The following is a 250,575-nucleotide window of genomic DNA, read 5'->3' on the forward strand; positions in this document are numbered from 1 at the left end:
ATTGGATTATAAAGGAGTCTTTATCATCTATTAAGTCTTCGAAGGGCTCTTGTCCCTGTGTTTATCGGCTGTAAGAAGAATGTAGCCAAATCTTGTCTCCCAATAGTGAAAGCCACTGAGTAGAAAGTTACATGAATGCACAAATTCACAAAGAGAATTGGCATGATTTTCAGAACCAAATGAATCCCTAAGGTGCTGGCATACAGCTATTTGAGCCAAAGGATCGTATTACATTTTAAACCATATAAACTCATCTTCTTCCTCAGTCTTCATTTGCATGAGAAAAGTGTCTTATTCTCAGCCAAATTAGCAAATCAAATCCTCCTGTCAATTTTCTGTTCCAGCACAAGATTGCGAATATTCTGTTTCATTTTCCTCTCCCACCAGGCTGAGGTTCTTCCTTTAACCTTTGTTAGTCACAGGACCTTCTGCCAATCTAAGGAAAGCTAATGGTTTATCTCAGGAAAATGAGATGCTGGAGAGGGTGCCCTCATACCCACAGACACTGTTAATGTCATTTTTTAAAAATCGCTGAGTCCAACTCCCACATTATAAAAATGACAGATTAAGGCTATAGGAGGTTAGATAATATATTTACTGAAAGTCACACCGTTGGCAGAGCAACACATAAAACCAAGTTCTCAGAAGTGTGTGGGCTTTTTGTTTGGTTGGTCAGTTGGTTGGTTGGTCTTACAATCTGAAACCACTCTCAGGTATAGGCCCTGCCTCTGAACCTTTTTTATCTGGAAATACTAATATAAAACAACAGTATCTTTGTGACACATTTGTGCTCTGATTCCTTTGTAAACAGAGTAAATAGGTCAGTTTTAGGGTGGGGCTGTCGCTGAAGAGGCACTTCCTGTCTCCCAAGCCAGGACGCTAGTTGGGATATGTAATAACTCGGCAACGTGGCTACAAGCACAGACCCATGAAGAGAGAGTTCCCATCTGTTGTGTGTGAGGCCAAAGAATGGACTAGTGTAGCTTTCCTTTGTGGACTGTTCCTTACTCAACAGCCATTCTGCCTTTGACCTGAAAAACGGCCACGGAGCTCCTGCCCCGTCAGGCATATTTCTTGTTGGTCTGTGAGAGGGTAGCATATGGCTAATTACCATTTACACCTTCTGAAGTGCTCTAAGGATCCACTAACGGCTGTTTTGTCTCTTTGGTTTACTGTTCTAGCACTTTTTGTAGACAGAGCAGTAAATGGTTTTTTTGGGGGGGGTGTTTTTTTTTGTTTTTGTTTTTTTTGGAGGTCCCTTTTAATTTCAGATGATGGAGAGGATGATCTGTGTGGGCTGCTAATGGATTCTCAGCCTGGTGTGTTCAATGACCGTGTTCCTGATGTGTCATTGTCATCACCGTGTCCTCGTGACCAGCTTTCCTTTTCTTTCCTCTCCCTCCCAGAGGAGACATGTTTATAGAGGACAAAATGAAGCACTAAGGCAAGTGAAAGAAGAGATTTTCAGAGCAAAATGTCCAAGGCAAAACATGCATTCGTACAGGTGAGAATAAAGATATTTGAGTTGTTCTGTGTTTATGTTTTTATTTTTAAAACATACCCTGTTTATTCCCAACTCTGTGTGGTTTTGTGAGCTAAAAATGTGCTCTCTTGCAAGGAGATGGGTGTCTCTTGAAACAACATATAATGGAAAGATTTTTCATTAATTTATTTTTTAATTTGTTGGGTATTAAAATACGGCTGGTAACAGACAGCACTTGAGCAGAGAAGTTTTCTATTTGGTGAGTGGCTTGCACAGGGCGTAGATGTTCTGACCCAGATGTTCTCTTTGAAGCTGGATGGAGCTCTCTGCTGTCCCTGCCAACAGGTGACCAGCTGGCACCAAATATAAGCATGACAGCTTGGGGCACTCAACTGAGACCCACGTTTCTATTTTCCTTCATCCAGGGAATAGCTAAAAACACGATCTCCAATTCTCTTACTGGCATGGGGCAGTGCAGAAATAAACGAGTTTTCAGTTAACGATCCTAAATAAAAATAGTTCCAATCATCTATCATTTTGACATTTAAAGTTGGTAGTAGTGTTTCAGGAACTAAGGTAATGTATGGACTAAAATTTTGTGAGCCCCATGAGTTCTTCACCACATGAACAAACTTAAAAAGCTCATCATATGGGAGATTTCAAATTTGAAAATTCAGCTTTGAGACCAGTCAGTGTAAGTATGTTGAACATAAGGGAGACCTGTACCTCCTTGAGGGGGATGCGGAGCTAGGTGAGAAGACCCAGGCCTTCTCCTTAGATCCTACATTGCTTGCTTTGACTGAGACTCAACATAGCTATGATAGAGACTTTCACAAATATTTCATATCATGCCTGAACTTTAATGCTTTTAATTAACATTGCTTTTATCGTTTTACGTGTTCCTTAAAAAGTTCCCTTTGCCCTAACTGGTTTGGCTCAGTGGATAGAGCATCGGCCTGCGGACTGAAGAGTCCCAGGTTCGATTCCGGTCAAGGACATGTACCTTGGTTGTGGGCACATCCCCAGTGCGGGGTGTGCAGGAGGCAGCTGATCGATGTCTCTCATTGATGTTTCTAACTCTCTAGCCCTCTCCCTTCCTCTCAAAAAAATAAATAAAAATATATTTTTTAAAAAAGTTCCCTTAAAGGATGGTGAAAAGGAGAGGGGGGAAGATATTATGGCCAGCAATTATGAGAGGTCTGCCACAATAAGGCTCAGCCCATTAGACTTTAGAGTCAGATGGGCCAACAGGCAGGTGGACCTGACATACCAACCTGTTCTCAACCTGGTCATCCGTCAGCCTTAGCCTGCTGCTCTGTCCTCAGCGACCTAGAAGTCCTGTGCTTCCTACCAACAATGTCAGTGTGGGGCAGAAAGGCATCTGGAATTCCGTCACAATCATCCCTTCCTCCTGCTACCCCCAGCACCTGTCAAGGTCACTTCAGGATTATACATAATGTATAATGTTCCCAGGACAATTCTAAAATACTTCCACACAGGGAAACAAACGTACAAGTTTCATGAGACAATCTTTTATAGAAAAGAGGCTATAGGACTGGTTATAGTTTTTTGGGGGTTTGTGGCGGGGGGGGGGGGGGGAAGAACTTTTACTATGATTGCTTATTTCCTTTTTTATATCTTCCACTTCTCATCAAAGTCATTTTTTCCTTTAAATACATGAGCATATTTATAATAACTTCTGAAGTCCTTGTCTGCTAATCTGCTAATTCTGGTATCTCTTCATTTCTGGGTTATTTCTGTTGACTGATTTTTTTCTTGGTTATAGGTACCAAATTCCTGCTTCTCAACTATAATAATCTATAATAATAAAAGCATAATATGCTAATTAGACCAGACAACCCTCCAGAGGAAGCCAGGGCTGCGAGGGAAGCCCAGGTCTCGGGTGCCGGAGGAAAGCTGGTGCCAGCAGCTGGGGGACGGAAGGCCTACTTTTGCACGAATTTCGTGCATCGGGCCTCTAGTATATGATAATTTCTTATCGAATGCTAGAAATGGTGAGTTTTTATTATTGAGCACCAGATTTTGTTGTCTTAATGGAAGAGTGGTAGACTTTGTTCTAGCGGTCGGTTAAGTTACTTGTGCATCCACTTGACCTTCGAAGCTTGTTCTTAAGCTTGGTTGAGGTGGGTTTGGAGTAGTCTTTACCTGAGGAGTAATTGAGTCTTCTGCACAGGCATGGCTCCAAGGGCCTTGAGCCTGCTCCAGGTGTTCACGGTAGACTCGTCCCATTTGCCTTTTCTGTATCCTGGAATTGCTTTCTGAGATCACCAATGACTTAGCATCCAAAGGATACTTTTCAATGTTCATCTTCCTTGATCTGTTGTTGGTGGTGGCATTTAACATTGTTAACCACCCCACCTTCTTGAAACACTTCTGAGATGTCTGTCTCTTGACATTCTCCTTATTGTCCTCTTCCTTTCGTAGCTATTTTGCTGGTTCTCCTTCCACCCTTTGAATATTCCTTGAGCTTTCTTTTTTTTCCCAGCCATCTTCTAACTTTACTCTATAGTCTCTCTTTCTCCAGGGGATCTCATGCTGTCCCATTGCTTCCACTACCATCGATTTACACTGAAGAAACCACGTGTGTGCATGTACCACTCAATCTCAGACCTCTTCCGAGCTCAGACTCCTCCATTACCAACCACCTCTTCAATGTCTCTTCTTGGATACTTTGAACACATCAGGGTCTAAAGAGACCTCATGAATCCAGCCCTCTGCCCCACACCTGCTCCTCTCCCAAGGTTCCTGTCTCATTGAAAGGCACAATCCAGTTTCTCATGTAAAAAAAATCTAGAAGTCATTCTTGAAGGCTCACTCCCAATGAATCTGAACCATCCCATACAATTATTTTTCCTTCTAAGTGTCACTTGTTTGTGTCTCCAAGATCCTGGTTGGTCCTGCACACCAAGCATGGGTCTAGAGAGGAAGAGAGGCCGGGACATGCTGCCGAGTGTGGCCCGCAGCCAGAATGCTTTGGAAGAAGCAGAACATTTTCTATATCCTCGGAGAACAGTTTAGGTAGGAATCAGGGAACCTGGGGAGGTCTCAAGGTAGGATACAGGGTGCAGCAGAAACCTGGGTGAACCTCTAACCATAGGTCAGATGGACCCAGAATGCATCAGTAGATTCCGGGGTAGATCAAGTCCAGATTAAACACACTATAGTGCCTTGTACAAGATCTCAGCGTACACTTTTGGAAGAGACCCCCCAAAATGACTGAAATCACAGTCATTGTGTTTCAGAAGAATGGAGGCTTGAAACACAAATTTGCTTATATAAAAAAAGAGAATGTTCTGTTTCTTTGTAGAGGAACAAAAATCATACCCAATATATGAACTACATCATTGATAAAGACGATATTTAACCTAAATTGTGAACAAGGGCAAATGTAGGTTAAGTAGGTTCTGCAATGAGGGAATCTCTATTACCACCAACCTCACCCAAGCCACAATCATCTCTTGCCTGAATCACCCCCTAAGTATTCTCACATGTACCTCCAATAACCACTCCACACCAAAACATGAGTGATCTTTTTGAAATGCAAATTTTATCCTATCACACCTCTGTTTATAATCCATTAACAGTTCTCTTTGGCTGTAGAGTTCAAATTCATTTACCAGGCCCTCCAGGGCCCTGTGCTCCCTGGCTAGTTCCCCTCCAGTCCTCTCTTCTTCATTCTCATTTTGCTCTCATGCCCAGGACTTCTTTCACCTCCAGCTAATTCCACAGGACTCCTTCTGCCTGGATCACACCCTTCAGTCCCTCTCCACACACACACCAACCTGGCCAACTCCTAGTCATCCTTCACTTCCTTGCTCAAATTGCCACTTCCTCTTTGAAATCACCTTCCCTTGTCCATTTCGGTCTGAGTCCTCTTGGGAGCCACTCTCATTTGCCCCATGTCACAGCACTTCACCACCACTGTGTTCTACAAGGGCATGGCCAGGGTCTCTCCTGGCCTCCATACCCAGGACAAAGCCCCCCGCCCCGCCCCCATGGGGCTGCCTGGCATAGAGAGGGCATGCAGTAAATGTTGGGTGAAGAAAACGACTCCAGAAAACTCATTCCCACCGAAGTATTCCATGATCATGGTCTAAAGTGCTCCCTGGAGGGTGGAGGATGTCCAGATAAAGTTGGTAAAGCTCCAATGACTGGCATATTTCTTAGCCGGAAGCTTTCCAGCTCCTGACACCTCAGGCTGGTCACCTGGAGAAAAGGGAATAGAGAATCCCTAGGTCATCTGCCCCCTGCCTGTCTCTCTGACTCCATCCTGTTTCATCTCTCCTCCCCTCCCACTGTGCTCAACCTCTTGCCCACCTGGGTCCTTTGAGTGCTGTCCTTCTCTGTGGGATGCTCCCTTCCCCGACACCTGGCTCTTTACAAGGTGAGCTCCTTTGCAGCACAAATGCCACTTCCCAAGAGAGGCCAGCTCCGCTATTCGCTGTCACTGCACGCTCTGTCTCGTCATAGCACTTAGTCACATGTGGCAATTAACTTATTTACTGGTTTTAGTTTATCCCCTTTGCTAATAACCTATAAATGAAGGCAGCTGTCTTGTTCAATGTGTTCCACCAGATCCAGCACAGTGCCTAGGGCATGGTTGGTACTCAACAAATATTTGTTGAGTAAATGAATTAATGTTTATAATAGGCCATGAACTGATCATTATAGTTCTTAACTATCGTATCATACATAGCTTGACAAGGAAAACTGGAATGCTCTGGTTAACATTATGGGGGCTTGGTGAGCCAGACTTAAAATAAATCTGAAGTCACATCTGGATGGAGTGCTAAACTAGAGGTGGGGGGATATTGGGAGGTCAGGGAAGGACAAGGGGGTGGAGAATCCAAGACTAGAGAGTGGGATAAAAGGTAAGGAGAGGAAAGGTGAGGGAGCACCTAACCCTTTGATTTGTGTTCTCTTAAGACCTTTGTCTTAGAGATTTCTATTTTCCCTGCCTTAAACCTGTAAAAACTAATGTGATTGAAGGGGGAAATGCAGCCTCTAGGTTAAATTTGGCATGTCATTGGGATCCTGTCTTGGTTTTCTTTTGCTGCCATAATAAATTGCCACAAATGCAGTGGCTGAAAACAACTTCACAGAGAAATTTACCCTGTGACAGCTCTAGAGGGCACGGGTCTGAAAGGAGTCCCAGGAGGCTGACCTCCAGGCGTCAGCAGGGCTGGGTCCTTCTGGAGGCTCCGGGGGAGTCCGTTCCCTGCCTTTCTGGTTTCCGGTGGCTGCTGACATCCCTTGGCTTGTGTCCCATCTCTCCATTGCCTTTTCCTCCTCTGTAGTCAGGTCTCCCTCTGGCATTGCATTTAGGGCCGGCCTGGGCAGCACAGGGTAATCTGCCTGCATGGAGGCTAATCTTTCTGTATTAGGATCCTTCACTCAATCACATCTCCGAAGTCCCTTTTTGATATAAGGTAGCATTCACGGGTTGCAGGGACTAGGCCAGTGATGGCGAACCTATGACACGCGTGTCAGAGGTGACACGCGAACTCATTTTCTTGGTTGATTTTTCTTTGTTAAATGGCATTTAAATATATGAAATAAATATCAAAAATATAAGCCTTTGTTTTACTATGGTTGCAAATATCAAAAAATTTCTATATGTGACACGGCACCAGAGTTAAGTTAGGGTTTTTCAAAATGCTGACATGCCGAGCTCAAAAGGTTCGCCATCACTGGCCTAGGGTGTGGATTCCCCTGAGGGCCATTACTTAGCCTATCCTGGGTCCATTTCAAATTTGAACGTCTATCAAACTGCCTCTTTTTTTAAAAAAAAAAGTTTGTTTGGTTTTGGTTTGGTTTATTTTTGGCACCCTAGAAGGTTTTTGTTTTTGTTTTCTTAAGAGCTCTCACAATTTCCAATGCAAATCAAACCTCAACTCTAAGTGTAGTGCCTCTCATGCCTACAGACCCAAGCTTTGTTTTTACAAGAAAAAGTATGTTGTAAAACAACAAAACAACTTTAGTATTGTTTCACATCTAGCCTCTCTTTTGAAAGCCCCTCCTGTGAGACTCAAATAAATATTTATCTGATTCCAGTTTTTCTGGAGATGTCGAAAACAAAACGTGGAGAGATCTCTGTTTGGCCAAGTGCCGAGCGACAAGTTTTAATATGTGTCTGATCTAAACAGATCCAGACCTGCGCGCCCAGGCGAAGAAGAAATTCACTGCAGGGCGCTTCTGCTTTTCTGCTTTGACTCAACAGAACTGGTGCTTGATGGTCCGCTTGCCTTTAGGCCTTTATCTACCGGAAAACCTGGGAAGTTACCTATCCCCGGGGAAAGTACTTCCTCTTAAGGAAAGAACTTTCGTGACCACTCCCTGAAGGCACATAATTTGGAGCCTGATTCCAGAGCCGGGAGCTGCTCTTTGAAGGAGACCGTAGGTTCTGGAAAGAACCCAGCCTTCTCAGCTCAGTTGCCATAGGCATGGCAACTTTCAGCTCAGTGCTGTCCGAACATTATCCTTAAATACATAACTTAGAATAAAAAAATTTTTTTAAATAGTAATAAAAATAAATACATAACTTAAATTTTTTAGTAGCCACATTAAAAACAGCAGAAAGAACAGTGAAATTCATTTTAATGTTAGTTTATTTAATCCCATATACCCAAAATATTTCAACATGAGTAAATAAATAATTGAGAGATTTTACATGCTTTTTTTTTTCCTTCCTCACCAGAGGACATTTTCTTCATTGATTCCAGAGAGGAAGGGAGAGGGAGAGAGAAACATACATCGATTGGTTGCTTCCCGCACACACCCTGACCAGGGATTGAACCCACAATCCGAGCATGTGCCCTGACCAGGAATTGAACAGGCGACCTTACAGTGCACAGAACAACACTCAACCACTGAGCCACACCAGTCAGGGCACAGTATTGTTCTTGGCAAGTGGAGTTGAGGCAACGCAATCATCTATTACTGGAACTACAGGCCAGTAAAATGTGAGGGATGCTAACCTTGGTCAAATGATTGCAGGGTGCCAGGATGTCTTCTCAGTACCTGGTGTGTATTAACACAACTGCCCTCACAGCAATGCTACATGGTATTCATCTCATGCAGAAGAGATTCAGATTAAGGCAGAGGTTGTGCGGACAGTGAGGAGGCAGGGCTGGATTTGAACCCAGGCATCTGGCTGCAGCAGCCAAGCACTGAACCGCCTATGGCACGGGGCTGCCTGCCGTCTGTACTGTGTCTCTTCCTGAGACCTGCCGTTGGTCTGACCATTCCCACCTTCCCAGCCAGTCCCTTCTGCTATGGGCCTTCTTTTCCTCTTCGAGGGGAGACAGCTTCGTGTCTAATGGATGGAAACACACATTACCTGGGCTCTGAATGATTCTTCTCTTACAGTGAGAGGGTGTCCTCCCGGCCTCCCTGGCCTTCAGGACCCTGCTGTGAGGACCCGGGGCCTCAAGCAGCCCCTTCCCTAGTCTCTTGAGGTTCATTTTCAAATAATCCGAGACTGTCTGGTGGGTCCCTTCTGTGGGTCCAGTCCTGACAGGACCTTTCAGAGACGCGTGGTGCATGTCTGTCCGTCAGCCGGCTTTAGAGCACGTGAGTGTTGGTCATTGCCCTGGGCTGAGGACTCAGGTCTGACCTGCACTAAGATCCCAGACAACTAAACTCTGGAGTTGTTTTTCTTATTTTTATAAAAGTTTCTATCTTCTAATTTATATAGGGTGTCCCAAAAAATGTATACACACGCTTTGAATAATTATAAAGGCAGTGTTTATTAAAATACATTTCATTTTCAAAACTGAGCTACCAGCTATTGAAGTGTGCACACATTTTTGGGGGACACCCTGTATGTCTCTTGTCTCTTTCAGGTTTGTCTCTCTAAACCTGGTCAGCACGTGTCCCCCTTTGCAGGGTTCTCGACTGCCTGCCACAGATCCGATGGCCCGTCTTGGTAGAACTAACTGTGCCTGAAGAAGTTAGCAGGTCCTGAGCCAAGCACTGAAGGATTGCACGAGCACCGTGCAAACTATTTTCAAATTTAAATTCAAACGTTTGTTGAGTCATTAAGTGCCACACTGGCCGGCACTGTGCTGTGTTTCTTACCTCATGCCCAGGACCACCCTGCGAGTGGGCCAAAGTGTCCCCATTATACAAACACAACTCAGGGCCAGTGAGGGCCCTGCCAAAGGTCAAACAATGAAAAGGATGCAGAGTTGGGATCAAGCCCAGGCCTTTTGGCACAACTTCCGCCAAGTCCTCCATTCCTTTTGTTGTTGCTGAATTGTGGGCTCTAAATTGCCAGTTAATTAACCTCTGCTTAAATGGTACTTGATTTCCTTTTTTTCTAAAAACAAGTTACTTATCACTGGAAACTCTTTCTGACCTTAGCATATTCAGGGGCCTAGTAGAGATTAATTAGCAAATGGACATTTTTTGCCAGGAAAAAAAACATCACTTTATAACAAACAATTACAACTCAGTTCGTTTCAAACAAATTTCTACAGTCTGGCAGTGCTGTCAGGGGAGGAGGAGCTGCTGCCTGATTTAGCAGGCACTTACTGGACCCTTTACAAACAATAGCTCCCTCGGTCCCGCAGTAGACTGATTATGTTCCCTACATATTCCAGACGAGGAGGCTGAGATTTGTAAGTGGCACAAGCAAGATTTGAGCCCTAGAAGCGTGTCGAGTCCAGGGGTATAAGCACTACACCACTGTTCCTTCTTTGCTAACTCGTGTTCTGTGCTGTGCCGATCAAAGCAAAACCATAGCACAGAAGAGGGAATAGGAACAGGGAGGGGCCAGGAGACCCGTCTCTGGCAGCAGAAAGGATCCAGCGGTATGTGTTTGGAACACCTTACATCAGAGGTTCTCAACCTTCCTAATGCCGCGACCCTTTAATACAGTTCCTCATGTTGTGGTGACCCCCAACCATAAAATTATTTTCATTGCTACTTCATAACTGTAATTTTGCTACTGTTATGAATCGTCATGTAAATATCTGATATGCAGGATGTATTTTCATTGTTACAAATTGAACATAATGAAAGCACAGTGATTAATCACAAAACAATATGTAATTATATATGTGTTTTCCGATGGTCTTAGGTGACCCCTGTGAAAGGGTCGTTCCACCCCCAAAAGGGTCGCAACCCACAGGTTGAGAACCGCTGCCTTACACCTAACTGGAGCAGGTTGCTAAATCAGGGAAAAAATATTTCATAAAGAAGTGGATTGATGTGTCACATTTGAAGTTATGAAATGGAAAGAGAAAAAGAGAAATGCATTTTGCTTCTGCGTTTAGAGTTCAGAGGATGAAAAATAACCTCAATTCTACTTTTGTCCACAGAGGGGAGCAGAGGGTTACAAAGGCCCCAGGCTCAGCACAGTCTACTCCAGTTCTTCCCTCCATTTCCACTTTCTCTTGGTTCCAGCCTTAGGATTAGTTAGTTGCAAGAGAAAGAATGGGGGTAAAGCTAAAGAGATGGTGACAGATTAGTTCACATGTTTTCTTTTCAAAGGTTGATGAGAAAGAGAGTTTCAGACAGGATCACGTGGTTGTAAGGAACAGAAATCCACCAGTTCCCTGGAAAATCCCGAAAACCCCAGAAGCCCCAGGGCTGGGTCTCTCTCTTGGCATCTCTGCTGCTCTCCTCTCTCCCCTCAGCCCTCCCCTTCCTTTTTCGCTCTCTCCGTGTCTCTGTGTCTCGCTGCACCTCTTCGCTCTACCAATCACTTCCTTGTCCTCTGTCTTATGGAGCTTAAACTTCACCTCCTCGGAGCATTAGCTTTTGTGTGATTTTGAATCAGGCTGACATCAGAGCCTCCCTTACCTTCAGCTGCACTGCTAACCCGCCCACACTCTCAGGTTCCCAATTCCTAGTTCCTCGAAGATCTACCCGAACGGCCCATCTTTACAACACAGGCTGCACAAGCCACAGGCTGGTCTATACACTGGTGGCCTTTGGGCAAGCTGTCCGTCACGCGTCAGCTGTCCAATCAGTATAGAAAATGTGTGCCTCAGCTCCAGGGTCTGGGTGGAGGCGGGACTTCCTCTTAGAAGGCACGTGGGTGGACAAGCTCCACAAGGAGCCCAGTGCCAGGCGGGGGAAGCTCACTGCCTGGAGCCACACTTTAAGAGCAACTTCCGAGTGTGTGTCACTGACCTCACTGCACATTAAAAAGCAATCAGTGTCCTTATGGTCCGTCCAGAACACAGTCCTTTGGATGGACTCCAAGGTAGATGCTTCTGATCTTAGCTTCAACTCCGGCTGAGCAGGCTGGTGGAGATGTTGTAGGGAAAACCTGCCACTTTCATTTCTGATGGTGTAAGTAAATGGCCACCTCACCACGTGTGACCGGTCTTCAGACCGGCTTCCTCACCCAGAGACACAGATCACAGAGCAATCTCTTCCTCAAAGGAAGACGTGAGAACTCGGTCCGCACTGCAGCGCTTCTCTAGCACCTGGCTCATGTGAAGCACTCCATCAATGGGATTTGTGAGCAGCTAGATCCCTTTTCCCAGGATATCTATCCTTAGGGCGTATACATTTTACGGAGAGGAGGCCATTAAAATAGAGACTTGGTAAGTATGGTCTGCATTCTACTAACTATTTAATCTCTGGCCATCTTTTGATACCCTCAACCCCAACAAGAACAATGGAAAAAGAGAAAAACTCATCCTCAACGAATCAATTAAACAACCACATTTTCAGTCAGACGGCTTAGGTATGAACAACAAAAATCAGTTCTTGCAGCTACAGGCAGGAAAATGATACAGAACAGATGTTGGGCTGCTCGCTGACTCACTGGGAGAGCTGGAGAATCCGGACAGAAATGACCAGGAACAAATGGGTGAGGCAGTGAGAGCCACCACCACGATCAATTGCACCCCTGGAACTGCCTGTGGGAAACCCATTGCTGCGCTGCGAATAGTGGCGTCCAGGCTGTCCTACCCCCAGCATTGCTGGCCTGGGAACCGCTGGGGCTGCTGCAGAAATCCATTCTCCATTGCCCCTGCTTCTTCTTTTTTAAGCCTTTTTTTTTTTTTAGTGGTTTTAGGTTTACAGAAAAATTGAGAAGATAAAGAGATTCTCCAATTACCTGCTGCCCTCACACATGTATAGCCCCCCCCCCACTATCAACATCCCCCACAGGGTGGTAGGTACAATTGTTACATGATGAGCCTACACTGATGCATCATTATTCCCCGAAGCCCGTAGTTTGGATTATGGTTCACTCTTGGTGCTGTACATTCTATGGTGTCTCTTTTTATAAGGCACTAATCCCATCAGACCAGGGCCCCACCCACATAACCTCGTCTAACCATAATGACCTCCAAAAAGCCATTCTCCAAATCCCATCACACTCAGCGGTTGGGGCTTCAACATATAAATTCTTGAAGGACATAAACATTCAGTCTGTAATAGGTACTATTTTCAGTAATATTTATGAATATAACATTTTCTTTTTTTCTCAAAGTTGGAGGGAAAACGTCTATCCATTGATTAAGTGGTTATTTTCTTTTTAAAACGATTTTTATAGATTTGAGAGAGAGAGAAACCTCGATTTGTTGTCCCACCCATTTGTGCATTCATTAATTATTGTATCTGCCCTATGGGATCAAACCTGCTAGCTACCTTGGCAAATTGGAATAATTCTCTAACCAACTGAGCTACCCGGCCAAGGCCTAGATGATTATCCTCATTATTTTGGAGCATCCACTGTGTGCCACACCTGTGCTCTTTCAGGACTCACAGAGCTCCCTGCAACCCAGTGTAAACATCCCCTCACCTGCTTTCTCACTGGCTTCCATGATCACCTATTCTTTTTCATGCGTACTTGCTGAACAAATTTCCCAAGAGTTTTTAAATACCTTTTTTTCTTGGATCCCCACCTTTCTTTTAATGTGACACAGCAAACGGAAAAGGACAACTGCTTTGCGCACCCCATGCTTCCCAGTGTGACTTCCCTGCAGCTCTGCCTTTGCAATTAATTTTTACCTCCTCAAAGGAGAGGCCCCCTCTGCCCACAGGTACTATATTTGGCCGTTAGGTGTTTAATAATTAATTGCTTAGATTCACAATTTTTCTCCTCATTAATTCAGCAGGCATCCAGTTCACTTGTAAGAATGATTCCGATTTGTTATTTATTTCTATGTTTATGTATTAGTGTGAGTCTAGGTTTTTGATTAAAGACTGCTTTAACAGCCCTAGCCCATGTGGCTCAGTTAGTTGGGTGTTGTCCTGAGCACTGAAAGGTTGGCAGTTTGATTCCCAGTCGGGGCACATGCCTGGGTTGTGGGCTCCATCCCCGATAGGGGGCGTGAGTGAGGCAGCCAATCAATGCTGCTCTCACATTGATGTTTCTCTCTGTCTCCTCTCTCTCTAAAAATCCACTGAAAATCTTTTTTAAAAAAACCAGATGGTGTTTACATGTCAACTGAAAACTATGAGAGAAGTTATCAGAATTTTTCAAAACATTTGGGTCATTTTGTATATACACATTGTAAGAGGAGGGAAATTAAGATTTACTAAGTACTCACTCTAAGTGTCAGTCACTTTTACATCAAGTGTCTCATGTAAACTACGTAAGTACCCTGGGAGGAAATCTACCCATCAGGGTTTGGTGCAGAAAACAGTAACTGCTCTGGCTACTTTAAACACAAAGGGAACTTGGTCCTTTCTAAAGTCCTGAAAGAACTAAAGGAACAAGCTTTACCTCCATGAATAGTGGCTCCCCAGATGCCACCATAGACCGGCCACGGGAACTGCTCCCTCTGCTGCCTTGGAATGCCAGGAGCTCAGAAGATTCCACACCTCCTGCAGCCTCTGAGAGCCTTGCATCAGAGCCATGCATCTGGGACGTGACTCCAACCTCCCAGAAGTGTGCTACGGCTACCAGAGTCACACCAGCCAAAGTCAAGGCCCTTTAATGCCCTTTAAGCTGTTGCCTATTTTCCTACTTGATATAGTTTCAAAGTCATTCCTCAATGTGCACATCTGATTGGATGAAGCTAAGTCACATTAAGAACCTTAATTGTAAGGAGTCCGATAAACATATAGTAGTCTTTCATTTTTTAAGCCTCTGTAGGACAGAAATTCGTATTAGGAGGAGGGTACAACAAGTACAATACAAAATAATTCAACACCTTTAGGTTCCCTACTCCCAGGGAGAATGTCAGAAAGGAGGCATAATAGACTGGATGCCTTGGAGCGAAGCTACCACCATGACAGGGGGCCCAAGGAGCCTATGGGAGGGTAAAAGGCTGTGGAGAGAGAATTCTAGACCCCAGCTGTCCCAGTAAGCCTTAATTTAGTTAAAATACATGCTTGCACAGTCATGTGCCACATAACATTTTGCTCAAGGACAGACCACATATACAATAGTGGTTCCATAAGCTAATGGAGCTGAAAAATCCCTATCACCTAGTAACACCGTAGCCGTAGGAAGGTCACAGTGCAACCCATTACTAACGTGTGGGTGGTGCTGCTGGTGTGAATAACCCTACTGCACCGTCAACTGCAAAAATATAGCACATACGACTACATACAGTACAAGTACTCGAAAATGGTGATAAACGACTGTGTTGCTGGTGCATGTATTTACTATGCTGTCCACTTAATCATCCTTTTAGAGTATATTCTTTCTACTTGTTAAAAAAGTTTGCTATAAAATAGTGTGCCATATTACATCGGGCAGCAGCCTCATACATCTCGTGTTTACCAAGTCTCTTTTTATATATATATATATATATTATTGATTTTTTACAGAGAGGAAGGGAGAGGGATAGAGAGTTAGAAACATCAATGAGAGAGAAACATCGATTAGCTGCCTCCTTCACACCCCCTACTGGAGATGTGCCCGCAACCAAGGTACATGCCCTTGACCAGAATCGAACCTGGGACCCTTGAATCCGCAGGCTGACGCTCTATCCACTGAGCCAAACCGGTTAGGGCTACCAAGTCTCTTGTTTGCATGATTCTCTCTTGTGCTTGATTTAATCTCGTGTTGTTTTATAATGTAGTGTAGCCTCAGTGTACGGTGTTTATAAAGTCCCTATCAGTGCACAGTCATGTCCTGGGCCTTCCCAGGCACTCACACTCACTCACCCAGAGCAGCCTCCAGACCTGCCAGCTCCATTCAGGGCAGGGCTCTACACAGGCGCACCATCATTGACCTTTTGTGCTGAATTTTTTATGTCCCTTTTCTATGGTTTGATATATTTAGATACACAAATACTTACCATTGTGTCCCAGTTGCCTACAGTATTCAGTACAGTAACATGCTGCACAGGATAGTAGCCTGGAGCAATAGGTGAGACCATAGAGCCTGGGCGTGTCGGAGGCTGTACCATCTGGGTGTGTAAGGGCACGGTGATGCTCGCACAATGATGAAATGGCTTACGTACGCATTTCTCAGAACATACACCTGTCGGTAAGTAGGGCATCGCTGTTCATAGAAACAAGACCAACAGTCGAAGGAAGTCCTAAAACCGGCAGTGCCGTTTTAATTAGTTGAGTATAGAGACTAATTAACATGCAAATGAGGAGCTTACCAATATTAATCATCTGTTTTACTAGGCAGCTTTTACTAAAGAGTTTCTAACGAGTTTGCAAATTAAGTTTCTTTGACATTAAAAATCAGCTAAATGCCTGTCTGAGAATAATCCCTTCTAACGCAAGGGCAGGGAGGGGGGACTTTTTTTTGGATGAAAAACAGCAGCGTTTAAAACCAATTCCCGTGTTGGCAAGCGCCGCGCAAGAGTTGGGAGGCAAGCCTTCCAGGCTCTAATTGAAATCATTTCAGTGAGAGAGGCACCAGGAAACAGTGGGAACAAGAGACAAACAAGAGTCACGGTGGTTTAAAGGTGCGTGGACTAGAAAGCTGCATCGCAACATTTAAGGTGGTGATTGGCATCGTTAAAACCCCCAAGAGCTTACCCACATTTTAGAAACTATTTTATGGCCTTTATCATATTTGTAGGTTGGGCATGCTGATGACTGGGTTGGAGCCTGATTTATCAGAGATGACTGGAAGCATGGAGATGGATTGCAAGGTTTTCCTGTGGTCGCTTTACTTTCAGGATTCATTTCCATTTTGTTTGTAAAGAAGTGTAGGGGATGGGGGAAGAGGGAGACCTATGTAATACTTTCAATAATAAGGATCTTTTTTTAAAATATATTTTATTGATTTTTTACAGAGAGGAAGGGAGAGAGAGAGAGTCAGAAACATCGATGAGAGAGAAACATCGATCAGCCGCCTCCTGCACATCCCCCACCGGGGCTGTGCCCGCAACCCAGGTACATGCCCTTGACCGGAATCGAACCCAGGACCTTTCAGTCCGCAGGCCGACGCTCTATCCACTGAGCCAAACCGGTTTCGGCAATAAGGATCTTTTTTGAAAAGAGAAGTGTATGGGAGCTTGGGCTCGATTGCGTAAATCACTTTCAGTGTCAGCTAACTTTCTTATTGTGCCATTCAGCCCAAAGTACAAAACAATACAATACAAAATAGCCAGTACCTGTAGGTTCCCTACTTCCAGGAAGCATGTCAGAAAGGACATTCTGTTAAGGAGACAACAGAGTGGATGCGTGTCCAATCGACACGTACTTGCCCTTTAAAAAATGTTTTCTCTCCGATCATATCCCTATGGAAATTCAAAGGAAGCTTTGAAGTGACATACTTTCATTCAGCTCAAATCTGTGTTTCCTCTCAAATTTCTGCACCTCTTATGCCCTCCCCCCTTTTTTACAGCTATCAGCTCAACTTTACCAGGCTAGACAGATTAGTGACTGGGACAGTGTAGATATCAGTAGTGATGTTGGCTCTCGGTTCTTGAATTCAGCAAAGAAAGAATTCAGAGCCAAGACCTCTAGTGCAAGAGGAAGTTTGTTTAGCACACAGAATGAAAGTCTGCTGGAAGAGATGATTTGAGCGGGCTGCTCAGAGAGCTGCCTTGGCCTTTTAGAAAAAAAGTCAGAGGCAGAAGAAGTGAACCAGTTGGGCTGCATGGACTCAGGAAGCAAGTTACAGAGGCAAAAGAAGGGCCCTTAGAGACAGGCTCAGGGAGTTAGTCCAGGACAAGCTGACACTGCCCACTGCTCCCCTGGTTGCAAGTCTCATGGTAACCCTTAGAGCAGTGGTTCTCAACCTTCCTAATGCCGCGACCCTTTAATACAGTTCCTCATGTTGTGGTGACCCCCAATTTCATTGTTACAAATTGAACATAATTAAAGCATAGTGATTAATCACAAAAACAGTATGTAATTATATATGTGTTTTCCGATGGTCTTAGGCGACCCCTGTGAAAGGGTCATTCAACCCCCAAAGGGGTCGTGATCCGCAGGTTGAGAACTGCTGCCTTAGAGCTTAGGAGAAAGAAAGCAATGATACATGCCTGAGGAAAGAAGGTGTGTGTGTGTGTGTGTGTGTGTGTGTGTGTGTGTGGGGGGGGGGGGGGGGAGAGAGAGAGAGAGAGAGAGAGAGAGAGAGAGAGAGAGAGAATAAGAACGCACTGGGTCCTCTGTCTTAAGGGTTTTTATCTGTTTTCTAAAGGCAGGACTTTTAGGGGAGCTCTCAGAGGAGCATCTCAATAGAATATTCACCAACTTTCCAGGTGTGCCTTTAATATGCTGATTCATCAAATGAGCATATAGGGTCAGGGGTGTGGTCTCTAATGATTGGTTGGTACTAGGGTAGGGAGTCACTGGTCATTGCATCTGGTCCTGATGTCAGCCATGGTGTTGCTTTGTCTGGATTTGCTGCTTTTCTGGGCCTGGAGCTGAAATATAACTGAGGCCTAGATGTTGTCTCCAGTTTGACCAAAACCCTGTCTCTGTGGTCAACAGACCTGAGGCTTTAGTCCTCAGATTATTTGATGCTGATCATTGTCCTGAGGGCTTAATGCTTAAGGGAGTGGGTGTGCAAGGAGGGGAAGGCAGGTGAGTCAGGGTGCTGGAAGAGGTCAGTTTGAATGGGCTATTTGTCTCCATTTTCCCATTCCACTAGCTAAGGAATTTTTCTGGTTTCTTACTACCCTTCCTCATTGAGACTTGGGCCTAGAATGGAAAAATACCAGGTGACCAGGAAGCCACATTAAGACCAGGTGACCAGAAGGACTGCCAGATAAACTGACTGAAAGAATGTTGCCACCTCTCCACTCCCTACTCAAAAACACAGAGGCCACTGGTTTTGTCTCCCTTCTGTCTGCTTCCTTGAAACTACTGACCGGCATGTGCAGTTGGTTAAGATTTGACTGCTATATGACCTTGCGAGGGTGGCATTAATGAGTGTCCACCATCTTGCCCTCCCCAATGCAGGCATGGACATAGTCACCAGGCAATGAAGCTGGAAAAGGAAATCACACAATCCTGAACTGGAAAATTCTGCAAGCCCACCTTTTTAAAAAGGCCTGCCTTTTTGCCACAAGGCAGCTTTGTCCCGTTTGTAAAAGCAGCCAAGCAGAGCCTCTGCTTTTCTTCCCTCTGTGTGACTCCCGTGTGCTTGAGCATAAGCTTAATAAAATCTGTCTGGAAATTTCTCTGGGGTTTTCTCTCCATTTCTATCTTGAGGAACCCAAGAATCCTGGCATCGGTAACATCACTGGTGATCTCCTTATTCATTCATTCATCTGCTTGATAAGTGTTTGCTGATGGGGCTGAACCAAGGTGCTGAGCACTCCCTACTGTATCAAATACTTGTGGGATGCAAATGTGTATTATTAGCAGTTTCAGGGGACTTAGAGTCTCCTAAGAAAACAAAACATGTTCCCAGTAAAGCCTGCTTTGAAGAATCATGTGATAAAATAATGAGTTGTATATCGCATGTGCTTGCTGTAATTGACTAAACAATCTTATGCAAACGTTCTGCCTCAATCTCCTTCCTAATATAGCAGAGACAGTCCTAGCGAGATACACAGATGAAAAGAATATGATTGGTGATTTCTTATTTTTACATGTTTTTTTTTAAAAAAAAACAAGATGCTTTTAACAAATTTTTATTTATTATTTATTTCAGAGAGGAAGGGAGAGGGAGAGAGAGAGATAGACACATCAATGATAAAAATCATTGATCGGCTGCCCACTGGGGATTGAGCTTACAACCCAGGCATGTCCTCTGACTGGGAATCAAACCGTGACCTCCTGGCTCACAGGTCAATGCTCAACCACTGAGCCACTCTGGCTGGGCTATTTTTATGTTTTTATAAGTTTGAAGTGGCTGATGCAGCAAACACTGGAGACTGTCCCCACCTTTTTCATCCTAGAAGAAGACCTTTCACCAGTCTGTGGATATGTTTACTTGCTGACTAGCAATGATGATGAGCCAATGAATGGCATTCACTTAAAGATGTCCAGTCTAGGAGCTGTGTGGCCTGTATTGTTTAGTCTTCTGTTATAATCTTTATTTGTCCAAAGCCTTATTTCTTTTGGTCGGTGCTTATGCCAAATATCATGGCTGGTGGAAAACACTGGTAGGTTCAAATTCATCTAAATTCATGGCAAAAAGAAAGTCTTTAATCACAGGCACAAGGTCGATTTTGGAAAAGAAAAGAATAAAAAATACCGGCCAGAAAATTAATCCAAAACGCGCTCTGATTTGGGCTTCTGTGTGAGCGCAACTTGGCGGCAGGTCTGACTTGAGGCTCGGGGAGTTGCAGGAGTGGAAAATGGAAATGGCTCATTCGCACCTGCCCTTTCTCCAGAGACTTGGCTCATCCTCTCCCGTGACGCACAGACTGTGGGGCCAGCTCACGGTCTGAGGAGGAAGGCTGCAGGCCACCCGCTCCTTGTTGCCCAGGCCCAGCAGCCTGTCCCACAAGTCACTACGACTGAAACTGTATGGAGTATCTGACAGGTGACTATGCGACTAGATAGAGGGTGCCTTTCTGTGGCCTCTGGGAACACCAGCCTTTGGCTCTAGAACAGCTCTGTCCAGTAGAACGTTCTGTGGTGACAAAAATGTTCTATGAACCTGCACTGTCCAGTACAGTAGCCACTAACCCCAGGTAGCTGTTGAGCACTTAGAATGTGGAACTGAATTTTAAATGTTCATTATTTTGTATTTAAATAGCTACATTTGGCTAGTAGCTACCATAATGGAGCATGCTACCCTGTAAAATGATGTTGTCTGGATTTCCATGAACGGAAATTAATAAATGATCACCCTGTGATAATGGCACAATTTTGACTTAGGAGCATGAACTAATTCTCTTGATTTTGACATAAATAGGAAGCATACATATCTGAAACTGCCCCCACCTTCCCCAGTTTCCAAGTGGCATTTCTGTCCGTGTGTTCTCAATACCCAAATAATAGGTTTAAAAAAAAATTAGATCATTAACTAGGTGCTTAAAACGTCATGTTCTCAGCCAACATTTATAGCCAATTGAAAGTGATGCATTTGGACCCAGGAAATTCCCAGGAAAAATATTCATCCCTTTTGCTATTGATGAAAAAGGCTTTAACCTCAATTGTCTAGACCAGCGGTTCTCAACCTGTGGGTGGTGACCCCTTTGGCGGTCGAACGACCCTTTCACAGGGGTCGCCTAAGACCATCCTGCATATCAGATATTTACATTATGATTCATAACAGTAGTAGTAGTAACATTACAATTATGAAGTAGCAACGAAAATAATTTTATGGTTGGGTCACAACATGAGGAGCTGTATTTAAAGGGCCAGAAGGATGAGAACCGCTGGTCTAGATTGAAAGTGTAACTAACCAACCACTCACTTTGCTTCCTCCCCACCGCCCCCATTTCTTGTACATCTTTGCATCCCACTCTTAGCCATAGACAAGTAAGGTTGCAATGCACTAGGCTTCCATCTTAGGAGCAAAATAAGGTATAATAGGACCCACTAACCAGAACAAAAAATTATGTAAATATGAAGTAAATGCAAATAATAATATTAATAAACTCTATGTAATTAATACAACGTGCTGTTTGGATCAGACTCCTGAATAAGTCGGCGACTGGCCTAGAATGGAGCGAAGTTTGCCATCACTTGAAAATTAAGGAGTCCAGTACTGTTGATGGCTTGTTCTAATGAGAAAAAGAGACAATCAGCTCTTGTGTGGGTGGTGATATACTGGGTGGGGCAAAAGTAGGCTTACAGTTGGGAGTACACAAAACACAGTTTACTCTTGTATTATTGCTTATTAATTAATGTCTTATTTTCCACACGAACCGCTGTAAACCTACTTTTGCCCCACCCTATATATATATATGAGACTAGCACAATAATGCAAAGCAGTGTGTAATCCCCCCATTTTTATATTAGGCTTAGTGATATTCTAAAATTCAGTGCACAGGTCATGTTTGGGAGGAAATATCCCCAATACCTGTGAGAGGATTGGAAGTGACCAGAGAGTCAGTGGGTCTAATTCTGGTGGCTGGAAAGGGAGCTCCCCAAGGCACAGGCGGCACTTCTGAGCCCCTTCCTCTGACCGACCCGGATCAGCCGGACACATACAACAAACCAGCGCTGGGTCACGTTTCAATCTGCCACCCATTGGGCTGATGCCACCTTCATGAATATGGTTGATGCTGATGAGACTGAAAAAGGTAGTTGTTTAGGTAAACAGGGAGTTCAGCCACATTCTAGGTGTGGGCTTGAAGACACCTGCTCCTCCGGTCCCATGAATATGGCTCCCAGCAAATCGACCCGCTTGTTTACACAGTCTGCCTCCCTTCCCAGGGTTCTTGTGAGAATCAAATGAGATCCCCAGAGAGTTAGGTTCCTGCGGTGGAAAGAGCAGTCCAATGGTAAAAATTACCTGAATTCTAATCCTGGGACTTTATTTTTTTAAAAAACTTCTTTATTGATTAAGGTATTACTTATGTGTCCTTATCCCCCCATTACCCCCCCCACACACACCCCACCCCCACTCATGCCCTCACCCCCCTGTTGTCCAAGTCCATTGGTTAGGCTTATATGCATGCATACTAGTCCTTTGGTTGATCTCTCCCCCTTATCCCCCACTCCCCTACCTTCCCTCTGAGGTTTGACGGTCTGATGGATGCTTCTCTGTCTCTGGATCTGTTTTTATTCATCAGTTTATGTTGTTCATTATATTCCATAAATGAGTGAGATCATGTGATATTCATCTTTCTCTGACTGGCTTATTTTGCTTAGCATAATGGTCTCCAGTTCCATCCATGCTGTTGCAAATGGTAAGAATTCCTTCTTTTTTAATCCTGGGACTTTAATTTCTATGAGCTTCTGTTTTCTTACCTGCAGAATGAAGGTAGGAATATCCGCTCCATAGAGCTCAAGGAGTTGCTGCAGGCATTACAGGAGACATTCTATGCGAACACACTTTCTACTTCCGATGTCATTATAGACAGCCATTTCCCGCCACTGTTTTCTAATGAGGTTCATTTCCTTTTATCTGGTCTCCCAGTCACCAGTTGCATGTATATGCAAAATCATTGGCTGGATTAGTGGTGTGGTCAGTGAAGGTGAAATTGAGTGAATGGGGAAGAACCATAAAAGGCCCCAAATCCGTGGCTTGACTTCATTAAGCAGGTGCAACATTCATCCATGTGATCCGTCTTCAGTCAAATGCAGCCTCTGACCTTTAGCCGGCTCAGGAGGGAGGCCCCGGGGTAGCCCACATTGCAGATCATCTCAGGAATCTTCAAGGACTGGAAAATGAACCATCCCCAGGCTTGTAATTTTACTTCAAAAAGCAAAATAACGTCCAGATAATAAGTATTCTGCTCTAATAAGAACTGTAGGATTGATTAGGTTCAGACCGTTAACAGACATCCTTGTGGTTAATGAAGCAGCGCTGAAAATGTCTCTTGATTCTCTAGAAACTTGCATCGTACAAAGGCAGCGAAGGGAGAGGCTAAACAGTCTGCCAGTTCACATACTCAAGATAACGGACAAAAATGTTTGTACTTTGAAAAGTTAATATTTATCGAGAGTGGGCAAATAATAAACTGTGACGATTATTGTTAAAACATTCTTTGGGGTAACATTTTCCTTTGAATCTCCAGTGGGGGGTGGGGGGTGGGGACGGAAGCTTCTGCCATTTTAATTCCTTTGTTAATGTCTTTATGAATGCAATTAACACTTCATTCACGCTTCTTTGTTTCTGGATCCCATTAGGATGTGGTTTATGCCAGTTTCTCTCTCCCCGGAGACAGCCCGCATCACACAACGCTTCACTCAGCTGTGTGGCTGAGCACTGACAAACTCAATTTACCAGAGGCGGGAGTGAGCTGACACCTGCTGTGGCAGTTGTCCTGATGGGAGCAAACGACTCATTTCATTCCAGGGGGGACCCACCTTCTCTGAGAAGCACACTAGCACACACACGAGTGGAGAGACCAGGAGGGAAGGCAAGCTTCCTGGCCCACACAGAGTAAAACCACTGCAGGTCAAGGACGGCTAAGGCTTTACAAAGTAGGGGACACGGTCTCCCCGCTGACACTTACTATGGAAATGATAACAACAGAGATACGTAGCGCATAGATCAGCAGGGGCGTAAGGCAGTGCAAGGCTAAGTCCTGAGTGGTGAATGGGAAGTGTAGACCAAAAGAACACTAGGAGTTCAGGTCTGTGTGCGATGAGGCCTGGTGGCCGGGGGGAGTGGAGTGCTTCTCTGAAGAGGTGGGACTTAGTAAAAGCCCTTCCCCGGCCATCTTATGAAGATCACCAGTTAAGAGCAGAGTTGAGGGGACAAAACGTGCAGAGGGGGGAGGAGAGGCAGGCATTAGCACAGATGCAGAGGTCCGAGGTGAATAAGAGGGTTCCTGTGCATGAGAAATTATTTTCCCTTTCTACGAAAGTCTCTCCTCCAATTGATGGCATCATTTCTATTTCAAATATCACCGTGCTATTTGCTTAGCAGCCAAAGGCACTGCCAATGAATACATCGGCGTCTCACTAAAACACGGCACAGGAGATGGAGGTCTGAGGGCCCCCTGGATGCGAGAAGCAAGGAGGAAAGCAAGCTCTGCCCCCCCTCCCCCCCCCTGGGTGGGGTGACATGCGAGAAGCAAGGAGGAAAGCAAGCTCTGCCCCCCCCTCCCCCCCCCTGGGTGGGGTGACATATCTTTAAGTGAAAACTAATTAGCTCCAGGCCTTGTCCCCCTGCCATCACTTTAGGTTTGTTTTTTTCTGATGAAGGTAAAGAACAGGATTCTAGAAAGCATCACGAAGCATAACATACTACCAGGTGAAGAAGGAGAACAGCCCTGTAGCTCCAAGTCATCTGTCCCTAACACTGAAGGTGTGCGAATAAGTCAAGGACGGATTTCCATTTGCAGTTCTCACGTTATTCAACGTCATTCCACGATACGGTGATGGGTTGTTTCCTTTTGTCTGAGTTTCTCCAGAAATCTAGCCTTTGCTCCCTCAGTTACACATCCTTATGACCAAGGTCTTTCTTGTGTCTCTTTCAGCCAGACCTGGGCTGTCACTGCCATCCTGTTCTGCTACAATAAGGCCCGGATTGGCCAGCCCTGGGCGTTAAGGCATTACAGACCAGTCCTGTCCGGGACTTGTTTGCATCATGGGAGTTTCTGTTTACATTTCATCATATCAGACTAGTGTTCCTGGGAAAAATGATCCTGTACCACAAAGAATTCTTGGCCTAAGAATCAAGTCGTGACTAACGTTAGGGGGAAGTGCTGCTAGTTCCATGAGGGGCTGTTTCTTTTCTGAAGCACATAGGTATCCGTTGTCAGCTTCAGAACTGCTCTGTGGTTTATCGGGAGGATAACAACTCGTGAGCATTACTAAATGAATGCCCAGACAGTCAAAGGGGGAAGGAAAAAACGATGATGGTCTATGTGTATGGGGTTGGGGGTCGGGAGAGCGATTCTGAGGTTTATAAAATCTTTACTTTTGTCCTTTTTTTTTTTTTTTTTTTGATAGAAAAAAGTCTGCATCCCTGGCCTCAAGCCACTAGGTAGCTGTGTGAGACATAAACAGGTGTGTTCCTGCATTTGAGAAAGATGTCCATGTGTGTCTATGATGGAAGAGGTTTTGTTTTCTCTCCCCCCTCTCAGGGACGGTCTGACAGCCCCAGGCTGGAGAACGTGTCTCTCCCAAGTGCTCTGTCACCCTGGTAACCATGGAGACCATGACGATCGATTAGATGCCATCTGATCTCAACCTCATAAAAAAAAAAGGCAGCAGATGGCAACCAGGCCACTAGACCTGTCTCAAGAGAGACGCAAAGGAAGAGAGCGAAGGGGAGGAAGGAGGCGAGGTGGGGCGGGTTGGCGCGGGGACAGGGAAGCACAGAAGCGGCCCTGGAAATGGACATTTTAGAAAAGAGAGGGAAGACGCCAGGAAAGCAGGAAGAAGGGAAAGAGGAAGCGCGGTGACAGTGAAACTACAACCCTCTGTGCGCGGTACCTCCACCTGCCTGGTGAGGGGGGAAGAAAACCTGCCGGAGACAGCCACTCAGCCCGGCCCTAACTTTCCAGTGTGCTTTCAGGTCTGGGAGTGCAGCGCAGCCTGGCCCCCCCCCCTTCCCCCCTACCCCCCACCCCCACCCCGGGGACACTCAGGATGTGCTCGGGGCTCTGGCTTTCAGCAGGAATTTGATGCATCTGCAAAAGAATCCTGAGACCTGGCTCAGAACAAAAGTCCCAATCAGACAGGGCTGTCCCCGTGGCCTTTCAGATGACTGATAAGTCTGCGCCCTCCCTCCCCCATCTCAGCAGTGTTCTGTTACCCCTTAAAGAGCAAGGGCTAACAGGTCAGCAGATGCCCAAGGAGAACAGTTAAGTTAGTCTGGTAACTTAAGAGCCTTAGCCCGTGTCTTAAGAGTCACGGCACGGCTAATAATTTTCTGACACCTAGAGGGTTAAACTTTAAATACCATTTGGTTAACCTGCCTTTTATACAATGCATTAGGAATAACTTCCTATGTTTTAAATTATTCTTCTATTCATCTTATTTAATGCCTGCACAGCTTTCTACTATTTGGAGGTCTAATTTATTTAACCACTTCCTGATGAGTGCATTGAATTATTTCCAGGTTTTTGCTACTATAAACAACCTACGATGATGGTTCTTGGATATAAACCTTTTTTTGTCAGCCTCTGATTTTTTCCTTTAGGATGAAAACATCATTGCTAAGTCAAAGGGTATGTTTTCTTAACACCTTTAAATTGAGGTACAGCATATATACATCAAGTGAATAAATCTTAAGTGTGCAGCTAGCTGAATTTTCAATATATATATGCAAGTGTATAACCACTAACAGATTAATGTATTAGATATATGCAATTCCCAGAATTCTCTTTCAATAATTCTTTCTAGTCAATGCCTACTCCATGCTCTTAAACTTCATATAAATGGGATGATAGTGTATGTAACTTTTTTTTTTTGGCTTCTTTCAATGAACATGTCTGTGAGACCCATCCATGCTGTAGTATATAGCAGTGATTTGTTCTGGTTTTTTTGCTATGTAGTATTCTATTTTTTGAAAACACTATAATTTATGATTCGTTTTACTGTGATAGACATTAGGCTATTACAAATAAAGTTGCTATAAATATTCTTGTATGTGTCATTTGGAGGATATATGCATGCATTTTTAAATGTCAATTAGAAGTGGAATTACCAGGTCATAAAGTAGTCGTCTGTTTAGCTTTAAATGCAGGGTAAATATTTTTTAAAGTTGTTTTTTTGGTAGGTGGAAGTGTCTACTTTTAAATTGGCCTATGAACAGTTGTACCAACTGGAACTCCAACCACCTAATGTTATGAGAGCGCTCCTCTCTTCATACCTTTAGCACCGGTGGGCGGACATTCTCATTCTCCTTACTCTTTGCCAACAGAAGGGATGAAATGTTCTGATTGTTCAGTTGTGTGTGATGACCAGGTACATTAAACAATTCTTGCTACGTTGCCAGACATTCTTATTTCTTCTTCGTAAATTGCCCCATACACACCATGACCCTATTTGGTAGTATTAGCTTCAGGATAAGGGAAAAGGGTGAAACATAATCCACAGAGTCTGTACGAATGCACTGGCATTGTCAGAAAATGCACTGACATTCATGACCAGAACAAATGTCCATTCTTTGCCTAAGTGGACACCTTGCTGCGTGTCCTTCAGAAGGAAGCTAACATTTACAGAACACCTATTACGGAGGGCACTTCCTCCTCTGAACAGTCCTATTCATTTAATTCTTATAGCTTCATTTAATTTCAATAGTAGCCTGTAATTCCCACAAAAGCTCTCAAAGACACTTCATATTCTGCCTATTTTCACAAATACGAAAATCAAGGCTCCCATGGCTCACAGTCACAGGACTACGTACGTAGAGGGACGGGGATTTAAGCCCAAGACATTTCAAGTCCAAAGTAATTTTTTCTCTGTTCTCTAGACACCATTGCCTAGGGCAGCGACCCTCGCCTTCCTATGGGGGCCTCTGAATTCAGAGCCCTGTTAATGTCCTTCTGTCCCCTGCACACATACCTGCCACCCTCCCACCCACATCCAAAGGAGTGTCAGGGTCTCTGTGCTATTGAGGAAAAATCGATAATATGGAAAAATCCATTTTAGTTCATTTCACCCATTTTATAAATTTTTCTTCTGTGTGTGTGGTGTATTTTAAAATCTGAGTAATGGTTTAATCCCCCAGAATTGGAATGAATAAAAGCAGAGGTGGATCCAAGATCTCCTCTAATAAATTATTGCTTTTGGGATTTGAAGCGTATATCATTTAAGAGATTTTTTTTAAAAAGAAAAAGAAGATTACTAATACAAAATTAAGGGCAAGAGTGAGTATTTAGAATGAAAAAGTTGCTATAAAGTTTACATTTAAAAAATATTTAAATGCTGCAAGCATCACAAAATCCAAAACATTCCACAATATTTTTACTTAACTGTTGGATAAACCTGTGAATTTTCATTCTCACAAAAGCCTTCTTTTTCCCCCATTTCCTTGAAGCCTTCTATTTTTACTTATGCACAAAGCTCGCCATGGCTTCCACAAATTTGATTGACCCTCCTCCAGCCATGCACGTCCACGGGGAACTGCATTGTTACTGTCAGAGCCTTTAGAACAGTCTCTGACTCTTGACTAGGGCATCTTGATTCTCTCTCCTTTTTCTATGGCCCCTGGACAAGAGAGCAATCTACCTTCTGCCCTAGGTTGCAATGGGCGCATATTTTTTATTGATTTTTAGAGAGAGAGGAAGGAGAGGGGGAGGAGAGAAAGAGAGAAACATTGATGTGAGAGAGAAACATTGATCAGTTTCCTCCTACGCGCACCTGCACTGGGGACAGAACCCGCAACCCGGGGAATGTGCCCGGACAACTGGCGACACTTTGCTGTAAGGGAAGATGTTCAACCAACTGAGCCACACTGGCCAGGGCTTGATTCTCATTTAGACAGCACACTAGATTACAGCTACTTCATGCTCTCCAACAGGTCCTAGCTAAGGTGGAGGAGGGCCATGGTAGACACCTGTTTTTAAAACTTCTGATCATTTAGTCAGAATCACACTCTCTTGAGTGATGACAGTGTTCAGGTTTGGTGCTGAATTATTCATAACTTAGTCATTCGCTCTGCAGAGGATGCCGTCTTGGTTATGCTACAACGCAGTTTCCCTTCTTTTTATCCATTAGTCAACATCACACTCTTTCCTTATGTAAGCAAAATGCTTTGTCGTTAGTGCTATGTAGAAGGTTTTAGTTTTTGACAATTTGTATTAGTTCAGATTCCTTAATTTGCAAACAACAGAAAACGCAAGCTGGCTTGTAAAATAATATAAAAGAGCTCACAAAACCCAAGTCCAGACATACTGAGGCTTAGGGGTGGATGGTTTTATGGCTCCATTTCCCTCTGCTCACTGGAGCCTCATCCTCAGCCTGGTAGCAAGACAGCTGTGGCCTCACACTCTGGACCAGCCTTGTCCAGAGAGGCCCCTCCCAGGGCGGTCTCTGAACAAGGATTTCCCCCAGAAGCTCCAGGAAACTTCCCTTGTGCCTGTTGGCCTGAACCAGCCTCAGGGAAGGGCGTGAAGTGACTCCTGGTCAGATCTAGCCCTTTCTGGAGCGAGTGGAGGCAGGAGCTGGGTTGGACCAGCATCCCCTGAGGCACAGGGGCTTCCTGATGAGGGGGCCATGCCGGAGGCGCTGGGGTTCTCAGAGGCAGGAGGAGACAGGAGCAGGCATGGGGGGCGGGGGGAGGGGAACAATGGGCACCATCCCTCCTCTACAGGAGTCATTCTAGTTGTCCCGTGATACTTTGTTCATTTCTGAACTTAGTTCTCCAGTTTCCAGATAAGACCCGGCTCCTTCGTGCCAGCTGATGACCATAAAGAAGACGCTCAAATGATGTCCAGGATCTTTTTCCTCAGAAAATGAGGCTGCATGTGTTACGTACAAGACTAACATACTTTTTTTTTTAGCTAAAGGAATGAAATTTTAGTTTGTGAAAGTGCTCCACAGGTCTTAACTGTCACAGTTTCCATAAAAAGACCGGCTAGATTTTACGGAGAACACAGGGGTGGGCAAAAGTTGGTTTATCGTTGCGACACAAATAAATCATACAATAAATAAATACATAAATAATCATGCAAGGATACACTCTGTGTTTTGCGTACGCACAACGGAAACTACTGTTGCCCACCCCTGTGCTTGCCACACAGAAAGAACCTCTCCCAGGTCCTCCCGGGGGTGCGCATAACGGGGCGGCTGCTTGGTTTCACCTGCGCTTTGGGGTGTCCCGAGCCACCGAGGGGCGTGGTCCTACCCTCTGGTTCTGTCTCCCGCCTTCAGGGGCGCTTTCTTTCTTGAATCAAACCTCAGGCGGCTCCTAACCTCTCCAGCTTTGCTGCTCTCCCTCTCTCCTCTTGGGGAGGTGGGACAGAGACGGCTGCACAGACATCCTTGACTTGAGGTGAAAGCCCACCTTCTTTCCCGGGGGCGTCATAAACATGAGTGTTCTGAAAACATTTACCAAGTGCTCCCGGGAGGGGAGAGGCAGGCCGAGTGCTATCAGCCCAGCAGGTTCCCCACCGAAGCTTTTAGGTGGGAGGAGGGGGCAAGGAAAGTCGCGTACACGCCTCTGGCAGTTTTCAGATTTGAGGCAATTTTAACAAAGTAGCTACGTTCTAGAAATTATTTCGGCTTTCACCATCAACTAGTTCACAGAGTGGGCCTGGCTTCACTTTTCCCACCTGGCGCCTCGCTGGGCAAGGTTAGCGCATCTGAGTGGTATTTCTTGAAACTGAAAAGTGATAAACGAGGTTTGTCTTTACTCTATTATTACCAAGGATACTTAAAAAAAAATACACACACACACACACACACACACACACACACACTGATTTCAGAGAGGAAGGGAGAGGGAGAGAGAGAGAGAGAGAAACATCAATGATGAGAGAGAACCATTGATTGGCTGCCTCCTGCACGCCCCCTACTGGGGATCGAGTCTACAACCCTGGCATGTGCCCTTCACTGGAATGAACCTGGGACCCTTCAGTCTACAGTTCAACGCTCTATCCACTGAGACAAACCAGCTAGGGCCCAAGGAAACTTTTAACATCCGTTCGATGTGCTAACAGTCCCTTCTTCAGAGAATTAATTAAATCAAGAGCAGCAGTTCCCAGAACTGCAGTGTGAGGATTTGCGGACAGGATGGACTTGAGCCAGACAGTGGCCCTTGGCAGCAAGGGCTGCTCTCACGGGGAGCTCTCTGTGCGTCTCCCAGTGAGGACCACGGCCTGTTTCCCACTGGCCCCTCAGGGATCTCAGAGCTGGCAGGCTATGGGCACATTATTCCAACTCACCCAGGAGATCAACTACAGATCCAGGTGACAGAGCCGGAGACTCAGAAGGCCATATAGAAGTTTCCAGAGACCCTCTGAATTCCCAAATGGTCACTAGAGCTCATGTATGGCTTACAACTCTCTACATAGGTGGAAGGAGTTTCACCGCATACACACCCCCATGGCCGAGTGCATTCCACACCATGACTGCTGGGGATCCTGGGAGCTACCTGTGTAAATGGGGCGTGGTCATAACTACAGTGGGGCTATTACAGCTGACTCTGGGCCTGACAGTCTGCGCCGACGTGGGGCATGTGCACGAGGGACTATGTTTCTGGGTCCCAGCTGTGCTCCAGTTTCATCCTGGCCACGCAGCCCTGCTCTCCTCCGTGCTTATTATGCTGGCTCTTTCCATCTCGCTGGCTGCCCACTCTTCCCGTTGGGTGACTTTTCAGCCCACAGCTGCCTACAGACGGTGTGTCGCACATGATTTTTCTTCTGTCTCCTCGGCTAGCCCTGGGATTTTTCTCCCTCCCAAGAGTAATCCCTGCTGCCTTTTTTCTGCCCAAGCTTTTGTTTTGGTCAAACATCCCCCCCCCCCACCCCTTCTCCCTGGAACAGCATGAAGTATTGCATCTCTCAGTTTATAATGTTAACTTGGGGAAGGGCTGAACCGGCAAAGCTCAGGACTCCTGCTCTTGAGCCTGGCTGTGCTAAGTTCTGCATCCTTGTCTTTAGCTCATCCTGCCACCAGCCTCTGAGGACAGGGCCTGAGCGGTAGAGGATGTTGGGAGAATGTTATGGCGCAAGTTTAGGAGTGGGTCCCGGTGGGAACAGGCTGGGGAGGTGGATGGCCTGGGCAGGAAAGGGATGCTCTCTGGACGGCCTTACCTGCCTCCCACCTTGCTGACGGCTAGTCCATCCGCAGTGCATTGTCTTCAGGACCAAGCAGGGCCCTGGGATTCACCTGGGATGCAGGGCTGGCTCACCCCGGGTCCTGGTTGACTTCAAGACATTTGGCCTCAGCAGGATTCCTGGATTCTGCAAAATAATGTTAACCCAATTTTAAAAAGCGCTGGTATCTCTGGTTGGGGGGCTTATTTTATTTCAGGTCTCTTCGTTATACTGATAGGTTGTTCTTAGAATTGACCAAGTGTGTCACTGAGCAGTCCGGCTGCTTAGCTGGAGATTCACCAATGAATGACACGGTCTGTTCTCTTGTTCCTGTGTAAGCACAGCCTTAGAACATCAGCCTCTGTTAGTGAACAAGCAAGGCCTCCGGGAGTATGGCCTAGTAGCTGAGAATGCAGGTGCTGGGGCCGCAGAGGCCTGGGGTCAATTCCAGAAGCCAGCTTGTGTTGCTGCGGGACTATTCCATGTCCTAATCTTTTCGTCTGAAAATGGGATCAGAGCAACACCTACCTTGTAGCATTTCCTGGCCAGGTAGCCCAGTTGGTTAGAGTGATGCCCCAATACACCAAGGTTGTGTGTTTGATCTCGGGTCAGGGCACATACAAGAAGCAACCAATGAATGCATTAAAAAAGTGGAACAAATCGATGTTTCTCTCTCTCTCTGCCTCTCTCTCAAATCAATAAAATAAAAAAGAGGGAATAACGCTGCACACAAAGGGCTCACACAGTGCCAAGCAGGCACTAAGCAGTCAGCAGATGCCACCACTGTTTAATATTAGTCGGAGGCCAGCAGACCAGTTATTTAATAGCCAGTATCTTGACAATCAGGAAGACTTACAGCATCTTCCCAGCGAGACTAATTTATCCCAGAGAGTGGTATCCGGGGAAGAAGTCACGCCCGCAGCCTGCCCGGCCCAGCTGTGTACAAGGGCGGGGGACAGCAAAAGGGTCCTTCTCCCCAGCATCTGCAAACACCACTGCACATGCGGAAAGCAGCACCCACATAACTGTGGGCTCCGGGGGAAGGAACAAAGCCTGGGGACTTCGGAGAACTCTGAGCCTGACTGGTTCCCCGTCCATGATTTGTGCCCATGATGCACACATATGTGTATGGCCTCCGTGCATGTATATGCATATGCACAGGCTGCGCGCGCGCGCACAACACACACACACACACACACACACACACACACACACTCACAGGTTAGAGCACCATTGCACCGGACGTATTTTTCCTTGTCTTCCTCCTCATCTCTCGCATCCTTTGCAGCCCAGGCGGGCATAATGATGATTGCTTCGCTGGCTCGGCCCTGCAGCTCTCCAGAGCGGAGCAGATGTCGACAGCTCGGAAAGCTCTCATGCTATTACACAGCAGAACAAATGAGGATGTCAAAAAAGGCTCTTCAGTCTAACAAGAAAACAGAGGAAAGAGACAAAAAGAATGAAGCCTTTGGAGACCAGCAGATTCGCTCTGATTAGATCTTATGCTAACACGATGCCCACTCCACGTGCTAACAGTGATTTAATGTGCTTAACGGGTACAGGGGAAATAGGTTCTGGGGGAAAAAAGAGGGAAGAGAATTTCTTTCCTGGCAACACGACTGCGATGGTGGGGGCTTCCTAGGAAAATGCGGCTGCACCTGAGACTGTCGAGTGCAGGCCCACGCGTGTTTACCTACAATTTACCTAGATGCCTGGCATCCCATTGTCCGGGCAGCCGCTGCTTTCTCCAGCACTGGGCGAGTGACAGGAGCAGTTCCGATGGGTTAGCTGGCTGGGTGCATATGGAATGTAGGCCTCCCTGTTAGGCCATTGCTTCTGCTTTTAATATGGGGGGCCACATTTTTAAAAGATTTTATATGTGGGCTCATGAGTCCACAAATCCTACTTCTCCAGAACAAAGGTTAAAAAATACCCTAGAATTTTGGCAGAGTGGGGAGAGGGAGGTCCCTGAGCCATCAATGGATGGACTGAAGTTCATGTATGATAGATCTATAATTTATTGATTGTATGTCTTCAGTTCCTTTCTCCGAACCTATTTCCTCATCTTCTCCTTATAATTCTAACGATTAATGTCATAGTTCTCTTCCATCAGACCATGACAGAATGGAGGAAATAGTTTAGAAAGGACACCTCTGGGTTAGGGAGGATGAAGTCAAAGGCTGTTAGATTTATATCAAATCCTGACGGCATCAGAGTGGCATCTGAGAAGTGACACTAAGTGAGAAGACACAGAGACTACAATGAAGCGGGAAAAGTGCATGTGTTTGTTTGTTTCCTTATTTGTTCTTACATCCTTTCACAGTAGATCTGAGGCAGCTGTCTAGGGGCTTTTGCTATATAGGTAAAGAGTAGCACATATTTCAAAAATCCCCGAGGAATAAAAGTAAAAAAATAAATAAATAAAGCAACTCCCTGGAGGCGAGCCAGTTACCCACGTTCACTGTTGAAATGCAACAAATGGAAAACCCCAGGAATTTCCCCCGTTCCCCCAAATGCCCAGACTCTACATCCAGATGTCAGGAACGGTCCAGAAGCACAGACCTCTCAGTGGGATAGGAACTCAAAAGTCACCTGGTCCCAGGTTGCTTCCCGACGAGTGGTTAACGGCCTGTGCTCGAAGCCATTTAGTGAGCCTCCCTCGCGAGGTGCCAGGCACTGGCCGAGTGCTCGAATCGTTAGAAAATTCCTGCTCATTTGAACCTAAATATGCCAATTTGTATCTTCACCCCTTTGGCTTTCACTCCAGGACCCCAGAGAGAAACAACCAAAGCCTGTGACACATACAAGGTCAGGGGTCATAACACCAGTAACCCCTCCCCCACATCCCTCTGATGGCCCAGCCCCAAAGCTTTCCCAATTCCATACGTGACATGATTTCAAGTCCTCAAGTCCTTCAGCTTATCAATGCTCACTTTATAAGGTGAACCGATGTACCAAAACCTCACAGAGTTCTCTAGGTCTGAGCTAAGGGCCTGCAGGCAGCCTGGAGAGGTGGTCTAGCCTACTGTTCGGTCAGAACACCTGTGTCCATAGCCTGGCTCTAGCTCTAGTATGTGACTTTGGATGAGTGACTTAATCTCTTTGAGCTTCCGTTTCTTGATCTGTAAAATGGGGTAATAATAGCCCCCAAAGGCCAGTAGTGAGAACAAGGGAGAGAATCCACACAAGATGTTTGCCATACGGGAAGCACTCCGCAAACCGGGGCCATCATCTTGGAGGGAGGAAGGATGTCGCCTCCCTTGTATTCTCCCCACACTCCCACTGCAACCAACGCTCACAGTGCACCAGTGACCCATTCTGAGCCTTCCATCAATGGAAACACCTCCAGCACGTCAACATAGGCCGCTGCCAAACATCTCTCTCTGCTGCTCATTCCATTTTATTTGCTCGTGTAGGGCCAAGTGTAGGATTTTACATTTACCCCCATTAAACACAATCTTAGCAGGTCCGGTCCACTGTTTCAGCCTGCCGCATCTTTCTTACATTGCAATCCCGCTGCTCTCCCAGCTTTGGGTCACCCACACCTTTTATCAGCAGGCCACCAATGTCTCCGTCCAAGTCATTCATAAAAATACTTAACAAGGAAAGACGGAGGCCAGAAACCTGTGGTGTGAGAGAGCCCTTCTCTAGATCCACATCAGCCCATTAATTAGTTCTCTGCATCCAGTCAGTTACGCGCCTACCTGACCTGGCCACCATCAGCCCTTGCCCAGAGGTGCATCTCACTTTAAGCACAAACTTCATCTTCAGGTGCACTGTTTCAAGTCCAAGGCATTCTGTTTACACAACAACCAGAAAACCAGTCCAGCAGCTCCATCAGAAAGATGTGCATACGCCTATGCAAGGACTCCTCACCTCTCACCGGAAAGTGTCCAGCTCACTAGACAGGAGATCATCCAAACTCCCAGCCCTTTATTTAAAAGATCAACAATTGTGTTTTCCGATGGTCTTGGGTGACCCTGTGAAAGGGTCGTTCGACCCCCAAAGGGGTCGCGACCCACAGGTTGAGAACCGCTGCTTTAGAGCCTGCTCTTTTGCCTTGGTCTTCATTTTCCATCACCAGTACCTGTGGGACCCCTACCTCTTCCACCTTGAAGTCACTTTCCTGGGTGGGGACTAAGGAAGGAGCTAATAAATGCTGAAAGGATTTATTTTCTTTCTGTCATCTGTTTATAGCAGTGGTCGCCAACCTTTCGGACCTCACAGACCACCAGTGGTCCAAGGACCACCGGTTGGCAATCGCTGGCTTATAGTACACCAGTGGCAATACTGATCTCAAGCAATGGACACAGGTTTTGTCCTCTGCCAAGTATAAAAATGCCAAATATAAAAATGCTTTTTGTTTTCTTTGTATTAAAGGTCTAGGTGCCACCCAGCCGGCATGAGTCAGTGGTTGAGTGTGGACCCATGAGCCAGGAGGTCACGGTTCAATCCCCCATCAGGGAACATGCCTGGGTTACAGGTTCGATCCCTAGTGGGGTGCTTGTAGGAGGCAGCTGATCGATGACTCTCTCTCTCATCATTCATGTGTCTGACTCTCTCTCCCTCTCCCTTCCTCTCTGAAATCAATAAAAAAATATATTTTTTAAAAAGTCTGGGTGCCTCTTAGAAGCCCTGGGAGCAGGCCCAGAGAGCTAGATGGGTCGCCACCAGCCAGCTTGCAATGACAGTGGCTTACTGAGGGGACCCTTACTTTCCCAGTCACTGGGGTCCTGACTGTCCCCCAACTCCATCTCCATGTCAGATCCTGATCCATACCATTTCATTGCACCACCATTGGTAAAAACAATGGTTAGGATCCTGGCATTCTAAGTCTAACAAATTCCACCACATACTATACATGCAGCCTCGCACCAACCTGTAAGGGATAAAAAGCAGTAATTACTTCCGAGTGGCTGTGAAGATCATGTGGTGTCACAACTTTAAAAGTACCACATGCGGTGCCTGGCACACGGCCCAGGTTAAGGAATGCTGGCCCACTATCGCCTCTGGTTTCTGGCTTGGTCTTGTCCGCACTTGGTTCTGCTCTCATCACCAAATCCTTTCATTCACCACCCACCCATGACCACCTCCTTTTTGGTCCAATTTTATAACAAGATTCAGTCCATCCAAATCTGTTGAAAAATATGGCTATTTGCAAACAAGGAAAAATAGTACTGTTTCACACACAATATATCAAAATAAATCCAGATGGGTAAAATAGAAAATTTAAAATGAAACCAAATTTGAAAATGTTGAGATGAAAACTTGTCAGAGCTCTGAGTGGGAACAGAGGGAGTCAGAAAAGAGCAATAGAATCCTTAATGAGAATACACAACAGAAGTCCATGAAAAGACTCTACAATATTTAAAAACCTTATAACAAAGCATTGTTGGCATAGAGCATTTATTTGGTTCAAGTATTTCAGAAAAAGGTCTTCTATCCTTAATAACTAAAGAAGTAAAGAGGAATTATATGACCATAATAAAAAAAAGTAGGTAAAGGACAATATAGAAACAAAAAGCTTAATACTTTCTAGAAGATTTAAACAGGACTCAGAGTTTCATGACCTACCGTTTGGAATGTCCAAGATATGACCTAAAATTACTCAACATACCAAAGACCAGGAAACCCAAAAAACTCTCAGAGAACAATCACCAGAAGCAACATTGAGATGACAAGCACTGGGCTTGTCGGACAGACTTTACTGTAGTTATTGTAATCATGCTGTAAGAAGTAAAGGTAAATATTTTTAAATAAATGGGAAGATAGAGGTTTTCAGCAACAAAAGAAAAACTATAAAAGAACAAAATGGAAATTTTAGAACGGAAAAATTCACCAGAGAGGCTCCATAGCAGAATGGAGATGAACTTGAACTGTGCCTCACAACAAAACAAAGCTGAAATAAAAACGGATCATGGAACCAAAAGTAAAATTAGCTAAAATTCTGAACTAATTGGCTAATTTAGAACTAGATGTAAAATTAATTCTAAAACTCGTGGAAGAAAGCATAGGAAAAAACTGTGTGTCTTTGAGTTAGGCAAAGAGTTCTTAGAAACAGGAAAATAAGGATAATTTATAAAAGAAAACAGTTAAATTTGACTTGACTCTGCAAAGAATATTGTTAAAATCTTATAAAAAGTTAGGTCATAAGCTGGGAGAAAATATTTGCAATCACATATTAAAAAAGAGGACTTGCATCTAGAATACATAAAGAACTCAAGATTCAATGATTAGAAACAACCTATTTAAAAATGGTAAAAAAAATTTCAACAGACACCTTACCAGAGAAGATATATTGATAGCAAGTAAGATGCTTATGATTAATGAGATTAATAACATGATGAAAAGTTGCTTAAATATAATTTATTACTGAAATGCAAATGAAATGACAATTTTACTTGTTGTTGAAATGTAAATCAACTGGAACCCTCATGCATTGCTGGTAAGAATGTAAGATGGTACAGATGCTTTGAAAAACTGTTTGGAAGTTTTTTATAAAGTTAAATATACATTTACCATGTGACCCAGCAATCCCACTTCTAGGTTTTTACCCTTGAAAAATGAAGGCTTACACTCACACAAAATCTGTACGTAAATGTTTATTAGCAGTATTATTCCAAAAAAATCCAGAAACAACCTAAATAGCTTCAATGGATGAATGGATAAACAAACCATGATCCATCCATACAACGCAACACTATCCAGCAATAAAAATGAATGAACTATGAATACCGCAATAACATGGGTGAAGTCAAATGCATTATGAAAGATCTCAGTATCCAAAGGTCTCATCCTATATGATCCCATTTACACGACCCTCTAGAAAAGACAAAAGTGTGGAAAGAGACCAGATCAGTGGTTTCCACGGGGTTCTGCGTGGGGAGAGGGTCTAACTAAAAAAGGATGTTCAATCTTTTGAAAGGGGATGAAAATGCTCTCTGTGAAAATGTAACTTTCAGCCTAGCTTTCCTTCCAAAATTGCCTCACATCCTAATCAATGTAATCTATCCTAAGACTTTACCTGCTGGCCTGTAGTGGGCAAGGGGAAGGCAGGGTCTACTTTGTGATGTTAATGGAAGAAAAAGGTAAGTGAGGACTCAGAGACATGAAGTTTGATTAGAAAACGTCAGCATTTCTCTTTTCACTCCTGGTTGCCACTAACAAGTAATTTGAAACCACAGAGCAGATGCTGTGACTGGGAACAGCCGGGCCCCAGCACCATCTTGCCCAGAGCAATAGGGGCAGAGTTTCAGCAACCCTGTGGCTCCTGAACCCTCCCTGTGTGCAGTGCCAGCTGGCCTTTTATTTGGGGGAGGGGATGAGGAATCATGTAAATCAAATGTATATTCAAATATGTTAAGTAGGTATGATGAAGGTTCTTTATGTCTAAAATGACCAACAGAGGGAAAGTGGGTGGTACTGACCAGCCAGCTATAAGAGAGTAAGACAAGAAGAACCGAGTACATGACTTCATTAGCAAGTATAATACCCTAGTCCACACTTCTATTTCTCAACACTGTTCAGATTCCTGGAATCAATGGGGTTCACTACATAGAAATTCAGGCAGGTCCGGGCTGAGAACAGAATATATTTTGCTTTCCCTTGGAGTGAGACCAACTCCAAGAAAAATTAACTTGGAACATACAGGTGTGCTCACACAAAGAGCCCCCTCCCTCCCACAATTAGAGGATACAAAATCCCAGGTGACCAAAGAGATTAACACTGCTGCGAGTATTTTCATTTCAAAAAGGGCCCTTAAAATATTAACTCGGGTAGTTCCTTCCAGTGTGGACCACCTCCAGGGCCCTTAGATGTCCTTCATGAATCATTAACGGAGCTGAGGGATGCAGTGACGGAGAGCTGAGTCCTCGCCAATGGAAGATCGATAGGAGTGAAGGTGTGTCACCCATGACATGATGCTCGGAGTCAACAGGAGATGTGACTGATTTATACCCAAGCTTTAGAAAACGTGCCTCTGGGCTGAAGGCGGTGGCGTCTATAACGTGGAGGTGAGAACCTGTTCCTCCCAAGGTGGGTAGCAGGTGCCATGAGAGAATCAGGAGTGTCCTGTCACCTCTGCCATCCCTCCCCTCTGCACTCAAAGGGCCTAAGGCTGGAGGCGACAGGTATTGGTACAGCTCAATCCATTCTGCCTCTGGGCCTTACTTGCTCATTAGAGAAGGCTGCGATTTCGTTTCAGATTGGCAGTGCAAAACCTGTTGTCATATTTCATGCAATGATGTTAACTCTGCTATGAAATTATGCCCTGAGAATACCCCAGAGCCGGCTCAGTACGTGTAAATAGCCATTTATCAGAAGCAACCCATAATCTTCCCATTGCTGTGCCCCATTCTGTAATTTTCCCTCAGCTGACAAACTACAAATGAAGAGCATATTTAGATTTCTGTTATGAGATTTAAAATATGGATGTGGACTTTAAGACCTAAGCCCTTCAAGATGAAACCAGGGAATTTCCCCATTACATTCTAAGGACCCTTTCCATCTGCTTTATAATCATACAAGAATCCTGTGGCAGCCTTCACTGACCTGTCCACAAAAGCTCGCTGCCAGCAATCCAAGCCAACAGAGCTCCCCAATCTCGGGTGCAGAAAAAGGGAGACTTTACTCAGTTTGCAAACTAGAGATATCCAGCCTCCAGAAGAAACTGAAAATACACTCTCCTAGGACAAAGGGGAAGTCAGATTATATAGAGAAAGTGCCCACTCTGGTCCCTGACTGGTCCTTTTTTATGCAAAGGAGGAATCCAAATTCACACAGTTTGATTGGTCCAAATAGCACTGTCCTGAATGGTTGGAATCTCACATCCTGATTGTTACGTTATTCTGATTGGTTAATAAAGATGCAAATGAGGATATAGCTGTGCAGCTCTGATGGGAGGGGCAGGTCTCACCTCATTGGCTGAAATACTATTCCAGAAACTCTTATAAGTGTTGACTCAGGTGGCAGGAACTCAGTGCAGGAGGCTGGCAGCTTGGTCTATGGTTCTTACCTGATGTGCAGTGTTTATGTGTGACAGGTCTCTGTCAGCAATGGCTGCTAGACTCTGGTTGTACATCTGAGCTCCGCCCTGGCCAGGTAGTTCAATTGGTTAGAGCAGCCGTGGGCAAACTACGGCCCGCTGGCCGGATCCGGCCCATTTAAAATGAATAAAACTAAAAAAAAAAAAAAAAGACCGTACCCTTTTATGTAATGATGTTTACTTTGAATTTACATTAGTTCACACAAACACTCCATCCATGCTTTTGTTCCGGCCCTCCGGTCCAGTTTAAGAACCCATTGTGGCCCTCGAGTCAAAAAGTTTGCCCACCCTTGGGTTAGAGCATCCTCCAGGTATGCCAAGGTTGTGGGTTCCATCCCCAGTCAGGGCACATATAAGAATCAATCAATGAATGCATAAATAAGTAGAACAACAAATCAATGTTTCTGTTTCTCTCTCCTTCCCCTTCCTTTCTCTCTCTAAAAACAATCAATAAATAAACTTAAAAAGAAATTTGAGCCACACTAACCACAGGAAGTCTTTCTTGGGAGATATATTCCTTCTCAGGGGTCAACACCTTGAACACAATTTCTTACCCCCTGACTGTCAACTCCCTCCCTTCTAACCAGCCCATCTCCCAGTTATGTGCCATTTCCTCACACTCACACCCACCAGCACATGCATGTTTCCATACATGCATAGAGAATGCCTCTGTATGCTCAGAACCTCCTTGTGTTTGTGGACATATTGATGTAAGCTTTAACCACTGAACTATTTTTTTCCACAAACACCAACATTTCATGAAATATTACTGGGTGCCAAACATTATGTACTAGATTCCTTCCATATATGCTATCATATTTTATATGAGGAGACAGAGGTTTAGAACAAGCTGTGTCTATGATTACACAGAGTTAACACTTGGAGTCAGGATTTGAACCCAAGATAATAGATCAGTGGTTCTCAACCTTCTGGCCCTTTAAATACAGTTCCTCATGTTGTGACCCCAACCATAAAATTATTTTCGTTGCTACTTCATAACTGTAATGTTGCTACTGTTATGAAGCGTAATGTAAATATCTGATATGCAGGATGGTCTTAGGCGAGCCCTGTGAAAGGGTCATTCGACCGCCAGGTTGGTGTCTGTGGTAGGCTGACCCACAGGTTGAGAACCGCTGTAATAGATGGTATTGGTTTCTTGTGGCTTAAACAATAGAAATTCGTTCTCTCACAGTTCTGGAGGCCAGAAGTTTGAAATAAGGTATCCACAGGCCACATTCCTTCTGGAGTCCCTAGGGGAGAGTTTATTTCTTGTCCTTTTCAGCTTTTGGTGTCTGTCATGTCAACATTCTTTGGCTTGTGGCCTCATCTCCTCTCTGCTTCATCTTTGCATCACCTTTTCTGTGTGTGTCTCTCTCAAAGTTCCCTCTGCCTTGCTCTTATAAGGATACATGTGATTACCTGTAAGGCCCATCTGGACATCCTATATAATAAAGAGGGAATATGCTAATTGACTACCACACCCTCATAAAGATGGCGGCACCCACAGCCACAAGATGGTGGTGCCCAGTCCCCTCAGCCCCACCGGGGCCTCGGGGCCTCCTGCACCCCCCACTGACTGAGGCTCAGGCAAGCCTTGGATGGGCTGCCCAGCCACCCAGGGCCAGCCCAAGGCTCAGATAACCAGTGCCAGCAGAGGCTTGCGCTGCCGGCAGTGGCAGCAGCAGAGGTGTGATTGGGGTGTCGCCTTCCCCTGATCACTGGGTCATCTCCCGCCCCTGAGGGCTCCTGGACTGTGAGAGGAGGCAGGCCGGGCTGAGGGACCCCCTCCCTCCAGTGCATGAATTTTCATGCACTGGGCCTCTAGTACCAGTATATGACCCTTAACTTAATCAAGATACTTAATCACATCTTCTGCCATTTAAAGTAGCAGGCACAGGTTCCAGGGATTTGATGAGAATACCTTTTCGGGAGGGAGCTATTTTTCAGCCTACCACAGACACCAAACCTGTCAAAGACCCCATGGACAAAGGCAAGCATGTCAAACTCAAAGGCTAACAAGGGCCAAATAAACGAGGCATGCAGCCCACGAGCCATGAGTTTGACATGCTTGGGACTAAGGTCTCCATCATTAATTGTGCACAAAAATCCTTGAGCTGAGGGAAGTGGAGGCAGGGGCTGCCTAGCCTATGAAGTACAAATAGCTCCTTAGGCGCCTCCACTTAAGATTTCTACAGACCTGAAATTCACAAACTCCTTTAGATTCAAACATGAAAACATCATGAAAAAAATAGCACCCCAAGATATCTGGGAAGAGTAATGAGGCATTACCAGCCACAGTTACCTTACTAGAGATCAGTTTATTAAATTAACCCTAGTAACTCACAGCCCTGCAGAAATGAGACACAAACAAGGTCAAGTCTGATGGCCAACATGGGACATTAATATTTTTTTAGGTACATCATTACGTTGAACCATGACTTTGAAATGCCCCTTGAGCCATTTCTATTTTAAGGCCTTATCTGCTGCACACAAGAACACTTGAATGAAAAAAATAATGCTGTATTTAATTAATGATGCATAAGTTTTTATCTACATAACAACTTTTGTCTGCTTGATTATCCACCGAAGTTAGCTATCCGGCCATCTTCTTACAGGTTTAGGTTGTCAAGCTGGCATTTCTTGATCTATTTGTTTGTTGTTCCCATGTCCCCATGCAGGGAACTCTCCACAATATTTTGTTTTTCCTCCTGGAAATGACCTTTTTGTAACCTTTTAAAAAATGCTTATTTGTCTAAGAATTTCCTGTCAACATTAAAGAATATTTTTGAAAGGATAAAAAAAAATCACCCCTAATCCTACCGACCTAACAAGCAAGAGTTTTTATGAGAGGAGAGTGCTCTAACCTATCGAGCATCGCCCTGAGACTGTATGCAAAGGGAAACAGGACAATATTTGCTTTTCAGTGGTGAGACATGGACCCACCTCAAGAACTGATTAAAGCTCTTAGGCACCATGGCCACAGTCTTATGAGTAAATAGGTCCTCATCACATTCTGGCACCTGAAAATGTAAGCAGATGTGATAAACGAAGGGGCAGCAGCCTGGTGAATCCCAGGGACGGTGCTATGCTTTCATTGTGACCCACTGGAAGGTCCTGCTAGAACTCCATCATAAGAAATCAGATTGAGTCCTCATGGAGGCTTGGATTTTCCATTTTCCAGTGCAAAATGCTCTCTCAGTATCTCACCAACATTCAAGGCACCTCTTCCCACTATCTGTTGAGTCCAAGAAATATGCTCCTACCTTCAGAATTACCAGGAAATATTAGAGGAACATTTTTCCCCTGAGGAAAAACATGAACAGGTGGGATATAGCTTCAGTCTCAATGATTGTCTATTTCTCCCTCAGAGCATGCACGTCGCTTGCTGAGTAATTCTTCTGCATGAGTGTATTTGTGTAGGAAACCATGACCATAGAAGCGAAGACATTGTGGTTGCAGTTTCTAAATTTAGAACACCTGTGCCTAACTCTTGGGCCCCATCATTTATTAGCTATATGAACTTGAGTAGATTACCATCTTCTTCATGTCTCAGTTTCCTTATATACAAAATTAGGACAACAGCAGCACCTACCTCATAGCCTGTGGTAAAGATAAAATGAGTGAATCTGTGTGAAGTATGAGAAAATGCATATGTATGAGTGCAAACCCATGTTTGTGACCACAACCATGTCCAGGCAACACACACTCACTCACACACACACACACACACACACACACACACTGAGTGAATATACTAGACATATTCCTATGTCATGTAATTTCATATATATTTCTGGCTCTCAGTATGTATTTATATTGAGTAAAAACAATGTTATTAACAATATTAATAGCCAACACTATGGAGCATGAGTTCTGGCATTAATTTAAGCACTTTACTAGTACACAGATTATCTTGTTAATCTTTAGAAAAAAACATAGGCTATAACATAACATACTTTTTATATCCCCATTTTGCAGATAGAAAACTGAGGTCCAGAAAGGCTAAGTAACTCAAATTCACACAGGTAGCATATGATAGAGCCAGAAAGTCAGGCTTTTAAAATCACTAGTTACCTCCTAATATTCCACAATAGCTTTGCTTGTATGGTGCTTGGTATTTTATAAAACACTTTCAGATAACCAGTTGGTGGAGTGAGTAGGGCAGGGTTGCTATCCTCACAAGGAGACAAAAGTGGTACAGCTGAAACTATGGGTGTCTTTAGGTGGAAGTGTTTCTGTTTACAAACATCCTGGGTGCCTCTGTGCACAGGAAGCCGGTTGACATAAAAATACTGAGTACGTATATGTCACACTCAGACACCAGGGCTGGGGTATAGCTATAGACCTTCCCCGGAAGCATCACAGCCCAGTGGGAGACACAAGTATGGAAACCAAGAATCATGGTACACAATGTGTCGTGGGGAGATATGAAAAGGGGGTCTATGGGGCACAGAAGGAGGGGCCATTTGTGCCAGGAGGTCTGAGAGGTGGCAGCAGGGCACAGGGAGGCCTTCCTGGAAGAGAGAATGCATGTGTGTGAGTGTGAGTCCATGCCTGTGACCATGACAGTGTGTCTAGGCGTGACTACATGTGGGTCTGAGTGTGTACCTGTTTACATAGGCTTCCTTGTGTATGAATTTATTCACCCGCAGGTTGTAAGTGTGGAATCAGAAAGCCTGAATGGAAGAGAGAACGTGTCTAGATGCACACACACCATAGGAGACTCCACCCTGTCTTGGGATGTCCCCCTCATTGTCCCTCCTCCCCAGGGTGAACACAGATACCAGTCACTTTCCACTACAGCAGCTGCCGTGTGGACTGTGGTGGTTAGGTCCACCAGGCTTTTCGACCTGCCAGTCGTGTAGTGGTGTAGCAGCCCGCGGGCCTGTGTGAGGGGTGGGAGGTGTGGAACACAGGTACCCCTGGGGGCACAGCTGTGTGCTCACTCCGGGTTCTGTGTGGGTGAATGCAGAGTGCTGGCTGCTCCCAGCCAGGCTGGGGAGACCTCCCTCTCCCTTCCTCTGCACCACCTGGAGGAGTTAGTTCACCCACTCACCTGTTCCCATGGCCACCTGAATGTGGCCGGCTCCTGCCTCCACTTAAATGTCCCTCTGCGCTGGGGCGGGGCGGAGGTGCAGCTGGAAAGTGCTGGTGCCCGTTTTGGGTGGAGGCACCCCTTGTTCTCACCCACCCCTTGCTGGTCCAGGAATCTCCCATAGAATGAAATACGTGTGCAAAGGCACACAGGACTGGTGGCAGCCATGAGGAACCCAGAGGGTCACTCCCAGGGGCGGCCTGACCAACCCCCTCCCTGATGACAAAGCCTGTGTTTCGGGCAAAACTGATCTCCGAGGGCAAGTGAGGGCTCCTCTCTCCACCAAAGTCCCCCCAGGGACTGGGGAGGGAGGGTGGCGGTGAGCTATAATACTCTATTTCTTTCATCCTTGCACTATCAAAAAAAAAAAAAAGCTAAAATAATTGCAAATAATTTGTAATTGATGGTGGCTCACAGTGGCAAAATAATTGAACTAGATTTTCCCTTTTGTTATAAGGCATATAAATTCAGAGACATGGGGTCGTGTAAGGCAAAGGCATTACGTGTTGGAATACACTGGTGATTTGTATGTGTTTACATCCTGGCCCAATGCACTGCCACACGGCGAAATAGTCATAGATGAAAACAAGCAAGAATGAGCTGCATAATCAACACCTGGGGGATGCCACAGTTTAAGCTGAATGAATGAGAGGGTGAAGAGGAAAACAAATATATTCAGAAAGTCCAATGGTCTCGTCTAGTGATCCCTGCCATTATAATGCCTGGATTCTGTTCCCAGCTCCACCTATGACAATCTATTGAAAGGGTTGTTGTTGTTGTTTTTATCATATATTGGAAAATTAGTCCAGTGGGAAGATATCTCTGAAAAATAGGAATAAGCTTAATCAAGCCTGTTGAAGTGTTCTTTAAAGTGGAAATGATTACTAAAAAGGGTGGCTAGTGCATATCTGAATACATTTATTGCAGTACCACATACAGTATATATTTCCATGTTCGGGACACAAATATTTTCCTGCGCATTACAGGAAGATGCTGGCTTTGTAATTTGCCAGGATAATTTTTTCATAGTCAATATGTTGTTTACGTGCATCCATCGTCAGAAAAAGAGAAATAGTCTGATTATGGCTACATATTCTGCTTAGAGGCTAAAGTTCCTTTCATGGACTGCTTGCAATGTTATATTTTATGGCACAGATTCAGTGGGAATCCAATCTGCTAAAATATTTGGGCTGTGAAAACTCCAACACGGTGACAGATGTCAAGTCCAATTAAGTGACTCATGTCCAGGTTGCTGTCCAATAGGATTTCCCATTAAATATCAATTTAGGGGGGAAAAAATTCCATCCCCCTTCTTAAGCCTTTATCTCTTCCACCATCTCCAGGCTGAATCAATTGGTACCAGGAGAGCTAAGAAGCCGCGCGCATCTCTGCCTCTTTGCTGGGCTCTGCCACCCTCTCCCGTCTTGCTCAGCGTCCCTGCCACTGTTCCTGCTGGAGACGTTCACTTTCCACCACCCTTTCTCCAAGCAGCTCCAAGCCACTGACTATGTCTGTTTTGCTACAAGGTAAAGGAAGGAGGGGGTTGGGGGTGGGAGATGTAACCAAGCCTGGAAAGACTTTGAAACTGGAAATAGGTGTCTGTTTATACAACATACAAGTAGATGTGGGAAGAGGAAGAGACACGCTTAGCCCCGAGTTATAGTATTGTGTTCCTGGGAACTGGGGAGACATCAGCTGAACAAAGCCTTATCTCAAAAAAAAAAAAAAAATCACTTCTGAGCCAGATCGCATCTCTGCCTCATACTTCCCAGTTTCTGCTCAGCCCTCTTAAGGGGAGGAAAAGGAATCCTACAGGAGCCGTATCTTATCTTAACCATCTTTCTTATTGATTCTTCTGCTATTAGAAAGTGGAGGAATCAGCCCTCTGATGTGACTGTGTTTATCTCTGCATCTCTTTTGTTATTTATAGAGACCTAGAAGAGGAGAAAAGGCAGGAGACTTTTCAACACCTCCTGTGGTTTTTTGGGGGGAAGAAAACCAACAACGAATTTCCCGAAATGTTTGCGAACAATTAAAAGGCAAAGGCGTTTTGATCTATCAGCTAAGTAAACAATCACTGATACGGTCCACATCCTGAGATATTATCGTCCCTCAGTGTGGACACCGGCGAGATGACAGCTGCTTTTTCATATTTGAATGTAATAAATATTTTCTGCTTTTAATATATTTCGGAGTCCCTCCCCTGTATTCCCTGGAATTTTAACTCTAAAAGATTGGAGAAAAGATTATCGAAAAGGCTTTTACAAGGTAAGGCTCCTTTAAATAATTTTTTTTCCAGCGTGGAACTAAGTTAGTTTGTTCATATTGCATTGACAGATGCATTTCAGGCAAATGTTAAAGAAATAAAATACACACACGATGTGCTTTTTATGAATATTTAAAAAAAGATATCTGGAGGAGAATGTATCATGCTTTGAGGGCAATCCAGGAACTTTTTGCCTGAGCTACAACTGTAGTGGCTTATTCTGATTTTCAGACTTATTTATTTATACCCTTTCAAGCCAGTGTGTAGGCGCAAGTTGCTCTACTTATAAATGTATCCGTTAAAAGCCGCAGGGAATCACAGGTAGTTCACTTGGAGGGTTGTTTTTATTTTGCCTTAGAGGACATGTTTTCCTCGCAGGGAAATGAAAGCCGTCTTGAAGCCAAATTCTCTGCTAAGCCAGTGCGGTGCTGGGAGCAGAGCGCGCGTCCCCGCTTTTGTTTCTGGAAGCAAACCCTGGCGCCCATGCGGGTTTCTCCCCGGCCAGGTCACTAGGCTCCCAGCCTGGTCCTTGCGCCCGGGGCGCCCGCAGTGGTTGCGCTCGGTACCCGCAGCTGCTGGCCCCTCGAGCCGGCCCCTTTCTAGACGCCAAATTCCCCTGGAGCCCAGCGATCCTGGGCCGCTCCCTTCCCAAAGGCGCGCAGGAGGGGCGAACTCTAGACGCTGGAGGAGCCGGACAAGGGGACCTTTCCAGGAAGCCAGCGTCAGAGGAAAAAGCTGGGGACAGACCTGCCGGGCCTTGGCCAGGCCGTCCGAGAGGGCGGCGGGCTCTGGGCTTTGGCCCCCCAGCACCCAAACTTTGCGGGCAGAGGTGTAGCTGGGGCCAGGCCTGCCCACCTCCTCCGGTCCCGCGCCCTGCCTTTCCCTTCCTCCCCAGCCTCTCCTCCTGCAGCGCCCCGGCCGCCTGCGTTTTCCCGGGAGTGGTCGGCAGGTTGCCGGGCGCATTGTCTTATCGCAGGTCAAGTCTCCGCGTCCCTGGGTCCCTGATGTGTGTGGCTGCCTGCGTGACAGATGGTGCTTCGGGAGCCTGCGAGGGCACGAGCGTCTCTGTTGTGCTGAAAGGAGCCTCCGTTTGTGTAGTCGTTTCTTTATGATTTCGGAGAAGCACTGGGGGGGAGGGGGGACCAGGACGCCTTCGAGCTCTGGGCCTGCTCCCCATCTGCCCGCGGGACCGGACCCCTCTCCAGCCCTGGGCGCCCCAGCCTGTGCCCCAGAACAGCGCGAGGCCCGGGAGCCGGATTCCTTCCCCTTCTCCCTTCCCTCCCCCGCGAAAGCCAGATGTGTTCATCCTTCGTCATTTGTCAACGAAGGAAATGAAGTGAGGGAGGCAGAATGATGGAGTTGGTCTATGGCCCGAGGCGCACAAAACCCAGGCGTCACAGGCTTGCGGTCACCCCGGGCTGGGCCTCCTGCAGGCCGAGGTCTCAGGTCCAGGATGCGGCCCTGCCTAGGAGAGACGGCTCCCTCCCCGCCGGGCCAGCTCCCCCGAGCGCGCGGGCCTGGGGTGGGAAGGAGGCCGGACGCGGAGGCTCTGGGGGAGGCCGTCCCCCGCTCCCGCACCTATCGAAGACCCTGATTCCTTTTATTGATTGATTTTCTGACTCCCCCTCAGCCTCCAAAATGATGCTGAGTCCGGACCAAGCCGCCGACTCGGACCACCCTAGCTCGGCGCACTCGGATCCGGAGTCGTTGGGCGGCGCGGACGCCAAGGTGCTGGGCAACGTGTCGGACCTGGAGCCGGTGGAGGAGGCCGAGGGCGACGGCAAGGGCAGCGGCCGGGCCGCGCTCTACCCGCACCCGCAGCAGCTGAGCCGCGAGGAGAAGCGCCGCCGCCGGCGTGCCACGGCCAAGTACAGGTCGGCTCACGCCACCCGCGAGCGCATCCGCGTGGAGGCCTTCAACCTGGCCTTCGCCGAGCTCCGCAAACTGCTGCCCACGCTGCCCCCGGACAAGAAGCTCTCCAAGATCGAGATCCTGCGCCTGGCCATCTGCTACATCTCGTATCTCAACCACGTCCTGGACGTGTAGGGGCGGGCGCGCTGCCGGAGGCTGCGGGTCTGGATGTCGGGGGACCGAGACCCACCCCGGAGACTTGGCCCGTGGAAGAAGTTATCAGCGTGTTGTGTTCTCTCGGATCAGCAGGGGGACGAGGGAAGGTTTCCCACTCTGGAAGGTGGGGTTGTCTGGCAAGCTGTGGGGCTTGCAGGGGGTACTTCCCAGGCCGGCGGACCTCCGGGGGCACTGGAGATGGGCCGCCCCCAGGCCTCCCCTCCCTGCGTTAGGATCCCTTTAAGGGTGTTTCCTTTAGCTCACTGGAGACTTGGAGTTCTCCTTAGTTTATCTCCCACGAATCTTCCAAGTTTTGAAAAAATGAGGGCAGAAGCTCTGAGCATAGGCTCATAACTTTAGCTGTTCTGGATTTTTCTAACTGACGAATCACCAAACAGCGGGAGGGGAGGGAGGGAATGTCTTCCAGGGTAGAGATTTTAGGCACCTGAAGGTGGAACAGGAAATTTTCTATTCAGATGCGAAAAGAAAGATTAGATTAGAATCCAAGTACAACAGACAAGCCCTATTGCATACTTGGTAAGCTCAAAAAGATACAGTGAGAACAGACAGACAGTGTGGGACGATCTGAGCTTGGAGGGAACTGAACCCTGAAGTATGACTCTAATGTAGACAGGAAAATCCATATTTAAATGGAAAACTTAATATCTGACTGCGTTTTCAGGCAAAGTGCCCCTTTATATATCCAAAAACATCTATTCGTGACCTTAAACGCGTGGACCCATAGGTGCAGTTAGAAAAAGACTACCTATTTTTATTTATGTTAGAAGGAGTAGAGTATTTTTTCCAAGACATTTATTTTTCAGAGTGGTGATAACTTTACTTTGGATACTCTGTGCCAATTAATTTATAGTCACGTGTTTACACTTTTTCCTGTGGAATAATACTTTTTACGTGTTTGTTGAGATTATACTGTGGTCTTTCTTTTGGCTCTAATTATATTGCACTTGCATAACAAATTTCCCACTTCTCCCTGTTTCTAAACATATTTTATATATTAAGATGTTTGTTTGTGGTGAGATCAGCAACACTAACACTCCACTATTATAGTTTTTTAAAAAAGTAAGTGTTGTTATTCTTATCTGTAGTTATGTCTGAAAAGTACTTTACAAACTGTTTATAAGGAAGTAGCTTCTGTGTGTGTGTGTGTGTGTGTGTGTGTGTGTGTGTGTGTGTGTGATGTTTGTGCCTGGGATGACTTTAGGAAATTAAGTTATTTTCCTAAAAAAAAAAAAAAAAAAAAGAATTCAGAAACTACTTTCCTCTGTGACAACCAAAAAGAAAAGTCTATAACCTGAAAATGTTTCATGTTCTCAGCTGTGAAACTCTTAAAACAAGGAGTGTATTTTAGAGATAAGGGGGGGGAAAAAAACCACACCTGCTATCCAAAGATTTTAGTCTTTTTCAGGGTTTTTGTGTGTCTCTGTTGCTTTATATAATGCAATATTTTGTAGTGAAAATAGATATAATCTGGTTTCTATCTAACGAGTTTTTCATATCTCATGACTGGTGCGCTGTTTTGCATACAAATAAAGGTATCAAGTAAAGCCCTCGCCTTTATTTTTAAGCATACTGTCAAAAAAAAAAGATGAGCATGCTGGCTGAGCATGAACTAGCTTAACAGACTCAATTCCTCAGGAAGGAACTATGAAAGAAAACACAACCAAGCCTTAACATATTTATCACGGGGATATTTGATGCTCTCCTAAACTTGAGCACTCATCAGTCTCTAGCTAGGATGGTGGCACAGATCATGTTTCCCTCCATGAGGAAAGATTATAGGGTTCACGTGAAAATATTACTTGAATCAGAGATTCTTTTGCTCTGAAAGGAAACTCAGTAACTAACCCAACCTCTTCAAATTAGAGCCGGGAACCCTGCGCCGTCACATGGCTATGTGAGAAAAAGGCCCTGATACGATGATGACGACTCCCAGCCTCATGGCACTTACTAAGAACAAGGTGTCAAACATCTAACCAGGACATGACACCTGCAAACAAGAGAAAAAAATTTAGCCCTGGGCCAACCCTGAGATATGAAGAATGTCATCTATAAAAGCTAATAGTCTAACAATGTGAAATATTCTGTCTACCAGCAGGAGACACGAATAACTTAAAAACTACATGCACACATATAGAGAGTTCTATGAAATATGGACTATATCACACACAATCTCTGGTTGCGGAGTGAAAATGCAATTAGGTGGATGCTTGGTTTTGTGCCTATAACATATGGGAATGTGATTGAGCGTTTTTGACGTTCACCCAGGTATCTTGTAGTTAGGTTCACAGAAACCTAGTAAGTGAGGCTTCACACTCCTCATGCGCAGGTGCTCAGTAGGGATGCACCAGGGACATGAAACAGGATGGTGCCTTCTTTGGCCTTGTGACTGGACAGAGCCCTGGTCACGGCTGCTGCGGCTGGTGACGTCAGCCTGCAGACACCTGCTAGCTGGAGGCTGAGGGCTTGCAGGTCTTGCCCCTATAGGCCTGGGAGAGATGCTACTCCCAGTCTTCATGGAACTTCTCTATTCCAGGACAGGAAATGCAGTCTTTCTCTAATGCCAAGGAAATGAGGGCCTCCTTTTCCTGGTAATGAGCTCAACTTCCAACCGACCGACACAGTTCTGCCACTGACTCTAGGAGGCACCTATTCACTCACCGCCCTAGACGAAGACCCTTGCCCTTGGAGTTGGACATAGGGCACAGACATTGACAAAGATCAAAACCCCTCCCAGCCACACAGCCCATGTGATCCCAGGATTTCAAACCCAAGGCTGTTGAGCACCTCCAAAGAGACAGGCAGCACTGTGACACTCTGGTAGACCAGAGGGTGACTGACTGATCCCCGCACGTAGCATGGGCTCCGTGGCTACTCAGCCATACTAAAGGAATAATGATGCTTCTTTGAACAATGATGATGGTGATCTTTCAGTCTTCCATTCAGCAAATATTTACTGAGGACCTACTGTGTGCTGGGCATTGTTTGAGATGCTAAAAATAGAGCCCCAGATGAGATAAAGCCTACTGACAATGAAGAGATAAACTTAATTTCAGGTTTTACTAAATGCTGTGAAGATGACAGCTGGGGTGCTGGTAGGGGTTCATTTTAGATAGATCTGCCTACCCAGCAGCCCACAGTCGCTGCCACCTGTTAACCTGTGCTGTGCTTATGCCACCAAAACACCCTGTGCCAATCACTCTCCATCCCCCACTGGCAACACCCTGGTCCCTCCCCCCAGCTTGCTCTCTCCCTAGGCAGACCCAGGGCTTCAGTTCCTTCTGCTGCTGCTCTCACCTTCTCCTCTCTGCCCCAGCTGCTCAGCTGGCCAGGGCATTACTGCTCCCCAGAAAACTCTAGCCCCACCTGGCCCAGCTGACAAGGCCACCTGAGCTAGAAATCTCCATGCCCAGAGGCCCACCTGACTTCTGCCACTGCTGGAAACATCCAGAGAAAAGGGGCAAAAGTCCTTAGCAAGAACCCCTTCCCTTGCAGGGAGAGGGAGGGGAGGGGCAGCAGCTGAGAGAGAGTGTGGGTGGCGGGATGGGTCCGGAAAGGCAGAGCAGGCTGAAGACAGGGCAAGTGGGTCTGAAAGAAATGAGGCTGCAGAGAGGTGGACTGCTGGGCGGGAAACACTTGTTCCCACGTGAACCCTGTGCGTGGGGCTTCCTCCAGTGGCCCTGCCCCATAAACAGGTGTCCCCAGACCGCTCTGATCTGGCAAGTACAGAGGTGACCTCTGTGATACTGAGACTTATCCAGTCCCCACCCCTGCTGTCCACCTCTGGACCTGGCCTCCCACCCGCTGAGGTTTGGGTAGGCAGGAGCCAAGGAGGAGGGGGCACCGACTTGAGTGCATACATAGCTAATACCCTTTCCCAGAAGGGCGATCTCCTTTATTGTTGGTAGTAGTGGGAATACTGACAGCAAACATGTATGAGTGTGTACTATATGCTTACTGAGTTACATGCTTTCCATGCATTATCTCATTGAGTTCGCACAACCCAATGAGGTAGGTACTTTTGTCGCCATTTAACATACAGGGAACTTAAGGCTCAGAGAGATTTATAACTTGCCCAGGGTCACGAAGCCACGTTTGTGGATTTATCAAAGTGCCTGTCCTTACACTCTACCGTTTTCATTGGCTCCAGAGGCAGCTGTGCCATGCACAACCCTACCCTTGGCCCCGGCACCCCATCTCTCCACCCAGGTGCTTACAGAAGCTTCAGCGCCGGCCACCCAACTGGGGACACATGCAGGCGGGGACTGCGCCTGCTCTCTGCTCGCCAGGTCAAGTGCACGGAAGACACTGTAGTCCCTCCTGAGGGGCACGGGACTAGCCCGCCACTGTCCACAGCATGACTGTTCACCAGCACACGGGTGGGTCTGGCTCCATGGTCCCCCACCCACACCCCTTGGCACATGGAGGTCGGTCCTCAGGCTGCCCCAAGAGCCAACTTTGAAAGTTAGCATGTCACCCCGCCTGAAAACATTCCCGACTCCTCACTGTCTATAAACACACACACACACACACACACACACACACACACATACACACACACATACACACACACTCCAGTTCTTTCTCTGGGCACAGAAATCTTTCAGAATCTTGTTCTAGACACCCTCCAGCATCATTTCAGTCTCTCTCCCTGAGTTCCTGACAAATTCCGATTTCCTCACTTCCCTGCAGATGCCTGCTCCTTTATTATTTTTTTAAATTATTTTTAAAATCCTCATCTGAGGATATGTTTATTGATTTTTAGAGAGAGAGAGGAAGGGAGAGAGAGAAAAAACATTTATAGGTTCCCTCCCATACATGCCACGACCAGGGATGGAACACACAACCTCAGTATGTGCCCTAACTGGGAATCAAACCTGCAAACTTTCAGTGTATGGGAAGACACTCCGACCAACTGAGCCACCCAGCCGGGGTGATGCCTGCCCCTTTATAACCTGTGCCTTCGCACTTGCTGTCCCTCTGCCTAGTATGCTGTCCTCCAGCCCGACATTCTGCCCTGAAAATTTCAATTATTCCATTGTCACCCAACACAAATGTAACTGCTTTGCAAAGTTTCCCTCAATTTCTTTGGGTGGTGTTAGCTGCTCTGCTCCAAGTCCCATACAAACATCATGTGGCCAGCATTGATCTGCTTCTCCCATCCCTGTGTTTGAGACCCAGGAGTCTGGGGCCAGCTTCACACTGTGGCTCCAACCTATTCTAAATGTGTGATGCTGAACAAGTTACTTCAGCCTCCGTTTTCAAATGAGTGGGAGGGGACCATATAGGTACCTATCTCAAGTGCTTGCTCTGAGGTTCCCATGGGATAATGTAGAGCAGTGGTTGCCAACTGGTGGTCCATGGACCACTGGTGGCCCGTGAAGTCTGAAAGGTTGGTGACCGCTGATGTAGAGTGCTGGCCAGAATAGAAAGAATATAACAAGTGCTCAATAAATATGAACTATTATTATTATTACCTTCGCATTTATTGTATGCATAGGAGGAGCCACAAATAATAATGCAGCGATAATTCATTGACATATTAATGATTCGTGGTCTCCGCCAATGGTATTCATTAGCATGTGACACATTATTAGCTCTACAGAAAGTCAAACAAATAGTCTTTGTCCTATAAGACAGAACACTTTATAGGTAGGTAAGTAGTAATCTGTGGAATAAGCCATAAGCACACATCTAAAGTCAGAAAGCCCCTCTCCACTCCACGTGGGAGGCCTGGCCTCTACCTGCTCCTTCTTTACCTTGGTTTTCCCAGAGCACTGAGGCCGGGACAGGCACGACTGCAGGGTAGTCAGGAGCACGGACTACAAAGCCTGCCTGTGCTCAACCCCCAGGTCTCCTGCTAACCAGCTATGGCCGTGAACAAATCATTTCATTCTGTGCCTCAGTTTTGTTACCTGTAGAATGGGGGGATAAGACGACCTCGCCTGTAGCATTGTTAGGAAGATGAACTGATTCACATGAAGCACTTGGAGCATGTCTGGTGCCAGGCAACCTTTTCCAAAGTTAAACAGCTAAGTGATTTTTGAGATAGTGAAGGGAGAACTTGTTGGAACTTTCCATTCAATTTTGCTACTTATTACCAGGTGAGGAGGAAACTGCACATGTCTGCTGATCATTCCAGAAAAATATCAGGAAAAGGGGAGATTTCAGGAGTTTCTTGAATGACGGGAAAGGTGATTAGATTAGTGAATGCAGGCGGAGGGGAGGTCCTCCCTGGGGATCCCCTGGGACCAGGATGGATAACAAGGAGGAAGAGGATAGTGGGGTCAGGAGATGAAAGGAACATCCATCCCCCAGAGCTGACTGCGTGGAGGGCACCTGGCGCACTGACAGTAGTGAGGGCTGGATTGGTCCTGATAGTGGCAGGGGAGCTGCGCTGGGGCGGAGTCTGCCACCAGAGTGGGGGGCCGGGGGTTTGGCTACCTTCGTTCAGGTGTGAGTCCATCATTGGGACTGGTGAGGGAAAATCTATCAGCATGAATTGCCTCCCATACGTGCCCTGACCGGGATTCGAACCCGCAACCTTTTGATATACAAGACAATGCTCCAACCAACTGAGCATTCTGGATAGGGTTGAACAACTACTAAAAAAAAAAAAAAATACTGTTATAGAAACTTTAGGAACATCCACAAAAGCTAAGGGTTCTAATAGCCTGACATTTCATTTACACGCTCCTTGCTTTCCCACTACCCCTCTGGGCTATTTGAAGAAATCCCAAACATAGCATCATTTCATCCATAAATATATGAGCAAGTCTCTAAAAGATAAAGAACCCTTTCTCCTTCTGTAAGATAACCGAAGCACCATCATAACAGTGAGAGCACCTACGTTTGGAGGGAATTTCACAGCTGGCCTAACCAGCACCACCCCCCGCCCCCCCCCCGCAGCCCCCGCGGCCTTTTCCTCCTGCCAGGCGGGTCACCTCTGGTTGTCTTCCTTCTACTTTAAGAACTCACCCTCCCCTTTCCCCGTTGTGCTTAAGGCTGGTGCTTTCTCTTACACACATGTTGGACGTGAGTGTTCTTGTCGCCACCCCCCTCCGCACTGTCACGGCTGGGCATGCCTGAGAACTGGCCATTTCAGTTCAAAAGGCCAGTCCCCAGTCCAGAGCTGCCCTGTGTGCCCCAGGGTACTAGTAGTGGCCGACTGGCTGACCACAGCCCAGGGTAAAGGAGAAGGGCGACGGGCTGGCAGGACACGATAGAGTGGACACACTGCCCAAGACCAAAGTACGCAGATTTCAAAGATTTAAAAACAAAAAATGAGGTAGATTCGGTCCTTTCAGTCACAACTCTGTCACTTACGCTATTTCTGCGAGCCCCTCAGGCCCCCAGTTCGGGGTACAACCTTGCACTCTGAGTGGTTATGTGGCTCGCCCACAGTCTCACACCCTGTCAGCCTGCGACACCAAATCCACAGGTTGACCCCACGCTGTCTGCCCTGCATTGTAGCCTAGTGACTAGTAACAATATCAGCAAAACAACTGCCCAGACATAGCACTTACCCATCGCGGGCACTTCCCATTATTAACACACTTAGTCCTGCCCCAACCCAATGAGGCAGAAGCTCCAAGTTACAGACGAAGACGCCAAGACACAGAGAAGTTAAGTAACACGCCGGAGCAGCACCGGTGACCGAGGCACGAATGTGGGGTGTGGGCCTGCATCTGGCTTTAGCCGGTTCTATGCTGACGTCATGAGCCACTGCTCCAGAATGGGTCCCCCTGGCAGGACGGCCCTGGCCACACTTAGACTTTGGGGATTGCTCTGAAAAGCTAAGTGGTGAGTGCCCTGCACAAGTCTAAATAAATGAGAAAAGAAACAAGTCTGCTTATGGGAGAGACTGTGTGGGCGTGGACGCCTTACACAGAGAAAACGCGCCCACCCCGGAGGCCCGCGCCCATTGTGACATCGTGGGGCAGGTGCCACGGCGACACCTGTCACACACACCTGCACAGCTCATGTCCCCTGGTCCTTACACCTTGCTCTGTTTCGGAACCTTCTTATCGATACCGCTTAATGCCAGACACTTCTTTCTACTGCCACGTGCTGTGCGTGGGAGGAGATATTACGACGACAGCTAATTATTAATTTTTTTAAAGAAACTCTGGAAACCTAATGAAAGTTGTGGTGATTTTAGCAGCTGGGTCTTCAAGAGGCATTTGCCTGCCCCGGTTTGTGTGGAGCGAGCGCAGGCGTGCTGTGTGGCAGGCCTGGCCCTCTCCCTGTCGCTTTCCTATTTGCATAGGGCCCGGATTTGTCTCTGGCTCCTTGTATGGTTAGGGATGAGACCCTCGGTCCCCGGGGAGGGGGGCAGGTGTTGCTCCAGTCGAGCGAATGGAACCAAATTACAGGACCGTCTGTCACCTCCTCTGGGAGAAGGTGGAGGGAGGGAGGGAGGCAGGGAGGGAGGGGGGCGGGAGGGGGACAGAGAAAGAAGGGGGGAGGGGAGAGGCCACTGGGCCAGGAGAAGGGAGAGCCAGCCTCTGAAGGGGGCTGCCAGTGTGAGACAACAGCCCAGCAGCCTCCATGCAGGAGGAGGAGCGAGGAGGATCGGGGGTGACACAGCTCCCAGGGGTGGGAGGTGGGGACCCCGCGTGGCCTTCGACCTCAGGCTCCTCACTGACCCGCCTTGACCCACAGCCACTTAGGCCGCGTCTATGCGGCGCCAGCAGACACTCATGCTGGAATTGGTTTTCACTAAATTGACGGATATATTTTCTGACTGCACTGACTTGGGGCTGTGTCTCTATTCTGTGAAATCTACCGAAGGCAGAAACATCCAACGTATCCATTCCCTTCATCTTTTGGGCTAACAGCTTGGGCGCATGAACACACACACACACACACACACACACACACACACACACACACACACTTTAATTAAGCCACACCAATTTGTGAGTGCAGACACAGATGCCCCTCCGTGACTGTAGCCACCGCACTTCTGCCTGGATTTGTCCTTCGGGGAGAGAGCGACCGGCTGATGGCGGAGGCCACCCGGCGATGTCCTGCAGCTTCATTAACACGGGAAGTTACTTCGAGCTGCCGGATATAATCAGAGATAACGATGAACACGCTGCCGTCGTGGGCGGCCCCTGGAGATGGCCCTTCTGCCCAGCGCTCCAGTGGGGCCCAGGAGTGTTATTCTAAGCTGCCTGAGAAAAATACAAACAGATGACCGGCCCTCTGTGGACCGCGGGGACAGCAATCATAAATTGCCATCACTGTGCCTTTTGTTGTCAATAGAGTGGTGCAAAGACTACAGGAGAGAATGAGAAGGGAACAGATCTCCAACCAGATAGAGCGGTTCCAATAAGAAACCAGTCCTTGGCGGGTCCTCCCAGACTAGTGTGGGGAAAGCAGTTTCACACACGTATTCTTTCTCTTACCCCGGGGCAGGGGAGGGTAAGGAAATTGTCAGTTCCCACTAGCTCTTTCAATAAGAAAAGAACTGAGGCATGGAGTGATGATGTGCGGTGGGGCTGAGAAGAGACAAACAAATTTCGTCCCCTTCTCTGCGACAATACCAGTAAAATGATTGACAGAGATAATCCCCCTGTGAGAGGAAGGAAGAATCGCTAGCAGACAATGGGCTGGGCTGCCACTGTGGCTGGTAGGGCTCTGTCCATCCGATGTCAAGTGATGACTGAAAAGTGAAAAATTAATTCCATTATCCAGCTGCTGTTGCTGCTGGGTGCCAAAAGGCCCAGATGTTTCCAAACATCTGGGTATTTGACAGCATGTTTTTACCATATATCCAGATGCTCTGTATTGTGTGGACAAAGGCCAGATCTAGACACGGAGAGGAAAAGAAACTGAGAAGTGGGGAGCCGAGAGCTTCAGAGGGGGGACTGAGTGGTAATTGGGGAAGAAAAGGAGGAATTAAAGCAAAAAGGCAGAAACCATAAAAGCAAGTCAGGGTTCCAAAAGAGAAGGATGGCCCTAACTGGTTGGCTCAGTGGATAGAGCGTTGGTCTGCGGACTGAAGGGTCCTGGGTTCTATTCCAGTCAAGGGCACATGCCTGGGTTGTGGGCTTGATTCCCAGTAGGGGGCGTGCAGAAGGCAGCCAATCAATGATTCTCTCTCATCATTGATGTTTCCATCTCTCCTCCCTTCCTCTCTGAAATCAATAACAATATATTTAAAAAAAAAAAAACGCAGAAAAAAAACAAAAGAGATGAACTTTCTGCTCTTGGCCTTGCTCTCATCCTGGCTCCATGGAAAGTATTTCACCTTGTCCGCGGCTGTGTGACAGGGAAAAGGTACGAGCAGTGACCTGGAAGACACCCTGAGGAGACCCGGGAAGCAATCTGGGCCCGGACATCATGCTTACCCAGGGCGGGTGGCTGTGTGTCTGCAAAGAAGTGAGACTGGAATGTGGAAACGTGATTAATACAGCGGGGACGTGGTTATCACACACAGGAATGAAACGTCGACATTCCAGACAAGGAAGTCCACGCTACGCAAAGCATTGCAATGCGCCGATTAGTCAACTTTGTTCCCAGTTATCAATCAGGATGATGAGCGTGGTAGAGACAGAACCGGAGATGGTGTACCAGAAGGAAAGGGGTAATTGAGTGGGGGAAGGTGGCGCAGCTTGGTGACAGATTTAGAGGAGGGAACATGATGTGATTGAGGTGATGGTGGGAGTAAGCATTAGGCTTTCAGGACAGCTCACAAAGCCGTCTGCAATTCCCAAGATGTCTGTTATCTACGAAATGCAAATCAGGAGGGGAGTGACATCATGTCAGATTATGGCCACAGGGAGTAATTATTTAGACATTAAAGGCTACTGAAGGGAGTGGCTGACAATATTAATGATGTCCAGATGGACAGAGTGTGATGCGAAAATTATTTTCTGGTACAAAGAACAAGGGAATTCTGATCAGGTTTTCTCTTCTGTTGGACAGTCTGCATCTCTTCGAGGTCTGCCCCTCAAAGAGATGGTGGCACTCAGAGGCGGCCTCTGTGAATCAAAAACCGTGGGGTTTGCAGAGGGAGTCAGTCTCCAGCTCCGCAGAGGCAAAGCAAAATCAATATGCAAAACACTCCCATCATAATTATGGCTATAAAAGAGGAAATAATCTCAAGATGGTGTATGTAACAAGCTGTTGATTGGAAACTCTTCTTTTCCAACTCTTGCACCACCCCATGCTGCCTTGCTTCCGCACATACAGCAGCTGCAGCAACTTGTTGCTTGTTTTTCATGGGCCTCCCCCCTCCCCTGCTCCTTCTGCAATACTAGTGCTAATACAGACACCTTGGCCATTAATACTGGTATCCACTGCATCACCACAGGTAACATATTCTCAGCCATCGAGGAGAAATGCAGCCTGGCCCAGACCACAGTATCGACAACAGCAGCAAGAAGGAAACCACATCCTGGGATCCACACTGGGAAAGAGTCACAGGCAATGGCAGGTTAAAGATCAGTTTCAAGAAGATGCAGAGGCAGAGTCTGCCGATCTGGACTGCAGATGGGACAGTGCTGCCTGGAGTTCTGTTCTCTTCCCAGAGCAGGTGGTGAGATTCCAGTGAGAATCACCAGGGTGCCAAGCCTGTTGTTCATTTCTCTGACCGAGAGACGATAAGCTCTACACTGAGAACCATAGGCAACTTGGTTCATGGTGCTTGGGTTTCATCCTGCAGGCCCCGGGGAGCCACGAAGGCCAGACACACCCACGAAAGCTCAGGCAGGCTGCAGGGGGGAGAGGCAGGAGCCGGGAGGGGCAGGCGGAGGCTGCCACGGTACAAGCGAGGACGACAGAGATGCAGAAGAGCAGGGAGATGTGAGAGATGTTTGAGGTTAAATGGGCGGCACCTAGAGAGTGACCCTTGAGGACGACTCATGTCACCCCCGCCTCCTCCTGCAGGCTGTCGCCTCTCAGAGTTCCCCACAGGGAGTTTGGCACCGGATCCATCCTCTGCCCGGTACAGACAGCAGGACTGGAGGCCTGTGGTCACCACGTCGCTGCCTCTGTGGGGTGTTGACTCTCTACGGAGCCAGGCCTCTGTCCTGGGGCCACCGACCAGGAAGGGTGTGTCCTCTCCCAGTACAGGAAAGGGTTAGCTCAGGAAGCCTGGGTTTCTCAAACCCTGCATGCTCCTGAGAAAGGCCTGACTTCAGGAATGGTTCTTGGCAGCTCCTGGGAGATGATCTCTGAGCCTGGAATATTCTGCCTGGTAAGAGTGTCTGTCTGCCTCAGGCCTTGGGCCACGTCCGATCAGATACTAGTAGTTTATGCTTTGTGGTGAGCACCTGGCTTGCTGTGGGGGCTGGAGTCTGAGTAGCTGAGGTCAGCCACCCAGCACCGCATGCCCACAGGACAGACCCCCCAGCAAAACCCTGGACACCACGGCCCAGGAGAACCTCCTCGGTTGGCAGCATTTTGCACGTGTTCTCACACTCTGCTCCCCGGAGCATTACGCACACCCGCCAGTTCTGCTGGGAGGGACACCTGGATGCTCGTACTCAGTTTCTCCTGGACTTTATCCCACACGCCTTTTCCCTTTGCTCATTTTCATCTGTATCCTTTCATTTGAATAAACTCAAACCATGAGTGGAACAGCTTTCCTGGGTCCTGTGCGTTCCTCTAATGAATCACTGAGCCTGAGGGTGGTCTTAGTGACCTGGGACACACTCCACCCCGGGCGACAGCAGACGAGACAGCTGGAAAAGTACCCAGCCCCAGAGTGGTATTGCACCCAGAGCAGATGACTGAGCGAGGCCACGTGCAAACACCTTTAGTGGGACACTGTGCCCCGGACACGGGGAGGATATTACCCAGAATTCCAGGTCACGTGGGCTCTCCCCAGGGCCTCCAGGAAGGACCTCTGATGCTGACCTCTGGGAGCCAACAGAGCACGTCACCTTCTCCTTTTCAGCTTTTTCAAAAATTCTAATGCCCTCCCTCGCCTGTTGTTGCTCATTTCTTTTGCCGGGTAGTTGTGTCAAAATTGGACCCCTAATGCAGGCACGTTCTAGAATTTACCCTGCACAACAGATGTGAGAGCCCACGTGTGCCCCAGAAATGCAATACAGCGCAGTGTGTACATTTATGGGTTATTTCCACGGCACGCTGGGATACAGCAGGGAAATTAAGCTTCCCAGCAACGGGCATGGTCCACAGCCAGGAAACCTGAGGCTTGCCTGGATGTAAGTACAAGCTTCTTGTGCTCGCTCTTTATTTTTACCGCTGCAGGTTTGTACGCATAACATGAGCTCTAATTCATGAGCGGCACCCACCTCCTCTTCACATCTATCTGGAAAAGGACTTCGATTGACAGGTCTTTCTGCTCTCCCTGCAGCCCGCGCTCATCCTTGTTCTCAACTCCAAGCCAAGGCACCAGGACTTGTGATGATATTTCAGTGAAACGAATGACTTTTCAGAGCACATCCTTTCAGTATTTGTAAAGCTGCTCTCCCGTGTCACCAGGCCCTGCTACACTCTGGCTCTGCTACACTGGGGCCTCAGCTCGGCACCTGGGCCAGTGGCAAGCAAGACAGGCGCTTCCTTACAGGCGCTTGCTCATGACCTTACAGGAGGCAGGGTTCAATGCGGGAAATGGAAATCTGGGTATTTTAAGCAAAAAATAATTTACTACAGGAGATACGAAGTACTAAGTTATCGGGAGGGCTGCGGGAATGGCTCCTAGGCCGGGCTCCAGAAGGCCAGCAGGGGAACTGTGGAGTTCAAGGCCGCCCTGCCATGCCTGCTAACCAAGGCCTGCCCTCTGCTACCTGTACCACAGCTGCCTCGAGACACCAGGAAGCTCAAGACTGACCTGCTGAGGACACGCCCTGCGCCCTGGACCTTGCTCACCAGTCATAATAGCCAACGGGGCAAGAAGACTGCCGCTGCCTCACTTCCACAGTTCAAATCCCGCTCGTGCAAGTAAATGGCAGAACCTAAATTGCACGCAACACCCCAGTGGCAGGGAAAGCGTGGCAAATGAACTTTCCAGAACCCGCAGTACAGGAAGCACACGAAGAGGCGAGGATGGGGCTTGTCAGGCAATGTACTGCACCCTAATCCCAGCCCCAGTAAATTCCTCCTTTAGCATTTCCTCTTCATTCGAAAACACCAGGGGCATCTCCACGGATAGGGCTCCTCCTACTGGACACGCTGCCATGAACCCTTCAGCCTCCCAAAGCGAAGATCTTGCCCCTTGAGCTGGGATATTCCAGCAACAGCATTGGAGGAACGGTTCCAGGTGAGGGTTGTTACACTCAAACACTTCCCGGAAGAAGGAAAACATTCAGTGCAAGCATCAGGGAGTGTTCAGATGAGCGAAGAGTCAGTTGAGAGATTGTTGCCTGAACATTCCTGCCTCCCTCCCACAGCAGGCCCCTCTCTGGGCCCCTCCGGAGATCTCTGCCTGTGATTGTGTGTCTCACCTGAGATCTGTTTGCTTGGCCCAGAGGTGGAGAAAGGCACTCTTCCTGCCTCCTCTCTGGCACCATGGCGCCTGGGAACGCCAGCCATGGCTGAAATGCCTTGTCTCTGAGGTGACACCACGCCTGACAGGGACACAATTACTAGAAGAAATACCTTCAATGTTACCAAGCTGTTGAAAGTCTCAAACACCTCTTGGAAGAATGTAACCTGAGAACCAATCTCTGGCAGGTGTCCACTGTTCTCAGGAGGCGTCAGGGGCAGAAGTCACTCATTCGATAACTATTATTGGGTGTCAACTACATACCAACCACAAGGTTGGGTGTCGAAGACACACACACACACACACACACACACACACACACACACAGATGATCTTGCCTGGAGGGAATTCGCCATCAAGCAGAGAAAGCTGACGAATAAAGTGGCATGCTGGGGAAGCACAGGATGCTACAGGAACACTTTTAAGAGTGCAAACAAGGATTGTCAACGATGCTTAAAACTGGAAACAAAAGGTTGGTGGAGGACTTCATAATAGATGTTCAAGTTAACATCATCTGAACACAGGATCAACTCTAACATTTCTAAAAGTGAAGCAGTAGTCACTATGGCCCTCCCAATGTGATGGAGCAGAAAGCACGTAGCACCACTCATGGAGTTTTACTGCAAGAAAAAATGGCACTGAATCTATACTAGTATGTCTCTGATTTAACGCCCATTCACAGGAAACACCGGGGTTAAAGGAACATGTTAAATGACATCAAAGGGATGTAATCAGACCAATTCAGAATGAGGGAAATTCTTACAGGAGAAATAAACTTAGTTTCTTTGACAAATAAATTGAAAGAAATAGCAAAAAAATAATAGGAGGAGCTGATTAAGATTTATAAAAACTTACGACACAAACCAAAGAATGCAATTTGTAGATCTTGATTCAAACAAATCACCCATAAAATTACATTTGGGGGACAATTATCTGAACTGAACATGAACTAGATATTAGGTGACATTAAAGAATTATTATTAACTTCGTGGAGAATGACAATGGCATTGTGGTTATATTAGTGTTGAAAGAATTGAGTCCTTACATTAGAGATAGATAAGGAAGAGTTCATAGGTCAAATGCTAGGATGCTTGGGCTGGCTAAAATATCCCAGATATGTTCATATGTTACACGCATTACTTGCACAGCTTGAAAAAGAAAAACTAAAGTGTAGGGAACAGCTTTTTCTTATTCACCTTTAACATGCAAGAGAGGCCTTATTTAATCGGAGGGGTGGGGCAGAGACATGTCTATGGAACCAGGTGTCAATGATGGAGGTTACTGCAGGGAAGATGCTGAGGGAAGCAGAGAACCCGGGAGGATGTGCTGGAAGACCTTGCTGCTCAAAGAGTGGTCCATGGCCCATTGGCATCTCCTGTGTCATTATAAATGGCAACATCTCAGGCCCACCTCAGACCCACTGAACTAGAAACTGCATTTTAACAACATCGCCAGGTGATTCATGCGCCTGTGAAAGTTTCAGACCCACTGCCCTAAGTGCAGCTCGTCTTTTGATAAAGTTGCTTCATTACCCATCTCTGAAAGCTCCGAGTGACCGAATCCAAGATTTCATGCAGAATCCCCCAAGAGCACGGATTTGTGTATTAATCTGTTGCAACACCTACACCGGTTGCCTTACTAATGGCTGATCCACCATTTATTCCTGGCCCCCAGCCACACAACATCCTCCCTGCCATGCTTCCTAATTGGTAATCTGCCACCCATGACCTTGACCAGATGGTGTGCTGCCTTGGGACCCCTGGCCTCATCAGCTGATTCCACACTCGGCCAGAACCATATTACAAAGGGAGGCCAGTGCCTGGAGCATCCGTCGAGATGAATGGGCCCCCAAAGATTGTGGCATGCAATTAAAGGGAAAGAACTCTATTAAGTATTTTTATGAGAGGCCACGGCCCTTTACAGATAGGGGTCACCAGCCCTGCTATTAATCTAGTCTTGCTGTGTCCTCCAAATAGAAAATACTTTACATATGAAGGGATATGAGGAGGGCACGGGGCAGCTGGGGAGTGCGTCAAATCCACTCAGATGAGGGGGACTGTCTTCTCCATCAGTGGGATCTCTGCTGTTGGGCAGACCCAGCCTCTATGTCTACTCAGTGACTGATGTTTGTTCAGGCACCTGGCTGTTTAGGGATATTCATTCTGGTGATCGCTTTGATTAATAGGGCCTGAGGAATTTCACACTTAATCTCTGAGTTGAGATGAGGCATGTGGCCACCATATCACAGCCTCTTTCGTGAAGTGTCTCAGAAGAGATTCTTCCCATCGTTCTGCGTATTGGCCATGAGACATGCTCAGCACCTCAGATCTGACTCTCTTTGTTTTGCCTCAACTGCCTGGGAGGTCACAGAGGCGGAGCTGAGCAGCAGGGCTGTGTGTGGGGCGGTGGACTAGGATGTGGGCTCTGAGGCCAATTGCTTGAGTTTGAATTCCAAGCCTGCTGCCCCCCAGCTGTGTGACATGGACATGACTTACCCCCTCTATGCCTCGGTTTCCTCCATGAAAAAGGGGTATGATAGTGACTTCTACCTCATAGTCTTGTTGTGAGGATTAGATGCGGTACTACATGCAAAGCGCTCAGAATAGAGCCTGGAACGGAGTTAAGTGCTCATTAATGTTATTTATTATTACCTATGCAAATACTTGCATTCCAAAACTCATTCTCCGACACCCACTGGGTCCCCTGCAATTCAATTCTGACACTAGCTACCCAGTGTGGCACAGTCCCCATGACTTCAAGGTGAAGTCCTTCAGTAGGACTTTCGGTAGTTAGTGTCATATCCCACAAGATAAAGGGCAAAGTCCCCAAGCCCGCCCCTACTTCAGATGCCAGTTACAAGTGACATCCCAGGACACCTGCGCTCCGGTCGGAGTTGGCTACAAATTCAGGGATTTCCATGAGCCCCCTCTAGGTTTGTTAATTTGCTAGAATTACTAAAGGCTACAACCTGGGAACCACTCAATGAAAGAGATGCATTGGCAAGTTCTCAGGGGATGCAAGAGCCTCCTTGCCCCCTCTGGGCGTGCCACCCTCTCAGCATGCCAGCCTCCCCACCAGGAAGCTCTCCTGAGCACTGGCATTCACTGTTGACCTGGGGTTCATTACATTGATACGTTGGGTTAAATGAACTCAATTTCCAGCCCCCTCTGCTCCCCAGAGGTCAGGGGCTGGGGTTAAAGTTCCAACCCTCGAATCCCAATCAGGAACTTGGTTTTCCTGCCTTGGCCAGCCTCTCTCTGCCTTGAAACTATTTAAGGGCCCAGTGAGAGTCACCTCTTTAGCATAAACCCAGGTACAGTCAGAAGGGACTCTTATGATAATAAAAGACACTATTGTTGCTCAGGAAATTCCAAGGATTTTTGAAACTCTGTGCCAGGAACCAGGGACAAAGGCCAGCTGTATTCTTTATACTATCACACTAACCAAATATTCTGAGCACTCATGCTGGGCCAGGTACTACGCTGGGCATTGGGGAATCATCTGTATTTTCAATGGTTTTCATTAAACCACAGGCCAGGTAGACGGTGCCAATTCAGTCTAAAGGCCAAGGAGGACCACGAAGCTAAAACATGTTGATTGCCTGCCATGCTCTGCAAATACACAATGTTTCATTTACTTTCAATCCCCGAAATTAGAGGTTTATAAGCCATTTTGATAGTGCATTCTAATTTATCAAACATATTCACAATCTCATAAGTATATTCGGATTTCGTTATGAATAAAATACCTAAGGCATAGTAAGCTAATAAGAATGACATATTTGGATGATCGCACTTTCCAAAGATGACCCTATCAACAATCTGTTCCTACCAACTGTGTTTGCCGTGTGACACGGGCCCTCCTGGGCTGCAGGTGACGGCTGCGTTCCTTCGTCTTGAACCTGGACAGAGCCCAGCTAGAGGAGGCCATGGAAGGAGACACTGCTCTGCTTGGCTCTTTTCCTCTTGGGACATGTGTCCTGGGCCCTGAGCTGACACTTAAGCGCAGATGGCCCTCGAGGGAGGAGCTGGCAGTCAGCATCAACCCTGCAACTTTATTATTTTTGTTAATTTTTAATCCTGACCTGAGGATATTTTCCCATTGGTTCTTAGAGAGTGTGGAAGAGAGAGTGAAAGACAGAGAGAAATATCGATGTGAGAGAAACACATCGATGGGTTGCCACCTGCACAAGCCCCAACCAGGGCCCGGGCTGGGGAGGAGCTTGCAACAGAGGTACGTGTCCTTGACCGGAATCGAACCTTGGACCCTTCCGTCCTCAGGCTGATGCTCAAACACTGACCCAGCCTGAGCCGTGTTGGCTGGGCTTGCCAGGAACTCTGAATGCCACTCATCCACTTAGTGAGGAAGACTTAGCTAAATCAGATACAGACTGTAACCACTATTCGGCAGTGTCCCGCTCACATCCTCTCTGCTCAGAGCCTCATCATCACCCTCGCGATAAGTATCCAAGCCCCATACCTGGGACCGCATCCTCCATTCCCTCACCTGCACTTGGGCACCAGCCTTCCGATCACCTGCAGCCTCCGTTCAGCCTCTCACAATGAACGATGATGGAACAAGTCGATACATCTGAATCTGTGCAAGACAGCAGCTCTTTCAAAAGTCTACATACCTCGTCAATGACGGCCGAGAGAAAGGGTCCCATTTACTTGTATGACGACAACCCTCTTATATAGAACGATGGCAAAAACTAAGAGAACACTCCCTAAAGGTGCCTGACACTGTAGGGTTGAGGGCGGAGGCAGGGCAGCCCTGGTCCTGACCAAGGAGTGTATACCAGCCGTGGTCAATTTGTCTCTGGTGACTCGGTGTGGACAGTAAAATGACAGCACCAACAATTAGCCTTGTTCACTTTTCCTTTAAATGTACCCTCTTCAAGGCTTTATTATCTGTCAAGTACGGTTCCCATGATCCCCCAGAGCAAGATTTTTCATCTCTTGCACAGTGTAGCTTTCAGGGGGACCTCCTCCACAAAAGAGAATTCTGTTAGCCCCAAATTTCCTTTGTGGCCAAGCCTTTAAGAACTCATCTATTCTCCAAAGTAGGTATATTTATATCCCTCTTTCCCTGCAGGGGATCGAGGAGAGGAATGGAGTTGGCAAAAGCATTCAACTCACCAGTTATTAACGTTGCGGATGGATTACGTTCTCTGTGGACGAGGAGGGGTGTGCTTTCCATTCTGGGCCAGCACTGACCGAAGTATCTGGGGAATAAAAACTCATTTTAAAATTAGCCCAAGCAAAAATACATAAGAAAATGCATTGTAAAAAAGACTCATATGGTGCAGCGGCCAGATAATAGGATTTTGATCACCCCCCACTTCGGGCGGTCTCTCTCCTGCTCGCCCTTCATTTGCATGCATAATTGAATGTTGACTGCATGATGAACACCGAGGAGAAAATACTGCTGTGAAATGACCAGGATGTGCCAAACTGGTGCTGTTCTAACCTGCAAGGAGCCCCTCCCCTCTCAGCGCCTTTCCTCAGTTCCCACAGCCTGTGCCTCCTCAGATGGTAGGCCTGGACCTCCATTCACAGGGCCGAGGGGCCTTGTAGGGCTGAGCTAGCTCTCCGCACCCTAGCATTTTCGAGGACATTCACAACTCCCAGGAGATCCCGAAATGACATTTCTTGACATTCACATTTGCTTTTGCTTTCTCCTTTCATCCTTGGGAAAATATTCAGAAGATGTGATCTTTTCCCAAACACAGAGTGACTTCAGCATCTCGACTCCTGGGCAACCTATGCTTGTGCCCTGCATCTCTGCTGTTCCTTGTCACAGGAGTGAGAGGGTCAGCGTTAACTCAAGGGAAGATGGGATTCATTCTCTACACCTTCGAAATAATGAGAAGGCTGTCCGTAAAGGATGATGGATTTTATTTATTTATTTTGGTTAATCCTCACCAGAGGATATTTTTAGAGAGAGTGAAATGGAGGGGGAGAGACAGTGAGAGAGACACACACATTGATTGGTTGCCTCCTGCCTCAAGCCTTTAATCTAGGTACATGCCCTTGACCAGAATTGAACCCGCGACCCTTCAGTCTGCAGGCTGACACTCTATCCACTGAGCCACACCAGCTAGGGCCACAGAACAGATGTATTCACACATATGAGTTGTTATACAGAGAAAAGAAGTTAATTGTGGAGGCAAACTCACTCTCGCCTTTATGGTAAGAGCGTCCAATAGCTCGGGCCTGAACTTAGCGGAGTCACATCCAGAAAGTCTTTTCTCTCCCACCAGGTGAGCAGCACCAGGTACCCGAGCCGCAGAAACCTTGTACCTTAACCCCTCGAGGGTGTCGCCCGCGTGTTTCCGGAGCATCTCTAAGGGCCCCGTCAACCTCAGCGAACTGCTCTGGGAAAGTTCTCTGACCTTCGGAGAGCTGCCTGTCTGCTTTCTGCGATGACCCACTGACCCCAGGGGCAGGGCCACCTGTTTTCCTCTCCGCCCCTGGAAATTACAGGGTTTTCACGGCTCTCCTTAGGAAGAGAGGAAACGCCTTCTCGGTCCTTGAACTTCATGCAGAGTAAGTACAAGTGAGTCTTCTACAACTGCCCACACAGGTGGCTCCCTCAGCCCATTTCACTACAACCAAATGGCTTTCTCTCCCCCTTACGTATTCCCCATTTTAAAATCTAGACTTACAAATGCAGCCATTGAAGGAAGAACAAACTAGTCTTTGGGCCTAATGCATTTTTTTAAATAATGAGTTTTTAAGAACGGAACCGATGTTGGCCTGCCTTCCCTTTGTCTGAGTACAAGCTCAGCACAGTGTGCAGGGGTTGCATGTGCGCCGACGCTGCCCAAGGATATGGGCTATTATTCCTCCCCCCTTGACCAGCAGGGTCTCATCTCTCTTTCCCTTTCAGCCTTTTGTTTGAACAGATGGGATTGGGGAAGCCAGGGAAGAAAGCCATTCTGTTCTCATTAACTCTCCCCACACACAAACACAAACCTGGGCTTTGGGGACTTGGGGACTGGGGCAGGGACGCTCCCTTGCCGCTGCCATCGGGACCTGATGTTCTGAGATACAAAGGCAGCCACGTCCCACGGCAATGAGACTGCCAGCCAGCGAAATGACGCTTATACATGTTTTCATAAATACGTTCACAAAATTGTGTGCCTATATGATCCGCAACAGAGGCAAATCGTAGGTGCACAGGATAAATCACTCTATGTATACTACATAGAATTCAGAAATCTTTTCCATTGCATAGTGATAGCTAAGAGTACACACAATATATTTGTGATGAAAGGTAAAGGTGATCTGTGAACTGTAAGAGTCTGTCCCCATTTCTCACGTCTTCTCTCTATACAACAGAGTTGAAATATACTGAGAAGGGTGGGGTTCCTGTCAGTTCATGCTCTTTTGTTCAGCTGTCACGTAACGATTATTAATAAGGTTTCCAGCTTGGATGGCCTTGTGTGTGAAGCCACTCCTGACCAAGCGAAAGGTCACAAAACTGGAAAGCTATGGTCAAATTAAAGACTTTCTCTTTCGGGGTTCTTATAAAACTGTAAGGCTTTTAAATGTATATATTTTGAGAGAAAGTCAAAGGCTTTGTAGAACCAGATGTGGGTGTGCGACCCCCCTGGTGAGCCAATTCTGGGAAGTGCGATCTTTTGTTCTAGAAGCTGGAATGGGAAGTGGTCTGGCCTATTTGTTAGATTGCGTTTGCTTTCCTTTTTTAATTTTTAATTTTAAAATATATTTTTATTGGTTTCAGAGAGGAACGGAGAGGGAGAGAGAGAGATAGAAACATCAGTGATGAGGGAGTCATTGATCAGCTGCCTCCTGCACGCCCCCTACTGGAGATAAGGCCTGCAACCCGGGCCTGTGCCTTTGACCAGAATCAAACCCAGGACCCTTCAGTCCTCAGGCCCACACTCTATCCACTGAGCTAAACTGGCTAGGGCCGTGTTTGCTTTTTCATCTCCTTCATCCTCATGATGATGATGAGGGCGCGGAGGCAGAGGGAAACCGAGCCCGACAAGATGTCTTTTCGGGGCCCAGATGCTATCACCGAGCTTTTGACTCCAGGGGCCCCAGTCTCAGGAGGGCGAGGGAATAAAAAAACTGCCCGGGACCAGATGCGTCGATATTTCATAGCCCATCCGCCCCTTCAAACAAGTCCCCAAGGAGGCAGATACGGCTTTTATTCTTCCAGGAGGCTTACACGGGTGGAGTATGCAGCATAAACACAAAATGGATAAAACTATGGAGACAGTAAAAAAAATCAGGTTACCAGGGGTCTTTTAGGGGACAGAGGGATGAATGGGAGAGCACAGAGGAGTTTTATTTATTTTGTTTGTTTATTTTTATTGATTTCAGAGAGGAAGGGAGAGGGAGAGAGAGCTCGAAACATCAATGATGAGAGAGAATCACTGATCGGCTGCCTCCTGCAAGCCCCACACTGGGGATTGAGCTCACAGCCTGGGCATGTGCCCTGACCGGAAATCGAACCGTGACCTCCTGGTTCATAGGTCGACGCTCAACCGCTGAGCCACGCTGGCCGGGAGAGTACAGAGGCTTTTTAGGGAGTGAAACATTCTCTGTGCTACCGTAATGGTGGATACATTCTATTCTGCATTTGTCAAAACCCATGGAATGGAAACCACCGAGAGTAAGCCCTAATGTAAAGTATGGATGTTGGGTGACAGCCATGTGTCAGTGTAGGCTCATCCAATTAGCCAGTGTACCACTGGGGTGGGGATGTGGATAGAGCGAGGCTGCATGTGTGAGAGGGCAGAGGGCGTGATGGGAAATCTCTGCACTTTCCCCTCAATTTTGTTAGGATCGTCATACTGCTCTAAAAAATAAAGTCTATTTAAAACAAAAATAAAAGAAGAAAAACCTACTTAAAATAAAATGAAGTGGATCTTGTGGCATGTCTCTTGGTGGGAACCCCAAACACCCAGGAATATTATGTCAAAAGGCAAAAGCATTTCTAGGCGATAAACAGTCCTTCGTAGTTCTGTCTAATAGTTCCTTGCAGTTTGTTATAAACATACATTATCCGGCTTAATTTTTTATACCCAAAGAAACTTAAGCACAACATGCTCCAAGCTGAGTTGTGATCAAAAAGAGAAATGGAGGCGAACTCTTACTCTTTATTAACAAGTGTTAATTTATGCACCATATTCAAAAGAACCTGTTGAAAATAAAATATTTGGCCGGCTGGCATGGCTCAGTGGTTGAGCATCGACCTACGAACCAGGAGGTCACAGTTCGATTCCCAGTCAGGCCATATGCCCTGGTTATGGGCTGGATCCCCCGTGTGGGGCATGCAGGAAGCAGCCAATTGATTCTCTCTCATCATTGGTGTTTATCTCTCTCTTCCGTTCCCTTCCTCTCTGAGATCAATAAAAAAGTATATTAAAACATATTTCTTCAACTCTCCAGATCACATAAAAATATACTGATATTTAGCATCCTATTAGGAAAAACAAAAACAAAAAAATGGACTCTGTTGTATGTTGTAATTGTTTCCTGCTAAATAGAAAAACAATTCTCAAAGCATAGATTTGAACTTTAACTAGAAAATCTTGGGATAATTTTCAACCTTTTTATTTTCAAAATCCGGTCCAGATTGACAAGGACAGAGGGAGATGACTGTAAATTGCCCTCCCCGCCCCCCCCCCCCCCCCCCAAAAAAAAACACACCCAACAACACAGGACAGTCTAAAAGGCTGGTGATAGAAAGGCAGCGGATCCCCAGGGGATTGCCCAGCAGGGGTCAGCCCTGGGTTCAGTCCTGCTTAGTATTTTTATTAACCAATCTGAAGGGGGAGGGGAACCGCATAAACATGAAACCTGCAGATGGCTACTCATTACGGAGGAGGATTTGCAGGCCCAGGAGGAGCAGGAATGATATTCAGAAGTGCATTTGGAAAGGCAGCCAGAAAAGGACAAAGGAGGCTGGGAGGCAGGGAGTGGGGGGATCCAGGTCGCTGACTGGGTGCTGTGGGAGGAAGGCATCTGGGGGCAGGAGTTCTGGGAGCACCCCACAGTGGTTGTTAATACGAGCAAGTGTCACCCCTGCTTGTTGGGGACACCTACATCCCTGCAGGGGTTTGGAGCACAAGGTAAAGGTCTGTGTGCCTGTCTTCGGGTGCTGGGTTTAGTCATGAGAAGTGGAGGGAGTGTAAGCTGGGATCTCTGCCTTTATGACCGCTGGTGCTCGCCCTGAGGGCAAATTAGGGCACATGGAGGGCTGAAAAGACCAGTGAGCAGCCAGGTCCACGCCATCTTTTATGTCCCAGGCAGCCCGTCCTCAGCCTGTCCCTCTGCGCAGCCGGCTCCTCAGCACCGTTAGCACAAAGCCCACTGGCCTGGCCTCCCCTTCCCAGGGGCCCACTCACTGTCTCCAGTGCAGCCCACACGTATGTGTTCAGCCTTCCTTATCTGCTCCACAGATGAGCCATCGCCAGTGATGAGATCTCCCCTCTGCTCCGAACCCCCGCCTCCCCATTGCCTCACCTGACATTCCTGAGCCTAGGAGCTGTCTCCCAAAGAGAGGATAGGATGCTGCTCAATCCCAGGAGTCAGCCTTCACATTGTGTGACTCACCAAATGCCCATCTTTTTAGGCACTTCCAACGGCCGACTGGGGCCCCATCGTGTTGCTCTAAGGGCTACATGACGTAAGAACATACAAAGTGCTTTCAGCGCGCCTGGCGTTCTATAAGGGCTTTTCATTCGTCAAAATTATTCCCAGTCTAGCCCTAATGCCACTTTATCAAAGGGTCTTTTCAAAGCAATCTTCCTTGTTTTATTCGTGGTATGTGTTTTATCTTCCAGCAATGGATATTTCCAGGAAAATATTTAACCTCTGTGAATATTTCACGTAAAAGTGATATTTTCACGTAGAGGCTTGACGACCTGCTCTGGTGCTGGTGTGTGTCACCACCTGCCTCACAGCAGACTGGCTTGTCATGTGACATCCTTCAGCCTCTGATCTTAGCCAACTTCCAGCCTCGTCTTTCACGCACCCCCTTCTCCCCAGGCCTCCTCCCCAGGTGCTGCTCCGAACACATGGCCTCCTGCCTTCCACGCACATCTGACCCCTCGCCTCTGTCCGATCCACCGTGGACGCGGTGACCCAGGCTGTCCCGGCACCTCAGACATCTTGGGTTCCCAGGCTGTTCCCTCTTTCTATCACTTCCTCTCCAGGAAACACACACACACAGTCAGTTATTCTCTTTAAGGCCCACACAAGATGGCGCCTCCTCTGGGAAGTCCTCCCAGAACTACCCTGCTCCTCCCCTTCTCTGAGAAAGTGGGTCTCTTTTTCTGAGGTCCCAGTATTATACCTCCCAGCACCCTGCTATCGATCTCCATCTCTATTGCGAGAGTTCCTGGGGACAGAACTGTGTCTGGGTCCACCTACATCTCAAGTTCTAGGCACAGACACCCTCCCTAAGTGTTTCTCAAGTGTTGTAATTGAACTTGCTAATTTCATGAACGGAAGTTGTTCTTTCCAGAGAGAGGAAAGAAGACACCGGAATCCAAGGATGGCCCCGGGGAAGGGGCAGATCTGGGTCTGGAGAGCTGAGAGCTGGTCTGTGCACTAGGAAACCCCCCACCCGCTGCCGCTGGAGAGAGAAAGTGGACACCAGCAGCTTTAATTGACTGTGGAACCGGGGCCCTCTGCCCAGGGGAACTGGGTTTGGGTCAGCCACACAGAAGTGCAGGGAGTGAGACTCCAAAATGCAATTTCCCAGCCGGCGCCGCTGCGGCCTCCAGCCCGGGCCGGGCGCAGACTGTGTAATCAGGCTCAGCTGGCAGTCCGGGCGCTGCCACACGGACGCACGACTGCATTACCGCCCCGTCCCCGGCAGCGTGGCCTTCTCCACGAGGGTTAACACCAGCGACGGTGGAACAAACAAAGGAAAGTGGCAGCTGCTCCAAACACCTGGCCAGGGCACGGCTCCCAATCCATCCGCCGTCACCGCGGACCCTCCAAAGCCTCGCTGCCTAATGAGGGTCCCGCGTCTCAGACCGGAGGTATCTGGTGCCAAAGTCATCATTAGAGGAGGAAAACTATGTGTGAGATGGCGACAAAGGACAGGCAGAACCAATTTCCTGTCAACTCTAGCACCTGCCAACGGCAGGCTGAGTAAACGGGTGGGACAAGGTGCCTCAGTTTCCCTCTTTATTGATTGGCAGGGATGCACCCTCATATCTAAGCTGCGGACGATCAGACCTTTTTGTGAGAGAAGATTCCACTTCTGTCCCTGGCGTGACCTTGGGGACCCAAAGGGACCTTGCCGTTATGGTCAGAACCATGTAAGCTCATGAGTTGCGGGGTAAAACGTGCCTCAGAAAGGAAACGAATCCCAGGAAATGAAATAGTTACCCAGGAGAGGGGCACCTCTGAGGGTTGGACAGAGACAAGAGCCTGCTCTGTTTCATCGACGTTTGCTGAGGGCTCTGTGTGCCAGGCACACGCTGGGCACTAGGATGCAGGGGTGAGCAGGCACACCGGAAGCTTGCCCTTGCTCCGGGAAGCCTACAGTCTGGGGGGGCAAATAGACATTCAACCAATCTTCCCACGTGTCCATGTAAAACTGTACCTCTAAGTGCTGAGAAGGAGCAAAGAATTGTGGGAGCGGTTAGTGGGGGACAAGTCACTGGGCAAGTGCCCACTGAGCTGAGAGCTGCAGGACATGTGGGGTGACCCCAGGAGGAGGGAAGGAGGAGCACTCCAAGCTGCTGGAACAGCATGGGCGAAGGCTTCTGCAGTTGCAGGAAGTGGCAGGCTCATTATTCACTGCCCCAGTGCTGTCTGGTCCAGACACTCCATGCTGCAGGTCTTTATCTCGCGGGAAAACGGTGGCAAGCAAGGTTGCATTCTTCTATGGAGGCAGGGGATGAGGCAGGGGCTCTTCCTGAGTAGGATGGTGGATCTCCTCCTGCAGGGGCTGGAGGCAGGCCCTGTGTTTCACTCGGCTGTCTGGCTAATAGGAACAAGGTCAAGATCCCTGATACAGCTCTTGGGTAGCAAATGGTAAGATGGGCAGGATTGCTCCAAAGAAGGGATTTTAGATAGGGCCTGTGCATTGCATCCTCTGTATCAGTCAGCTATCGTCACAATGATGCTGGCCCAGCACTCGATAGTTTCTCTTTCCAGCCTTTGCGCTCATGCTCACGGTCTGTGGTTTTTCTGCAGTTCAGCTGATGGAGAACAGGTTACTTGGGAGGCTCTGCTTCGGGCTGTGGGTCCGCTGGGCAGGGCTCCTGGCTTCAGGGGGGTTCAGGATGGCTCCAGGCATCATGCTGGGGTCCAGGCTGAAGAAGGGGGCTACCCAAGGCATGTTCTCAGGAGAGATCACTGGATGCAAAAGGCAGGCCTTGCGAGCCCATTTATGGCCTGTGTTCGTGTCATGTTCATTAACATTCAAATGGCCAAAGAAAGTCCCATGGCCAAAGCCAACATCAATAAGGCAGGGATGTCTTCCACCCACAGTGGGGAAGGGCAGGGAGTGAATGTATGCGGAACAACAATCCAACTCTTACAGCATCCTTAAGACCAGTGTGTGGTTATCTTAGGGTCAGAGACCGGTGTTCTGGAAGGCCACTATTTATATTGCCTGCTACTATTTCCTTTCTGTTCTCCCTTAGTAGTTAAATTCTTTTTGAAAATGTCAGATGGCCTCAGCTGTGCTGTGCAGAACCAAAGGGAAGCAGTCTTGTTCCCCCTGGAGCCTGAGTTTTAAATGGAAACTGATGTTCCCTGGGGTGAGAATCCCAAGTGGGAGATGAGACTCAGGGGCACGGTTTCTAAGAGTCCATGTTCGGCAGCCCCTCCCCCGGCGTAGATTCTCCTTTCAGAACTCTCCTCTGCTCACTCCTTGGAGGGTTCTGGGCTTGATCTCATAAGAAAGCAGTTTCCCTGCGGTTGCAGGATATGTCAGACCGCAGCCGAGCAGACACTGTGCTATCCATCCTCAGCCAAGATGCCTCCAGTGGACTCGCCATCAGCAAGACAAGACACCACACGCGTTGGCAGTAGCTCTGGCCAGCGAGGCCGGGCTCCCCCGCCCGGCTCCAGGCACGTCTTCTTGTCCCACCAAGGCGAGCAAACATCACCAGCGCTCTGATTTTAGAGACCAACGCTTTGGAAAGTTACACACATTCCCACGGGGCTCTGAGAGAGAACGCTGAAGGGGATCGGGCTCTGCCACTAAAAATCAAAAGCCTGTCAGTCTCCATGTCACAGGTTACCCAGACCCTCTCCCCGTTCTCACTCATGGCCAGTAGTTCCCATGAGCAAGGGTCCTCCTCCGACTTGAATGGGCTGGAATCGCTTGGGGGTCTGGATAAAATGCAGATGCGGACTCGGTGGTCCTGAGAGGCTGCATTTCTGATGCGCTCCCAGGGGATGCTGACGCTGCAGAGGGAGGATCAGCAGTGCCTTCACTCTCGGAAGGAGGGGCAAAGAAATGTTTCTGGGTGTTGCAAAGCCAGGCCATGCTTTGCACGACATAGTGGCTATTCCCGGGCATTGCTGAGATGATGACCCACTGCCCGCGGGTCTCAGGTGCCACTGCCCTGACCCAGAAGCGTCTGTCCCAGGCTCCAGGGCCAGGGCAGTGGCACCTGAGACCTGTTGGCAGTGGGTCATGCTCTTGCCCTCTGTAGGGCTTGAAATTTGGCCACAATCTCACAGAAGACTGAGCACCTGAGATCCACCAGGCTGGTCACCTGCTGAAGACAGATTATCAGGGAGCTTCAAAGAACGGGGAGCTACCACCACAGGACCCAGCACGCAGGAGAGCAGGGAGAGCAATCAAAGGACCATGTGGAAGCATAGCCCCAGGGAAGCCAAAGAACCAGGCCAGCTGCGAATACTGGTCCTGGAGCAGTGACAGATGGGTGTCCTCCCCCGTCTAAACTCACCCTGCAGCCCTCATGGACAAGGAACTGTGTCACCTAACCTTCAGGCTCTGTGAGCCAGGTAAGAGGACTGCTATCGGTCACAAAGACCAAACGCTGGGCAATGTCCACAGAGTGAGTCTCAACCAGTACACGGTGAGCTGTTCCACTCTCGCCCAGGACTTTTCAACCTCAGCACGAGTGACACTTTGGGATCCGGCAGTTCCTCGTGGTGGGAGCTGTTGGGAGCCTTCTAGAAAGTTTAGTGCATCAGCAGCTTCTATCCACTAGGTGCCAGTAACACCCCAAAGCCCTCCGCACGAGCTGTGCCAATCAAAAATGTTCTCAGGCATGGCCAGGTGTCTCCTGGGCTCCCAAATGGCCTGGGCTGAGAACCACTGATCTAGCCTCTGGTCTTAAGCTTCAGAAGGACTGAGCGCTTACAACCCTATTTCCTGAGATCAGAGCTTGCTGTGCAATCCGGGTTCCTCTGCTAAAAACCCAGCACTTGTGTTATTTATTTTGGCTGGGAAGCTAAAAGCCATTATGTACATAAAACATTGCCCCAAGCACTGAACAGGGGTGTACGGCGTGGTGGTGAATGACACATTCCCCAAGGCAAGAACCCAGCTCTCGGATGCAGCTCCCCATGTATTGTTATTATTGCGACACTGGGCAAGGGGATTTCATCTCTTTGCACCTCAGTCTCTATGTGTAAACTGTGGCTAATCACCGGGACGGCCTCACAGACATCTGAGGATGTACAGTGCAGTCACTTTGCATGTCCAGTGCTTAGCCCAGAGATGATCTGCTGCAGCACTACTCAGCTGGGGCAGCATGGACCAGGGTCCACCTGTTCATGGCACAACGACACTAAGCCTTCTTTTTCAAATTTTTAAAAAAGGTTTTTAGAGAAAGAGGAAGGGAGAGGGAGAGGGAGAGGGAGAGGGAGAGGGAGAGGGAGAGGGCGAGGGAGAGGGAGAGGGTGAGGGAGAGGGAGAGGGAGAGGGAGAGGGCGAGGGCGAGGGCGAGGGAGAGGGAGAGGGAGAGGGAGAGGGAGAGGGAGAGGGAGAGGGAGAGGGAGAGGGAGAGGGAGAGGGAGAAGGAGAAGAGGAGAAAGAGAGAGAGAGAGAGAGAGAGAGAGAGAGAGAGAGAGAGAGAGAGAGAGATTGAGAAACATCAATCGGTTGCCTCCCATATGCACCCTGCCCAGGACTGAACCTGCAACCTGGGTCTGTGCCCTGACCAGGAATCAAAACTGAGACTCTTCGGTGCATAGGATGACGCTCAATCATCTGAGCCTCACCGGCCAGGGCTTCTTTTTCAATTTTGTTTCTACAAGTACCTAAAATATTAACTCAAATATCTTGCCACTTAAAATGAAACTCAGATCTTCCGATTACACATTCCTACACATGGACCTCCATGAGTCGGGACAGGCCCGCTCCTGACGCAGACACTCAGGTCATCACTCAGCTGCCACCGTGGTTTGGGCTTTGGCGGAGCTCTCGATTATCTTAATTCTTGATCACCATGTTTTCTCGTTTGGGCCTATAGCACGCTATTGTACAAAGACAAGAAATCCAAGGCACATGGGTGCTGAAACGCCAAGTTAGAAGGTAGCATATAAAGGTTAATTAGTTCTGCCAATGCAATACCTTCCTAAGGTTAATTTATCAACCCAAATCTTAACTTACAGATCCAGAAATATCTTGTCAGAATCCAAAAAATACCATTATAATTATAGTGATTTTGGCTTTTCATTTATAAGAATAAAGAGACCGCTCACAGCCATCTTGGGTTATTTGTCCCAAAGTGCTTACAAATAGCCTGCTGCCCACCCAGGTGGACACTGTGCCTGCTTTCCCACGTTCCTCTGACCTTGACAATGACCCGAGTGCCCTTTGGGTATCCCACCCCTTCCTGGTAGGGGTAGTTTAATGGGGGCTTTGGGGGAAGCAGACCCTTCCAGAGTTCAGGGCTGGGCACCTAGTGATCTAATTTCACCTGACGGATGGGAGAAGATAGTTGCTGGTGTTCTATGGGGGAAACATATACACTTTCCTCCTGGAGGTAGAAGAGAGAGCATGGAGTCCAGGAACTGTTTGCCATCATCTACCAATAGCCAGGCACGGCCAACAACATGATGAGGGCTTAAGACAAGAGAAGGCAGAGCAGAGAGGTGAAAACAGAGAAGCCCCTGGCTGTTGAGCAGGTGAATCATCCCCACCCTGCAGCCCGCCCACCTCCAGCAGCACATGCTGAGCTGGCTGGCGTTGGGCTGTGTTATTGGTTACGGCCATAATCTCACGGCTGTACCTTCAGCTTCCTAATTATTTAGAAATAAACTAAAAAAAATTATATAAACTTCATTTGTTGAGATAAGTGCAACCTACAGGAATGACCAACATCATATCATCCAAGTAGAATTTGTTCATTTTTGCTTGTATCATCCATACCTAAATTTCAATTTTCCAAGACTTCTGCTTGGAGGCAAAATCAAGTAATGGACCGATTTTACTCTCTCATCCGAAACAACCAAAACATCCAAAGAAACACTGGAAACAGCAGTTTTTAGGACACCGCACACCAGGCAACGAAAGAGCGTGACCCGTGAGAGGTAGGAGACAAATGGCTGGGTTTCCACAGCTGCCCCACAAGCTGCCTGCAGAGCCGCTGGGCGTGGCACCGGGAGGGGTGGGCTCGGAGCAGTGTCTGTGGTGCGGAGGAGCGGAGGGCCCAGGGAGACGAAGGCAACTACGGTTCACAGGGCCCAGCACAGACAGAGAACCACTCAGAGACACCCTGGAAGACCTCCGAGGACGCCCCACATTGAGCAGAATACTGGTGAGCACATACATGTCAGGAACCACACAGGAGACTGGGCAAAAGAACAACCCCAAGAGATCAGACTAGAGGGAACCGAACGCAGGCTTACATACGTATGGTAACTAATTTTTGAGAAAGGTACAAAGGCAATTCAGAGGACAGTCTTTTCCAGAAATGGTGCAAAACCAATTGGATATCCGTATGCAACACAACACAAAACAAAATTTCATCCATACTTCACACCATATTAAAAGATTAACTCACATGAATCACAGACCTAAATGTAATGTTCATGGCAGCTTATGTGTGAAAACAACCCAACTGTCCACCAGTGGAAATGGATGAACAAATTGTGTATATTGATACAATGTAATTCCACATAGCAGTCAAAAGGAATGAACTCAATATTACTATATGCAACATGATTGAATCTCAAAAAATTATTATACTGAGTGAAAGAAGCCAGCCCCGCCCCCCCCCCCCCCAAAAAAGAAGATAATACATGATTCCATTTACCAGGAATTCTAGAAAATGAAAACGAACCCATAGTGACAGAAAAGAGGCCAGTGGTTGCCCAGGGGTGGGTGTGACTGGGGAGGGATGTCAGGGATGGGGAGGAGGAAGGGATTACAAAGGATACAGGGAACTCGGCAGGGCAGTGCTCACTTTGATTGTTTCATGGGTGTGTGCACATGTCAGAATAAAAGTGTGCACTTTAAATATGTGCAACTTATTATGTCAATTGCACCTCCATTTACAAAAGAAAACATTTCATTTTCATTTTCTTATATACAGGGTGGGCAAAAGTAGGTTTCCAGTTGTGAGTACACAAAACAGAGTTTATTGTTGTGCTATTATTTATTAGTTATTGTATTATTTTCCATATGAACTGTAACCCTACTTTTGCCCCATCCTGTATGTTTCCCAAACCAGTATGCCACTGAAACATTTGTTAACAAATCAATCTTCTCCTGAATAATTATTTTCATTAAACTAAACAGGATGAATCATTTATGAATTGACAAATTACAACTTACTTTTTTCTTTATGTAAGGATTAGAAATGATATTAAAACAAACTTTAGAGTCTACAATAATGTATAGATCTAGAAGTGTTTGAAAATCATTCTTTTTAAAATCATTATGCAAGAATAATGAGTTTTAAAAAATCCCTAAAGAGAGATATTGAGAGATTGTCTATTACTGTGTAAAGAAAAGTAAAAAAAAAAAAAAATGGAGGGATGCCGATTCAGTTTATTTCTCTTATTTTAGAGGTCTAGACAGGTGAAGTGACTGCCCACAGAGACCCATGTCCCAGCTCCTCCTTGGGGTGGGGTCAAAGGAGCCATGGATGGAGAAGAGTGATCACCGGTACTGTGCTCACCTGTTCGGTCATCGATTCACTGAAGGGGACAGGGCTGGGAGGAGATGCAGGTTATCCATACAGAGAAATCAGCTGGTTCCGGGGACAGGCAGCTTTTCTCCACTGTAGGAGGCAGCTTCCACTGGTTTCCCTCTGAATTAGTTCCCGATTGCTGCTGTAACAAATCATCACAGGCTCAGTGGTCAAAACAATACAAATTGATCCTCCTGCAGTTATGAAGGTTGAAGTCTCCAATGGTTTGGCAGGGCTGCTTTCCTTCTGGAAGTTCAGCGGGGGGGGGGGGGGGAGTTTGAGGGGTGTCTCCTCGCCCTGTCCACCTGTCAGAGGCTGCCCCTTCTTGGCTGGTGGCCCTGCACCATTCAAACCTCGCTCTCACCGTCACCTCTCCTCTTTCAGACCCTCCTGCTTCTCTTTTTAAGGACCCTGTGATTACACTGAGCCCATCAGGATAACTGAGGCTAACCTCCCCAACTTAAGGTCCTTAGTCCGCAATTTAATCATCTCTGCGCAGTCCCTTTTGCTGCATGAGGTAACACATTCACGGGATTGGGGACTGGACTGGGCATCTTTGGGGAGTGGGAACACCATTCTACCTACCACATCCTCTGTTTGGACATTTGATATAAACTCTAGGTCCAGATTTTTCTGTTCTTTTACTGCTTTTCCTAAAAAGTCTATATTTTTTTCTCTAATTCCAGGACAAACTTTCCATTTATCCATCCCTCTGTACATTTCCTTCTGAACTAAATGCCTCACTTTCTTGTTTTCCTTCCAACTGTTCCTCCTGCACGTTCCTGTAGAAACACCTGGTTCTAATCCTGTGAATTCTGGGTAATCTAAGTTTTCACGTTTTTGTTTTTCCCTGAAGGAAACAGACGCCTCCCCTCCTTGCCCAGAGCAGCCTGGGGTCATGACAAGCCGACTGACCCCGGGCCAAACCCCATCTCTGTGACTTACCAGCGGGTGACATGCAGACGGCTGGACCCTGCTAAACCTCAGTTTCATCTTCGTGACCTGAAAGGAATAATACCCAGCTTTAAATGAGATGACACAGAGAGATGACGTATAGAACGGATGAGCTCAGTGATTGGCTCACAGTGAGACTGAAAACGCCTGCACACTACACGGCTGGGAGGTGATTCTAAAGGGCAAGATCCAGGGCCTATTCCCAGAGGAGCAGTCTCACATTGCCTCAGTGACTTCATCAGCCCCCTGTGAGAGGCATCTAGCGGGTGATTACAAATGGTAGAAAACAGACACAAGCAGGTTCAAATCCCAGCTCCGAGGTTACTAGCCATGTGACCCCAGGCAAGTTAGTTAACCCCTCTCTGCCTCGGTTTACCCATCTGTTAAATGGGGTTGCTAAAACTGCCAGCCTTGTAGGGTTGCTAAGAATAAATGAGTTAAATTCGTATAGTGCTTAAAATAAGACCTGGGGAGTGCAAAGTAAGCACTTCAGGTTTCTTTAGTAAATAGTTGATGGGAACTACTGCAGGCAGAACTTGTCTCACTCCGATCAGCCTTGGCCTACTGGGGAAAGGGCTGCCCAGCGGGAGAGCGTTTCCGAGGAAGATTATGGTGTGCAAGGGGCCTGAACGCCAGCCTCTGGGCCACACCCAGGGCCTCCCTGAGGAAGTGACGTTTGTGGGAAGCTGGGATTGTAACTGGGAGAGCCGTGGGGCTGTTTTTCCATGGGGCACTGACTTGTTATTTTGCCTGGTTCTGTTAGGCAGCTCCTGGTGCAGGGAGCTTGGGCTGCCCGATATTCAGAATAAAAAGGAGAGGAGGTCTTGGGGTTGGAACAGACCTGTTCTGAGCTTAGCAGAGGAAGCCTGGGGCCAGGGAACGCAGGGCTGTATACACAGCATTTCTGGGACTCTCGCTACCAGGGGAACCAGCTGTATCTCCCTGGCCAGGGGCCTAGCCTGACGAGGGGGAAACAGGATCAAACAAAGAAAGGTGTCATTCCCCACGTTGTCCACTTGGGGGAGCATTTTAGCCAAAGAAGGGGCCTTAGTACATACATATTGACATCCTAATAGTGGTTCTCAACCTTCTGGCCCTCTAAATACAGTTCCTCATGTTGTGGTGACCCCCAACCATAAAATTATTTTTGTGGCTACTTCATAACTGCAATGTTGCTACTGTTATGAATCGTAATGTAAATATCTGATGTGCAGGATGGTCTTAGGCAACCCCTGTGAAAGGGTCATTCGACTGCCAAAGGGGTCGCGACCCACAGGTTGAGAACCGCTGTAGGATGTCTGCTTTGGAGAAGATAGATGTGAGATTGAACTTGTGAAGAATCAGGCCCATCAAAACCCCCCTCCACAGGTAACATTCATCAAAGTCCTCAAACCTGTGGGCTGTGCCAAGGCCTATCCTGGTCAAAGGAAATCCTCTATGGGCGGAACAGATTTTAAAATCTCTGAGCCAGAAAGTGGCCATAGGAGACCCGTTTTCCCCACTGGAAATGTGAGGGCCAAGAGGGGGGAGCCTTGACCAAGGCCGCACAGCCAGGCTCGCTGTGTCAGACCAGCCAGAACCCAGGCCTCCTGAGTTCCTGGTCGCAGCTCTGTCACTCGGAACTGTGTCTGAGTCACTCAGATGGGTTTCCTTGCCCTATAGACCGTCCACTGTAGGTATGAACCTACATATTTTATGAACAGATGAAAAAGCCTGAGAAAACTGATGCTGAGAGGAGGAAGAGGTGGGTACAGCTCCCTCTAGTGGTGGACTCCGCTCGGGTCTCCAGCGTGGAGGCCTCCCCCTCCTCCCTGGGACTGGCCTTCCCAGCAACCTGCTTTCTGTCTCAGCCCCTCTCCTCCCTTCTGCCCCCTGTTCCGGCCTCAAAGATGCTTCCTGGACCTCCCGTCCAAGAGGGCCACCCTCTACCCACTGTCACAGGCTCTCCCTGGGCCCGCGTGCGCACACGCAGACACACACACACACACACACACACACACACTATGTTTCTTTGATTACTGTCTGTCTCCCTGTAGGATGTAAGCTCTGTGAATTCAGGGTTACAGCATATCTACCCCCAGTAACCAGAAGAGTGTCTGGTACACAAATGTATGTAATTAACACCTTAATGAAAGACCACGGCTTCAAACCCTCATGTATCTATACAATGGATTATGGTGCAGATCAAATTAAATAGTATATAAAATGACCTGGCTGCCTGTCGAGAATAAATAAACGCAAGGGGTGCCCATGCACAGAGGGATGGACTGAAAACTGTTAGCTAAAGCAAGCGGCCTGTCTCATATCCTGTGACAGTAAGTGACATGTATTTGCATGAATTTGTTTATTTTGTTATACTCCTTCTTGTTCCAAAACAAAACAAAAATACCTGCTATCGGCACAGCAAGATACACACGGCTCAGTCCAGCGCGGCCACAGAGCCGGGAGAGTGTGAGGTGTTGCCTTGGGCTGCGGCTGGTCTGCTGCATGCAGAGTTGACTCAGAAATGTCAGAAGCACTTGCTGTTTACAGAATAAATGCAAGTGGGTGAGCAACAAGGCGAAGGAAAACAGAATTAGGCAGCTAAACGGCAGCTGGAGAAAAGGCTGGTACATAAAAAGCAGATCATGAAGAAGCATCATCAGAAAGAGTGGGGAGCAAATTTAGGTCCTCGTGTCCACGTGGACGGACAGTGGGAAACCTGATCGTCACAGCACATGTCGGTGGCAGTGCTGCCGTCAGGGCTGGGCTGCGAGGCCCAAAGAGAGTCTGGGATCTGGGGGCAGGGACTTTATATACTGGGGCGTCTTTCTGTTAATACTCAGCTGGTCATAAGCCAGACTGAGCGCCAAACTGAAAATTTAAAAATCATCCCTTTGCGCCCAGCCGGTGTGGCTCAGTGGATTGAGTGTTGACCAAGAGGTCACTGGTTCCATTCCCGGTGTGGGCTGGTGCCCAGGTTGCAGGCTTGATCCCTGTTGGGGCATGTAGGAGGCAGCCGATCAATGTTCCTCTCACACACATCGATGTTTCTCTCTCTCCCTCTCCCTTTCTCTAAAATCAATTTTTTAAAAATTATCCCGTTGCCCTGGTACTTTTCATCTCCTGCAAGTCAATAGGAAATTCAAAGTTTCTGACTTTAAATAGCTCCCAGTGTTTGTTTTTTCAATAATATATAAAAAACATATAAGAAAAGTAGAGCAGACTGCTGACACAGCTGATCCTCATAGCCACTTGGCCTGGAGGTCAAACCCTCCCTGGAATTAGCTACAACAATCAAGATTTAACTATAAGACTTTGAACAAAGACCACTAGGGGGTACACCAAGGAAGCATAACAAAATGCGGAGACAAAGAAACAGGACAAAATTGTCAATGGAAGATATAGAGTTCAGAACCACACTTTTAAGGTCCCTCAAGAACTGTTTAGAAGCTGTCGATAAACTTAATGAGATCTACACGAAAACTAATAAGACCCTCGATCTTATATTGGGGAACCAACGAGAAATTAAGCATACACGGACTGAAATAACGAATATTATACAGACGCCCGACAGCAGACCAGAGGAGCGCAAGAATCAAGTCAAAGATTTGAAATGCGAGGAAGCAAAAAACATCCAACCGGAAAAGCAAAATGAAAAAAGAATCCAAAAATGCGAGGATAGTGTAAGGAGCCTCTGGGACAGCTTCAAGCGTACCAACATCAGAATTATAGGGGTGCCAGAAGATGAGAGAGAGCAAGATATTGAAAACCTATTTGAAGAAATAATGACAGAAAACTTCCCCCACCTGGTGAAAGAAATGGACTTACAGGTCCAAGAAGCGCGGAGAACCCCAAACAAAAGGAATCCAAAGAGGACCACACCAAGACACATCATCATTAAAATGCCAAGAGCAAAAGATAAAGAGAGAATCTTAAAAACAGCAAGAGAAAGAAACTCAGTTACCTACAAGGGAATACCCATACGACTGTCAGCTGATTTCTCAACAGAAACTTCGCAGGCCAGAAGGGAGTGGCAAGAAATATTCAAAGTGATGAATACCAAGAACCTACAACCAAGATTACTTTATCCAGCAAAGCTATCATTCAGAATTGAAGGTCAGATAAAGAGCTTCACAGATAAGGAAAAGCTAAAGGAGTTCATCACCACCAAACCAGGATTATATGAAATGCTGAAAGGTATCCTTTAAGAAGAGGAAGAGGAAGAAAAAGGTAAAGATACACATTATGAACAACAAATATGCATCTATCAACAAGTGAATCTAAGAATCAAGTGAATAAATAATCTGATGAACAGAATGAACTGTTAATTATAATAGAATCAGGGACATAGAAAGGGAATGGACTGACTATTCTTGGGGGGGAAAGGGGTGTGGGAGATGTGGGAAGAGACTGGACAAAAATCGTGCACCTATGGATGAGGACAGTGGGTGGGGAGTGAGGGCGGAGGGTGGGGCGGGAACTGGGAGGAGGGGAGTTATGGGGGGGGGAAAAAAGAGGAACAAATGTAATAATCTGAACAATAAAGATTTAATTAAAAAAAAAAAAAGAAAAGTAGAGCAAATTCTAAATAAAGATAGGCCAATGAGATTGAGACAACTGGGAACACTTTGGGAAGCTGACCTCAGAAAAGACAGACACAAGGTTGTTTCAGTCAGAAATCTTTTCCCCTGCAATTTCTAAAGAAAGCAGAGATCGCTCATGCTTCGAGTGGCTGTCCATGGCCCCATCTTTAACAGCAGACTAGTCACGATGGGAAGGAGCTAGATGCTGTGATGGGTTCTAATGGTAAGATCTCCAAGGTCCCGGCTTCCTGGACACGAAAAGTGATGCCTCCTTGTCAGCCGGACTCTCAGCAGGAGGCCCTCTGGCCACACAGAGGCTCGGCCGCAGGCCCCTGAACTTCCCTTTTCCTTCCACCCCCTGCAAACCCTGTGAGCCACAAGGTCCTCGCTGTGTCCAAAGCTGGTCTCTTACTGAAGGAAGACAAAAACTGGGCCTGAGTCCTAAGAGCCAGAGACCCCTCTAAAATGGAAAGACATGCCTGTCTGGTGTGGCTCAGTGATTGAGTGTCAACCTATGAACCAGGAGGTCAGGGTTCGATTCCCGGTCAGGGCACATGCCTGGATCACAGCTTGATCCCCAGTGTGGGGTGTGCAGGAGGCAGCCGATCAATGATTCGCTCTCATCATTGATGTTTCTATCTCTCTCTCCCTCTCCCTTCCTCTCTGAAATCAATAAAAATATACTTTTAATAAATAAAGTGGAAAGACGTGGCCAGACTGTTGTGTGACCAGAAGACATGGCCAAGGGCCACTGAGAAGATGGGTGTATGTAGGGGCGTTGTCCTGCATCAGGTTTGAGCCACCAGGGGCACCAGGCTCCCCAGCGGAGCTGAGTCCTCTGGGTGGCAGTTAGAAACAATTGCTGACAAGTTGCTAATTTCTCTGACTCTCAGCTCCCCTGAGAAATGAGCCCTGATCACGTCTGCCCTGATCGCCTGCTGGAATCAAGAAGAAAATGGAACAGAAAGGGTTCACAAGCCATTACTACTAACTAACAAGACATTATTGTAATAACCTATGACCCAGCATCCCCAGTGAGAATGACGTAGGTATAGTAGCTACCATGTAGGCACCGGCTCTGTGTCATGCTTTTCCATCTATACATTCCAGACCTAACAATATAGTTACAAGTATCTGCATTTGACATGGGGGGCAGCTGAGACCCAGGGAGGGCCAGTGACCCCCCAAAGCCCATTCAGCTGTTAAAAGGCAGAGTGGGGATTTGAACTCACACCTGTCACTCCCTGTGTCTAATAAAGAGGCAAAGGGTAAAAGTGATACATTCGGGGTTCACAAGAAAAGAAAAATAGGATGGGGATGATAGCCGAAAACCTCCGGTTTCTGAGGAAGGCTGCTGAGCTTGTATTTAATTTAAAAATGGAGACAGTTGTCAAGGCGTCAGCAGAGTTCGGCAGTGGGCAGGGTGGTAGGAGGGAACGGTGGTCCTGGGCAGGCCAGGAAAGGGTGTCCCTGTACCCTTGCCCAGGGGCTGGTGGAGCCATGTGGGCATGACGAGTGGTCAGCCAGGGCTGGGCTTCTAAGAAGGGAGGACAGGAGACAGGACAGCAGAAGGTGAAGTCCACTTCGGGACTCCCTCTCGTTGCCACATCAGCAGTGAGCAGACAGGGGACGGGCGCGCGGTCCCCAGGGAGGGACAGGCTGGTTACCTCCCTGGATAATAGGAGATTCGATGATGGCCGAGGTGCTGCGCACGTCCTAACGTCTCCATTTGCTCCCTGGTGCCACAGTCCCTCTCTCGCCTCTCATCTTCTCCCCCTCCCTCCCTCCCTCCAAGTTCACCTCTCGTCTTTGACCTTCCTGGCCTCAATTCCTGGTGTCCTCGGCTTTCCCTCCTGCCTCCTCCCTCTCCACCCTCTGACAGACCGTATCAGCGAATCCCTCAACAGTGGCACGGAGAACTTTTTTTATTCGTCACAGGATTTATTTTTAGCCTGAGACAAGTGCATCCTAAAAATGGAGTTCCTGATGGGCCGGGGCTGGGCAGAGCTATGCGCGGTATCTGGGCTTGGCCACCCAGCCTGGCTCAGTCCACACGTGTGTGTGTGCATGTATGTGTATCTGTGTGTGTGAGAGCCTCGGCTCCCTCCTTCCTGAGCTCACAACTGCAGCAGCCGGACCCGAGGAGGTGAAGACTCAGTTCCAGGGCCCAGCAAGGGCAGGAGGGACAGACCAGCCTCCCCGCCCCCCGCCTCTCTCAACAAGCCCCTAAGAATTTTTCCTCTTTTGTCCTGCACTCAGCGTTGCTGGGCAGGACACCCCACTTCTCCCCGATGAAGCGGACGCACCTGTTTGTGGTGGGGGTCTGCCTGCTGTCCTCCTGCCGGGCGGAGGAGGGGCTGAACTTCCCCACGTACGACGGCAAGGACCGTGTGGTGAGCCTCACAGACAAGAACCTCAAGCAGGTCCTGAAGAGGTACGACCTGCTGTGCCTCTACTACCACGAGCCCGTGTCTTCCGACAAGGTCGCTCAGAAGCAGTTCCAGCTGAAGGAGATCGTGCTGGAGGTGAGCGGGGTGCTGATGCCATCCCGGGAGCTGGGGCTGGCCGGCGGGGCTGGAGGCAGGAGGGGAGGGTCCCCGTCCTGAACTCTCCCTGCACCCCCGTCTCAGGTGAATGGGAGGTACTCTTGTTGCACAGTTGGGATGAGGGAACAAGCGTGGGCCCAGACGCCGACAATGAGGACCATGGACTGTGGCTGTCCCAGGCTGGTCCTCTCGATTTTTCAAGGGCATTAGCCCCAGCCACTGTTTTTCGAAATGTCAAAACTATTGTTAAAAGGCCTGGCTGACATGGGATTCCGGGGTTGGTGGTGGGTTTCACTTGGAGTGCTGATGGCCCACTCAGGGTGCTGATGGTCCACTGGGTGTGCTGATGGTCCACTGTGTGTGCTGATGGCCCACTCGGGGTGCTGATGGCCCACTCGGGCTGCTGATGGCCCACTCGGGGTGCTGATGGTCCACTGGGTGTGCTGATGGCCCACTAGGGCTGCTGATGGCCCACTCGGGGTGCTGATGGTTCACTGGGTGTGCTGATGGCCCACTCGGGGTGCTGATGGCCCACTCAGGGTGCTGATGGCCCACTCAGGGTGCTGATGGCCCACTGGGTATGCTGATGGTCCACTGGGTGTGCTGATGGCCCACTAGGGCTGCTGATGGCCCACTCGGGGTGCTGATGGCCCACTCAGGGTGCTGATGGCCCACTGGGTGTGCTGATGGCCCACTAGGGCTGCTGATGGCCTACTCAGGGTGCTGATGGCCCACTTAGGGTGCTGATGGCCCACTGGGTGTGCTGATGGCCCACTAGGGCTGCTGATGGCCCACTTAGGGTGCTGATGGCCCACTAGGGCTGCTGATGGCCCACTCGGGGTGCTGATGGCCCACTAGGGCTGCTTATGGCCCACTCGGGGTGCTGACGGCCCACTCTTTGCACCCTCCCCAAGATCCCGGAGACAGGGGAGGCCTTGACCTTGCGTCTCTTGGTGGGTCAGTGGGGAAAGTCACCAGGTGATGCTCCTTCCCTGTGGTTGGATTTGGTCAACATCACACAGTGTGTGTGTGTGTGTGTGTGTGTGTGTGTGTGTGTGTGTGTGTGAGAAGACTCAGTAACGGGATCTCTTTTCCTCAGAAAGTTCTTGGTGTGAGTTCAGGGCCGACAATGAAGTCAGTTCTTAGTTTATCTGCATTACGTGGCCCGTTAGTAAACCTGGCGCTGGGGCCATTCTTGAATGCGGGGAGCGCGCCCTAGAACTCCCCTGGGCAGTCTAAGGTCACTCACACCCAGGAGCACCCTGAGTGCCAAGAATCCCAGGAGTCACCAGGTCCCTTGTCAGTCCCCATGCCCAGCCCTGCCCAGCCCTGCCCAGCCCAGGCACAAAACTGTGAAAAGGACTATTTGAGAAAAATAGCCATTTATTAACCATCAGAAAGCTCGCCTTCATCAAATACTTTGATGAACAGAATTACCATATAAACCCTTGTGGACTTGAATGCTAAAAAAAAAAATAAAAAAATTAATTGACTAATAAAAGCCAGGAACGCCACCCCCAAGCACATCCAAATATCTTTGCTGATTTCAGAAGCACTTCAGCATCCTAAGGTCTCCTGGTGGCCACACAAGCACCTATTTCGGAGGCTTCATGCATGGCGTGTGGTCAGCAGGAGAGCTGTAGTAGACAGACAGAGAAGTGTTTTTAAAACACCACCACGGCCGTTAGATTGTCCTCAGCTCCCTCTGCGGGCTGGAGGCGGACGTTGGGTGCCCTCTGTGGGCGGCAAGTGAAGAGAAGCAGGGACAGCTCTTACGTCTTGGTAGTGTGCACATGGGAACACTGCAGGTGGGTAAAACCAGGGCTGCTTGGCCCGTAAAATCCTCACTCCCATCAGCGTCTCCATCTCAAACTGCCCTACTCAATTACTGAGAGGTATTTTTATGAAAAGTTTAAGTGAAGGCATAATGAATTTATGTATATGCTCCTCACTGTCCCGTTAGCTTAGAATTCAAAAAATTAAAAAATGCCAGTGCAGTGACCCCCATTTCTGACTGCATGTCAAACTAAAACACACACACACACACACACACACACACACACACACACACACACACACACTTCCCCAGGAGTACATCTCCCTCAAAGACCAATACAAAATCCCGAGAAGGGTCTTGCCTCCGGGCTCATATCCCCGCAGACACCTCTGATCCAAGAGCACCCGGCAGGGACGGACAAGGGGGAGGTTCGCGCAGGAAGTCGGAGCCCCAGAGGCACCCCAAGCTGGAGTGGATGTCAGTAGAGGGAGGAGAATACAGACAGTGGAGTCAGGAGATCATCACATTTACAGGATAATAATTATACGTGCTTACGAGATCATTAGATGAAAATGAACATTTGTTGAATGCTTACTGTGTACAAGGGCTGCTGTAAGCACTTTGTACACGTGGGCTGCTTTGGTCCTTACAACATTTCTATGACGTAGGTGCCGTTACTATCCCCATTTCACATATGGGGAAACCGAGGCACGGAGAGGCCAAGTTGCCCAAGATCACTCAACTAGTGCAGGTGAAGGCAGTCTTGTCCCTACACGGCACTGCTGCTGGGGTCATGAGTCAGGTGTGAGGCTCAGCCTGGAGCCCGGGTCTGATGATGCCAGCTGCTCCCCAGCAGGGCTGAGCAGCTCACAACCTGGAGGTACTCCTGAGGCAAATGCCCAAACCGCAGAGGAGGCTGGGCATCCCTCCAGAGGGCAGGGCGGGGGCGGCTTTTGTTGAGATACCTGTCGGGTGTAGGCTGTTTCTCAGAACCCAGGACCAAAAAACGCCTCCAGAAAATCCGTGGGTGGGAAGGGAGGGTAGATGTGAGCTTCTAACTATTCTTCATGGTCAAAACAACTATTTGGTCCTCTTTTTAAAAAAATATATGTTTTATTGATTTCAGAGAGGAGGTAAGAGGGAGAGAGAGGTAGAAACATCAATGATGAGAGAGAATCATTCATCAGCAGCCTCCTGCCTGCCCCCTACTGGGGATTAAGCGCTAAACCTGGGCATGTGCCCTGACGGGAATTGAATGGTGACCTCCTGGTTCATAGGTCAATGGTCAACCACTGAGCCACACTTGCCAGCCTATTTTGTCCCCTGACCACCCCTCCCCCTGCCCCCCACCGCCATTGCTCCCAAACGTGCACAAAGTAAATCTGACTGGGAAGCCGGGGTGGCACACCCCACCTCTCTAGCACTTCGTTCTGAGAGGAGCTGTGATGCTGGGGGGGACCTCTGGCAGTGTCTGTGAGGCCATTCACATACCTTATCATAGTATGTTGTTACAATTGTTCTATTTTAGTATTAGTTATTGTTATTAATAACTTACTGTGCCTACTTAATAAGTTAAACTTTATCATAGATAGCATGTATAGGAAAAAACATAGTATGTATAGGGTTTGGTACTATCCTCGGTTTTAGGCATCCATTGGGCATCTCGGAACGTATCCCCCTTGGATAAGGGGGGACTACTCTATACATTTGTTGGATTAGGAGAAACTATGGAGGATCTTCTCAGGCAGGTTAGTGAGTGTTTTAGAATATGAAACTAAGTATTGTGAACCCCTGACTAGAAATATTAATTCATCAAATATCCACTGATCTGAGCACTCTTAGTAATCTTTGCATTAATAAATGAACTAAAGAGCCGATGAACGGATGACGAAAGAGCAATGCTTTCCACACTGTGAACAGTACAAACTGGTTCATTTGTTTGGGGTGAACTAGGTCCCTTGCATTGGCAGGCAAGCCGGGGTCATGGCACAGAAATAGCCACACCATCCAGGTGCCTGCATGCCAGGGTGACCCACAGCTCCTGCTGATTTCGACAGGACTCAGCTAGGGTGGGAGGTCCCCGAGCACCCCCTTTCTCCCCTCTGCCTCTCTCTGTTTGTCCCATGGTGCTTTGCTGTCCCACTGCATATTGGAGAGAGAGAATCATTGATTGGCTGCCTCCTGCACGCCCACAACCTGGGCATGTGCCCTGCCTAGGAATCGAACCGTGACCTCCTGGTTCATAGGTCGATGCTCAACCACTGAGCCATGCCAGCTGGGCTCCTTTATTTCTTTTTAAATTAGATTAATGTTTTAAAAAGAACTGAACATAGTAAAAAAAAAATTAGATTAAGTCTGTCAGATTCAAGGACCTGCTGGTCTTCCTTGCTTAATCCCACTGACATGTGGTTAAAACTGCACTTTTAGCCATGGGACTCTCAGTCCAATATAGGCACAGCCTGCGCAGGAACCTCAGGCACGGCAAGGCTGGCCCAGCCCTCAAACCCCTTTAGCTCTGGCAAGTGTCCCAGAGGTTTTATTTCTACCCCCAAGAGAGGGAGGCCATGAAGTGGCCGGAGTCAAGTAAATCTGCAGCTGGGGCGACGTGGGAACACTGGGCAGAGAATAGCGGCGCCCGCGGGCTCGGCATGTCTTCCAGCTGTTCGTGCCCAAAGACGCCGCTCCACACGCGCACCTGCCGCGCCCGGAAAGATCCGTGAGGTCAGGCTGGGCTTTGGGGCGAGTCCTCACAGGGAGCCGGCGCTCTCTCGGAGGACGTGTGTGCATGCTCAGTCTCACACTGCCCTTAGAGCCCAAGTGCCTCGACCACGGGACGAGAGTTTGCTGTGGGGGTCTGTGATAAAGCCCGTGCCTGGGTGAGATGGCAAAGAGACAAGAGGTGCTACTGCCAGAGCATGGACTGTATTGGTCATAGGTAAATTCTTCCTTCCGCAAACAGGATTAATAGGGAGACGGATCTTACAACGTGGCCAACACACTGTCGATTCAGGAGGTTTTAGACCAGGGATGGGGAACCTTTTCTTGCCCAGGGCCTGCTGGATATTTATAACATCATTTGTGGGCCATACAAAATTATCAACTTAAAAATTAGCCTGCTATATTTGGTCAAACATTTAATTAGCTCACCCCTAATGCCTTGGCAGGGCCAGACCAAATGATTTCACAGGCCTTATACAGCCTGTGGAGTGGACATTCCCCACCCCTGTTTTAGACCCAAAAAACCCTCAATACTCAAGCCCAAATTTAGGAAGCCTGGTCACTGTATCCCCGAGGGAGACCTCCTCTTAAAGTTATACATTTTTAAGTTTGTTTTTCAATTATAGTTTACATTCAATATTACTGTGTTAGTTTCAGGTGTGTGACATGATGGTTAGACAATCCCATACTTGACAAAGTGTTCCCCCGATCTTCCCAGTGCCCACCTGGCACCATCCTAGTTATTACAATGTTATTGACGAGCTTCCCTGTGCTGTGCTTCGCGTCCTGGGACCATTCTGTGACCACCGACCAGCACTTCTCTATCCCTCACCTTTCCCACCGAGTCCCCAAAGCCCCTCCCCTCTGGCCACCATCACCACGTTATAAATCTTCCAACTGAGACGAGATACCACGGAAGTCACCACTACGGAACTATTGTAAGGACCAGTCCAATGTCAAGCAGTAAGATGAAAAGAACAGAATCTGTGTGAGTCACCAGGCCTGTCTCAAGCAGCAGCCCTGCCCTTCCAGTGAGCGCTGCGGGTCGGTGTGGAGGGAGTCTGTATAATACACAGCTCGGCCTTCGCACCTAAATGACTGGTTCCACCAAGAAAGCCGGCCCCGGCCCGCCAGTACCGACCCCTAGGACGGAGCCTCGGAGGCCCCCTGTCTGTAAACTGGATGTGGTTTTACCCCCGAGGAGTGGTTTCTGTTGGGACAGCCACCAGGAGAGGGGCTAGCATGCCGTCTTGCAGCCCGGCTGGCCAGGCCAGAGCGCTCCTCAGTGCCCGGCGCCTGTCCCAGCAGCGCCCACCCTGCTGCCTGGTGCCCACGCCAGGCAGGCCTCTCCTCACCATCCGCCTGTGTGGGCAGGGAGGTGGGCCAACAGGTACCCCACACACACACTCACCTGCCTCCATCTTAGAGGGACACACAGCCACCCTGACTCAGGACACCCAGCGAATGTGACTGCTCAGAGCCCCACAGCCGATGAGAAGCAGAGCCAGGACGGGGGGCCCAGGTCCCCGCAAGGCCCGGGTGGAGGGAGCTGGAGGTAATGGATGAGAGCGTGGGCTCTGGAGCCAGAGTGTCCCCGAGTTATTTATGAAGGAAATGCAGCATCCCCAGGACTCAAAGGAAAAGGGACTACAGCAGCCGCACCTCCCTGCAGGGCCAAAACCACCGGCTTTGATGCGAGGGCACCTGGGTCTGAGTCCTTGCACGGTCAAGGCCTCGAACTGTACATCTGACCACAGGCCGTGACACTTGTCAGGGCTGAGCGCTTCCTGTGTGGAACAGAAGCCACTCCCCCCGTCACAGGTCTGAGGAGAGAGGAGGGGATGAGAAAGATGGCCAGCACGCGCTGGTGCTCAGCAAAGGGCTCTGGTGAGTCGTTGTGTCCGTGACCACCCGGCCCTCTGCTTGGTTCTCCACAGCGTTTGCCGTCATCAGCAGATGTTGTCAGAATAAACACTAGCGGACGTCTCCTGAAGTCGCCAAGCAGCAATGCGCCTCCGTGTGCACTACGGGGAGGCGATCAGAGCCCTCGGCTTCCAGCCACTGCTTTTGTTTTCTTCCTCACCTGAGGAGTGAGGCTATTTTCCCCACTGATTTTTAGATAGAGTGGAAGGGGAGAGAGAGAGAGAAACATTGGTTGCCTCCTGCTCTCCCCCCGAGTGGGGCTGGGGATTGAACCTGTAACCGAGGTACATGCCCTTGACCAGGAACCGAACCCAAGACCCTTCAGTCTATGGGCCAATGCTCTCACCACTGAGCAACCGGCCAGGGCCAGCCACTGTTTCACATTGAGGAAGTCTCTCCAGCAGCAGAGCCCTGTCTGCACCAGGTTTAAATTTTATTTCTCAGTTATTGTTTTATGAGGAGTATCAACCCAGGGAAGGTTTAGTCATGAAAGGGGTGATCTGTCCCTGGCGGCAGTGCCTACCTTGTGGGACTCTGAGGGAGGCTGGGGTTTGGGCGGCGGACTGCATTTTCACAGACTCTCGGGCACAGAACTCTGCTGAGCAAAACTGGGAAAGGGCATGGCCTAGCCCGACGTCAGTCAAATCCATTTTTTTTAAAATCCACTGGGACGAAATGTGTAGGAAAGAGCTTGAAAACACATTAATTCACGTTTAAAACATGGGAAATATGTAGGAAAGCGTTTGGAGGAAAAAATCCACTGGGATAAAAAGAAAAAAACCTGGCCTCCAGAAATAGCCCGCTCAGTCAGTCAGTGTGAGACCGTGCCTGTGTGCTGGAGACGGCTGGAGAGCTGGCCTCTCAGTGTGTGGGCCGGGGCCGGCATCGGGGCCACCTGGGACCTTGTCAGAAATGCAGCTTCGTGGGTCCCACCTGGGCCTGCGAGCCAGAAACTCTGGGGCGGGCTTCCCTCCAGGTTCCAGAACTGAAGCTTGGGGTCATGGGGTGACTTGAGGTGAATTTCTAGGGAACACACTAAGCACATGCACCCATGCTTCTCCTGCAAGAATTCCCTCTCATTTTTTAAATTAGAAAATGGAAATCAGGGAGTTGTGAGCTGCTCAGTCTCACAGCTGATGAGTCTGATGAGTAGCAGTCATGGGCCCAGGTCCCCGTGAGGCCCAGGTGCTGGGAGCTGATATAATGGGTGAGAGCGTGGGCTTTGCAACCAGGATGTCGGGGTTGGGATTCCAGCTATGTCACTTTAATGCTGTGTGGGCCTGGGCAAGTTGGTTAGCCTCTCTGTGCCTCCATTTCCTCATCTGCAAACTTCTACTTCATGCGGGTTTGGGGAAGGTTCCATAAGGTAGTTTATATTAGGTGTGGGAGCAGGATCCAGCAGGTAGTAAACACCCAATATCCTTGTTGTTGTTATGGTGTTTGGCATCGGCCAAGGTGAGAGCCCCAAATAGAACAATGGGTAGTCTCCCTCGCCCCCAAGGCTTTTTCAGGGGCCACCAATCCAGCCCCAGAGGCCCCAGCATTCACCTGAGACTCAGGATGTAGCTGTGCCATCCCCTCCCCTGCCTCCTGCGGGCACATCACGTGCCAGCCCCCAGCTATACATAGATCAGGCCTCATTTGAGGGCGGTGGAAAGTGACAGGAGATTACCGGGAGGTAAGCATCAGCTCTCCGGTTTCAGGGCAGGGCACACAGTTGTTGAATCGCTTGACTTGTCGCCAGATGGTATCAGGGACAGTGGGTGAGAACAGCCACTGGGCTCTTAGCTTCCAGGGACCAAGCAGGATGGGAGCCAGGGTATTTTTAATGAGTGGCTTTAGGGACATTCACTTTGAGCAAAGATCTGTGGCATTTCCCCCAGGCTCCTCCATCCTCAGATTTTTTTTTCCAGACTCTTGAGCCTGGCGCCTGGCATATTGCAGGTGCTGTCCTCTGAGGCCCATCGCCCAGTCACACAGCCCAGAGAGTGTGTCCCCTGGTGCTTCTGTATTACCTTCCCCCTCCTTTCATGGGCAAACTTCTTGAACAAATGATCCACACCTGTTCTAGCATGTCCTTGCCACCCACTCAACTCCCTCTGGCTTCTGTCCCCGCTCCTCTCTAAAAGGTCATTGGTGGCTTACCCGTCCTGAAAGGAGAGACTTCACGGGGTCCCCCTGCCCCCAGGACTCCCTGCAGCATTCGATCCGACCACCCACTCCTTCTCAATGCTCTCTCTTCCCGTGACTTTGGAGTCATGACACAGTGTTCCTTGCCCTCCTCCTGCTTCTCTTAGACTCCACTCTGCCTCCTCCTGCTCTTGCCTCCTATGAGGTGGCCAGTCCCTGAAGATGCCACCCACCTCTCACCTCTGGAGCTCCACTCGGAGCCTCTCCCCTGAGCTCCAGGTTGGCACCTCCAGCTCCTGGCTGGACTTCCATCGCCATGAACTCACTGCATCTGAATCCAGGCGGAGCTCCTTGCCCTGGCTCTGGCATGCCCTCCTGACGTCACTGCTTTGTCCTCCACTCTGTTCCCTGGCCGGAGACCCTGGAATCATCTTGTCTCCTCCTCTCCTTTGGTTTCCCTCCCTTCTCTCTCCAAAACCATGCATGGCAGTTACCAGGTCCGCCTGACTCTCCATTTGTAACCTCACCCCACAAGTTACACCTTCTCCATCCACTGCCACTGCCTCCATCTGAGACCAGTCACCTCCCACTTAACTATGGCATCAGCCTCCCAACTGATCGCCTTTCCTTTCCACTCTCCTTTCCATCTGTCGGGTCTATGACCTCAGATCACCCTCCTCAAACCCAGATTAGCCACACTGCTCTTCTATTCAAACAGCTCCCAAGTCAGAACGACCAGTCCTAATATTCAGAGTCCCTCACACTTTCTCATGTGCCTGGAACACACTACTCCCTTCAGTGTCCCCAAAGAAGCCCTCTGCTTAAGGAAGTCAGCCTGATGCCTCTGTGATGATTGGCATCGAACTAGACTTCATCTTCAAGGGAATAAGTGACCAAGAAGAGTAAATCCCAGTGCTTAAGAACACAGGGCTTGGAATCAGAGACCTGGATTTCTGACTTGGTCGCAAGGGCTGGGATGGCCATAAAAAATGGACAATAACAATATCTATCGTGAGGCTGTTGTGGAGATTCTATGAGATAAAGCATGTAACGTGCTGGCCCGGTTCTTGGCATGCAGTAAGTGCTTAATCAGTGTTGGATTTTCTTCTTAATACCATGACAGCTGGATGGGGTTCTGGACCTAGGACCGATTCAAAAATACCAAAGCCTGATGTAGTGAAATGAAAAGAGAACAGTAACTGCTGCTGAGGACCTACTATGACCATGGTCTGTGCTAAACAAAAGTGAGTGAGACATATTTTAGCATCAAGGATCTTGTGATTTCATTAGGGAGGAAGCTAATAAAAAATTAGGTAGGTGCTAAAGGACCAGAAAATAAAGGCTAGAGAGAGAGAGAAATATGTATATATATATATATATATATATAGAGAGAGAGAGAGAGAGAGAGAGAACACTACGAATGTCTACTTTATTATTGACTTTACATATTATTTAATAGAACTTTTTCCATAAAATTATTTTGTACTTAGAATCAGCAATGGCTGCCCAGTTGGTTGGAGTGTCATCATGTACACCAAAAGGTTGCAGTGGTTCTCAACCTTCCTAATGCTGCGACCCTTTCATACAGTTCCTCATGTTGTGGTGACCCCCAACCATAAGATTATTTTCGTTGCTACTTCATAACTGTAATTTTGCTACTGTTATGAATCATAATGTAAATATCTGATATGCTATATGTGTTTTCCGACGGTCGCGACCCACAGGTTGAGGACCACTGGGTTACAGGTTCAATTCTCAGTCAGGGCACATACCTAAGTTGAGGGTTCAATCCCTGGTCAGAGTGTGTACAGGAAGCAAATGATCAATGTTTCTCTCTCACATTAATGTTTCTCTCCCTCTACCTCCCTCTTCCTCTCTCTAAAAGTCAATGAAAACATATCAGCTGAGGATTTAAAAAACAAAAAACAAAACAAAAAAGAATCAGCAATGGCCAAAGTAAATCCTAATGCTTCCGGAAAGAATGGATGTGTGCCAACGTCCAGGGGCTACATGTACCAACCAGTAAGAGACAACCCTGTTCTGTAGGGTGGGCAATAGGTCTCTAGGGTGGACAATAGGTGAAACCGTCTGAGAAGTTACCAATCAATCAAACAAAAAAAACCAGCAGAGGAAAGACTAAGTCAGCAGGATTCCAGTTTTCTGGAATTTAGTAAACAGTGACTCTCTCCTTTCTCCTCCTATTTGTAACTCCATCCCTGCAATTGGCTCAAATGTCCTTGAATTTGTGAAGTATTTGGGCTAGCCCATCATTTCATACACAGTTTGATGTCTCTAAGGAACTACATGAGACACAAAAGAGGCACAAAATGGGTCCTTCTCTTAGGGAGGAAGATGCACAGTACAGAAGAGACGTACACAACTCTCATGACTGTGAAATAAGCATCGGCGCCTTGTCTCTGCGATGAGCTACTGGAATTCACAGAAAGGAGGCTGGGGTGAAATATGACCCTGGAGCTGAGCTTTGCAGCCAAGGGTGGCCAAGACTGGCAGCAACGTGAGCGAGCACTGGGACTGGGCTGTAGCCGAGGGCAGAAAGGAACATCTGAGCTGGAGATCAGGGCCAGAGCAAAGGCGGAGGTGCCATCCAGCCAAGTGGGAGATGCAGACAATGTCCGGCTTGCTCCCCCAGTCAGCCGGGGTTCCTGGTCTTGGGGGGAAGGGATCGGGTCAGGAGTCAGGTCAGAAGGCCTTTCACCACAGCCATTCTCCAGCCCCCGCCCCCGCCCCCCCACACCCTCAGTCTCACTGCTCTCTCTTGGGTTGCAGCCAGTCAGCCTTGGGTCACCCTTGGCTTAGGCTCATGAGAGGGGCTCGCTAGGGCTGACGGAAGTGATGACAGAGCTCAAGTGGGCAGGCTTCGGGCCTCATCACAGCGGGAGGCGAGAGTGACGGGGCACTGCGGGGACTGTGCGTCAGTGTGCCAAGGAGGAGGTGAGCAGGTCTCGGCTAGTGTGGTCTTGGCCCATCGGTGAGAGCCGCTTCTGTCTGTGCTTCCACACCTAGGACGGTGAGGGGCCCTGCTCAGTTAAACAGGAAGCCAGGGGAGCAGAACTGAGTTTGTCTGAGACAGCACCTTCCCCGTCCACTTGTCTGTCTTCCAAAGTCACATCTAATCAACGTGGGGACTAGGAGACCGTGACTGACATGCCTGGGAGAGCACACATCTGCATCCACCTAAAACCAACAAAGCGTGGTGGTGTGTGCCTAGGAGACATCAGAGTTAAATTCTGTGCTGAATTTTCAGAGTTAACTTCTTATATTCTCGATCACATTCGTATTTCTCCTCTATGCCTAAGGTAGGGGGCCCACAGGGCTAAGTGTGGGAAACTTTATGCCATACCACTTGTGGGTGGGTACCCATCTTCCTGAGGGGACAAGCGTAGAGTCCTTTTGCCCCCGTTGGTCACAGTAATAATGGGGAGTATGAAGGAAAGCCCCCTGAACATCTCAAAATATTTTCCTGTGACATAGTCTCTGTCTTTCTGCCTTGGGCTCACGTATTCTCCTTGTCTTTCCCTTCAGCTTGTGGCCCAAGTCCTGGAACATAAAGATATAGGCTTTGTGATGGTCGATGCCAAGAAAGAAGCCAAGCTTGCCAAGAAACTGGGTAAGTGTGATTTTTGTTAGGTACATCAGGAAGAAACAAAGCGTCTTGCAAAAAAAAAAAAAAAAAGTATAGTTTCATTTATTCTTGCATGATAACTGGGCTTTATATGTATGTATGTTCATTGCTATGATCTTGCATACCCTAGTCTTGGTTGCAGAAGAGTTTCAGAAAAGTAAATACCAGCTTAACTTGAATGGTTTTACATTGATCATCTAATGAAGAAGGCTTCTTCCTGGAGAAATTGACACTAAATATTTAAGCCTTTATTTTTAGATCCTAGAGTTAAAAGGCCTGCTTCTCTATCTCACTACCATGGTGGTCTCTCCTTCCATCATCTATTATTTCCTTACCTCTCGGCTAAAACAGCCAACACACAAAATCAGTGGTAGTGACTCTGATGTCCCAGTGGTTTCTAAATTAAAGGCTAAACCCCAGCTGGGCATTATCACCAAGGATGAGAGGGAGGACTTAGATGAGGTATGCGTGACTACCGAGCTCAGGCTGTAATCTCTGGGTCAATATGTCCTGCCTAAGTGCAAGCGAACTTTAAGATCCTTACAGTGCTAATCCCAAGGAGAAAGAACACAAACAACTTCCCTGGTTTTCAAACATCCCACACGTGAACTGCCCACTTAGCTTTTTTCCACATGATTGGTGAACAGTGGCCATGGCAGGAGGTTATAAAACAGGACCTTTGAAGAAAGGTTAACTGGATGTGGAATAGTAAGCATGGGGGTGGGGGTTAGTGGTGGTTCTATCAATACCTCTAGGTAGCCCTGGCCAGTTTGGCTCGGTGGTTAGAACATCACCCTGTGGACCGAAGGGTCGAGGGTTCGATTCCCGGTCAAGGGCATCTAACTTAGTTGCTCAATCCCATTGTTTTAAAGAGAAGTTGGATTTCTAGTAAATTTAGTTTGAGGAAAAAACTAGTGTTCCAGTGATCTAGAAATTTAGGGAAGAAAAGCTGGGAAAGCATTCATATGGCCCAGTGAACATGCTCCCAGTCAGGATGTGATGGGCCTGGAAAGTCTCAATGGGCCTTTCCCCAAGCTCAGCCTGGGGGAATTACCGGAGCAGGTTCCTTCTCGACTACCTGATCCTCGGTTTCCAGGACAGTGGTGTTTTGTGAACCTTCTTCTTCATCTCCATCCTCACCTCCACTTGCCCGAGTTGGGTCGCCATAGGGCTGTTCCTGAACCAGCACAACAGCCTCCTAACTGATTTCACTCGGAGCAAAATCCAACAGCAGGACACTGGCTGCTATTCCTGCGGTACCCTTGTGATCAGCCACTGCCAGGTTCAAGGGTGCGTGACGCATTGCTCCTTTAGGTTACGAAATGGTGCTCCAGGCTGTGCCCAGGGATCTTCAGACGTGCCCTGGGCCACAGTAGGAGCGGCCAGTCTCCTTTTCCCTAAGGTTCGCGGAAGAGTTCATTTGGAGAAAGCATTCTCCAGCAACAGAGAGTTTGAAAACAAGGAATCTAAGGAATTAAGGATGCCGGCAGCTGGACTAAACGTTAGCCTTCCCGGGGAAAATGCAGTCTTGCAGCAAGTATTTGTTCAGGTCACGGCATTGTGCCAAGAGCGACGGAGGGTGGGAAGACGGTGCAGACCCTGCCTGGCAGCATTCTCAGCTAACTGGGAAGAGAGAATGTGCAGAACTCAGCTCCTCTAGACAAGCAAGCTGTTCGCTCTGGCCACAAACATTTATGGGGTGCCCAGTGTTTCCAGGCTCCGAGTGACACCCTAAGATACAAAGATAACAATGGTCCTACCTTCAGAGAGCTTACTGCTACCGTGAGTACATACATGTACATGGAGCCCAGAGAAGACCAGTCATGGCAGGGGACACCAGAGTGGCCTTCCTGGGGAAAATGGGTCCTAAGCTGAGACCCGAAGTAGCTGACCAAGATGGCGGAGGGTGAGGGTCACCCCAGACTCGAAGAATAGGAGAACATACATGTAGAGAATCATGCTCTGTGACCTTTCCTATATAAACCCTTTTATATCAGCTTGTGGGCAAGAAGCAAAGGGAGTTAAAGGGAGTAAGAGAGCAGTTCTCAAAGGAGCACTGGTCTACCCAAGGGAGAATGTGAAGGGTGGGGTTGGCATGATGTTGTGGAAGGACCTGAATGGCAGGCTAAGGAGTCAGGTGGGCAGAGGGCATTACAACTTTGTGATAAGGAGAAGGGGGTCACAGGAGTTTTGGAAAATTGAAGCAGTGACGGGGTGGAGAATAGATTTTTCTTTTTAAGTTAAAATCCAGTTGGGATTGTTGGTTCTTGACTATTTTATTTAAGTTTGATTTAAATTTCCAAGAGCAATGGAGGGTAGGAAACGACGCAGACCCGGCCCTGGCAGCATTCTCAATGGACAGGGAAGAGAGGATGTGCAGAATTCAGCTCCTCTAGAAAAGCAAGCTGTTTGTGGGGTGCCCAGAAATCTGATCTAAATTTCCACTAGGAGCAGCTCAGAGGTGTGGTTTCAAGGGAACCATCCTAGGAGTAAGGCGGGCTCCACTCATCCTGACCCGGCCAACAGGATGGCTTTTCCTGCATCAGGATGATCTTGTCATGGGAACTCTTCCTTTCTTCCAGGTTTCCATGAAGAAGGAAGCCTGTACATTCTTAAGGGCGATCGCACAATTGAGTTTGATGGCGAGTTTGCAGCTGATGTCCTGGTGGAGTTTCTCTTGGACGTGAGCATTTATGCACAGTGCCCTGCATGGAGTTGCTTGAGTTCCATATAGGGGGGAAGTAAAACTTTAAAATAAGAGCACAGAAGCGGGGTAACTGGACTTGATCTAAGACAGATTTCCCAGGCTTCACAAAAAGTCAAGGACAGCGTACATCCCAGTGCTATTTACTTATTTCAGGGAGCGGGCCCTTAGGTCACCTGAGAAACTGTTTCCTTGTGATCAGAGGGTCACCGCTCAGAACTGTGTAGTAGTAACATGTTATTTCTCTTAGCTGTCATATACCGACACCCCCTGGAATCCCCCTGGCTTGTTCCACGGCTTCTGAACAGGAGTTGGGAATTGTGAGGAAGTGGTGGCTAGTCACCTGAAGACCAGTAGGGAGAGGAGGAATGATCAGCCGAGTTACCCTCAGAGCAGAATAAAAAGGGGCAGGACTAAATGAGCCCCAATATCATCCTTCTCAGCCATGGAGGTCCACTACCCTCAGATCCATATGCGAATCCATATGCTCAAACACCATACAAATATTCTATCCACAGACAAACCCACACTCTCAGTAGCAGCTGTAAAGTCCAGTTCAAGCTACTTTTGAATACAGATTCCTGTACAGAAAATGCACATCCACATTGACGATTCTTATCTACCAGCTCGTCCACAGTGGTCTCTCACTTCTCTCCACAGCCTCAAAAACCCAGAGAGGAGTCTAAGTGAGTTAGGTCACCTCCTATGAAAAAGTGCCCATAGGTTCTCGTTGGCCCGTCATTGACCCATAACTGCAAACCCTCAAAAAGTTGAGGGCAGCAGCTGAACGGCTCAGCCAACATGGCACTGCCCCGCCCTACCAGCGAGGCCAAGGCTTTTAGAAGCTCGCAACAGACGCCAGACTCTAGCTACCGTAAACAACAGGCTACGTGGTCACCCACACAAATAGAAATCCAGAGTGAGGGCAGATTTTAGAGTCGATCAAAACAAGGCTCTCGCACCATTTTTCTCTGTGAATCATGGATAATGCTGTTTTCTCTGGGTTGGCTTTGTCCCTAAGCTGACTGTTCCCAAGTTGATTCTAAGATAAGCCAGCAGCAGGAGCGGATACATCACATTTCCTCATTAATATTCAATAAGAGGGAGGGGAAAATAGGGCTTCCTATCGTTGCCTTTAAGAGAAAGCAGAACTTTCCTAAAGGTTTCAGCAAATCTTCCGTGGAGAGTCACTGACCAGATCTGGGTCTCATGCCATTTCTGAAGCAATAAATGACAAGAGAGAGAGAACTGCCCACACCAACCAGCCTACCCCCCTGGGTCAAGGTCAAGTCCTCAAAAGGTGCCGTTGCTGTACTCATTGGGGGAGGGTGGGATGGATGCTGAGGCACCAAGCGAAGTCCCACAACTTCCCTCCAAAGCCCTCTGCATATGTGCCCGATTCCGGGGGAAGGAGCCGATTTTGTGCATTTGTGTGGCATTTCAGCTAATTGAAGATCCAGTGGAGGTCATCGGCAGCAAACTGGAAGTCCAAGCCTTTGAACGCATCGAGGACCACATCAAACTCATTGGTTTTTTCAAGAGCGAAGACTCAGAATGTGAGTTGTCTGTCAACTCCAGCCTGTTGGTCTAAAGCAGGGGTCCTCAAACTTTTTAAACAGGGGGCCAGTTCACTGTCCCTCAGACCGTTGGAGGGCCGGACTATAGTTTAAAAAAAAAAACTATGAACAAATCCCTATGCACACTGCACATATCTTATTTTGAAGTAAAAAAACAAAACGGGAACAAAGACAATATTTGTATTTGCATGTGGCCCGCGGGCCGTAGTTTGAGGACCCCTGGTCTAAAGGCTTCATTCCCAGCAAGGTATGTCATGTTATCCATAAAGACGATGGGCATGTCCCATGCGGGTAGGAGGGAGAATCTTCCTTGCGCCCTGAGCAAAGGGACACCTGTATTGATTGTACAAAGCCGGCAGGGGAGCTGAAGGAAGGCTGAGGCTGGACCATGTTCTCTGGCCTTGAAGGGGGTGAATGTTTTACAGAAGAGAGAAAGCCCTTCCTCCACTTTTCCACCGGCTCACTCACCAGTTGGATTCTCCCTTAAAAGGGGGCAAATAGTGTGCTGTCTTCCTGACACGGCAGCTTCCATGGTCACCAGTTGGAGAGCTTCTCAGTCACTTGGACAGCATTAGAGGAAAGTTGGGGTAGGGCTGGGCTTAGCAGCTGCAGCACAATGTGGAAAATTGCTGGCCAACCCAGCTGACCACCAAGGCAGCCTGCAGTCGCACACCACACCCTTGGGTGTATTCCCTTTGAAAGTTTTGTGGCTGGGGTTTGGGTGGGCACAGTTACATATCACAGCATCAGCACAACCCTACAGGGGTTGAAGTCAGGAGGAATCAGGAAGGGGAGGAACCAGCAAGGCTAACAACCTGAGTACCTTTTCTTAAAGTGCTTTGGCAGCATGAGCCCAGAGTGAAGCCTTTTTCTGGTGTCTCAGCCTTGGAGAGAGGGAGTGGGCTTAGCTATGAAAGAGGACCTGGTAGCATTAGTCCAGGAGAGAAGTGCAAATAAGGGATGCTTCTGGCTATTTCTGGAAACTCCAAAATATTTTGAAATTATTTGTGAAGCTGTGTCTCTACCCCATCTGCCAACTGGCATCCTTAGTCATCTCAACCACCCACCAGTTTTCTCTCCCCCTGGCCTAGCTGAACTGTCTCCTCATTTGCTACGTAAACGTCTCTATTCACCCTCCTTAACAGTGTGTTAGGGGAAGGTGGCTAAGTGGGGAGTTTTGCCCTGGTTCTTTGGGTGACTTCATTTCAATGTTCACATTTCTATATAGATACTGACTACTCTGGGGAGATCAGAGTAGAAGACTAGACCTGGTTTCCTGAAGACAACTACTGTTTGCAAGAGGTTACGGGTTCGACCCTAACTTGAAGCCCCAGCCTGGGATTTGCCTTGCCCCACCCTTTTCCATCTTAGGGATACAGACTGGCTCCCCAAGAGAAGAGGGGAGTTCTCTTGTCAAAGGTCTATGCCAGTGATGGCGAACCTATGACACGCATGTCAGAGGTGACACGCGAACTCATTTTTTTGGTTGATTTTTCTTTGTTAAATGGCATTTAAATATATAAAATAAATATCAAAAATATAAGTCTCTGTTTTACTATGGTTGCAAATATCAAAAAATTTCTATATGTGACACGGCACCAGAGTTAAGTTAGGGTTTTTCAAAATGCTGACACGCAGAGCTCAAAAGGTTCACCATCACTGGTCTATGCCATGCTTTCCATCAGGAAAGGAGTTCAGGAAGGTGGAGAGAGGTTCATCAGCGACAAGGAGGACAGGGAAGCAGGGAACAGAGAATTCTTAAGGAGCCCACTGCTGCTTTAAATAGACATGTGACTTAGCTATGGCTTTAACCATTTCCCTTTCTATACTCTCCCACCTCCCTCTATTCATTCTCCAAATCTCTCACCCATCTTCTTCCCCTCCACTCAATCCTCCACCCCAACTATCGGCCTATATGACATATTTTGGGACAACCCAATCACTTTTATGAGGATGAGTTTGTGTGAATGTGGATCGGTAGGTAGAGGTTTGTTGTATACTTTCTACCCCTCTCTCATCTGTGCCTATTGTGCGTACCTCTGTTCTAGCAACTACCACACCACACTGATTCTTCAAGGGTCCATGACCCACCCTGGGCTGTGAGCCTTTGACTGTTGTCCATGTCTTCCTCATTTTGGTGTCCCCTGAGCCAGCATTATTCTTGAAATGTTTTCCATTGAAAGTTAGAAAATTCTTCATGCTCTTAAAATTCTAGCAAAAGCTTGTGCCTCTGATGATGAAGGGGTATGAATTCCAGGAAATGGAAAAAGTTAATCTTGTTGGATCATTGGCTCTCAGGATTATGGAATTTTTGTAGAAATACTACTACTATTACCATTATCATCACCCTCACATCTAAGGCTTGAACCAGGATGCCTTTACCTAGTAATTGTCTGGGTGTGGTAAGACACAACATGACCATACCCGTGCGGCCTCATGCCTTTCTTCCCCAGTTTGTACTCAAGTTTGGGACCAGAGTCAAGCATGGTCTTGATCAGTTTTAAGTGATCCTTTCAAGGAATCAGAATGAAAAAAGGAAAAATTAAAAAGAGGGAAAGAATTTACCAAAAAGAGTCCTCCTGCTAAGAGTTTAAAATACTTCTGTGCTGTCTTTTTGATTGAGGTGCATTTCTCCGCACACTGTGTTCCCTCACACACAGGCTGCAACTCTCTAGGGGGCACATGAATAAGTAGCAGTGACTGCGAGCGAAAGAGCTTTTCCTTTGGGTTTGGGGTTTGACCACCCCTTTTCTTTCCCTTGTTCTCTCTGGGTTTTCTCCTTTCCATCTCCCAGCTTTGTAAAACATACGACAGTGTGGCAAAGAGTTCTTTTGGGTGATTGAATGCCAATCAGTTCCAACTCCTTGGGGAAGCTGTGGGTTTAAATGGTACTACATAATTATCTATCTAAATAATATGTACTCAATAATTATCCAATTAGGACTAATTGGCTTCCCACTTTCTCCATTATTTAAACAAAGAAATGTCTGCAGTGTGCATCTTGCAAATGTCTCTCCTGTCTACTTTTCCCTCTTAGATTACAAGGCTTTTGAAGAGGCAGCTGAGCACTTCCAGCCTTACATCAAGTTTTTCGCGACCTTCGACAAAGGGGTAAGGACCGATGACACCTCAATTTGAAGGCTTTCGTAGGCACGAAGTATTGACAATTGAACTTGCCACCCCTTTTTCTTTTCTTTTGAAACGTTAAGCACCCTCCCCTCATGAGCACTTTCTTCAGAATTAGAAATGTAGCAGCACATCGCTACTGCATGAGATATGAATACAAAGGTGTTTTACTCAGATGATGTCAGAGTATTTCTGAAAACATCCCAATGAAAAGTGATGAACCAACCACTCATATCACTGTCAGCACTAAGAATGGAGAGAGTGTGAGCCTGGACTGTGCGGGACACTAATCATTGCTTCCTTTTTTTAGAGCATCCTCTCTCTCTCCCTGGGGCTGCATGCCTTCCCTCTTCTGGGTGGGAGGGGCATTGACCTTGGAAGCCCCAGTGCTTCTGATAGTTACCCACATCTTCAGGAGATGCCACGGATCTACCTGTCTATAATTCAAATGCTTGTTGTTTCGTGGGTGTGGAAAGTGCCTCTAGCAGCCTAAGAGCAGCAGAGATAGAGGGACCTCAAACCAATGGGTACTTTATTTGGGGTCTACTCTGCTTGGAGTGCTCTACCCTGGCTCCGGGTACCACTAAAATGGCTACTAATCCAGTGCTCTCTGCATGTTGGGCTCAAGTGGATATATTGCACTAGTACAATCTCTAGTCCTCTACACAACTTCCAGATGAGAAAACATTTAGAAAGGTTAAGTAATATCCAAGGTCTCCAGTGAATTAGTGGCAGTGCTAAGATCCCAATTTAGGACAATCTGTGTTCAAAGTCCATGCCCTTTCCTCTGTCCCACATCATTAACTAGAAGGCTCTGTTCCTACCCTTGAGATTCAAGCTGCACACTCACACATCCACACCCACATAACCCACACAAATCACACAACCCACATTCAAAACATACTTAAAACATACCCAACACACATGTAACACACATACACAGACAACATATGCACTACATAACACATAAACCTAACACACCTACACACACACACACGCATGTATCACACTCCCAGTGCACACCCACTAAGAACATTCTAAGTATTCTATGAAAAATGAGGAAGTCTGTAGATGCTGAAGCAGGGGAAAAGTATGATAAAAAGAGATTGCACTCAATTCATACATATATTGACCCACTTCTATGACTATGGCCCAAGTTTACAAGCCTATAATCCAGAAGAGAGGTCCATAGTCTACATCATCTGAACTTGAAGAAAATGTACCCTAATTGGTTGGATTACAGTGGAGAGAGATATTGAGCAAGGACAGCAAAAAGAATAATAATTATCATTCATTAAGTGCTTTTCATGTACCAGGCTTTGTGCTAAGAGCTTATATAGGTTTTCTCATTTCACCTTCTCAACACCCGGTAAGAGAGGGATTAGTCTTCTCAGTCTTCAGAGGATGAAACTGAGGTACCGAGGGATTAAGAGATTTGCTCATGTCACATAATGAGTAGTGAAGCTGGATGTAACCTCAGGTCAGCCTGACTTCAGCGTCAGTGCTCCGTACTACTCTACTCTAGAGAAAGACATGGCACATGTACACACGCATCTATACATGTAAGCCTTCAGTGAACGTTAGCTAGCTGTGACGGCTGTCTGTTGTTGTTGTTGTTCTTAAGTATATTTTTATTGATTTCAGAGAGGAAGGAAGAGGAAGAGAGAGATAGAAACATCAATGATGAGAGAGAATCATTGATCAGCTGCCTCCTGCATGCCCCACACTGGGGATCGAACCCACAACCTGGGCATGTGCCCTGACTGGGAATCCAACCATGACCTCCTGGCTCATAGGTTGATGCTCAATCACTGAGCTACGCCAGCTGGGCAGGACTGTTGATAATAAAGACAGGAAGGTAGAGGTGGGGAGAGGATATTAGTGGAGAAGGGGGGGTACAGAGAAGCTTTAACTGAGTCCATCACTGGCATCCAGTTAGGATTGGTCAGCAGTGACTATGACTCCATAGTAAGAATCCATCCGAGGGAAGAGAGTCAGGCAGACAAGCCTGGCCAAGCAACAGAGCCTCAGTCCTTGGAAGGGAGTTTCAAGGTAGAGTTCAGGGTGGGGTTGGTTTGCAGATGTGCCTCCTAGCCCAGCCGCATGGCTTCATGTCTGAGGCCCATGAAGAAGGTGAGGTCAGGCTATAATTAAAAACTCAGAAGGCTCTTCACTAAAAGCTCTAGAAGACACTGAGTCATTAAGTGCCACTGCTCACGTAGCCTGGCGGGATTTCATAACATTCAGAAAGAGAAAGCTAAATGCTCCCTACCTCTGTGGGGAACCAGAGGGAAGAGCTGTCACGGAGAGGACTCAATGCCATTTGGGACTTAAGAGCTTGTACCCAGCAATTAGGGGTGTGGGTGACAGTGCCCACTGGTGATGGTGGGGTCCAGCAGCCATGGTTGCACCCATCATGTCACTCAGGATAGCACACAATTTAAACTTATGAATTATTGCTGGAGTTTTCCTTTTAATGTTTTCGGATCATGGTTGACTGCAGGTAACTGAAACTGAGGATAAGGTGGGACTGCTATCTATGAGCTGGAGAAATGTAAAGAGGGGTGAGATGTCAGGGCTGCTGATATAGACTTGGGAGTTAGTAGTTTCCAAACACTGTCCATATTGTAATCCCTCAGGAAGCTTTTAAAACTATGGGTTTCTGGGCACCAGCCCTGGAAAACTGAATTTTTTAAAAGTATTTTAACAGGACCCAGGAATATGCATTTTTAAAAAGCTCCCAGTACATTTTATCTGGTACATCATTTTGGGACCAGAAATAATCTATGGCTCCTGATCCTCAATCAACCCCACAAGGGGGCAAGAGAGGGTCAGAGGGCTAAGGATGGTGTCCACTCTACTGCACCTTATAGCCTAAAATATGTAGTTCTAACTATCCCCCTGTGACCTCCCAGCGACCTGTTCCTTTCTTGGACAGTGAGAAGCAGAATCATTTTTTGAACCACATGGGGACCAAAAGAAGCAGTGGTTATCTAAACAAAGTTGATGGAGAAGACAGACATTGAAAAGGCCTAAATTCATTAAACTGGTTTCATTTGCAGCAATGAATGGCTTGCTAATGTGTAGAAAAACATCTGTATCAAAATCCATACACTTGCCAATGTCAAAAAAATGGCCATTCTGCTTTGTAGTTTTCTTATCTTTGGCAAAATCTATTCCAACTAGTTTTTTAAAGGCATAAAAGAACAGCCAGTTGGCCTGGAGGTCAAATCCCCCTAGTATTAACTACAACAATCAAGGCTTAACTACAACAAGACTGTGCACAAAGACCACTAGGGGTGCACCAAGAAAGCATAAAAAATGTGGAGACAAAGAAACAGGACAAAACTGTCAATGGAGGACATTGAGTTCAGAACCACACTTTTAAGGGCTCTCAAGAACTGTCTAGAAGCCGACGATAAAGTTACTGAGATCCTCAAGAAATCTAATGAGACCCTCGATGTTATGATAAAGAACCAACTAAAAATTAAGCATACATGGACTGAAATAACGAATATTATACAGACTCCCAACAGCAGACCAGAGGAGCGCAAGAATCAAGGCAAAGATTTGAAATGCGAAGAAGCAAAAAACACCCAACCAGAAAAGCAAAATGAAAAAAGAATCCGAAAGTACGAAGATAGTGTAAGGAGCCTCTGGGACAGCTTCAAGCGTACCAACATCAGAATTATAGGGGTGCCAGAAGATGAGAGAGAGCAAGATATTGAAAACCTATTTGAAGAAATAATGACAGAAAACTTCCCCCACCTGGTGAAAGAAATAGACTTACAAGTCCAGGAAGCGCAGAGAACCCCAAACAAAAGGAATCCAAAGAGGACCACACCAAGACACATCATAGTTAAAATGCCAAGAGCAAAAGACAAAGAGAGAATCTTAAAAGCAGCAAGAGAAAGAAACTCAGTTACCTACAAGGGAATACCCATATGACTGTCAGCTGATTTCTCAACAGAAACTTTGCAGGCCAGAAGGGAGTGGCAAGGAATATTCAAAGTGATGAATGCCAAGAACCTACAACCAAGATTACTTTATCCAGCAAAGCTATCATTCAGAATTGAAGGTCAGATAAAGAGCTTCACAGATAAGGAAAAGCTAAAGGAGTTCATCACCACCAAACCAGTATTATATGAAATGCTGAAAGGTATCCTTTAAGAAGAGGAAGAAGAAAAAGGTAAAGATACTAATTATGAACAACAAATATGCATCTATCAACAAGTGAATCTAAGAATCAAGTGAATAAATAATCTGATGAACAGAAAAAAAAAAAAAGGCATAAAAGAACTCACTATATGGACCTCCTAAGCATTCAGGAGTAAAATCCATTCTCGTATCGTTTTTCCTGCCCATGAACCAGGCCTGGTCCCAGAACAGTGCCTCGGAGACAGTCAGCCCCATTAAATATTTACTGAATCAATGAATGAATCAATGCCTCAGTCAGTCAAATCTCCTTAAGTCCTTACCACCCAAAATACAAATAAAAGAATTAAAAAAAAAGGGATTCTCTGAGATACAAGGCGAGGGCCCTCCATGGTGCATGCTGGTGGGGATATAGCAAACAGGAGAAAATTATGCTCAGCGATCCCCAGAATTAAACTCAAGAACATCACAATCCAACCTCACACCCATGGTCTCCACACTGCAGACCTGGACACTGGCAACCAAGAACCAGAGAACCTCTCCCCCGACACACACACACACACACACACACACACACACATGCACACTCACACACGTGGGTGCACCAGAGCTTCCGATGAGCGCCTTCCTGCCTTTGGGAAGCCCGTATTCCAGCCGCCTGAGATGGGGTGAATTGATGAGAGCATGTCCAAGGGCAACAGGGAACATCTGACTAAACACATGCAGCAGCAGTGGATTATCTATGGGGCCAGACAGCTTTCTTCACAGGGTCAAGGAGAAGGTGATTTTCTAGGGAGGGCTGGTGTACTGGCCAATGGGGCTTGAATTCTGGCTCTATCCCCTCGGGTAGATAATCCTGACAAATTGCATACTCAGACTGCACCTCGGGCTCATCGTTTGTAAAATAAGTATAATACCGGCTTTTACCTGATACAATCAAAGGGGGGATTCATAAAGGAATCAGCCAAAAACGCGTTGCAACAGTGCCTGGCACATGGCAAGCACTCTATGTGGTTACTATTATTACTTTTTTCTTCCTGGTTCTTAAAATAAGTAGTAAGTGAACTCCGAGAACCACAACTGAATGCCATTTTCAAGCCCAGCTCTGTGAAGAATGGTGTGCAAACGCAGACACTGGGTGTAGAGTTGCTACTTGCCCTGCCCCCTTGTTCCTTGCCCATCATCCATCCATCCATAGCACCCTTTGCCCCGTGGAAGAGGAAAAGAGTAAGAAGAAAAAAACAACAACCCATACCTCCATGTCCCTTAAAACAAAATGAACATGACCGCAAAATCTCCTTTGACTGACTGGCTCTTAACATGGCCTGTTTCCTTTAGCTCTGAGTCGAACGCCAGTTTCTTTGTTAAGTACTGTAAGAAATGTCCTTCGGACTATCGTGACCTGGAATTAACAGCAGTCGAGGACAAAAACCATAGGCAGACCCATGTTTCCTCAGAATGGACCTCCTTGTGTAAGAGCTTATGTGATACCAGTTCCCCTCCTCCCACTTGGTCCTGGCGGCCCCGGGCCACTGGGCTGTGGGTTATCGGGCCAGGCGGCAGCTCTCGGCAATTCCTGTTTAGTTCAAGGGAACCACTGTTCATCTCTGTGCTCTCTTGGCCCACAGCTCTGACCTGGAAAAGAATGGCATTTGGTTTTCTCCAAGCATGGCACATTCCAGGCTTCTCGAGTCATTTCACAAAAAGAGGCCTGAGTCCAGCAGGTCTGCAGGGAACACAGCAGCCATTCTGCCCTGACAAGGCGGTGGGGCCCCTTAATCAGAGAGGCAATGCCTTCCAGGCTACGTCTCGCTCCGAGTGCCCTCTCTGGTACAGGGGAGAACAACCCCAGCTAACTTGCTGGGTACTAGGGTACCATCCAGTTTTAGCACCCCGAGTCTAAATCCAGGGAACCCCTCCACTCTGGACAAGCCAGGGTGGCTGTTCACCTTCTGATTGGTAACCAAGGGGACAGTTCCCAGAGCCTGAGAAACCATCACACAAGCCCTGTACCGAGAGACAACTAACTGTAGGGCCATGCTTCAGTCTGAGTAACAGTAGGTTTATGCCCTGATGGAGGATGAATGGGCAGGCCTCTGATTTTGAGTATATGCTTTAAATGGTTCCCATCAATTGCCTGTTCTATCCAAGTTGATTCGATTCAATCCATACATGCAAGGACACTGAGCATCTCTGCTGACCTCTGCGTCCTCCTCCAGCCTGGCAAACACAGTAGAGTGATGGTGACTGTAGAATTAGATTTCCCACTTTTCATTCCACCTGCTTCCTGCCCCTGCTTGGACCTCATTGGCCAGAGAGGTTTTCTCCTCCCTATCTGTCCTTCTTGGATCGGTCCAGCCAGGCCTTAGGTGAGGGGTTCCTATCACTACAACATCTGCGTTAAAACTGTACATACCCTCTAAAGTCTTTGCCAGAGAATATGCACACCTTATAGATGGACCATCACTGCCTCTCTAGACTAGCGTTCAAGGAAGCTCTTGTCATATTTCTAATTGCCACAGGTTGCGAAGAAATTGTCCTTGAAGATGAATGAGGTTGACTTCTACGAGCCATTTATGGACGAGCCCATCGCCATCCCTGACAAACCTTACACAGAAGAAGAGCTCGTGGAGTTTATAAAGGAGCACCAGAGGTACCCCAGGTGGCATGCAGGGGGTGAGGGGCCTGGGGCCTGCGAAATGGAGAGGAGCCTCTCGGTCCTGACATCTCGCACCCCTAAGAGCAACTACCTGGAGTCAGCCCCCCCAAAGAATGAACTCAGTAGAATGGCTTTGTTGGTCATCCATCAGGGGCAGGGATGTTGCTACAGTTTCTGGATATGGGTCTGTCTACACTTGTAAACAGGTTTAGACCAGCTCCCCTCAGTCAGCAAATCCCCTCAAAGTCAGAGTCAGATATAAATAAAAAATGTCAATAACAGCAAGAGTGATTTAGGGACAGCCTCCTATATGCCAATACCATGGTAGGTGCTATGAGAGCTATTTTATCTAGTACAGGGGTGCGCAGGGTGGGCAAAAGTAGGTTTACAGTTGTGAGCATGAGAAAGTTTATTCTTGTATTATTATTTATTAGTTACTGTATTGTTTATTTGTATTACAACTGTAAACCTATGTTTGCCAAACCCTGTATTCAACATAAGGGGGTAATTATTATTATCTCAATTTACAGATCAAGGAATTGGGCTCCGCGTAGTTAAATAACTTAGCCAAGATGAACATTCTGTATGCAGAACTGCTGGGAGAGGAATATTTGACACCACTTAGAGTAGCTCAAGCGTGGACCGGCGACCCTTTCCTGTAAAAGGCCGGGGGGTAAATAGTTTAGTCCGCAGCCAGATGGTCTCTGTTGCAACACTCAGCTCTGCTGTTTGTGTGGGAAAGCAGCCGCAGCCAATATCTAAACAACGGGGTGTGGCTGTGTCCCAAAACGTTTATTTATAAAAGAGGAGGCACCGGCTGGATTTGGCTCTCCAGCTGCAATTTGCTGAGCCCTGCTCCTGAGGGAAGGGCACTACTGAACATGGAACATGGTGGTGGGCTCACCATCAACCCCCCTCCCCGCCCACACACACTGGACATGTGCTCACGCATGCTCATTGGACCTGGAGCACTACGATTCCATCAACCAGCCAGTCCTGGTCCCTACAGGGAGGCGGTACTCGGAGAAGCAAATAGCCACATTCTAGCACTATTAGCCAACATGCAGAAAGAAATGAAACCATGAGTAGATATAGATCCCACCTGCTCTTCCAAACATCCTGAAGGGGTTTTGGATGGATGACCCTGAAGATAAGACAAAATCAAGACTTCCCCTCTTCCCTCCCAGGTGGCCTCATTCGGGGCCTTCTCTGGGCTCTCAGTGGTGGCGCCTGTCTGGGAGGAGGGAGATGACTTCTTGCCCTGGGAATGACTACCCTGCGCCCTCTGGCATTGTTTGTAATAGACTTTTAATCCCTGGGCCAAATGGGTCTGTGAAAAGGCTGAGAGCATTAGGCCCAGCTCTCTGTGCGACAGGGCAGGGTACGGGGTAGCTGTGGTGTCCCGAGAATACCTACTCAAGGAAGCTCATCTTCTTTATTTCCAGACCCACCCTCCGCCGCCTGCGCCCAGAAGATATGTTTGAAACATGGGTAAGATAGTGGCAAACTCCTTCTGCCTTGTAGAGACAGGTGTATTCCCAAAGAGGAATACCCCTTTGAGTTCCAAAACTCAAATTTTTACTTGACTGGAGCAGATATCTAGATGGTAGAGTATTTGAAATGTGGACAACATCGAGCTCAGAGAACCCAGTGTTCTAGGTTCTAGTTTATGCCTCTCTGGTGCTGCCGCTGGGCAACGTTACTCTGTCTCTGAGTCCACTCCCCCTGGGACCACTGGCCTCTGTGCACTGGCCAGAGGCCTGGGGGGGACACAGAGGAGGAGCTGTGGAGTCAGATACTTGGGTTCAAGCCTAGAATTGGACACCTCGTAGCTTTGCATCCTACGTCAAGTCATGTGATCTTTCTGAGCTTTAGTTCCTGCATCTGAACTTAGGGCTTTTCGTAAGGATGGACAGTGTGAAGAGCCCAGAGCATGGTAGGTGCTCGATAAAGGAACGGCAGCTGTTTTTGTAACTATCAGCTCAGGGCACTGGGAAGCATTGGGTCAGAGTATCCCCCGGGTCTAAGTCACACACAATGCGTCAGGCGGGTCAAATAGCATCAGAAAGATGGTCATGGAGATACAACCTCCCACCCACCTCAGATTTAGACAAAATTCATAAACGACAACAACCGAAGTCTGTGGCACATTTTCCAAAGCATTTCATGGATCCTTTCACTCAGGTCTTTGAGTGGTTCTAGAAAGTGCTGAAGAACAAGTATTATTTTAGCCCCAGTTTACATGGAGAAACTGACCATATGGATGAGGTTGATTACTCACAAATACATAACTAATAAGCACTAGATCTTGGGACTTAAATTTAAATCATCTAGAGCCAAATCTCACGTTCTCGCCATTATACCCCGCTAGAATGGACCGTGGCCCCACAAGGCACCATTTTGGCAGTGGGGGTGTGGGCGGGAGGGGAAAGGGACTAACCTGGGAACACGTATGCATTTACTTATGTTTTTAATCTTTAATTCAGAGTTAAAAGTGACGTGTGAAGAGAGCCATGGAGTAACTTGACACTCTGTTTAATAGCATGTCACTCATTTGGACATTTGAACAGGGAACAAACATTTCATAAGATGCTGAAGGGAAATAACTCAGTGTACAGGCGTGGACTGCTTGGCAACAACACAGCACATAGAAACATATTTCCCTAACATTCCAAACTTTCAAAAATTCAACCTTTAAAATGTTTTGTTATTAGATTTAAATACTGTAACAGTGCTTTAAAAATAGTATTCCTTTTAAAATATTTTTACTTTTTACTTAATATAACTTCCGCCTTATAAAAAGTAGTGCAAGGGTTAGGGTTAGGGTTAGGGATGGGAGTCAGCAATTCCTTCTAGAAGAATCCTCCCTGTGTTGCAATAACTAAGTAATTCCAAGAGGGAGTCAGAAACCTCCAGATGAGCCTCTGAGACACCCCTTTGCACCAGGGAGTCTGCTACTTTTAACTGCATTTTCCTTCTTTGCATCTCTTTATTCAACATGAGAACAAACATTTAACAGAGGCTGGAAGGAAACAGCCAAATCTGAACAGTGGTAATCTACCTGGTTGGTGGGTAATTGATGCTACTTTCTTCTTGGAATCTCGAATAGTTGCTAATTTTCTTCAAGCAGTATGAAAGATTTTTATCACCATACTCTTTTTTAAAATCCAATAGGCATTAATAAGAACCCATTACCTTGTGCTAAGCACAGAGACTATAAATGAACATTGCTGTCCGGGCCTTAGGAGTTCAGGCCTGAGTCGATGAAACAGTCTCCAATCACGTGACCCCAGACCAGGATGCTCCCTGCTGTGACAGAGGTCATATACAGTGCTGGGGAGTCGAGAGTAAGGTATTCACCTAAGTAACTCCCAAGCTCCAGTTTTGGGGGGTCTGGTGTTGGGTCACATTATATAAAGCCCCCTTCTCAGACTTTTTCAACTTAAGTAAGAGCCACTGACCTGAGTTTGCAGCATCTTCTGCAAACCCTGTAGAGAGGACAGCAGATTCCTGAGCTCATTCTGTGCTGTTGGTGACGTCAAGGAGCAGAAACTTGTTCCTCCACCCTCTTAGGTTCAGTACTGGAGGCCTGCAAATTAAAGTGACAAAGAACAGATTAGTATGAGAAAAAAACCAAATAGATTTAATTACCTACTTCTGTATGGAAGTTCACAAAAAATGCGACTCAAGGAGGGGCTTAAAAAAAGAGAGGCTTATATGTCATCTAAAGTTTAGATTCTAAATAGAGGATGGGGAGGGGCAGGGGGCCCTTGCGGAGAGAACAAAGACTTTTTGGAAAGATAAATGGATGCTTGGGAGAAGAAATGGGAGACAGGATTGTCTGTTTGAGAAGAGTAGAGTTGCATTTGGGAAAGGATTTATGACAATTGAGTTCTTTTAAGAGGCTTTGCATCTAGGCAAATAAGGGATTTCAGGAATTCACATGCCTTCGGCTCTGAATAATTTGTATGCCCGTGGCTTTTCCTGGCCTACGTCAGTGAGAGAGAAAGAGCATGGGCTTTGGGACCAGGCAGAGCTGGCCTGAACCCCAGGTACGTCATGTACGAGCTCCGTGGCTTTAGGGAAGTCGGTTCAATTCCTTAAGCATTAAACAGGAATAAGACTTGCATCTAAGACTTAGAAGTAATGCACTTACAAAGCACTGACACAAATGGCAGATATTCATATCATCACTTTAATCACCCTTGATAGTTCAAGGTGTAATCCCTTCCCTCAGAGAGCTTGCCATTCAAGTAAAAAGATCATTTCCGAGACAATGCGATCTAAAGACCAAAGGGGTGATCTGGGCGGCCAAGGATGTGGGGTTCAGAGAAAGCCCCTGGCCGGCCGGTCCTGCAGCTCTTCCTCGCCTGTGTGTGTGAGATACGCACTGAAGAACCCTGACCTTCAGGCTTGCTGTGGGTCTGCTCTGGGAGCTATTACTGAAAACACCGGCACAGAGCACACGCCTGCTTCTTTGCCAAGACAGAGGCTCTTTCCCTGGGTTATAGTCTCCATCCGGGGAACACCTGAGGCCTGGGAGGTGGCGGCCATGTCATGAGCAATCTCTTAGCAAACAGATATGGATTCTTAATTCCGAAACCAATTTCCAAATGCGTTCCGGAAGGGCAGGCAGAGTTAACACGGCCGCCTCCCCACGGATGGCAGGGGCAGGGACAGGGCAGCCTACTGAGAACCGACCAGGGCATCCTGCCTGGCGATAATAGCAAACATGAAACCTCAGACTCCCCTTCTGGCTGCTGTCAGATTTGTGTAATAAACCTGCACACACACACGCGCGCACACACACACACACACACACACACACACACACACACACCACAGATCTATCAAATTCAATTCCCCGGAGAACCTGACCAAGGCAGTGCCTGACTCTCTTGTTTCTAATAATAATATTTTCCATTTAATCTCGCTCAGAATTTTTGGAGGTTTTGTCCATTTCCAACTCAAAGGGAAAAAATTAGCATTTAGATAGGATTGCACCAGCATTACAATCCATTGAGATAGAAACGGGGACCAGGGAGGGCTGAGACGCCTGGAGTATTGTTTCCTGAGGACGGTTCTGATAGGACACTCGGGTGCCCGGGATGCCCTCTCCCTGGGACAGTGACAGTCAGTGTCCACTCAGATCTGTCCCCGTTCCTCTTGCTCGAGCATCTTCCCCTCCAAGCCTCATGAGGGTCACATTTCTTTTTTTTCTTTTTTTTTTTAAATATATTTTATTGATTTTTTACAGAGAGGAAGGGAGAGAGATGAGAGTTAGAAACATCGATGAGAGAGAAACATCGATCAGCCGCCTCCTGCACATCTCCTACTGGGGATGTGCCCGCAACCCAGGTACATGCCCTTGACCGGAATCGAACCTGGGACCCTTCAGTCCACAGGCCGATGCTCTATCCACTGAGCCAAACCAGTTTCGGCGAGGGTCACATTTCTTATAAAGGAGGCGCCTCCAAGCTCTTGCTGGTTCTTCTGCAGGAATGACCGATGCAAAGGAGACACGAGGCATGTGGTCCTTTCTGTTCAGGACATAGAAACATGGAATGCCACCTGCTTGTCCCACAGATTTGAAATATTCTCACTTTTCACCATCACACCCTAACCCTAACCCTAACCCTAACCCTTGCCCAGCCCCATCTCCAGCCCCTCCTGTGGCCTCCCACACTGAGACCGAGTTAGAGGCCTGGACGGCTCCGGCAAGCTCTGGCAGGGGACAGACAGGCGGGAATTGAAATGGAGCCAAAAGGAGCCCAAGGAAACGCCCTAGGAGTGGCAGGCAGCAAAGCGCCCCCTACTGACCACGCAGGTTCTTCAATAAGCGGGGTCTCAGAGAAGCAGAACACATGTGTGAATGGAACAGACCCACATCCTAATTTGCCTCAAGATTCCTGTCTGTTGCCCATTTGGGAACAGCTGCAGCACCCACCAGCAGCATCCAGAAGCTTCCATATGGGGTCTATTACTGCTTTATTTGCTCGTGGTGACTTCCTGAAACTCAGACTGACATTCACTGAGCTCCCTTCAGAGGGCGGATGAGCCAGACTCACATTCTTCCTCCTCTGCCTCTTCCTGCTGTGCTCCCGGACCCACCAGACCACGGGAGTGAGGCCCATTCGGTGCTAATGTCTTGTGTGTAGTTGGTGCTTTCCTGTCTCAAAAGCCCGTAAATGCCACACCTTCCTCCCAGTTGCTCATCAGTATTCCCTTCCGTAAGATGCATGCTGCTCTGTCACCTTGTGCCTCTATGTCCCCCGTGTCTCTGTCCCCCTGTGCCTGTGTCCGCCTGTGTCCTCCTGTGCCTGTGTCCCTGAGCCTCTGTCCCCTGTGCCTCTGTGTCCACTCCCCTCAGCTCCCTCCCCCGCCTCCATTTCAATTCCCGCGCTGCCTCCTCGCATCTCTCACCTGGGAGTGTAACCTTTCACTCCTTTCTCCCACAGGAAGATGACTTGAACGGGATCCACATAGTGGCCTTTGCAGAGAGGAGCGACCCAGGTAGGACCCCTCCCCCTTCCGTCTGCTCTCTGACCCTGTAAGCAAGAACTGGCTTCTCACCTTGGTCAGCCCTCACCTTTCCTCTCCCTCACTTCCCGCCTGCAATGCAACCGACAGACACCGGGCACCCCCTGGTGGTCGCCTGCGAGGCACAGACCCATTTCAATCGTGCACAGCTCAGAGTGTGGGGAGATCAGAGCCTCCTGCTGCTTAGCTGCCCAAACTGGGGCTGAGCGTGGGGGAACATAAACATAGCCTCGCTCTACAGCAGTGGTTCTCAACCTTCCTAATGCGCGACCCTTTAATACAGTTCCTCATGTTGTGGTGACCCCCAACCATAAAATTATTTTCGTTGCTACTTCATAACTGTAATTTTGCTACTGTTATGAATCGTAATGTAAATATCTGATATGCTATATGTGTTTTCCGATGGTCGCGACCCACAGGTTGAGAACCGCTGCCTACAGGCAAGTGTGTGTGTGCGTGTGTGTCTGTGTAAACTTCTGTTGACATTAAAAGCTGATGTACCTAGCCTTCCTTTATTCTGAACCCTTTTTTGTAAATATTTTTATACTGTCTTTCCTGCTTTAGTCAAAAGATCTTTTTCTGCTCTTAACTTTGTTCCTAAGTCCCTGTACAACTCAGTATTTTAATGAGATCTATCCTATACTTTCCCCCCCCATCCTATAGATTCTTGACCTAGATTTTTAATGTCAATTTCCCCCTCCTGGCTCTAATATTAACAGAATTGCAATCCTCTTCTAGGCAAGAGCATTTACCTAAAGGTAGCTTATTATAACACAAGCTTTAGTAGAAATTGAACAGTAATAACTTATGGATAGGGTAAGCTGGGAGAAGTCCCCTTTTTCATCCTCCAGAGAATCTAGTCATCTTAAAAAAAAAAAAAAAAAGCTGATGTACCTAGCCTATATAAATAACAATAAATATACCCTTTGCTCTGTCAAATATGGCCTGTGCTTAGGAAAGTTAATGGAAAATATTGCCCCAAATAATGAGAACTGGGCCAAAGAAGCAGCCGATTTCCAAAGTGTAAAATGAGCCTATAAATGGATGAGAACTTGGACAGCTCTTTCCTGGCTTTACTCTTCGCCATGTCAGTGAGAGCGAAGTGCAGGAAAACCAGTGGGCAGGGGGTAAAAGGCTAGTCCCTGGGCAATGTCTGTGGACAGAAGGCCCGGGAGGGAACGTGTACGTGCAGATTCTGAGGGGTGTTTTGAGAGACGTGGAATGATCCAGAATGCGGCCGGAGAAGGCAGGGGCTTCATTTCTGAGGGCGAAGCGCCCAGGCTTTGGGCTCTGAGGCCTGGGCAGGGGTTCCGAAACCTGACAGGGCAGAGAACCACGGGCACCACGGCCACTCGCGGACGGGAACGGAGCCTCGGGGACCTGCGATGTCACGGAGCTCTGAGGCACCTTCTGAGGCTCCGCCGGGTTTGGGAGCCACTGCTCCGGGGGATGAAGAGCTCTGTGGTGCTCACAGGGTCCGAGCCTCTTGGACGTGCACAGGGACAGATGAGGAAACAGCCTCAGAGAAGAGAAACTGCCCCAGGGGGCACCGAGGGTTAGCAGGACTTCCTGAAGGAGGAACAGACTGCCTCGCACGGGCCTTGACACACAGTAGGTGCTCAGTAAATACCGCCAGGCAGATGACTGACCCACCGCCATAGTCGCCTACAGACAAAACCCCGTCTTACCATATAATTTTAAACGATGAGATACAATCCACATGCCACACTGTTCACCTTCTTAAAGTGTGCAAGCCGGTGGTTTTAGCACATACACAAAGTTGTGCCAATACACTGTCTAACTCCAGAACATTTCATCACTTCAGAAAGACATTCCATACACGTCAGCAGTCACCCCCTGGCCTCTCCCCCAGCTCCTGGCAGCCACTAATCTAATTTCTGTTGCTACGGATTCGACTGGTCTGCGCATTTACATGGAATCATGTAATATGTGGCCCTTTTGGCGGTCTGGCATCTTTCACTATCATAACGGTTCAAGGTTCCTCCTTTGTGTGGTGTGTATCCAGACTTTGTTCCTTTTCAGGGCCAAATAATATTCCATTGTATCACAACCAAATCTACGCTCCAAATTATCTGACAGCGTGCCCCCCCACCCCCTCGTTTTATTAGAATGTTTGAATGTCCACGATGTCCCAGTTTCCCCATCACTGACTTCCAGAGTTGGAAAAACTCTTCAAAAATATCTAACCCTTGAAAAAAAAAAAAAAGCAAGCCAGTGTGGTTCCAGCTTCTGTCTACAGCTTCTGGCCACCCCTCCGCGCCGGGAGGAGACACCAGCAAAGGAGGCCAAGTGGCCGAGGTGGACAAGCTTCAGTGAAACAGAATCGGCTCCCTGGTGCCGTGAACAGAGATGCCATCCATGGGCAGCAGCCTGCTGGCCCGACTCCAGGGCCCTCCTCCCACCCCCACCCCCTTCCAGGCTGTGGGGAGGCCCGTCTGGCTCTTGGGAACAATGGAACAAAGAGCCTCAAGAAGCTGCAGGAACCTGTTTGACCGAGATTGCTGCTGATGAATCAAGCTCCTGAAACTCTCCACCTCCTCCCTGCACAAACATCCCTGGGCCCGAGGCCGGCTTTCCCAAGCCAGGGCTTGTTCCTGGGAAGCTGGGAGCAATGCGCCGGGTGGGGGTGGAGGAGCTCAAAGCATCTTTTTTCAAGGAGGGAGGCTCAGCCCGAGAAAGGGAAAGGGTTTTCCGGGAAAGTCTCTGCCTCCGGCTAGTCGGTCATTGCCCGGGGATCACTGAGGCGTGAGCCTGGTGGAGAGGCCTGGCTGTGGACTAGGAACTGTATTCCTGCCTGGACAGCGGGTCCTCCTCTACCTTAGCTCTTGCTAAAAAGGGCCACGTGGCCTATGGCCCCAACCGAAGCCCTGCCCACTCTGCAGGAAAGGTTACACCTTCGGGGGCATTAGACCCCAGCTCCTTAGAGAGCTGCCAGTCTGGAGGAAGGTGCCGGGGGGTTTATGGAGACGATCCCGTTTGGTCCCTGAAGCCATCCGTGACCTCTGCACCATTAGGAAGAAGACGAGGATGTGGCCACCTCCTGTGTGCATGTGACAGGACAACCTCGTGCGCGGGAGGGGCGAGTTTTTCCCCATTTTACGCCAGAGGAACCTGAGGCCGGAGAGGCGGGCGGCGGGGAACCGGCGGAGCCCGGGTTCAGCCGAGGGCTGGGGGGCTCCCCAGCCACGCCCTGAACCGCGAGGCCCTGCTGCAGACCTGCCACCCCTCGGGGTGACCACCCCGATGCCATCCAGGTGACAGCCACCCCCTCCACCAGCAACAGTAGAGAGACCCAGAGGTCCACGGCGCACTCACGGTCACACGGGCCTGGGTTTGTTGGTGGCTCCCCCTGGTCTCACAGGCACGTGCCTCTGACTAACGGAGCCCTGGCTGCTGACCTGGCTGTGACCTGCCTGGACCGGTCCCCGGGGCCCGGGCCGTCTCTTTCCCACCAGCCCCGGCCACCTGGGAGGGGGGAGCGCGTGGTCACCGGGTCCTTCCCACAGGGACGGGGCTCCCAGAGGCCTCCGCCCGCCCCGCCGCCGTGGGAAACCTGGAACCTGGCTGCGCGGGAGCCCTGGGCCGGGTCATGGGAGCGCAGGTCCGCGCCGTGGGGCCGGGAGCCGGCTCGTTCCCACAGCGCCGGCCTCTTTATTTAGCTCCGTCCCCGTCTCCGAGGCTCCGGGCTCGCGCAGGGACGTGGCTGCGGGAGGCTGGGCTCGGCCACAGGTCAGAGGGGCAGGGCAGTCCGATGGCCTGGGAGGGGGGGAGCAGCGCCCCCAGAGCCGCACCCGCACCCCTGGCTGTCTCCTCGGCCTGAGCCCTTTGACCCTCACACTGCCGCTCGCACCCGGCACCTACCGCACCAGCCCGAGGCGGGAGCGCCCAGGCCCCGGCGGAACGGGCTGCAGCTGCGCAGACCCAACACCTGCAGCTCAGCATCCCGGCTCCGCCACGTGCTGGCCCGTGACACTGGGCAGGTCAGCACCCTCCCTGTTGTCACAACTCCATCCCCTTTAAGATGGAGACAATAAAAACCTCCGACCCTCCATCAGACTCAATGCAAAGATTAAATGCAAAAGTACTCGGAACCCAGAAAGCGCTCAGTAAATACTCAGAACATCACGGAAGGGGGAGTGGGTCTTTAAGAGACAGGAATCGGCCGCCTGACCCACCTGAGCGAGGCTCTCACAGGCGCCCCAGGCGCCTTAGTCCCCAAGTCCGGAGCAGAGACGGGAAGGGACCGCCCACGTGCCCTGCGTCATGACGTAACTTCCGGTGCGCGGGACTTCTCCCCTGTGCGGGCCTAGGCCGTCTGTAAGCCGCCCCTGTGCCCGGAATGTAAACATTGAATGAACCGGTGGATGGCAGGTTCCTTGCTTTCAGGTGGAAGAACTCGGATCATTTGAAAATAATGGCCGGCCCTGGCGGGGTGGCTCCATGAATAGATTCCGGCCCAGGGCACGTGCCTCGGTTGCAGGCTCGATTCCCCGCCTGTTCCTGGTGCGTGCGGGAGGCAACCAATCGAAGTGTCTCTCTCACATCCGTGTTTCTCTCTGTCTCTGCCCCTCCCTTCCACTCTTCCTAAAAATCAATGGAAAAGGTATCCTCAGGTGAGGATTAACAAACAAACAAAAGTGGCAAAAGCTTACTGTGCACCAGGTTGTCTCAGGGCCTCACAGATACTAGCTCATTTAAGTCACAACCATCCTGTGACATTGGTGCCATTATTATCATCACCCCCTTTATACAGATGAGGGACAAAGACATGAACTAACATTCCCTAAGTCACACGCTAAATGGCAGAGCCAGTATTCGGACCAAGGTCATTTACCCCAAGCGCCCCTGTGTTTCAGCCTCAGGCTGGGCTGCCCCCGTCTGTCCTGGAACGTTTCTGGGGTGCAGAGGGATTGTGCCCACATAGAACTCATCGTCCTGGAAGTCAGAGGCTGCCCTTGGTTCTGGATGTAACTTCTCCGCCTCTGACGTCAACTTCATTTATCAATAAACTCTGTGCATGCTTTTTGAGCTTTCCTTGCACCTCTGTAGACCCCCAAACCTTAGGCATTCTTAAACATAGGCAGTAAGCCCCAATTTTGACTTCTCCTGTTTATGTAACAACTCCAATCCACTTGATTTTTCTTGCAGAAACCAAATTTTTTAATTATATTTTTATTGATTTCAGAGAGTAAGGGAGAAGGAGAGGAGAGAGAGAGAGAAACATCAATGATGAGAGAAAATCATCGATCGCCTGTCTCCTGCACGCCTCACTCTGAGGATCGAGCCAGCAAACTGGGCATGTGCCCTGACCAGGAATCAAACTGTGATCTCCGGGTCGACACTCAACCACTGGGCCATGCTGGCTGGGCTTGCAGAAACCAATTTTTATCCCTTTGATCTTTTTTGAAATCTCCAAACCTGCTCTAGAATGCAGAATAGGAAAGGTTCTTGTATGTATGTAGCATAAAAAAAAAAAAAGTAATCCCACCATTATGGGTTTTTCCCACCAGAAAACAGCAGCGCTGTCCTGCGTGTGTTCAGCCTCAGTTCCACTCGTGACCTTATCCGCCACCACACCTGTGCCTACACAGCCCCTCCCTCCCCTCTATGGGAGTTGGTCTTTTGCACCGCGGGTGTACTTTCCACTTGGATTTGGGTCTGTGTCGTTGAATGTCATCTTCTCTGTGCATTTCTGATTTGTCAAGGTCTCTTAAAATTGGTTCTCCTCTCCCAACTACTGGCAGCATCACTTGCTATATCACCCCCCTTGTTCTCCACTGCTGAAAGCAGGCACTGGAGGTGTTTGGGAGGAATTCCCCCTTATGGTCTATGTAGTCTGCTCCATAAATCCACAGGGAACCCAGGGGCACCAAGTTCCCCGGCCTATGACACAGCAACGTGCCCGGAAGAGAAGGATCCGTGGTGCCCAGATGGCGGCAGCCAGGGGCCCTCTGGGAGCTTGACCCTCTGGGCCACACCTCGGGCTGCAGGAGGAAGAACCCCCATCCCACCTCCACCCCCAAGCCCCGAGCGGTGGATAAGGAACTCTCAGGCACATGGCCCTGTGGTCTCACCCAGGCCGCCCTCCTCTCTGCTGCTGGGGGGAGGTGGGGAGCTGCGGGCCGTAGAGACCCTCCTCTCTGCTGACAGGAGCCCTGCTTTCCAGGTGATGAGGCCCGAGGGACCGTCTCAATCTTATGAACTAACAACATTGAAAGTGACTACACCCACGCAGGGCAGAGCTGCTAAGAATAGAGTGCATGTTGCCTGGAATGTGAGAAAATGAGGAAGTGTTGAGAAAAACCTTTACCCAGAGGCCCCAGGCTGGGGTGCCCGAGAAGGGAGAGGTTTGTTAAACAGAGGCCAGAGAGAGGGGCCTGAGTGGTTGGGGGCCGCCGCCAAAGAGGAAACCTTTACAAAGAAAGGCGGTTGCCATACTGAATTCCTACGCAGCTGGTGAGTGGCTGTACAGAAGGTCCACATTTCAGGCCACAGAGTCAGCCATGCGAGAACCGTAACCTCAGAGTCTAGACCTGAACCTACACTTGACCCCTGGATGATGGAACCTGGGCCTGTCAGTGAGGGGTCCCCCACCCCTGCCCACCAAGCCCGGGGCCACTGTCCTCCTGGCTTCCAGGCATGGACAGGCGAAGTCATCGTCATCGTTGCCCGTCACTGTGGCATCTGCCATTCGGTCTGGCCTCCAGCTTTGTCCCAAGGTCACCAGCGTCTCCTCCGTCCAGCAGCTGGATCTGTCTCCCCTCTCAGCTTCGCCCATGATCCCCAGAACCACAGAGAAGAGGGAGGGCCCTGACTTTCCTTCCCTGGTGCTCCTGTGGGGATAGGGGGTAGGGGCTGGGGGGAGGCGGGGGGAGGGCGGAGTTCTCCCAGAGATTCTGGGTCTTCCACTTTCCCTGAGTTTTATTCCAGATCAGAGCATGGATGCCTGATATTCTAGGATTCCCTAAAATTATGGCATTTCTGTATGCGAACAGCAATGCTCACATGGGCCTGCGTTCGTGCGTACGGACTTGTACACGCTCGCGTGCGCAGACACACGCACACACACACAGGCTTATTCTCAGGGACTTTCCAGAGTCTAAACTCTGTTTCCAGTTGGGAGTGGGGTGGGGCTGCTGAGGCTTTCTCTTACTAAACATTCTTCCAACACGCTTGTTTATGGTATAAATTTTGTTGTGTGCAGTCCTGCAAGATTTAAGCTTTTAAAGCAAAAAAAGAAAAGAAAGAAATCTGTGTTCTTGAAACTCACAAGACAGGGTCTGCTTTTCCTATGAATCATCCCTCCCCCGGGGGCAATGAGTGCTGCGGACTGACTGAGGGGAAGCACAGCCCACACGGAAATGGGGAGGGAGGGGCACCCCATTTGCTTCTCAAACTATGAAACCAGCTTTAGGTCAGGAGCCGCCTTCGTCGGAAGGTTTAAGGGATCCCAGGCCACAGAAAACCCAGGGTCCAGGCTCCATGTCCGGGTCCCAGAGCACAATTGTGGGGAAACTGAGGGACGGCAAGTTGCTGGTTTCCGGAACTGCCCTGAGGGCTGAGTGAGGACCAGGCCGGGGTGGTTCCATCTTCACCTGCAGGTTAGCGATCCGATCGGAGCGTGGCTTTGAGTTACGAGCCAGCCACTTCCCTGTGAACTTTTCATTTCTTTACTCAAAAACTTTATTGTTTCCTTTGAGTAAGCTGCTTTGTGGCAGGGTTCTCCTCTGACTCATTTTATAGAATAATCCTATAATTTGAGGGTACGCAGCCAATGGCTTAAGAAACCCTCATGGAAAAACCGCAGCCTCTGCCGTCCGTGCTGAGAGCCATGTAGGCACGGGGGTTACTCACCTTCTTGATCCGGCTGCAGATGGCTACGAGTTCCTGGAGACCCTGAAACAGGTGGCCCGGGACAACACCGACAACCCGGACCTGAGCATCATCTGGATCGACCCGGACGACTTCCCTCTGGTGAGTGGCTCAGACCCAGGCCCGGCCGTGGTCGCCATCACAGTCTCAGGCTTGGGTGTGGTGTGAGGGCCTCTCACGTGAAGGCGGATGTGAAACAGGAGGGGCACATGCACAAACTCAATGGCCGCCCCCATCCAGCGGGGGAGATCTTGACCACTAGGGTAACATTGACCTTGGGGCCTGGTGCTGACCCTGACGTGGTTAGATATATGTGTTCTCACTCCCTGGAGACCAGAAGTCTCAGCTGAGCTGGTGAAATGCTTCTGCCAGCAGCCCCCTAGCTGCCTGCAGCCCATCACCACCCACTGCTGTAGCCTCTCTCATTTTTCTGGGTGGGGACCGTGGTTCCGAGGCGACCCAGGTCCTAAGTGATGAGAACCAGACGTGAACTCTTTGCATAGAGCCCAGAGCTGCACGGGGAGGAGGAGCAACCTCTCCAGGGCAGGGACCCTGTCTCCGTTGGGTTGTCCCAGGTCCTGGCCTAGTGTCCAGCCCAGGATTAGCGTGTGTCAGAGCCTTAAAGTCCGAACTCTTGCTGGTCAATGAGCAGCAAGCCTTGGTTGGTCAAAACAGTGACTGGTCGGTGTGATGTTCCAACCCAGGTCGACGTGATGCCCAAGCTTCGCCAGTCAATCAACAGACCTCAGGTTGCGCTAACTGCTGGTCATCAGAACACGTTTCATAGGTTATAGATGGCAAGTCTAGCTTCTTCCAGGAGTTACCGTTCAGTGCATAGGCCAGGACTGGCCGTGCTACGGTTAAACAGACAACACCGAGGGGTTTTAGTGATCGCAACCAAGGCAGAGACTTCCGTGACACCTGAGGTCAATGCCATCATTTCGGGCGATTATAACAAAATCACGGCCCTGTGAGGCGCTGCATGCTGTGACTTTGGCCACGGCCCGAATGCGTTTCTAATTTATCGGGCCTGTTTGGTTATGCAAGCTTGTGGACGGTCTGCAGCTCTGACCTGCTCTATACGTTTGCCTTGCTTTTTGCAAAGGAAAAATCTCAGACTATTCTGATTTCGAGGGCCCATCGGGCTATATATTGGCTTGGGAGACTTTCCACCACGGGATGCCTCCGTTTTTAGCCCATGGCCCCCCATCCGTTAGTCCCGCCCCATCGGAGATCAGCCCACATGCCTGGCTGAATGAAGAGGCTGCTTCTTACTTTTATGCCAACTGACGGCGCTTCACTGCTTTTCGGCGACCTCACGGACAGGGTGGCGCAGCGTAAGGGGTTTTTAAATGGGGCGTTGAAAGAGGCGGAGGGAAATCTCTCCCACCACATAAACTATAAAGAGCCCCAAGTAATTTGGGGATCGACTTTAGACCACCTCTGCAACGCTCCCCCCTGCAGCTGCACACGCGTCCACATGACACATTTCATGGTTTGTTATGACATCCTTTCTTCCCGTGCTGATTTAAAGGGCCGAGGGCTGGGCAAGTCTTCAATTTCCTAAGTGCCCGCAGCTGTTGGGAGCCCTTTACCCAGCGGTGACCTAGTTACTATGATGGGATGGCAGGTGGGGGCACCACAGAAAGTGATTTTAAGGGAATGCCCTGTCCCCGCCGTCTAATTTTACCTTCTGCTGCCACAGCTCATTGCCTATTGGGAAAAGACTTTCAAGATCGACCTATTCAAGCCGCAGATTGGGGTGGTGAACGTGACAGATGTGAGTACGCCCCGTGGAAGCTTGCCCAGGCCCCCGCGGCCGGCCCCGGGTTCTGCCAAGCAGCCTTGACAGTGAGGTCCGCAGGGAGTCCAGTCCCTCATAAAGGAGCAGGACCCTGGGTCCTGCCCAAGCTCAGTGTGGCCCTTGCCTCGCCTCGGAGCCAGTCCCAACCTATGGTTCCCGGGTTCCCTTCCACGGTGCATGTCCTTGCTCATGGGGCCAGCCTGACCTGGGTCACGGCCTATTTGGGAGTAAGCCCCCCTGTACTTTCTTCCAATGCCCCAAACAAGGTCTCTTCACACAACGGACCCCGCACTTGGAGCTGCCATTGCAGGGGGATGGTGGCCCGTCCCCTGGCACCAGGTCGCAGACCGGAGACGCGGTCACAGGAATCGGGAGGAAGCCATGGAGATGGCAGGGCTTTTCCTCACCATCCAGGCCCCACTGGCCCGAGGCGGGAGAGGCTATGAGGAGGACTGGCCGAGCCTGAGAAATGGCAGACCTCAGTCCAGGCATCTGATGCAGCTCCACACAACAGCACACAGGGAACAGACACACCAGGCAGACGGGTAACGGGCGGAAAGGGATGGTCACAGAGGGCCCATCAGAGCCACCGCTAACCGGAGCCGACGCGTGTGAAGGGGGCCCGTTAGCCATTCCTCTCGCCCTGTCGGCAGGGTTCAATCAGCTGGGGAATTCTACATTGACGTATTTTGTAAACTAGTTTTTATATTAATAATAATGTCCACAATTTGCTCAAGTTGAAACACTTCAAACAACAGTAGGATATAAGGTGAAAAGCAAAAACAGTCTGCACAGCCGACCCATCCTAGTCCGATCCCTGAGGGAACGTGGGTGGTAGTTTCGTGGCTGTCCTACCAGAAGTGTAATCCTAGATAATAAAGAGCTAATATGCTAATTAGACCGAATAGCAGAACCACTGTCTGGATGAGGCCAGGGCTGCGAGGGCCGAGTCCCTTGCACGAATTTCGTGCATCAGGCCTCTAGTTCTATATAAAATAGAATATGTAAGTAAGAAGTAGAAACTGGTCGTTACAAAACAGTCGCAGGAATGTAAAGTACAGCACAGGGAATACAGTCGCTAATATTGTGATAACCATGTATGGTGCCAGGTGGGGATTGGAAATACCGGGGGACCACTTTGTCAAGTGCACGATCAACTACCCACTACACTGCACACCTGGCCCCAACACGGAGGACTGTTAAGACAGTAACAAAGACTAAGAGCCACATGTTACCAGTAGTATCAACTCATGAGCAGCACCGGATTGCATTAATCGATTAAAATTAAGAATGGGATATAGATGCTGTTAGGTAGGGATCTATATAACAGCCGCGTGGGGCCCTCGGCTCTGACGCGGCTGCGTGCCTCGCTCACTGCCCCATCCTGCCCCTCCCCGCAGGCCGACAGCGTCTGGATGGAGATTCCGGATGATGACGACCTGCCCACGGCCGGGGACCTGGAGGACTGGATTGAGGACGTGCTTTCTGGAAAGATAAACACCGAGGAAGATGACAAGGAAGATGATGATGATGATGACGACGACGATGACGATGATGATGATGGGGACAGTGATAATTCTGATGAGGAGGAGAATGATGACAGTGACGATGATGATGACTAGCTCCGGCTCCACCTGGTTTTGATGAAAACGGAATCCCGGCTCCCCGCTTCCACACGGACAGCACCAGGTGGCAGCCAGCAGCCCTGGCCACGCCCAGCCGCTCCTCTCCCTCTCCCAGCATCTCTTCCACCCCCTTCCCATCAGGAGCTGTACCATTCAGCACATGCACATGCCTTTCTAAACCCAGTCGCCCCGCTCGGCAAGGACGGGGGGAACCGTTCCCCTGTGGATGGTCCTGGCCGTCACGGGAAAGCTCTGCTCTCTGTCCGGCCATCCGTGGCCATGACAGCGCTGGACTCTTGGTGGTCCGGGGAGAGCCCTCCCCTGACACCACTACTCAAGTTTATTTGTCTCCTCTGACTCCGTCAGGGACAGAATGGACAGCTTGCTAATTTGCCAACACGCAGTGGCCGTATCATCATCAGAGCCTAGGGAAGACACACAATTAATCCTGTAGCCCCGTGCCTGGCACATCGGTGAGACCCTCGTAGGGGAGGCTCAGCCTTGGAGACAGGCTTATGAGGCAGCTTCTCTTGGCTCTATTAAGCTTATTCTTCAAGTGAAGGTCAGACCATTATGAGCGCAGATCCGAGCCTTTGGATGGCTATCGAGAGGCCTTGTACAAGCGCATGTGGATGGACGTCACCATCACTTCCAGTATGTGGGGCACTAGGAGGGAGGTTAACGTGCTCTCTGAACTTCCCTTGCAATGGTTCTCAACCTGTGGGTCGCCATCCCTTTGGCGGTCGAAGACCCTTTCACAGGGGTCACCTAAGACCATCCTGCATATCAGATATTTACATTACGATTCATAATAGTAGCAACATTACAGTTATGAAGTAGCAACGAAAATAATTTTATGGTTGGGTCACAACATGAGGAACTGTATTTAAAGGGCCAGAAGGTTGAGAACCACTGCCTTAGGGACAAGTCTCACATAGGGGAGGGGGAGACGCTGAGAGAATGAAAGGATTTTATTTTTTCTGATGGGTCAGGTGGCTTCCTAGCCTGAGCTCGGGTCTGGACACCCCTTCCCATTTGGAGAAAGGGTTGGTTTATCCAGAGGTCAGTTAACTCTGCTTTCATCAGCACTCCCACAGTTGACCAGGACAGTAAACAGAGTTCATAGTGATGCCCCGAGGCACTAAAATAAACATGCCCAAGTGCCTTCAGAACTCTCTAAAAGTTACATCGTGCTCGGTAGTTTTAGCGTTAAGTTTGAATAATAATGTTCTAATTTATTTTCTCAATCTTTTGACATGTGTAAGACACTGAAAATACTTCAAAAATAGGGCAATCCTTTTATGGAATACTAGCTAACTGTCATTAAAGTCATATTTTGAAAAAATTAAAACTGTCTCTTCTTTTTTTTTTTTTTTGGAGAATTTTTATGAGTTCATTTGAGCCAAACTAATGGCCAATGCCAAGGAGTAAGACCCAAAAGCTCCAAATATTAAGACTATCTTGGAAATCCTCTCTGATTTTCTGATCCTGCTCTCTCTCTCTCTCTCTCTCTCTCTCTCTTTCTCTCTCTCTCTTCAGTTTTCCTTCCTGGTCTTCCTTCCTCTGCCCACCCTTTAAATATTAGTGTTTCCCAGTATCTCAACTCTTTCTGACATGTTTCTAGGGTAGGATCATCCATGCCCATCAGCCACCACCTATGAGCTAATGACTTCCATGTCTGGGTCGCTAACCTTGACTTAGACCCATCTATTCAACTGCTCTTGGACATCTTGGTTTGGATGTTGCATAAACACTTCAATGTACCAACACCCAAGGCCATTACCTTCACCCCTAGGGTTCCCTTCCTCCTCTTAGTGGAGCCCCAGTTTGGATGAGTGATGTCACCATCTATCCAGTGGCCTAGGTCAGTGGTCGGCAAACTGCGGCCCCTTGAGAGTGGCTCTTCCACAAAATACCACGTGCGGGTGCGCACGTACAGTACAATTGAAACTTCGTGGCCACACTCAAGGGGCCAAAGAGCCGCATGTGGCTCACGAGCCGCAGTTTGCCGACCACTGGCCTAGGTGACCTGGCCCCTTCCCTTCTACATCCATGGCATTCTGTATGTACCCCAATTCGCGGCACTTATTTATTTATTAGTATATATTTTTTAATTGATTTAAGAGAGGAGGGGAGAGAGATAGAAACATCAATGATGAGAGAAAATCATGGATTGGCTGCCTCCTGCACGCCCCCTACTGGGGATCTAGCCTGCAACCCAGGAATCAAACTGTGACCTCCTGGCTCAGAGGTTGATGCTCAACCACTGAAGTCATGCCAGCCATGCTCACCACACTTATTTAAACTGCAACACATATTTCATATTTGCCCTTTCAGTAAATTGTGGGCAAGGAATTTATCTTTGCATCCCCAGCACCAAGTAGATAGTCTGTTATTGAATTGATGAGCGAATAACTAATTCATCAGAATACCCGTAACACCCCAGGACTGCTGGGTAACAATGCGTAATCCCCAGGACTGCTGGGTAAAACACTGCATGCAGGGCCTCCGTCCTGTTATTTCCCCCTCCCCCACCCCCCAAAACCCGAGGCAGGCGCATCCCAGGCTGTGCTACGCTGCCAACCAGCCAGGCCCAGGCTTACCTCCAGTAACCTCTCGGGGAGGTACGTTTTCACAGCCATCTTTGAAGCTAATCTTTCAAACAGCCAAGGAATGTGGTCCGTCATAAAAGCGGTCTGTTCCCCAGCCCGGGGAGATCCCCTTGTTCACCCCGGGAGACGGTGAGCAATGCGCAGGCGGTTTAAATCCCTCCCTGAGCTCCTGTGTCAGAGGCTCTGGGGGTCACTGTCTGGAAGCAGCGGCTGGGTCACTGGTCTGAAACGTTTAGAGCTGATAGTTACGGAATGTTTGGCCTGGAGCGCGATGCCATTGCTTTAACGCGCATTATCTCACTTCATCTTCACAAGGCGCTCAGGAGATGGGTCTGGTTATTCTCCCCAGTTTACAGACGAGGAATCTGAGAGGGACACGGGGGGCTTGTGTCATTTTCCTGGGGTCACACAAACACTTTAAAAGAGTGTCACTATAATCCCATGTTTACACTTAAAGCAAGGATTTAAACGAAATTCCTAAAATTAAGGAATCAAAGGATCCCATTTCTTTTTCTCAGAAAGTGTCCGAAGATGGACTCAAGAGCATGTCCCACAATCCTTTTCACTGATTACGCCAAGAGACCCCTTCTCCATTCATTTCGGAGGCGATGATCCATTTAAACAGTATGGGGGATGTCAGATCATTAGAACGGCAAGGTCATCCTATTAGGAAAAAATAACTCACTTGTGTTATCAAGAACGCACAATCATTTTCATGAGCAAGAAGCTGGAACAGAAAAAACGTTCAAAGCACCTCGTGTCATTTCCACAAATGCATCATCATTTTGTCTGGAATATGAATTCTCAGAACCACAGTAATAAGATCAGATATAGATACAGACAACATACCCAAAAGTCCAACATAGCTTTGCTTGTCTGATGTCAACATCAGCCCGTGTGATGAGAAGATGCCTGCGTGACACTTTGACACCAGCAGGGAATTACTGAGTTTCCCCTCAAGCAGAGACACTGCTGTTCCCACGCCCCTGCCTCTGGCCTGCCCCTGGCACTGGCTCTGCCTGATGCCATCCTGATGCCCGTCACTCCACGTCCATCACCTGGTAGTTTCTCACTGAGACTCTCAAAACTCTGCAACATTCTACGGCTGCACCATGGGGAGTGGATGGAAAAGAACGGAATCTCTGGTTTATGTCCGCACACAGCTTTCATCTTTTCTCCAGTAGCGTTTGTTCATGAGGATATAAATGGTGCACATCTTGGCTGACGGCCCAGAGAAACAGCTTATCAATGATCTATACCATGAACATGTTCACACCAATTGCTTTCTCTCACTCCTGTCCATGCAACAGATAAGAATGTGTGAGCTGTCGGCGCTCCGCACAGGTTAAGGAGATACCGGAGTGAAAATCCATTTGTCAAATAATCAACCTCCCTTTAAATAGAGCTAGCTAAAATAAATCACCAATTTAAACTGAAATACCAAGCCACTCGCAAAAACAATCCAATATTCACCACCACCGCTATCCCAAATCCAGCGTATGACACTTTTCTCACTCTTGACTCAAAAATCTTTTTTCCATTTATGGATTTACTCAGAAAGGCCTGTTTCATCTCCAGGTTTTAGAGCCTAAGATTTTAATTTCCAGTAGTCTATTCATTTAGAATATTCTCTTGGCCATAAAATGATTGCAACCAGGTGTGTGTGTGTGTGTGTGTGTGTGTGTGTGTGTGTGTGTGTGTGTTTTAAATGCAATGGCGATTCTACTTTCCCATTCAATCTACCCTAATTGACTTAGTTTTCACAGAAACTTGACAGGTTAGCTCTAATAAGGTATCTAAATCATGCAAGAGTGAAAATGTCCCCTAAAACTCTTTAGATGAGAAAGAGAAACAAAATCCCACCTAGGATTTCTGCTTATTTTCCAAGTTTTACAGAATAAAAAATGTAACATGTAATTAGTTCACTGGGATGGGAGATTCAAAATGACCGGGATGCCAGGCACACCCTATCCCTCAGAGACACTGACACCATTACTGATGCCACAAGGAGAGGAGGTCACACAGCATAACCTGTGAATGCAGGCACACGTGCTCCCGCAGACGACTGCTGGCCGTCCATTCATTCATTCACGTGTTCGGAATGACTCCGAGAGCCCGCCGCCCTGAGGGTGCAGGGAGTCACACCAGACTCGCCATACACACGCGGTGCTCAGGAGTTCAGGCTGGTCAGCAAAACTGGCCCTCCTGGCTACAAAGTGCAGCGTCAGCTAATCCGGGAGAACACGAAAGACCCCGGCCACATCCTTGCACAATCGGTTAAGATAGAGCGAGACAGTCTGTCACTCAACGTTTGGGGTTGATGCTGGATTCTGAATCTAGAAACGCACAGTTCTTTCAACACAAAAGTGATCATCAAAGAAACTTCTCTGAATGAGACCTGGCCCCGGCCCCTCTGGCCTGGCATCCGTGTTGAGACAGGGCCATCGCCAGGCTGTCTACGCACACCCCGCAGTGAGCCGCACCCAACGGCTGGACACGCCACACATTTGTACTCGCAAGTGATGGCTGGGAAATCCAATTGGGTCATAATTTAGGGGTCCAGAAGGGATTGCTAGTTAATGAAAGCCTACATTATAAAGACAAGGAATTAATACAGTTTGGATTTTCTTGTTTATTTATTTTATCCAAATAGTACTTCCGTGCCACAAGAAATACCAGACATTCATGTTAAAAGCCCAGGGGGTGGTCACACTTGTCCTGAGGCTTCAGGTAAGCGTGTTTTTATCCCACTGAGACAAGAAGAAAACACCGATGTTTTCGAGCCGAGATTTCCAGCCGAGACGCATACATTGCAGACTCAGTGCCAATGGGGAGTGACCCTTCAGGAGTTAGGAATCTGTTGTTGTGCTGGGGACACTCCTGATAGAGACTTATTTTACAGGTGAAACAAAACAAGCGGGGTTATCTAAGGAGAGGCGGGACAAGGCCCGGTAAAGGGACTCACAGTCCTGACATCGCATTGTACTCAGTAGTTCTAGATTTCTTATCTGCCCTTTGACACCTGTCCCCATTCCTGACGAGCACAATGCCAAGGGTGTGAGCAGTGTCTCCACTTCCCTGTCCTTTACTGAATGCAAACAGCAGGAGAGAAGAGGGTAGTTTAGGCACAATGGAGCCCAGACTTAAAGCCACGGGAACAGGGAAAACAGGGCTGCACAGCTCCTGGCGAGGCCTGCGGGTGGTCCCTCACCCCCCCAGCCAGTGACAGGATGTTGACACAGCACGGGGACCAGCACCGGGTCTTGCCCCAGGGGCGACACGGGCAGGACTGGTTTTTCTGGGGGCGGGAGGATTCTCAAGTTCTTTTCATTGAAAATCCAATGGCATCTGCTTCCGGCGGGGCCACATCTCTGCGAAAACCCAAAGCGAAGGAGCAAAAGCAGTTCCACCTCCGACAAACCCAGGTTCTGGTTCAAGGTGAAAGGTCCGCAGGTCCCTGCTCTGCATCCGAAACGCCAGCTCAGTGAGATCAGACCTCAAGGTACAGTGACCAAGGGATGGAACCGCACACTGGATGCGAACTTCCTCTCACTAACCGAGACCCTGGCCAGTGTCCCCCTCTCCGACACCCTTTTCCTCACCTGCACCACTGAGAGAACCCACCTTCAGAGGCTGTGAGGTAACAAGGCCCTGACATGCGTGCCTGGTGAATATGTCAGGACCTTCTCTCCCTTCTTTGACCGTAGTGTCTTGTCCAAGACGCGGTCTGAAGTCTAAAGGCTCTGAGCATCCTCTGGGTTAAAGCTCAGTGAGTATGGTTCTCGCTGTGGGTCTGATAGCTCCACTCACTAGCACTCAATCCCGGGCATGGGCCGTGCTCTGGGCTCAAGAACAACTCGCATTTACGTGGGATGGAACATGACCGCAAGGTTACAGGGCAGTACGTTCACAGCAGTGATTTATTTTTTGTGACAAGATGCAGGAGGCATAGGCGCTACCCAGAAATACAGGGTCACATTACAATCGCAGGGTCGCTGCGGCAGGACTGTTTCAATATCGTGCCAACGTTCTGTGCTACCCGCAGGGTCCCAGCTCCTTTTTGGATGACGCTCAGTTTTTCAGCTCTAGTGGGAAACACACAGTAAGGCTTCCAGGGTCATGGAGGTGGAAGAGTAATTGCCACAGAACGTGACCTTTCTCTCTGCTGTCAGGTCAGATGGGCCTGAACAAGGTCCCATGGACTGGCCTGCAGGTGGGCGGGCCCTGCAGGAGACAGCTCAGTGCCAACGCCGCTCACTCCTGGGAGGAGCCGGTGTGACCGAGGGGAAGGGGCACAGGAGGGAGGGAGGGGTCCCTGGCTATGCAGCACCCTCCCAACCATGGGTGCAATTAGGAAAGCTCTCGAACACATGGCCCGTGTAGAAGCACATGCACCTCACATGCTCATCCATAGAAACACACAAACAAGTTACCTACGAAGAGACATACCATTGCCACAGACAATACAGATGTGCAGGTGCCTAACATGCAAACATGCCATCTACGTGCTAACACACACGCTGAGAAAGGCTCATGTACATGGAAACACCCAGCCACACAGGACATGCGTCACTGCTGAGAGGGCCTGACACAGCAGGGCCCGGGGGGGAAGAGCCAACCACAGGCCTGATTTGCTGGTCTCACTGAGTGGCTGGGACACTCTCTCCCAGGGGCAGGCATGGGGAGGGGCGGGGTGACCGCGTTCTGCCAACCCGAAAGGCACATGGCTCCCCACTGAGCCATATCCACATCTAAACACGTGCACTCAGAGGGGAAGCTGAGATGCAAGACAGAGAGTACTCGACGGGCACCTCATCCCTCTCCTACACTCGGCAGCACAGCCACATTCTCCCGATGGAAAAGGAGGTCCAAGCTCGGGTAACAAGCTACACACGACACACACACAACACACACAGGCACGTGCACACACACACAACATACACAGACACACACATACACACAACACACACAGGCACATACACACAAAACACACATGTGCACACACCCACAGGGGCCATCTGCCTCTTACCACCCGCTGTGTGGGACCTGTCCTGTCTGTAGATTTGAAGAGGAGAGAGGGAGGAAGGGAGATGGTAATGGCCGGGCAGCTCGCTGGCCAAGCACTTTCTCGAGGGCTTGCTTGATGAACCTGAGTGAAAGCATTCTGTGCTTCGACTTAACTGCTAATGCAAAGGACGGATGAATGGCCACACCTTACCATCCCTTCCACCTCCGAGCACGCAGACTTCAACATTCAGGTCACGGGCGATTAAACATGGCCATTACCTTCGAAAGGACACACTTCAGGACAAAAGTTATCTACTGGCTGAGACACCGCCAGGGAGACAGCGGTCTCGGGCAGGCGCTCATTACCTCCTGCGCTTTAGCAATTAACGTCCACACTGTAATACCTTCGGTTGAAAGTTATAGAAAAATCTATAAACAGTTAAGGCAAAGGAAATCTGTCTCCTCTCACGTGGATGTATCTATAGGCGACCAGCCCCAGGGCACAGAACACCCCCTTTTAATAAGAGCCGATTGGGTCTAGGAGCTGAAATAAAGACGCACTGTGGTCCAGGGCGGGGTGTGGCTCTTCAGTGTGTTAACGCCATGGACACTGTCCCCGCTATTAAGGGTTTGAATGTGCAAAGTCTGTGTCCAGAGACCCTGCATTTTATTTGGTATTCTTTCAAAAACAGGTTCGTACAAAGTCAGTGTAAAAAAAAAAATCAGTATTCAACTTAAAACAGAAACAGTAATTTCAGAAGGTCTGACAAGGCTGAGGGAGAGAGAAACGGGTAGAGAGGAAATATATTAACCTTTCTTCACCTGCGGGGGGGCAGGCGCCGAAGCAGCCAATCCGACGTGACCCCTGCGGGGCTGGCAACTGCAGACCCGGCTGGAAGCCTGGGCCCTGGGGACGCTGGCGGGCAGCGTCACCGTGAACCCCGTGCAGGGACATGGAGGGCGTGCCCACCGCTGTGCTCCCTTCGCAGCAGTCTCGGACGTTGTAACCTTCACGCAGCCAAAGTCATAGACATTCACCATCTCCCGAAACATATTCCTGAGAAAGACATCACCCCAAGGAGTGTCTGGCTTGAAGGGACCTACGGGCAAACACTAAGAGGACGGAAGCACCATGGTTACGGGGGTGGGTTCCAGCAGCGGAACCGTGCGGTGACACAGCGCACCTCAGCCCCACGCCAGGCCGACTGCCTTCCCTTCCTTCTTTCCCAGCACGTCTTCCTTTCGACCTGAAGACTGTTCGTTCAAGAACACCGTTTCCTTTTTCAGGTACAAATATCCAAAGCCAACTCTGATTTAAAGAATGACACATGAATCCTGTGCCACCTGTGGACGCATACACTGGGGCGGGGGGTGGGAACACACTGAAGGGAGCGGACGGGGCCCTACGTGCCCGGGAAAGCACGAGGGAGCACTTGGTAAAGGTGTGCTGTGGATACAGGAGGCAGAGGGAGGCACGGAGAACCCGTGTGGCTCCCCCCGAGCCCCTGCACAGGCCTCTGCCGGGAAAGCCCCTGAAACCAGCTGCATTTAAGAAGCTGATCACGGACCCTAAGACTGGCCCCCACTCCCCTTTCCCTACACTCTGTGGCCCATCCTCCCCCTTTCCCTCCCCCCCCGCCCTCGATCAGGAATGAAACCAGAGACCCCTTGGTGCATGGGACGATGCTCAACCAACTGAGCCACACTAGCCAGGGCACCTTTCCTTCTCTCACGACCAAACTCTATAAGCCAGGTCAACACCAGGGGCCGACCAGCCCTTCCCGGGAGTGAGCAGCAGAGGGCTGGAGTGGGATGCACAGTGACGGTGGTCAGAAATCAGGGGCTGGGCAGCACCTGTCAGCTGTCACCGCGGTGGCATAGCCTGGTCTCCCCTGGCAGGCACTCCCTGGACGTTAGAGGCTCCACGCTGAAGCTGCCAGTCCGTCACAGTGTCAGTCCTCCCTGGTGGGTGGGGAGCCAGGGAGGGGTTCTAAGGGACATTCCAGCTGGCTTGCCCTCCTGGCGATCTACCTGGGGGAGTGGGGGGGCGGCAATCCACGCTTCCCTACGCCAACAACCCATGGGAGCGCCTGAGGCACACGGGCAGGGCCAGGTCCCCGGCAGCTCTGAAGGTTGGGCTTCTTGGGCTGGACCTGCCAGCCGGGGTGGGTGGTGTGTGTGTGTGTGTGTGTGTGTGCGTGTGCACGAGGGCGGATGGGTGAAGACAGGTGCTCATCACAGAATGAGCAAAGGCTACCTGCTCTGGCCCATAGGGAAACAGGATCAGAAACAGAGCGGCCTGGTTTTCTCTTTGGGAAAAGAAAGATCCAATCGAATCATTAGTGCACATTTTCTGTTGTGATCTCTCTCGGTAGAACCTAAGGCAACACGGAACAGCCCCTGGCTGCGGGGGGAGTGGAACTGGACCTTTACACACACACACACACACACACACACACACGTCTGGCTTCCGGAACCAGGATAAAGACGCGTCCCCTGGGAGCTGTGGAGGGTGTGGCGCCCGAGACGGCGCGGACGAAGCTGTAAGGCGAGGCTCCCAGAGCCGCCCGCTTGGCTTTGGTTACAGCTGCCACAGGAACGCCGGGGGACGGCCTCTTGAGAAGTCCCATCCGCCAGTCCGGTGTCCCCCGCACGGATTTCCAGGGCGACACCTCGTCTTCCTTCCAAATAAAGTGCAGGTCAGGCCGCTGGTCCAGCGCCGGCCAGACTCGGCAATGAACGTCACACACACCAGGTGGCCCTCCGTGCACGCGGATCTCCCTCCCGGTTCTTTTCCTGGGATAAAGCCGCAAACGCAGGACTTTTACACCGACGTCTCCGATTGCAGGCGGAGGACAAACTTGTGCGACTTGGGGTCTACGAACTCCTCCGAGAGCGCGATGAAGGGGATCTTCTTCACAGTGACCACCAGGCCGAAGTCCAGGCACTTCAGGACGAAGACGAGTCCGTCCCGCAGCCCGTTCGTCACGGCCTCGTCACTGACCAGTCTCCACTGCGTGGACAGCCAGCGCTCCTTGTCGTACTGCAGCGTGGGGCCGGCGCGGAGGTAACGCTCTAGGAAGGCCTGGAACAGAGGAGGAGGCCGTTAGGGAGAGCCACCTGGTCCGAGGGCAGCCCTGGCCGGACACCGCCGTCCGGGCACAGCCCCACCACACAGGCCCTGCCTGCAGGTCTGCCTCCTCACACACTGGGAGCTCAGCAGGGCGGGGCACAGAGAACACTCCAGAACATGAGCTGCACACCTGCAGGGATCGACCTGAGCACACAGATACCTGCTCTCCCGCCGGCTGGCTGTGGACTGGGGCTGTGGGACTAAGCTCTGAAAGTGGGGATGACAGCACCTAACTCACAGGCCTGCTGTGAGGACAACTAACCATCTCATGGCAGGAGGTGACTACGATCAATGTTGCCAATCAACGCCAGCGATGGGGGTGGGGGGGGTGCACAGCAAGTCTGAGGGCTGGCCAGGCCCCACCTTCCCTCACACCTCCTGGCGCCAGCTCCTTGGATTCTCTGCCCGCCCCCCCCCCCCCCCCTTCACAGTATCACTCCATCTGCTGAATGTCATCTTTAAATCCCGCCTGGCCCTTTAAGTCTTCTCCAACCACCTCCTGGGCCTCCAGGACAGATGGGCACGCCCTGAACACTTGGGATCACTGCTGGATGCCCGGGCAGCTTTCCCTTTTGGGACAATTAATTGCTGACTTGGGATCTCGGCCCCACATGGGACTCCCCTCTCCTGGGGGGCAGGCACTGGTTTCCCATTGTACCCAGCATACATCCGAGCTCACAGCACGTGTATCACATCCCTCAATACCCTGACTCGGCTGCGAGAACGGATGAGCCGGCGAGACATAGAAAATGCTGGGATGTGTCACTCTGGTCGGGACACAGGCGGTAAGGGGTCCCCAGAACCCGCCTCGCTGCTGCCTCAGGTCCTGATCTCAGCGCTGCAAGCACCTGTTCTAAGCAGAGCTGAGCCTCTGGTACAAATACACGTCTGATATGACAAGAGCTCTTAGGAACCACACGAAAAAGAAACAATTCAACAATCAGAGAAATGAAGTCAGTAAGACAACTTATAGGAGAATAAACAGAACATTGACCTATGAAAGACGTCCTGTCACATGAAGAATTTTTACAAATATGAATTCAAATAGTAAGAAATATTTTTCCTTCTCTTAGGTGGGCAGGGAGTAAAAAGAACGGTGACCCAAACGCTGCTGAGTGTGGGGGGAAGAAGCAGTGCCCCCCACCCCCATCCGAGGATCCCAGAGGCGAGTGTAACACTGCCTCACGCCTCGGAAGGACGGCCTGTGACCCAGCGGCTCCTCCGCGAGAAACGCGTCCTTCAGGAACACCAGCACGCAAGCACGGAAACCCGTGCAAAGGGGACAGTCACGTCAGCACTGTACAGGCCAGGGGCTGGCACGCTGTTCTCTGAATGTACATGTTCTCGGCTTTGCAAGCCCCACTCTGTCACCACCACTCAGCTCAGCCTCGTGGAGAGAAAGCAGCCACCGAAGATATGTAATAAGGGGGCGTGGCTGCGTTCCGATCATACCGAGGAACGGAAAGGGCCCAGCCCCGGTTCAGACTCACAAAAGAGCTCCATCTGAGAGTGCACCAACAGGCAATCAGTTAAGCGAATCACAGGATTCAATGGAAGGCAGTGCAGCTGTTAGAGGGAGTGAGTTCCATGTGTAGGACAGAGATCGGGAAGCCCTGACATCGAAAGACAGCCCGAGAGCTTTAAGGAAGAAAGCAAGTTTCCAGACTGTATGTATATAGGATACCATTTGTCCCCCACCCCCCATTTCTGCTTTAAACACATTCACACCCCCACTCTATCAGGAAGAACTGTTCGCACTAGGGCAGTGGTCAGCAAACTCGCGAGCCACATGCGGCTCTTTGGCCCCTTGAGTGTGGCTCTTCCTAAGCCTTAGGAGTACCCTAATTAAGTTAATAACAATGTATCTACCTATATAGTTTAAGTTTAAAAAATTTGGCTCTTAAAAGAAATTTCAATCGTTGTACTGTTGATATTTGGCTCTGTTGACTAATGAGTTTGCCAACCACTGCTCTAGGGGAATGAAACTCCACTTGGTACATTATTCCATTCTTTAATGTTTGGACTTTTATACAAAGATTATTATTACTAATTCATAAAAGTAGACACTTTTGAAATGAAAAAGAAAGCAAGTGGGAAACTACAAAATCCTACAGGAAGTGAAAGGCCTGCTTCCGTGGGGCCCAGCCGCACTGTGCACGCGGAGACACGCCCCCCACACTGCTCTGCATTCCCCCTTCTGGGGCCTAATATTCTAACAGAGTCGCCCACGTCCACCAGGGGTTGGAGATGCCACAATCTCTAAGTGCTGTTCTACTTTTAAGTCACTTTGTTTGGAGTTAGGACAGATTGCTTTGCAAATCACCTGCATGTACTAGTATATTCATGGATACATGTGATTGTGCTGACTACGTTTTCTGGGTGAGTCAAAGAATCTGCAAACCTATGGTCCTTTCCTAGAACATCTGCTTCCCTGAGGTTGTCACTAGTTACTGAGAATGTAACCAGCAGTTCGTGTGTGTACAGGACGGTGTGGGAACACAGGTCCTCACGCCGATACCAACAGCTCCCGAGGGTCCCATGTGTGTCTAGGCCAGGATCATTTACCCTGTGTCACGCTGCCACATTTAATATAATCCTCACACAACAATCCTATCAGGTGGGTACTGTTACCACCCCCAGTTCATAAAAGAGGAAACGAGTGTAGAGTCACTTACGTGAAGTCATAAACCAATGAGCGGTGGGACCTGGACTTGACCCACGTCTGTCTGGAGAGAGGTCGTTTGCCAAACCCTGACTCCATCTTGTCTCCCTGGCCACCTCCCTCCACGAGCTACACGACTGTTTCCTAAAAGTGTGCTCACATCATGATCTCAAAGGCCATTCGGTAACACGAACTCCACAACATCCGAAAGGCCTAACAAAGGGCTGGCCTCATCTGCCTCTGATAATAATAGCCATTTACTGCGTTCTTACCACACAACAGGCACTGTTCTGAGCGCCACACGAATGAACTCCTTTATGTCTCACAACCACCCAATGAAAGGGATGTCAGGATTATCCCCAATTTTCAGAACAGGAAACTGAGGCACAGAGCCGTTCAGCGGCTGGCTCAGGGGGTTGCAGCCGTTGGTGGAGGAGCAGGTGAGAATGGGCTCCTGGCTCCGGAACCCACTGAGGACCCCTCACCGCTACCTGCACTGTCTCTACGTGGAATCGTTTCTCTGCTCGACTCTAGAGGCCTTCAGAGGCACACCTAGAAACCAGCTGCACCCAAAGACCAGAAAACGGGTGGGCCTCACTCATCCCCATCAGTGGTGCTTCGAAGGAGCCTCTGATTTGGTCCCTCCCGGTCACACCCGAGTGCGGGCCGGGGCTGGGCGAGGCGCACCTTCGGGGTCATGCTGTGGGCGATGCAGAAGGCCAGGTGCTGCAGGATGCTCTCCATGCTGTGGTAGTGCTGCTGCCGCGTGGTGCGCAGGTACTTCTGCAGGGCCCGGGCCATGGACGGGAAGATGGCCTGGGCGGCCTCCCTGGGGTCCATCACCTCCCCCGGGGCCTTCTGCTGCTCCTCCGCCTGGAGCCGCTGGATGTGGATGAAGGCCTCCTCCACCGCCACCACCAGCCTGGGGACAACGGAACCGGCATCAGGGCGGGGCTGGAGAGCCGTCCTCCGACCTGGAGGACTCCTGCCCTCCTGCCCTGCCCAGCTCCCCCCAGATCCCCCAGGCCCTTGGTTGTCGAGACAGTAGGTAGGGGAGGGAGGAAGGGAGGGATAGGAGGTGGGAGGGAGAAACTGGGGCTGTGGTGGGCGAGGAGGAAGGAGCCTGGGACCCGGAGGGGACCTCTGTTCTCAATCCCGCCACTGCCTTGCTGGGGAGACTCGCTCCATCTGGACAGCGGAGGGAAACACATGCTGAGGCCCCTCCGCCTCTGAGCGGGGCTGGTGGAGCCGAAGCCGCGTACAAAGAGCCGGCTGATCCCCGTTGATCCCGCCGCCACACAGCAGCCCCAGGGAAGGGAGGAAGAGGCCCCGCACACACAGTGGGACCACCTCTGTCCCTCTCAGTTCATAGGATCAGGTCTAGAGTAACAGCGGGGGCCTGGGGTGCGGGATGGGGCCACTCGAAGTGCAGGCCGTGGGCCAGCATCGGCCGGGAACTGGTAAGAAATGCCGGTTCTTGGGCCCAGAGCTGCTGAATAGTAAGTGACCTACGTGGGTGGGGCCCCGAGGCCTGTGCTATGAGCCCCCGCGTGACGCTTATGCACGAGAAGTTTGAGAAACACCCCGGCACGATCACTCCCGAGGCTCACGCAGGCCATGTTCAGAGTGAGGTTTCGCTCCGGGGGACGCGGTACCTCGCTCTCCGCTTCTTCACCCGCCGCTCGTGCTCCGCCTCCTCGTAATACAGCTCGTTGTGGCTCGAGTCCCTGCGCCGAGCGGCCGCGGCGATCATGGCCCGGGACTGGCCAGTGGCGTTGTTACTGGGGCCTTTGGGGGAAAGATGGTGCAGGAAACGCAGTTTTAATGCCACGGGACTGCAAAACGGAGCCGAACGCTGGTACCACAGTCTGTCGGGACTGCCCACCATCCCCCGTGAAGCACAGACACAGATCCCCAAGGCGACTCCCCACGAGGGGGAACGGTCCCCCCGCTTCTCTTCACTCTGCTCACGAGGGGAAGGAACCTCCCCGAGGCCCAATCTGTGCGGTGCAAAGGGAAAAGGAACTTGGAAGGAGATGAAGAATGCGCGGCCATTAAGACGATGGCCAACAGTAACACAGAGCGCGAAGATGGTACGTACCATCTGTTACAGGACGGCCCGCTTGGCCGCGAGGGCGGCCGTGACGTCACAGTTCAGCCAACAGGACAACGAGGGAGAGAGAGGGAGGGGAGGACAGGACACAGGGAGAGTGAAGTCCAGGACAGGCGACACCGACCACACACAGGAACACGGCCCTGCTGGGACCTCACTGCTGGGGCCTCACGGCAGCACAGCCTTCACAGAAAAGCCCATGGTGCTTAAGGATTTGCAAAACGGCCCCCGTGTTCCACCGGACTCAGAAGTCCTGGTCTTTCTCCTCTGACCGCTGGCCGCCTCGACTTGTCAGGAAGATAAGGCACCTCACGCTTTCTCGTGTTTCACCTACGCGGTCGACGACCAGTTTTGCTAGTGGGAATTTTCGCTGCTTTCAGGTCACAGGTGGAAGGGACCAATTCTTCAGGATTCGTGAGAGCGTGCACATCTCATTAGCCAAAAATAATAATCAAGCACCATTTAAAAAGGCGGAGGATGTTACATCACCACCGAAACTGACACCACCTATAAATCACTTGACTTGCTAACAACATGATCCTCTTGGAGGGTTTGCAAAGCTCTCGCCCTGACCCGAGCAGCCCAGCAAGACATGACACCGTGTCCTGTTTCTTGCGCCGAAGCATCTGATAGCCCGGGGGAGCTCGCTCTGGCGTCCCAGCCTGGCCTCTGGCCTCCCGCCACCCGCTCACTCCGGCTTCTGGCCAGGGCTGAGGAATGCTTGTAAGTGTCTCGCCAGAGGCCTGAACTACTGACAGTTATAGAGTCTTCACGGGTTTGGGTGGCTGAGTCTTTGCTTTGGGTGCTTTATCCACATTTTGAAAAGCAGTCCTTTCCTAATAGCTTTATTTAATGGAAGGTGTTCCCAGCAAGAGACAGGAAACACACACATCACCATTGTTTTCAATCATAAAAATCCCAAAATGAATGAACTTCCCACAGATGTAGACCATAAAGCAACATTCCTCAGAAAATGTTTGAGGGAGTGGGGGGCGGGAGGGGGGGGGGAGAGAGAGGGAGAGAGAGAGAGAGTTGTTCTGAAATGAGAATGGACCACAAAGGCAAACACAGAGAGGAGGTTGAACCAGATGGGCCAGGAAGTTGCCCCAACTGCCCCCCGACACCCCCAGAGCCACCGTTCCAGGCACGTACCATCCACGTTGTAGACTTTCAGCCCCGCCATGTGCTTGGCTGCTCGGAATTTGGAGGCTGTTAGGAGGTTGGGGTTATAGATGGTGAAATCCTTATAGTAGTTTTCCAGAACCACCAGTGCTGCTCGCTGGATGCTGAAAAAAAGGGGGGGCAAGATTAGTGCAAAGCGTCTTTGTTGAATGAGCAGGTCCTCTTCTGAAGCAGGTAAACCACAGTGCCCAGGGATAACCACACCTTTGTCTCCAGGATGCGAGAGGAAACCAATTCCTATGGTCGTGCCCCGCCCGGGCTGTGACATTAGCCATAACCCATCCAGCCCGTAGCTGAGAAAGGAGTAAGTTATAACCGGGATTTGTTTCGGCCACACAGAACTTTCCTATTTTCCCCAGTTTACGGAAGAGGAAACTGGGGACCTCAAAATGGTCTAGACATTTACCGATGGCCGCAGAGCTAAGGGGAGGAAGAGCACGGTATGGCTTCAGGTTCCCCGGGTCCGAGGGCAGTGTCCCCGGGCCTCATGGTCCTGTGCAGCGGTTCTTACCCTGTGGGTCACAACCCCTTTGGGGGTCGAACGACCCTTTCACAGGGGTCGCCTAAGACCATCGGAAAACACATATATAATTACATACTGTTTTTGTGATTCATCACTATCCTTTAATTATGTTCAATTTGTAACAATGCAAATACATCCTGCATGTCAGATATTTACATGATGATTCATAACTAGCAAAATTACAGTTATGAAGTAGCAACAAAAATAATGTTATGGTTGGGGGTCACCGCAACATGAGGAACTGCATTGAAGGGTCGCGGCATTAGGAAGGTTGAGAACCACTGGCCCCGTGTGAGGGACGCTGGGCTCTCCTACTCCGCAGGTCAGGGCGACACCCGCACGGGGCAGGGCAGCGCGCACGTGGAGAAGCTGCTGCAGACGTGAGTTAGCGCTGATTTCTCCTCTTCCTTCCACCCACCCGTCTACCCCAGGCCGGCTAGTTCGCCCCGGTGTCCTGCAACCTATAACCAATCACCTGCTTGGCCCTGGGAGGACAGGGCAGGAGCAGAGAAGAGGAACTGCCAACAGGTAACTACGAGGTGGAGCGGGAGGGCGCCCACACTCAGTACTGGCAGCACCGCGAGCTTCCACGTCCAAGTATGTCAGGGAGGCCAAGCCGTGCGTCCCTTGTGTGTGGCTGCCCCGCCCTCCCCACCAAGGACCCACACGAAGGTACCATCACAGGAAGTGGGCCAGGACGGGCCGCGGCATAGCTTTCCTTAGGGACTTAGACCGGAAAGCTATGCTACTCTCTGTTTTTCATGCAGTGTTTCCTGCCAACGCTCAGCCTCCTGAAAACCAAGCCTCGCTAAGAGGAGGCATCCGTGGTGCACAGTAGAAACAGCTCCGAGGGCTGCCTTCCAGGCCGGACCCGGCTTCAGCCGTTTCCCCTCCCCGGGCCTGTGATGCGGAGACAACACCAACCAATCCGCACGGCCGCTGAGAGGAGCACATGGGCTGATGCCAGTGAAGGCATCGGTCATCCAGAAAGGACTGCACATCTGAACGTCACGTGCCCGAGGATGAGGGCTTTGCAGCAAGGGGTGGGGCTGGCTGTCAGCTAGAATGTTCATGCCGCCTCAGGGCAGAAAAGCAGGATCCACTCTCCGCTCCCACGGAATCACAAAATTGTATTCCACATGCAGTGACGGGAATCTCCGTGTTCACCCGAGCAGAGTCACAGAATCGCAGAAATCACAGGCCACCTAGTCCAACTCTCTCCGCTCTGCCTGAAGGGAAAATGCACTCTCCCTGAAGTGACCTTTGTCTAAGGCCCACCCACCGCTTCCTTCCCTCGACAGCCCATCTGATCCCTGAAGGAAACAGGTGTCCTCCCGTGTAAATCTTATTTTGCATATGAGGCCCTGAGGCCTGGAAAAGCATGTGCGCTTGCAGCACACACACACACACACACACACACACACCCTTATCGATTTCCTGTTCATTCACTCTTCCCTGGATTTGATTGTGGCTTCTGCCATTAAATGAATACAGGCTATTAAAATCAGAAATATGGAGCTTCAGAGCTCATCCAGGCCCGTAAATGTCATTAACTTCTTCCAGAGCGGGGAGAAAGGCCGTCCCTGCAGGTGTGTGTGGGAGGTGGGGGGGCTCATTCAGGTTTTAGCCATTTAAATGCTACGCCCACGTCAATGCCAGCCACCCGTTCTGATGCCAAGGTCGGGCTGCCAGGAAAGCACTGAAGAGTGTCCTCATCACAGAGCCAACTCTGCGAAGGCCTCCCGGCAGGCTAAGTGCTCACCATCCCGCAAGCCTCCTACGGACGCCGACATCGTGAAAACCCGGTAACCAGCCTCCACCTCCATTCACGGGCAAGTGTGGATTATGAGCGCCCACCGAGTGCCAATGACTGGCACACGGATGTGAACAAGATCTCAGAGGCGAAAGGCAGGTAAGGGGCAAGGCCGGGCTAAGGCGAGGGGTGAGGACGGGGTGGGACGAGAGGGAGCGTGTAGGCAGGAGAAAGGGAGCCCGCTGTGAACACCCAAAGGACCCCAACAATAAATAAGGCCACTCAGGTCTCGGGGCCGCCCTGTCTCTATTCTGAGAGGTGTATCTGCTCCGTGGCTGCATTTTATCATCATTATTATTGTTATTATTATTTTAATCCTCACCCAAGGATATTTTTCCCATTGATTTTGAGACACAGTGGAAGGGAAGGAGGAAGGGGGCAGGGAGAGAGAGAAATATCTGTGTGAGAGAGACACATCGATTGGTTGCCTCCCACATGCACCCTGACCGGGATTTAACCTGGGGCTGGGGATCAAACCTGCAACCGAGGCATGTGCCCTTGCCCGGGAACTGAACCCGAGACCCTTCGATCTGGGGGCCAGCGCTCTAACCACTGAGCAACCAACCAAGGCACATAGCTGCCTTTTAGGCCTGAACCCAGGGTCTCTGAGAAAACTCTACCCTGCAGGACCCCAGGGGAAAGCTGACTCAGCTTTCTGAGAAAACTCCCACCCGAGGGAGCGGGACGGTGCCCTGGGTTTTGTCTGATTGGCTTCCCGCCAGAGAGTCACCAAGACTCCATCCAGCTGGGTGTGAGGCCCGCCTCCGCCCTGGACGTGGAGATAAGCGCTGGCCTGACGAAGCGCCAGGACGGTTTGCAGCGATGCTCCTGTGAACCCCGGGACGCGACATCATTCGCCCCTGAACGCTGCCGCCCCCGCTGAGACCCGGGCACAGGAGGCCGCTATCTCCTGGCCCTCCTGCCCTTTAATTAAAGTGTTCGCCTACAGCTGCAGGCGGGGAGGTGGGAACACATCCCACACAGATAACAGGTAATGGCCCCCTTGGAACGTGAGAGCGGGGAGGAGAAAAACTGGAATCTGCCCGTGTTTATCGACAGATCGGATTAGACGGCAGGACGAGCTGGAGGGAGGGCTGGGTTTCTCTGGGACTTTGTCTCGAGAAAGCAGGAGGCGCACACACATCTGCCTGAGACCTTGAGGCGTGAGGCAGATCGTCCTGCGGGTCCCAGATCGGTGGTCCTGTCCTGCTGTCCGGGCCCTCGGTGCCTCCTGCTGGCTCCTCAGCTCCGTGGACACTACAGGGACCGAGTTCTTTGCATCAACACTCACAAGCTGGACCGTGTCCCAGGCCTGGGCCTTGAATGTGGGCTCTGTGGACAAGCCCTGCAGGTGTCCCCGCTGAAGCCAGAAGCATCTACACGGACAGCGAGGAGGAGGCGGAAGCAACAGGGCCTGGTCACCAGAGTGGCCCCCACAGTGCAGTCTGGGAAGCACCCGGGCCCTCTCTGTGCCCAGTACTGTCCCCGTCTAGGTGTCTGGTGACCAAGTGTAACCCTGGAAAATGCCCTAAGAATATAAGCAACCCACACTGGGCGCGCCCAGAGGAGACCTCTGCGTCCCACAGCCATGTGCAGCCACCTGGCCCTGCTGGTCTCGGGACCTGAGCCACACAGAGCTGTCATCCATGTCCTTCTTGGCCGTGGGCGGTTCTGAGTGCGGGGACAACACTGATGACACAGCCTCCTTCGGCGTCGATCCCGTCACGGCTGGCCGGCCGCCGGGCTGCCTTTCCCACAGCAGAGAGATGCGGGCAGACCTCTCACAACCGGGGGACACGCGGAGCAGGTCTGGCGATGGCAGCCCCACTTCCAGGCCGGGGGGCGGACCGCACCACACTGCCACCTCCCCGACAGCCTGCCCCGGCCTGCACTGCCCTGGGATGGAAATCCAGCCTTCGCAACACTTCGCATTCCTGTGTGGAACCAACCCGATAAACATCAAAGGCAGCCACCTGCTCAGGGCTCTCTGAGCAGGAGACGGAGATGGGAGCTAAGCCCCCCCAGCCCCTCCCAGGATGCTCCAGGGGCCTGCTCACACCCGAACCTCCCGCCCGGGAAGAACGAGAGGGGCGCACAGCGAGAAGTCTGGAGGGAGGGAGAGCAGGCCCTGTCCCTGTGCCCTCTGGAGTGTCAGCCTCTCACACGCACGATGTCACGCCCATCAAGCCGGGGGCGAGTGTGCAGAGCGCCAGGCCCTGCTCGCAGCATGAGTCCTCCAGAAAATGAACAGCACGCCACTTGGGGTGCAGGATCCACTGCCCCGCCCGTGGCCTTGCAGGAAGGCCCCCCCCCACGCCAGCGGCTCCTCCCCCTCCGTGGCCTCGCTCTGCGGGGTGACTCCCCTGGGCCGCAGGGTGAAGCTTGGGGGCAGACGCAGTGCGAGGGAAGCTGCCCCAGCTGCAGCCGCTGCCAGCAGGCAGCTGTGCAAACAGGCTGCAGTGCCCAGCGCCTTCATTAGCCACCGTGAACAGGCACCACGGGGCCAGCGCACACGCGGCAGCTCTGCCCGCCTTCAAAATCCTCCCACGGCAAAGCAATCTGAGCAGAGGCCTGCAGGCGCGGCTCCGTGCGTCGAAGTCATGTTTGTCCTCTGCGTTTTTAGGGACTGGGGGTGTGGACAGGCAGCATCTCCACTAAAAAGCAATGAAACAGAACGCACGTTTCTAAAGAGGAAACTGTCTATGAATCCATGACTGTAAACAACATGGCCTTTTAAAAACGCTCCCCAACTTCACCTCCCACGGTGCTGGGTCCTCCTAGACCATGGATACTGGTTCTGAACATGGGTGGTGGTGGTGGTTGGTGGTGGTGATGGTGGTGGGAGGAGGGGGCGAATCCCACAGCCCAGTGATCCCCGTCCTGGATGTCATTTGACCCAGAATCACAGACTCGAGGCGCAGTGCATAGGAGCCGAAATTCCTCTCCAACTGCGAACCTGGGAAACCAGGCAAGTTGTATGTTTCCAGAATACCCAGGTGGGCCAGGCACAGGCCAGACATTCCCGTTCCCACAGGGAGGAAGTGGAAAGGAGAAAGGGGTGGTGGGTCCCACGCAAGTTCACAGCCCAGCAGCTATTAGATATTAACTCCTACATAGATGTTATATCGGTATTAAGTCTTGAGAATAACCCTGTTTGGTTCAATGCTCTGCCCTCGGGCCCACAGGGAGGGAGGTCCATTTTCCCGATAATGCCTGTTAGCAGCCTCCCTTCATCCCACCCGCCTCCTGCGTCCTTGGTCCCAGCTGGCCCTGCTGCTACCGGGATAAGCTCATCTTTGTTCCTGGCTTCTGCTGAAGGGGTGATTCCATCCCTGGTTCGCACCCATGTAATCTCCTTATCAACGGTTGGCCAGCCACACCCTGGGTGCTCCCTTTAGGACACCTTTCATCATCATCATCATCATCGTTATTATTATTATTTTCAATCTGGGTAGGCTGAGACAAATACTGTAGGGTTTCACTTATATGTGGAATCTAAAGAAAAATATAAACGAACCAACAAAACAGGTCCACACTCACAGATACAGACAACAGACTGTGGCCAGAGGGGAGGGGGGAGGGGGACTGGGTGAAAAAGGTGACGGGATCGAGAGGTGCAGACTGGTAGTCACAGAACAGTCACGGGGATGTAAAATAATCACGGGGATCTAAAGTACAGAGCAGGGCAGAGCGTCACTAAGATTAGAATAAATATGGACGGTGCCAGGCGGATATGGAAATATCAGGGGGCACACTTCGTAAAGTGCTACATGACGGTCCCAGCGCCGTGCTATACACCATGCTTTACACGCGTCTCTGCTGGGTAAACGGCGAGTTTTAAAATCTCCTTGCGTTTTACTAGAAGGAATAAGAAGAGCCCGAGCCGCACCGCCCATCTTCTGCTTGCAAACCTCCTCAGCTAAGTCCCCAATTCCGTCCCTCAGCGCTACCTGCCACAGAACGCCGGGCAGCACAGAGCAGCCGAGCTCTCGGCCACTTCCCCACAAGGACGGCCCGTTCACGACCCAGTAACGGCTCCCTCCTCTGGATCTCACCTGTGGACTTTGGGGGGCTGGGGGAGACACGGTCAGTCCATACCAGTTTCTCTCCAACACAGCCGAGCTACAGTCACGCATGATCGTGAACGCCTGCGGCTTGAAAAGCAAGCCAGGAATCACTTCGTCTACAGCGCGGTGGGTCTGTGGTCAGTAACCAGCCCTTGAGGAAAAGGTCCAGGGTCAATGCCAACTTGTCAGACACTCTTGTCTCAAGGAATGGAGCGTGCTCAGAAGCCAGTGAAGACGCCATGAGCCTTAGCGACGTGAATATCCGACGGAACGGGTCCCTGTGGGTGCACAGGCCGCCCAGAGGGCGGGGACGAGGGCTCCCCCTGCTCTGCGGTTTCAGGCTCTCGTTGCTGAGGACGGTCAGCCGTCACTTTTCAATGAGTTCATGTACCTCCTCACAGAGCCCTTCCCCCACTTGAGAGACGCTGCTTCTAGACTTTTTGAGGTAGAGAAGTCAGTAAGTAAATCCGTTAGCACCACACGCAGAGTGAGAACACACAGACCCGCCGGCCAGTGTGGCTCAGAGGTTGAGCGCCGACCCCTGAACCAGGAGGTCACGGTTCAATTCTCGGTCAGCGCACGTGCCCGGTCTGCAGGCTCGATCCCCAGCGTGGGGCGTGCAGGCGGCAGCTGATCAATGATTCTCTCCCACCAACGATGTTTCTATCGCTCTCTCCCTGTCCCTTCCTCTCACCGAAATAAATAAAAACGTATTTTAAGAAAAGAAACACACAAACTCTGAGAATGAGGGCCCGAGGCGGCTGTGGACCCCAAGGAACCAGCCCTCCCAGGACTCCCCACCTCGCACAGTCCTCTCCTTACATCTGGCTGGGGCTCGGACTTGCTTTGACAAGAGAATTCAGGGCAAGTCGTGCTGGGCCAGGTCCAGGGCTGAGCCCTAAAAGGCCGGGAGCGCCTGCTTTGTGCTCCTGGGAGCCCCGAGCAGTCCAGATGCCCTCACAGGAACTACTCCCCAAAGGGGTGCCTCTGGGAAGGGAGAGAAGCCCAGCCCGGCCGCCGCCCCAGGCCCGCAAGCTCACGGGGACCACTGGCCGGGCCAAGTGAAGGCCCTCGCCCCGAGCCCAGCCCACGGAACGGGGAGAAATCCTAAGATCATGAAAGGCTGCTCTCCACGACTAGGTTCTGGGTGGTTTTCTACAGCAATAGGTAAAAAGAGGTCTTCTTTGGGACAAGGGACATATAGAAAGCTGAAGAGCTTGGGCCAGACAAAGGCTCAACCTTACTGCCGTGGTTGTCAGGCCCGGGCCTGTTCGAGCACCGACTGGATAAAAGAACCAGTGGGCTAGTGCCGATGCGGAGCGCAAGGCCGCGTCTCTGACAATCCCGTTCTCTCCGCCCCAGCCCCAAAGCGACGAGTTAAACGAAACAGAATAATGTGTAAAAGGTAGCATCCAGCCTGACGCTTGGGAAGCACTCAAAAATGCTTATGAGTTCCTCCGTGCACGGTTTAAAAATTGATTTGAGAGAGAGAGAGAAAAGGGGGGCGGGGGAGAGAGGGGAGAGAAACATGGATCTGGTGTTCCACTTAGTGTGCATTCATTGGTTGATTCTCGTATGTGCCTGACCGGGATCGAACCCCCAACCTTGGCCTATCGGGACGACACTCACCAACTGAGCTCCCCGCCAGGGCCCTGCGTGCACTCTTTTTTTTTTTTTTAAATATATTTTATTGATTTTTTACAGAGAGGAAGGGAGAGGAATAGAGAGTTAGAAACATCAATGGGAGAGAAACATCGATCAGCTGCCTCCTGCACACTCCCCACTGGGGATGTGCCCGCAACCAAGGTACATGCCCTTGACCGGAATCAAACCCGGGACCCTTCAGTCCACAGGCCGACGCTCTATCCACTGAGCCAAACTGGTTAGGGCTCTTCATGCACTCTTAGAGCGGTGATGGGATCAGGGACATACCCATTCGGGGGCACTGTGGTGAAAAAGTTAAGATTGCTCTGGAACCAAGCAGTCTGGGTTCCAATCCTGGCTCCGACATCCACGAACTGTATGGCCACCGACAACCTACTCAACTCTTCGGTGCCTCAGAATGAGGCTAACAGCGCGGGCCCCACAGGGGTCTTAGGATTAACTGAGTTAACATTAAGAGGTTAGAAGGTGCCCGGCAGGTGGTAAGGACTAGGTAACGGTTAGGGTTGCCCTGCATCTCGGGTTCAGTCTGTTACTCTTAGCTTCTACGCTCCAGTAGTCACAGCATTAACCTTTAAAGATTTCAAAACGGAGAAATTATCAATCAGGATAATTAAATGCCATTTTTAGTCTCTTTTCTCTTTTCTTCTAGATTTCTCCCCAAAAGAGTCAGATCCAAACTCAATAGTCTTTGGTGAAGTCTTAGAAGAGTTAGCAACTCATTGTGAGAAGGGAACCAAGAAAAGTGACAACTGACGTGTGTGCACAATTACAAAGCAAACACGCTGAGGCTGAGACGCCGGGGTGCTGAGGAGAGCAAGGGGCAGGGGTGTCATCCAGGCCTTAGCCTTCGGCTTGGGGACCCTCCCCTGTATAGGGTTCCCATTACCCGGTCCCCCCCCCCCGCCCCCCGCCCCCCGGCCAGCCGCACCCACCACCAGCTCCACCCCTGGGGGCAGGAGGAGTAAATGAGATGGAACATCCCTAAGGCGCTGGGCAGAGGTCAGGAAGTCTCTCTCTCCTTACAGTATCTCACTTTGTGCAATGACCTTTTCCATTTCCGAACATTTCAAATCAGCTAGGACTCCGTTCCTGCCAGCCAGCAGGGCCCCTGCAAGGACCTTTCACAAGCGCTAACAAGAAGCAGATTTTCTCTAAGAAACTGAAGAATCAGCGCTCCTCAGACAACTCTCCAAAATAGCTCAGTCCATTGAATAGAATCCTCTTTGGAAACAAAACAAAAAAGACCCGACCGCTGCCTGCACCCTGGCCCACGGGTTGCTGCTGTGGAAGACAGACGGGCACAAAGGCGTGTGCAGGCCTGTGATGCCCGCGGGGACGGAGGACGGGCTGCTGGGACCCCAGGACTCCCTCTTGTCTGTTCTGACTCCCTCCCCAGCTTTACAAAAGGCTTAGAAGTTGTATTTCTGGCACAAGCGACTCTTCCAGCCACCGCTGGGTTGGGCCAGATTTAGCCTGAGGATCGGCGGGTGACCGAGCCCACGCAGTGCCTGCAGGGAGATGCCAGGCTGCCCCAGCTCCTGACTGGCCCCAGGGCTGTGGGCTCGGCCCGAGGCTCTACTTGTGATAAAGGGTCTCCCCTCCTCTAGCCCTCGTTCTGGGGGACGGGCTTGGAGGCAGCTGAGGGCCAAGAGGGTCCCGGGCTGGTCCCAGTAGAGGTGAGTGATAACCAGGGTCTCCACAGGAGGGAGGGAGAGGGAAACGAAGGGCCCTGGAGAGGAGCCTTGAGGAGATCCTGGGACCACCTGGCCCTGGCTTCCCGGGGCTGCTGGGAACCTGAGCTCCCGCGTCTGCCTGGGGTTAATGCTTCAGGGTCAGCAGTACAGACGGGAGGTTGCTGGTCACGGCGAGGACACCGGGGGAGGTTGGCGGCCAGCCTGCGGGCCCCACGGCGCAATCAGTCCAGCCCCTCCCACCCAGGTCTACCCCAGCTGCAGGGCTCTGGGCGCGGTACCAGGACTACTGCCGACTTCCGAACACTCACAGGCACACTGCCCTGGGCTGTTCTGCTGGTCCCCTCCCTGACACCATGCAGCCTTAGGAGGAGTGATGGGGAGCCCTCGAGGGGAGGTACCCCACCACCCAACTTCCTAAGGTGAGAAGCCTCCCTTCCCTTTCTCCCTCCGCAGGTGGGATTCACACCAACGAGGCAGGGCTGGGGCCAAAACACAAAACCCCAGCGTGCCTCCCTACCAGCGTCTCGGCCGCTTGTATTTACAAAATCCCCAATCACTCACCCCTACTGGGACCAGCCCGGGACCCTCTCGCCCCTCAGCTGCCTCCAAGCCTGTCCCGTCCTGAGGCAGACTGCCCCCCGCGGCTTGGCTGCTGCCCCCGCCTGGAATGCCCTCTCCCGCCCTGTGCTCCCATCACCCGGCCCAGGCCTGAGCCAGCAACTGTCCACCGCTCCCGGGGGAAGGGAGCCCAGCAGTTCCGGAACAGCGTTCTGAGGGCAGCGTCCTGGGTCTTGGGGCCCCGGACCTGGGCTCTGCCCAGCACAGGGGTGTAAACAAGTCTGCTCACGCCCAACGTGAAACACGGGGACAGTGAGGTGTCTGCGGTGAACACACTGCAGGTCTTACTTCCCTTCAGAGCCCCCAGGCACCCGAGAGGACTCGAAATGCAGGTTTACTGCACAGACACGTGGGTGGGAACTGATTCCCTGCGACGGGTCAGGGTGGCTGCGGCCTTGAACCCTAAGCCACCCGGTCCAGGATGTGCAGGCTGGGCCCGAGGAGTGCGAGCGGGTGCGTGCCAGCACTGAGGGGGGTGGGCAGGGTGACCCGACTCCAGGGTGACGTACTTGAGCCCCGGCCAGAAACACAACCAAGCCCCTTGGTCTGACACCCACTGAGGTGCCTTTTGGCAGCTACGGCACCGCAGCACTGACGGCTACAATTAACGTGATGACCAGGTGCCAAGCAGGTTACACGCATCGGCAAAGCCAGACAGCCCGCGGGATTCCTCCAGCGTGTAACCATGTGACTGCCAGCAGCGTGCCGTGCTCCAGGCCAGGCGCCGAGGATGCAGCGAGACACAGCCCCCAGCCCGGGGAGTCATGGTTTGTGGAAGGAAACAGACGGAAAAATAGGCCAGTAAACACAGAGGGGGCTCAACCAGTCCAGCCCCTCCCACCCAGGTCTACCCCTGCGCACAATCGCTCTTATGCTCATCCTGCGGACATTAACCGGGCCCTGCGTCAGGACGTGTGGGCGAATCCACAACCACAGCCATATTATTTTGTACAAATTACTTAAATTCCCTAAATGCTCCTCTCCTCATCGGTAACAGAGATTAATAATACTTAAAGTGAAGACTAACCAGGGCAATTTACATAAAACGCTTACCTTGGGATGAATAAAAATAAAATTAAGTAAATGAATGATGGTTATTGCTCTTTTCGTTAACCGCACGATAATTAGGTAGAATGCACAGATTTAGAGCATGACATCTCCCTGTATTTCTAATCTGTTCTCAGGAATGCACCTTCGAAACACCCAACCCTGAGGTCCCTTCGCTGCACTGATTCGTGACTGGAGGGTCGCCGGGGTGACCTTGTAATTTATTGCCCAAACCAGGGCACCTCTGAGAGTGGGCAGAACAGAAACGATTGGTAATCCCACTGGGATGACAGGGTAAACCAGGTGTACCACTCTGAGCAAGAGGAACTGCTGATCACAGTCCATCATGCACAGACCAAGTTCAGGGGCAAAGTCAGCAGCCCTCACTGGGCAGGGCATCCTTTTTCCCTTTTGCCAAAAGTTTTGGGAGGTGCCACCAACATCGAGACCAGGCCCAACTAAACTCCGACCTGGATAACAGCCAGCAACTGCACCCCCAAATCCCTAAGTTAGGACAGTCCATGTCCACCAACCCCAAGCGCACGCGCGCACACACACACACACACACACACACACACAGAGCTCTTCTCAAAACCTGAGTTAGAGTCAGCCCGGGCCCTGGCACCTGTCATCGCCCCTTGGTAGCTGAAGACTCCTGGACGCCCCCCTTACCTGAGGTGCCCCGCGCTGTAGAAGCGGGACTCGCCGTCGGTGGAGCGGACCACCTGCAGTGAGAACACGGGCTGCAGCTGCCTGAGCTCCAGCAGGACGATGGCCAGGTAATGGATGAAGAGCAGCGCATCCACCAGCGAGACCGCGTATTGCACGATGCCCTGGTAATTCCGGTCCCGGGAGTCCAAAATGCGGACCCCGTAGAAGAGCCAATAGGAAACCACAAAGAGGAAGATGAGGACCAACAGGAGGGCCCGGAACACGAACACCCGGGGCAGGTCGGCTCTCTGCTTGCGGAAGAAGAGGGCCCAGGTCCCGACGAGCAGGATGAGGAGTTTGAAGGCCACGGAGATGAAGAGTCCCTCGCAGATGGTGCCGCAAGGCTCCAGCTGGTCCCGCCACAGGATGGGGGGCAGCAGGATGAAGGCGACGGGGGTGAGGAAGACCAGGAGTCCGAGCGCCGCGGCCGCGGTGAGGCCCAGGTGGCGCTTGCAGTCCAGCCCCACGCTGTCCTCCAAGTCCTTGCTGATCCTGGCGATGTCCTCCTGCGAGATGCTGTGCTCCGAGGTGCCGGTGATGGCCGTGGTGGTCTCCCCCCAGTTGTCATCCTGACGGGAGAAAACAGCCAGGATGCAGAGCCGCGCGCAGCGGGTCATTCACAAAGGCCCCCTGCGGACACGGTGGGTGGGCGGGAGGTCCCACCCGCAGAACCCACCTGCCCGCCCGGGCTTCCCAGAACATTGAAGCTTAACGCGTTCAATACAGGACTTTTTAAACTTTAACAATCACCACTGTATCTGTTTACAAACAGATAGAATGCACTGTATCTATTTACAAACAGAGAGAGTGTAATGTGACCTTTTTGTTGGCTTGTTTGGGTGACCCATTATGACATGATTATCACCCCCTCCCTGTTGGAGTCCCCTGAGAGGCTTGGAGGGGCCTGGGGCTACCTGTTCTGCACTGACCAATCCTGTTGCTTGTTAGACTAACACAGGCGGGCCCACCTGTGGCACAAGGAGAACACCCTCCTCCCGTTCTCCACTCATGCCTGGGTCACGAAGGCTACAAGCCCACCTTCTGGAAGAGCCCTCCGGTAGCTCACCCAGCGGAAGGCATGGAAGGGAACTTTCCTTGCTCGGATCAAGGCTTACCTGCAGCGAGGACACGCTGTTTTTGGAGCTCCATGACGTTTCCAAGGCCCATTTAATAAATACCAGTGTCGAGCACTCCCTGGCAACGCTTCTCAAGGAACAAGCTAAGCAAATCCAAGCGACTCTGGCCAGGGCAGCTAGACCTCCTCCCACGACACACGTGCCCCTGGCAAGCTGAACCTCAGGGCCCGGGGGTACCAGGATCTCCACGGCGTGTCTGCCTCTTCCTTTCTCTCTTTTTAACTCTGAGGTGGTTTCTAGTTACAGCCAAGAGTCTTCATTGAACAAGACCCAGTTGTCAGGATTTTAAGCAATTTTGCTATTTCGCTGGCAACTCTGACTCCACCCCAGAAGCAACAACAGAGGAGGAGGCAATGAAAAGCCACATGGAGTCCAGGGGGTGGGCCTCGGGGATCCGTGTGTGGGATTTAACTGGGAAAAGGTCAGACGGCGGGAAATTAATGTGTAAGACACCAACTTTAAAAAAAATCTAGTTTCACAGCTGAATCAGCAAGATAGAGCTCTCACGACTGAACAATAACCTCTAACCTAGTAAGGATAAGAAATTGGATTCACAAAGTGCACAGGCCACGGCGAGGAGCGGGGTCGGGGCGAAGGGCCCGGCCTGTGAAGAGACAGTTCCTCAGTTTGGAAAGCGGCTGGAGCCCACACCATGAGGGAAGGGACCTTTTAAGACGAGGAAGCACCCAGGACTCCCAGACATCGCTGGAGGAAGCATAAGGCGCACAATCGCTCTTGAAAACCAGCCTGGCGCTTCCATATACATTTAAGTATATGCTGCACTGGATGGCCCAGCAGCTCCACTTCCAGGTTTTTATCAAAATAAAAGGAAAACATATGTCCACAAAAGACTTGTACGGGAATGTCCTTCACAGTTTTACTCTTCGGAGCCCAAAAATGGTGCAACCCAAATGCCTGTCGGTCAGGAGAACGCATAACAAATTGTGAGACATTTGTGCCCTGGGACACGACTCCGCAAAAATCCCGAAGGGGGAACCCGGAAACACACCGCAGCACGGAGAAATCTCCAATCATGATGCTGCGTGAAAAAAAGTCCAAATCAAAAGACTGTGATTCCAATTACGTGAAATTCTAAAACAGGCAAGACAAATCGACAGGGACAGAAATCAAAGCCGGGCTTGGAGAGGGGGATGGGGGAGACAGGGAAGAACATCAGAGAACTTTCTAGAGCAGTGATGGCGAACCTATGACACGCGTGTCAGAGGTGACACGCGAACTCATTTTTTTGGTTGATTTTTCTTTGTTAAATGGCATTTAAATATATAAAATAAATATCAAAAATATTAAGTCTTTGTTTTACTATGATTGCAGATATCAAAAAATTTCTGTATGTGACACGGCACCAGAGTTAAGTTAGGGTTTTTCAAAATGCTGACACGCTGAGCTCAAAAGGTTCGCCATCACTGTTCTAGAGCAATGGAAATATATTTATCGATAGGAGTATGGGTTATATGGGTTTTATTCAGCTCTTAAAGTTTACCAAACTGTACACTTTAGTCTGTTCATGTCTCTGTGTGTAAATTCATTTCAGTTTTTTAAAAAGAGCCGAAACTGGTTTGGCTCAGTGGATAGAGCGTCGGCCTGCGGACTGAAAGGTCCCAGGTTCGATTCCGGTCAAGGGCATGTACCTGGGTTGCGGGCACATCCCCAGTGGGAGATGTGCAGGAGGCAGCTGATCGATGTTTCTCTCTCATCAATGTTTCTAACTCTCTATCTCTCTCCCCCTTCCTCTCTGTAAAAAATCAATAAAATATATATTTTTAAAAAATAAATAAATAAATAAAAAAGAACAAAATCACAAGCAGGGGGGAAATTCAAAGATGGCACCTTGCTTTCGCACCAGTGAGTTCACGGGCTCCCTAAAATAACTGACCGGCTATGCTCTTAGTGAGGGCGCCGCGGGACTCCACTCCACGCGGTGTACGGGGCCTAGTCCTCGGTTGACACTCAATGCTGAAACCATGACCAGCGTCTTGCAGTCCTTTCGTTGGCCACCACACTCTCTGATTTAGCTCCTCACCTTTTTTTTTTCCTGCCAAAGCATCGCTAACTAAATCCCTGTCCATGTTAAGAATGCGTGCACATCTGAGCCTAAAAAAATGCAGATGGCTAAAGGGCTGTCTGGTTCAAGTTTGAGGTTCTTGGAACAGAAAGGATCGAAGACCCTCAAATCCATGTTCCTAGAGTTTCAGTGAAGAAGCTGAGGCCCACCAAGGTGACTACCAAGGTCACACAGCTGCTGAGTACAGCCTCCCAATGCATTTCCTATCGCGTCATCCTGGTGTCAACACCAATAGCTTCCCAACGGAGCTACAAGGCGCAGAGAAGCTGCAAAGAAGAAGTGCCTTCGCACGGGCCATCAGCACCTCTGGATCCACATCCAGAAGGGAACGGACCCCCTGTGGCACGGAGGGTGGTCCACTCAGGAGTGGCCCCATCCATCCAACCATCCCTCTGACCCTCTAGCCCCCGGCCCTCCCAGAGCGACGGCGGGCAGTGAGAGAGTGAGGACTACAGACGTTACTCATCCTGGACACACTCCACCCTCGTCCCGCAGCTGCAGCTCTGGGTCCCGAGGGCACCCTGTCTGCTCTGAGGAGCCCAGGTATCTGCTCAGAAATGCACATCTGTGTAACTCCACGTGCACACAGAGACTTCTCCACACAGCTGTATGCACACACCAGGTTATTTGGGGCCCAGGCTGGACATGCATCTATTTCCCGAGCTGGGGAGGGTATGCAAACATGTTTCTGAGTGTAGCTCAGATGTTTATTTAAGTCAGATGGGCTGCCGGAGAGTGGAGGCCCAGAGAGAAGACCCCACATAATGTTTTATAAAAATTCATAAATTACCAAAACAGTTGACTCTTGAACAATGTGGGGGTCAGGGACACTGACCCCCTGGCTCCGTCGAAATCTGCACATAACTTTGACTCCCCCCAAACTAAACTACTAATGCCTACTGTTGACCAGATGCCTTACCAATAACCCAAAGAATTAAGACACATTTTGTATGTTATATGTATCATATACTGTTTTCTAATAATAAAGGAAATTAGAGAAAATATTACTCAAAAAATCATAAGGATGAGAAAACACATTCCCAGGACTTAATGAAAAAGATCCACGTATAAGTGGACCCGCGACAGTTCAAAAGCCACTGTACTTAAAACACTGAGTGAGTTCACATAAAATCCTGATCTCCAGCCTTTCCTAAATATGGCAGGACCCAGGCCCACAGGCAGAACCCCTGCGCTCCTGAGCCGTGAGAAGCGTCTGGGTGCAGGAGCTGCTGCTCCCGACGGAGCAAATGCATCCTCGTGTGTCCCAGACCCCTCCCCGCTGCACGGCCCTGGCGCTCCTGATCCACAGACTGCTGCCCATCCCCATCCTGCCTGACACACTTTGGCCTTTTGTGTGTCCCAGGGCCTGTTTCGTCCACCTGTGCTTTCCTACCCGGCATCTAAGCACGCGGCCCCCAATCGATTTCATGTCCAGGAGTGATGCTCACTCAGGGCTGCCCTAACCGCCCGCTCTTCTCCCCACATGACTCGGGGTTTCCGAAAGGAGGGTCCTTTCCTCTTGTATCCTGTTCCACTTGCAGTGAGTCTCCGGACACTGAGCCCACACTTCTCCCTCCTCTGCCCTGGTGTCAGCCGAGCTGGCTTCTTTCCAACACGACTCATAGCAGGCCCACCGGCCACACTTCAGAAGCACCCGCAAGCTGGCCAGTGGCAGCACAGGCTGCCCGTAAGACCAACAAGAAACCACAGGACACAGATAAACTAGTTAACATGCTAGAAAAATAAAGGTAAAAACCCAAGAGAACCTACCGCTACAAGACTTAGGAAAACATCTGCCGAAAAGATGGAGGGGCCGTGTGCTTACAGACCACCCGGGACCCTCACCTGAGCTTCCTCCGTCCGCGTGGAGTCATTCCCCAGCAGGGGCTCCCCGGTGGGCGCCTGGATGGTGACAGCCTTTTCGGATCCTCGGCCATCTTTGCTCCGGGGTGATTTGTGCCTCTCTCTATTTCGCTCCCTGAAAAACAAAAAACAAAAAACAAAAAAAAAGAACATCATCAGCTAGCACATTTATCCCATGTTAATTAACTCTCATCTCTTCCAAATATATTGTAAATTTCGCTTTGAATTTAGGAAAATTACACACACACACACACTGGCAATACCCACCTACCGCCACTCCTCCTCCCCCACAAGGAGGAGGTTGATTTTAGCATTTTCTTCCTGCTATTCCAGGACCCCAAACAAAGACCGTTACACCTCCATCAACAGTGATCATATTTTTTCAAAGCCGAACTGGGAATTTCAGAATCTGTGGAGCTAAGGCACATTGTTATGGTAAAATGACGGCCTCGCTTTGGTTACAATTTGACTGAACTTGTTTTCTAGGCCCCGCCTCTGCCCTGATTTTGATTTTGATTGGGACAACACTGCAAAATCGTCAAGCTTTGGTCTGTCCAAAAAAATCTGGGACACACTGTCACCCTACACCTTTTGGACAAGAAGAAAGGAAATTCTAAACCAGCACAGAGAATCATTTACTCCTCATTCCTACGACTTCAAACTAAAAGTCATTCCCACAGGGTCCAACTGAACTGAAAGACAGCCACAGAAACAAACAAAAGCTGGGACAGATGATGCCAAGGTGTGTGTGTGTGTGTGTGTGTGTGTGTGTGTGTGTGTGTGTGTGTGTTCAGGTGTCCAAAGGACAACAGGCTGCTGGGTGATATTCATCCTGGGTGGTCTCCCCGGGTGACTCTGAGCACGTGCTGTGGGTCAGTCTTGAAACTGCAGAAAGAATCAATCACTGTGCAAACCTCAGAGGTCACAGCCTGGACGTCAACCACCCCGACTGGGAACAGTGAATGCAACCCAAGGAGCCAAGAGTGAGTTCCCTCAACCTCCTGTCCACAGGCCGCTGTGACATCAGCCCTCCTCCCTCCAACCACTGTCCTCACTCCCAAGCCTCCAGGCGGGACGGAAGCATGGCACCGCTGACCCTGGGGACCCTTCGGTACCCCCTTGGGGTCTTGCACAAGTTATTCAATCTCCGAAGGCCTCCGTTTCCTCCTCTGTGAGATGGGGATAATGACACTACCACAGAGGTCGTGCAGGCAGAGCTGAGGACAGGGGTGTGGCGGTAGGTGTAGCTACTATCATTATGGCTAGCACTTTTAGCCGAGGGCAAAGTGTGTACCTTGGCACAAAGAGATGTAAAATGAGCCATCAACACACCCTCACACCCCTTCCTGCCCCCCAGCACACCTTCCATTAACCTACTACTTAGCTAACAACACCACATGCAGGCGTCCTGTTGAAACTCCTACCTTATCAGGACGGCCCGAGGATCAGCATGGGCTAAGCCCTTCAAAGAGCTGGGAGGCTTCTGACTGTTTCGTGATAGCGACTTTAATCTCTAAGTAACTTACATCTATTGTAAATCAGAGTCCAGCAATAGATGTGTCTGGTCAACTCGGCTCACGTCAGCCAGGCAACCGGGGAAACAGCCCAGAGATCGGAGCGTCGCTGCCAGTCACTCCGCTCCACGCCCACCCCACTTCTTAGAGCACTTTACTGAGTGTGCGATGGTATTAATGTCGTTCTACCCCAACAATAACCTTGAGGCCAGTATTACTATCCCCATTTTACAGACGAGGAAACTGAGGCTCAAAGAGTTGAAGTGACTTCCCCAAGTCACAGTCCGTGGCAGAGGAGGGTCGGAACCCAGGCCTGTTCCCTGCCTCCACTGATACCCACTATGCTGCACTGATCTGAGAAGCCTTTAGGAGATTTTGCAGCATGAGCATTCCTACTGCCCATCCCCTCACCCTATCCCCGAGGAACTAGCACAGCTGTGAACAGGCCTCTGAAGCTACTGCTAGGAGTCAGGACTGGGCTGTGGCCGAGGACAGCACAACGCAGAGTGGGTGGCCAACACTCTGCCCAAAACAATCACTTGCAAAGGACTCACTGTGAGAACCACAAACAACTGGGGAGATCCGCACCTGCCAGAGTTAACTGCTCGAGCGAAGTCTGGAACCGCTGCTCCCAGGGTCCCCCGCCTCCAGGCCAGACCAGGAGCCTCCTGTCCGATTTCACTCTTGTTCCCTTTCCCCACCCGCTCTCATCTCTGTCGCTCTCTCTGCCATCAGCCACGTCACATGCCAGCCTCACCCATCCACCTCGTCGCCGGTCCCATGGGTCAAGTCCTGCGACGGTACAGATTCCAGCGGAAGCAACAGTCTTCCACCGAGTGCAGCTGCCCCAGGCAGACAGCAGGTGGGGAACCAGCAGGGTGGCAACACCCTCCCAGGGACCCGCCATCACTCCAACCGCACCCACCCAGCCTGACTTGTGAAGGCCCACAGCACCCAGAGAGACGCGGCGGCCTCAGCTCCTCTGGTCCCATCGGGGTAAGCCAGAGAAGAGCCATCTGATCGCCCAGGAGGGTTTCTCATTCCCAGAGCAGAAACCCCAGACCAGCGCTTCTCAGAACCCAGTGCAGAGAAGCCGCGGGGTGCGGGTGTGGGTGCAGACTCGCTGGCGCCACCCTCAGAGGATTCCTCTGGAAGGGAGACAACAGGAACGGCATTTTCCACCAGCGCCCCAGGTGACCCAGGAACCGGTCCCCAAGGCTCTCCCACCACCTGCCCCCGGGGAAGGGGCTGTTGGACTAGCTGCTTGGAAGTCGGCCTGTCGGGGAAGTGTCCTGTATACAGCAGGGGCTCACTCATGGGTGTGACACTCAGCTGTCCGATGTCCCAGTGTCCAGCGGCTGCTTTATTAAACCAGCGCTGGGTGGAGGCGGCTGGGAGGAGGGCTCAGGGCAGCGTGTGTGGGACAGAGGGACGCAGGGCAGCGCGCATGGGACAGAGGGACGCAGGGCAGCGCGCATGGGACAGAGGGACCCAGGACAGCGGGCATGGGGCACAGGGACCCAGGACAGCGGGCATGGGGCAGAGGGACCCAGGACAGCGGGCATGGGGCAGAGGGACCCAGGACAGCGGGCATGGGGCAGAAGGACCCAGGACAGCAGGCATGGGGCAGAGGGACCCAGGACAGCGGGCATGGGGCAGAGGGACCCAGGACAGCGGGCGTGGGACAGAGGGACCCAGGACAGGGGGCATGGGACAGAGGGACACAGGGCGAGAGCTTCCTCTGCACAGTCAAGTGAGTGTGAAGATCGTCCTAGCAGCTCAGCAAGGGCCGAGTTGTGCCGTCCTTGTATTAAGGGAGCAAGAACTGCCCTACGGCTTTTAGGGAAAGCAGGGTCCTGAAAGCCTGCTCCGGGAGGGTCTCTGAGCCGGTGCTGAAGAGCAAAGTCCAACACCGGCCAGCGCTTCCCTTACAGAGCTGCAAGCCACAGTGCGGCTGCCTCAACGCCCAGACCCCGGACGCCCATCCCAACAGCGCCCAATGCCCCAACTCCAGGAAAGTGCCCAGTGCGCCCTGGGCAGGGCTCCCAGGGAGGACCATCAGGGGATGCAAACAGGAGACGGGGAGTAAGGCGACCAAACCCCTGAGAGAAACACGTGCACCCTGGGGTGTTGGCAGCTCCGCCGGAGCGGGCCGGGTCACCTGTGTGCCTGCCTTTGCCGAGCAGGGGTGTCACACAGGAATCTGGTGTCTTTATCGCCGAGTCTGTTTCCATGCGACAGCTGCCTGTGTGAGTCAAGATAAGCGCATCTGTGCACGTGTGCGCGCGAGGGGCGGGCGGAGCAGGCAAGGGCACGCAGCGGCCCGGCATGTGCCTGTGCCTGCGCGTGTGGAAACGCACCTACTGAGGCGCTCCTGGAGCTGAGCCCTTGGTGGCGGCTGCAAACCCCTGGCCCCCCAGCCGGAGTCCCTGGCGAGTCCCCCCGCCCCGGGTCCCACTCAGTCGGCATTTCCTGGGAAGAGGATTTGGCGCGGTGTCTGCTGTTTGTCTTTCTATTTGGGGAAAGCCGGCCCCACCGGGTACCCCTCCCTTTCCTTCTCCACCACCACCCACTAGCTGCCCTTTCTGTCCGCTGCCGGCTGGGGCCCGGCTGCTTCCTCTCCCACTGACTCTGAGGCCTGGGAACAAAGCCACCGTCCCCCGCCCTCCACAGCCCTCCTCTGGACAACGCGTTTTAGCGAATCAGTCACATGAGTTACCCTTCATTTCCTTTTCTTTTTTCCCTGCCAGTTACTCCTGCACAGCCCAGGGGAGAGGGCGGGCTTCCAAAGGGCCAACCAGTGGGCCTGAACCTGCCTACAGCACCCACTAGCCTTGGAACCGCAGACAAATCGTGGTGCCTCTGGGCCTCAGTCTTACCACCTGGGGAATGGGGGTGCCACTGCCCACGATGCTGGGAGGGCTGGGAGGGCTGTGAGGATGCGGGGTGAGGACCGATGTCCTAGAGGGCACTCTGCAAGTGGTCCTGAACAAGGCCGGCCGCTGCTGTACTGAACTCGGGGAACTGGGGCTCCGAACCCAAAGGTTTGGCGAGGTCGGCCCACCCTTTTCCCAGCAAGTTAACTGACACCCTCTGGAGAGGGCAGACATCGCAAAACCAGCGCACTGACCTCTTTGCTAGAAAAGAGTCACCTGTCGTCTGCTTGGAACCCAGGTGCCCTCCCCAGATGACCACGGTGTCCCCGTGCACCCCAAGTTTGGCACACTGACTATTCCTCTCCGGTGGAAGGTCTAGTGAAATTACCCTGAGAGCAAGGCCTGCCCCTCTCCTCCGCTTCCATCCCATTCCCCTGGAGTCCTGAGCAGGGCGGCCTGCACAGGGACACTGCTGGGTGGCGGTCTCTCGGCTGGCCCCGGGGCCGACTGGCACGGCCGTGGAGGGTGCTGTTATGGCCTCACCGGCTGTCACCTGCTCCACAGTGACGCGCCCCACGGGCCCTCAAGCAGAGAGTCACCACAGGTGGGCGATGCTCATTCTAAATAAAGAGCCAGAGTGACCCATAAATCTTTAATGGCCAACCCTTCCCCGCAGCTTTCCCCGAGCAGGCGCTCGGTAACATCCCCTGATTAATTCATTAAACGCGTCAGCTTGTATCTTCGTTTGCGAAGTACTTTCCACATGAGTCCTAGAGGTACTCAGGGTCCTACGTGCTCTTTCCATGCGAAGTTACAGTCTTTTAATTTTTCGCACGGGCACGGCGGTCCTGGATCAATTTCTGGGGCCCCAAGAGGCCTCAGGACACAGCAGAGCAGGGGCCCTGATGCATGACAGTCAGGACATGCGTGTAGATAAAGGACACTGGACGGTCCCGCCTCAGAAGGCTGCAAGGTGTCCCCCTTATTCAGCTCTGAACACCACGGGACCCCAAGTCCAGCTCCATCACTGTGGTGTGGGGAAGGGAAGCTTGGCCCAGAGATGAGGAATTGCTTTTTCCAGACACGTCCAAAGATGCGCTATTTTGAAAGAGCTGTTTCTAGTAGATATTTTTTTAAACTAATTTGATATGTTTACCCACTGGGTGAAGTCTGTGATGACACTGTTATCAAGGGAGGCTTACTGAGCTCCAATGCAACTTTCCCCCCAAATGTTTAGGTTTATAACAGCCATACATGAAAACTCAGAGAATTATGAAAGTTTAAGAAAAAATATCCCCACGATCCTAATAATCCCAGAGACGGATTCAGATCCCTAATAACCCCACAGATGGACACGGTCAGTACGCTAACATTCATCTTATCACAAGAACATAGAGCTACGATAACATACAAAGTTGTGAATCTTGTTTTTTACAACATGGCCTCACGAACATGTTTTCATGTCTTTAAACAATCTTTGCTAACCGTCCTTTTACTCTTTTGTTCCATTCATATTTTTAATGGCAAAAGACACATTAGGCAAAGACTGAATGAGTACAGAAAGATAACGGAGACATGAGTCTTCTGTCAGTCACCGTCTGTGTCCCGCCCCTTCCCTGTGGCGGACACTCCTGGCTGCCGGAAGAGTGTCCTTCCGGACCTTTCTGCGGGTGTATCTGCATCCGGCTGCTTGTAGGAGGACCTGCTCAGTCAGGGAGGCACCGCTGCAGTCACCTTCCCAGGCCACGCAGGCTGGACCACAGGGGGGCCTCTGGGCGGTGGCCAGTTGTGGCCTTTGACTGGGGCTTAAATGCCAAGGCCATTCATCGCATTAATGCAGCCACTGGTCAGCGACCTCCTACTGTGCGCTGTGTTCAATGCTTAGCCTCATGGAACCCTCTCCACAGCGCTGTGAGGAGGGTCCTGCTATGCCCATTTCACAGGTGAGCCTGAGGAAGGGGCAGCACCGTAATTTTGCCAACTTCATCCCCTCTTCCTGACATGCCAAACACTCAGTAGGTCTGCAGTACAGCAGGCTCGGTGAACACCCATGCACGCCTGTGTGTCTGCTCAGAGTGGGGGTTAGCCCCCAGTACCTAGGACAGCAATTTCAAAAGCCAAACGGACACCGGGCCAATCCCACTTCATTGCACAAGCCTCGTGTCAAATGCAAAATGGACCCTGAGTCAGCAGCTCTGGCTGCAAAGCAACAAATTAACATGTTTTTTTCAAATTTTCATTTCCATTCTTGGCAAAGCTGTGGAGAACTGTCATCTATGAGAAGGACTTGGAAATGGGAAAACATTTCCACTGCAGAGAGAAACTCTCGTTTAAAATCAATTGTGAGAAATTAAGGTCATCAGCGGTAATGGAAGCAATAAAATGCAACTTGGTGGCGTGGTTACGCCCCACACCAGTTAAATGCTCCGTAAGCTCGGCTTCTCAGGCACCGGGGACTGAGCCACGGGCACCCGCAGCCCTGCACCCTGCCACCCTCCCCACCAAGGAAAAGTGGAGCCGTCCACCGCGTACGTACCCCTGCCTGTGGGATTTCTTCGAATGACCGGAATAGTAAGAATATCCAGAATACGTGGACTCGGTATCCATAGCAATGGCCAGCTCGCTCTGGATGAAGGAGCAGGTGTTGTTTCTCCGGCGAGGTAGAGAGTTTCACCAGCGGGGTTCCTGACACCTCAAAGGGCCTGGGAGTCAAGGAGCCACTCGTCCACAGGAACAAATTCTGGGAAAAAGGGGAGAAAACAGCTGTCAGCCTTCAAAGCCAACCTCTAGGGCCGGAGGGTAATGAGAGCAGCGCCTCCTCCTCCTCCGGGGTCTCCATGCTCAGGCAGCAACAAGCTTCCGGGGCATCTGGGAGGGAGACAGGTAGGTGACAATCAAGCCACGCCCCACCCCACCCCACCCCCACCCCCCAGCAGCAGGAAAACCGGAGGCAGGTGAGACCTGGCCCTGGGCCATTTCCCGGATACAGCCCGGCCCCCACAGGTTCAGGCTGTGGGTAGAGGCTTCCCACAGCCCTGACACGATACCCGGCCCCCACTGCCAGTTTGCTGGTTACAAAAACAATACCCAGGAAAGTCACTTTAAAGGGATTTGCTCATAGTTTCCAAAGGCCAATCTAAAAGGGGAAAAAAGTTCTCAGTCTCTTTAACCCAGGAACCCGAATTCCTGAGAATTTATCTTAGGGAACTTATTTCGTTTTTAAAGGAAAGTTATAATTACTGCATTCTCTGTAGTAGTAAAAAGCTAGAAACCATCAAAGTGCCCCAACACAGAGGAATAGGTTTATCCACCCAAAGAAATACCATGCAGCTGGCTACCGTGATGATGATGAAGAATGGAGATGTTTACGATGGTGTGGCTACTGTAAAAAGCAGGCTACCGGGCTGTGGCGACCACCGAATCCACACGGCAGTTACAACCCCGTAAAACCACGCGGTAGACACGCGGATGAGGGGGGACATCAGAGAAAGGGAGCAGGCGATTGATGAGTTGCAGGCGCCTCGCTCTTTCCCCACATTTGCATTAGATGCCGCTTGGCAATAAAAATAAATGAGAAACATTTCCAAGTAAATTCCTGAGTCCCACACGCCAACTTCTAGAACACCCGGGATCTGAGAGTGGCGCCTCTCCCTTGCACCCATCAGCCCAGAGCTGGGCTCCACCCCACAGGCCTCCTCCTTCCAGGGCCCTGGAAGCTCACACTGCAAACAGCCAGTGAGAGAAGGGCCAGGAAACACAAAGGACCTGCAAATGCCATGCCCCTGTCCCTGGCAGGGGGCAGGCCAGGCTCCTGGCCCCAGCAACCACCACCCCACCACCCTCAAAGGGCGCGCTTCCCTCCAGGGTCTGTGACCCAAACCTCGCCTCCTTGGCCCTGGGTGCCGTGACTGGTCATTTCCATCCTCCTCCGCCTCAAGGGGCCAGGTGAGAAGAGGGAGACCTGGTTCTAGCAGAGGTCTCCCCAGCCTAGTACAGCCTGGGACTGGCCACTGGCCTCGAGCGTGTTTCCTCAATTGTCCAACCAACCAGCCACCATCTTCCCGGGTTGATCTGAAGACCTAAGCAGATGCAGTATCCGGAGCTGGGTGCCAATCCAGGTCTCACTGGCTTATTAGCTGTGTGACCTCAATCGTAGTACTAACCCTCTCTGAAGCTGCATCCGTAAAAGGTATGTAACAGGGCTGCTGGGAGGAGGGAAGAGCTACACGTGTGAACGCTCCCAGCCGTGGCTCCAAATACTGGACAAATGAAAGTCGTGACTCCCAGGATGCCCGTCCCAGGTCCAGAACCTGACGCCCTCCTGTCTTTCTCAGGAGAAGGAAAGCTGTGGGCAAGGAGCAGGCAGAGCAGTGCCCAGGCGGTCTTCCCACCCCGGAGGCTGGCCTGCAGGCAGGTGGCCCTGGGCTGGCATCTCAGCCCACTGGTGGCTAAGGAGCTGTCACCTGAGCAGGGCAGGCTCCCTGGGGAGCCTCGGGCCTCCTCGTCCAGTAAGGAGAGAGCAGCAGCCTACTTTCCGGGATGACTGTGAATGTGAAAACAGATGACAAATGTTGTAGGCATTTTGAAAAAAGGTTAGTTCTGCTCTCGGACCTACCCCCACTTTTCCTAGAAGACTTTGCCAGCCTGTTCATCATTTATGCTCCCTCCTCTGCCTCCCACCATTTTCACGAGCAACTTCCACGGTTTTCAGCACCTCAGATTCTCACTCCTATCTGCTCGGGGCTCTGCTGCGTGTTACCTGGCAGCCACCGGCATCGGGAGGTGGGCCAAGCTGCCAGGCCTGCCCTGAACCAGCCTCCTTCCCCGAAGGCCCTTCGCTCTGCTCTCCACTGACCCGCAGGCTCCATCGCCGGCGCTTCGCCCAGAACCGTGACTGCCGCTTCTCCGTCCAGAATTCACACCCACAACACCTGCCCTTTCTCTGCCTTCCAAACCGGAATTCCTGATGGCCCTTCCCAGCCCAACTTCTAGCTACCACCTGCTGCCAGGGGGTCTCAGGCGGCCCAGGTCCCGCAGACCCGGCTGGCCCCGTCCAGGCTTCCTGGCCATGACTCCAGGGGCACACGCTCACCTGGCCGGGCTTGTTTCTCCCCTCGGGCGGGCGGTTGTGAGCATCCACGGGGACTCCCTACGTGACGCCTCTGGCACCTGGTAACGCACATGTCAATCCTCTCCCCGCTCTACCAGCGAACGCCATTCTTCATCCTCATTAAAAATCCTGGCCGTCCATTAGGGCAACTCCGGCACGTCCCGCCAAGGAAATCCTGTGTTTCTCTCTCTCCCTCTCCCTTCTGCTCTCTTTGGGAAAAGGCTGTACCCAACCTTACCAGCCGCCCTTGTCCAGTTTCTCTCCCACAATTCCTGCCTGCACCTATCACAGGGGGGTCTGCAGGTGCTGCCACTTCCCCAACTGTCACCGCGATCCTCCATCCTCTCCTCTGAAGAGCTCTTAGCCGGCCAGCAACTGCGATGAGCCTAACCCAAAGGTCACGTCCCTGTCCTCCTTTCCCTAGATCTTAGCCTATCTATCCACCCACCCACCGCCAATTCATTAAGCATCTGGAGAGACCCACTGGCAAGGCCGGGGCACAGCCACGCCAACGCACACAGCACAGCGTCGCCATCAGTGCGATGCACTGACACTGCTCCTCTGTGCGCCCTCCCCTCGCCCCGTCAGGTTATCCCTCAAGACGCAAACTCGCCCACTCTTCCCCAGCCGTGGATTTACTCTCACAGGAGATCCTTGAGACGAGAGCTACTGTTTACCCCAGGACACTCTGAACACAGAGGTACCAGCAAGTACCGCCCCCAATGCTCTGTTCCCACGCAGGTGCTCTGCCGCACCCGGGAGTCTCATCCATCACCCTCACAACACGCTCCCTGTCCAGGCCGACCCTTTCCCCTTTCCTCCGTCAGGGCGATGTAATCACCCTACCTCCCGGAGGCTCCTGTAACTCCACCCCGTGCCATTTCCATCCTCCCCGCCTCATCCCTCACACCCTCCCTCACCAAGTGCCCTGGTCCTCCAGGACCTTTCCCTCCACCCCCCTCCCGTTCTCAGCCGCCCACTTCCTCCGGGGCTAACCTATTACAGAGCCTGCAGTCTCCTCACTGAACCCAGTCTTTAGAGCCCAGGCCCCTTCTTCTGCATCAGACTGTTCCCATTATCACTATGAACTCCTGTCCGAGACCTAAGGGGGGATTAAGAAGCAGCAACAGGCAGCCCAGTGACAAAAGTCCAGAGTGAACTCATCTTAACAGCCAATGTCAGAGCTTCAGTAGACAGCAGTCCCCTCTTATCCACAGGGGACACCTTCCAAGACCCCCGGCGGATGCCTGAAACCGCGGATAGTACCGAACCCTGTGTATTCTTTGTTTTTTGCTATACACACATACCTATGAGAAAGTTTAATTTATAAATTAGGCACAATAAAGAGACTAACAACCATAATAAGTGGAACAATTGCAACAATATACTATAATAAAAGTATGCGAATGTGGTCTCTCTCGCAAGGTATCTTAGAGCACCGTGCTCCTCCTTCTTGTGAGGCCGTGAGATGACACAATGCCCAGGTGATGAGCTGAAGTGGGTGAATGAGATGCTATTAAGTAAAACAATGGCCACGAAAGCACTGAGCTACCTCGTGGTGGATCTGATAACCTACTCGACCACTAAGTGGCTAACGGCGGGTAGCATCTATGGCAGTGATGGCGAACCTTATGACACACGTGTCAGAGGTGACACGCAAGCTCATTTTTTTGGTTGATTTTTCTTTGTTAAATGACATTTAAATGTATAAAATAAATATCAAAAATATAAATCTTTGTTTTATTATGGTTGCAAATATCAAAAAATTTCTGTATGTGACACAGCGCCAAAGTTAAGTTAGGGCTTTTCAAAATGCTGACACGCTGAGCTCAAAAGGTTCGCCATCACTGATCTATGGCCTGGATCCTGGACAATAGGACAATTCACCTCTCAGGCGGGATGGAGTGAGATCTCACCACCCTACTCGGAATGGCATGCAATCTAAAACTTATGAATGGTTTATTTCTGGAATGTTCCATGTAATATTTTCAGACAGCGGTTAACCGCGGGTAACGGGAACCCTGGAAAGCGAAACTGTGGGTCAGGAGGGACAACGGTGTCCTGAGGCTTATCACGCAGTGACAATATTTACAAGATACTAGTAGTTTCCTTGTATGTACAAGAAATGAGCAGAGCTCAGATAAGGCCAGAGGGCTGCCTTATCAGGAAGGCAATGAAGTGAAAGAGAAGGAACCAGATTCCCGGGGTGATAGCCCACAGGCCGCTGCATGGCCGGCGGGGATGGTGTCGTAAAGGCGCTAACAGGGATCCTGGAATCTGGAGCTGTCCGACTCCTGGCCCAGCGTGACCTTTCACATCACAAGCAGATGTCACTTCCTGTAAGCCCCTCCCGGTCTAGCCTGGGCCCTTTCGCAGCAGCCTGTACTTTTGCTTTACATCACAACGTCCAGTTCTCCATCTGAGCGGGTACCTTTTGCAGGGACGGTCAGCTCCAGGAGGGCAGCGGCCACCTTCGTCACCCCCTCTCCAGCCCCGAGGACCTAACAGGCACGCGGTGCGCGCTGAGTGAAGAGTGGCCGTCCTCAGGAGGTGAAGGCCACGCATGGACTGTGCAAGACACCGTAGAGATCGATCGCCTGCCTTACACCCCCATTTTCTGGAGGAGGGAAAGGTGCAGGGTTCGATTCGGCGGTGATGACAACCACCTGGAGCCGCGCTGCCTGCTGCTCACACACCTGTCTCACGCAGACCCGCCCTGGCCAGCCGCCTGCCCCGCCCGCCTGTCCATATCCCCCGCCCGCTGCAGGCACCGCAGGAGGCAGACACCGGGACAGGGCAGGGCTGGCACACCACGTCCACGGAGGCACGGAGAAAAGCGAAGTGAAGACTGGTGGCCTCGAAGGGAATCGTCCCCAAAAGTCATGTTCATGAACAAAAACTATACCCACTCCTTAAATGGAGAGTGCAGAGCCATCGGACGGAAATGGCGTGTTGCGGTGAGGGCGGCAGTAAACAGACGCTGACCTTCATGGAAAGGAAATTATAGAAACATCCACAGCTCTGCCTGGAGTTGTTAGGTAATTAAGGGCACTGGTTTGCAGGGTAGAAGGTTCCCTTGCAAGGGGTACAGAGACACACACTGAACTTAAAGGGCTGCGGCCTTCACTCCCCTCCTACAGTGGGTGTATTTCTAAGGGAAAGAGTTTCTGTGGACATTACTTTAAATACTTAATTTTCATCATATATATCATTCTAAAGGGTTCATTGTTACTCTTACTACGCTCTTTTACTTTATTTGTATTGTTGACACTATTACAGATGTCCCCCACCCCACCCCTTTGCCCACCTCCCCCCAGCCCTCTCCTCCCATTCCCCTTTTCCTATGTTTAGAAGCTAACATTCTTCTCACTGATATGGACCTCCAGGGGAAAATGACAATTTAAATCATTTTGTTTAGAGTCAACTTTTCTTCTACAGAAGAGAAGCAGTGAGCGCAGGCTCCGGGGTTAGACTGTCACTGTTCACATCCTGGTCCCGGCACTTAGCAGCTGTGTGACCTCAGATCAAGTTGCTTAACCTCTCTGTGCCTGTCTCCCTACCTGTAACGAGGGGACTCTATTTTACTGACCTTATAGGCTCATGGTGGCTATTAAGTGAGATGATTCGTATAATTTAAAACGGTGCCTGGCGTGCGGAAAGCAGCCACAACTGTTAGAGCATTCTTCTCCTTCTTCCTCAGGAAAGTGAAATTCTCTCAGTTACGATCCCTTTGCTTGGCATAGGACTTGAGTATCACTGTCGTTGAACTTACGTACCTTTGGGGGTCTATAATAGTCTATCTTTAATGAATACCATTAACTGTAGCTAAGTAACGTAATGATTTCCATCCTGTTCCTTGCGGGCCTCCTTTCACTGCTCCCAGGTTGGAAGTGAATTATCGCAGAGATCAGAGAAGACTGGACGTGTTTTACGGGGTTTACTTGGCGGACCCCGGGGCTGTAAGGGCGGGTGTGGAGAACTACGGCAAGGTCTGCAAAACATTTTGCTGAACGTGTGGTCTGTAGACCGTCAAGCATCCAGGTCACTGATGGAGGGGTCAGAGGGCACGTGGCACTTACGACAAATCTCATGATCCTTTCGTTACAACAGAACTTCTTATATGTGAACTAGAGGCCCGGGGCACGAAATTTGTGCACAGGTAGGGTCCCTACGCCTGGCCGGCAATCAGGGCCAATCAGATTCTCTGCCTCCCTGCCTCCTCCTTCCCTAGCTCCCTCAGCACCTGGCCAGCTCGCCAGCACCCCGCCCCCTCCCCCACCTCCCACCCCCCAACCCCCGCCGCCAGTTGCCTGCCATGTTCTGCACCAGCCCCTAGTGGTCAGCACACATCAGAGCGAGCGATGGAACACCCAGTCTCCCAAACTCCTGAGGGGACACTTTGCATATTAGCCTTTGATATAGATAGATAGATAGATAGATAGATAGATAGATAGATAGATATAGATAGAGATATAGAGATATAGATATAGATATAGATATAGATATAGATATAGATATAGATATAGATATAGATATAGATATAGATATAGATATATAGATATAGAGATAGAGATATAGAGATAGAGATAGAGATATAGATATAGATATAGAGATAGAGATATAGATATAGATATAGATATAGAGATAGAGATATAGATATAGATATAGATATAGATATAGATATAGATATAGATATAGATATATGATTCTGGGCCACCATTCACAAGGAAAGAAACGTCAACCCCATTTACCTGTCTTGCCAATGGCTTCAGCTCACCTTCCCAGAATAACTGCTTGGCTTGAGTCACTGATGACCTCTAAAACACCCGAGCAGCTCAGGGCAGATTTCTGAGGAGTTGCGAATAGTTCACGTGTCTGGGGCTCGATGGTGTATATTTGCTCTCAAGTGACCCCTCTGTCCAATGTGATAAGGGCCATGCAACCCAAATGGGAAATGCTAGACATTCCGCAAAATAGATCTCACAGGACTACCTCTCTGAAAACCCCATGGCGCCGGGTCCAATGCCTGCTCTCCAATAAGGGGGATGCAGGACAGCGATGGAGACCGACAGCAGAACACACATGCACCCTTTCATCAGGCTTCAGACAGACCCAAGGCCCTCAGAGAACCATGGACCAGCCCCAAGTCCACCTAGTCCTGTCTTGTCCCCCTTCTGGAAAATAGCTTGGCACGACGCCCAGATCACTTGCCCATACCCAGCTGGTCCCATAACCACAGCTAGTTCCCTTTACAGATCGAGGATGTGTGAGGGACTGTTTCAAGTCATTTGCACGTAATATCTCACTTAATTCTCAGACCAAACCTTCTAAGGGAGGTAAAATGTTAATTTCACACTACAGTTAAGGATACCAAGGTCACACAAGTGGAGTCGAATTCCAGAACCTGTGCTCTGAGCTATGGAAAAATGTATAGCTGTGCAGCAATTACCAGAACTATTTACTTACACAGCGGAGGGTGGGCAACGATCGTAAACGGTCCCCACTTAACACGTAAGCCATAAAGAATGCTGCCATTTCAACTCCTACTCACAGGTTCAGCATCCCAGGCACTGGGTGTTAGGGGGGGAGGGGGGCTGTCCAGGAGAAAAGAAAGGAGCTCACAGCCCAAAGGTGAAAACTGCGTACAAAAATACAATGTGATAAGGGCCATGCAACCCCAACGCGGCTGAGGCCTGGGCCAACCAGCAGTGCATGTGGCTGTGTGAGGGAGAATGCCCTCCTCACGCAGGGCCTGCTTACTCCTCAGCAGAGCAGGGCCCCCAGGAACTGTGGCCAGGTAAGAAAACCCCCCTTTATGGTTCCGGCTGGTCACTCGAACACATCACAGGAAAAAGAGGCTGCCTGGCAAGCCGTCCTTGCCAACAGGCCGTTGGCCAAGTTCTCATCCCATGTTATTCACAAGGTGAGGTGCAACCCAGTCACACAGCCAACACTGCGAAGTGAAAATGTCACACTAATTATACTTAGACACCAGCGTTTGGGAAATGCTACCTGCTCGCGGATAGGGGAAGAGTGTTATTTCTTTGAACTCCAGACTCCACCAGTTTCCTCCCACAAATCAAAGCCCCAACGATATCACATTGATTTAATTTGCCTCTAAGAACTCTAATTAGCGGCTACATAAAATGACTAATGACACCTCCCTGCACGCCGACAGTGGCTGCCCTCTCACTATGAGGGCCTAGGAGCTGTGTAATCAAACGACCCACTGAAGGCGAATGCTCATTAGCGTTGTTGACGGGCGACCCAAGTTATAATATTTCCAGCAGCCCTGTAAAACTTACACACATGCAGCTGAACACGCCAGCTTCTTTACAGCCGGCTAGCCTTTGGAATACGTGTCTAAAAGTGCACTCATTTCCCACCGCAGGCCCTGGGGTGGGGGGGAGGGGGGGGAGAAGGGTTCACAAAACGCCAAGTGCCAGCCACACCATCGCCATAACAAAGCGCCCTGGCGTCTCTTAACGAGCAGATGAAAGAGCTCGCAACACCTCGCAGGTACCTGGTTGGAAGATGTGAAAACGGAGCCACAGATTTCTGGGCTCCCAGTCTCCCTCCCAGCTCATCGCCGGCCGCCAGGCCGCGGCTCCGCCCCACTCCTGCCTGCGCCACCGACGCGTTTAAATTTTCATAAACTTCACACTCCCCTGGGCGCGCTGCTGGGGGCAGTTCAAAGGCTGCAGCCGGGAAGGAGGTCCGGCCCCGGCGAAGCGGCCCGGGCGCGGGGAGGTTTCCTCCAAGCGGGTGCCCGGGCAGCGGTTTGCCGGCGCCTTCAGCTCCACCCCGGCGTTTTTGAAAGTAAACTCCTACCTGCCTGTTGCGCTCGGCGATGCGCCACCGGACTCGTCCCCCGGCCTCGGACTCGCCCCCCCTCCCCCCTCGGCCTCCGGGGCGGCTCAGATTTGGAAGCGGGTGTGAGCACAAGCCAGCTCTGTGCCGGCTTCTGGCCGCGGGCCGGGCGGCCCCCGGACGCTGGCGGTTACCGGGTCGAGCCCGCGGCGGGGTGGGGACCAGGGTGCGCGCCCGGCCCCCGGCTCCCGGCCCGCACGGCGGATGCGGCCGCCCGGTGCCTCCAGGATCGCCCGGCCGTTCCCTGCTGGCCGCCGGAAAGCGCACCCCGAGGGGCACCCCAAAGTGCAGCCAGGGGAGAAGGGGCGTCCGAGGCGCGAGGAGGGAATGCCGGGACCCAAGGAAGTGGGGTGCGGCGGGAGCGCGAGGCAGCGGCAGGAGGGGCGCACCCCGCGGGGAGGCGGGAGGAGTGCGGTCCCGGGAAGCACACTCGGGGTGCGGTCCGCAGGAGGGCGGCGGGGGAGAGCGGCGAGCCGGGCTGCGTCCCGCGGCCGGGGTGCGGGATCGCGCGGGGGGCGCTCCCCGCCGCAGCTCCGCGCCCGCGCCCGCCGCCCCGCCGCCGCGCCGGCCTCCGGCCACACTCACCTCGGCGCCGGCGTGCGGGCTCCGCGGCCGCGGTCTCGGCTCGCAGCGGCCCGGCTCTGCGGCCTGCGCTGGGCTCCTGTGGAGGCAGAGCCGCCGCCGCCGCCGCTTTCCGCTTCCTGTCCCGGCGCCGCCCCGCAGCCGAGCCCAGCCCCGCGAGCCCGGCGCGGCCGCTAGCCAAGAGCAGCGAGCGCGGCCTCCCGCCCGGCCCACCTGCCGCCGAGGGCGGGGCCCGCGGGGCTCCCCTCCCTCCGCTCACTCCCCGCATCCGACACACTCCCCGCATCGCACACAGACCCGGAGACTGATCCCCCCCACCGCACATACTCACACATGGCCAGGCACTGACCCCTCCCAGCACCCCAACATGCTTGCACCCCCAAGTTCACACACTCACATATTCACAACCGTGCACAAAATCCAAGCCCATTTGCCCTCACTGGATCTCAAAGACACATAGTCACCCCCCCAGGGATGAACCCCCCAAACACACACTCACTAGCCTGCCACCAGGCTTTACTACTGAGCTTTAAAAACATGTGTCTACCCTGGCTCAGTGGTTGAGCGTTGACCTATGAATCTAGGAGGTTCAGGTTCGATTCCTGGTCATGGCATATGCCCAAGTTGCAGGCTCAATCCCCAGTGTAGAGCGTGCAGGAGGCAGCCAATCAATGATTCTTCCTCATCACTGGTGTTTCTCTCTCCCTCTCCCTTCTTCTTTGAAATCAATAAAAATATTTTTTTTAAAAAAATGTGTCTCTTTTGCCCAGTTGGCATGGCTCAGTGGCTGAGCATCAATCTATGAGCCAGGAGGTCACAGTTTGATTCCTGGTCAGGGCATATGCCCAGGTTGCAGGCTTGATCCCCAAGGTGGGGCGAGCAGGAGGCAGCCCATCAATGATTCTCTCATCATTGATAGCTGTGTCTCTCTCTGTCCTTCTCCCTTCTTCTATAAAAATAAAATTTAAAAAGTGTCTCTTTCATCTTTAAAATGTAGACCCTTCAAAGTCACAGGAGGCAGGGATTTCCAATTCCAGTTATGCTTCTGAATAGCCCCACATGATCTAAGGGCCTCACTGGATTGTCACGGAAGCGATTCTAACCCACTTCCCATAAGTTTTGCTGCCTCACCATGGGGTGCTTTCGTGGGAAAGAGGGGTAGTGTAAAGTAAACTCAATTTTAAGATATAAATTCCCCTTTCAATGCCACCTACTGTTCGTTTATATCTGACAATCTCAGGTATTCGAGTTGAGAAAGTAAGAGTTGGAAAACTTCCCAGGAACTGAGCGGTGGGCTATGTAACCGGTAGTCCTGCCTGGACCCCATTATCCGGGACAAAGTGGGTAAGCCTCATTCAGCTCTTGCCCAAAGTCAAGTTTTCCAGCTTAACCATACCCAAGAAGAAAGGTAACATTTATTTGCCTCACATCTGTTTTTTGTTTTTTGTTTTTCCCAAACTCCATCAGGGAGGTGGGGTACACCCCATTGGCTGTTCTCAAGATGGCAGTATGGCTGTACTTTCCACAAATTCATGGGTGTATTTCTCTCATCCCATGCCTGTTCTCACGGCTTTCCCAAACTCAGAATGCTACCCACTAAAATTCTCCGGAGCCACCCAGATCCAACTCAAATGCCATCTCTCGCCCAAGGCCGTCCGTCTCCAGTTCTCCCAAGCCCATAGCACTGTTTCTACAGCGTAGTTGCTTTAAAATGTACTTAGCAAATGAATGAATGACTAAAATACCACTTGCTCTTGGGAAATTAATAATCTAACCAGGGAACAATCTAACCAAAAAGTCATGACATAGGCACATTAGAAATAGTTAACAACAAAAGAGAATATGTAAAATGGCAAGGGCTCTGAAGGCACACTGTAAAGAAACCATCTACCCAGCCTCAAGAATCCAGAATAAATACACCTGAAAAAAACACCAAAAAAAAAAAAAAACCACACCAAGAGTTAAGGGAGAAAGGGCTCTGATCAACAACACAGATAGTTCTGGAATCCATGCTTTGAGGCGGATAGACTGTACACATAAAAGAACACCTGGTGCCCTCACTTAGATACCGTTTCCACCTCGTTTACAAACATTTCTAATAAGCATCATCTGATTCCCAAACCCAAGCCAGACTAGAAACACATTAAAAAAAAAAAGCGGGGGAGGGGGGGGAGTTCCGGAGACCCAGGCCCTGCCAAGGGGGCATCCTGAGGACAAATTCCTTTTCCCAGTGACTCCTCTCAGCACCCTGGGACATCACAGAGTAACAGTGTCCCTAGTGGCCACCCTGAGTTGTAAAGGTCAGATGGAGAGTCTGTATACGGCACTCTATTTAAGAAGACGGGGAAGTGGCGAAAAAATATTAGAAAAATTGTCGTCCCCAATCTTTGCAATGTTAGAAAGTGCTGGTTCTTTAAAGGGCCATTTCCTGCCAAGTCTACACATGTGTAGTATCTTCTTACGGGTGGATACTTCCAGTGATGAGGTATTAAAATATGGGTTGTTAGTGCCCAAGGAGAGAGTCACAAGTCAGAGCCAACTTGTCCTCACCTTGAGGAAAGAGAGAGGCGGACAAGGCATCAGGGAAGGACCGTGGCTGGAGCAGGGAGTGGCTTATCTCAAGTGCTTAATAAGTAGGAGCTGAACACATGGGTAAGTGGCATTTGTCTGAAGTCTGGGCAGGGGTGTGGAGGGCACAGTGTCTGGGATCCAGTCAAGGGCAGTGGGCGGAGCAGTGAACGCAGGTAAGGGCTCATGCGAGACACAGTGGATTCCCAATCCAGTGGCTGATTAGTAGGGACCTTAGAATTCAACACGCATGTTAGGACTGTTTAAAAAAAGGCTAGTAACACGCTAAAGTATTCATTCATCTATCCACTCACTCAGAAGCGTATATGTAGTCACTATTACAGGTTGGGTGATGTATTAGCTACCAGGGATACAAAGCTAGGCAACGGAACAGTGATCAGTGATCCAACAATTGATTCAACAAATATTTACTGAGCACTTACTATAGGCCAGTCACTATTCAAGGCTCTAGGGATCCATCGAAACAGACAATGTTTCTGCCCTCATGGAGTTTATATTCTAGTGGGGAGAGATGGACAGACAACACGCACAGGGGTAACGTGCTAAGAGAAAACAGGGCAGGGCAGGAGACCGGGGGTTGAGGGCAGGGGAGGAGGTGGGGGTGCCCTCCCCCTGCTGGAGGAGCTCAGGCTGGTGTGAGACTGTTACTGTTTAAACAAAGCCTTGACATTGGATACTGGAGTGTGACAGACCAGAGGCTGCTGGGAAGGTGGGGCAAAGGGAGGCGGGCCCTCAGCCTGCAGAAGCAGCCTGGCTTCCCCCAGCCCTGACCTGTGAGCAGAGCGTGAAGGATGAGTATCTGGCAGATAGAGGGAGGAACATCCCGGGCAGAGGTATAGGCGTGTGACGGAGCATGTGCGGGAAGCCGAATCGGATGGTGTGCGGTGCTGATGAGCTGCGGAGAGGGGGTGGGGTGACAGGAGGCTGCCTGGTGCTGCAGGTCTGAGGCATGAGGCACGAGATGCCACTGACGTCACGGGAGAAGGACAGGAAGGCAGGCAGTTGGAGCAGTAGGATTTCTCAGGCCACCTGCTGGCAGTTTGGCATGGGGACAGCGTAAGGGAGGAAGCAGGGGGAGGATGGGTGGGAGGGTGGGCACCACCTGGAAGCGAGGGGCCGACACCAGTGCTCAGGGAGCCTTCTATGGTGGGCTTAGAAGTCTGGCTTTTTCCGGTAGGCAATGGGGAGGCACTGAAGAACCTTTATGAAGATAAGAGGAGCTGATGGGGACTGGGGAGTGGCTTTATGAGCAAAGGGTGAAAGCAGGGAGACCAAATAGAAGACGAGTGAGACAGAGGAACCTGAACTGACGAATGGGCTTGAGCTACTGCAGCCGATGCAGCCACAGGCCAGTCTCAGTGACACGTGGGGAACCAGGAGGAAGAGGAAGTTCAAGGGGAAAAGGTGAGTTCAGTTATAGCTTGTCAAGTGTCCGTACCTTTGGGACGTGCAGGGGCAAACATAATAGATCACATTTACTGTACAACAGGAAACTCAGGCACAGACAGGTGATCACACAGCTGCTAGTGGGTGGGGAGGCCAGGCTTTGACCAGGCTGGCCGCGCATAGATTCCCATCTCTAATCTTTCAGCCAGGCTTTCGGCTCTGTGCAGTGTGGGTTTAAACTGCGGAGGAGATAGGCTACGGACAATGAACATTGTTTCGGGAGGTGACAGGTCATTGACGATACCGCAGGGAGGAGAGCAAGAGGTGGGTAGAGAATGCAGACTGTGCAGCAAGGAGATAGGATAGGGACGTGCAGGGGTGAAACAAGGCTCACTGTTGTTTTGTTTCAACGTAGGCTTAAGCCTGTTTATGGACCAGGGAAAAGAAATTTTAAATCTCAGAATTTAAGAACGAAGGGGACAGGGGGAAGGACTAACCTTGCATAGGTGGAGACAGGAGAGCAAACAGGTCAAGGGCATGTTAGTATTCTCCACGAAGTAGGAGGGAAGAGGTGTGTCTGGTGGCCTCCTGGGGCCCTTTGACAAGCTGATTGTCGGTGGGATGGAAACCACAGGAAAAAATACACACATTCCCAGGTTTTTTCTCCCCAAACGATTTGGATGGTCTCACAGTTCCTGGGGGCCTTTGTGAGACCCCAGACAGTGCTCTCTAAAGTCTCTTCTACCTGGCCAGCATGGCTCAGTGGTTGAGAGCAGACCCATGAACCAGGAGGTCACGGTTCAAGTCCCAGTCAGGACACACGTCTGGGTTGCAGGCTCGATCCCCAGTGTGGGGTGTGCAGGAGGCAGCCGATCAGTGATTCTCTCTCATCATTGATGTTTCTATCTCTCCCTCTCCCTTCTTCTCTGAAATCAATAAAAAATACATATATTTTAAAGTCTCTTCTGTGTCTAAGAATTATCTTCAATGCGTTGAGTTTGAGGTGAGGGTGGGATGCCCAAGTGGAAACTTGAAAAAGCAGCTGAAGTGTAATTTTCTATTAACTGACTTTGATGGGCTCAGGAGTCTAGGCTGTGGACCAGAGCAGATGTGCTCTGTGGAAAGCCGCAGGCCCCCGAGGCCCTTAGCGAGCAGCCGTGGCCATAACCCCGTGCACTGACCCCACGGTGGGCCGGGCCCGGTGAGCGCGCCGCTGGCAGGTCTGGGCAGGCCGGCCCACGCCCAGGCTATCGTTACCCTGGGGGCTGGGAGGGGACGCAGGCGGAGCTCAGGTCTCAGAAGCAGGATCCTCCCAGGCCCAGTCAACCCTGCACTTGTGCAGCCTGGTTATCAGGGAGAAGGATCCGAGCCAGGGCAGACAGCCTGCTGGAGACGCCAGGCCGTGCACATGGCCTTGAGCCCCTGGGTGTTCCCAAGGCGGCCCCACTTGCCCGGGCGGGGCCAAGGATCACACTCACGCCGATCTCGGGCAGGGCTGGGCTAGTTAATCACACCTTCTGGGGCCCGGAAGCTTCTTTAATGTTGTTTTTAATCTATGGAGACGTCATCTGCAATGCATTACCTATTTATGAGAAACACTTGAATAACACCCCACATCCCGCGTTAAGCTGATTCCCTGGACTAACACCAGGTGGCGTTACGTCCTGAGGGTGAACCAGCCTCTGGCACTGGGGACCTGGCTCTGACTCCTCCTGGCTGTGATGTGGAGCAGACACAGGCATAAAAGGAAGATACATCCCCCCCCCCACCCCCTCCCCCAGTCACAGGTTCCCTGGGTTCTGCAGAAGGTGGGGAGGTGGGGGGAGGGGGCAGGACTGGGCATAGGATACCACCATTCATCCACCCTGGTGCTCAGGGTTGCATTAATCATGCCTTTTGATTTTCTGCATTTCAATTCCTTTGGGTAAACACCAAGGAGCACGGTTGCCGGGTCACATAGTAACAGTATGTTTAGTCTTGTAAGAAACCTCAGCCTGTCTTCCAAAGTGTCTGCCCCGTGTTCATGGATGCGCCGCTTCCCAGCCCAGCAGTCTTCAGGATACCAGCGTGGGATTCTGGACCCACGAGCTCTCCCGCGCCCCCTAGGGGCAGAGGGTGGCACTTCTCCCTTTCTACAGAGCCCTGGCTCTTCTTCTCCTGTGTCCTGGGAGAGGCTTCCCCATCTTCTCTCAAGGAAGACGGGCGCCACTTCCCCTCCTCTCCCAGGGCCACGGATCTAGAGGGTTCACTCTCTCCCCCTCGATGGCTTAACGCTGTTGCTTCACAGGAGAAAAGGGCTGTGTGCCTGACCCCCCAGCCATCCATCACCTCCCTCCCTCCTTCCGCAGTCACAGGGAAGACGCCCATCACCCTGTTGGCTGGCGAAGGAGCTCGGCACCCTCCTTGTGCCCAGGGACCCGCTACTCCAGTGGCAGGCTGACCCCTCGGCCTCGGAGACGCAGTTAACATTTCTGTGTACGACTCCTTGCCTGGCCGCGGGCCGCCACCCCGCTCTCCCACGCTCTGCCCAGGAGGGAGGACTGCCTTGCCTCCGTGGGCCGGTCTCTCCTTGGAGTTTGGTGACTTGGCTGCCTGGTGAGCTCAGCTCTCTCCCAGGCCCCACACAAGTTAGAACTCGGTGGCTTATCCAGCTCTTCCTCATGGTCAGGTGGGAACAGCAGTCTTCACCCCCAGACAAAGCCTCATCCTCTTGTCCCCGGATTTTCCTCTGTGGCCAGGAGGGGTGAGCTTCCCACCTACACCCAGGAAACGAAGCTCTCGGCGAGGTCCAGTTCGCCCATTGGCCACCAAATGGCGTGAGGATTTCACGGGTGAATGGAGGGGGGGCGTGGGAGGGGGGACTGGGAAGGGGACAACCTGCTGAACTACATGCTATGCTTGTGGGTCCACCCCAGTAGGCCCATCACCCCCCTCCCCCCCGTGTCAACACAGTGTTCTAGAAGAAGTGGGCGATGAGGCAGGGAAGCAAGGGGTCCAGGAGAAAGAGGGCGCAGAGGTATCCAAACCAGGTAGTAGAATGAGTCAACTTTGCAACCTGCGTCTTTAATGGGATCGCTCAGCTGAGGTGGTAATCTTCCCCCCCTTGGTTGAGGGCAGGTGCACAAGTAAGTACTGAAATAATGAAACAGGAGCTGTGGAATTCCTTCCAGTGCGGTTGTATGCGCAGGATTTGTAACCAGCCTCAGACTCACCCTGCTGCGTTGTAGCTGCTTTCCTGCACTGACGCTGTGTGAACAGGGTAAGAGAACCTGAAACGCCGCATTTACAAGATTGATTTAGTAATTGACGAAAGGAGTATCATTGCGGAGAATAATGTCGCCTGTTAAGCCTGCCACGACAGGAGTTGCTTGGAAGGATCCGATATATTAAATTGGTAATTGTGCTTTCAAATGTCTCAGGAAATAGGGTTAATTACAAAAAATCAGGGGAGTAAATGTTTAAGGATTTAACCTGTAAAAATTAATTAGTTTAACATTGATCACAGAGCCAGGGAGAAACACATTTTAAAGTTCTTTTGGGTTGTAAATTTTGAGCTGTTAAACCAGTAGAACAAGCTGGTTTGTAAGTTGAACTCGAAGCCAAATTTAAAATAAACTAGGCTTTAAAAAGTAAAGCTTTAATACATAGCATGTTACATTTGAAAAGCACACAATGAACTATAATCAGTGTTTTCCAGGTACAAAAGCCTCCTTTCACCATATGAAAAAAAGAAGAGAGAGAGAAAAAAAACCCACACCTCATCCACCTCTGCTTGGTCGCCTCAGGTCCTGTCCGACTTGCTTTTTTATTGCTCGTATTACTTTCTGCCAAACTAACGAGTAAAAAATGATGCTTTGTTATGGCTTTGATTTCTGTTTCTATGACGACCGCCAGGCTGAGCATCTTTTCATCTTGGGTCGGACATTTACGGTGCTGTCACAATTTCTGCTGACGCCTCGAAGCTGGAAACAGGAGGCTGATGAACACGACCGGGTGCCGAAGAGCAGCACGGGGCCCGTGCTGGGGCGGCCACACTCCCAGGGGCTTCTCACCCACCCACCTCGGGCCTATGAGGAGAGCGCAGCGAGCCAGCGAGGAAGGAAGGAGACCCTGAGAGGGATGGTGGAGGGAGAAAGCTAGTTTCTCCTCCTCTCCCCCACATTGGGGAGGGGGTCCTCTTACCCTCAAGCCAAATGTGAGGAGCCCGAAGAATGCTGCCCCTTAGAAGTGGGGACGTCCTTGACCTGCAAAAAGGATTGACTGGCATTTTCCCACCTGGCCAGCTCTTTACTTGAGGGGGTGGGGGTGGGAGGTTGGAGGGGAAGAGGGAAAGTTATAGGCTTTCCACCAGGGGACACGGTAGGATTCCTCTGAAAGTGAGGCTATCACTACCACCTGGTCTTGGGGATCCTTCCGGCAGTGGAGCCCCAAGTGAAGAAAGGAGATGAGGCTGAAACACGGCGCCAGGCAGGCAGCTCGCCCCGCTGATGTGCTGGCTGAGGGAAGGGAAGCTCTGGATGGTGTGGTGGAGGAGGACATGATGAGAGGAGTGATGGCTTCGGCACCTGTCGCAGCCATGCCCATGCTGGCTTATGATGCCAGCCCTGCATACCGTCTGACCTCACACTGAAGGCTCTGTGGCAGCTGGGCTCCGCAGTCAGGCAGGCGTCTGGCCGTGCAAAGGTGCATGGCTGTAACAGGCATCACTTACGCCTGGTCTCTCCAGGTCCCCTGTCTCTCGCTGGCCATTGCTGAGGCCACCCGTGGGCACAGGGGTGAACTGACAGCTGCCTCCGCTGCGTTGCCCGGCTCAGACCTTCTTCCCTCGGGTTTCCGGGCGCTGCCATGTGCTGTGGCCCCACAAGCCCACGCGACCATTCTCCGGCATGTGTGAACCTGGAAATGCGCAGGAAGTCAGTGCTCCACGGGGCGATCCCGTCCGTCCTCCGGGAAGCAGAGGCCGAGGTGGCGTTGGGAATGCAGCTGTTTATTTGGGGGTAACAGGTCAGGGCAGATCCCGAGGGCACTGCAGACGGAGGCTTTCGGCCAAGTGCACACCTTGCAGCCAAAAGGCAAATTCTTTCTAGAGAGATGGGAACAGCACCCCTCAAGGCTGCCACATGAACCAGGGGGACTAAGCTACATTCCAGCCAGTGGACTAACACTCCCCTGTTCTCCCCCTAGGGCAGCCAACTCTGAATGCTGCAGGCTCCACAGAGGGTCTCCGGCAAGACTCAGCCCTGGTTGCCGACAGCAATAATCAGCTCCATCCTGCCGTGGCTTGATTTTCCCTCCTTCCTTTTACCCTTTCCCTAGCTCTCCCACTCTCCTTCCTTGAGATCACTGCTCAGATTATCTGCCTGCAAACCCTGATCTCAAATTGCTTGGTGGGAACCTGCATAAAACCGCCGACTTACTGCGTTTCCTGATTCAACAGCGCCCTCTTCTGCTGGTACAAGGAAGCTGCGTGTCTTTCATGAATGGGGTGTGTGTGTGTGTGTGTGTGTGTGTGTGTGTGTGTGTGTGTGTAGTGTCATGGGGGTATGAAGATGTTTCTGAGTTTGATTTTGTGATACTGCTTCTGGAGCCACTTAAATTCAGGGGTTTCCACCTTCTTTCCTTTGCTTATCAAGCCCCTGGGAGATGCCCCTCTCGCCCTGAAGTCCCTCAGGCTCACACTTTCTCTGATCCGCTTGGTCTCAAACTCACTGTCAGTATTTCCCCCCCCCCCCCCCCCCCGCTCACGATGGCGGGCTCCCCTCGGCTGCGCTCTGGTGGAGGTCATTTAATTAAAATATTTGCTTATTTTTTTAATCTTTGCTATAGTTTTTTCCCCCTCTTCTCTCCAATACTAATTTGGTTATTTGTGACTTCCTATATTTTCCCCCTGTGATCATTTTATCATAGGTATTTTTAAAAAGTATTTGTATTTTCGCCCTAACCGGTTTGGCTCAGTGGATAGAGCGTCGGCCTGCGGACTGAAGGGTCCCAGGTTCGATTCTGGTCAAGGGCATGTACCTTGGTTGCGGGCACATCCCCAGTAGGGGGTGTGCAAGAGGCAGCTGATCAATGTTTCTCTCTCATCGATGTTCCTAACTCTCTAGCCCTCTCCCTTCCTCTCTGCAAAAAAAATCAATAAAATATATTCTAAAAAAAAAAAAATAAAGTATTTGTATTTCCAATAAAACAACTTTTGGGTGCATCTATCTATAACTTTCTTTTTCATTCCATTAACTCCTTCTCTTACCTTCATTATTTCATTCCTTAAATTTTCTTTGGCTTTAGTCTATTATTGCTACTCTAACTTCTCAACTGGATAGTTAACACAATTTTCAATCTTTTCATTTTCCAATATATAGTTAATGCACAAGTATCCTCTTCGATAGTGTTAGCTGCATTCCAAACGTTTTTATCTGTACCATTTCCATCATTACTCACTTTTAAGTTGTCTGAGCCCAGGCCCTTTGCAAAGCAGAGCCTGAAGCACAGTTAGGATATTAACCTGTTTGGAAGGCACAGCCCAGGGCAGGGAAGGTGAGGGAAAGCAGTGAGGCAGGGCGCAGGCACAGAGACGTGATCCAGTGCCTAACAGCACCCCTTACTCCTTCCAAAGGCTGCTTGGTAGCTGTGTGCACGCCGTGTATGGGATTTCCCCAGAAAGCCTGCAAGGAGGGACCCCACCTTAGTGTCTGCAGGAGAGAGAAGGAGGTGTCTTCCCAGCTGCCTTTCATCTCACTTCCCATTGGTCAAGATTCATACCGCGGAAACTCATTACCCTGCATTCCAGAGTGTATCATCACCGTGCAGGAATTCAGATCCCACACCCCTAGTGAGGTGTTCATGGAAACCTACAACAACCCAATCCAGGCAGGCCTCCTAATGGCCAGGGCCTCGGGAATGACCCTCAGGGTCACCCCCGCAGGTAAAGAGCCATGGCCAGCTGAGGTGCTTGCTGAGGGCAAAGGAAAAATGGAATGGGTAATGGAAGAACATATACATATATACATATACACATATATGGATATATATAATGTTTTCCCTTCCCTCTTTTATCCTCTTGTCATGAAACACAAGATGTATTGACTTTATACCTAGTATTTAAGTTTTTAAAATATATATATATGTATTGATTTCAGAGAGGAAGGGAGAGGGGTAGAAATATCAATAATGAGAGAATCATTGATTAGCTGCATGCCCCACACTGGGGATAGAGCCCACAACCCGGGCATGTGCCCTAACCAGGAATCAAACCATGACCTCCTGGTTCATTGGCCGATGCTCAACCACTGAGCCACACTGGCCGGGCTTAAGTATTATTAATTTTACGTCAGCTATTTGAGTTGCAGGATATCAAGAAGAAGAGTAGATATCACTCAAGGACTTTGCCTCCTCTTCTGGGGGAGGGGTTAGTGCAGATCCAGTTGTACACAGGACAGTTGTATGGTGTTAGGTGGAGTTACAACCATCCTACTGTCTTCATTTGGAGATTGTGTGGTCTAAGGTGACGTGACGGATGCCGAGTTGACAAAGAGTAGCCTTGTGATGGTTAATTTTATGTGTGAATTTGGTTGGACCTTGTGGTACCAGATAGTCCATCCAACGTTATTCTAGGTGTTTCTGTGAGGGTGTCTTTGGATGAACTTAACAGTTAAATCAGTGGACTGAGTTGGGCAGATCACCCTCCCTACTGTGGGTGGGCCTCATCCAAGCAGTGGAAGACCCGAATAGAACAAAAAAGGCGACGCTTCCCCAAACTACAGAGGCTGGGAGGAGGTGCAGAGGTTAGGGTGCAGAGGTGACCGTGTCCAATGTGCAGGTAAAGGTTACCAGCAGAAGCTCGGGAGATCTGGCTGGAGACACAGATTTAGGAGCGGTCAGCACACAACTACCCGAGAGCACAGGAAGCGAGCAGACAGTCCTCTGCGAGGCTTGCTCTCAGTTGCTCTAGCGCCCGCCTCACAAACACCTGAGATGCTGGTTAGAAGAAAACACTCTTGGATTCCCCCACCCCGGGCGAACCAAATGGACACCTCAGGGTCTGGAGCCCAGAAATCCTCACTTTTAACAATTATCCCAAGGATTTTCCTGCCGCCAAACCCTTCTTCCAACAGGGTGACAGGTGGCTCCCGAGTCAGTAGGTGGCGCCAACACACACGCCATCTCCCACTTGGCCCATTCCCCAGCCAGGATAGAAAAGGACGCGGACAAGACTCCTCTGGGCTCTTTAAAAGAAATCCCCTAAGAGGACGTCTGCCTGCCCCTCCTCACAGTGAAGGAAGACAAGGTCTAAATGACCTGCATTGGCGCCATCGGTCACCCAAGGAAGGCGGGCCCGGACGAGGCTACTGTGATGGGAAGGGAGCAGTAGGGAGGATTGACTATCTGGACACACTGTTCCACCCGGCAGTTCTGGGAAGTATCGGTGGGACTCTCCTAGGACCCAGGGGTGGCCCCGGGGGGAGCAGGGCTCGGGTCCCTTCCCACCAGCCCCCCAGTCAGGGTGTCCATGTGCCCCCAGCAAACTTCAGGTTTCAGGGTCAGACACGGGTCCTGGCTGCCCCGCACCCTGCACCCTCTTCTTCAGAAGCAACACCTCCTCTGCCTTTCCTAGGAGAGCCGCCGCCCCCGCCGCCTCCAACGTCCTGGCTCCAAGCACTCAGTCCTCTCCCTGCCCGTCTCCTGCTCATCGGTCTTGCAGGCGGCTAGGCCCTCGTGCCTGTCCCTCCAGCCACTCCCATGGTGTTTGTCTGCACTCCCAGCCCTGCGCTCCTTGACCCCCTCCCGTGTGTCTGTACCCGGCTGTCGGATCATAAAACACCACCGTCCAGAGTTTCAAGACGCAGCCTGGCACCCAGGTCCCTAGTCTCCTGGACCCCTGGGTACGGATGACTATTGGGGTTTTTTGTTATTCATGGAGGGAGGCTGGGGGCCCTGCTCCCACAATTAGGGGACTGGCTGGGATGCCAGGTCACACAAAGATCCCAGGTTCCCTGACCATTGGCAGTGATGGCAGACGGGACTGGACTGGCTCTGGGCTGGTGGGCTGTTGGAGGAAGGACTGGGGACACTGGTCCTCACACCCAGGTCGGGAGGAAGCTGTGTCCCCCACGAGGCCTAGTCCATCCCCCCTTCTTCCAACACACACCACACATCCCCCCACTTCCATCGCTGTCCTGCTGAGGACCACCCCAGATTGCAGAGAGCGAGGGGGCAGGCCAGGCCTGAAATGGACCCCACGTTGTCTCCAAGTGTGGCCATTCAGTGAGTGCTTCTTTGTTAAAAGTGTTCCTGTGAAATTTATAAATTGTCCTTTTTATGAGCCCACTTTGGCATCTATCCATTTCTTAAAAATACAGCAGAAGCTTCCAGGCACGCAAGTCGATGGGGCCTTTCGCAGACCGTGGGAAGGCCCTGCACAGAGGGACTGGGAGAATCTAAATGAAGCAGGTACTTGATAGAGGGGAGGCCCACCTGCCGCCCTCCCCGCCTTCCCGCGGGAATTGGGAGAAACCCACAAATGGATGCTGGTCGGCTGAGCAGCAGAGCCTGTAGGGCCTGGGCCTGGGCCTGGGCTGGGCAGCCGTCCCTGCCTCCTCATGGTGGGTGGGCCAGCGCTTCTCCAATGCACAGCGACCACCCGAGAGGGGCCGCTCTCTCAGCCCAGCTTATCCGGCCTCAGGAGCAGCTGCCAGAACCCCCACATGAGGAGCACACAGGGGAGGGCACACTGCGGACACTTCTCTGGGTGCCAGCTCCCAGGCTGGTGCCCTCAGCTGGGCACCAGCGCCCCAGTCTCAGAAACACACACCCAGCTGGGCACAGATTTCACACGGTGGGCCCTGACCTCCAGAGAGGGAAGCCCATTGAGCAGGCCAGCCACTGTGGCCGGCTAACGTGTAAGGAGACAACAATTAGGTCAGCAGCTTTTTGACTTGCTAATTGCAGGGGCCTAGTCCTGGGGGAGGAAGTGGTGAGGAGAACAATATAACAACAGCCATTTACTTCTTGCCAGGAACTGCGCTAAATGTCTTACAGACACCAGCCACTCTTTCTCACTCCATAGATGAGGATGCCGAGGGCTTGGAGGGTTAGGCACCTGCCGGCTCACCCACTGAGGGATGGAGGATTCCAGACCAGCTCTGTCTCCAGAGATGTTAACACCAGGTTTCAGGAGCCCCTTCCTGAAACGGTGGGGAGAGGATGGAAGGAGGGAGGGAGGGAGGAAGGGAGGAAGGAGGGAGGGAGAGAAGGAGGGAGGAGGGAAGGCAAGGCCTAGCAGCAGACCTCCCAACATGGGGCCAGTGTGGCTTATAGGGAGCGTTATCACGTACCTACGCCTTACCTTCCTGTCCTGATTGCAAAACCTAATCTCTCTTGAATCTCAATCCGGACACTGTCTCTGAGCTGTCAGTCATCTCTTCATTCATTCATTCATCCTGTTTGGTCCCCATGCCGCGCCTGCCCCGCATCTGCCACAGTCATTAACACGTGCAAGCGCTTTGGGAAGCTTGGAGGGAGAGTTCTGTCTAGAGAAGGTTCAGGAAGGCTCCCCAAGGAGGGGGTATTGGGCTGGGCTGGCAGGATGCTGCACGGTGTGGGGTGATTCAGGTGGGGAAGCAGAGAGAGGGGCTTCAGGGGGAGGGACAGCCCTCGAGAAAGCCATACACCGGACTTCACCTGCAGTACCGACAAACCCAAGTGAATCCCTCTCTTCTCAAGGTCCCCACAATTGGCGAAGGTCCCTGGCTTTCCAAGAAGCGACCTTCTTTACCACGTGCAACAATGGGACCCTAAGAGCCAGGAACCCCACCCGTGTTCCCAGTAGTGCCTTATAGGCCGCGGCTCCGTGAGCAGTGTCAGCCTTTGTCCCTCAAATGGCTGGTCCTTCCTAATTCAGTGAGGACTCTTCTCACACGCAACGCTCCGGCGAAAGTCTTGGTTGCCCACTAAGCTGCCCAGTTCTGTCCTGGTGAGAACCTACGCAAATAACTCCATCACGACAGAGGGGAAGGACACGCAGGTTTCAGAATGTCCGATTTGGGGTTCAGGAATAACCATAACTCATGTTTAAGTGTTTTATTTTACAAAAGTAGAGTTTCCTAAGTCGATCTGGATTGTAGAACACTTAGAAAGAAAAAGTGCTTTTTCTCTCTCTACGGAAGATTAGCCATTAAAATGACAGAACAGTGTTCAAAATAAGCACAAAAATCTCCCTCATCAGTTCAGTCACATCCCTGGAGGGGGCGCCCTTGGAAAGGAACGGGGTCTCCTCCTTCTGGGTCCCCCACGTAGCTGAATGAATGCCCACAGGAAGCACTGACTCACAGATGATCACCCATGGAAACATCCAGCTCGCCAAAGCACGTAAGGTCCCACTTCCCATTTCAGCGTTTCCCGTCTCTTCTGACGACGAGGATCCTTTTAAAATGTCAACCAAGTTAGTGGAGCCTCGCGAGAGTATCCGGACCTTTAGTGGGCATTCTGCTGATTGAGGAAACGCTATGACCCAAAACGCTTGTGGATTCAGTAACTCTTTTGAATGAATAAGGGACAATTCATGAATCACAGTGCCGTGGATCAGTGATTTTCAACCGAAGTGCTGCAAGAACTCAGGGGCACTGACTTCTTTTCCCTTAGATTGTCCAGTAAAAAACTGACAACGGCCAACGCAACAGTAGCCGTCTGGTGTGAATGAGTGAAAATTATACCTACTTTTGATCAGACCGGCATAAAAAATATAATTTCGGGTGTGCCACAGAATTTTGGTAATGAGTTTGTGTGTGCCGTGAGATGGAAAAGGTGGAAGGTCGTTGCTGCGGGTGGTCACACTTGCGGCCCCGCCTCCTTGAGGATGAAAGACAGTAGGGGAGAGGGGCCCAGCTGTCTGCCACCAAAATGCAGCCACATGACTGACCCCTGGCAAAACCAAGAGGACCCACCAGCTGACAAACAGAATCATGAGAAACGATGGCTTATCGTTGCTTTAAGCCATAAAGTTTTGGATTCGTTTGTTATGCAGCAATAAGTAATGAAAACACAGTGGTATTGTCAGGATATGAAATATACTAGTGTACAAATGAAGGAGATGGAATATCCATCCATTTATGTGTTCATTTAATAAATATTTACCAGGGCCTAGTGCATGCATATTGTCCAGACGACCCTCAGGGTTGGTTTTGCATAAGGATCCATGAACCCTTTGTAATAACCCTGCAGCCCCAGAAAGTCTGAAACTTGCAGTAGAATAGGAAGTCCCAAATTAGAGGATCGTTCTGTATAGAGTATTTTCTGATTTCTAAAAAAACCCCGAACTCCCTCTCCCCACCCCAGGTCTGCAATGCAAGCTGACCTTTTCATTCCGGTGGTTTGATCGCTGGTCTGAAAATCAAGGCTGAGCTGTGGTTTTGTATCTGCCTCGGCCAATCGTTTTTCTTTGCTCTCCTCCCTTATTATTGGCTGGAGCATGAGTTCTGGTCCAAAGGTTTGTCTTTAACAGGGGCTGATCCCGTGTTAATGTAAGCCTGCGCAATGAACAAAGTGCTCTTCATTGGACAGAGCACATTATCTCATTAAACCTCAAATAATTTAGGGAGTCATTTGCCCCAGACCCTTAGAGCGAACTAGCAGGAAGAGGGTCAGTGCGAACCCGGGACATCCAGGTGAGGAATTCGTCACCGCTGCTGGACAAAGGGTTTTGAGCACAGACCTTTTCGAGGGGTTGGGCATTTTCATACACTTGTATGAAAGACGACACTCTCATACGTGACGACTTCATGATACAATTCAAAAGGTGACACTCCTTTATCCACGGTGTTAATGCCTTTCCATGAGAATTTTAGGTGCCTTTCTGTTTTGTTCTCTGGAAGATTTAATTAACCCAGAAAAAAAAACACGTGGACGCCTCACATCCTTCCCAATAGCCATGAAGAGTTTGGGTTTTTCTCTTGCTGAGGCCCCGTCCCCCCAGGGATGTTGAAGAAGAATGCATTCAGGTTTCCAGATGTTGCTGTGCAGATGTGCCTCAGCACGCACCCTCAGCCACCTGGCAGCAGCAGCAGCTGGAGCGGGTCCAAATGGAAATGTTCGTTCAGGTGAAAGGGCATCAACAGAAGAAATGGAGCTGATGGGTGGTTTGTCAACTGAATTCGTGAGACTGTTTGATCGGCTGGTGGAAGGAGCTCTCCGCAACCGAGACAGGCTTTCAGAATGTGGGAGTCCGCTTCCCTTGGGCTCGAGGTGGGGTTCCTCACCTGGGTATCCTGGTCAGAAGCGATTCGCGTTTAGTCTCCGAGTTGGCGCAGCTTTATTGAAGTGCTCTGAAGCGCCCATGTGTTGTTTCCATTGATATGAAAGTGTCTTTGCATCGCCATCCCCTTTCTAAGCCACGAAACAAAGGCCTATCCCTGAAACGGGAGCTGGGGGACGGGGGGGGGGGGGGGCTAGAAAAGTCAGGGCTCTGGGGTGCCGGGAATGAATGTTTTGACAATCCAGCTTCTGACTCAGGAAAATGCATAAAGCATAAGCGAGTGGCAACATTCCCACCTCCTCCCCGGGTTCCTGGAATGAAAGGTAATATCCCCCCCCCCCCGCCCCCGCCCCCGGCTCTGGGACCTCCAACACGGCAGGAGCGTCTCAGTAATTCGGCTCCTCTTTGGGGGGAAGTTTTGGTAATTATGTCAGGGGCTGGGCTGAACTCTCCCTGGCTATTAACTAAGTTTTTAACCCTGCCAATGAACAACAATGATGATAATCAGTCAAACGTATTAGAATTAAGACATAAACATGTTCAGGGAGAGTATTCCGTCAACATTTTAAAAAAGTATTTCCAAGTGCCTCATAAACAATTTCCTCAATGGAAGATGGCAATCATGGCAAACATGGATCAAGCATTTATTAAGCTACTAGGCATTTTGCAAATTGCCTTATATAGATTCTCTCATTTAATCATTATGTTGAAACTTGTTCTCTTGTTTATCTCAATAGTGTACATGAGGAAACTGAGCTGAAGGGCATTACAAAGTTTCCCAGATCTTGTAAATGATAGTTGGGCTGGGATTTGAATGGAACTAGACTGACCTTAGATCCCTACATCCTTAAACTTTCCATTACTGCATTAAAATACTACTCAATTATTGCCCATTAATTAATTCATTCATTCCTTCACGCATTCATCCAACAGAAGCTTTTTGAGGACAGGAGAGTCACAGTTCAATATCGAATCCTCAAGTGAAGACCCTTGCAGCTCACTGTTCCTGGTATTCATCCCAGGCTTTCCAGCTTCTCCGCTCATGCTGTTCCCTTGCGGGCATCCCTCACACCCTTCCCCACATCTGCCAACCCACGCGGGCCCTCAGGAGCCAGCTCAGGCATCAGCTGGTCCGGGCTTACCCCTGTCGTCTCCCAGGTGGTAGCAACTCCTCCCTTCCCTGAACTTCTAATTTGATGAGTCCCTGAGAGGCCCAAGAACCAAGGGTTGTTCCTGAAGAACCAGGAACACTCTTTATCCTCAGCACCGAGGAGCAAAGAGAACAGGAGAATGAAAGGAGAAAGCCAACTGCCTCCCACCCCAGATAACTCGCTAATCACAAGGGGGAACTGGACCTTAACAGCAGGGAGGTCTGGCTGGTTACGTCTTAGCCCTGGGGTTGAGTTTAGTGTTAGAGGAGACAAAAAGTGTGTGTGGGGGTCAGGCAGGGTAGGAGTGGGGTAGAGGTGGGGAAGTGGTCTGTACTAGATCTTTAAAAACTTCAGAGACATAACCAGATGTATCTCTGATTGGGTCTCTATTCAATAAAAATTTATAAGACATATTTTGGAAATAATGAGAGAGATTTTGACATGAATGAAGTATAAGATGACATTAGGGAATCGTTAATTTGGTGAGAGTATAAGGTTAATATAGTTATGTAAAAGAATGGCTTCTTTTGGAACTACCTGTTGAAATATTTTGGAATGAAGGATCATTATGTCTGCAGCCGTTGAGCAAATATATACAGCAGGTCCTCGGACAATGTTTCATTCAGGGTCATTTCGTTACAACATTGATGAGATGCCACAGAAACTTCACTCATTTATATCCATTAGCCTGTGGTGAAATTGGTCACATATAATTAACCAATAGGTTCTTAAGTTGCAGAACCTATCACTGACATTAAGTGAGGACTGTGTGTGTGAGTGTGTGTGTGTGTGTGTGTGTGTGAGTGTGTATGTGTGTGTGTGAGTGTGTATGTGTGTGTGTGAGTGTGTGTAGTGTGTGTGTGTGAGTGTGTGTGTGTATGGTATGTATAAATATATACCCATATAATATGTATAATATATAATATGGCAGAATGCTAACTAGCTGGTAAGTTGTTCATTATGCTTTTCTCTTTACTCTTCTGTATGCTTAACATTTCCATAATAGACATATTTAAGTATAAGAATAGAGTTTGAAGTGATAGCAGGCTCCTTGACCAGGTGGAGAGAAGAACTAGGACTGGGAGGGACTGGATCCCCATTACGAACCCATCATGATGCCGGGAGAGAGGTCCCGGCTGCAGGTGCAGGCCCCTCACGGAGGCAATGCTGCCTTTCACCTTACTGGTGAGAAGGGAAAATGGAAGCAGACACCATCACTCTCTCTTGGAGAAATTCATTTAGCATGTGACGAATGCCTTACACACGGTGGGCCCTGACCTCCAGAGAGAGAAGCCTAGCAGGCAGAACAGCCACTGTGGCCGGCAACGGCGTTAGGAGACAACAATTAGGTCAGCACCTTTTAAACTTGCTGATTGCACAGGCCTAGTCCTGGGGGAGGAAGTGGTGCGGAGTACTGTCCCAAGTACATGCACACGTGCTCATTTATTTAACTCTCACTATCATTTTGTGAGGCCATTTTTGCTCTTATTCCCATTTTATAGGCAGGGAAAGTGTAGCGCCCCCGCCGCCCCAACCCCCATTCAGGGGTTTTCTCTAGATCCCGGAACTAGCACATGGCAGAGTGAGAATGTGGTCTCGCCTCTGCAGATTCCAAGTCTGAGGTCATTGCAAGACCCTCAGTGCCCTTTCCTAGGAAATAAAGGCCAAAGCCCTCAGGACAGAGCCACGGAGCCCGCAGAGCTGGTCCTGGGGGATCTGGGTGGGAAGCAGAGGCCCCTCTCCGGCTTCTCCCTAGAATCTTTGGGAAAGGTCCTCTGCAGGAATCGGCCATGGGACCCCGATGGAAGACGGCAGTGTTTCCTGTTTCATCCCGGCAGCTCTGAAATGGCGAGCTTGCGGACTGCAGTGACAGAAATGCCAGCTGGGCCCCTATCCAGCCTTCGGGTCCGCATGCACCACACACGCACCGCAGGGCCTTCTCTGATTGCACCGGGCACGTCTCTGAAAGCAGCAAGGAAATCAGTCCATGTGCGTTTGGGAGTCAGGTTCTCATACGGAGGGATTTCTGAATCAGCGGACAGTAGACGCTAGACCACATCAAGGAGGAGACACGTCAGGCAGACGTCGACTTGCAGCTTTGGGAAATGCCGACTGATTAGCCAACTGCAGGGCAGGCCGTGCCCGGCTCCGGAGCTCCTCGCTGGAGCAAAAGGAGGAGGGAGGCAGGAAGGGTCAGGAGCCACGAACATCTGGGGACGCTTAATGGAGAGGAAATGGAGACCTCCCACACAGTAGCACTTTTATGAGCTCTGATTGTACACTAGGGCCCAGAAAAAATAACAGAAATGAGCAGGCTGGTAAATAATAACCCTCCTGGAAGTGGAAAACCTGCTGCTTTCTCCAATATTTTCCCTTCACTAACATGTTTAAAAGGTGAATGGTGGGGAGTGTACAGTTTGACAGGAAGAGAGCTCAGTGTCTAAACATTGACAGTTCCTGGGAGGCCCTGGGCCGCTAAGGGGGGTGACGGCCCCAAGATTCCTCTCGGACATCTACAAAAATGAAACTCAAGTATTTAAGCCTCAGAGCCATTGGGTGAGTTGGGATGGCAGGATGGGGCTGGAGGGTGAGGAATGAGGAAGAACATGAGTAGGCCTCAGCTCACTCACTCCTTCATTCACTCACTCAGTCACTTGTTCACTCACTCATTAATCCACTCATTCACTTATTCATTCATTCACTCATCCATTCACTTAGTCACTCATCCATTCACTCACTTAGTCACTCATTAATTCACTTGTGCATTCATCCATTCAGTATAAGGTTAGAAATGTGCGCTCTGAAGTCAGGTACATCTGGATTCAAATCCCAGCGCCACCACGTGAGAGCTCTGTGGACTCCGGCACGTTACTTAGTCTCTCTAGGCTTCGGTTTCCTCATCTTATACAAAGGTGCCTCTGCATCTTGGAGATGTTCTGAGGAATAAAATGCAAAGCCCAGTAATATGGCAGTGCCACCACGGGGCTGGCACACAATGGGAGGCCCATTGATAGGTGCTATTTGTCACTATTGAGTCAGTGAACAGGAATGAGCTCTGGACTAGTTGCTGAGGCTACAAAGATGGTGGCTTTGGGGCATAATGTACCCTCCATTTGAGATGTGTTTCTTCTAGGCCTATGTTCTTCTCCCCTCCTATTTCCTCTCTCCCCACTTTCCCATAGACAGAAAACCGAGTGGATGGGAGAAGGGAGACAAGAGGCTCTGTGGTCAGAGAGGTGATGAGAAGAACGTTCTAGAACCCTCTCTCTGCCTGGCACACAGCGGGCACTTGGTCATTGAATACATAATGTGCCTCCAGGGGGGCAAATTCTCAGAAGAAGAGTGGAAATGTTTGTCCAATTTGTTTAGTGTTTTGATGAAAATGGGGCCACTCATTTGTAATTCACTCATTTGTAATGGATCAGGTCTGGCCCAGGGACAAGTTTTGTTTGGCCTGCCCAGTAGTTTAAGAATTCATACAAAAACTTGGATTTCGGGCTTTTCCTGAAAAACAGGAAGACCTGGCGATCGTGGACCTGCATCCGCGTGTGGTAAGAGCGGGTGCAGCCTCCCGGAGCCAGGGCGCTCCCTTTTCCATACATTTTCCAAAGGGGCTGCGATTTCAGCTGATGGTCTTGGTCACCCGTGAGGTCACAGGGGAGGAGAGCAGAGCTCAGAGGCCTCTCAAACCCGCGTGCTCCCCCCAGAGACCCTGTCAGTGCCTCTCCGTTTGGGCTGCGGGTTCGGATGACGCATCTTTCCTTTTCCATCCAGATATGCTTGCTGGACCTGTGTCGCACCACTGCCACCGCCCTTCCTTTAAGATGAGTCCCTCTCCAGCAACAGAAAATGAGATGATTGAATGGCAGTGATGGTGGCATCTGATACAAGGGCACGTTCCCTCCGGTTAGCCAACCACAGGATGGAACCGGCTGCACCTTCTCCGCACCTTCGGCGTGAGGGACAGGGAGCCTGTGCGAAGGCTTTGCTGACTCCGGGCTCAGGGCAAGGTGGAGACACGGGGCGGCCCGAGCGTCAGAGCCCAGCGGCTTTCAGGCTCACTTTGTCCTTTAATCCGTGACACACTTTTATTTTTGTCCCAGTTGAACCCTTATTCGGGGCCTGATGCAACCAGAGCTCACCCTTGGATCCCCTGGAACCAGATTGCAAACACTGGTCTGATCGCACTGCCTTTTACAAACAAGGAAGCAGAGGTGAGGGACGGTGGGTCATCCGAGTTCACGGAGGGTGTAAGGGGCAGTGGACTCAGAGAGGCCGCATTCCAGGCCTCGAGCCCTTTGCCCTTTGGCCCTCGACATGCTATCCTCAGGGACAGCTCCCAGAGCAGCAAGAACAGCTGGGCTCTGGCGTGTGACTTTCACTTTCCGGCATTCGATGGGCCCGTGTCCAGCTGCGTGATGGCACTTTGGGAAGCATCGCTCCGAGTTCCTGCCTTCTGGGTTCATCCAGCCCGAGGACTGCTGCCCCCTAGAGCAATTGGCCCCCATACAACCCGCAGGACCCTGCCTCCTGGGGTTCACCCCTGTGACCCTCCCATGCTGGGCCAGGATGGTCTGCGTGGCCAATAGAATATGGCAGAAATGATGGATGCCACGTCTGAGATTAGGTTAAAAAGACACACCAGCTTCCATTTCTCTCTGTCTCTCTCCCCCACCCTCTGTCTCTGTCTCTCCCCCCACCTCTCCCTCTCTGTCTCTCTCTCTTTCTCTCCAATAGAAGCACCAGGAAGAGGCTCATGGTGAGAAACTAAGTCCACTGTACACAGCCACACGAGGGTGCTATGTAGCAGATCCCAGATCCCGCAGCCCAGTCCTGTGTTCAGGGACTGCAGCCTGGCAGACGGCTTGACTGAAACCCTGTGAGAGACCCTGAGCCAGAACCACCAGCTCACATGGTCCCAGATACCCGGCTCACAGGAGCTGAGAGATGGTAAATGCTTGCCGTTCGAAACGGCTGAATTTTGGGGTCATTTGTTACACAGCATTAGAGAGCTAACACACAGCAGCAGCCAGTGCTCTGTGACGATGAGCATGCTTAGACAAACTTTAAATCCAGGCCCCCAAACCCATGGATATTTGGCTTTCGGTAGCTAACTATGATTTGGAGGATGTAACTCAAAAACCAGAATTTGTGTTATTTCATTGGAATTAATCAAATCTTCTATCATCTACCTGTGTGTGCCACTGCACCAGCACGTACATGTATGAACCTGAAATTGATGCGGGAGGCATATTAGATACAAACACCTGTTGAGAAAGATCACGATAAAATGTAATGGGGAAAATCCTGGACGCACATATGAGCTTTGTCAACCTTGGAAAAATACCCAGAACATCAGTTTCCTCCTCCATGAAACGGGGAGAATAATATAACTTACAGTGTTGGGGATTAAGTGCAAGAAGTCCTAGTGTCTGGTAGGTAACAGATACTGAATAAATAGCAGCTGGATCTGGTTGTCAGCAAAGACCCCGAGCACATCCTCATTTGAAACGAATGCCTATAAGAGTTGGCCAAGAGAACTCTCTTGCCCCATCTGCCACGTGAAGATACAACAAGAAGTCTGTGACCCAGAACAGGACCCTCACCCAAATATGCCAGCGTCCTTGATCTTGAACGTCCAGCTTCCAGAACAGTGAGACATAAATGCCTATTTTTATAAGCCCCCCAATCTGTGGTGTTTTGTTACAGCAGCCCACATGGACTAAGACATGTGGATGCGCGGTGTTCCTTCTCCCGGGGACATCTCCCTCCTTACGCTCCCCACTAAATCTTCGTGGAATTCTACCATCCCTCCTAAAAAATAACCACACACATTGGAAACAAAACCAACCCAAAGCTCAAGATTGCCTCCCTCGCATGCCTCAGCCCAGGGGTGGCCAAGGCCTCTTTGGAATCAACATCTTACTCCTTGACTGGGGGTCAGCCCTGATGAATCGTAACCCCCCAGAAACACGCTGAGGATGTGGGGGCTGTGTCTGTGTGAAATATCTACATCACATCACATGGACCACAATTTTCAAGTTCGACCCCAAATCAAGCAGCACAATAACAAAGATAACAGAAGGCCCACTAGCTCTCCAGACAAAGATGTTATTCAGCTTCCCCCTCACACATGTTGAAATCTCCATTCCCTCATAACATCGAAATTGCTTCAGCCCGCTGTGGGGCCAGGGATCACTCCCTTTGGAGACTTAGACAAGCAGCCAAGTTCCTTAGGTGAGGGTCATCATCGGATTGCTTCCCTCCCAGATGGCTTCCAACGGCCTGGATGTCACCCCTCCCACCTCCTGGCCTGCAGCTGGAGTGACCGCTCTTTTGGCCAATTTCACTTTGTCTCCATGAGTCTCGCCCTTGGCAATCCGCCTACAAACAGTGACTGTGATAGTGGACTTTAAATTAAAAGTCTTCAGAAATGAAAAATCAAGCTAGGAAGCACAGAGTAAATGCTTGATAGGAATGAATGAATGAATGAATGAACCCCATGCCAACCACTTCACTAATAAAGAAAAGCAAACAAACTGTATTACAGGGTTTTTTTGAAGTTAGTTTCTCAGCACACCTTCTCCAGAACGAGCTAGTGGGTTGCTTAATACTACAGATTTCTGGGTCCCACCCAGACCCACTCCATCTGAATCTCCGGAGAAATCTGACTTGGATTTGGCATTGCTGAGGAACTCCTCTGGGAGTTTCCTGGGATAACAAAGCTGGGCGAGCCTATGCCACAGGCGCTGTAGCCTCAAGAATTCTGAACCAGAGCCTGTGCGTCAAGGAGCTCTGCCATCACGATGAATAGCAAGCGGTTCCTTTTCTTGAAAAGCGGTCTGGGGAAATATTAACAGATACTCACTCTGGTTTGTGGGATGAGCAAAAGCGAGGAAAAGCCCAGAAGAGCCAAAGGGCTCATAAAAAGCAAAGTGCGTGAAATATGCTACTTCACGTTTCCACAACGAAAGAGAGCTCGGTGACTATGATTACCCAGAGACAAACAGACGGTATTTCACAGCCTTAAAATGCTGCCTGGTTACTAGCAATTTCTCAGGGACTCCAAGCTTCCAGAAGACGGCAGGCAGCATGGAAGAAAAGGCGGCCCCAGAGCACGGATGGCAGAGGACAGCAGGATTATCCAGAACAGTTGTCCCCCCGAAAATGCCAAGTGCCAACCACAGAGCTCACGTCCAGACTCCACAGAATACTGCACTGGCTGGAAGCTCTGGAGGGCATATTTCCTGTTGGCTAATCAGGCCCATACTATTGCAGTTACACGACATTCAGTAGAGCTTGTTTCTGGCCACTTATCTTCAGGAATAAAAGCTCAGTGCTGTTCACTAAGGGCCCATCCGTAAAGAGTTGGCAGAATCATGGCCTCCGAGGAATGTCCTTGCCTTTTTCGGAATCTGTAGGGACACTTCAAGTTCTTACTTGCAAGACGGGAAGGAGCCTCAATTCCTTAATCTCCAGGGAGCAGAGTATCATGATGTTTCTTCAGGGCATGAAGCTTCTACTTAAGCCCCTCTTACCTGCTCTTTCATTGTCAATTAATTCTCCCTCCCGCTCCTACACCCCACTCTTTCTTCCGTGGATTTCTCACTTTAGATGAAATTGGGAACTACATCAAGTTGGTCTGCAGAGCCCCTCCCCGCCTTGGTCTCCCTTTCCTGCCTCTCCCCTGGTCCCCTTCTGTTTCCTGCCTCCATTCACCAAACGTGAGCTAGTCCTGCGTGTGGGGCCTGCCCAGAGCCTGAGTTCCCAACCTTTCCTGAGTGGCTCACAGCCTGTTACCTGCTGCTCTCCACCAGATTTTATGAGGATGGCTGAAACCAGCGGTCGCCAATCTGTGGTCCGTGGACCACTGGTGGTCTGTGAGGTCCGAAAGGTTGGCTACCGCTGGCTTAAACCACTTATTGACATGGTAACTCTCAAGCTCACCACAGTGTTGGCCATCCGTCTGCACCTCAGCTACTCAGCGATTCATGGCAAACGGGTGGGCTTCGAAATGCACCCAAGTTACCCCAGACTCCCCATCCTGATTATCCTCCTACTTCCACTGCTGGTCACTGGTGACAATGTAAGCAGGGGGACTGCACCTTTGGACCCTCTCTGCATGGTCTTCTCTCTCTATTCCTTCCTCCCAATTCGTATGCAATCTCCTGTCAAATTGATGTTCAATTGGTCCCACTCTGCCCAGAATAGTCCTCGCTTCTGCCCGTTATCCTGGTGTCTCGTTCGGACAGCACCCCTTCCACCCTTAGAAATGGCGCAGCGTGAATGATGTTACATGGTTATCCTCCTGACTAGGAAGAACACGAAGAGTAGACATGTTTCCTCCCTGTGAATTGATGGGCATTTGCACTGTATTCCTTACCTCTATTTGTAAATGGAAGTCAGTAGGTAGGATAAATAAGTATTTTGAGGTGCAAAGGGACAGGCTGTTCATTGGACATAGAAGCTAGTGAAAAAAAGCATAAGCTAATGCAATACTTATACCCTATTATAATAATCTGTTTACTTGCCCGATGTCCCCTCTTTGATGTAGCCCTTGAGGCAGGACCAGGCTTTATTTCTGTCTATGTATCTTTTTATATCTAGACAACGGGCACATACCAGGTACTCATTAAATAGTTGTTGAGTGAAAGAATAAAGCAACGATCAAAGGAATAGATGGGGGTGGGGAGGGAATGAGTCTATCAGAGTCTGACTAATGTTTATAATAGTCCATCACCTTGAACTTAATGATTTAAAAGAGAGTTGTCAAGAAGCAACAGCTCTTGGAGGTGTGAAAGGGAGAGAGGGGTTCATCAACAGCAACGAGTCCTTTCTATTCCTGCAGGTCCTTAAGGGCGATAGGAGAACCCCTCTTCACTTTGCACAGAGAACAGATGAAATAACCCTTTGAAACAGATAGTGCTTTAACTAGTGCAAAAACATTTCTTAATGAGTAAAAAGCTGAAATGGCACACCATTCATTGTCCCTGTATAAAAGTGACAATCAGTTCAGAATGCCCCAAAAAGGACATTCCTACCTTCCGGGTGATTCCTTCTCCCCAGAACAACCGTGTGGTTTGAATAGGTTTTGTCATTTTCTTTTCATTCCCACCCCACTGGTCATAGTGGTTGTTTCAAAGGTCAGAACCTCACCTGAGCCAGGCCAATTGTATCACCCCTTTCCCAGGCCACAACGGATTGTTCAGAGATGGACACCAACCAAGTCTAAGATGGGCCAACGAGAGCCCTTCCCTGGGTCGCAAGAGTCTCCGATCTCTGGGGGTTGAGATGTGACCCGTGGTTGACACACAGCCACAGTGAGGAAGGAGTGGGAGGGATGGCCGCCACTATGCGGAGGAGCAGAGTTGGGACAGCTTGATGGGCATCCCCGAGCCCTTCCTGCCACACCCAAAGCCTCTGTCTACCAGAAAGTTCGGATATGTCTCTGTTGTCTACAGTCAGAAGAGGCCTAGTTCACTCAGCTCGATGCCCAGACTCAGCAATTTCAGGTGAGGTCAGTGCTGTTCTCGGTCTGAAAAGATGATTGGGTTGCGTTTCTCATTGTCCTGCTGCGCGCATTAGCAGCCAGCTGCTCACACAAGCAGCGCTCCATGTAATTCAGCGCCTCGCGAAACCCAACACAAATGACTTATTTTCAAAACTCAGTGTTGTTTGTTTGGAAAAACGGCAGCTTTGTTTCTTGTGTCATTGCAATATTTTATTTTGATGGTTCGGAAAGTCACTTTAAGTCTTTCAAATGACTCTCGTCTGCATGAATATATTTCCTGGATGATGACAGTCAAATCTCCATCTCTGTGTTTTACATCTTTTTTTCCTCCAGGAACTTCTGCGCTGGCTGCCTCAGCTTCGCTACTTGATGAAGGAAGATGTTCTTTTTTCTTTAAATTAAAATAAACACCGAAACTGCTCTGAGCCGCTCCCCTCCTCTCATGGATTTCTTAGATCTGGTCTTACATTTCTGTTTTATTTTAGCCAAAACGGCGGGAGAAAAAAGGAAGTAGCGAAATAACGCCGATGTAAAGGACACAAGATTTTGGTTGGCATGCAAGATTGATGTCCAGTATCTGTGACTGAGAGGACCAAGAAAGCAAACTCAATCGTGGGCTGCGCAATGAAAGACTATTTGGTATAACACGGACGGTGGTTGATGGTTCTCTACTTTTCGTTCATCGGCCCGATGTAGAGTATTGTGATGTGTGATTCAGAACGCCATGCCCGAAAACTGATATTCACAAGCTGACCAAGGGCCTGTGGCCAGGGAGCTGAGACCTGAAGTCGGGGACGTCGAGAGGAAGGGCTGGGGAAGCTGAGGATAAGCCGGCAAAGAAAACCGTGGAGAAGTGAGAACTGCAGCCTCTCGGGTGGAGGACAGTGAGTACTGTCAAGGCTCCTCTAGAGGGGACTGGGCAGAGCGCGAGGATTTAGCCGTCGAGGGTCCTTCTGCTGCTCTTCCGCTGTGGAGAGCGCGGATCGCAGAGTGAGCGGCCAGTGCACCCCAGGGTTTGGACCCAGCTCTACTGTGAATTAAGTTCTGGGCAAGTCTTCAACCTTGGGGAGTCTCTATGTCTTCATCTAGTAAAAGAGCAATAACACTACTCAACAGCCATGCTTTTGTGAGAACTAAATAGGATACGGTAAGTAGGACCCTGAGGCCCCCAAGTCACTCAGCCTTCCGGATCCTTCGCTCTTTTCTTTTCGAAAGTTAAAAACAGGTCTCCGCTGCAGGCAGAGGAGGTACACACATCACAGGCTTGTGTGGACTAAAGGGGCCACACACTACACCTGACAAGCTCAGCGGAGGCCTGTGTGGCAGCCTTGCAAACCGAAAATAACCACAAAGGATGGTCTGAGATGAAAACTTTTTAAACTAAAAGCAGTTTTATGGTGGGTAGTCATGTCCTGGGCCAGTATGTTCCCTGACAAAAGTTCATCTTTACCTTAACTGAGTCTTTCTGTGGTCTTTTGGCATCTACAATAACATAGCTTTGGAATGTTAAAGTAATTTCCTTTTTCTGGACCCCTCAAAGCACAGGCCCCGCCCTGCTCTTCGGAGACCTCAAATCCCCTCATTGTTATTGAGTTCATTGTTGACTGTTAAATATCGTATTCCCACTTCTGTAAAAGAAATATGTGTCTATCATTTCACTTCTTATCCAATCCCAGAGGTCCTTCCACCTCCCGCCCCCCTAATCTATCACCAATGGACTTCATGTAACGACCGTTATCAATTTTTCTTGGGTTCATTCAGAAAATGTTTTGTGTATGCACACACACACACACACACACACACACACGCACCTATTTTGTTTAAAATCATAAGAAACATACTATACTCCACCATAACTTGATTTTTTTTATTTGACAATATAGCTTAGACATCTTTCTAAATCAATATAGCTCTGCCTCGCTATTTTGAGTGATAAGCCAGTATGTGAATGGGCCTTCATTTTGATGGGAATTTTTGTTGTTACTAACTTCCTGTTCTTCCAATGCTGTGTTAACAGCCTTTGTACAATGGTGAGTTGGTGCAATGATGAGTCTATGTATACACACATGTGCACATGTGCACGCACACACATTTGCACATTTGTACAAGTTCACATATGGACTAAACTCCCCAAAGTGGAACTACTCCATCGAAAGGTGTAACAGTTGAAATGTTGGTAGACATCGCCCATTCCCTTCCAGAGATGTTACTGAAATATATTTTACACTCAGCAGTTTTCCCCTCCAGCATTAATGAGCTTTAAACTGCAGCAGCTGGATTTTTGTTTGGTTGTTTTTAGAATTTTGTCTCTTAAACATTGCTTTCTGGGCTTATGCGCTTCCTCCAACAAAAGAGCAGAGGCAAGGACATGAAAATGAGACAAGACAGAAGAAGGGGAGACAGACCAGCCCAGACCCAAGGACTGAGGGAGCACAGCCTGAGAAGCAAGGCTCAGGCGAGGGAGCTGGTGTCGCAGCTCAGTAACCAGTAAAAGGGTCCCCAGGTCACGGAGCGGCCTGCAGGGGAGGGGGCTGGTGGGGGAGACGTCAAGTCCTCAAATGTGTGCTACAGACACAACAGACGTAATTACATAAAAATCGATCAGTGCATATGATGCAGGAGCAACATAAAAGCCGTCTACACGTGCCAGGACCGGTTTGGCTCAGTGGATAGAGCGTGGGCCTGCGGACTGAAAGGTGCCAGGTTCGATTCCGGTCAAGGGCATGTACCTTGGTTGCGGGCACATCCCCAGTGGGGAGTGTGCAGGAGCCAGCTGATTGATGTTTCTAACTCTCTATCTCTCTCCTTTCCTCTCTGTAAAAAATCAATAAAATATGTTTAAAAAAAAAAAAGCCATCTACACGTACATGTCACGTCCCAGGATGTGATTCAGCATTCTGCACTGTGAATAAAACAAAACACCCATGACTTGGGTGAGACACCGGGAGCCTGGGTTGTCTGAAGTGCTACCAACCTTCCCACATCACCCATTTTTCAGCCCCGTTAGTCATAGTGCGAAATTCACACTGACAACTGGGGCTTCCTGGGTCTGTGTCCTCCTGCTTCAAGGCCAAGTTTCCTCTAACCCTTCCAAGGAGTTCTGACTTCCTTGGCCTTGTCCACTCATGCTCAGGAGATACGTTCTTTTATCTACATCTCAGAGCTTCTCACTGTCTTTGGGTGACCGTGATGGGGCCTTCTCCGCCTGTCAGGGCCCAAAGAAGCAAGTATGCGATTGGCAACAGGGAATTTTACTGACTGTGTTGAGTAGTGAAGCTACTCAAGTCATAAACCGAAGCTGTGAATAAAAATATAGCCCAAGACACAATTTTATGCTGGATTCCGAAAAAACATGTTCTTCCTCAGACATGATCAGACTCAAAATAGACCGTGTATTTATAACGTTATTATACATAGACACTGCATTCTTGGCTTATATTTATTTTTTATTGATTTCAGAGGAAGGGAGAGGGAGAGAGAGAGAGAAACATCAATGATGAGAGAGAATCATTGATCGGCTGCCTCCTGCACGCCCCACACTGGGGATCGAGCCCACAACCCGGGCTTGTGTCCTGACCGGGAATCAAACTGTGACCTCCTGGCTCATAGGTTGATGCTCAACCACTGACCCACACTGGCTGGATGTGGCTTATATTTCTTTCTCTCACAGCTCATCTTCAAATATTGTCAAATTGCACAGTCAGCCATATTTGTAAAACAAATCCTAACAATAAATACTTAAAATGAGAAAGTTGTGAGAAGTACAGACATTTCACCATACAGTTCTCTGGAGCCCCACACAATCCATGGTTTTCCACGTTTACAGCAGTAGTGAAGCAGCAGGGAGGTTACTGAGCACATAAAAGTTCCTTCTTAAATGGACATTGCCCTCTGATTTGCTTTCACACCCAAAGGGGGCCTTGCTCTGACAAGCCAGTGGCTGGAAGGGTAAGAGTGGGAAGTAACTCAGGAGGGAGAGGCTGAGGTCACAGCTTGCCACCCTCCCCTCTGTGAACTTCCTAACCTGCATGTTGTGCAAGGGTCAACCGTTTTACAAAACCTGTAGCAACAGAGCTAGGGTTCTATGGAACCCTGTTTGGGAAACCCTGCTCCTTGAGTTACTATGAAGGTTAAATGAGATAATACATGCAAAGGTCTCAGATGACTGACTGCTGCACAGTAGTTGTTACTACACTGGAACAAAGAAATGCATATGACCCTTGAACTTGCAATTGGAAAAAATATTGGCATTAATACCCCAAATTATAATATAATAAAGCCATTGCCTTAATCGAGTCATATGTAAAGTTCTGTGGTCACCCTGAGAAGCAGGGCCTAAGTTTAGAGTTAAGGAATGGTTTTACCCAGGAGATGGCACTTGAATGAAATCTGAAGAACCATGTGGTGTTTTCTAGTCATGTTAGAGGGAGAGGGTGCTCTTGACAGAGAAGTGCTATGGGTGAGTACTTTTATTGCACATGTAATAGATGATCACCAGGAAGGGAAAACTAAGAAGGAAATGTAGGCATTGCATTTCTATTTAGTCTCCAGTTGACAGAGGTAATCATTTCCACAAACACTTGTGCCCTGGTCAGAACTGCCGTAACTTAAAAGTATTTGCTAAGTCTAACTCCCTGACTGAACTTAGACCATTTGTAAAACCCACGCAAATGGCAGTTTACTAATGACCACAACCAGAGCAGAGGTGTCTACTTCCTAACACTGGGCTTGGGGGAAAGACAAAGAAACAGGAACACGATTCATTTATCCGTATAGTTCTTCCCGGCCCCACACTTAAATCGGCATTCCAGTATTTGCCGGGAAACACGGGAACATGTATGTTTTGGAAGTGACGCCCTCCAAGGATGTCTCAGGAAATTCACTCTCGGGTTACAGCCTTGCTGTTGAGCCTTCAAAACCACTTTGCATTGAACAAACTTGGGGCTATTTCAAGTGCAACTTGTTGGGATTTGAAAGCAAATCTTAGCTCTTGAGAAGAATGAGAGTAATTGAAGGAGGTGTGGAGAGAATGCTGACCCGAGTCCAAAGTCGTCTTATAAATGTATTTGGAAAGAAATAATTCAGCATTGTTTTACTTTTTTTTTCTTGCCTGGGTAATAAGAGAACTTGACTATATTGTTTGAATTATTCTCCAGTTTCCTCACATCTGAGTCTTTTTAAACCAACTGGAATACATTTAATAGGGAGGATTTTGCATTATATTTTCTCTCTTTATTAAAACACTAAAACCTGCCAACTTTTCTTTCAGCTAATTCTAAAAAAGTATATGTCCTTCACGTGTGTGACAACTCTACCATCGTCCCTCTGTGCAATGATTAATGTGTCAGAATCTCATGTTACTTTTTAATTCAGGCGAAGAATATATTTCCATTGTGCCACCTGTTACTTTCTGTTGCTATTCAGAATAGAATTGGAAAACGTGTGGTTCTGTGTTATATAGATGGTCTAAATAAATTCTACGAGGGCAGGAGACGAGGTCTATTTTGCTCGTCACTCACTTACAGTCAGTATGAGCGCAGGTCTGCTGCACGGCAGGTGCTTAGTGTGACTGAATTGATATAAATTCCCAGAGGCTTAGGATATTTCCATAGGATATTTCTTCTGGTCTTCTTCCTGGTCCAATGCTTCATGGTGCTCATGGCAGGTACCTTTTCTGCTCTCAGATAACTCAGAAATGGTTGGATTAAAGGTCTCAAACTTGGCCTTCAGGTAATCCCAAGCGCAGAAGGCAGCGGAGTTAAATTTGAAGGGAAGAAAAAAAGGTTAAAATATGAAGTTCCGAGGCAGCATGAGGACCCAGAGCTCCTCATTTCAGGGGACATGGAGCTGTTTTCAAAGCCCTTTTCATCAATTCGGTGTCTCCCTATTTTCGGCATGTTCGCCATACCTGTCTGGTATGGGCTCCAGCACTGTTTTGAAATCATGATTTATGGATTAAGGAGTGGACATGGACAAGTGTTACAAAATGCAGAGTTGCCCCCAAGTGTCCTTCACTCTTTGAGGGTTGTTGCTTTGTTTCCTGGGTTTCTGTTATTGTTGTTGGTTGTTGTTGTTTTTTTTTCATCTTAAGTGAAAACTCCGCTGCTACTTTGAGCTCTTTGGGTAGAGTTCCCGCTGAGAGTGGGAAGTAACTGACTCAGGAGGGAGAGGCTGAGGTCACGATGGAGAAAGCGGGCCTAAGGGGGGGGGGACTTGACATGTGAGTGTCCCTCTCTTCACTAGCCTTAGGGCTGCAGGCCTGGTAGCCAGGGCTCTGCTGCCCCTGCTTCATGGCACCACGATGGGCCCTGGTCAGAGTTCGGGGACAGCGTGGCTGTGACGACCCAGGAGCTGCTGGTGCCATCCCAAGGAGTCCGCCCCATGGAGCTGGGAGGAGGGAGGAGAGATGCTTGGGAACAGTCATTAGCTGACATCCACAGAGTTATCACTCCGTCTAAAGCCCTGAGGACCCGCTGTGGAAAACACTGCACCAGGAAGAGGAGATGGAGGAAGAGGAGGGAATAAGGGTGTGGAGGGGGAGGACATGGGGCAGGAGAGAAGCAGGAGAGGTGGGCTGGGGGGAAAGGGCAAATGGTACCCAGGAATTGGGGACCTCGCCAAGACCACCATTTGCTCAGAGCATGCTCTGCCCCTAGATGGCGCTGTGGGGCCAGCCAGTGTAGAAAGCCAGCCTTGCTCAGAGCCCAGCACCCAGCTTCCCCTCTGGTGCCTTTGAGTATCTGGGGCGTGTTTAGATGAGCCCCCTGCACGCCCCTCAAATCAACTCCTGGATGCTGCCCTCTGTCCCCTTCTCCCCTCCCTCCATTCTCTTTGCTGCTTCTCATCCACTACGGGCTCTGCTGGGCGCTTTCTGTACATGAGCTCACGGATGCTCCCATGAGAGGCAGTTTTCTGTGTTACAGATGAAAACTCTGAGACTCCGATATATGAAGTAAGAAGCCCAAGGCCCTTACTCAGTAGGTTCAACATTGGAGGCAGGGCTCGAATCCAGATGTGTGCGACTGCAAAGTCCCTGCCCCGGACCATGGACAATCTCGTGCTTGACTCCCCAGGCCAGCTCTGACTCCACACACGGTAGGTGTCACCTTCACTGTGCATTACCTAGGCCAGCCTGCCGGCCACCTGCCCCTCAGTCATTCGATACCCTTTATTCGGCACCACCAGGCTGTGGACCTCTGTACTGTGTTCTGGCTTCCATGGGAGGGAGCTGGAAGCTGTGAGTCATCACTTCCCACAGGAGGGACTCCAGGTGGGTGCCTGGCTCACTGGACACCAGGGGACGCAGGTGAGTGTGAGTGAGCAGAGAAGGGACGGTGAGAGGCAAAAAAAAGGGGAGAAAAAATAACCTAAATCATCATTGCTTTCTCTGTTCTGGCCAAGTTATTTTCCATCTAGAGTGACACCTGCACATGGAAGCAACAGGTTAAGGGGCCAAGAAATAGATCCCATTCTCAAATAATTAGTAACTAAACCACACCAGGCTTAAGATAAAAATGATTAGTCAGTGTTATTCATGTGGTAATAATATTCCTTGAAAAAGAAGGCGTAGCCATTTGATTCCATTCTTCAATTTATTTTAAATGGGGAGAGAGTGGGGAGAATTGAAAGAGGGAGAGTTAAAGAGGAAACAAGCAGAGCAGTGACAAGAGAGAAAGGGGGAAAAAGGCCCAAAGCAGGAAGTCCGCACAGGTCCCGGCAGGCGCCTGACCCTCCTTTGCTCGGAGCCCTTGGCCTCCCCTCCTGTCCACCTCTCCTCTGTGTCTGCAGGCCCCTCCTCCCCACACACGTTTGAAAATGAGCAGGAAAAGGAAAGAGCATTCAAAGGAAATTCCCCCCTACATCTATTGTCTGCATATTAACTACATGATCATTTTCGCTGCATTTTACAAAACGATTGATCAGTCCATTATCAATTCAGGCAACAATATAAAATTAAGAAAATTATAGCCTGGAAAAAATGTACAAAGCAGCCTGGCTGGCGTGGCTCAGTGGTTGAGTGTCAATCTATGAACCTGGAGGTCACGGTTTGATTCCCATTCAAGGCACATGCCCAGGTTGCATGCCCAGACATTGCCTTTTAAAGATGCCTCCTATGTACCTGGGACCATACCCAGCAACAGGCCAGTCACAGAAGAGAATAAGAGAAAAAGATTAAGAGAAAAAGCAAATATGGGATGATGTATTGTTAACCCGTCTCCTTGCCTAAAAGTTCTTTAGAGTTCACCCAAACAAAGGGCAATCTTGTCTTTCATGCCAAAAAAAAAAAAAAAAGAATCGCTTCTGTGACATCTGGTAAATTCATCTGTTGTTGAAGGTATAGCCAAGTGTCCAGAGGATGATCTGCGCTAGGCCCCTCTGTGAACTGTCTGGATTTTATCAATGGTCCCGACTTCACAGAATCGAGCAGCATGAGGGGCGAGCATCCAAGTGAGTTAGTTTCCCACTTCCGGGACATGGATAGGCAAACCTCTCCGAATCAAGCAGCTGTGACCCATGCATAGGAGGCCTTCAGGATACCTTTGGCCAGAGTGTTAAGATCAATCAAGCCAACAGTTCCCTGTAAGTGTTGGTGCTATTGCAGCGTCAATGAGATTTTATCTATGGAGTGAAAGATTAGGGGAGACCAAATTTATTGTCATTCAGAGGAAGTATTTATAAACTTGGCAGAGCCTCATGTGAGAGCAGAACAAAGGCTGCCAAGGAGGGTCATAAATTAAGATGGATGGCCTGAAAGTATTTTCCACATACACTGCATACATCTGGTTACACGCACACCGCACGGCCCCAGCTCCGTATTGACTTGCCCTGTACGAGTGCTGAAGCTACCTTATGTGTGGGCATTGGGGGTGGGGGGTGGGGAGCTTGAGTCAGTGTCAGAGTTGGGGTGGAGAAGAAAGGGAGTTCTGAAGTGCAGAGGGGAGGGTGGAAGAAGCAGAAGATTGCGATGAATGGGAAGTGGTGGGGAGGGCAGTATGCTCCCTGATCAGTTGCCTGCAGGAGAACAACCCTGAGGGCTTGGCTGGTGGAGAAGATCCGAGAGGGGGTGGAGATGATGTGGGGAACAGAAGAAGGGAATAGCATCAGGAGGGGGAACAAGAAGGCACATGGGCCAAATCTGGCCCTGCTGCCTGGTTTTGCAAATAAAGTTTTATTGGAACACAACAATATTCATTTGTTTACAGATTGTTTCTGGTTGTTTTCATGCTTCAACAGCAGAGTTGAATAGCTGTAGCAGAGATCATAGGACCCGCACAGCTTACGATATTTACTATCCAGCCCTTTTCAGAAAACATTTGCCAAATGTTTGCCTTGACCGTAGAGTCCACACCGCTCTCAGCCACTCAAATGCCACCAACCTTTTCCTATCGATGGCAAAGCCTGATTCTACTCCACATGGTATCAATTTATTTTCATTTTGTACATACTTGAAGCTCTGCCAGATTAGACTTGGGAAAGTAGGGGTATGTGATATCTCATTAAAAAAAAATTAGCAGGCACTGCTAAGAGACAGTAAGTCTAGCACAGTGTCCCTTGAAGATTCTTTCATTAAAGCAGTGGCATATTGTTATGGGTTGAAATGTGTCTCCTAAATTTATATGTTGAAGTCTTAACCCCCAGTACCTCAGAATGTGGTCTTATTTGAAAATTGAGTCTTTGAAGATGTAATTAGTTAAGCTGTCATTAGGGTGGACCCCAATCCAATATGACTGGTGTCCTTATAATAATGAGAAATTGGACAAAGACACACAGCATGTGAAGATGAGGGCAGAAGTGGGGTGAGTCAGCAGAAGCGAAGGAACACCTAAGGTGGCAGGAAACCACCAGAAGCCAGGGGACAGGACGGAGCAGATTCTCCCTCACCGCCCTCAGCAGAACCCAACCCCGCTGACACCTTGATCTTGTACTTCCAGCCTCCAGAACTGTGACTTTAAATTCCTATTGCAGAGCCAGTTATCGGCGGTACTTTGTTATAGCAGCTCTAGCAAACTCATACACATAAGCACAAAGTTCCTGAGGAAATTTTCTTTGCAGGTAACAACCACAACCAAGGGGCTACCTTCATTCCCAGGGGACACTTCAGTGCAGAGCTCATAAGAGTCTAAGGCTCATTGCTTTCCCCCCGCCCCCAGACTGACAGGCCTTCCAGAACCTTATATTCAGCTCTGGGATTGCCTGTTTTCACCAAGTCTTCTTCCTTGACAAGACTCCAGAATAGTCACAAACTTCCTTTTTTATGCGCACACTTAGGGCAGACAAGACAAGCTTTATCATCTAATTCAACTCATCTTCGGGGTTTAATCATAAGCAGTAAAAGCCATCAATCTGCTCTGAAAATGCCACACCCTTTAGAAGTATGGTGGCCAACAGGAGTGTCCCAGACCCCCAGGAGGCCAGAGTTACAGCCACTGACTGACAAATCTGTCCATACATCAGACTTGGTGTGTTGGCTCAGTTCAGTTTCAAAGCTATTGTGTTTATAGGACCACAATAAAATGTTTATCCTCAAATATTAAAGACTCAACTAGTAGTTCCCATGTGGGCCCATGAAATTATTGGACTTTAAAAAGTAAAGATTCTATTTTAAAATTATGATTCCTCAACCATTCCTTTATTTGAATGTGATAAACACATGTAGCAGGTACTCTGCTAGGCACTAGGACAAAAAAGGCACAGAGTCCTCAAGGATCTCAGAGGGGAAGCAGACGAGGAAATCAGGGTTGGACTACCCACAAGGAGCTGGATCAGGCTCTGGGGCGTGGATGGCTGAGTGTGAGTGGAAGTTGTTCTCACAGCCGTGCAAGCAAGGGCTTGGCAGGAGGAGGACTCACCCTCTGTGAGCACCTGCTCCGTGCCACATCGGGTCTTCCCTGCGACCTTCTGAGACACGTCCTGTAATTTTTCAGAGTTTTTATTGTAGTAAAATATACATAACATTAAATTTACTATTTTAAAATCACTTTAAACAAGATGTTTTTTATTGATTTTAGAGAGAGAGGAAGGATGAGAGAGAGAGAGAGAGAGAGAGAGAGAGAGAGAGAGAGAGAGAAACATCAATGTGAGAAACATCACTCGGTTGCCTCTCACACGCACCCTGCCTGGGATCAAGCTCATAACCCAGGCACGTGCCCTGACTGGGAATCGAACCAGCAACCTTTTGGTGCACAGAGCACCACTCAACCAACTGAGCCACACTGGCCAGGGCAGCAGTTTTAACCCTTTTTGAGTGTATAGTCCAGGGGCATTAGGTACATTCGCAGGGCTGCATAATCATCCCCACCATCCATTGCCAGAACGTTTTCATCTTCCCAAACTGAAACTCTGCACCCACAAAACAATAACTTCTCTCGTCTCCTGGGAACCACTTTGGGCCTCTATGAATTTGATGATCTCAGGTAAGTGTAATCACCCACTATTTGTCTCTTCCTAACTGGCTCATTTCACTTTACAGAATGTCTTCCAGGTTCATCCATGTGGTACGTGTATCAGGATTTAATTCCTTTGGAAGGTGATCGCTGTTCCGCCGTGTGAATAGGTCACGTTTTGTTTATCCATTCACCCAGCGACGGCGCTTGGGTGTCCTCCACCTTCTGGTTACCCGACTGCTGCTGCGATGCGCATGGCGCACAGGTCCCTGTGCGAGTCCCTGCGTCTTTCTGCTCATGCCCAGAAGGGTGCCTGCTGGGTCGCCTGCCCAGCCTGGGGTCCCTGAAGAGTCTGGCCCCCGAGTTTTCATTACTTTTGAAGAATGGCCATCACGGTCTCACAGAGGCCCCGCATTTCACATCCCCAGCAGCGCCCACGGGCTCTGATCTCTCCACATGTTTGCAAACACTTGTAATTTTCTATTTTTTTCGCTACTTGCCCTCCCAGCGGGTGTGAAGTGGCATCGCACTGTGGCGAGCAGGTGCTGTCATTACCTGCGTGTTTTCAGGTGAGGACACAAACTTGGAAACTTGCCCAAGGTCATCTGGCCAACACGTGGCAGAGCCCGAGCTGAGACCCAGTCCATCGACTTGGCCCGTGTTCGTAACCAGGATCCCGATCGCCCGGTGGGCTGCTGGCGAGCTTCCGAGCTTGGGGGAGGCAGTAGAGGAGTGGGTGGGCGGCGTGAAGTAGGCAGGGGCCAAATCATAAAGACCGTTGTGTGTTTTTTTTCCTGGAAAAAGTTTCAGTTCTTCTAAGCAATGTGCAGACATAAAATGCATATGGCAATCATATTAATCTAAGGATACAGGAAACACGAGATGAGCTCATAAAAAAAAAAAAAAATCCAAATCTACGTTTCTGAGAAATGTAATCAGATGCTGTAGGTTAAGGCCTAATGTAAGGAATAAGTTATTTTTCCATCAGCGTACAACTGAAAATAACCAAGAATAATAAGATGTTGGCTTCACATTTTTCCATTTGTATGGAGCAAGGATATTTGGGGCATCCTATGGAAAATATAACCTCAAGGGTTAAGGGAGCACTCATCAGGCATCTCTGCGAATTCCTACAAGGAGTCTGCGCTTGCAGGAGGCAAAGCCCCCATCCACCACCCAGGATGATGGACCCTGGAGGAATGAAGGACCCCACTGCACCCTTTGGGGTTCAGACAGCCTGCGAGGAGTGGGGGAGGGGAGAGGGGACTCTGCCTGGAAGGGGCTGGAGCTAGCTGGTCAGGAGTGAGGGTGGTCTTGGGGAACCTTGACCTTTTGCTAGCGGACTGAGGAGGAGGCAGCTGCTAGACTAGCATCACTGCCAGCCGTCTAGACAAGCCGAGCTGGGTGTCCCTTAAGAAGGTGGGAAGGTTTGGCATTGATAGAGAGACAGAGGAGTAGTAGCTGAAAGTGGAATCATCCAATGAATAAAGAGCCTGCAGTGAGGCTGGTCCCATGTTCCATTGATGCCTCGAAAGAGACTCAGAGCAAGAAATGACTTTGTCTCAACTCTACCAGAGGCCGGCAAGGGTAGAGCTGTCTACTGATGAGACCATCCTGCTCTCGGAACCTGCCACAAGCAAACGGAGGCCTGCACACCTGAGTGGGCTCAGCTGGGAGGCACTGGGGCCTCGAGGAATGTGCCAGCAGCGTGTTTCAGGTGCACCTACCACCCTGAGAAACGGCGTGGCCTGGCCTCGAGGCTAAGATCGCAATGCCAACATCGATGCGCACACGGATGGGAAGCTGAGCTAAGCCTCCTTTTCCCACCCCACGCTGGCCCCTCCAGCTCTCAGGCATGGAAAGGGAAGCGTGCTCAAAGGCGGGGCGGGGGTGGCCTGCTAGTGGAGAGTGAATCTTGCCCCCGTGCTCCTGGGAGGGAAACCCTAAAGCCAGGGGATAGCCCAGTGATGGGTGTGTTCCCGTCCCCCGGGGTCTGAGTCATTTGTCAGGACTGGGATTTAGCTTATCTCCATCTGCATCTAGATATTGCTGGGGGAGAAGAGCTGAGAGTGAAAGCTCCTTTGATTCCAAACCAGCAGGATTGTGGACGATCAGAAGAAGGAGGGCTGGGGATTTGTTCTGGGTGAAAGGGGCTCAGTGTGGGTCCTCCTGGGAGTGGATGGGGGCAGAGGGGCAGGGAGAGGATTGGTTAAGCGGAGGAGTAACGTCTTTGGTAAGAACTGAGCTCTGGGCCACTGGAAGGCTGGTGCCTCTCCATGCCTTGCCCTAGACACTGGATTTGGGGGGCCTCAGGGCTTCAAAGGCACCATCCTGGAGACTGGGGAGCCTATGGACACCCCAAGCATCAGGGTGCAGATGTCTGGAGCCCTCCCCCTGGGACCTTCACCTCTTATGAATGCTCAGGTGAGATAAGGCCAAGGAGCAAGGAGGGCCTGAGAGGGGGTTCCAGGTGCAAGCAACATAGGCAGCACCTGGTGTCTGTCTGTGCTTGGCTTCCTTTGCTCTGTGACAGCTCAATTCCTAGATGAGCCTCTCTCGGGTGGCAAGATAGCAGCGAATCCAGTCCTACATCTCCGCAGCTCATGTCCTGGGGAAGTAAGAGACATCTTGAGACTCCCAGGGTTTGCTCTGGGCCACCTGAGTCAAGTGGCCCAGCTCCGCCCTGAGCCCTGGGGACTGGGGTCGGGATGGGACTCGCAGGTGGCCCTTCCCAAAGAACGGGACTGAGTGGAAGGCAGGGCCCCCTCTGCACAGAATCAGGACAGGGACGCATGCTGGGCACAAAAATAACAAAAAGCCAACAAGAGAGTCTCCTCTGCCTTCCAGATGCTGAGCGTCTAGAGCGGGACCCGCAAACCTTTTCTGGAAAAGGCCAGAGAGCACATGGTTCTGGCTTTATGGGCCCTGTGGCTACTGCTCAACTCTGCTCCTGTGAGAAACAGCCATGGACAACTTGTAAACAAACCGGCGCGGCTGCGTCCCAATAAACTGTATTTCCGGTCACTGGGGAAAGGGTTTGCCTGTGGCCTCAGTTCTCCTTCGGATCTGAGAAAAGTTGTTGATTTACCACTTGATCCTCTTTCTTCTTGTTGTGTGAACAGGAATGATGACTTCCAAGCTCCTTATGTTCCTTCCTTCCTTCCTTTCCTTCCTTCCTTTCCTTCCTTCCTTCCTTCCTTCCTTCCTTCCTTCCTTCCTTCCTTCCTTCCTTCCTTCCTTCCTTCCTTCCTTCCTTCCTTCCTTTCTTCCTTCCCTTCCTTCCTTCCTTCCTTTTCCCTTGAACACTGCAAGCACCATTTCTTTCTTTCTCACAGTTGCGGTTTGGCGGGGACGTGCTCTGGTCTGGATGCCGTTGACTGGGCTGGATGCTTTGGGATGGGCTCCCTCCCGTGCTGGAAGCCTGGCGGGCTAGGAGGTCTCAGCCGGGATGACTCATCTCGCTCCAGCATCCAGCAGGCTAGCCTGGGCTTTTTCACATGACAACGCAGGGAGCCAGACAGGAAGTGAGCGAGCTGCAATGCACAAGCGCTTTCTACGCCGCTGTTTATACCACATTTCCCTGTCCCATTGGCTAAAACAGGTCACACGGCCCAGTCCCGAGCCCCCCAGTCCCTCCTGCTCGGGGTGGCACGACGGTACAATCTGGAGAAAACCCAGTTCCGGGCCCTTCCAGCAGTTACCCCCCAGGTCTCAGTGCAGAGGGAGCACGTGTTCCCCACCCCAAAGAGGCCCATCTGCGCGAGGGCCAGGTGTCCAACCGGCACGCACCTGGGGGCTGGACACTCCCCCCACCAGGGAAGCCAGGGGACACCTCCCCTGCCTGCTCCTCCACCCCCGCCAAGCGGCCAGCACCTCCCCAGAAGGAGTTCCCAGCATCCTCTTCTCCAGTTCTCCTATGATCATTGCCCACAGTCTGCGCCAGAAGGAAGGGGCAGGGCGGAGAGGAGAAAGCTGGCAAGGTTGCCCGGAGGGCGGGTGATTGGAGGATTGACCAGTCAGAGGGAGGGCCTGGATGAGGACCCTGTGATCAAAGCCCAGTGGCCCAGCTGGGCCCTCCCAGTTCTCTGCCAGCCCCCTTCTAGAGCACCCCCCCCCCCCCAAGGCCTTCAACAGCCAAGCTTACTCCTCCCGGCCTGTGGCCTGAGTAACAGTCACTGGGAAAGACAGCCCAGGCACTGGCTGTTTGAAACTCAGTGAATTTGCACCTCCTCCCAGGCTGCACTCCGAGGGGCTGCGGGCAGGTGAAGGTTCTGTTCTTAGAAGGCAGGTCGCTGGGGAGTGCAGGGTGCCCTTGGGAGGGGCTGCCCCTATACTGAGGGCTCCCATCAGGATCCCGCCCACGGGAGCAGGAATTCACAGGGACTTCGTGGACCTGGCTGGGCCAGCTCTGAGCCCAGCGGATGGGGAAGGCGGCAATGTGTGTGCAGAAGTGGGGGCTCCACATTTGCACATATTGGGAGGACGGGTCCTGTCGCCTCGGATTTCAGAGCGAGGGGCGCCTGGCCAGCATGCTGGCAGTGGGCAGGTGCACGGGCGAGAGGTGTGAGCCTGACTGCTTAGGGAGATGGAGAAACAAACACACATGCGAGACCTCTCAGCGCAGGTGCATGCACGGGGAACCTGGACGCACACCGGGGAGGATGCAGGACCCCACATCGCATCACGGGTCCAGCCCTGCCCAGCGCCCGCTCAGCCGCCACGGCTCCTGGATGGCGTGGTCCTGGCTCACAGATTGCCAAAGCCCCGGACCGCGGCCGCTGGACCGCTCCTGCCCACCCTCACCAGAGGGCTGCCGGAGGCGCCAGCCGCTACCTGGAGCACGGGGAGAGGGTGACGCCCCGCCCGCACCCACGTCCCTTCTGAAGCAACCAGGTCCCAAGAGTCTGCAGTTCTAGAAGTAGGAGGTGGCCAGGGTCTACTTGGACCCTGGGGTGCAGGGTGGGGCAGAGGAAGCTGCAGATCGCCAGCTTCTCTACCTTTCTTGCCCCTGCCCAGCCCTGGGGTGTCTCCAAGGACAGTCCATCTGTGCCCAGAAAGCATCCCCAGCGAGGACAGAGAACAGAAGGGGCACCAGGACAGTGAGGACTGTAATGTAAGCAATGGCCACTGGCCCCACCCACCTCACCTGGGATGGGTTGCCTCAGGCTGGGCAGGTGCCGGGGAGAAAGGGAGAGCCTGGGAGGTGTGGGTGGGGGTGAGCAGGGGCATGAGGCCAGCAGAAGAAGGGCGGGGCTGGGCCTGCTAAGGTGAGTGCTGGGCGGGTGGCGAGTGTGTCTGAGTCAGTGGTCAGGGAGCCTGGCAGGTCAGGGCCATGTGGGCTCATCTCCTGACTTGGAATTCTGCAGAGAAAGGGCTCCAGAAAGGAGGCTTTTGTTCCTGAGCCTCGCCAGCCCGCCGGTCGGCAGGTGGGTATGATTCACTCTCGTTTGCCCTTCAGGCAACCGAGTGAAACTGGGGGTGAAGTCACTTCCTGAAATGGCGCAAGCGGTGTGGGGTGAGGGGGGGACTGCAGCCAGGGCTCCCGGTGCTGAGTTCGAAGCTAATGCCTCTTGCCTTCCTCTCCTCCTCATGGCAAGATGCCACCCACGGCTCAGGGGCCACCCTGGGCCTGGTTTCCAGCGTGCGATGTGGCTTTCCAGCATTTCTGGAGGATGCACACCTGTGTACATGCACATAGGTGTGCACGGTACTTTGTGCAACTGTAATTGCACGTTTGCAAATTCAGCAGGTAAGTGCATGAGTTCCCACAAGTCCCGCCCTCCTGCCCTCCGCTGAGCCTCAGGTCTCTCCCCTTCCCCAGGCTAGAGGACCAGGCACACCCCCTCCTCAGCAAGGCCGCCTTCTCCCTGTTTGCTGGTCCTCAACCCTCCCAGGGCCTCCAGCTCCTGCACCCTCGATGGTCTTCTGTTTTTGTCATGTTTTCCATCTCTTTCCATTGGCTTCGTCCTCTACCTACCATCATCCTCAGGCATCCCCTGACATTGGGAAGCACCGCCCTTCCTTACCCTGCTTCTCTCTGGGTCTCTCCCCACCTCCTGGCTCCCCCCCACCCCCCCATAACCCCTTCCTTCCCTGTGGAGTTCCTCAGGATGGCCTTGACTGGCCTTTTCTCAATGCACCCCTTTCTCTCACCAAACCAGAGACCCTTCTCCTTTGCACTTTCTCTGGACTTTGACCTTTCTCTCCATCCCTGCTGCCACCGGAGTTGTCACCCAGGTGACCTCTCTTCTCCAGCTCGTAGGGTCTTCCTAAACCCAGCAACTTGGAGCTGATCACAGCTCTGCTCAAAAGCTGACAGCAGCTCCCCAGGCTTGCTGAACTGCACATAAGCTCAGCCTAGAACCGAAAAGCACCTAGTTTCCCACCCTGTTATCGTCGCTGCCTTTCGGGGCACCTGCAGGCCTAGAGACAGACAAGGAAACAGGCAATGAGGTCTGTGAGACCAAGGCTGGAGTGGCCCCAATGGACATGGGGAGGCAATGCCATGTGGGGCCTATAGGTGGCAGCAGGCGCCCACCACAGCCTGCCTGGGCTCCTGGATACCTGGGGGCAGGAATCCAGTCAGGGGCGAGGGGGAGAAGTGACTGGATTGAGCTGGGTTGGCCTGGACGGAGGCCGGCATCTCCAGAGCCCTTAAAAGGATGTGTTTGGGCCTCAGTCCCAGCTCCTCAGCTTCTTGTCCAGCTGCCTTCCCATCACCTGCGAGAGGTGGAATTAGAGACCTGGGCCACTCGCAGCATACGGGCTGCTGCTGGTCTGTGTGACGGGGGCAGCTCTCGGAGCGCTCTGAATGGGACCTTCCCTGCTCAGCTGGTCGCGAAGACTGGCTGACATCACGTATTTGAAAGTTGGGGGTGTTAGGCATGGGGGAACCCCACATGGGGAGGTGGCATTTCTCCTGGGTGCTCCTTTACTACCTGGGTGGAGTCCTGCTCCTGGTACCTGGTGAGGGGGTTGAAGGGCAACCAGCAGGGGGCTGGGGAAGGAGGCTGTGGGAGGGGAATGAGGTTCCCACTATCCCAGCAGCCCCTGCCCTGCTGGCCCTGGCCCCTGGAGAGGAACCGCATTTCTCAGGGACCAGGCCAGGGCTGCCAACGCCCCAGCCCACACCCACCTCCTATGCCCCTGAGGCTCCAGTCTCTGCATGAACCTTGGGTTTTCCCCGCTGCATCTCACCCGGAAGATGGGTGAATCCTCCTGGCTGCTTCCCTGACGGAGCCAGGCCCAGGGGCCTCGGTGCTCCTCCCTCCAAGGCTGTTAGCGCAGATGTGTATGGAGGAGTGAGCCATAGCCGGGTGGGAGAAGAAGCACCTGGTGGAACCTTCTGGAAGCAAGGGGCTGGGGTAGGGGACTGTGTCCATCCTCAGTTGACCTAGTAATGGAGGGAGGGAAGGACAGCCCTGAGGGTTAGGGAGGCTTCTGCAGACAGGAGGCAGGACAGCGGGTCTTCCAGCCCATCCTCTTCCTCTTGCGGGGCTAACTCCTTGCTGGGCCCTCTCTCTCTCTCGGCCTCCTTCCGTTTCCCGGTCACTTTTCAACCAGCCTGGAGCCACTCCCCAAGCACACACCAGCCCCCTAAGCCTCAGGGCGGTGCTGCTTATCCAGCCTCATATCCCTCACCTGGTTTCACCCTGCTCAGTCCTCAGGGCCCGCTTTACATATCACCACCCACCCCCTGAAGCCGGCCCTGACTCAGCCTGGCATTGGCCGCTTTCTGCTGGCAGCGCCCACGGCGTGGAAACGGGCCCTCTGACCTCAGTTAGCCCTGCACGTGTGCAGCTGCCTCTGGCCCAGCACGAAGTAGGGATCCGTGGTTAGCACATGCACGAACCAGGGGCCTGGGAGGGGCAGTGGGAAGAGCCTGGCTGGTCATCAGGACCTGGGTTCTAGTCCTGGTTCCACCGCGAACTTGCTGTGTGACATTGGACCTGCCCCTTTCTCTCTAAGAGGTCTGACGTGCGTGTAGGATGATATGTCAGCCTGGTGGATAGGACGGCTTTGGGGTTGGGGTGCAGGAAGGCTGGCATCACCTCCTAGAGCAGTGGTTCTCAACCTTCTGGCCCTTTAAATACAGTTCCTCATGTTGTGACCCAACCATAAAATTATTTTCGTTGCTACTTCATAACTGTAATGCTGCTACTGTTATGAATCGTAATGTAAATATCTGATATGCAGATGGTCTTAGGCGACCCCTGTGAAAGGGTCGTTCGACTGCCAAAGGGGTCGCGACCCACAGGTTGAGAACCGCTGTCCTAGAGCAAGCTGTGGGCCTGCCTGCTGAGGTCCCCAGGAAAAGGCAAGTGTGGGCTATGGCCTCTGTGATATGTTTGCGACTCCTCAGCAGTGAGACAAGCACAGGAGTTAAAGGGACGTCTTCATAAATCTTGTAGAAATTTGACTTTGCTGAAACATCCAAGTGGGGCTTCTCTGTTGTTATGATTATTTTCTAATCCTCACCCAAAGATATTTTTCCCATTGATTTTTTTAGAGACAGTGGAAGGGAGGCAGGGAGGGGGAAAGAGAGAGAGAGAGAAACATCGATCTGAGAGAGACACATTGATTGGTTGCCTCCACCCTGACTGGGGCCAGGGATTGAACCTGCAACCCAGGTATGCACCCATGACTGGGAATCAAACCTGAGACCTTTTGGTCTGCAGGCTGATGCTCTAACCACTGAGAAAAAGCAGCCAAGGGTAGTTATTATTTTGTCAATTTCAGTTTGCTACAGCTTCATTTTTCTTGTATTTTTCAAAAAGTCTGGATCTGGAATGGATGTGAGGGGAGCCACTGTGCCTCTGCCACATATAGTTTGAGAATCACTGATGTTGATAACACGAAAGCCATCTTGAAATCAACTACAGATCCAATTAAGGAGAGAAGGGGACCGTCAACAGCGCTGGATGTAAAAATTAGCCACAAATCCCAGATGAATGAGTTGGCAGCCTTCCTTTATTGCCTCGGGGCATGAACTCCAATCACCTTCCCACATGCCCAGCCCCAGTCCACATGCTCTGACCCCGTGTCTGCTTTTAAGTTCATTGCCTGGAATCTCCACCGGCACCAATACAGGAGGCCAGGCGGCTAAGGCGGGGGCTGCACAGGCCTGGCTGCTGGGGCCCCAGGAGTTCTGGGGAAAGACAGGCACAGCAAAGCCCTGTAAGAGGGCCAGGCAGGGGCTTTCTCTCCACACACTGTGGGCTCTGCTCCCAGAGTGCCAGGAGGGTCGGGCCTCCCGGCTGCTGGCCCTGGACAGACCTCGGGGAGAGGCTGAGGTGAGGCCAGGGCAGTTGTGAGCTTAGGGATGCGGAGGGATGGGGGGCAGCTATGAACCGCTTACTCCACCCTATGCTTCCCTTTTGCTGCATGACCTTGACCTGTAGGGTGCTCAGGGCTGAATGTCATGCCCAGGACCATCTTCACTTGGGTGGTCAGCCCGCTGCGGCCCTCCTTCAGCTTGGCTTTGATTGAAAATGTTTAAATCAAAGCCACTTCCTTTTAGGGGGCAGACTGAGCACAGCTTAGAAATGAAGGGACCAAGGCCGAACACCCGCTCTGTGCGCTTCTTGGCTCTGCCCAGCGGGTCCTTCGGTGTCAGTGTCAGGCTCCCCACGGGACTGCGAGCTCCCAGGGCAGGTGGGCACGGTGGCCTGCAGAGGGCAGGGCCTCAGTCCACACTGTGACATACATGGAAGCTAACGAAGAGCATGTGATAACAGAGATCAAGACCGTGAAGCCAAGGCCATTGCCCTCCCCTCCTGTGACCCCATTCTGTTCTGAGAACAGTGATTTGGAGCTCCCAAGAGGCCATGTACAGGCTCCCTAAGAGCAGAAATGATCCCGGTCGCCAACCCTCACCTGGCCACTCCTGGAACTGCCCCCCCCGCCCCCCTCCGCAGGCCAACCTGGAAGGCACCCACAGACGAGGCCGAGGAGGCAGCTATCATTCTGAGCAGTAACACAGTGTCAGGGAGTCTGAGTTGACAATGACCCCAGCCAACTGTGGCAAGAGACTGTGGGAATGACGCCTGCTGTGAGGGTGGGTGCTGGGGTGGCAGGCGTGGCCGTGACCCCGGTGCCCGGGCACACTGTGGGGCAGAGGACTGTGGCCTGGCCCAGAGCTCATGAAAATCTCCCCGGGAGGCCGCCCAGCCCCTGACCGACCGCGGGCCTTTGATTGTGATCTGAAGGCGGATTTCAGCAGGAACGGAGCCCTGCGTGAGGAATCGAAAGCCCTTCACCCGCGTCTAAGCCGATCCCGCTTCTCTCATCTGATCTCCTTTGCTTTGTGGCCGGAAATCGCATTAGTGTCTGAGGGACGCGATGTTGCAGGCACCCTCTCCCCGCTGGAGTGGACTTGGAGAAACCGCACGGGAGGGAGGGGACAGCAAATGCTCGGCACTGCGCAGCCAAGAGGATAAGCCCGCGTCCTGCCTGCGGGGTCACCGTCTAGCGTGTGCCTGGACCCACCTGGCGCGTGGGTGACCTGGGGGACAGCTTCTGAGGAGGTGGCAGGTGGCAGAACCCTGAAGGGTGAGGAGGGCTCTGCAGGGCGCAGGAGGGCCCTGTAGGCAGGGCAGGTACAGCTCATGGGGGTGGTGAGGGCGATGCAGCTTCCCAGGGACCGGTGCCCTTGAGGGGGTGACCCTTCAGAGACACTGAGTAGTTAGTCCCCTGCCCGCGGGTGGTCTGAGGACTGTGATACCAGAGTCGCCTGGGGGGACCTGAGAAAAGCAGATTCCAGAGAGTTCCACAGACTTCCCCCCATTCCTCAGCCTCACCCCTGGGTGACAGACCGGGGCTGACCGGGGGACGTGCCCATGGCTGGCCCCTCCTGAGGCTGCACTGACACAACTCAAGCAGCACAGACGGCCGGACAAGTGAGCAGGGCCTGGCTCTGGGCCTGGCTCAGTGAGGAACCAGAATCCTCGTGACCGGAAGGCCACCCGAGCAGCTCGATGACCTGAGAGCCTGTGACTCACAGGCCCGACCGGCCCTGCCCGGCTACTGCTGGGAAGCGTGACACGTCCGTCTAGCACGCCCGGCTCTCTGCTGCCCAGCGAGGTGCCACCAGCGTCCCGGGCCCATTGAAATAGAACATGGTCACCAGCCCAGGAGGTCCTCGTGAATGAATGTTCCTGAAGAGAAAACAAACCAATTCTATTTTTGCACGTGTGGCTCAGAAACTCGGCGTGGGGTCCCCTGAGTGTGCCGGGACCCATGTCATCCCTGAATGACAAAGCCTAACGTTTGTGTCACATACCTGGCCGGCCTGGTGAGCAAACATCACCTGTCCCGGTGGTGGCATTGCTGGCTATTAAAATACTCCCTTTCTAGCCACTTAGTCATTTTCCAGACACTTGTGGGCACCTGCGATGTATCAGCACCACGTCTAGACACCGGGGATATGGCAGAGACAGGACAGATGTGGCCCTTGTCCTCATGGCCCTTAGGGTCCTTGAGCATCACCGATGACACAGCGAGCACGACAGAACGGCTTCCCATTTCCCTCCCAGGTGTCCTCCCACCAACTGCCTGTGACTTACAGTGAAAATGCAGTAAAATTCTCAAGGCCCCGAGTTGTGTGTCCCAGTGAGCCCTGCACAGCCTTCCCCCGAAGTGTCCTCGGTCTCTCTATGGGACTCTGCAATCCAGCCGAGCCATCGGGACAGTTAGGACGATGGAAGTGAGAGCGGACTCCTGGGGGCAGTTTGGGGGGGCCCCCTCCCCAGAGGGAGCTCCTGGGGGCAGCGAGAGTGAGCAAGGGCCGAGGCTGGTGAGATGGTCTGGCTGTGGCACGACTGCACCGAGGCTCAAGGCCTGGAAGGGGGGCTGCTGGGCAGTGATAACGAACGACTTAGATTTGATTCTGCCCCACAGACCCCCTACCTGACTTGTGAGGGAGCAGTGCTTCTGCCAGCCCAGTCTGGCAAGGGTTCGCCACAGGTGGTTTTTCGGGTTGTTTTACTGACATTTTTGTGAGACTCAGGAAATAAACAAGCCCTTTGAAATCAAGTGTATGTGTGTTGTATGTGTGTGTGTGTGTGTGTGTGTGTGTGTGTGTGTGTGGCCACAACTTAGTTTTCTAATTCTTAAATGGCATTGTTTGTGCTTGATCATATTTGTGTCTCAAATCACAACTAAAAGACCTTTTGAGTGCCACTCATTTGTTCTCAGGAAAATGTAGAAAGAGGCGCGTTACCAAGTGTTTTTGTGAAACCACAGGGGTCCTTTCCAGGGGGGGCTTCTTACTTCAGGCAACTGTTTGAAGGAGCGAGTGATGAAGAACACAATTATTTGGGCTGAGAATGGGCCCATTGTTACCAAACGCCTCAATACCTCTAAGAGCATTTCTTGGGGACTTTCTGTGAACCTAGCACCCATCTGGCTTCAGGGGAAACACAAAGGGAGGAAAGAAAAACGTGGCTTGGTCCCCACAGCTGGCAGAGTCCCAGGAGAGAAGGCACAGGTCAGGCAATGCAGGTGGAGGAGATCTGGGGAGGCTTCTAGGAGGAGGGAGCCTTGGGGCTAGGTCTGGCATGCATAGCTGTCAGCTGGCTCATCACACCAGGTACAAGATTTCCCCCAGCACCACAGGCTTGTTCAGGCCCGTGGGCTCCATCCTGTGTGTTGGAAATTGTCCCTAATCTACTGTCAACAATCATTATAAAACATTTTTTTATTGAACTTTACTTTTTTTTTTTTTTAGCTTTAAGAATTGAGTTGGGGTCCTAACCAGTTTGGCTCAGTGGATAGAGCGTCAGCCTATGGACTCAAGGGTCCCGGGTTCGATTCCGGTCAAGGGCATGTACTTTGGTTGTGGGCACATCCCCAGTGGGGGGTGTGCAGGAGGCAGCTGATCGATGTTTCTCTCTCATCGATGTTTCTAACTCTCTATCCCTCTCCCTTCCTCTCTGTAAAAAAATCAATAAAAAAATATATAAAATAACAGCAGGAACAACTAAGCCAGACCATTTCACAGGAGAACTCTGTCAATTTAAAAAAAAAAAAAAAAAGAATTGAGTTGGGGCAGGTGGAGCTTTACAACAAAACTCTAAAATGTCACTTGTCGGTGTAACAGATTTGAGACATCAGTCTTGGGGTGAAAGCTCCGTCAGGGAGGCGTGTGCCGGGGGTCTGAGCTTGGGAAGCAGGTGTGGCACGATGGGATGTGCTGTGGACTCAGAGACCTGGTCTCGAATCCTGGCTCCACGCTGGTGAGATCCCAGGCAAGTTTCTTCACCTCTCTGAGCCTCCGTGTACTCATCGAGAGCATGGTGGCCCATATGCCTATTCTATGAAATCTGTCTGTGGTGGGATTTAATGAGACACTTTGGTGAATTTCTTAGTACACTGCCATGTAGTAAGTGTTTGATTAATACAACAGGCCCCCTGGCATTTTATCTGGCCTACCTTGTCCTGTGGTCACTTACAGTCTGATACCCACTGTGGTGAGCAGTGTTTTGCGTAGGGGATAGCTGGGGCGAAGGCTTTTCAAGGAGTTGTTTTAAGCACAGGTGTAGAGGGCGTTACTTAGCACGAGGGAAGTCCTGGCCTAGCTTATCCAATGCAGACTTGCTTGTGGTGGGGCCAGGTCCTGGTCCCTCCTCTCCACTCCAAGCAGCCAGGGCTCATCTCAATTGATCGGGCCATTTCAATTCCATGTGGAAATAGCCCGATCGCAGGTTCAGTCTCCACTATTCGACCGTGAGCTCCTTAGGGCCTGGAGCTCTGCCTTATTAATCCCAAAGCAAGTCCAGTGCCTGGGACAAAGCTGGTGCTCAATGCTTTGTGACGGATGGATGGATAGATGGGGTTCAAATTTGAACCCGTGTTCTGGGCAGGCACTAATATCTGGATTTTCTTTCCATTCACTTAAGTGACAGACAGGAGGCAAACAGAATATGTACTCCTCATATTTGGAGCCTGACACGCAGCTGGCCAGTGCACCTGCGAGGCTTCAAACATCACAAAAAGTATGGAATATTTACTTTTCTAGAAGCTCCAGAAACATTTTTCTACGTGGGTCAACTTGCAAAAGCAGAGGTCAGGTTGAATGCTAGCTTCATTCCATCCAGCCCATGGCCCCGGAGCCTCTAGATTCTGTATTTGGGTGACAAAGTTTGTGAAGAATAATTCATCCTATCTTCCTCTCTTCAACTCATGAGACCTGGACCAGGGAGGTAGTTAGACCTGGACCAGGGAGAGGAAGATGTCTGGGGAAGGTCAGCTCAGGTTGGGTGCTGAACCAGGGAGCAGAGGGAAGAACTTCCAGGGTCAGGGACAGTCATTAATGGATGAGTGTCCAGAGAAGAAACGCCTTCCTGACCACATGTGTGTGTAAGCCCGTGTCAACATTTCCTGCTTCCCTTACCTCACTCTGAACTCATCAGTGGTTGCGCACTCCCTGATTCACCCTGTGCAGTAACCAGTAACCATCACTCATTCACTCACTCACTCATTCATTCACTCATTCATTCATTTAACAAATATGGGGGAACAACAGTAGAGAAGGGGAAAGGTACCATATTAGGGCGCATGAAGATATATCCGACTTTGAATCTATCCGCAGGAGCTTATGGGCATCACGGGCAGTAACTGAAGGGGCCTTGCTTGACCCAGGATTCTGACCCTGTGATGGTCTGGGAAGCTTTGCTTGGTCCCATGCCCATGCCTTGGTTAGAAGCATGGGGTGCACCTTCACTAACACCCCTTCAAGCAGTGGTGCAGGGGGGGATGGGAAAATGAGGCGATTTCACCTGGACTGGTCATGGGTGTTGGGCAGGTTAGAAATAACAGTTGTTCACAGCACAGTACCCACCGCGTGCCTACATGGTGGGCATCTATGTGTAACACATGGGCAAGTCTACCTTTAAAACACCCCACAAATAATTCAGAGACGCACCAAAGCTTGAGAGTCATGGAAAAGTCACTAAAAAGGGAGGAGCATCGTTAGCTCTTTAGGCACGGAGGGGAGGTGGGTACCACGCTGAACAACTCTCTTCAGAACACATCTCTTCAGAAGCTTGCAGTCCACGGTGTCACTGGCAGAGCAGGGTTATAGTAAGTGCGGCCCAGCCCCCTGCCTTCTAGCGGAGGAGACAACCTACTTACAGCTACAAGGGTATGCACCACGTCGCGAGGGAGCCTGCACTTTCTTCCAGGCAACTATTTTCGTCTCCAAGACACCAGCTGCACCAAGGGCAGTCCGAGGCCCCCAGCAAGCAAGTGGACCAAGAAAAGAAGGTACAAGCACTGACCCAGAGGAGATGGCAGTCGCTGCCCTGGGGGTTGTCACCCTGCCCAAGACTCGGGGCACAAAGAGAAGACCTATGAGTCATTCCCAGAAACACCCTGCTCCCTGGTCCCTGGTCCCAGGGCCGGCCTCTTGCACAGCGGGACTGGGCACCTGCAAGGTGACCGGTGGGAGGAAGCTGCACTTCCTGAACTTCCTGTCATGTTGGGGAGGGAGGAGGGAGCAGCGGGCCGGGAAGCCTGCCAGGGGACCTGGAATCATGGGAAAGGGCCTGCCCAGCTCTGGGAGGCTTCCCAGCCCTGCTGGACGTGAGCTCCGGGGTCTTCGAAGCACCGCACATTGCTCTACACTTCGCGCCAGGCCCATTAATCCTGATGACAAGTTCCCAAACTGCAAAGGGACTGCCCTTTGCCAGATCACATGTATCTATAGCTTGACATGAACAAACCGAGTTTGGCTTTTCTCGGTATAATTGGCACCTAAATATAGCTGAAGCAAGAAAAAAGAAGAGAAAAAGAGAGAATTTTTTGGCTTCCTTACCAGTTTAAAAATTATACTGTGACATCTATTGCTTCCAGTATCCAAAAATGTCAGTTCGGAGCAGCCTTTTCCTCTCTCTTTGCAGCCCCTCCCCCAACCCCTCCACAGCCTTCACACACTGAGCTCAGTAACCAGTAGCTCTGGTGCCTGGGAGTGCCACTGTCCCTCTGTCCCCACCAGGTCAGACCCTGGGCAGGAGTAGGCGGTCCAGGCACTTCCAGACCCTCTTCGTAGGGCCCATGAAAGTTCAGAAAGTGTAGATTACTATATGCTTAGCTTTCATTCTCCAAAGAAAGGGTCGATCCCTTACTTGATGTCTTTAGGTTCCCTCGCCGAATCCAGCTTCATTGAAGAAAGGACGCCTTTTAATGTGAAATGATAATCTATTACGTTTCTCTTTTCTTTTTTGTTTTGTGTTTGGTCAGGTTTTTCTTCCTCAGAGTGAAGAACAATGCTCAATGCCAAGGAAGACATCTCTAGCTGCGGGTAGCACCGCTGGGGTGAGGAATTACTTTGGTTGGGGAGGAACGGGAAAAGACTGGTTGATTCTTATAACAAAGACCAAGATGGCAGGGGCTTAGGCAAGGCAGAGATTTCTTTCTTCCTCACAGAAGGTGCAAGCCTGGGCCGCTGGGCCTAGGATGCTAGCTCACTGTGTCTGGGACCAACGATCTGTCTATCACACTGGCTCGGCCCTCCTCCAACTGTGTCTCCACCTGGTGGTACAGGAAGCCTGTCCTTTGCACACATTTTTCCCTCTGTCCACACCCTAAATGCACCGGTTTGCCGGGACGCTGTCGTTGGGGAACATGCATTCTGTAGCCAAACTGCCTTGCCTTACATTGTAGCCCCACACTGTATGAGCTGGGTGACCTGGGGCCTCCATTTGCTCATCTGCAAGACTGGGATAATAATAGCGCCGACTGCATAATGTCATTCCGAAGATTGACTGAGGTTATATATATAAAACCGGGCCTGGCACACAGTCAGTGTTACGTGTGAACTCTTACTATTATCACCACACCTCTAGAACCAGCCAAACTTGACTGAGAACCTAAACTCCGTGTATCTGAAAGACTCACACGGAAAAAAGCAGCATCGTTCACACCATTCAGTAAGCCTCTGAATGTATCTTTCTCGGAGCCACTTTCACCAGGAGAGCCTCAAAGATCCCTAGAAACACTGTGTTCCGGTCAGAAAGTTGGGGTGTCGGATCCTCAAAGAGGATCCCTTCTCATGAAGGGAAGATAAATGGCATTTTCCACATTCGCAAAAGTACAGCTCAGCATTCTCAACGACCTCGCATGCATCTAGCCCTGCTCCCGATTAGTCACGGCACTTAAGAAGCTGAGCCAGACAAGCGTCCTTTGTGGACTTTTACGTTACAGCGCTTCCTGTCAGAGTTTGGTACAACTGCATCGGCTTTGAGATACACAAACCCAATTAAAGCGCGTCTGGCTTTTCAGAAAGCAGAGGGGGAGATTAGGGTTCTGAGAGCAGCTTTCTCATTTTATGCTCTTTGCCAGGCCCCTTGACTTTATGCCACTTCATTCCTAGCGGCTAAATCTTGGGGTCATGTGGGCGGGTGACCCGCCGTGAGGATCAAGGCCCCAGCTCGAGTTGGAAAGCAAGCTAATTTGAAAACAAAACCCACACAGACATAGGCTTGTACATCTACGCAGGATCCATTTCTCCAAAGATGTGTTTGGGGAGTTAGAAGTTCTTTTCTTTTTAAATATATTTTTATTGATTTCAGAGAGGAGCAGAGAGAAAAAGAGAGAGAAACATCAATGATGACAGAGAATCATCCATCGGCTGCCTCCTGCACACCCCACACTGGGATCGAGCCTGTAACCCAGGCTTGACTGGGAATCGAACCAAGACCTCCTGGTTCACAGATTGACGCTCAACCACTGAGCCACGCCAGCAGGGCAAGAAGTTCTTAATAGGGCATTTGAGGTGAGCAGCTCAGTGACCCCATCCATTTTTTGCATTAAACCCATGAGAAGTGTCCATATTCAAAAATAGAAAATGAATGAGCTATTTTGGTAACATCCCCTACAACCAAATACCACTCAGACCTTCAAATATCTGACCGTACCACAAGTCTTCTCCTTGACTTTTCATGACGATATAATGGCAACATTGCACAGTTTCTTTTCTAGGGAGATCCATCAAAAACAAGTATTTCTAATTTCTGCACACCTACTGTGTGAGCAGCCTATCTTAGATGCTCCATTTCTTGTCCTACCATCAGTCACTGACCACATGAGATCGAGAGATGGAGGACCTGGCTGTCCCAGCCTGGGCCCCAGCCATATGGCTGAGTCACCAAGCACCAGGTGATTCCAGTTCCCAGCCTTTGAGCCACAATAGCCATGCTGAGTAGGGCAGAGCAGAGCGGAGCTGTCCCTTGTGAAGGTCAATGGAATGTTCATGAAAAAAAGTGAATTTTATTCTTGTTTTAATCTACGTGATTTGGAGTAGTTTGTTGCATAGCCATAATATATAATAAAAGGGTAATATGCAAATTGACCCTAATAGCAGAATGACCAGGAACAACTGGTGGCTATGATGCACACTGACCACTGGGGGCAGACACTCAGCCCAGGCGCTGCCCCCTGGTAGTCAGTACACTTCCACAGGGGGAACACCGCTCAGCCAGAAGCCGGCTCATGGCTGGCCAGTGTAGCGGCAGTGGCAGCAGCCTCTCCCGCCTCTGCGGCAGTGCTAAGGATGTCTAACAAACGGCTTAGGCCCGCTCCCCCTAAGCCATCAGTTGGACATCCCCCAAGGGCTCCCAAGATGCCAGAGGGCTGTCTGACTGCCAGCTTAGGCCCAATGCCTCAGGGAGCAGGCCTAAGCCAGCAGATGGACATCCCCTAAGGGGTCCCAGACTGTGAGAGGGCACAGGCCAGGCTGAGGGGACCCCTCCCCCACCCCCGCCAAGTGCATGAATTTTTGTGCACTGGGCCTCTAGTAGATAATAAGAACCATGACCTTAAAAATACCTCCTTTGCTTATAAGATTTTTGTTGTGGAGCAATGAGAGGATGTATGTGAAAACACTCTGTAAATTTTAAAGTAATACAGAAACACGAGGAGTTATTACAGGAAGATCCGGGTAACACACACGCATATCTATCTCTGTATAGCAGAGTTTCCAGCTACGGCCCCATAGGAGCTGGATTTCTAGATCTGACCTTGGCTGGAACTTCTCAGAGGCTCCTGACATAGTGAAAAATGAAGTCAGGCCCAAACAGATGCATAAACAGTATGCTGTGCTTGAAGCATTTTATAATGAAGCAGTCGATAGTTTTATTAAAAATATAGTTGGGATATCCACAATATGACCAAAGGACTGATGAGAAAGGCATTCCTACGGCACCACAGATGGCCCCGCCTAAGGATGATGCACATTTATGTAGCAATGACGACGGCCTCTCTGTGTCTGTACCTACTCATGCGGAAATAGCATCGCAAGTCTAAACTGGAAGTCGCAGTGAATGAGCGTTCTGGACCACTGGGCCGGGCCTATGGTGGGCCCTGAGCTGGACACCCAGGCCTGGCACACCCACTTCCGCTGGCCTGGTCCTCTGGCCCTGGCTGCCTGTGTGGCCCCCAGAACTTCTGTGTGTCTCTGGAACAGCACCTGCTTCCACAGCCTCTCCAATAATCAAAGGAGCGGTCCTCCTTTGCTGCCCAGAATCTAGGGAGCTGGGAATGCCCCTTTCCTTCCTCGCCTTTCTCCCTTCCCAGCTTTCCTCCGTCCAGGCCTCACAGGCTCCTCGCGGAGCCATTTAGTCTCTCCTCCTATAAACAATGGCGCAACCCGAACAATTCACATCTGCCCAGTGAGCTGCAGTTGGCAGAGAATTTTCAGAGGCATCCTCTCATCTGAGCCTTCCATCAGATAAAGCATTCTTATCCCCGTGGAGTTATGGCTATGATTTGAAGTTCACACAGCAGGAGCAACGCTCTTAGAGGTGAACGACGCATCTGAGATTAAATGACCCGTCCAGGCCTGGATGCAGACGCAGGCACCGAGTCTGACCTCCATCCCCTGTCCACTCTGTCCAGCCGGGTCCCTGTGGGGAGACAGAGCGGCACCTCCTCACACACAAGTAATTATCGCGATGATTGCTGGCATTGTTCGCTCAATGTGCCTTCGTTTTCTTTCCCATGAAATAATTTTGTATTTGCAGACTAGGATTACGTAATGGGAACCTGCTGGGAATTAGTAGATATTTCAAACCTCTGTTTGCCCATTCGTTTCTAGCTCTTCTCTGTTTAAAATGTAGTAATTATATAATAATAACTGGAATTACAATACTAGTGAACACAAGTTTACTAGTATAGTATTTGGGATTTAACCCAAAGGTACTTTATAAGGTACTTTACCATAGGTTAATTCATTTGATTTTCACAACGGCCCAGGAAAGTTAAGTAAAGTACACAGAATCCTATTTTATAGGATAAGTGACTGAACCTCACAGAGGTGAAACGCCTAGTCCAGATAGCTCAATCTTATGTAAATAGGGATGCTGTTTACATAATATTCTATGGCCATGGTGTCCACATAAAACAAATAAAAACTGCCCCGTGATTGGCACTCAAGTGTTTCATTTGTTTTGTGCCTTGTCCAGTACCACGGGCGTGGCATTCTGGGAGGGGGAGAGAGCACTGCCTATTCTGTATCCTTGGGTGGTGCTTCTGGAACTTGACCCTGCACAGGGACCACCTGCAGAGCTGTGAGCACTCAGATTCCTGGGCCCAAACACCTGATTCACTAGGTCTGAGACGGGGCCCAAGCATTTCCGTTTCTAGCAAAGAACAACTCGGGCGCGGATCCGTGTTGCTGCTTCCTGTCTGTTGACAATATGTTGAGTAGGGCTGAGACAGTGACTCACCCCTCAGACCTTCGTTCCACCATCTCTAACGGGGCTTAACAGTATTACCTTCCTCACAGGGTAATCATGGGGCAACGTGTGCAGCCGGACTGCAGGACGGGTATTCCTTCCCTTGCTCTGGCGCAGGAGCCCTGGAGATGGGAGCGCGCCAGCAGCGGTCAGAGAAGGGGAAGGAGCCGGGGCAAAGGGCCCTTCAAACCACATGCTGGGCCACTCACCTCTGAGCGAGGAAGTCAGCCCTTTGTGGGGTCACAGAGCCCTGCGCGGTGGAGTCAGTGCCGGGGTTAAGCCCGGCTCTGTGACAGGTTGGAAGCGTGGATTGGTGTGTTACTTGGCCTCCCTGGGCTGCAGGCGCTTTACTGTGAAAGATGAGCAGGATCCCACTGCTCAGTGCACTCGGTAACTGGCAGCTATGATGATCATTAATATTAATAGTCACTCAACAGGGATTGATGGTGCATGTCCTATGCGCCAAGCATGTTAGGCCCTGGCAACGCAGAGATGAACATGGCATCACGCCTGTCCTGGAGAAGCCTACAGGCCAGGGTGGCGACAACACGAACGCAACACTTGGGACAGGCGCTGTTGGCAGCACATGTAACAAAGGCCGCGACGAGAAGGGAAACTGACAGGGGGAAGGAGGGTCCTCTCAACGAGCAGCCTCCTGACTCCTCCGCCCTTCCCGGCCCCGTGCCTCCCCGCCCTGAGGGGGCCCGTGGACATGCCCATCGTGTAAAGTTCAGCCCTAGACAGTGTCCCAGGTCAGGGTTCTCTCAGCATCCCCCATCTGCTGCCCGACTGCCCATCTGAGCCGCTGCCAGCCGCGAGCGACACCCGCTGGGGCGAGCGTACCCTCTCCACTGGGCATGCCCTGCCCACACACGGCTTTGCGTTCAGGTTCGGAAAGTTCCAGGCTGACGTGGCTCTGGAGGTTTGTTTGCCTTTTTGTTTTTTTTTTTCAACTGTTTGATTTCGTTCCTTTTAGGATCCGTGCCCTAGTTGTTCTGGGAAACTTGTGACCTCTCTGGTTTTAATTAGAAGATGTCATTTTTCCATGGCAACCTGTCTGGATGTCCTAAATAGAAAATCTGTAAAATCAGTTGCCCCTATGAAGGGCCGAGCCACCGGACCCGGAGGCGGGTGCCTGGGCCTGGTGGCTCCCCCCTGGGGAAGGTGCCCCCGGCCGAGGATCAGCACCAGGGACTCCTGCTCCAGGAGCCGGCACCGCCGTGGGCCTGCCAGGAACTCTCTTGGTTTGGACTCATAAAACCCAGTTCTTGACCGTTTTGGGGGGAACTTGCCCTTTCCGATGACATGGGAACAAAGTCATGTCAGCCATGAATTATGGGCTCTCCGGGGTCAGCGGCCCATAGGTAGTAATAACAGAAGCCGGAAAAGCACTGATGGGAAGCCGTTGAAACCAGCCCAAGCTCCACGGCGGCCGAGTCGGAACTGACCTTCTCCCTCCGGCATCTCACCTCCTAGCGGGAATGAGCGTCTCCAGGAGGCGGCGAAGGAAATAGAGAAATTAAGCACCACGCTTTGCATGTCAGCACTGAGGAAACAGTAGTTAAATCATGAGGCAAAAAAAAAAAAAAAAAAAAAGCGACCAGTTGCGAAAAGAAGGCCCTGAATTTTGTAATTCTGGCTTACTTTTTTAAAGCATCGCTTTCATTCAGTAAGGCAGACATGTTGATAAACAGTCAGCGTGACCATGGAGATGATACGGATGCACTTCTGAATGAAATGCTAGAACGATCTGCCGAATCCTTCCTCTACACTTGATCTGGAGAGAAGGGTACCGTGAGGACCCCCAAAGCGACCCTTCATTCAGGGTAAACAGCACTGAGAACCCAGTAGGTGTGAGGCACCAGAGAAACAGGCAGCACCCACGGACTGCTTGGTATCTCCGGGAACTGTTAACATGCGGCGCCTGTGTTAATGAAGGGCTCCTAATACCATCATCAACTTTCTCTCACTGAATGCTTACCATGGGCCAAGGTCTGTGCTAAGAGTCTTCACGTCCAACTGAATTGATATTCACTTTTGTTTTCCCCGCTTTGCGAATAAAAACACGGCGGCCTGGCGAGGTTGGGTGACTTTCCCAAGGTCACAGTCTGGACTTGAAACCAGGCGGTCTTGGCTCCAGCGTGTCTGTACTTGTGAGGGCTATAAATATTCCTTCTTGTGACTCCGTGTACGGAAGTTTCTGGAACCAGGGAAGCATATTTCACATGCTGAGCTCATTCCCGCCTCAGGGTCTTGCATTGGCTGTTCCCTCTGCCTGGCCTGCCCTTCCCTACACCTTTGGTTGACTGACTCCTTCTCATCCTTCAGGGCTCAGCTCAAATGTACTTCTTGGACATGCTTTCCCTGAGCCCCCAGCCCAGGCAGCCCTCCCCATCCCAAACCGAAGTCACTCCATCTCATGCTCTGGTTTGGATTTTTTAGAGCCTCCTGTGAGTCGCTCCTGTACCTCTTACACATAGAACATTTCCTGGCACAGAGTCAGGCACTCAGTACTAGGTGTTGAATACGTGAGTGAAGCATAGCGATACTGGATTTTGACTTGAGCACCAATTATAACGACAATAGTATCAGTTATAACAGCTTCAGCGACATCAGTAATTCTAATAGGTAATAATGACTTAGTGTTTATTATGAGTCATATACTGAACTATAAATGCTTCTCATCAATCCTTATGCGGCAGATACTATTATGGTCTCCATTTTACAGAAGAGCACACTGAGACCTAGGGAGGGTGTGTGATGCCTGTGCCCTCACAGGCTGAGAAACCTTCAGGGACACACTTACACACCGACAACGAAAAACATCAAGTTGTTGTTAGTGAAGCAAAGGGTGCAGCCCATTGGCACACACCATGGCGAGTCCCCAAGCCTCCTGGGGCCTCCATTTCCTTCTTGGTTCAAGAGGGAAATTTGAAGTTTCATAATTAAGAAATCAAAGGGTCTAGAATTATAGCATGTTATGGCGGACAGAGCCCAGACACTGGCTTTAGAAGACTGGGGTTTAAACTCTGACTTTGGCCCTGACAAGTTATGTAACCCTGGGTAGTCTCTTGATCTCTTTACACCTCAGTTTCCCCACCTGTGAAATGGGATCATAGCCCCGAGCTGCCTGCTCTGCAGAGCTGCGTGGGG

The 250,575-nt window shown here is 50.2% G+C and overlaps 3 protein-coding genes and 1 long non-coding RNA gene across 6 annotated transcripts; 2 read left to right on the forward strand and 2 right to left on the reverse strand.

Moving 5' to 3' along the window:
* Positions 1–31,872: 31,872 nt before the first annotated feature.
* LOC132220347 (uncharacterized) lies at positions 31,873–122,267 on the reverse strand. The gene is made up of 7 exons (XR_009449767.1): positions 122,142–122,267; positions 87,547–87,679; positions 85,149–85,205; positions 84,192–84,342; positions 70,219–70,304; positions 33,347–33,553; positions 31,873–32,274 (listed from the first exon to the last, which is right to left on the reverse strand). It is a non-coding gene; the product is annotated as an uncharacterized LOC132220347 (long non-coding RNA).
* NHLH2 (nescient helix-loop-helix 2) lies at positions 48,223–50,660 on the forward strand. Its single transcript, XM_059673374.1, has 2 exons — positions 48,223–48,533; positions 50,162–50,660. Exon 2 carries the CDS (start codon positions 50,170–50,172, stop codon positions 50,575–50,577), a length of 408 nt encoding a protein of 135 aa, XP_059529357.1. The 5' UTR covers positions 48,223–48,533; positions 50,162–50,169; the 3' UTR covers positions 50,578–50,660.
* CASQ2 (calsequestrin 2) lies at positions 91,800–137,893 on the forward strand. The gene is made up of 11 exons (XM_059673333.1): positions 91,800–92,247; positions 104,360–104,444; positions 107,042–107,142; positions 108,608–108,719; positions 111,778–111,851; positions 118,544–118,674; positions 120,126–120,171; positions 125,139–125,193; positions 133,115–133,215; positions 134,819–134,893; positions 136,318–137,893. Exons 1-11 carry the CDS (start codon positions 92,014–92,016, stop codon positions 136,537–136,539), a joined length of 1,236 nt encoding a protein of 411 aa, XP_059529316.1. The 5' UTR covers positions 91,800–92,013; the 3' UTR covers positions 136,540–137,893.
* Positions 137,894–144,809: 6,916 nt separating this feature from the next.
* Positions 144,810–187,560, reverse strand: VANGL1 (VANGL planar cell polarity protein 1). 3 transcript variants are annotated; one of them, XR_009449764.1, is made up of 9 exons: positions 186,803–186,916; positions 177,398–177,601; positions 170,454–170,586; positions 165,351–165,958; positions 153,222–153,355; positions 151,612–151,744; positions 150,644–150,878; positions 146,231–147,246; positions 144,810–146,192 (listed from the first exon to the last, which is right to left on the reverse strand). XR_009449764.1 is itself a non-coding variant. In XM_059673325.1 (8 exons), the coding sequence occupies exons 2-8, from the start codon at positions 177,466–177,468 to the stop codon at positions 146,986–146,988; spliced, it is 1,575 nt and encodes a 524-aa protein (XP_059529308.1). In that variant the 5' UTR covers positions 177,469–177,601; positions 187,427–187,560; the 3' UTR covers positions 144,810–146,985. The 3 variants fall into 3 exon arrangements, 2 of the variants coding, with proteins under 2 accessions (XP_059529308.1, XP_059529307.1); XM_059673325.1 differs by lacking the exon at positions 186,803–186,916 and adding an exon at positions 187,427–187,560 and having other exon boundaries at positions 144,810–147,246; XM_059673324.1 differs by having other exon boundaries at positions 144,810–147,246.
* Positions 187,561–250,575: the final 63,015 nt, after the last annotated feature.

Source organism: Myotis daubentonii, chromosome 18, assembly GCF_963259705.1.
Source record: "Myotis daubentonii chromosome 18, mMyoDau2.1, whole genome shotgun sequence".
In the NCBI taxonomy this organism is placed as follows: Eukaryota; Metazoa; Chordata; class Mammalia; order Chiroptera; family Vespertilionidae; genus Myotis; species Myotis daubentonii.

Coding starts and splice junctions, on each gene's coding strand:
- CASQ2 (XM_059673333.1), top strand. CDS start 92,014: ATGAAGCGGACGCACCTGTTTGTGGTGGGGGTCTGCCTGCTGTCCTCC. Junction 120,172..125,138: donor AAGATATGTTTGAAACATGG/GTAAGATAGTGG, acceptor TTTCTCCCACAG/GAAGATGACTTGAACGGGAT. Junction 125,194..133,114: donor TGCAGAGAGGAGCGACCCAG/GTAGGACCCCTC, acceptor ATCCGGCTGCAG/ATGGCTACGAGTTCCTGGAG.
- VANGL1 (XM_059673325.1), bottom strand. CDS start 177,468: ATGGATACCGAGTCCACGTATTCTGGATATTCTTACTATTCCGGTCAT. Junction 165,959..170,453: donor CGCGGACGGAGGAAGCTCAG/GTGAGGGTCCCG, acceptor TTCTCCCGTCAG/GATGACAACTGGGGGGAGAC. Junction 150,879..151,611: donor GTGAAGAAGCGGAGAGCGAG/GTACCGCGTCCC, acceptor CGTTGTCCCCAG/GCTGGTGGTGGCGGTGGAGG.
- NHLH2 (XM_059673374.1), top strand. CDS start 50,170: ATGATGCTGAGTCCGGACCAAGCCGCCGACTCGGACCACCCTAGCTCG.